Source organism: Balaenoptera physalus (assembly GCF_965194825.1).
Source record: "Balaenoptera physalus genome assembly, chromosome: 13".
Classification (NCBI taxonomy): Eukaryota; Metazoa; Chordata; class Mammalia; order Artiodactyla; family Balaenopteridae; genus Balaenoptera; species Balaenoptera physalus.
Genome location: NC_138892.1, coordinates 108133694 through 108348628, shown reverse-complemented (window position 1 = coordinate 108348628; position 214935 = coordinate 108133694). Strand labels below are relative to the sequence as shown.

The following is a 214935-nucleotide window of genomic DNA, read 5'->3' as shown; positions in this document are numbered from 1 at the left end:
GGTCCAAGCTCTTCACTCCTCAAGGAGGAGCTGGGAGTTGGGGTTCCCTTCCGATTGCATGGCACTGCTCTAGGGGGTGGGATTTGCAGTGAGAGTGTGTTTTAGCCTTTCCTGCTCCTTTCAATATTTTCTTGCCCCCCTGGAGGGTGGGGGTCACGGCTGGTTCTTGAATTACTGTCAGAGGGAATTGCTCCATGTGTTGCTGTTCATTTTGCGCGTCCACGGGAGGAGGGGAGTTCAGGAGCCTCCTATGTCACCATCTTCACAGACCACTCCCAAGCAAGCCTAAATTCATTCTTAATAAGTAATAAAAAGATAAAAGTGTGCGCGTTGAAAACCAGAAAGTCTGCTTTTCATCTCTGTCTCCAGCCACCCAGCTCTCCTACCCAAGACAACGACTGCTTCTTGAATATCCTCACAGAGATAATCTATGCATGTCCAAGCACATGTACTTATATGTCTGGATAAAGTTTTATGAGCACAAGTGGTAGTATATGTGAGTGAAACATATTGCCTGCCATATCAGTAAACAAAGGATGTTGCAGCCACCAAGCCATCACATTATAGCCTCCCCGATGGTGCCCCCTGAGAAGACTCAGGATGAGAAAGCACAGGATACTGGCCCCAGGTAGCTGAAGTGCATGTCAGAGGAATGATTTCAATGAGCCCAGACTCTTGCATCTTCCCATACATAGAAAAGTGCTAAATTCCTTTAACTTGCGATGTCTGGTTTTCTTTAATTAACAGTACTCTTGGGCTTCCTTGGTGGCGCAGTGGTTAAGAATCCGCCTGCCAATGCAGGGGACATGGGTTTGAGCCCTGGTCCGGGAAGATCCCGCATGCTTCGAGCAACTAAGCTCTTGAGCCACAGCTGCTGAGCCTGCGCTCTAGAGCCTGCGAGCTATAGCTACTGAGCCTGCGTGCCACAACTACTGAAGCCCGCGTGCCTAGAGCCTGTGCTCGGCAACAAGAGAAGCCACTACAATGAGAAGCCCCTGCACCATAACATAGAGTGGCCCCCGATCACCGCAACTAGAGAAAGCCACGCACAGCAACAAAGAAACAAAGCAGCCAAAAGTAAATAAATAAAATAAATAAATTTATAAAAACAAAAACAAAAAAACAGTACTCTTTTGATGTCCCAACTACCTGGTCTTTGTTGTAAAAACTCCTATATATCCTGGCTCCCCGCTTGCCTCTTTGGAGCAGCCTGTCAGAGTTATCTGAGATGCTGCATCCTGGGCTTAAGTCCTCAGTTTTGTCTGCCAAATAAAACATAATTCTCAACCTTTAAGGTTGTGCGTTATTTAAGTCGACATATGTTATATGCACTATTGTGCGTCTTACTTTCCTCACTTAACAGTGTATCGTAAAGTTCATTCCCCCATAGCCAGATCTGTCTAAAACTCAAACCTGACCATGTTGTGACACTGCTTACAATCTTAGGGTGGCTCCCCATCCTCCCACAGGATGAGTTTATGCTCCTTAGCTTGGCCTCAAGGTCCTCCAGCCAGGCTCCTCCTGGTTCTTCGGGCTTCCCTCCCACTGGTCACTGATTCCTTGGGTTCTGGCAGTCACACTGCTTGCAGCCAGCCCTCATGCTCACTGTGCTGTTTCACAACTCAGAGCCTCCGGAGCGCCCATCCCAGCTTTCTTCACCTTGATTACATTTACTTACCCTTCAAGGCAGCGCAAGGCTTTCTCATCCAGGAAGTGCTCCTTTACTCCCAGCCTGGACCCAGGACCTATAGCATAGCCGTAATCATATTAGATTGAAGGTATCTGTGTATGTGTGCATTTCCATCGCTCGACTGCCTCAAAGCAAAGACTTCCATTTTTGGTTTATTTTTGTACCCCCAGAGCCCAGCACCATGTCTAGCATACAGTAGAAGCTAAATAAATATTTCCTGACGAGGACTGATTTGAACTATCGAGCTTCCTCTGAGCTAAGGTCACAGTCCTTTTTTTAAGGCTGAGAGAGGAATGAGACAGTACACATTTCTAGAAATAGTGGTTCAGTTTGGGATGGGGCTATAAAGATACTTTCTTGAAAGGTTGACTTGAGCACATTGAAGGTGCGAGCCAAACCCTGTATTGGAAGTGGCTAGTGGGCAGGAAACAAAGAACCCCCAGCACCATGGGCGAAAGGAGAGATGGGCGAAGGGGTGCAGCAGGAGTGGGTGTTGGGCCCGAACTCGACAAGCTGTGGCTGAGACAGCAGACAGGGTTTCCAGTGGCAGCTTCTGGTGCAGGGGCTTCATTCCCAGATGGGAGCTCGTGTACACTGCAATCACCATTGTTCCAAAATGCCTTCTTTTCTCCACCCATCACTCCCTGATGAAGGAGTAATAACTCTTTCAACGGTATGGAGAAAAAAGGATGAATTCTCACAATATGAGCAAAGAATATGGATTTTGAACTAATTAACTACCACTGTGGTCAGTGCCCCTGGCATGCAGATGCTACAAGGCAGCCTTCTCGGAGAGGTCAGGGAAGGCGTCCGGAGGAGGGACAGCTCAGCTGAGATCTGAGGGCTGAGTAGGAGTCCGCCCCACAAAGGGTGGGGTGAGTGGAGGGGAGGAAGTGTATCTCACACAGAGGGAAGACAATGTGCATGGAAGTCCGAGGCAGGGAAGTGTGAGGCTTTTTGAGGAAGTAAATGAAAGCTGGTGTGGGGAGAATGGCAGAGATAAGACTGCTGAGGTCAGCAGAGGTCCCATCAGGTAGGGCCAGAAGGATCTTGTACTTTATCCACAGAGCATTAGGAAGCATCTTAAGGTGCAGAGGAATGATGATTTGTGTTTCTAAAATATCACTCTTGTACATAACAGATAAATGGATAAACAAAATGTGGTATATTCATACAGTGGACTAATATTCAGCTTTAAAAAGGAAGGAATTCTGAAACATGTTACAACATGAGTGAACCTTGAAAACACTATGCTAAGTAAAATAAACTGACACATGATATATGATTCGACTTATGTGAGGTACCTAGAATAGGCAAATTCATAGAGACAGAAAGTAGACTGGTGGTTAGCAGGGGGTGGGGCTGGGGGTGTGTTGGAACAGGGAATTGGGAGTTATTGTTTAACGAGTACAGAGTTTCAGTTTGAAATGATGAAAAAATTCTGAAAATGGATAGTGTTGATGGTTGCATACATGGTAAATATACTTAATGCCACTGAATTGTACACTTAAAAATTGTTTAAATGATCTCAAAAGACTCTGAAAAGCCAAAACAATCTTGAGAAAGGAAAACGAAGGTGGAGGGATCACACATCCTGATTTCAAACTATGATACAAAGCTACAATAATCAAAACAGTATGGTACTGACATAAAGAGAGTCATAGACCAATGGAATAGAATAGAGAGCACAGAAATATACCTGTGCATATGTGGTCAAATGATCATCAGCAAGGATGCCAAGAATACACAATAGGGAAAGCATGGTTTCTCCAACAAATGTGTTGGAAAAACCAAACATCCACACACAAAAGATTGAAATTGGACCCATACCTTACACTATATACAAAAATTAACTCAAAATGGATTTAAAAATCTAACCATAAGACCAGAAACTATAAAACCCTTAGAAGAAAACATAGGGGAAAAGCCTCACAACACTGGACTTGGCAGTGATTTCTTCGATATGACACCAAAAGCACAGGCAGCAAAAGAAAAAATAGACAAATGGGACTATATCAAACTTAAAAACGTCCATGCAATGAAAGAAACAATCAATAGAGTGAAAAGGCAACCTAGGGAGTAGGAGAAAAAATTTGCAAACCACATATCTGATAAGGGGCTAATGTTCAGAATATATAAAGAACTCCTACAACTCAACAACAACAACAAAAATAATCCAATTTAAAATTTGGCAAAGGATTTGAATTAACATTTCCCCAAAGAAAACATACAAATGGCCCACAAGCAAATGAAAGATACTCAACATCACTAGTCATCAGGGAAATACAAATCAAAACCACACATCTATTAATAGATATCACCTCACATCTATTAAGATGGCCACTATCAAAACAACAACAACAAAAAAACAAAATAAGTGTTGGTGAGGATGTGGACAAATAGGAACCCTTGTGCACTGTCAGTGAGAATATTAAATGGTGCGGCCTCTGCAAAAAATAATATAGAGATTCCTCAAAACATTAAAAATAGAATTACCATGTGATCCAGCAATCCCACTTCTGGGTATATATCCAAAGGAATAGAGGGAATTCTCTGGCGGTCCAGTGGTTAGGACTCCACACTTTCACTGCCAAGGGCCCAGGGTTCAACCCCTGGTTGGCGAACTAAGATCCCAAAAACCGTGCAACAAGGGCAAAAACAACAACAACAAACAACAACAACAAAAAACCCAAAACCCCAGAGGAATTGAAAACAGGATCTCAAAGAGATATTTGCACACCCATGTTCATTGCAACATTAGTCACAATAGCTAAGAGGTGGAAGTAACCTAAATGTCCATCAATGGAGGAATGGATGAAGAAAATGTGATATAATGGAATATCATTCAGCCATAAAAAGGAGGAAATCCTGCCATTTACAACAACATAGATGGACCTTGCAGGCATTATGTTAAGTGAAAAAGACAGGGAAAGACGAAAACTGTAGAATCTCACTTATATGTGGAATCTAAAAAAGAAAAGGAAAGGAAAAAACCCCACTAAACTCATACTCATAGAAAAAGAAATCAGATTTGTGGTTACCATGTGCAGGGGGTGGGGATGGGGATTGTATGAAAGTGGTCAAAAGGTACAAACTTCCAGTTATAAGATAAATAGGTCCTAGGGATGCGATGACCATAGTCAACACTGCTGTGTGGTACACAGGAAAGGTGATAAGAGAGTAAAACCCTGAGAGTTCTCATCACAAGGGAAATTTTTCCCTTCCTTCTGGGGGGATGTTTTTAATCTTGTGTCTATATGAGATGATGGATGTTAACTGAACAAACTGTGGTCATCATTTCACAATATATGTCAGTCAAATCATTATGCTGTACACCTTAAACGTATACAGTGCTGTATGTCAATTATATTTCAATAAAACTGGGGGGAAAAAGAAAATGTGGAATGTGCATACAATGCACTATTATTCAGACTTAAAAAAGAAGGAAATTCTGTCATATCTTGCAGCTTGATGAACCCTGAGGATATTATGCTAAGTGAAGTAAGCCTGTCACAAAAAGACAAACCCTGCATGATTCCAGTTAACATGAGGTGTGTAATGCAGTCAGATTCTTAGAAACGGAAAGAATGGCGCTTGCCAGGGGCTGGGGAGGAAGAGGTGGGGAGATGTGGTTCGTGGGTACGGAGATCTGTTATAAACAGTGTGCATATATTTAACACTGCTCTACTATCCACTTAAAAATGGTTAAGATGGAATTCCCTGGAGGTCCAGTGGTTAGGGCTCCATCATGCTTTCACGGCCGAGGTCCCGGGTTCAAGCCCTGGTCAGGGAACTAAGATCCCACAAGCCATGTGGTGTGGCCAAAAAAAAAAAAAAAAAAAAAAGAAGAAAGAAAAAGAAAAAAATGGCTAAGATGGTAAATTTTATGTTATGTATTTTTTACCACAATAAAATTAATGGTTAAAATGGTAAGTTGTATGCTATGCATATTTTACCACAATAAAAAGAAGGAAAACAGACATCACTCTTCCTACAGGATGAACTCAAGAGGGAGTAAGGACTTCGATTAGGTGTCTCCCGGGTCCAAGCAAAGGGATGATGGTGGCTTGTACCAGAAGAGTTGAAAAAAAGTGGGCATATTGGAGATATTTTGGAGGTAAAAGAAACAGGACCTGGTGATTGATTGGATGGCAGTTGACGGAGAATGCTGCCGGAAGTCCCTGGCTTTTACAGTTGGATGAGTGTTGAGCTGTCCCTGTGGGGGAGACTCTGTTCCTGCCACCTGGGAGTCAGGACACTTGGGTTTTAGTTCCCAGGTCTCTGTCCCTGATTCTGGAAGTCAGGTGGGTCACTTCCTCTCTGTAGCCTGTAGTCTCCTCATCTGTAAGACAGAGGTTGAACTAAAGGATTTCTGAAGTCCCCTCCAATAAATGGTTCTACAGTCAAACTATTAGACACTTACATCTCAGTGTGAACCCACTTCTGAGATTCATTTCTCCCATGGCACTAGCTGAGATGTGATGTGGCTGAGGAGGAGGAGGCAGTGGGGAGCCCTACAGGTGGCCCAGCGGAAACAGGAGAGGGGCTACCAGGGGCGCTAAGCCACAGGGAGCCCACGCTTCTGGCTACCGGGCGCCTCTCTCACCCCAAAGACCCTTCTTTCAATCAGAAGACTTTTGATTCAATAGGTTTAGGACTCAGAGACAGGATTCCTGCTCATCTTCATTCAAGAACTGCCGTTTCATTCCAACTCAAATTCTCTGCCTCAGCCTGCTCATTGCTTCCTGAACACACCTGGACATTTACAGCCCCCGAGTCTTGGCTTGCTCCCCCTGCCCCAGAACGTGCCTCTCCACCACCCCCAGTTCCAGGCATGAGTCAGTCGCTTCCCGCCCCCGCCCAACCCGGAGCAGCTCTCCCCTGCAGAACTCTCCTGGTCCTGTCCACATCACTCACCCCCACCGGCCATCTGCTGCTCATGGTTCGGGTTAGTTCTCTCCCGTGCGTGCGCCTCGCCTCCTGGTACTGGACTATAGACCCAGCTCTCATGAAACACCCCGGTGGAGGCCCTGCTCCACTGTCTCTCGGGCCTGTGAAGGGTCCACTAGGACACTGCGCGGGCGTCAGCAAGACAGTGAAACGAGCACACTGCTGACCAACGCGGCTGTGGCCAGTTGTAACCCCCGACTTAAGCCAAAAAATTATCAACTGAGAGTTTATTTTTCTTATTTTGGATCCTCAGGGAGACCAGAATCTTGTTTCTTAAGTTCCTTAGTCACAACACTAAGTCTTCTGGATAATCCTCTCTGGAAAATCATTGACAGGGATCCACTTTGGTTTTGTTTTTGTTTTCTTAGTCCACAAAATCACCTCTAGGAACAGGTGAATATTAATTTGAGACCCAAGACCCTGGGTTCTGTCCTTGCGTTTAGCTCTCTAAGGATAGATAGGGCAGTTTGGGAATGATCTGAACTCTCTGCACTGTTCTCCTTGGAGCTGTCTGCAATTTTTCCCTTAAGTATCTTTCTTAGAGGTTGGCCTTGTCAGTGAATCCGAGCAGGACCCTGTGGGGCTCCCGGGTACAAATCCTTTCTGTGTCCCATGCTTCTTGTTTGTAGGAAATAGGCTTCATTCAGCCTCCTTGACCTTCCCTGAGTTCCAAAGGCAGATTCATTTCAAACAGTTGCTAATCAGGGAAGGGAGGGGATGCAGAGGCTGGGGAGGAGCAGTCGAGGAACAATAGTGCAGCCTTGGGGCAGGGTCCTGGTTCCTCCTCAAGGGATACACCTAACAATGTCTCTGAGCTCTTCTGCAGAACTAAGGCCCCCACCCAGGTGGAGGCTGGTAACTTCAGGCCGAGCCCAAGATTCCTGGAGCCCCACCCTGCTACCTCACCACCAACCAATCAGAAGATAGTCATGTACCCTGCAGCCCTCACCCCAAATTTCGCCTATAAACACTTTTCCCTCTAAACCATTGAGAAGTTCAGGGTTTTTGAGCACAAGCCACCCGGTCTCCTTGCTCGGCCCTGCAATAAACCTCTCTCAGCTCCAAACTCTGATGTTTCGGTTTTTTGGCCTCACTGTGCATTGGGCACATGCACTTTGTTCGGTAACAGCAACAGCAGCATCCATACTGCTGGAACTCTTGTCCCAGACACAGAAGCACCGGGATTCATGAAGGATGAAGTTTCTGATACCAAAAATATAGGCTTCTTTTCTGTGAGCCAGGTTGCCTGCTTAGAAATATGCACGGAAACCCTGGGGGCTGTGGATACGCGAGCACATTCCAAGTCTGCCAAGGGGCTTGCTTTCAAGGTCCTTGCAGTCGAGGTCCAGAGTAGAGGTGACCAGCATTTTCTGAGCAGCCCAGGACAGGAAGCCCCACCTCACAGGGAGACTTGTCAATGGGCCAGCATCCTCTGCGTTTCGTGCTGTCAGATGGTCAGCTCTGCCTGGGGTGGTCTTATCGCTGTGACAGGACTGGCCCACTCCAGCCCACCCTGAATTCCGTTGGGATCTAGCCCCTGACTATGACGAGCACATAGGTACGTGTTTCTTCCACACCTTGTGTACCTGTAGGACTGCACCGCCCCTCCCCATCCCAGCCCCCACCAGGCACCTGCCTGCCTGCCTGGGCCAGGCAGTGGACTAGAAAATGAGAGAAAATCAAAGCTCTCCTCTTTTACTGTTTACATAGTTCTGGTCAAAAATTGAGTAGAGGAACAAACTGCTGAAACTAGTATTGTTAACTGCAATAAATAGCACTTTATCATAACCTTTTACAGTTTCATAGCACATTACTGTTTACAAAATGTTTTCATTGTATTGTTATTTGATCCTCACATGCTCCCGTGTGAAGCAAACTGATGTTTCTGTTCCCATTTGACAGATAATGAAATTTGTGCTTTAGAGAAGCTCATTGATTTGTTCAAGGTCATGCAATCAATAGATGGTTCGGCTGGAACTCAAACCCAGACCTTCTTATGTTAGGTCTAAAGACATTTTTTGAAATATCCTAGGTGCTCATTTGTCTTTGTACTTCCTGCCACCCCATAACAGGGCAGATCAGGAGTGAAAGATCCAGATGCTGTATGCGTGACCCCCTTAAGTCTGGCCTCCATCTGGCCTTTGTCTCGGCAGATTTGACTAAGTCCACGGAGGAGCCTGGCTGTTCCCAGGCACGCGGGTGCATTGTGTCCAGGTGGAGAAGAGTACTGACTTGCTCATTTATTGCTTCAAGCCTGGGAGCCTCCTCCGATAGAGAACGTTCACGGCGGGTGTGGTGGGATCCACACAACTCCGCGTGTGGAGCGGAGGGAAGGGGCTGACTCCTGGCTGTGTGGGAAGCTGTAAAGGAGGGCGAGGTTCCCATGGGCACACCCTCTGTGTCTTCTTGCCCTTGGGCTTAGCTGAGTCGAACAGAAGCAGAAGCAGGAGATGCCCTGCCCTGCCCAACCCAGGCCTGGAAGCCCCAGGCAGGGCTTGGTCCTGGCCCGGCTCCACTGGACCTGAGATGGAGTCAGAAAGTTCCTCTGAAGCATCTGCCTGCAGGTCACAGAGGGAGAGTGGTTCCTGTAGCATCTGCCCCGGAGCAGTGACCCAGGCCCCCAGGCTCTGCAGTACCAGCCTGGGGCCGGGGATGGAGGTGAAGGGGCAGGGGTGTGCTGATAAGCACCCAAAGCGAAGTATATGAAAATTCCCATTGATTTTAAAAATAAAATATAGACCCTCTGGCATTTTCAGGAAAATGGAGAGGGAATTGCTAAGTGGCACAAAAACAGGCTGTAACCCCTCCAGGCAGAGGTGAGTCACTCCAAGGATCTCAGTCTTGTGTCTCATTCCAAAGCCCTGAGCCAAGCAGAGCTGGGCGCGGAGCTGGGGAGCAGCCCTCCCAGGAAGCTGCGTGGAGAAGGAAACACAGGGCCGCCTCGGAGCCTGCCTCCAGGGAACAGAGGAGCGTGGAAAGAGGGGGGCAGAGGACACTTACCACCTGGAGTCTTTCCACCAAGAAGAGCTCACTTTGGACCTCGGTGCCTGGATGACTTAAGTCCGTACAGACACTTGCGGGGGGCGGGGAGCTGGTGGCGAGGAGCACAAACCTGGAGCTGGGGTGCTAGGCTCACAGTGGGGCTTGTGACCTTGAGCGAAGCCCTGAGCCTGTCTGCTTCCATTTCCTCCCCTGGGAAACAGAGCTGCGGGGTAGCTGCTTAATAGAGCGGGTGGTGGACACCCAGCTCAGCGCTCGGGTTGTAAACAAGTGGAATATAAATGTCGGTTATGGTTGCTTCGGCCAGCTACAGAGGGAAGCAAGCCAGTGTCCGGAGCGGCTGTGCTCGGCAGCACAGACACACTGAGGACGGCGCCCCGCCCTGCAAACATGAGGAGGGACCCCTGGGGGCCACCGAGGCAACCTGGGGCCCAGTGTGGGCCGGTTCAGCCCCCGCCCCAACCCCCGGAGCAGGATAACGCAGGTTCACAGCCACGGCTGAGCGCCTAACCCGGACACTGCTTCCACCAGACCCCAGGGAAAAAGTATCCGATTCCATCTTTAAGTCAAAAAACCAAAGACAAACAAACAAACAAAATAGACAAACGAACCTAAAAGGGAGTTCCCTGGTGGCCTAGTGGTTAGGATGCAGGGCTTTCCCTGCATTGACCCGGGTTCAGTCCCTGGTTGGGGAACTGAGATCCTGCAAGCCGTGCAGCGCAGCAAAAGAAAAAGTGAAATCATTCAGAACACACTAAGCACCTTCTCCGTATAAAATGTTCTTATGGGTGTTACTGGAGGTGAAATGAAGGGAAGACTTGCTCCTGTCATTGTGGGTCTTACAGTCCCACTGGGGAGTCGAAGCTGGTGGGGTGTGGGTGTCCCCTTCCCGGAACAGTGAGAATCTATGACATCACACATGCTTCTGTTTGCCCAGACTGTGAGCAAGCTTAGATTTGAATTTAGTGCCCAAATTCTGTAGCAACTCCCTTTTTCCCAGGGATACTTCTGGATTCAACTTTTCTTTAAAGTTTTTGTTTGTTTTTTAAAAAAATATGCATTCTAATAGTACAAACCATTCTGCATTGTTTTGGAAATCAAAAGGTCAAAAGCGCTAAAACATTATCTACCGGAGTGAAATAGCGGTAAGAAAAATAAACCTTGAAGAGTCACAGAATCTTTGAGTTGAAAGGAATTTAGAAGTCATGGAGTCAACTCTTCCCCCAAAGTAGGTCTCCACCCCCAAGACCTCTGACCCGTGGACCCAACATTTCCCTGAGCTCACTTCTAGACCATCCCGTTGTGAGTCAGCAATGTTGGAAAATTCTTAGACTGAGTAGAAATCCGTCTCCCATTGACCTGCATCCCTAATGACCTTACTTCTGCCCTGTGAGTGACACAAAACCAGCCACATACCTCTCCTTTGTTTGATGGCCCGTCAGAGATTTGAAGGCAGTAATCATGTCCTTCAGAAGTCTCCAAGCAACACAGGCACAGCTGCTGGGGCCCTTCCTCCTTTGGGGCAGAGCTCAGGCCCTCACCATCTTCTGGTGGATGGACTCCGGCTGTCAAGAGCCCGCTTGGCACGTTGTACCTCACGTACGGCACAAATTGACCTGGGCGGCACCAAGAACCCGGGGCCAGTCCCTGGCACTCTGCCCCTTCACGAGGCTCCTGAGGCCGCAGTGCTGTTTTAGCAGGTGCTCCCCACTCGGGGCCTTCACTGGACCCATGCTTGACGATGTAACTCCTCTGTTTTCTGATGCACGTGAACGTTAGCCAGGTTGGGCCTGTACTGTGCAGTTGATGTCGTTACCTGAAAAACTAGGCATCGAGCCTAAAGACCCAACCAAGGCAAAAAGCAGGAGAAGAAAGGATTATTACCTGCAGCCAGTAAGGGAACAGCGGGGGTCTTTCCCAGAGCTGTGTCTCCTTGAACAGCAAAATTGGGGAAGTTTTAAGCTAAGGGTACATGTGTGTTCATGAAGGGGCTTGAACAGAGGAGAATTCAGCACAGAACTGGGCAAAGGTCAACAGAGTCCAGGCTTTGGTTGGCGGAAGTCACAAGGGTCAGCATCGTCACTCTGTCCTCCCCCGGGTGGGGGCCTTAGTTCCTGCAGGACGATCCAAAGACTGTATCAGACTGTGGTGTGCATCCCTCAGCGGGGAACTAGGACTGTTGCTCGCTGAACTGTTGTTTCTTGACTGCTTTTCCTTTGTCGCTGTGTTCCCTCTCTTCCCTTAAGAGCATTGATTACTGAGATCTGCTGAAGGGCAAGCATTGCGGCCAGTCTCAGATCGCAGAATGGCTTAGGCCAAAAATGGCTTCCCTTAGGTCTAGAAAGCCGTGCCTGGTTCTCTTTCTCTGGGGAACCCCTACCCTATCTGCTTACAATGGTTCAACCAGAAGTGAGGGCCATTGCGTTTATTTTTTTATTTTTATTTTTTATTTTTTTAAAGTTTGTTTTTAATACTTTTTAAGGCCTTGACTTTTTTTTTAAATTTATTTATTTATTTTTGGCTGTGTTGGGTCTTCATCTCTGTCCGAGGGCTTTCTCCAGCTGCGGCGAATGGGGGCCACTCTTCATCGCGGTGCGCAGGCCTCTCACTATCGCGGCACCTCTTGTTGCGGAGCACAAGCTCCAGATGCGCAGGCTCAGCAGCTGTGGCTCACGGGCCTAGTTGCTCCGCGGCATGTGGGATCTTCCCAGACCAGGGCTTGAACCCGCGTCCCCTGCACTGGCACGCAGATTCTCAACCACTGCGCCACCAAGGAAGCCCCATTGCGTTTATTTTATTTTTTTTTTTTTTAAATTTTTATTTATTTATTTATTTATGGCTGTGCTGGGTCTTCGTTTCTGTGCGAGGGCTTTCTCTAGTTGTGGCAAGTGGGGGCCACTCTTCATCGCGGTGCGCAGGCTTCTCACTATCACGGTCTCTCTTGTTGCGGAGCACAGGCTCCAGACGCGCAGGCTCAGTAATTGTGGCTCACGGGCCTAGCCGCTCCGCGGCATGTGGGATCTTCCCAGACCAGGGCTCGAACCCATGTCCCCTGCATTGGCAGGCAGATTCTCAACCACTGCGCCACCAGGGAAGCCCCCCATTGCGTTTATTAATGCTAATTCTCTACTTACTGGCTTTAGCCTATCATCCCAAGCAGACCGTTTTTAATGTTTATCCGTCATCTCTAGATTAGAAATAGATTTCAGTCCATTTCTATTGGCTTCTCTAGCTTTCAGTCATCTGCAAATTTCATGGGCCTGTCTTCAGACTTGAAGATTACTAATAAAATTCTGTGTGGCCTTGAGCTAGTCATTTAACCTCTTTCAGCCTCTGTTTCCTCACCTGTATAATAAGGGGGGCAGGGAATGACTTCCTAGTTCCCAAGGAATTTCAGTATATCTTATACAAATCCAAATGGCCAGCTGGTGAAAGACTGGGAAGGGAAAAAAAGAGCAGAGTAAATTCCTTCACTTATGGCATAAATTGCTCAAGTCAATTGTGGTGGTTAGTTTTATGTGTCAACTTGACTGGGCTAGAGATGTCCAGACAGCTGGTAAAACGTCATTTCTGGGTGTGTCTGTGCGTGTTTCTGGAAGGGATTAGCCTTTGAATCGGGAGACTGAGTAAAGAAGATCAGCTCCCCAATGCGGTGGGTCATCCAATCCACGGCGGGCAGAGGAAGGCAAATTCTCTTTCTCTTGTTAAGCTGGGACATCCTGCTTCTCCTGCCCTCAGAGAGGGGAGCTCCTGGTTCTCAGGCCTTTGGACTCAGACTGACTTACACCACAAGCTGCCCTGGTTCTCTGGCCTACAGATGTCAGGTCCAAGGGACTCTGTCTCCATAACTGTGTGAGCCAATTCCGAGGACCCTGGCTAATATATGTTCTGCGTTCAAATACATGGATTTCAATGTAATCCCCAGGCACTGTTTATAGAAATTAAACTCGGAAAACAATATGGTAGATGCCTTTATTCATAAATAGACATTCTACATTTGTATAGCTCTAGTCTGTGGAAGAGAAGAGCTGCAAAATTATATTGGTGTTTTGTCAATTTAATTGTAGTAAATTCAGTTCCTAAATTCTGTATGTTATGTATATGTATATACATATAAACTACTTGGTGAAATATATTAGTCTTATACTACCTTTAGTGAAATCAGTGGTAGATATTATGTCTTGGACTTGCCTGGTGGCGCAGTGGTTAAGAATCCACCTGCCAATGCAGGGGACATGGGTTCAAGCCCTGGTCCAGGAGGATCCTACATGCTGCGGAGCAGCTAAGCCTGTGCACCACAACTACTGAGCCTGCACTCTAGAGCCGGCGAGCCACAACTACTGAAGCCCACGTGCCTAGAGCCCATGCTCCGCAACAAGAGAAGCCACCGCAATGAGAAGCCCACGCACCACAACGAAGAGTAGCTGCTGCTCACTGCAACTAGAGAAAGCCCGCGCGCAACAACAAAGGCCCAATGCAGCCAAAATAAATAAATAAATAAATAATAAATAAATAAATATTATGTCTTTATATTTAGATATCCACTGTAACATAGCCCAGTAAGAGAATTTATGAAAGATCCGTTACCATGTTGTGTTCATTCCTATCAATTTTGCAGCACACTTTAACCCTTTATTCAAGAGCAGAAACTTTTTCGCCTGATCTGGATTTGCAAGGTGCATTTAAAAATAGTCAAAGGCGGGATTCCCTGGCAGTCCAGTGGTTAGGATTCCAAGCTTACACTGCCAAGGCCTGGGTTTGATCCCTGGTCAAGGAAGCCATGCAAGCCGTGGCCAAAAAAAAAAAACAAACAGTCAAAGGCAATAGATCCCCTCCTCCACATCGTATGTCATCAGGAAAATGCAAATTAAAAGAATACCACTACACGGGGCTTCCCTGGTGGCACAGTGGTTAAGACTCCGAGCTTCCAATGCAGTGGGCCGGGGTTTGATCCCTGGTTGGGGAACCAGATCCCGCATGCATGCCACAACTAAGAGTTCACATGCCACAACTAAGGAGCCCATGTGCCACAACTAAGGAGCTGGTGAGCCACAACTAAGACCTGCACAAGCAAATAAATAAATGAATATTAAAAAACAAAAAACAAAAAAACAATACCACTACACAATGGCCAAAATCTGGAATGCTGGCAACACCAACTGCTTGTGAGGATGCAGAGCGATAGGAACTTTCAATCGTTGCTGGGGTAGGGGAATGCAAAATGGTGCAGCCACTTTGGAAGATAGTTTGGTGGTTTCTTACAAAACTAAATATACTCTTACCATACGATCCAGCAAACACATTTGGTATTTACCCAAAGGAGCTGAAAACTGATGACCACACAAAAACCTGCACACAAATGTTTATAGCAACTGTATTCATAATTGTCAAAACTTGGGAGCAACCCAGATGTCTTTCAGTAGGTGAATAGATACATGGTGCATCCAGACAACAGAATATTATTCAGTGCTAGAAGGAAATGAGCTATCAAGTCATAAAAAGACATGAGAAAACTTCAGTGCATATTTAAGTTTCCCATCTCCAAATCCCATCAAGTGGAGCTTTTAGAATTTTTAGGACAGTGAAAATATTCTATATGATACCATCATGATGGGTACATGTCACTGTAAATTTGTCCAAATCTATGGAACGGGCAACAAGAGTGAACCATAATATAAACCATGGATTTGGGTGATAATGATGTGTCCGTGTAGGCTCACCAGTTGTAACAATTGTGCCACTCTGGTGGGGATGTCACTAATGTCAGTATGAATTTTATTCTTCTTAATTTTTAAAAAATTATTTATTTACTTATTTATCTATTTGGCTGCGCCAGGTCTTTGTTGTGTCACACAGGATGTTTAGTTGCGGCCCGCGGGATCTAGTTCCCTGACCAGGGGATCGAACCCGAGCCCCCTGCATTGGGAGCGTGGAGTCTTAACCACTGGACCACCAGGGAAGTCCCAATAATGTCAATATGAATTTTATAAGTTCATATCTTTGATCCAATATTCCACTTCTAGAACTCACTTGCAAGGAAATGTCAATATAGGCAAGTTTTATGTAGAGAAAATTTTATTACAGTTATATGCAATCAATAAGAATTGGAAATAACTCAAATAGTCAATAAAGAAATGATGATACATTCATATGATGAAATATTGTGTAGCATTAAAAATAGTGTTTTTAAAGAAACATATTGGAGGGGGGGAAATTTACACAAGGCTAATTTAAATGAAAAGTAGGATACAATTATACATATATTTTTTGTCTTAGTCCATTCAGGCTGCTATAACAGAACATCACAGACCGGGTGAGTTACAAACGACAGAAATTTATTTCTCACAGTTTTGAAGGCTGGGAAGTCCAAGATCAAGACACCAGCAGATCCAGTGTCTGGTGAGGATTCACAGACATCCACCTTCTCACTGTGTCCTCACATGGCAGAAGGGGCAAGGGAGCTCTCGGGGTCTCCTTTACCATTCATGGCACTAATCCCATTCATGAAGACCCAGCCCTTATGATCTAATAACCTGCCAAAGGCCCCCATCTTCAAATCCCATCAGCTGGGGATTAGATTCCAAAATATGGATTTGGGGGGACACAAACATACAACCTATGGCAGTTTTAACTTAGTTTAAAGATAGAAAAAAGATTAGAAGGAAATAGGAATATTAATCATGAATTTGAGTGGTAGGATTACGGATGATTTTTATTCCTTTATGTTTCTATATATTTCAAGGCTTCTAAAATAAATGCTTTATTTCTTAAAAAAATACATTGGAAATAAAATCAGTAAATGAGAGGTGGGAGAAATTATTAGTCATTCTGGACATCCTAGGAAGTTTTCCCTTATATCCACATGGGCCAACCCCAGACAGCCTTGTGTCTTCAGCTATGGTGTCAAATAGAGCTAGGTGGGAGTTCCAGCTTTACCGTTTATCTAGCTGTGTAGCCTTGCACAGGTTAAGTAACTTCTTTGTGTTTTTATGTTCTTAATTTATAAGACAGTGATGTAAAATCTCACAGGTTGACACAAGGATTAAATGAAATAACCCATAAATATGCTAGGCATATTGTCAGAGTTACAAAGAAATGTGTTTCCTTCCCTTATTTTGGAATTGGAGCAAAACACCTGCAGATTTAGGTAGAACAGACATGGATGCAGAGTGGTGAGATGAAGGAGGGACTGCGGGTGACAAGCGGAACCACCTCTGAGCTGCACCGTGATCCTGGAGCTTCGCCCCTCGCATTAATGGCTACGGAAAGGAGAGGGACGCGACTCAAGGGGACGGCGGAATTAAGGGTACACCAGCAGAGACAAGCAGGCGCCGCTTTTCTGAGAGTCGTCAGCCCTCCCCTGAGGGTGCTGGCTGGAGCCGGTGTGCTCTCGACCACACAGCTTGATGGATGTCGTACTGAAGCCAATGATGCTTGAAGACGAAATCATCGCTAAGGCTTCTTTCTACTCCGATTATAATAAGCAAATGCTGATAGGAATTTATTCCGATCTATCCGGCCTTCCGTCTGACCTCCTTAGGGCTTGGCAGGTTGCTTTCCTGGGCAATCCAGGGCTCCTGAGGAGTGAGGGGAGGGGTCCCGACCCCAGCAGAGGCGCAGGCCTCCGGCAGCTCAGCACCCGGAGTGCCCGCCTGGAAGGGGCCCGGGAAGGGCCGGACTTGCGGACCGAGGTGGGCCTGGAGGGGGCGAGGGAAGAGGCCGGGAGGAGGGGGAGGGGAGGAGGGGAGGGTCTGGTTGAGGCCGGAGAGGACATTCTGAAGGTGCCGCCCGGGAAGCCCACATCCCAGACCTCGCGGGGCCGCGCAGATGCCGGGAGGGCCCGGGGCGCGTCGCTGTGTCACCTCTGGGGCCGCGCCTGGTTTCCATAGCGACCGCGGAGCCGAGCGCGGAGAAGGCTGCGGCAGGACCCGGCCTTCTCCGCCCGCCGCCGGACGCGCACCTCCGGCCCGGGAGCCGGGCGGGTGGAAGGGGCCTCGGGGTCGGAGCGGCTGTGCTCAGCTGCACCTGCACGTGCGCCGAGGACCGCCTGCCAGGAGGGCCCGCCCGTGAGTACCACCCAGTCCTCCTCGGGGAGCAGATCTCCGAACCACAAGGTCATGCGGTGTCTGGATTCATGCCTTTTAAAAATCACACCGTTAAATTGCTTGTGGCCGGGAAGGCTTTTCCTTTCTGACATATTTGGGTCCTTGGAATTATTATTTCGTCTCCTTTTAAACGCGCCCCTCTCCTAATAGCAGCTGCGCCGTCTCGGTGCCTCCATTTCAGACAACGCCCCACCGTGCGGGTTCCTGCATCGCAAACACACCCCAAACCTATCCGAGAGGCCGCGGGGCTCAGATTCCCAGCCGCTTCCATCCAGTTCGCTTTATGTTCCTATCCCGCAATCAGAGAAATACCTTCCCCGGGGCAAACGGCGGCTGCCAGCTGTCCTGGGCCAAGCCGCGCGTCCTTGCTGGCGAGCCCAAGGAAGCGCATGCCTCCATCACCTCCGCAGCGAGGCGACGGTTCCCCCGGGGAGTCTCCTTCCCTCCAGCGGAGGCCGCGGCTCAGCCCTGAGCCCAGAGATGGACGTGGCGCTTGTGACCGCACCAGAGGCCGCGGGGGCCGCCGCGCCGGTGCTTCTCTTGGAGAGCTCTGACAAAGGGTGTGAAGTTCAGCCCTTCCTGAAGCAAAGCAAGGGCCGAATGCCTTTCGGGGGAATGGCTTTGTTTAGAATCCGATGATTATGATTCCATGGTAAAATACTCTCTGTATGTAAGTCCTCTCCTTGTCTGCCCATCCCTCCCCATTTCCTCCCCCAGCCCCAAGAAAAAGTCTTTCTTGTTGGTCTGTTACTGTGATCAACTATTTAGAGGTTTCACTGTTATAAAGATTCCTTTCAAGGGAAGGGCAAAATCTTGTTAAATGAAAGATAAATACAACGCTGAACCCCTGGGCCCCTGCAGTACTATTCAGTGGTTCTCAACCCTGCTTACGTGTTGGAACACCTGGGGAGCTTTAAAAAGTACTGGTGCCTGGCTGTGATCATTTTGTCATGTACAGAAATATCAAATCATTATGTGGTGCGCCAGGAGCTAACATAGTATTGTAGGTCAATTATACTTCAATTAATAAATGAATTAAAATAAAATACTGAAGTCTGGGCCCCATCTCCACAGATTCTGGCTTAATAGGTCTGAGATACAGCCTAAACATTGGGATTAAGCTCCTATGTGATTCTAATGAGCTAAATTTGCAATCCACCATTCTAATCAATCAGGATGACATTTTTCCAGGTGAATTTGGTAATCGCTTATTCTCTCCAATGGTAGGGCAGGGTGTATATCTGTCAGGAATGTCTAGAAGCTTTCCCCAGGGAAAGGGGGAGAGGAGATTCATGCTTGTGCAAGTCTGTAGGGTGAAAGCTGTGTCCTCCTGTAGATGACGGACTTCATGTTAGTAGTTAGCAGAGTCATGTGCAAATCTCCCACCCGCTTCGAGGAGAATGGACACTTAGAAAGAAGAAGGGTTAGGAATGCAGTGGTCACCCTGAAGAAGGGAGAAGCAACCTAAGAACACCTAAGAATTAGAAATGTTATCCTTTGCAGGCCTGAAACCCTTCAGCATGCCTTGAACTCCTCCTAAGTTTGAGGGGTTTCCCTGAAGATCCAAGGGCCAGGGTCAGCTCCTCTCTGCAGCTACTACTGACGACAGGGGGCACACCTGTTGGGACAGGTTCTTCCAACACCTGCCTTCTAAGGTCACCTCACGAATATGCAGCGGGAGGCAAGAATCTGTGCTAGAAATGTAAACATACTAGAAAGTGTCAGGTACCAACCTGGGGCCAGAACTTCCCCAGTCAGCGCTTCCTAAGGCGCTTGCTTTAATTCTGGCTGAATTGGAACGTCCCTGGCGGTCCAGTTGTTAAGACTCTGCACTCCCAATGCAGGGGGCCCGGGTTCCATCCCTGGTCAGGGAACTAGATCCCACATGCCACACCGTGAGGCCAAAAAAAGAAAATTAAAAAAAAATCATAATAATAACTTTGGCTGAATAGCGATCGGTTGTGGTCTCCTTGATGGGTAGGCATAAAAGTATTGTCTCTTCTGAGACCCTTGGCAAGGCTTGGTCATTCACCTCATCAATAGGCAAGAGAATTAAGACGCTATTTAAAGGTCATACAACCATCCGACATGGAACACAAAGCTCATGTGCCAGGGCCACGTGGCTGGGTGGTGTCCCCAGGGTGACCGAGGCTCTCCCACGCTGCTGTCTGGAATCACCGTCGGCGGCGTCCCCAGGTGCTGACCTGGAGGAGCCCTTTCCCAGTGCCTGCTTAGTCCACACATTTTGTCTCTTCCTGGAGTGACCTGACCTTTTGAGACAATGCCTTCACTTACCCAGACTGGGCCTCCTTCAGGTTCCCCCGTGTCCTCTTGGCAAAGCCAGGCCGTGGGCACACTTCACCCGCTGCTCTAGCCTCTCAGCTGAACTGGAGCTGCTTTCGGCTGGTTCCCTGGGAAGGACGGCTCCTGGCTTCTGCTACCTCAGGCCCAAGCGCCCTTTCCCAGTGCGGCACCTCAGAGCTGCTACACCTCATGGGCAGGCCAGGCCAGGTCAAGCCTGCGAAGGCGGCCAGCCCCCTGGATGGCAGGCCGGAAACAGTGAAACCATGTGTCAGTTCTCATTGCCGCCCGCCCACCCATGACCACCAATATCTAGTCCCTGAAAAAGGGCAGTTTACGTCACAGGCCACTGGGGGGAAATGTCCAGTTGATCTGGCTCATTCTATGTGTATCAGTTCATTTAGGGGATACTAGAGAAACTGCAGTGTAAAATAAAACCCTATTTTACATGTTTTCAGACAGTGGATTATGACTCACCAGTGGGTCATGAAATCAATTTTGTGGGTCATGACCAGCATTTTAGAAAGAAAAAACAAGAAATTTACTCAGATAAGGAAATAAGAAAAAAATACATAGAAAATGTTCCTCATTGATAGTAATCAAAAGTACACATCATAGCAACACTGTGACACTGTTTTACCTCTTGCTAATGGGAGTAACAATTAAAAAAAATAACACCTAATGCTATTGAGGATGCAGTAAAATTGCATTTTTTATTGTGGGTTGCATTGTAAATTGGTAAAATTTTGGGGAAATGCAACATGATAATAGGAAAAGCCATAAAAGTACTATACCCAGGAATTTTTCCCAATGAAGCTATTTAATAAAGATTTTTTAAATTCTAAATACATGAATGATATCCTCTACTGTGTTACTTGTAATAGAAAAAAATAGAAATATCTGAAATGTCCAACATTATAGGAACAGTTTAAAAATTTTGTGGTACATCAATATAATGGAGTATTTTGCATTTTAACGAAAGCTTATATCCAGAGACATGTAGAGGGAAACAAGGAAAGACTTATGATAAAATGTACAATAGAATACAAAATAGCAAGCACACCATGTTTGTAACTTTAAATAATCTGTGTGCCTGTGGAAGATAAATTCCCATGTTCAAGTTGCTAAAGTGATGGGTTATTGTTTTAAAAATTGATTTGCTGTTATATATAAAACCTGTAAGACTGGAAGAAATGAATGTACAGGAGAAGAAAAGCAATCCCAGAAATTATCCCATTACAATGTAGATTGTCGTTTTCTTGGCCCTACAAACCAGAAAAATCACGAATCAAAATTATGTTGAATAACTTCATGCTGTGTGGATTTTTTCACTCTTGTAAGCTAGTGTCAATTTTGGTAAATTCCTTGCTTAAGGCAGGTAGTTTGTGAATATCTGTTGACCTACTGATCTTTTAGTTACACTATTCACAATCTCAATCCTGGGAAAACTTGAATTTATCTCTGAAGAAGCATCAGAAATCTTAGTGGAAATAACTCTTTCTCTTTAACTGTATATTATAAGGGAACTTTAATTTTTCCAGCATAGGGAGCACGTCTTTGGGAACATTCCCGCCATTCAAAGAATTATAAGAACATTTTAAGTAGGTCACAGCTCTGAAAGGAGAGATAAGGTGTGTAATGGACAGGGGTCTGGGGAAACCTTGTTAGAAATTTGCCTAATGTGGGATGTTTACATGATTTACTTGAATTGGGAAAGAGAGTAGGGAAAGAGGGGAAGTGAGGGGCGGGTTCAAAACCAGCAACTTGGGACACCTGTTCTCTGGAATTTTCAGACCAACTGACCGGGCATATAACTCTTGGGAGCCCCTTACCTTTGGGTTTTCTGTGTAACCTCGAGATAAACATTTAGTGTCTCTGTGTTTTCATCGTCCTCAAGAGGAATGAAAACTCTTGTTCTCTTCCTTCCAAAGGCATATTCGGTGGAAGGTTTAGATTTTATGCATATTTATGCGCCCCTTACGCTCCTTCCCTGAGGGTGTCTGCGTTTTCTGATAGGCCTTCCAGGAACAGTACACCAGGACACAGGAGGGGACAGAGTTACGGGGGAAACCCCCATAAACAAAAGTGTGTGAGAGACAGAGACAGAGAGACAGAGAGGAAACCTCGTCTTTGGGTCAACTCAGAAGCCCAATATCAAACTCTCAATAGCTCTGTGAAGTGAGTGTTATTTTCTCCATTTTTCTGATTTGGAGAGGGTTCCTGCAATTCAGAGACACTAATGTGATCAGGGTTTTTCTGCAGAAACCAGGGAAGTGGGGATTTGGGCTCGTTTTACTCTCATGACAAAACCCATACTCTTGTCATGCCTCCAAGCCAGACGACGTGGGTTCACGTTCTGAGTGTGGCTCTTGTTAGCTCTGTGTCCTCGGGCAAGTTTTTTTTTTTTTAAGAAGAGATTGGAGTTAATTAATTAATTTATTTATTTATTTTTGGCTGTGTTGGGTCTTCGTTTCCGTGCGAGGGCTTTCTCTAGTTGCGGCAGGCGGGGGCCACTCTTCATCGTGGTGCGCGGGCCTCTTACTATCGCGGCCTCTCTTGTTGCAGAGCACAGGCTCCAGACGCGCAGGCTCAGTAGTTGTGGCTCACGGGGCTAGTTTCTCCGCGGCATGTGGGATCTTCCCAGATCAGGGCTCGAACCCGTGTTCCCTGCATTGGCAGGCAGATTCTCAACCACTGCGCCACCAGGGAAGCCCGGGCAAGTTTTTTTTTTAACTTCTCTGAAGCTCAATTACCTTATATTAAAATAAGGATAATAATGACAAAATGAGGTTATTAAGATGGTTAGAACTTATACCTTTTGGGGGGTTTTGGTTGCCAACATTGGAAGTAGACTCTAGGGCTAACTTTGGGGAACGATGGAGGACATTTACTGGAAGAATATGAATTAGCTCACACAACGGAAAGAAAAGTGAACAGCCAGGTCTCGGGAAGGATAAGACCCAGGGCAGCTAAGGGGGTCGAGAGAGCAGAGAGATACCAGCTTCCTTCTTTAGGGTATTCGCGATGGGATGAATCAGCCCCGGTTATTTTCAGTTCTTGTGCCTTTCTGCTTAACACTCAAGTCCCAGGGAGAGAAGTCAGCCTGGCCGGCTCAGGGTGCCTCGTGACATGCCCGCCCACAAAAGAAGTTGTGGGTACTGTTACCCCGCGAGAGCGCCTGCGCGCCGGGCTAGCAAGAGCCCCAGACATCCGCGTCCCCCCGGAGCTAGCGCGTCAAGCGCCCCAGCCCTGGAGCTGGCACAAAGGAACAGCCCGTGAACTCTTGTTGGTGGCAGTGCTCAGGCCAGCAGCTCTGGACCCCAAACCGCGGGGCCTAGCGCTCTCCCCACGTGTCAGGCTGTGGCACACCGGGAGGTGGCATTTGAACAACACCCTGCGGTGAACCCTGAGGTGCCCCTGCAGGAGGTGGGCCCGCACCCCCGGCGCTGAGGCGTCCACCCCCGAGGGCGGCTCTGCCCCGGCCTGGCCCCTGCCAGCTCGAGGTCCGGACAGGAAGGCAGCGGAGGGGAGGGGAGGGGAGTCAGCTGTCGCCTGTCCCCGCTCTCGCCTCAGGGCTTTCATGGTCAGGAGTTCAACATCCCCAGGAAATGAAAGTAACTACTCTTCTAGATCAGGTTAGGGGCATGTGGCCCAAGGGGCCTAGACGATTTATAGGTTTCACCTCCGCGATTTTGCTGTGACGTAGTCTCTGAGGGTGCGCCATGATGACGTGTCTAGGCTGGGTTTCCAAGCAGGAGACCGTGTACAGAGAGGAGGCATGGATGCTCTTCTCATTCCTTCTCTTTTCCTTTTTTTTTTTTTTTTTTTGGCGTGGGGTGGGAGGGTGGGGGGAGGCTGGTGGCGGTGGGTTGGGCTATTGTGTTAAAATCGTACATATTTTTTCATTACAAAAGTAGGTTCCACTGTCCATTCTTTCTCGAAATGAAAGAGCACAATTGAGCAAAACTCAGATAATCTCAAAAGCCCCCCCCACCCAATCCCTCTCTTCACTGAGATGTCAGCATGTTCGCATTTACCCTTTCAAATTCCCTTTCCTTCTAACCCTTCAACCTACCTCCCCCTGGGGCAGTGAGGTGGTCCTTGGGGAGGACCTCTGCTTGTTCTCTGCATGTGGGAACCAGGACAAGTTAAAGAGGCTCAACTCCTGGAACACCTCTCTCTCTCTCTCTCTCTTTTGAGGGCCCACTCAAATAGCCCCTTCTCCACAAAACTTTCCCTGACCTCTTTTTTTTTTTTTTTTATGAATTTATTTATTTATTTATTTTTATTTTTGGCTGCGTTGGGTCTTCGTTGCTGCGTGCGGGCTTTCTCTCTAGTCGCAGCGAGCGGGGGCTGCTCTTCGTTGCAGTGCGCGGGCTTCTTATTGTGGCGGCTTCTCTTGTTGCGGAGCACAGGCTCTAGGCATGCGGGCTTCAGTAGTTGTGGCACACAGGCTCAGTAGTTGTGGCACGCGGGCTCTAGAGCGCAGGCTCAGTAGTTGTGGCACGCAGGCTCAGTGCTCACAGGCTCAGTAGTTGTGGCACGTGGGCTCAGTAGTTGTGGCTCGCAGGCTCTAGAGCACAGGCCCAGTAGTTGTGGCGCACGAGCTTAGTGGCTCCACGGCATGAGGGATCTTCCCGGACCAGGGCTCAAACCTGTGTCCCCTGCACTGGCAGGCGGATTCTCAACCACTGTGCCACCAGGGAAGCCCTCTCTGACCTCTTGAATGGGAGCCTTCTCACTCTCACGAGATAGCAATTTCCACCTGGCAAAGACCCTTTTCTATCCATGTCTCACTTTCCCTGCCCCATTGTCAGCTCCTTGAGGGCAGACCCTATGTCCTGTTGATCTTGGGATGCTCTCAGTGCCCAGACAAGTGCCTTGTCCGTCGCAGACACTCGTGATGATTGAATGAGAAGGAATTAGAGGCTGAAATCAAACAGAAGTTCCATGATCTCAAATAGGAGCAAAGGGGATTTGGGATCCTGCATGTGCCCTTACTAGGCCCTGGGCAAAGGCAGATTTGACATCTTTTCCTTTCCCATAAAAGACGGATCCACTTGGATGTGTTTTCCTCTTAAACCTGAAAACGCTGACTTGTGTGCCAGTGGTCTCGAGTGTGTCAGCTCCATTCCGAGGCTTTATCAGAGCATCGTCTGTTATTATCAGATTCCTACATGTACAGTGTCATGTGCTGTCTCCTCTCTCCCTCCACTCCTTTCTTTTCATTCTTTTCTCTTTCACAGTTGAAAACAGAGCTGTGTGAAACAAGTCATATTCAGATATAACCCAGCTGGGCCGAGATTGACCTTTGCCTCATGCAGTATTGAAGCTCATGTTTTTATTTTTAAGAGCATATGTTTGAGGCCCAGAGGAAGGACAGACTGGAAGGACAGAGAGCTTCTTCCCCTCCTCACTGGGGAAGGGGCCAGTCACTAGGCGAGTTTGTTTTAGTTCTGCAGCTGGGTAGCCTTCAATCCTGTCTGATGGTGGGTGGAACCCCAAGGCCTGTGTTCAGAGAAGTATATATATATTTCTGTACACATTACACCTATACATGAATACGTATATCTATTTATTTATTTATTTTGGTAAATTTTTCTTAGTTGTGGCTGTATATGAAGATATAAGTCTGGAAAAACCCTGTTCACAAAATTTTCTATGTTTCCTAGAGGCTTTCCAGCACTTGGTGTGGCTTCGCTTAGGGAAGCGTCTTCCTGCAAGTTACATCAGGGCTCCAGGAAACTCTCTTTCGGTCATGATTACAATGTGGTGGTTCTAGATTTTATTTTGCAGTGGTTTTGGTGACTAGAGGTATCTTCCATAGACTCCCATCTTGATATTGCTCACTTGTACTTACACAGAATTTCTGGCTACTACAGAATGTACATACCAGTGAGTTAGGGGAGACACCTCTCAATTTTTTGTCATTGTATTATGAAAAATTGATGCAGAAGTAGCTTTGCAATTTTGTCAAGTTGCATTTAAATTTCCTTTTTCCTGGCAGGGTGAAACTTGCAACCCAATCAAGGAATTAGTTAGAAAGATTTAGTTGGAAGATTTCTGATTTTTTTACCTGTTAGCCTAAGGATAAACCCCAGAACCCAGGATGTCTTCCAGCTCTGGGACATCCCAGTACATGATCCGTTAAGCTTCTCTGCAGAAGACTGTGTTGCTTTCAAATCAGCCCTCAGTATAGAGGAGGGGCAGGACATCAGGCTTTTCGGACCTTCTGTCTGCAGTAGGTCCACATGACAATGGATGTAGCCCAGGAATCAAATTGCACCACACCACCCTCTTCCTCCCTCTTGACTCTCTCATGCTACGGGTGGAGGGGGTGGGCTTCTGAGCCCATCCAGGCATCCTGGGGCCTTCAGGCTCCCCGTAGCTTGGTTTTACCTTGGATCTGAACACCCCTGGGGTCATGATGAACTGAACTAGTGGCAGTAATGGGTGTGATGTTTAGAATGCTTGGATTGAATGGACTGAGTTCCTATTGGACCATGGAATCCATCCACAGGCAGTGTTTCATTCAGCATTCTTTGCTTGTGACAGAAAGCTGACCAAAGCTGGTTTAAGTTAAAAAAAAAAAAAGAAAGAAAAAAAAAGAGGGAATGTATCGTTTCACACACTGGCTTCCCGTGAGGCTTGATTCAGGGCTCACATATTTGACCAGACCTAGCTCCTCTCTCTCTGTTTCTCAACTCCACTCCTTCTGATGCAGGCTCTACCTCATGGCCCAAAATGGCTGCCAGCAGCTCCCAGAGATATCTGCATCCCACATCAAGTCCAGAGAGGGGTTGTGCTCAATCCTGACCAAACCGCACTGGGAATGGGGGAGGGGTAAATTCTTCAATGGTAAATTAGGCTACTGACGGCCAGAGAGGAGGAGATCCTGTGGAGGCAACCACAAAACAAAAACAAAGCCAAGGGACAAGAACATTAGGCAGGAGTTGAGAATAATATTGGGTGGATTAGCCACTCAGTATGGAGGATGCCCCATCACAGAACTGGGTGTTGTTGAAGAAATGCGATTTTCGTATTAGGCAGTGCTAAATATAACTCAGAGGACTGATCTCCTTTTATAGCTAAAAAAGTTTCTGTGTAAGGATTTGTTACCCATTTCACAGTTGTAATTTATGGTGTATGTGCTGTTTTGAGCCATCTGTTCCACTACCTTCTCTTACTGGTTCAAGTGACATGGCCCTGAGTTTGTCTAGTCATTTGAGCAGATTTTACTCTGATTTCTATATCAGTTCTCAGGGATTTGGGAGAGGAGTGGTTGAATGGGGGAAAAAGGAAACACTCATTTTGCTATTAAGTTCCAGGGGACTTGGAAGGAAAGATACATATTTATTACCTCAATGGATTAAAAATACACTATGGTAATCAAAACAACAAGATATTGTTTTTCATCTGCCAAATGGCAAGGATTACAAAAGAAATGTCGAAGGTTGGTGAGGGTTCAGAGAAATAGCTACATCACACATTGCTGGTGGGAACGTAACTGGTGTAAACTTCCTGAAAGACCATTTATGTCTTATATATGGCAATATATGTGAGACATTTAAAAAATGTACATGCATTTTGACCAAGCAATTCTATTTCTAGAATTATTAGGAAATAATCATAAAAATATTTAAACATTTACATATATGGATAATCCTTGAAGTTACATATAATAATGAAGAATTGGAAATAATCTTAATGAGTAAAAATAGAATCTTGGTTAAGTAAGTTAAGGTATAACCATAGGACGCAGCCATTTAAAATTATGTTTTAGAATAATCTACGTGGCATGGGAAAATTCCTGGTCTTGTTAAGGAGAAAAGTAGATTGCAAAGCAGTTTGATCAATTTTCTTTTTTTTTTTTTTGGCTGCATTGGGTCTTTGTTGCTGTGTGCAGGCTTTCTCTAGTTGTGGCGAGCGGGGACTACTTTTCTTTGCGGTGCGTGGGCTTCTCATTGCAGTGGCTTCTCTTGTTGCTGACCACGGGCTCTAGGCGTGCGGGCTTCAGTAGTTGTAGCACATGGGCTCAGTAGTTGTGGCTCGCGGGCTCTAGAGCACAGGCTCAGTAGTTGTGGCACATGATCTTAGTTGCTCCGTGCCATGTGGGATCTTCCCGGACCAGGGCTCAAACCCGTGTCCCCTGAACTGGCAGGCGGATTCTTAACCACTGTGCCACCAGGGAAGCCCCTGATCAATTTTTATTTATTTATTTGGCTGTTCTGGGTCTTAAGTGTAGCACACGGGATCTAGTTCCCCAACCAAGGATCAAACCTGTGACCCCTGCAGTCTTAACCACTGGACTGCCAGGGAAGTCCCTGATAAATTTTGTTTTTAAAAAAGATACATACAAGGGGACTTCCCTGGCGGTCCAGTGGTTAAGACTGCAGAGGGCATGGGTTAGATCCCTGGTGGGGTAAATGCACTGCCAAAAAAAAAAAAAAAAGATACATACAAAAAAGAAGATACATACACATGTTCACACAAAAAAGTATAGGAAAAAACATATATCAAAATTATAAGGGACTTCCGTGGTGGCGCAGTGGTTAAGAATCCCCCTGCTAATACAGGGGACACGGGTTCGAGCCCTGGTCTGGGAAGATCCCACACGCACGGAGCAACTAAGCCTGTGTGCCACAACTACTGAGCCTGCGCTCTAGAGCCCCTGAGCCACAACTACTGAGCCCACATGCCACAACTACTGAGCCTGCGCTCTAGAGCCCGCGAGCCACAACTACTGAGCCCTCGCGCTTAGAGGCTGTGCTCTGCAACAAGAGAAGCCACCGCAATGAGAAGCCCGTGCGCCGCAATGAAGAGTAGCCCCCGCTCGCTGCAACTAGAGAAAAGCCTGCGTGCAGCAATGAAGACCCAATGCAGGCAAAAATAAATAAATAAATAAATAAATAAATTTAAATTAAAAAAAATTTTTTAAAAAACAACCCAAAAAACCCCAAAAAATCAAAACAAAATTGTAACAGTGATATGCCAGTAAGAGGAATGGCTAAATTTTATTTTATTTATTTATTTTTGTACTTTTCTCTATTAAAAAATTCTAAATGATGGGCATGTATTACTTTGGAAATCAGAAATTTTTTTTTTCTTAAAAGGAAGACCACACCACAATGCTTCCAATGGCCAAATTATGGACTGGCGTCCTCCTGCCTACTGTTTGGTTCGTGTGCAGTTATCTCTGGGTATCCTCTGTCTCTCCACCTTCCTCCCGAGCATGCACGCCCTCTCCCCACCCCAGCCCTCTCCCAGAACTCAGTCCTGTGCTCCTCCTGCTCTAGGGCAGGGGCGTTCCAACACGAGCGTGTATGTTTAGCTGGGGATGGAATCCCGGCACGCGCCTCTGAGGAGCTGATCCGATCCACTCCTCACCAAGGGCGTCTGATGTTTTCCACACTCATCCAGCCAGTAGGTACAGGCTTCATGGGCGATCCATCAGGATAACCTCACGCAACCTGACAGTTGTTTGCTCACAGTAGGTGCCCAAGAAATGCTTGAGCTCTCTGGGGATGAGGAAAGACAGGAGAGCTATGGGAGTGAAAATTCACTGGACGGACTAGGGCTGGGCCAGGCAGAGAGAGCGACTCGGAAATACTTGGCTTCAGGATGGCCGTGCTCAGTCTTCTCAATCAATATTAAAAGTTCACTGGCTCCCATGCCATTTTGCTGGCATGTCCATCCCTGGGGGGGATTTCAGCAGTTTAAAAAGAATGAAATCATTAGCCCAGCTTGTGTTTTCGGGCCACATCACGACTGTCAGTGGAGCAGGGTATTTCACTAAATGGCGAATTAGAAAGTTCCCCGAGTTGGGGGCAGCAACCCTGCATGTAGAAGCCCCTTCCTCATGGGCGTGGGGCTGATTCTGTCTACAGGCAGAATCAGTTGGGGGCAGTTTTTGTTGCCCTTTGCTATTGAATTTGCCAGATGTGTCAAAGACGTGATCTCATTGATAAAGTATAACCAATAAACCAGTAAAGTGAAATGCACGGTGCTTCTCACTGTCCGTCCTTCTTGGCTGGTTTTGCCCACTGTGAGCACTGGCTGTACCAGGCTCCTGGCCCCACAGTTTGCTATTTTGTATTTGTCCCCTTGTTGCTTATAATGGCTCTCTACTTGTTACATATAAAAAGGCTGTGTTCACTCAGGGAGCAGGTGTTGCAGGGGGAAAATCCTCAACTTGGAAAACCAGATGCCTTATTCACCAGTGTTGTTACAGCAGCCAAATGCATCAGCCTACATGCAGCTTCGGCTGTAACAAACTGCTAACCCTCCTGATGTGATTGTTTTGAGGCTGAAATGATATAGGTATAGAGATCAATGTAAAACACGATATAGGTGTATCACATCATCTTTTGTACGGAATGCAGTTGGTTCTGAAGAAACAGGAGATAGCGTTGCATTGTGGGGACTGTGAAGGTAGGCACTGGAGTTAGACCTCCACTCTGTGCACTTAGGTAAGTCAGCTCTCCAAGCCTGTCTGAGACTGAAATGAAACGGTGCATGCAAAGCACTTCCAAACAGTACCCAGCACATGGTAAGCATTTAATAAATGTAAGCAGCAGCCACTGCTGCTGCTGTCAATGACGGAGAGAGGTATATATGTCAATAAAAATTGCATAGTAGGGCAGAAAATCAGGGTTTGTGTAGCACAAAGTAGAAGTGGGAACTCTATAAGCCAGCAGCTTCTGTTCATCCATCTGGGAAGGCTTCATGGAGGAACTGGACTTTCTAGAACTCTTTGCATAATAGTTGGAAGATGAGTTCTCTGGCTGGGGAGTGGAGCTACTAAGGGTACCCCAAGCACCTGATACAATTTGGAAGAGGGTTGAGTGGGTGCAGGGTGAGCAGCTGACGGGAGGTTGAAAAGTTCTGAAAAAGGAAGGTGGAGTTGGCCTTAGGCTTGGTACCAAAATGTAGGCCTGCTGCCGGTGTAAAGCTCTAAAACAGAGCGGGTGGGACCCTTATAGGACGTGCTGAAGTCTTGAATTTGACAGGCAGTGAGACTGAGCGCCTCACGGGCCTTGCAGAGTTGAATGGCTGCTGCAGACTTGAGATAGTGACCAGCACTTTGGCAACTCTGATGATGCCTGACCAGCAAGACTTGTTGCTGAAGCCAGGGATTCTGGACAGTTCAACAGGCGAATGAATTATTAATTGAAGCTTTGTCTGATTACATGGAGGAAGAGAGAAGAGGAGGAGGTGACTCTTGGAAGAGTATAAATTATTGGGGAGAGTGTGGTTCTCCACATAGAAGAAGAATGCTCTGCTTTAAGAAAGGGACCCAGAAAGGATATTGACTTTGTCTTGACAAAAGGTGAGGTTAATACCGTCTATATCAAGGAACTGGTGTCAACTTTCAACTTTGGTTGAAAGAAAGTCTACTCACTTTCAAGCAAAGTTCTTTAGGAAGATGCCCCAATTTGAAGAACATATGTAAATATTGCTAATCCCATGCAAAGGCTCATAGGCTCGCAAAGTATGAGAAGGACCATCAGAGATCAATTCTAGTCCAATATCCTCATCGGATTAGATAACTGAGGCCAAGATGGAGTAACCTACCGAAAGGCACACACAGATATCTGCTTCAGTTCTCTCCATATTTTCTTTTCGCTCTCTAATCCCGAAACTTGAGGATCCCCGGTCTCTTTGTTTCCCTTCTCGATAGGATCAGAAAGAAAATTCCAGTTGTGTTGTGCGGCGGCTACTGAGCGCAACGAATACGTGCCCTTTAATCGCATCCTCTCTCCTCCCCATCTGGCCGGCTTTGATGTGCCCACCGTCCTTTTCCATTGGCCATTTCGCGCGGTTCCTCGCCCCCTTCTAAGGTTCTCAACCAATCAGCTTCTCCCTGGCCCCTCGGGGCGGGCGTTGAGGAATGTACCACTGGACCCGCGGAGGAGGGGTGGAGAGGAAGAAGGGTGTGGCGGCGGCTCCTTTCCTTACCTTCTGCATAGAACCATGAGCTTCTGGCAGAGTCTGAGCCTACGGGTAGCGACGGCGTCCCTGGGGTTAGGAGGCAGAGCGGGTTCCGGAGGCGCGGTGATGTCAGTGCCCCGAGGCCGGTGTCCGGTGGTCGCGCCCCGGGGGCCGCAGCCCCGCCCTCACATGTGCCCGCCCCGCCCGGCGGCAGCGCTGCTACCTCAGCAGCCGCCGCGGTGCAGCCCGCGCGGGACGCCGAACGCTGAGGAGCGGTCGCGGGTTGAGGCGCTGGCCGGAGCGGGGTCGCCGCGGGGCTGGGGCGCCGGACGCCGCGGCCGAAGGGCCGAGGGGCGAGGTGCGGGACTGCGGGCTGCGGCCGGGACGCCGGCGCACTGCGGCATGAGGCGGAGGTGAGACGGGCTCTGGACCGGGCCGGGACCCGCGCGGGCCGGGCGCCTCCCTCTGGCCGCCGCGGCCCCGGAGCGGAAGGCGGGCCCGGGTCCAGGGCGGCGGGCGGCGGGCGGCGGGCGGGAGGCTCGGCGCGCTTGCCGGGGGCGCTGTCCGAGGCCGGGCACGAGGGGGCCCGCAGGCCGCCGGCGAGTCCGCGGGCGGACGCGCCGCCGAGAAGCCGCGCCGGGGAGCGCGGGCGCGGCGGGGCCTTGACCACTCGTTCTTCTCGTGGCCCTCGTCCCCTCAGGTCCCCACGTGTCCCCCATCCCCCTTCTCCTCGTCCCCCTCGTCTCTCCATACCCCCCATTCCCCCGTGTCCACCATCTCCCGGTGTCCCCATCCTCCCCATGTTCCTCCATCCCCCCTGTGCCCCTGTCCCCCCGTATCCCCCCGTCCCCTATGTGCCCCTGTCCCCCGTGCCTCCCATCCCCCCGTGACCCCCGTCCCCCGTGTCCCCATCCCCTCGTGTTTCCCCATCTCCCGTGTGCCCCTGTCCGCCTGTGTCCCCCCGTGTCCCCCCGTCCCCCGTGTCCACCCCGTCCGCTAAGGCGCACGGACCGCCCTCGTCTCCAGATTCCCCTCCAGACTCAGTTCAGGGAAACCGTCTCCAGCCATACACCCCGCGTGTGAGGTCCAAGGTGGCGGCTCTTTACCGCGGGCAGCAGTTACCGCCGACGTCAGGGCTTAGTGCCGAGACATGGAGGTGTCTTGGAAACAGTGTTTCTTCAAGGCTTACCACCTTCTCATCTTCTGGGTTGTGGATGGAGAGATGGCGTGTAAACTTTGCAAGTCCCATCCGTGTGACAGTTTGCCGGGGAGACAGTCGTTTGGATCGCACCCCAGGGTGCGGATGAGGCGGGTGTTGTAGTGAGCAGGGCCGTGCCCCTCAGTTGCGGGGCCAGCAGGAGGGCTCTGTGCCTCACCACCTGGCCACACCGATGCCAGTTCCTTGTTGCGGTGGTTCTCCTGTGAGCACATCTGTAAGGGTCCCTCAGGAGGCTAGCACAGGGACCTCGCTGGCGGTCCAGTGGGTAAGAGCCCGCGCTCCCAATGCCGGGGGTGCGGGTTCGATCCCTGCTCGGGGAGCTAGATCCTGCATGTCCCTTGGTGCGGCCTAAGGGAAGAAGAAAAGAGAGGCTAGTATAAACTTCTTATTTGATCTTCAGACGGACCTGGTCAGAAACTTGACTCAGGTTGTTGTGGCCCTACAGTGAATGCTTCTTGTGCTCCAGGTTTTAAAAATTTTTTAACTTTTTGGATAGTATATTAAATACCATGAGTTAATTCCAGAATTATAGGAAAAACAGGGTTTAGATGTTCCTCTTGCAAAGAATCTTTAGGAACTTGGACCTGGTTCCTAGCTAAGCCTCCTTTTTGTGTTCACAGCACTAACCTTTGAAATGTCTGGAACTTGACTGCTAGGTTGTGAGGTTTTTTCCCCCCACCTGGGATGGTCCAGGTGACTGCTGTTTCCTGGTGTTCTAGGTGCTGGGGAGAAAATGGGCTTTGGAGTAACGTATACCAAGTATTTAGTGCAATGCCTGGCACACAGTAGATGTTTAATAACCACAAATGATTTTCTTCTTTCCTGTTTGGTTTTGGGAGACCCATGGATGATGAAATCAGATGCAGTTTTGTTTGCATGCTCCCTTCTTAAGTTAGGACTAGTCCCCCAACCTCCCCACTCCTCTTCCCATCCCAACCCCTAGCTCTCACACCAAAATTTTTATGGTACGTTAAAAATGAAACTCAAACCTCCGGACCTAGAAGTAAATACCAAACAAGAAAAAAATGAGCTCTTCCTTCCAGCTCATGTGTGCATTTTTTCAGAAAGGATGGTGTACACCGTGGAAGAGGTCTTACACTGCTCACACAGGTGAATAAATGGTCAGAGTGGACCCTTTCTTGGGTCTGTTGAGAAGTCCTGTGGGTAAGGATTTTGGTTGTCATTGGTTTAACCTGTACGGGCGGAACCATAAACTCTTCCTAATTTCTGGCATCGGGATGTAAGAAATGGCCCAGAGTGGGTGACACCTGACCAGCAGGCAGGGCATGGTCCTAGATTTGTGGGCTCTGCCTCTGAACTGGGGTTTACATGTACCCCCTCCTGCTTGTACCAGGCTCCATGTGACCAGATTAAAAGGCTGTCAAACCCAATGTTCTTGAAACAGTAAGTAGCATCATGGTTTATGTATGTCCCATAATATTGGGAGTCACATTTTAATAATAATCATACTCTGGATTTATTTATTGCTTTTCTTTGAAGAAGTGAAAGCTTTTTCATCGCCTGTTATCATTGATTCATTTTTGTCTCCGAGGTCATCAAGTTTAGTGCAGTGTGTTATTCCTACCTTATAGATGAAGAAATGGAGGTGATGTGATTTGTTCTAAGTAGTGAGTTGATGCCTGAATTGGGCTTCAACTGAGTTTTCCTCCTTATGGTATTTCTTTCTTTCGTTCTTTTTTTTTAACATCTTTATTGGAGTATAATTGCTTTACAATGGTGTGTTAGTTTCTGCTTTATAACAAAATGAATCAGCTATATGTATACATATATCCCCATATCCCCTCCCTCTTGCGTCTCCCTCCCACCCTCCCTATCCCACCCCTCTAGGTGGTCACAAAGCACCGAGCTGATCTCCCTGTGCTCTGCGGCTGCTTCCCACTAGCTAGCTATTTTACATTTGGTAGTGTATATATGTCCATGCCACTCTCTCACTTCGTCCCAGCTTACCCTTCCCCCTCCCCGTGTCCTCAAGTCCATTCTCTACATCTGTGTCTTTGTTCCTGTCCTGCCCCTAGGTTCTTCATAACCTTTTTTTTTTTTTTTTTTTTAGATTCCATATATATGTGTTAGCATATGGTATTTGTTTTTCTCTTTCTGACTTACTTCACCCTGTAGAACAGACTCTAGGTCCACCCACCTCACTACAAATAACTCAGTTTCATTTCTTTTTATGGCTGAGTCGTATTCCATTGTATATATGTGCCACACCTTTATCCATTCGTCTGTGGATGGGACACTTAGGTTGCTTCCATGTGGCATTTCACTGATTCGTTTGTAGGGGGAAAAAAAACCCTCTTTTTTTGGAACCTGGAAAACTTAAAGACACCAGACCATTGTGCTTTTTAGATTACTGGATAGCTAAGAATAGTTAGCATTTGTTGGGTGCTTATGTGTGGGAGCCTATGCCATCACCTCATTTCTTCCCCACGACAGTGTACAAGGTGGGACGTTTATTTTCCCTGGTTTTACATGAACTAGGGTTTGGTGAGACCCAGGTCAAGGCAGTGACAGAAAGCAGGGCTGGCGCCCAGAGCTGGGCTGATTCTGAAGTGTGTGCTCCTGACCTCCATGCTTTAGTGGGGACTGGGGAGTAGACGGCAGAGTCCCTGACACCTGTTGCTGCTGCTTCTCTGGGTCTGACGGGCTGTGGTTTTACGGGGGCTTTAGTTTTCTTTCTTTCTTTTTTTTTTAAAAGTAAAGTTATTTATTTATTTTTGGCTGTGTTGGGTCTTCGTTGCTGCACGGGCTTCCTCTCGTTGTGGCGAGCAGGGACTACTCTTCGTGGCGGTGCACGGGCTTCTCATTGCGGTGGCTTCTCTTGTTGCGGAGCACGGGCTCTAGGCACGAGGACTTCAGTAGTTGCGGCACGCGGGCTCAGCAGTTGTGGCTCACGGGCTCTAGAGTGCAGGCTCAGTAGTTGTGGTGCACGGGCTTAGTTGCTCCGCGGCATGTGGGATCTTCCCGGACCAAGGGCTCGAACCCTTGTCACCTTGTCATTGGCAGGCGGACTCTTAACCACTGTGCTACCAGGGAGGTCCCTGGGGGCTTTAGTTTTCATTGAAGTAGAATAGTAGAAAAGATTCTGGGCTTTTCTTGGACCAGAAGCGTTCTTTAGCCAGATCATTAGCTTAGAAAAAATAGAGCTGAAAAACGATCTTTATTTGGAGAGTGTGAAATATTTAATGAGGCCAGATGGGGAGACTAGGGATAGAGAGAATTGAAATGGTTTGTGGACGGAGGAAATTTGTGATATTCTAACCCAGGGGACACCTTTAGTACACAGGCTTTTTAACTTAAGTGGCAGGTTGAAATTGTAAACCTGGAGGCATGACACTTGGGCTAGAATCTGTGCAGTAAATAAGGCTCTCAGTTTCTGCTTTAGATGGCAGAGTTGAAAATCTGATTCTTCTTTGGTCTTTAACTTCTACAAATAATGCGGTACATTGTGGGAACGGTGGGAATATTGTTGGGAAATTCACCTAAACTCTCTCTGGACTTCCCCTTCCTCCAGCCACCCCTTCTGTCACCTTTGGTTCCACTTTTCAGAATTCAGCTCTGAACCTGTGGAATGGGGTGGGGTGGTGGAGGGCATCGGGCTCTGAGGTGTGTGGTACGCACCAGGGGACAGAACAACATCCCTGCCCCCTGGGGCTCAGCTGCACATGACCTGCTGTTTTCTTGGTGTGGGCTTTAGCTGTCTTGAGGTGTATGGTCATTGTTATCAAGAAATTGGGGAGGGAGGACAGGCAAACTATCTCCCTAAACCCTGCAGTTCATTGACTTTTTGTCAGTGTCAAGTTTCACAGAGAAGAGAAAATTGCCACAAGTTAAAAAAAAAAAAAGAAAGTGGTGACAATTAGATTAAAGAAAGGAGAAGAAGTAGGACTGTTGGTTTGTACCCTGGTGAAAGGTGGAAGACAAAGGGCAGAAGCTTCTGCTAAGAGGTCAGGTCCCTGGCAGGAGCAGCGCCTCCAGTCTCTGTGCCGGAGGACGGACAAGCTCGTGTGCGTGTGTGGATGAACACCGGGAGAGGGGTCTTTCTGCGTTAGGCGGGTCTACAGAGGCCTGTTTAACCGTTGACCTAGTGACCTAGTGAAGGGTCTGGTCTGGTTAACTCTGGAAGGAGAGGAACAGTACTCCGTCAAGTGGTTAACTAGTAGCTTTTATTGATTTTTTCCTTACTGTTAAAACAAATAACTACATGAAAGGCGGAGTGAAACTTTGGTTGGTCCCGGCTTTGCCCTGTCTCCTGCCCTGCCTCTTTTCTGTTGCTGATTAAGCAAAATATGGAGGAGGCTTGAGTCCCTGTGTCTGTGCTGGAGCTTGGGAGAGAGAGGGGCAGAGCAGCCCAGAGGGAAGACCAAGGGTAGGCAATTCTTCCTCCAGCCCCGGTCGCCCCCCGGATTATGCCAACAAACCTCCACGCAGGTTGTCCCCGGCCTACAGAAAGCCGGCTTACAAAGGTCCCGGCTACCTTCTTTGCTGCCTTCCTCACACACCCACCCCGACGACCAGGCTGCCTTGTGATTGCCAACGCTGGGTCTGTGAGTAGCAGAGGGAGAGAAGTGGGGAGAGTAGCATCCCGATGGTGGCGTCTGCAGTCCCGCGTCCAGGCCGTTAGCTGTGTGCCGGTCCTGTTCTGAGTGGGTGCATGGTGACCGCACTCAGTCCTCCTGGCTGCCCGAGCGGGTCGGTGCTGCGATGGCCCCTGTTTCCTGCACACAGAGAGCTCAGTGATTGTCCCGTTAGAAAAGGTGGACTTAGGCTTCATTCAGACTCAGGCATTCGGTTCTGGAGTTGTGCACTCACGGACCAGCCAAGGGCAGCTGACTTACCTCTGTCATGGGGGTCAGCCCTTCCTCTCTTCCAACCTTCCCTGCACTGTTTCACATTGTCCCTCTCTTCACTTTTGAGTTATCTGTTTGAAATGCTACAGGAGAGATGCGTTTAGGTTAACTCGCATATTCCTTTAAAAAGGGGGCAGGGTGAGAGGAGGTAATTCTGAAGCATTCAGAGGGGAACACAGGTGGGCTTCCCAGAAGGGACATTTAGGACAGTGTAGTCTTCGGGGACCTAGTGGCTGGGCCATGGGATCTGGAAAGAGGGTTGATTACAGGTCTGCTGTCTGAAAAGCTGAGGAAACCCTTGCCCTTCCCTCCTCTACTTTTTTGCCCCGCATAGGTTTCTGATTCCCAAAACCTAGAGCTCGCGCAAACCCTATCATTGCCCTAGCTCAACTACTTTATGGATGATTTTTATTTAATTTATTTATTCTGTTTTTCTGAATGAGGTAGTGTGGGATCCTAACCACTGTTTGGAACAGAACCTTTTACCCAGTTTGGTCATGACTGGTCAGAGCCATTTGTTTCCCTGTGAAAAAGGAAAAGGAAGTATTTTAACTAGTGACACGGTCATGTTTCAGTTTGTTTCCAAAGCAGATAGGCTTTTCTCAAAACCAGACTTGCAGATGTAGGGAAAACAAATCAACCTCCTGCCTTTGGCATTTTTAAGCACCCTTAGACAAGTAGGTACCGTGGGCAATTATATAGGAGTAGCCATCACCTACCGAGCGCTACGGTTGGCCAGACACAGCCCAGCGCCTTATGTGCACACGCCACTTCTAGTCTCCTGCTTCACACTAGGGAAACTTGCAGAGAGGCTAAGGTCCGTAACCTCAAATAAGTTGCTGAGGCTGGATGACTCCAAATCCTGTGCGTCTAATTACCTCACTGTAAGGTGACATGTTGAGGGAGCAAAAAGAAGAGGAAGCAAGGAAGAAAAAGACAGTATGGGGCAGGGGAGAGAAATGGGAGAGAAATGGGAGAGATGGCAGTGTGCCTGGGCCCCCAGGACTCACTGGACGCTGTGTGCCTCAGTGGGCTGAGCAGGGCCCAGAGACTCCTCGGACCTCGACCACCCTCAGGGAGCTCGGGGACAGAGGGGCCGGAACCTAAGAGCTTTGACTTCATGCTGGGGCTTCCTCTTAGCACATGTTTATTGAGCAGCTACTATATGTAAGGCACGTGCCAGACAATAAGACGCTGTCCGCCTGCAAGGGGGGAAAGCACAGATGCAGAAAACCATAATGTGTTGTGATTAGTGGCTCCACTGGCCAGGGAGCCCTGAACATGGAGTGGTAAGAAAATTTATGCTAACGGGCAAAATATTTTTTTGTCCATTTGGTTTTGTTAATTTCGTACACATAAGATTGAGAATTTCTAGAATTTACCCCCGTGGCTATTGTTTCAGGAATGTTTGTATATTTGCAAACCGCGGATCTGTTTGCAGCTGCTCTCTGAGGACCAGCCCAGCACCTTGGCTGTAGGAAAGGATGGGGCCACCTCCCCTTCCTGAAGGCTGCCCTTTGGCCCAGCACCACTGCCATCTGTGGCTTGTGCTGCTTGCCTTGGAGGTGCCAGTGCCCTGGGCTGCTGGAGTACCGTTTCCCAGGTGCTCTAACGGGTGGGAGCAGTCGTGAGCAGGGAGGCACTTAACCGATGCTTTGGGAATTAGATTGGACCATGTTACCTCTGAGGCTCCTTTCTAACTCTAGGACCCCGATACTGTGCCTACAGGGACCTGGGAACTCGGTGGTTGCCTTGTGCTGGTGCCTGCCAGCCCTCCCACTCCTCCTTCCTTCAGTATCTCTTTGTCATGTCTGTATTTGGAAGCTGATCTATTGTGGGAAAGGCCTAATGGGACTTCTTGCTGGGTATGCTCAGTGAGATACAGTTTTTGCTTGTGTTTTAATCTTTTATTTTAGAAGACCTTTGGATCACCATGATCAAGTCCATTCAAATAGAAATTACTTACATCTCCTGGCAGTGGTTAAGCATCTTCCCCTCTGCTCCCTGCTATATTGGTTGAGTTGACTCCATTTGGTAATAACATTTAGGACCCTTTCACATGTTGCTAAATGAAACAGTCTCTGTGTCCATGACCAGTGACCTCAGAGAAGGGTTCATCAGCTTAAAGATATCCTTGCTTTAAGCAAAGTTGCTGTATGAAAATGTGGATTGACCTCCAAAATATAATTGTGTGTATCTGTACTTCTTGGCTTTAAATTTAATTCTTCACAGTAAAGGAATTTTGCAACAGAATTCCTTCTCAAGGAATTCAGAATTTTGCTTTTCTGTATACAACTTTCCCAGGCAGTCTGATCTTCCAACTTTGGTGGAAGTAGCTGCCTGTCACTTTTACCTGCGTTGCTCTCTCCGTGCCCTACACAGATGCAGCCTCAGAACCGCAGATGGTACTAGCCCCGGCCTCTACAGGCTTCCAGGCTCTGTCCCGGCTATCAGTCAGGTCTGGCAGTGCCTGGCTGGCCAGCCTCTCCGCATGCAACATTCATTTGCACACCAGCAGCCGTCTGGACCGTGGTGCAGTTGCTCCCCTCTCGTGCTTGTTTCCAAGCTGCTTCTGCAGGCTTTTATGAGGCCCAGGTGCTTGGGCATGTGCACCAGGCAGGAAAAGCCAGGGTGGAGTATAGATTGTTCCCTGGTAGGACAGTGAAGGAGGGCAAGGGATTTGGCTGAAAACCTTACTTATATTAAGGTGTGGGAAAGGTGGAAAGGGAAATAATTTATCTGGAGTATGCTTTATCAGTACACTGTCATGACACGACAATCTCCTTTAATCCTTATAACAATCTTGGGAGGTTACATAAATGATGCCCACTTAACAGGCTGGGAAACACGAGGCTCAGTGACGTTAGGTCGCTTGCCTGAGATCTCTTAGCTGGTGAAGGGTGGAGCGAAATTAGAGTAAAACCCAAAATGTGGGAGTGAGTCTCTGTTTTCCTGGTTCACACCTGGGCTTTGCAATCTTCAAGCCCCGCTTCTCCACACCCAGGTTTCAGGGGTTGCCTGAATAATCTTACCTGAGAAAGAAGTCCAGAGGAAGAGGAAAGAAAGAAGGAATGACATTTTCCCGGGTTCCATGTCACTGTAAAGAAAAAAATCTTGCCTGCCATTCCAGTTCTACAAGGATCAAGCCATTAGCCACTGCAGTTGCCCACTGACAGTGCAGCCTGAGAGGAATTCAGGATGGAGAAAAACAACCATCCTGTACTTTGGATATGCCGGCCCCTGGATAGTTAAGATGCATATCTCAGGAAGAATTTCAATGACCCCAGATTCTTGCATCTTCCCATATGCAGAAAAGCAGTAAAATCGATGACTCATCTTTTTATGCTTGACTACATGTTTCTCAGGACAAAAAAGTTCATATATACCCTGGCTCTTCCCTTTCCTCTTCGGAGCGGCTCCTCGGAGCTGTCAGAGAGGCTGTCTCCCGGGCTGTAGTCCTCAGTAAGGTCCCAAGTGAAACTTAACACCGCCTCTCTCTCTCTCTCTCTCTCACACACACACAAACACACACACAGAGACACACACACTCACTCCCCAAAATGTGTAGTGGTAAGGAGCATGAATTCTGGAACTAGACTTCTGCATCATTTACTAGGGTGTGTGACCTTGTGTATGTTATTTAACCTCCCTGGGTCTCAGTTTCTCCATCTGTGCAATAGCATGACAGTCCTATGTGCTTGGTGTGGCTGTGAGCATTTAGAATCCTGCCGGCACTTGATAAGCAGCAGTGAACACCCTGAGTGTTAGCTGGTACTGTTATTGACTGAAGGGACAGTGTCCGGGGGAGCATGTGTGGCTCCATGCTTACCAAGGTGAAAGCACCCCAAACATACCCCCCAGCTGCTGCTCTCTGTCTCATTATTCTCTGCCTCATCCCTGGCTCTGCATTGTTTTTCTTATTAGCAACTCTTTGGACTTCCTGGAATAATTTGTTCATTAATTTATCATCTGTTGGGCCCCTTCTCCGCATGTTGCCCTGTACTGGGTATTAGGGCAGGGCCCAGGTTCCTAGAGGTATTTGACCTTGTCCCTGGTTCAGAAGATACAATATGAATGCACAAGACGGTTGGGTAAGGGAAGAAGAAAAGCAGTGAAGTGCTAAATGGCACAGACAGGTGACTCCAGTCTTTGGGGAGAACAAGGACAATAAGTTACCTTTTGAGTCTTTATTACATGCACAGCGCTGGTTTACACGCTTTACGTGCATTGTCAGCCCTGCAGTCCAGGTGCTGCTCTGGCACCCCTGCTTTGCAGATGAGGACAGACACCCAAGTGTCTCGTCCAAGGGCACATGAGTGAGAGGAGTCTGGGGTTTGGACCCTAGTCCGCTGACTCGTGGGCCTGCATACGCTGTGTCCCAGCTCATTGGTAGGGTTGTCTAGGCGAGGTGAAGGGGTGCCTGGAAAGAGAGTGAGCACGGCACACCAGGGCCTCGGCGAGTGAGGAGGCCAGCCTGGTGGGATTGGAGTTGAGCTCAGTGTTCATGGACCGCGGAGCCACATTGGGTCTGGGTGTTGAGAAATGAGTGAGATGCGTTCCTTGCCCTCTGGAATCTTACTGTAGCTGGGGAGACAGACACACAAATAGATGATTTCAGTGTAGTGTGGTAGGGGCTGTGATGAGGGTAAGTATAGGGTGCTGTGGAAGCAGAGGAGAGGAAACCAGGAAATGTTCCTTTCCCAGCGTCTCCCAGCGTCTTGAAAGGCAAGTTAGCAGTGAGCTTAGCAGTTGAAGGCAAGAAGAGCTAGCTTTCTATTCTTTCTTTCTTTCTTTTCTTTTTTTTTTTTTAAAATATTTATTTTTGGCTGTGTTGGGTCTTCGTTTCTGTGCGAGGGCTTTCTCTAGTTGCGGCGAGCGGGGGCCACTCTTCATCGCGGTGCACGGGCCTCTTCACTATCGCGGCCTCTCTTGTTGCGGAGCACAGGCTCCAGACGCGCAGGCTCAGTAGTTGTGGCTCACAGGCCCAGTTGCTCCGCGGCATGTGGAATCCTCCCAGACCAGGGCTCGAACCCGTGTCCCCTGCATTAGCAGGCAGACTCTCAACCACTGCGCCACCAGGGAAGCCCTTTCTTTCTTTCTTAATGTCTTTCTTTCTTTTTAAATTTTTATTGGAGTATAGTTGATTTACAATGTTGTGTTAGTTTCAGGTGTACAGCAAAGTGAATCAGTTATACATCTATATATATCCACTCTTTTTTTAGATTCTTTTCCCATGTAGGCCATTACAGAGTATTGAGTAAAGTTCCCTGTGCTATGCAGTAGGTTCTTATTAGTTATCTATTTCATATATAGTAGTGTGTGTATGTCAACCCAATCTCCCAATTTATCCCTCCCCCCCTTATCCCCGGTAACTGTAAGTTTGTTTTCTACATCTGTGACTCTACTTCTGTCTCATAAATAAGTTCATTTGTACCCTTTTTTTAGATTCCACATATAAGCAATATCACAGGATATTTGTCTTTCTGTGTCTGACTTCACTCCGTATGACAAAGGCAGAGGGTAGCATGAACAAAAGCATGGCTTTTTGGGCTTGTCTTGCTAAAAGCAAGGTTGCTCACCTGGTCTGATGGATGCCAGGATACAGTGTGAAGTTTATAAGCAAGGGAGAGTTCATCAGAGGTGTTTGAACACAGAGCAACAGCACAGAAGTAATATTTTTTGTCAGTTAATCTTATGGAATGGGGAGAGATGAAAGTCAGGCAAGACCAGCTATGGGAGGACTTGGCAAACTTTCTCTGTAAAGGGCCAGAAAGTAAGTATTTTAAGTTTCAACGGGCCATATGGTCTCTGATGCAACCACCCGACTGCTATTGTAGTAAGAAAGCAGGTAATTAATTGGTCAATGAATGGACGTGGCTGTGCGCCAGTAAAGCTTTTATCCCCCACCCCCCAAATCTGAGTTTCATCTAATTCTTCCATGTCACAAAATAGTCATCTGTCGATTTTTTTCCCCAACCATTAAAAAAAATATAAAAACCCTTCTTCACTTGACGGTTGAATTTGGCCCACAGGTCATGGTAATAATTCAGGTGTGAATGACAAGAAACTAGAACAGGATGTCTGCGATGGAGATAGAGAGGCAGGGAGTTGATGCCAGGGGCACTTTGGAAAGAAGACACTGATTAGATAGAGGAGATAAGGAGAGGGAAGAGACCAGGGGACACCCAAGTTTCAGGTTTGGTGCCTTCCCAGGTTTGGTAAAACTGGTCTTGTTTTCCATGTGCCAAGAATGTGACTTGATTATGGAGAAAAACCCCAGAGATACTGATTCCTTAGGGGCTCCCAGACTGTCAGCACTGTCAATTCTCCCGACTGTCTCACACACGTCTTTGCTGCCTTGGCCTCCAGGTGCTTTAGGCAGGAGGTGGCTGCTGTAGCTGGGTCAGTGGGCCCACCTGTTTGTCGGGGCACAAGAAAAGTTTATCTTTTGGATAACATTTTTTAAAAAATTAATTAAATTCATTAATTTATTTTTGGCTGCATCGGGTCTTTGTTGCGGTGCGTGGGCTTCTCAGTGCGGTGGCTTCTCTTGTTGCAGAGCACGGGCTCTAGGCGCGCGGGCTTCAGTAGTTGTGGTGCGAGGGCTCTGTAGTTGTGGCTCACGGGCTCTAGAGCGCAGGCTCAGTAGTTGTGGCACACAGGCTTAGTTGCTCCGCGGCATGTGGGATCTTCCCGAACCAAGGCTCGAACCCATGTCCCCTGCACTGGCAGGCGGATTCTTAACCTCTGTGCTAGCAGGGAAGCCCTCTTTTGGGTAACTTTTGATGTAGTTTCAGACTTACAGATAAGTGGTAAGAGCAGTACTGGGAGCTCCCTTGTACCATTCCCTAAATTTGTTAATTAGATTTTATTATTTACACTTTGCCCCATTTGCTTTATCATTCTTCCCCTGCCGACCTGGGTTCCCATTCCAGCTCTGCCTTTAGTGGCTGTGGAATCCTGGACCAGTGTCTTAATCTCTCCAGACCTCGGCTGTCACCTCCCTCGTAGAGTCCTCAGTAGAATTTGATGAAATGATATACACGAAATGCCAAGTGTGATATCGCCTGGCTGGTAGCATATGGTCAGTAAATGTTAGTTCTTTTCCTTCCTCAGCACCCCTGGAAGAAGTGAGTCAGTGAAGGAAGCGGGCTGGCAGGGAGGAGCAGGGGAAATCCTGAGTCTAGGTGTAGAGAGAGGGACAAAAACAGTATGTCAGAGATGTGACCATGAGAAGGAGCTGTTTATTATCAAACTTTGACACTAAGATGAGGGTTTAGTTTTTTTGTTTTTTTGTAACTTTATTTTGATATAATTTCAGAAGAGGCAAGAATAGTACAGGGAGCTCTTGTTCCATAAACACACATTGTTCTCGTTTTGCCCCATTTGCTTTTTCATATTTTTTCCTTCTCTTTGAATAAACTAGGGACATTCACCCCTAAATAATTGAGTGTTTATTTCCTAGGAACAGGGATATTCTCTTAGATTTTGACAGGGAGCCTTAGGTTCTAAAATTGGGAAGTGGCATGGTGTGAAAGTACTTGGGGAAGATGGGCTGAAGGCCAGGGGTCCTGTGGGCGGGCAGTTTGGAATAATTTCCACTGGAGGGTGATGAGGGCAAACTGTGACCAGAAGTGGGAGGGATACAGACCCAGGAGATGTTTAGTGGAGTCTTGGGATCGGGGACAGGGAGGGGCAGGGAGTAACTGCGCTGCTTTCTGGCTAGGAGAGCAGCACGCATAACTGAAAAAACAAATTCAGCTTTAGTTTGTACTTGGGAAAATGAAACGTCTCTCCCCTCTTTTGTTCATATTACAGTCTAAGGAAGATAAAGGCCCACCAACTCCTGGCCGATGGGAATAGAGTATCTGCTGCATTCTTTTTTTTTTTTTTTCTTTCTTTTTAAGATTTTTTTTGATGTGGACCATTTTTAAAGTCTTTATTGAATTTGTTACAATATTGCTTCTGTTTTATGTTTTGGTTTTTTGGCCGCCACGTATGTGGGGTCTTAGCTCCCCAACCAGGGATTGAACCCGCGCCCCCTGCATTGGAAGGCGAAGTCTTAACCACTGGACCACCAGGGAAGTCCCTCTGCTGCCTTCTTAGAGGAGCAGTACTTGAGGCTTTGTCATGAAGCTAGTCAGTAAAGAGGAGCATTCAGGTTAGGGTTAGGGTTAGGTCTCACGTAGACCTAGGAGTCATTAGTGACAAAGGCAGGTGGTAGTAAAGGATGGTGGGAAGCCAAGGACCAAAACCACTCTTGGGAAGGCGGCTGGGCAGGATCCACAGGGAACCAAGGAGAGGAGTACAGACCAGAGACAGAACTGGGAGGGAGGGAGAGCGCCCAAACTGAGCTCCAGCAGCCGGGAGTGGGAGCGGTGGGTGCTTGTGGGGCTCTGTATTTTCCAGTGCAGGAGCCAGAACTTTAGGAGAGCTTTAAGGAACGCCCTGTGAATAATGCCACCCAGGGTGCTAAACCAGATCAGACTGTCGAGGGTTTAAAATTAGCTTCCCAGTGCCTGAGTGTTTTGTGGAAGAAATACCTCAGGGAGAATATATCAAAGAAGGTGTCTTAGATTTGAGCTTATACTAAGTATTAAAAGACCCGCCCCCTGCCCTTTGTAAAAGAAATGTGTTACCGGGAAGATTGTGCTAGTCTGTCTGGCTTTCAAAATTCCCAGTTCTAGGAATATCTTGTTATAGGAAAGTCCTGAATCCCTCTGGAGTGTTAGGGGTGAAGTAACTATAGGGTTATATTTTGTTTCCACAAACGTGCATGAGCACCTTTTGTGTACTAAACACTGGGAGTGTAGGAGTGAACCATGGCCTGCCAGAGCCTGTTCATACCTTGTGGTTAAATTTTAAGGAATTTTGCAAGTTGGTTGTTAAATACAGCTATTATTAAAAATTAATTCTAGGGACTTCCCTGGTGGTCCAGTGGTTAAGATTCAGTGCTCCCAGTGCAGGGGGCCTGGGTTCGATCCCTAGTCAAGGAACTAGATCCCTCATGCTACAACTAAAGATCCCTCATGCCGCAACTAAAGATCCTGCATGCTGCAACTAAGATCCAGCACAGCCAAATAAATAAATAAATAAATATTTTAAAAATTATAAACTTATAGTTAAATAAATTGTATTTAAAACAAAGGTAACAAATACTCAAAATTCATTACTTCCTCATTATTTTAGCATGAACTATGCTCTCAGGTCTCTTGCCCCATATGGTGGAAATACTGTATAATTGTGAACTATGGTACATTTCCTCCCAGCTCTGTGTTCAGAGATGTACGTAGCTTGAACTTGGCCATGGTGGGAGTATTAACACCACAGAAACCAACAAACACTACACATCAGGGCTTGATTTGTTGTTTTGTTCATTGTCTAAGAAAGTGATGAAAAAATGTTAACATTTGCAGTTTAAACTTAAAGTGTTTTGTGTCCATATCTAGTGCATTGTGAATAGCACAAAAAAATTGAGGAAATACTTCTTCTAGTATTTGAAAAACTAGGGTCCAATTCAGCAAAGAAGCTGCTTATATCATGTTTGATATACATGTTCCTTTTTTTTTTTGCCCGTGCTGCGCAGCATGTGGGATCCTAGTTCCCCGACCAGGGATTGAACCCGAGGCCCCTGCAGAGGATGTGTGGAGCCCTAACCACTGGACTGCCAGGGAAGTCCCAAAATACATCTTCTTTTGTCCAATTTTGTTTTACTCCTTAAGGTAAATGAAAACTAACGTTCACTTATTTATCAGTTGAGTCCATGGATTGGCCATAGATATGAGTTAGACAAAAAAAATCTATGACAAGTTTGTCTGAGAGTCAATTGGCTACATGGAATTTACAGTAAAGAGCATTATGTATTTTATACTCTATTACTTATTACTATATATTACTATTACATATTTTATTATTATTATATGCTATACATCTTTAATATTTATTTATTTATTTATTTATTTTTGGCTGAGTTGGGTCTTAGTTGCAGCACGTGGTATCTTTTTTGTTGCAGCGCGGGCTTCTCTCTAGTTGTGGTGCACGGGCTCCAGAGCGCAAGGGGTCAGTAGTTGTGGTGTGCAGGCTTAGTTGCCCCTCGGCGTGTGGGATCTTAGTTCCCCGACCAGGGCTCGAACCCGTGTCCCCTGCATTGGCGGGTGGATTCTTAACCACTGTGCCATCAGGGAAGACCCTTGTTGTTTTTTTATATCCACCAGCAAAGCATCCTAGAATTCAGGTTTAGAAGAGACTGCAGACAGAGACTATCAGCCTGATGTTTAGGGGGCGTGCTGGGCTGGGAGAAGGAGCTGGAGAGGGCTCCCTGTCTCCTCTGGGCTGGGACCGGCTCACAGAAGTCCCTGAGTGCAGTGGGGGAATTCCTCTAATGAAATCTTTGGTGAAAAGACTCAGCTTTTCTGTTCTCTTTATTTTATCAACATTTGTTGAGTACCTACTGTGTGCCAGGCCCTGTGTTACTTATGAGAATACAGTGACACAAAAGACATGGTTACTGCTCTAAACAGTTTTATTATATAATTCACATACCATACAGTTCATTAAGTGTAAAATTAACTGGTTTTAAGTATACCCACAGCGTTGTACAACCGTCACCACAATTAATTTTAGAACATTTTTATCATCCCCCAAAGAAACTCTGTACCCATAGCAGTAACTCTCCACTTCTGTCCAGTCCCTCTCCCACTAGCCATAGGCAACCACCAGTCTACTTTCTGTATCTATAGATTTGTTATTCTGGACATTTCATATAAATGGAATCATACAATCTGTGGTTTTCTGTGACTAGATTTTTTTCACTCAGCATAATGTTTCAGAGTTCATCCATGTTGTAGCCTGTATCAGAATTTCATTCCCATTTATGGCCAAATAATATTCCATTTTATGGATCTACTACATTTTCCTTATCCATTCAACAGTTGATAGACATTCGGCTTTTTGCTATCTTGAATAATGTCGCGATGAACATTCGTGTACAAGTTTCTGTGTGGACGTGTGTTTTCATTTCTCTTGTATATATGCCTGCGTAGGAGTGGAATTGCTGGGTCTTGTGATAACTCTGTTTAACATTCTGAGGAGCTGCAGAACTGTTTTCCAAAGTGGCTGCACTATCTTACGTTTCCACCTGCACGGTATGAGGCTTCCGGCTTCTCCACATCCTCGCTACGACTTGCTATTATCCTTTTGGTTCTAGCTGTCTTGGTGGGTGTGAAGGGGTATCTCATTGTGGTTTTGATTAGCATTTTCCTAGTGGTTAATGATGTTGAGCATCTTTCTGTGTACTTATTGACCATTTGTATACCTTCTTCGGAGAAATATCTATTAAAATCCTTTTCCCATTTAAAAATTTGGGTTACTTTTTTAATTATCAAGCTGTAAGAGTTCTTTATATATTCTGGAAATGAGTTCCTTATCCGATATATGATTTGCAAATATTTTATCCCACTCTGTGGGCTGTCCTTTCACTTTCTTGACAGTGTTCTGTATGTTTCAAAGTATAAAAGTTGTTAGTTTTGACAGGTCAAATTTGCCCTCAGTTCTTGAGTAAATCCAGATTTACATGACAAATTTCTATGCTTTCAGGTGTTTCTGTTGTATTTAACAAGTCTCTACAGTTGAATAGTCTGTAGCCAGTTTCATAACCTTCAATACTTAGACCTTATGTTAGTGACTTTGTTTCAGCTTTTAGAAACTTAAAATCTTATAAAAGCAGAGACTAAGGCATATAGGCTCTTTATAGCATTTTACTCACTATGTTGCTGGTAAAAACAGCCATAAGCTGATGACTCTTAAACACACTGATTGGGGGCAAGGCTTCTGGGAATAGCTGGAGGTTGGACACAGTATATTGAGGTTGTATTTAAGCATTAAGTCAGGAAAATGGAGCAGTGTCACTTCCCATTGTAGTCTTAACTCTCTTGTGTTATCTAGTGAGATTTTCGGCTCTATTTACTCTAGTATAAAGCATGGAATTTAATAACTAGAAGTGTATCTGGGTTATGGAGATAAGTTACCGCAATGAAAAACGTGAACTACCTCCTGCCCTGATCCCTGCAAGATACTTTAGTAGTCTACCTTCTCCCTATGCTGTTCAGACAAGTCTAAAAAGCAGTAAGACATCTGACTTACGTAATAGTGTTCTGTTGGCTGTCTCATTTGCTCCCTTCCTACCGCCTGCATAGCAGTAAGTAGGGTAGTATGTCCCCTCGAGAAGGGAGCCAGCTCAGGAGGTGGGCTGTCTCTGTCCAAGGTCGCATTCCCACTAGTCGTGGGGATGCTGGGGTCTCCTTGGGGGGACATACTTGGGATTACTTGCAAATGTGGTTTTTCAGTGCCTCATTTGTTCTGTATCCCTTTCTTTATCAGGTATTTCCATTTCTAAGTTGGGGTAAATGAATGTGTTGACTTTTTTCTTTGTATGTAATCTGAACAAGTGGGTATAAACCATGTAGCTGGGGCCTAGAGGGTGTGTGGAGCATAGGAACAGACATGTGAGGGAGAGGAGACCTGGGTAAGGACAGTGGAGAAGGTGAGAAGTCCTGTCTGTGCAAATGCGGGACAGTTGTGGGGTTTATGAAATAGAGCGGGAGTCAAGTAGTGTGTAAGACAGTTTGAAAATTCCCAGGCTTGTTCACTGTTACCCGTGAGGTATCAGAATGCTTTTTTAGCAAGTGTACTTGTGAAATGAAGCATAGTCCCACGTCCCCACTTTGAACAGAGCTACCTGTGATCAGTGGGTGACAGTGGGTGATGGTGGCATCTTGGATTGCTTCTGGCCTTTCTCTTCTGCAGAACTCAGAACCCTCCACATGGTTTTGTGGTCACTAGGTCAACCCAAGGCTGGAAGTTCTGTCATGGAAGTCACTCTTGGGATGTTTTTGGAACGTCTTTGCCTGCTTTGCTCTTGGTGGGACAGACACCTGAGGACGGCTGTGATGTGGTTAAATGTGAGGGCTCCAGAGCCAGATTGTCTGGGTTTACGTCCATCTTCTAGCACTTAGAACTGTGTGACCTTGAGTACGTGACTGTCTTGTTTCTTGACCCAAGGATGTGGATAATAACATCTATATCACAGGGTTGTCGTGAGGATTAAGTGAAATCTCGTGTGGACTTCATCACAGAGTGAGCCCATATTAAATGTCAGCTACAATAATTGCTGCTGTTCTTGTTGCTATCGTTAATTTGGACCCAACTCTTATAAGTGAAGTGGGCCATCAGGTTGGGTGTGAGAAGAAATAGCAGCAATCTAGTGACTCCGCTTGTTGAGCTCCTGTGTGTTAGGCCTGCAGTGTGGCTCTTACATGCCTTAGTCCATTTACTTCTCGTGACGTCATGCAGGGCAGTTTCATCACATCACGGAGGGCCGTGCTCAGGTCAGACGGCTGCTCAGTGTGGAGCAGGGCCTCCACTTGACGGCCTCATGCTTTCCTTGTCTATGGCCAGTTTGGCAGCCAAAGTAACAGGAAAGTCATCCTTTGCCCAGAGCCCGTAATATCAGCTACTCACATAAGACGTCGCCTGAAGGGAGGTAAGATTTCCAGAACATAAACTTTTTTGGGTGTGAGTCTTTTCTGTTGTGATGATTGAACAGTGAGGAGGAGGAGAACCTCAGGGGCCTTGTCTTTTAAAAAGGCCCATGATCTCCAGGTGCCTATTGGTTTTCCTTCCACCCACAGGCAGATACCCACAGCCTTAACTGCGACCCTAGACTGCGGGGTGAGGGTAGAAGGGGTCTCAGGCCCCATCCTCCACTATCATAATACAGGCTGCTTCAGGATGGGTGCAGGGCCTTGGGTGACCTGCCCGTGTCCCCACCACTCTGGGGAAGGAACATATGCTCAGTTACATATTCTCTAGAGACAAGGCCCTTATCAGGTGAATAATTTGCAAAAATCTCCCATTCTGTGGGTTATCTCTTTTTTTTTTTTGGCTGCGTCGGGTCTTAGTGGCGGCATGTGGGACCTTTGTTGAGGCACCCGGGGATCCTTTGTTGGGGCACCCTTTGTTGGGACACGGGCTTCTCTCTAGTTGTGGCATGCGGGTTTTCTCTCTCTAGTCAAGGTGCGCGGGCTCCAGGGTGTGTGGGCTCTGTAGTTTGCGGCACGCGGGATCCTAGCTCCCCGGCCAGGGATCAAACCCCTGTCCCCTGCATCGGAAGGTGGATTCTCTACCACTGGACCACCAGGGAGGTCCCTGTGGGTTGTCTTTTCCCTTTTTTCTGGTGGTGTCCTTTGAAGCCCAACATTCCCTTGCTGCCCGGCCCCGCTCTTTTTCCCAGTCGGTGAGGCTTTGCATGTGTGGGATGCCACAGATGTAAAGAGGGGGTAGCAGCCCCTCCCCTGTGCACCTTCCCCTCCCTCTCAAGGTCAAGCAACCTGAAGAAGAGTTAAGATTAAAGACTCGAGTTGGTGGGCACGGGGTCAGGGTGGAGCTCTGCCTAAAAGAATCCGAATCCGGGACTGCAGCCTGGTGTGGCCACGCAGGTGAGCTCAGAGCAGCACGGCCCAGGACTGCCTGGCGCTCTAGGGGCCGGGCCTGGGACCCTGAGCGGCAGGTACTGGCTGGCGGTGCGGTCTGGAGGCCAAGCACCGGGCACTGACTGAGCCCTGAGCACGGTAGGGTGCTTCCCCTTGGGCCCAGCGGAGCCAAAGACTGCACAGCCGGCGGCTCAGGTTACAGTTGCTGTGGGAACTGTGACCTTTGAATTTCCTGGCTTATGCATGGAATTTCAGTTGCGTAATTCTACAACAACTTGGATTTTTCCTCTTCTCACCCTCCTTCTTGGCATTTAATTTTTTATCCCAGTGAATGAGATCTGTAGCCCTCTGCCTGTCTGTCTCCTCCTGGGGCAGACAGTCTCACTCACACTCCTTTCCAGGCCGCTCACCCAGAGTGTGCCAGGCAGGAGACCAGCCGGGGCCTGACCGGTGGGTACCTTCCTGTTGTCCCCTGCAAGGCCCTGAGGCTGGGCCAGTCGGCCTGGAGAGGCTTCTGGGCTGGACTGCTGTGCGGGTGTCCAGGATGGGCCCAGATGTCCCTTTGTGTGTATTTTTCTCAAACAGGCCTTGCTCGTTTCTGCTTGTGCACTTGAGTTTACCCTGTTCTGTGCTCCTGGAGCATCCTCCCAGGTGGCTTAGCTAAATTCTCCCCGAACTTCAGTTTCCACTTGCAGTCCTACCCTCTCTGGGAAACCTGTCATCACTACTATGGCCTAAAATTACCCCCCTTCCAGGGAACGACATACGACTTGAACATTTCATTTGGCATTTAATTAGATACTGTCTCAGGATATTTTTCTTGTTGTCTCAAGAACATTTGTCATTTGGGGTGGAGGGGTGGTCTGTTTTTTTTTTGTTTTTTTTTGTGTAAGATTCTTGAGGGCGAAGGTTTTAAGTCATTGCAGTGCTTGTTAAATGGTCAGTGGTTTATATTTGAATGAAGCGTGTGTTCTCTTGGTGTCTGCCATGAGGAAGGCATTGGGCCGAGAGCTATGAGGGACACAGGAAGAAGCAAGGTCCTTAAATCCACTTTCCTTAAGATGCCAAGCCTGGCTTTCCATGATGTGGCCTCGCCTGCCCTGCTGTCCTCTTCTTCCTCTCCCAGTGACCTTTAAACCCAGAGTTCCTGGAAGGCCCACGTCTGTTCTCACCTGATGGTGAGAACCCAGAGTTCCTGGAAGGCCCACGTCTGTTCTCACCTGATGGCCGTGCACCTGTGCCTCCTCCTGCCCCTGCAGGAAGCTCCCGCCTTCCCTCAGCTCCACCCTCCGCCTCAGGCGAGACAGCACTTCGCTCCTGCGGCCTTCCTGACCACCCCAGCCAAGGGTCCCTTGTGTAATTTCCTCTTACCTTCTGCTCTTCTCTCCCCCTCAGACCTCTTCACGGTATGTAAGTATGAACTTGTTTTTCTGTTTGTGTTGACATTTTTGTCCTGATGGCTGTGTCCACCACTGCATTTCCATCCAGCATAGGAGACGTTTTGTTCACTTCTGTACTCAGACCCAGCATGATGCCTGGTATTTGGTAGACTCACAATAAATGCTAAATGACTGAGTATTCTTATAGAAACAGATGTATTTTTTTTGAGAGACAAGAAAGAATTGTAAAATGACTAGCGATTTATCCTGTAGATTATAGTGCTCTGGTTGGCTTGCAGTAGACAGGCCTATGGAACCAACCAGTGCCCCTCTCTTGAGATACAAATGGAAACTACTTTGATCTCGGCACAACACATGAGCTTTTTTCCTTTCCTCTTTCTTCCTTCCATTTCCCTCTCTCCTTTATTCCTTTTTTGGCTTGTCTTAGAAATGATTTAAGGCAGCTTGGGCCCTTGATCTGTGTTGTGGGTAAGGCAGGACTATTATTCTGTTCTGTGTAATTCTAGACGCTTATTTTGGGACCTGTGGGATACTCAGTTTTTCCTAAACTCTCAGAATCATTTTTGAGAAGCAACCTTATGCTACTGGCCAGAACAGCGAGGAGAACGGGAGCTTGGAGTCTCCTGGCTCTGCCGATTCCCCTCGGGCAGATTGGTGTGGGTATGTGTGCTCTTCCTAATCTTTTAAAGTGGACTTAAATTCAGCTTTCCCGTGTGCTGGGGACTGTCTTAAATAAAGAACCTGAAGGCCCTGGTGAAGCAGTGTCTCCAAAACACTTCAAGCTCATCAGGGAAGAAAGAAGTGCTGTGTAAACTCAGAGTGTAATTATTAATCAGACTTTCCTTTGGTCCTCTTCTCTGCCCTGGGTTTGCCTTCTGCGGCTGCTCGGGCTGCCAGGATTCGCAGACGGAAAGTCCCTGGGCCGCCTCTCCCGCCCTCCTGGCACAGTGGCCCGGACTGCACAGAAACGCCGCTCTGAGGGACTGGCCTTGGTGTGCAGAGCGGCTGTGTGACCGGGCCCCAGTTACATGGCATCTCCAGCTGCCTTCCAGGAGAGGGCGGCTCTCCTGCTCATTGTCGGATGGAGTTGGGCCTGGTTCTGAGTCCTTGAGGAGCAGTTCGCTGGCGTGGAGCCCACACGGGGGTCTCCATTCTCTACCCCAGGCCACACTGGTCGGAGCTCCCTTTGGGGGACAGATAAAGGCCCTCTGCAATCAGAATTGTGTCCGTTCACTACAGTGGCACGTTGTCTTCCTTGTTTTTAAGCTTTAGTTTTCACTTCTGAAAAAGCATCTGATTTCTATAGTAATAATATACATACATTAAAAAAAATCCAAATTAAAAAAAAGGCCAGGGGCTTCCCTGGTGGCGCAGTGGTTGAGAATCTGCCTGCCAATGCAGGGGACACGGGTTCGAGCCCTGGTCTGGGAAGATCCCACATGCCGTGGAGCAACTAGGCCCGTGAGCCGCAACTGCTGAGCCTGCGCGTCTGGAGCCTGTGCTCTGCAACAAGAGAGGCCGCAATAGTGAGAGGCCCACGCACCGCGATGAAGAGTGGCCCCCACTTGCCGCAACTGGAGAAAGCCCTCACACAGAAACGAAGACCCAACACAGGCAAAAATAAATATAAATAAATAAATAAATAAAAAATTTTTTAAAAAGGCCAAATTCAGAAGCGGAATTTGATAATTTTCCCTTCACTGCCTTTTCCTCCCCTCCTCTATCCTGCTAAGTCCTATCCCCTAATGCCTGTAGCATTCCTGGCATACAACAGGTGTTTTCATGGTCCTTAAATTGGGGGTGGTGAGAAGAGGTACCAAGTCCAGCTGTCTAAGCCATACAATTTATCAGTGTTCATAGAAGTGTAGAATAATATTTTATTTGTTGTGTCTTCCTCGTTCCTATTTATCTTGTCCTCTGTTTCAGCACCGCACCCCACTCTGAGGTAGTGCTTCCTGAACTGTGTTCCACGGACTGTTAAAAGGGGTCTGGAGAAAAGCAAAACATATTCTTAATAAGATGATTGAATTTTACTCAATTTTTTGGTAGGGGGGAGGATTTTATTTATAAACCTTTTAAAAACTAGTCATTTTTGCAACAGTTCATTTACCCATGAGACCTTTTGATTCAATTTGTGATTAATAAAATACATAATAAATTAATAAAATAATTGAAAGAATTATCTAAAATGTTGAATTCATAGTTTGGATCCTTAGGTGTTTTCTTATTTGTCGTCCCATGCTAATCTAAGCGTACCTCATACCTCTTGCGCTCCTTTACTGATTCCTTCTGTAAATTTTAACTTAAAACTGCTTTGTGGTCAAATCTGTTTGAGGAATGATGCACTCAGTCTCACCTTGGCACTCCCTGTGGTATGGTCGTGGGCACCGCGGCACTATCTGCTCCCTGGGACACCGCGGGCTCACTTCACCATGGTTACTTATTTTAGCCTCACCTCAAAATCCTTATCTCCCTATGAGGCAGATAGTGTTGGTCTCTGTTTTACAGCAGGGAGATGGGGCTTCAGAAGCCTTCCTTCACCGACCGAGGCCCAGTGTGGGTGGGTCCCAGATTCAAGTCCAGATCCGTGGACTCTGAAGCCCGTGCTCTTCACACAGGAGCTCCTGGCATCTGCAGTACTCGTCTTTTGAGCAGCTGTGTCCCTTCCGGACGGTGGGTTGAGTTTGTGCCCAGGTCACGGTCCCGTCCTCCCCCCAGCGTGCCTGCAGAGGAGGCTCCAGGCTGGGGTTTGCACACGCCGGTCACGTTCCCCCTTCCCTCCGCCCAGCTTCATCCCACCCATCCTCCAGGATCTCTTTCATTATAATAGTTAACTGTTTGTTGTAGTTAAGTTAGCTAAGTGTTTATTGAGTTGAATCTGTTAGAACTTTGTCATCTAGTCTCTACTCGCTTCTGAACTACTGTTGTCAGTAGGATTCTCTGCCAGTGATTCACCATGCTTTGGGCAGAGACTGTGTGTGTGTGTGTACTGCCCATCGGCCAGTCTTGTGGATCTATTGAGTAGATTCATCAAACGTCATAGCTTGAGTTAATGACATCGCAAATATATATGTTCTGCCTTTTCTGCAGTGCACGTAGATGCTGTTGTGATTGACAAAATACAAATTCATTGGAAAATGTTGAATTCATAGTAGATTTCTTTTATTGTTAGGCATTTTTTTCAAATCAACAAGGTATTATAAGGAATGCCATATATCACATAATGATCAAAAAAGAAATAGTTGATGGTAAAAAGGAGTTATAACTGAAAAAAGCTGGAAACCCCTGGCTGTACCATTCATTTCGCAGTTATGTACTTTTTTGTGTTTTTAGTTACTTTGTGGGTTGTCTTAAGTGCTTAGCTGGATCCTAAGCCCCATGAGTGTGGGACCTTTGTCTTACACACCCTCTGTGCCCCGTGGTGTGCTTGCTCATAGTCAGTGCCCAGGAAGTGTTTTCAGATTTGGTTGAGTTCTTAGATCCTGTTTTCCCTGTTCCACTCTATTATTTTACTTCCTTGCGCTCCTTCTTGCTTTTCTTCTTCTGTCGAGTTGTTACATGTAGTGCTCAGCCTTCAGTAGTCTTCCGTCACTTAACGCAGCTGCCTGTCGTGCTCCAGCTGCACACTCAGCAAACATTAGGCAGGGCTGTGGCCCGGTGTGTTACCATTGAATTAATTAGTTATTGAGAATTTTTACCAGGCATTGTGGAAAACACTGTAGAGATGCATTCTCTCATTTACTTCTTAGAAATACCCTGTGAAGTAGGTACTATTTTCACCTCCATTTTACAGGTGTGCCAACTAGGAATTGGATGGCTGAGCGCGTGGCAGTCAGGATCCAATCTCTGTCTGACTCCCAAGCCTGTGCTCGGAAGCCTTCTGGTGTCTGTGCCTCCTGAGATCCTGCATGGTTGTTCCCCTAAGGAATTTTCCTTTGGGAAACAGAAACAATGGCAAACAATACTGCTTGGATATGAGTAAGTATGAAATTGTTTGGAACTGCGAAGGCGCCCAGAGGCGGAGGCGCTCAGGAAGGGCTGGGGGTGGTGAGGGGCTCTGAAACATGGCAGGGAGATGAGCACCAGCGGATTCAGGTGCTGGGAACCACGTGAGCCACGTCTGAGTGAGAGGGATGTGCCCTGGGGTGGGGTGGAGTGGGGTCGCCAAACTGGAGGGAGGGCTGGGTTTCTTGGGGAAAGTGGGAGATGAGATCGGGTAACTCAAGCCAGAGGGACTTGAAATTACACAGAAGACATGATGAGGGATAATAAGTCTGTAGGTTTTTGAGCAGGACATGACAGGGTAAATCCTGTTTAAGAGCCACGAAGTGGGCAGCAGATGGCAGATTCCTCATGGCATGATGGTTCTTAATTCTTCCCTGCCTGTATGCCCTTGGGACCTAGTGTCACCTCTTCTGGTCCTGGGAACAACCATCTGTACAGAGGTCCCGTGTTGGCTGATCAAGCCGCCCTGGAGTGTGGAGAAGTGAAGAGTGTAGAACGTGGAGGTCAGAGACCTGGATCCGATTCCTGACCCTGTCTGTCCCTGTAGCTTACTAGCTGGACGAATTATCTGACCTTTCTTCATTCTTTTTTTCCCCCATCTGTAATTTGCAGATAACCCTATGATGACTCACAGGGTTGTTTCAGGATGAAGATCTAGCAGATGTAAGTACAGAGGCTGTTTAGTCTAGTGGTTCCAGACTTCCTGGGGTTAAGTGCCAGCTATATCATTCACTGTGTGACTTTGGGCAAGTTACTTAACTTTTCTGTGTCTCCTTTTTCTTATCTATAAAATCAGCCTAAAAATTGTACCTACCTCACAAGGAGAATTAAATGAGGAAAGATAGGTAGCTGGCTCTTAAACATGCCTGGTATGTGGTAATGTGATTAATAAATTGCAGCTGATATTTTTGATAGTATCATTATTACCACCATCACAGTACTTGGTTTGGAGTAGGGACTTTCTTTGAGGCAGGAGACCCAAAAAATAAAGCCTCCCAACTATATGGTAAGAAACTACCTCTGATCGCTGTGTGGAAATGATGTGACTTCAGAGCTTCTCTTAAGCACTGAAATTATAACCATCTTGTGCCAATTTCAGGATCTTTTAGAGATCCCAGGTATTACTGAAATCCTTTAAAAAGTCAGCCATTGTTTTCTTTTCTTTTCTTTTCTTTTTTTTTTTGGGAGAAGGAAGGATTTATTACTTTCAGCAAGTAAGGAGAATACTGGAGATCTTTCCCAAAGCAGTGTCTCAGTCATTGTTTTTTTTTTTTTTTTTTAAATAAATTTATTTATTTATATTTTTAATTTTTGGCTGCGTTGAGTCTTCGTTGTGGGGCGTGGGCTTCTCATTGCAGTGGCCTCTCTTGCTGAGGAGCATGGGCTCTAGGCGCGTGGGCTTCAGTATTTGTGGCTCATGAGCTCAGTAGTTCTGGCTCACGGGCTCTAGAGCGCAGGCTCAGTAGTTGTGGCACACAGGCTTAGTTGCTCCGTGGCATGTGGGATCTTCCCGGGCCAGGGCTCGAACCTGTGTCCCCTGCATTGGCAGGGCAGATTCTGAGAACACCAGGGAAGTCCTCAGTCATTGTTTTTTGATATAGGACTCTTGCAGTCGCAACACTTCTTAGGCACAGAAGTATTCCCTTCTCTTTTTTTTTTAAAAAAGTATTTATTTATTTATTTATTTTGGCTCCTCCGGGTCTTATTTGCGGCACACGGGATCTTCATTGCAGCATGTGGGATTCTTAGCTGCAGCATGCAGACTCTTGGTTGCGGCATTTGGGATCCAGTTGCCGGTCCAGGGATGGAACCCGGGCCCCCTGCATAGGGATCGCGGAGTCTTACCCACTGGACGACCAGGGAAGGGAAGTCCCTCCCCTTCTCTTTTAAACAAAGATGGGGAGAGAGGGAGAGGAGAGAGAAGTCTGGATTTCCTCTGGCCACACAGTTGCCTCTGTCGGAGGACTTGCTACTGCAGGGCAGGGCAGGAGATACCTGCCTGTATGGGCAAGATCAGCTCTGCTGGATCTGCCCTGGGCATGGGCAGTGCAGAGGCCCCACAGTGAGCTCTGCGCCTGCTTTGTGCCCCTGCAGGCGGGACCTTTCTGTTCAGGACTGTTTCCCTTCCCCTCGACCCAGACCTCAACCAGCCACGTTTAGCTTTAGCAGGACAGTCACACTCAGCAGCCTTCTGGCTGCTTTGAAAAGCCCTCAATCCCTGTTCTTGAACCAGCAGTTGTGTCTGAGTCTTGAATTTATCTGTGTGGAGCAATTCTTTCCTTTTATTTTATTTTTTTTAAACAAAAGTCAAATTGTTGGACCTTGTCCTTTGTAGATGAAGTGAGAGTTGCTTTCTGAGGACTGGTTCATACCAGAAACCAGCTGCTTTTAAGTTGCTGCGGATCCTTAAAGGGACAGTTTATTTGTGGATCCAATTCCCTGCCCACACAACCTGGGTGTCTGTAGGATTCTGGTGTAGGCTGGGACGGTGTTGAGGTGGGTGACGGCTGGCAGAGGCGTGAGTCTGGTTTTAAGACTTTCATCTCAGGTGGGGTCAAAGTCTTGTGGAGCTAATCCCTTTGACTCCCCTGCCCCCCATTACGGTTGGTAATAAGTATGGACGTGTGCCATGTGCAGAGATGGTGGACAAAACCCAGATGCACGCATTAGCCCCGTGGGCAGATGATCAAACAGAAGAAGCCTCGTTTGAGGGCAGTGGTGTCTTACCTGGAGCAGTATCCTCCGTTAGCAGTTACTTTGTGAATCGCCAGAAGACTGGGCTTGTGTATATTTGGCCTCAACCGTGCAAGATCAAAGTGCATCAGAAGGATGTACAGGAGGACAGCCTGTCGGAGCAGGGCTGGCTGCTGCAGACCAGAGTGGCAGAGTGATACAGCAGACTGGCCTTGCTCCAGCTTTGCCCTCCTTGGTTCTCGCACTGGGGCTGAGGAGGAGAGGCGGGTTTTGGGTAACGACTGGCTCCTTCTTCATCCTTGTGAGGACACGGGATTCCAGCTCAGTAGTGTACTGCTTTGAATATACTCCACTTACAATGTCCTGTGGCTTGGGCTTAGGAAACCAACCTGCCTTTGCCTTGGGGATGCATAGAAGGGCGTCTCTGTGAGCACCTTGGTCATCATTGCCATTGCACTGAAGAGTCTGTGAGGGGCTCAGAATTGCCCTGTGTTATAAATGCAGCGGAGAGGGGCCACATCCTTAAATACACCCCTAGGTACCTGACCCTCAGCTGGCTGCTCAGTTGTCTGGAGCCTGAGCATCTTCCCTGGGAGGCTGATGCTCGGTCTGTGGCATTTTGGAGTGTGGGTTAGGGTGGGAGGTGGCAGAAGAAGCTTTCACGGCTCCCAGTGCATGTAGCCGTGTCTTCAGCAGAGCCTGTGTGCCAGGTTTGTCGTGACCCCTGGGGCTTGTGGGGCACTTAGGGGGTGAGAGAGGGCTCAGATGAGTGAAAAGCCTTCCTCAGTGCCCGGGGGGTCAGAGGTACTTCGAGCCCCCGCCCGCTGTCGTCACCTCCTCAGGCTCCCGCAGAAGGAAGGTGTGCTTGGCCGTGGCAGGGTAAGGAATGGTGATGTAGGCCCGTTACGTGTTAACAGCGGTCTTGCTTTACTGCTTGGGAGATAGTTAGGAATTTTCAGATCTTTTCATCCATATTTATGTAAAACACAGGGAAGCAAAATAATTCCATGAAGAACTAAAGGTGGCTGGCTGTCATTTCATCTTACGTGTGTGTGTCCCTAACAGAGTCTTCCTTTAAGCATTCTGTGTCTAAGAAAGTTGTAGATAAAATTAAGCCACTGATTGGGATATAAAGTATTTATTAGCCTTTCCACCCTTGAACAGAATGCAGGTAGTAAATAAAGTCAGCAGTTGGTTTGTATACCCTCTATAGCTAATCCGCTTTGTTATTTCTTTCTTCAAAACGTCTTTGGAAATCGCTTATCTCCAATGTCTGACTACACCTGCCATAATTGGTGCTCAGTATTGTAAGGACTTTCCCTTTTTAGATTCCGGTTCCCATTGCTATAGTTCTAGTTTCTTCCCCCTTCATTTTATGCCCAAGTGACTGTCCAGGCCTCCTGGACATTGCCCGGCTGCAGTTCCATCCTCCTTGGTACCACCCTCCTGGCTGTGGCCAAGCCATCCTGCTTCGAAGGCTGGGCTGCTCGCTGCAAGGCCCCCATCAGCTGTTGTACCTGGCTTTGGAAGCCCACAGGGCAGTTGTCACCACGCTCCCAGTCCCCTGCGTGCGCTCTGCTGAGTGCTGCCTCTAGCCTTGTCTGTGCCTCCTCTGTCTCTTCTCTGCTCACCCAGATCCTAACCATCCTTACTCCGATAGCCTGGCCACGCAGTATAGGAAGCATTTGCTTGTTTGCTCTCGTGCCTGCAGTAGTTTCTTCCTTAATTGGATTGTACGCTTCTTGAGGGTGGGAATGCTGTCTTGTCTTCGTGTCTCTTCCAGGGGTCATCATATGTTGGCCACTTTGTGAGCAGTCAGCAAACACTTGATTGACACGCTTACCATGATCTTACAGTCATTGGCCTAGAAAATAATCAGTAAGAAGCACTTCCCTACCTTTGCCCCATTTTGAATTCTTTTTTCTGTATGTCTTATTGTCTGTCTCAGGCTGAATGTTCAGGACAAGATTGTATGGATTTGGCTAGGAAAAGAAACCCCAAACAGTATATTTTTAAAGGTGAATCTCATGGAAATGCCAAGTACCCTTTTGCTCTTTGGAAAGTGGGGTGGAAGAGGAGAGGAGTAGGTCTAGATGGGTGATTTGGTGATGGTGGTGATGGCACGTGTGGGTGGGGATGGAGGCCTTCCCTTGAGCAGGAGATGCTCTTGAATAGCTGAGGACAGGCACAGCCTGAGGGGGGATTTGGGGTGCAGACCCTCCAGCGGCTGCTCTCTTGTTTTCCCGTTCTTGTCTCCGTTCTCCCACCTCCACCCCCAAGTCTGGGCCGCCTCCTCTGTGTTGGAGGTGATACTGCCTCCTTAAGTGGCACAAAGTGTGGGGAAGAGACTCTAGCAGTTGGGGAACGTGCTAAGGATGTAGACCTTCTCTTTATCAGGAGCTCCACTGAGCTGTTCTGGACCTGTTCATGGTTGATAAAGGAGCAGATTCTGTGGGTGTGAGACCATGTGCCCATCTACTTAGCGAAGGGTCACGGGGCCAAGAGTGTAGGAAGCAAAGTGGGGGTGGGGTGAGAGGCTGGATCCAGGGTCAGCTCTCGAGCGTGGGGGAGGGCCTCTGCCAGGGGACCAGCTTCGCCAGGTGTGACGCTCCTGCACAGCGAGATGGCCAAGGGGTTACTTCGTCTGTGCGTGGGCTGCCAGTGGGACCCAGCAGGAAGGAGGTTTATGTATGTTTATGTATTTGTTCTTTTTTTTTTTAATTATTATTTATTTATTTATTATTTTTGGGGGGGCTGTGTTGGGTCTTCGTTTCTGTACGAGGGCTTCCTCTAGCTGCGGCAAGCGGGGGCCACTCTTCATCGCGGTGCGCGGGCCTCTCACTGTCGCGGCCTCTCTTGTTGTGGAGCACAGGCTCCAGACGCGCAGGCTCAGTAATTGTGGCTCACAGGCCTAGTTGCTCCGCGTCATGTGGGATCTTCCCAGGCCAGGGCTCGAACCCGTGTCCCCTGCATTGGCAGGCAGATTCTCAACCACTGCGCCACCAGGGAAGCCCTGTACTTGTTCTTTATTTATCTTTTCAGCTCCTCAGGCTCTCTTATTCTCATACTTCATATTTTATCCATTAGCAAATTCTGTGAACTCCACTTTTGTATTTTGATCTGGAATCTGACCACAACCTACAGTGATACCGCTTTAGCCAAGTCACAGTCATCCATCCCCTGGATTTTTGCAGTAACCACCAAACCGGTTTCCCTGCTTCCCCCCTTGCACCCCTAGATGTATTGTCAGCAGCCAGTGGTCCTCACAGTGGCCTGCAAGGTCCCACACAGTCTTTTGCCCCCTGGCGGCACCATCCCACCTCCAGTCTTGCGTGCTGTTCCCTTGCAGGTAATCCCAGACCAGTCTGGGTGACGGCAGCCACCCTCCCCAGCCAGCACCTCCTGTTCTTCTCCCACACTGCGTTTTTCCTCCGCAGCGCGTGTTTCCCTCTAATATGTGGGCGTTTGCTTGCCTGCTGTCTCCCCCACTAGAATGAAAGCTCCTTGAGCACAGGAGTGTTTGTCTTATTCACTCTGGTCCCCAGTGCTAGGCACGTGGGGAGTGAACAGCAAATACTTGTTGGCTTCATTCTCATCCATTTGTTCTGCATCCATTATGTTCTAGGAGCCAGGCTCTGGGGCCCACAGTGTGCAGACACACACACACTGAATAAGACATGCATCCCCCGGCCCCGCACAGTGGGCTCACTGCCTAGTGAGAAGCAAATGATGAAGTAACGACAGACAGCGTAGTGGGAAGGCAGGGAAGGAGGGCCGATAAGCCTCTGTAGGAGTAAGGATGGAACTGGCCATGCTGCACAGGGTAGGGCGGGGGGGCCGCGAGCTGCCCGGACCATCTCTACCCTGGACATGAGGACCACTTACCTGGAGCCGGTCTGCTGCTCTTTGTGCACATCTTCTTTTCATCTTTTCCTGTGAGGCTCAGAGAGGATTGCCAGCTGCCTTTTGCTAATCAGTCAACAAATAGTAAATGCTCTTTTGCAAACAAAGTACACTTCTAGACACTGGAATACTAGTGGGTCTTGAAGGCAGGGAAGGTGTCCTGAGTTTTTTCATTTTCATGTCAAATGAGTCCATTTCCTGTAAACTGTCCTTATGAGGTCTGTCTTACATGAAGTTAATTTTCTTTTTTTCTATACTCTTTGCAGGGTTTTTCTCCCTTTATTGATCTATGTTTGTTTTTCTGTCCTAGAAGGATTCCGTCCCTACCAGGGGGGAATTTATTTCCTTAACCTACCTAATACTTGAGTTGCAAAAACCATCCTGCCCTCTCCTCCCTTCTCCAAAGGGTAGGCTGTCATTGTAAATCACGCATGGTGCAAAATGGGCCGTAGGGCCAGGGCCACCACTACCTAAGCCCCCTTCTCATGGTCTGTTCTGGCCCTGCTGGTCGCAACGTGTTGGTGGTATGGTCCTCTCCACGGATGGACAGTTCAACTTGACCTTGGCTTTGGGGCAGAGGAGTGCGTCTGCTCCATCTTTAACGGGAGAAGAGGGTGAGGTTGGGCCAGCAGGGGAGGCACCTTTGCGGGGAGGACACTTTCCTTCTTCTATAACTGCCTCTAGCCCTTGTTGTCTCTGACTGTTAAGCGTTTGCATTTTGGGGAACATAACACCACGTGGACTGAGCACCTAACCCGAGTAAGGGTGTGTGCTAGTTGGTGAGTTAATGGACAGAAGGGTTAGAGGTCTGCTGGCTCTGCGTTGGCTGGGCTTTTCTGCAGGAGGTGGTAGTAGATGAGCTGGCCTAAAAGTGTTAGAAGTTGAGGGTCATGGGGTTTGCATAATTTTAATTGGTGATGAAAATCTGTAGGTGAATATCACCCAAGAGGTCAAAGCATGCCACCTCCCTGGGTCGGTTTATCCTGAGAGTTCAGTTATGGGTAATGTGGAATATTTAGTTGCTTGGGGATGAACCTTCCTTCCTCTTAACTCCGAGAAAAGCTCTGCTCTTTTTTAGTAGCAGGGCTTACCACTTAGGAAAGTCCAGCCAAAGCCGTTCTGTGTAAGCGGCCCCGTTGGAGTCTGTCCTGTTCTCCATGCAAGACTGTGCACAGTTCTGTCTCCTTCAGAGCTTCCCTTAGTAAATAAAGGTTAGTGTATCCGTTAGGGTTAGTTTCAAAACTGCTGGGAATTGCAAAATATGGCTTAAACATGAAAGAAGGTTTTCTCCATTATGTAAAGAGGCCTAGAGGTGGGAGGCTCAGCCAGTAGCCATTTCCATGGTCATCAGGACGTTGCCTCCTTCTGTCTAAAAAGATAGAAGTTCTGGCCCTATTAGCTGCAGCATGTGGTCCACTCCATGGGTTGACAGGTGAGAGTTTAACTGACCTAACTCCACTGCCCTGGCACATGATTTCCATCCTTTAGGTTACCTGATGGTCAGACATGGCTGCTGGAGCTCCAGCCATCATATTTCTGTTTCCACGAAAAACACAAAACAGAGGAAATGAAGAGAAAGACAAAAAGTTGCTCTCCCATGTAAGACAACTCCCTTAAAGGAGTCTTTCTGGAAGGCTCACACACCTCTGCTTATATCTCATTAGCCAGCACTTAGAAAACATGGTCACAGCTAGCTTCAAGGGAGGCTGGGAAGTGTGGTTTTGTACCATTGCTGGCCCTGATCAAGTTGGGGTTCTGTTGCTAAGAAAGAAGGCTTGCTACAGTGAGTGAGTGTGTCTGAGCTCTTTGCTGTAGCTGGCATGTCTTACATGAGTGTGCCCTGCTTCCTGCAGGCGTCCGGAGGGACAGTGATTCTTTCTCTGGATACTGACTGGCTGTCCTTGCGTCTCTCCTTCCAGCTGAATGATAATCCAGTTGCAGGAGTCAGTTGGCAGCCTGGTGGGTAAGAGGGGCATGTATTTCTGGAGGTGACGTCTTAGTTGGCAGCAGTGGCAGCTCAGGCCTGGGCACACCTGGGAGGTTGCTGTTCTTACATCTCGGGACTCTTCCTCCCCTCCCCTCCCCGAACCCTGTTTTGTTTAGAAGCTGTGATCGTGATGTGCGACCCCTCTTGGCTTCGCTGTGTCACTCACCGTTGCAGGTCCTCGGAGGAGTGGGTGCGACGTCAGTACAGTGAGAAGCTGATGTGTGTGTCCCTCTGCGGCTGTGTCTCCTAGGATGTCAGGGTCACAGAGGACACACTCAGGAGTCCGTCTTCCTGCTTATTTCTTCCGCCTTGCACGTACATATCTACAAATACCACCTAATGGTCCAAGGTTTGGGCTTATGACTAAAAACCTGAAATTCCTAAATTCTCTGGACCCAAGTCCTCAGGAAACCTGGATCCTATGCTCAGCTCAGTGAGTTAATTGGAGTTCTCTCAGATCTTTTCCACTTGAAATCCTCAGCAGCCCTGTGACGTCAGCTGGGGACTTTTCGGGCAGATGTATTTCCACCTCCCACCCCTGGCTGAAGTTGTCTAGGAAATTGTCCCTGACACATTGAGATGCGTAGCAGATTTGCGTTGAGCTGTCAAGAGAATTGTGGGGTTCATCTTAGAAAACGGTGCTCTCAGCAGCTTGAGAAAGTGTTAATTTGTAAAAATCAAACTAGCATATTATGGGATGCTGATAGGTGGGAATCACTGTGTGAGTGAGCGTAGGAGGCTGTCTTGGCTCTTAGATTTTGGTTGGTTCTCAGCTGGGCGCCTTTTTAGATGCCGTCTGTTTCTGCTGTACTAGCTTCTCCCAGTGCTGGTCTGCCTGCTAATCCCTGGCTGTACAGGACAGAAGGAAGGCTCCCTGTAGAGAGGGGTGGGTGGGCATGTCTTCCACAGGAACGCAGGGATAGAGAGGGGGCGGGGGTGGAGCAGACACGCTGTGGCGTGGGTTAGGGTGGAATGGGGTTAGGGTTAGGGTTAGGGTTAGGGGTTAGGATTAGGGTTAGGGTTAGGGGTTAGGGTTGGGGTTAGGGTTAGGGTTGGGTTAGGGTTAGGGTGGAATGGGGTTAGGGTTAGGGGTTAGGGTTGGGGTAGGGGTTAGGGTTAGGGGTTGGGGTTAGGGGTTAGGGTTAGGGTTGGGGTTAGGGTTAGGGTGGAATGGGGTTAGGGTTAGGGTTAGGGGTTAGGGTTGGGATAGGGGTTAGGGTTAGGGGTTGGGGTTAGGGGTTAGGGTTAGGGGTTAGGGTTAAGGGTTAGGGTTGGGGTTAGGGTTAGGGTGGAATGGGGTTAGGGTTAGGGTTAGGGTTAAGGTTAGGGGTTAGAGGTTAGGGGTTAGGGTTAGGGGTTAGGGGTTAGGGTTAGGGTTAGGGTGGAATATGTGGCTGCAGCTGCCAGTCCCTGTCCAGTGCTCTGATTGTCTCTCTGAGAGGTTGAGACTTAAGTAACAAAACCAGGATTTAAATCTGATTCTGTTTGACTCACTGCCTGTGCCCTTAACCATGTCACATAGCTGCTGCTTCCTCTTTATTTCGTTCATTCAGCGAGTGTCTGAGTGCCTCTGTGTTCCAAGCATGGTTCTAGGTGCTGGAGACGATAGCAGCAAGCCAAACAAAGAAAAGTCCGTACCGTCGTGGAGCTTATTTTATAGCAGTGGGTAAGTTCCCACCACCTTTCACAGTTTCCTAACATGATATTTTGTATGAACACCACACCTCTTCCCCAGAGTGTTCCTTAAATGATTTTTCTTTTTCTCAAGCACTAGAACTAGGGGTTTCTTGTTTGTTGGCTATTGGAATATTGATCCCTCCCGCCCCCTGCTCCCAGCATCATAACTGGTTATTGGGACAGCTAAGACACAGTGCCTTATTGGAGTCCTGGGGCTCAGGAGGTCACCCATATCTGGGGTCTGGCTGTGCCTGTCATTTCCCTTCTTTCCCAGGGAAGGGTGTTCCTGGCTTACATGGAGTTGCTTTGTGTCCCCCACCCCCATCCCCTAGTTGTTGTTGTTGTTTTAAATTTATTTGGCTGCGTCAGGTGTTAGTTGAGGCACGCCGGCACGCGGGGTCTTTCATTGCAGCGTGCGGGCTGTTCGTTGCAGCACGCAGGCTTCTCTCTAATTGTGGTGCTCGGGCTCCGGAGAGCACGGGCCCAGTAGTTGCAGTTCATGGGCTTAGTTGCCCTGCGGCATGTGGGATCTTATTTCCCCAACCAGGGATTGAACCCGCATCCCCTGAGATGGAAGGCAGATTCTTTTTTTTTTTTTAATTTATTTATTTATTTATTTATGGCTGTGCTGGGTCTTCGCCTCTGTGCGAGGGCTCTCTCTAGTTGTGGCAAGCGGGGGCCACTCTTCATCGCGGTGCTCGGGCCTCTCACTATCGCGGCCTCTCTTGTTGCGGAGCACAGGCTCCAGACGCGCAGGCTCAGTAGTTGTGGCTCACGGGCCCAGTTGCTCTGCGGCATGTGGGATCTTCCCAGACCAGGGCTCGAACCCGTGTCCCCTGCATTGGCAGGCAGATTCTCAACCACTGCGCCACCAGGGAAGCCCGGAAGGCAGATTCTTAACCACTGGACCACCAGGGAAGTCCCCCCTCAGTTGCTTTTGAGGGCTGGTTTCAGAGGTTCTTGTGTTCAGTTTATTTTAGGTGGTCACATTCTTATTTTTTTCCACTGGAGTCTGGTTCAGGCCTTATGGATACAAGAGAAGGTTAGCTGAATGTTTTTGTCTGTCTTCAGATCAGGTTGAGGTGCCTGGAGACAGATGACTTCCCTTCTGTAGGAAAGAGGAGGGAAAATGTCACAAGACTACTTTCCACTAAGAATAGCACATTCGTGAGATCTCTTGGATGCAGGTTTTCGAATTTAGTTTCCTGACGTGAGGCTGGAAGGCAGAGTCCCCACCAGCATCGTCCTCATCTCCAGGCTTTATTGAGTATTTTCTATGTGTCTGGCACTGTGAGAGGTATTTTACATACGTTCCAGCCTCCTCTGAGGCCAGAAAAGGAAACAGAGGTTAAGAAACTCCCGCGGAGCCACGTGGATGGGGAAGGGACAGAGTTGGGGTTGAACTGAGGCTTCCCGGCTCTTACACACGTCACACACGGATGGTTGTCTTCCGCTCGTCAGCTGCTCTGCTGGGGCCGTGCTCCTCAGCTCTGAGTGGGGACCTGCCAAGCGGGACGTGCCAGCTTGTGTGGGCTCCTCTCCTCAAACGACAAATCACAAAAGCTCAGGGTTTTTGCAGCGTGACTGATTGGTTGTTTGATGTTTTCCTCTTTCTGTTTCCACTCCTCCCTCCCTTCCCCCAAATGTACCCAGGTTGGCTTAGGTCTGCCTTCTCAATTCTAGAATTGTGGCAAACTTTAAAAGGCTGGGAGAGTGGAATGTGGTGGGAGATTTGAGGAGGCTGCCTTTGCATGTCGGAGCTGGTCACTCACTCCAGAGGTTTCTAGTCTGGATGCTGGGACTTAGCGGTGCCTTAAGGAAATTAGAACACACGATTGTCTAAAGGGTCTGTAGGGAGGTGCATGGGTCTTGGAGGTGCTGGGCCAAGCACCTATTTCAGAGAAGCTTCTACCTGTTCTGGGTGTTGGGGACTGGCTGCCTACAGGAGGTCTAATCACTTAGGTAGTCCTGGCCTGTCTTTACAGAAAAGGAAGCTGAAGCCTTGCCCGCACGGCTGGTGTGGTCCAGGGAGCTGTCGGGTCAGTGCTGCAGTCCTGTCCACCCTCGGTCAGCTCCGCCTAGGCTCTTGGGTTGGTTCACACAAGTGTGGGTCCAGTGGTTTGACTCTGCAGGGCACCTTTAGGAAGGGTTAAAACATTGAACCTCTAGAGGCAAATTAGGAGGTTGCTCTCTTATTTTCCCATAACAGAAAAATGTTTAACTTCGTGGCAACCTTGAGCCATGGCTTTCACTCCTCCAAACACACGTATTTGGTGTTTGACCTTGAACGGGTCTGTGGTTTCTTCTTTGTGCTTTGGGTTTTTCCTTTGGTGAAAGGGATATTAAATACCAGATATAGACAGTGGGGTGCTGACAAGAAAGGGAGAGTGTCATAAAGGGCCTCTCTATCTCTCAGACCCTTTAAGAGTAAGGAATTGTCTTTTTATAGTGCTTCACAGCTTAAGAAGCATTTCACAGACATTGCTGAAATTGATTTGCAATAGTAGGGTAGGTAGGGCTTGGATTGTGATTTCCAGTTTGTAAATGTACAAATGTATTGAGAGCAGTTGTGTGGCCTGTGAGATGAGCCCTGGTTCAGACCCCGTCCCTGTGGTGCGCACTGCGCTCCTGCCGCGCTGCCCTGCCTTCCCAGCGCGTGCATACTGTCGGGGCATCCTGGTGACCCCTCCCGCGTCTGGGTCTTCATTTCTGTTTGCTGAGGAGCTTACTGGGCACCGGCAGAGCCACTTGGTCTGAGACAGCAGAGGAAGTGACCCAGCCCGGAAGTTGGGCCACGTCACCAGATGGCACAGTTGGAGACCACTGTTCTGGCCCTTCTCCTGGGAGACCCGTGTTAGGAGGTCGACATAGGGTGGAGCTGACAGTGGGATTTCCTTTCCTGGTCATTACGGGATGGCAAGTATTTAAAAATATCTCGTGAACATTCTTTGGCTAGTGGCTGGGTGTGCGCCCAAGTTCATGGCCTTAAACCTCGGAGGGGCACCAAGTAGCCGAGTAGCTGGGGCTGCCTTCTGCAAGATGTTTATCACGGGTGTTGCCCTTTATTAGACCAACACACTGAAGTTATTCCCTACCTCGAACTTACTCTCAGTCCACTCAGGGCTCTTCAAGATAATTAAGTCTCGTAATTCTTGGTACCTAAGTAGTGATACAGTTTGGGAATATTTTTATCTTTTTTTTACGCAGACAGCTATCCCCTGAATGACCTGTGTTTCATGCTTCTCCTTTGCCTGAATTTTTTCACTCCATCTAAAATACTATTTTCTCTCTTCCCAACACTGTATCCCAAACTTCTCCAATTCTACTCAGTCCTCTAAATGTAAAGGCTGTTTCTGATTCACTTCTTTACCTTCTCCAGAGCACCCCAGCCCAGGTAGACCTTTGAAATCCTTTGGCTCCTTGCTGCTCAGGAGCTTGTTCCCAGGTCGCCACCTGGACCTGTGGCATCTGAATCTGCATTAAAAGGGCTCTCGGGTGATGGGTGTACGCAGAGGAGCACCTGCTCTCGGGCCTCCTGTTGTGTTTGTTTATCACCTTGTGTTAGAAGTTAACAGTCTCAGTATTTTGTCCTCCCCTTTGCAAATTTATCTTTTCTTTTTGATCTCTTGGCAGTACCTGATGCAGTCTTGGCACTGAACAGGCACTAATCAATATCTGTGGGTTGACTGGCAGTCACCCTTCATTTAAAAAATTTGTCAGCATGTAGGGAATTGTATGAGAGATGTGACATGCATGCACATAAAAATATACTGCTAAAAGAGCAAGAAAATTAAGAGGAGACACAATAAATTTGAATGCACTGAGTGCGGCAACATTTGTGGAAGGGGCATAGGCATTGGAACCAGCCAACCCTCGGTAGATAAGTTCTCCCAGCTCCCTCACCTGCTGTGGGTATGCGGCCTTGATTATTCTCTCAAACCCTAATTTAATGGTCTGATCTCTAAAGTGAGGGTGACAACATACTTACAATGTTGTCCTAAAGATAAAATGAGATAATGTAGGTAAAGCATACACCAGTGTTTGGCACATAATGCTCAGCAAGTGGTAGCCAGATGGTACAAAATGAAGGCATTCATGGACTCAACAATCGCTAGAAGTTTTAAAGCGCTTTACTTGGATTCTTGCTAGCCTTTGAGACACCCACTGCTTTATAAAATGGCTGAAACAGGGACAGCTTTCTAAGGGTCATGTTCCATCTGCCCCCCTTGTGGTCTCATGGTTTCCAGGATGTGCCCTCAGCTCTGGGGGACAAGTCCCTATCTTCTGTATTCAGTGTCCCCAAGAACACCAGTCTCAGGGAGGTGCCTGGCACCAAATGCTGCCTGGCTGAGGCGTGAGGCTGTGAGGGGAGCAGCTGCCTTGGAACACCGTGCCCCCCCTGCCCCCTCCGCCCCAGGGTTTATGCTGCTGCAAACAGATGCACAGAACTACTAAACGGTGGAAGCTGACCTAAAGAACTGTCCTGGGAGCTCTCAGAAATGCAGTTAGAAAGTCAGCAAGGTTGTCGCAACACAGTGGATGCGTCCTCCCCCAAGCTCTTGCCCTTCCTTTGGGCCGGGAGGGGAAGGGGGGACTTGCCAGGTTACGAAATGATTTCTTCTTCTAGGGCAGGCGGTGGGATGGGAGTGGGGTGGTACAGGCATCCGGAGGTCGGCTTTGGGAGCTGCTGTGATACAGTGCGTGTACTTAGTGTTGGAGCGGAGGCCCGGGTTGTGTTCTGCTGTCTGCTGGTGTGCCCCCCGCAAGGCGGGGTGTACATATGTGGGTGAATTCACAGATGTCAAGCTCTTTGAAGATGAAAATTGTTAAGTTTTTATCAGCTGGACTGTCACTTCCTTTACTCTTTTTTTTTTTTTTTTAAGTTTTATTTATTTATTTATTTTTGGCTGCATCGGGTCTTCATTGCTGCACGCGAGCTTTCTCTAGTTGCACCGAGCAGGGGCTACTCTTCATTGTGGTGCGCGGGCTTCATGGGCTTCTCACTGTGGTGGCTTCTGTTGTTGCGGGGCATGGGCTCTAGGCGCACGGGCTTCAGTAGTTGTGGCATGCGGGCTTCAGTAGTTGTGGCTCATGGGCTCTAGAGTTCAAGCTCAGTAGTTATGGCACACAGGCTTCGTTGCTCCGTGGCATGTGGGATCTTCCCAGCCCAGGGTTCGAACCTGTGTCCCCTGCATTCAGGGCAGGCGGATTCTTAACCACTGCACCACCAGAGAAGCCCCCTTTACTCTTTTTTTTAAGTCATCTTGTTTGGGGTTTTTTTTCCCCATTTTTTAAATTGAAGTACAGTTAATTAACAATGTTGTGTTAGTTTCAAGTGTACAGCAAAGTGATTCAGTTATACACACACACATATTCTTTTTCAAATTCTTTTCCTCATTTTCTTTGCTCTTGGTTTAAAATAGAGCGTTTACCTTGTCTTATGCATTGGATCTATTCATATTTCACCTACTATGTTTGAACCTTGTTACAAGTCAAGTTAAAAAATGTTTAACTCTTGAGGGGATTGAGACTTCTTCCTATATTTATGATTTTACAATGACAAGTCAGTGGAAAACCGGAATTAGCAGAATTCACTCTTCAGTTCAGGTTGGCGATTCTGTAACAGCTACATGTATAAAATACTGTGAAGTCTCGTGAAAAGAGGACATATCTTGGAGTTCAGAGTGAGGCAGGTGTCCGAGTGTTTTCCTCTTTCCTCTCTACTCCCTGCTTGGTGAAGGGAGAAGGCTGGCCGTGTCAGGGGAGTCGCGGTCATGCCGGTGGGCGGCCTCGCTCTCTGCGGGGTGAGTGGCTGTCTTGGCTGGTTCAGACTTGCCAACAGTGCTGTGGGCTGCGAGGTTACCGTGCCTGACGGACGCAGGACAGATGTCCAGTCCAGCTGCGTGGCACAGAGCTGTGCTCCCATCCTAGATGGACGACAACCGACTTCTGTACAGTATTTCTCTTCTGAGTCCCGCTCCCGCTTTCTTTGTGATTTAAAAAATGTCCTCCCTCCCACTTCTCCTCCAGGCTCCTCCGTTCACCTCTTTGCAGTCTGGCGTGTGGAGGGGCAGCGTCAGGGCTCTCCAGCCCCCCACTTCCCACTTGGTGTGAGTGTCCTGTGCTCTGGCAGAGCTGTTGGCCGGAGAGCAGAGGGAGGGGCCTTCCCTTGGGAAGAGGTCAGGAAGGACCAGAGACTAAAAATAGGCAGCTTCTAAGAACCAGCTTACTGCTCCCTCAGCTCAGATGTGGTCCTCCTGTGATAACCGGGCTCAAAGTAGAGTGTTGCTTTTGGAACAAAGAGAAAGTAAATCAACCCTCATTAAAAGGAAGAAAGAGACAGATATCACCACAAAATACGGGTTTTTACTGTATGTTCCAGATAAGAGGGATGCTCCCAAATTGCCTGGTGGATTTAGATGTGTGTTCCCTGGTAATTCCGGGTGTGTGTGTGTGTCCACATGTGTGACACTAGGATGGTTCCGTGTGTCAGGTGCTGAGATGCTCTGGGACTGTGGGTAGGTGTTCTCACAGAGGCTCTTCCCAAGAGGTCTTTGCCACGCACGTGGAGAAGGATGTGTCCCATTTACAAGGCAACTCTCCTGACACTAAATGGAAGAAACTCCCCTGGGTCCTGTTTGTCCAGTAAATACACAGCCTGGACCCTTGTTCACACAGGAGGCGTACCAGCTGCAGAGCTGAGGGTCAAAAAGCCAGCGGTGCCAGCTCTTCTAATATGATAGACAAGCTGCCTTGTTCCCCTTTTTTCTGTTCTTTTAAAAAGTAGGGGTTCCCCCCACCAACCACAGAAAATGACGCCTTCCCTGGCCTTCGGGACTCTAGTGCAGATGTAGAAGGCGCTCCTGTGATTAGAGCCGGTGAGGGTCCCGGGGTGGCCAGAGGACCTCCAAGGAAAAAACCTGGAGCCTGAGACACCACTTGCCCTGGGTCCTTTACACCTGTTGTCACTTCTTCCTTCTCACGTTTAGTATCAACACCTTGTTTTTACCAGGGAGGATTTTCTGTCCTGACTTTCAGACTAGATTTTGAACAACTTCATAAGGGTATTGCAGTGTATCCCTCTGGACCTGTTTCTGCCTTTTCCCGTGACCTGAGAAAGTAGCTGTGTTCTCTCGAAAGCTGCCCCCGGCCCTGATCCTGCCCTGGCGTGGCTCGTGGCCAGACCTTCCACCGTCCTGAGCGACAGTGAAGTGCTCATATGGTGCTTGGCCTTTATCACTCACTTCATCCCTTTATCTTGGTCAGCCAGCTAAGTGTAGCCTCTTCTCTCTCTCACCCCTGCCTTCTCTGGTCTCTGTGGTCTTTGATGAGGTGGGCCGGACTGGAACGGCATTCTTGGTTGGCTGGGGGTGCACATGGTGGGATGGGGGCACGCTGGTGCTGCTGGCAGGCCTTTGTGGAGGGGCCGTTGCTCTCTCGGAGCCCCTCTGTCCCCTGAGCCTCAGGCTCCTCTTTACGCCTTGATGTCCGAGCCTCACGGAGTAGCTTGTCTGGTGGAAGGGAGCAGATTCCCCTGCTAATCTTGCTGTTGTTTTGTTCAGGGAACCGTGGAGTGCAAATGAGGGAGGCCCCTCTTCCTGTAGCAGGTGACTGTCGCGCTCAGGGGCTCGCAGCAAGGTGTGCCTTGGGGGGGACCGGAGCCAGGGTGTCCTGAATATCGGTTTCGTCTCCCTCAGTGGCTGAGGGACAGGGAGCACAGGCCCCCGGATGGTTTTCAGACTTAGTCCCAGCTGAGCCAGGCAGGCAGCGTGGAGGCCTGCACCAGGGCGCCGCTCCGGAGAGGAGAGGGTGGAGATGGGGTCGCACCCTGGGAGGGAGAGCCGGGGAAGTCTGGCCTGAAGTTAACATCAGAGCGTGCATTGATTGTTTAAAAAAAAGTCCGACTGCTTGTGAGACATTTCCGTTTAATGGCTTCTGATAGTATGTTTGTTGTTTATATTAACGTTTAGGAGCTCAGAGGGTGCAGTGACACTGTCAGAAGTAAATCGTACGGTGATCTCAGTGACTGCTCCACCCCTAGCAGCGTGGCCGCCCCATCCTCCGATGGCTGTGTGAGGACCCAGCAGCCTGTGCCTCTCCCAGCAAGTGCGGTTGCACCCTATTTTCATTGAAAAATGCATCTTGCAGTGCTTCCCTCATGCCTTCTCACATGGCTGTACGTGAGCTGGTGTAGTGCCCGCCTCTGGAAGCCTAGTCGCTTCGGCCTTTAATCTGAGTTGAGAGCTTGTCCTCCTTGCTGCCTGGCTGTGTCCAGCACTCTCGCCTGGTGGGTTCCCAGAAGAACTGGCACAGACTGTGGCCCGGGCGAACCTTGCGTGGAATGTTGCCCTCGTGCCATCCGCAGAGCGGAGGCTGGGTCGGCCCCCTCCCTGCCTCGACTTGATTGTTTGGGACTTACTGTAATAATCTGCTTGAACAGGCGGAGAGACCACATTAGCTTGGCTGGCAGTCGTAAACAATGTTTGCTCTGTGAGTTTGCTCCCTCACCCCCACTCTCGGAGCCCTGTGTCCTCTGCCACCCCTCTCTCCTTGCATATTCTAACCTTGGCTAAACGGCTTCATTCATAATAAGATGGGCAACATTTTCTGGGATGAAAATGGACTGAAAATAAGCAATTCCCAAGAACCTCCAGCTGTGATGCACAAGTAAAAAGTGTGTAGTTTCTGGGTAGAGATTTTAACTAATGTCTGGATAACCAAAGTATTTTCTTTTTATTCCATACTCCCTTCACTACTTTGGAACCCTATTTGAAAACACACACATGCGTGTGCGCTCAGGTTAAAAAAAAAAAAAACTTTCCTAAAACTGACTGTTTTCTTGGCAGGGGGTGCCCTGCGAAGATTCCATTCATTGCCTCACAGAACAAGGGCTTCTACTGTCAGTCTTTGCACAGGTGTAGGGTCCTGGATGGTCTGTTGCTAATACCTAGGGAATTTTGGGGGTTTCTTTATTTTTTCCATAGACTAGTTTTTTCCCTCTTCTTCTCACTTTTCTTTTATAGTTTAACAGAAACAGGGTAAGAGAAAACCCTACCTCACACCTGCACTGCCTTGTGCAGTTTGACAATTGCAGTGGTTGGTTCCACAGACAAAACCTGCTCCACCTTCTCTGCGTTGATTGGTGGCTGATGATGTCATGGCATAAAGCTCAAACTGACTGTTTTCTCTGTGGGACAAGCCCCCAAAAAGCAGACAGCAGAGCTCTTGCTCTTTTGTTCCTTCTAGTCCATGCTATCACAGGGGATAGAGAAAGGTGGGAGCAGAGCTGTGGCTGCAGATAGCTTTGATTTATTTCTAAAGCTCAGTCGCAGGTACCTAGAACAGGAGGCCTTCTTATACCTGGAAAGAGCCTTTGTTTTTCATGAGAGCACATAGTACTTTTTGCACTGAAGGGATTTTGTTGTTTCTGCCTTAATCTTCTCTGTTAAGAGAAAGATAGAGGTATTTTCTTTTTGTTTGTTTGTTTTTTGTTTTTTGTTTTGGCTGTGTTGAATCGTTGCTGTGTGCGGGCTTTCTCTAAGTTGTGGTGCGTGGGCTTCTCATTGCGGTGGCCCCTCCTGTTGCGGAGCACGGGCTCTAGGCGTGTTGGCTTCATCAGTTGCAGCATGTGGGCTCAGTAGTTGCGGTACGTGGGCTTCAGTAGTTGCGGCGCACAGGCTTCAGTAGTTGTGGCTCGTGGCCTCAGTAATTGTGGCTCGCGGGCTCCAGAGCTCAGGCTCAGTAGTTATGGCACACGGGCTTAGTTGCTCTGTGGCATGTGGGATCTTCCCAGACCAGGGCTCGAACCCGTGTCCCCTGCATTGGCGGGCGGATTCCCAACCACTGTGCCACCAGGGAAGTCCCTAGAGGCATTTTCAAGGAAACTATTCTAGTGGCCCAAGAAAGGGTAGGAAGAGGAGTTAATTTCAGGAAAATAAATAATAATTGGAAAAATTTCACTTGATTCCTCACAGAGCTTGGGAATTCTTGCTGTCAGCATGCTTTCATCGTAGAGGTAAACTTAGCTATAGGGTGACAACTCTAAGGTAGATTAAGGGAATGAATGGTACAGCCTCAGAGTTTTGCCTCTGATTTAAAGAGCCCAAGGAGCAAAAGTTCCGTGTGAATTTACTCTTAGTGGGCCTGATGAGATTTACCTTCACCTTGGACCTTCCTGGGCCTGCTGTGGTGCAGTTGGGCCATTAGGGTTCCAGCAGAGCAGGCCTGGCCCGGCAGGGCTGCCTTGGTTGTCGCTGGGCTGGGCTCACCTCGTACTGCCTGGGAGAATTGCTGGAACTATGGGACACTTGCCATCTCCAGCTGCTCCGAGCGTCTGGGGGCCTCGTGGAGAGGCCAGGCTCCTTTAGGGGTCTCTGCAGCTGCCGGCACCAGTGTCCATCCCGTCAGGGGTCCGTTGCTGTCTCTGAGTGTCTGAAAGCCTGTCTCAGGTTCTCATATGATCATGGCCAAAGGACCCAAAAAGTTACTTCAGGACACATTTTTTTCAACCCACCTTTCTTTTCTCAGACTCATGGTCAGACATGAATTAGCACTGACCTTAATGACCATTTCCAAAAAGCTTGCCCGGAAAGGGCTCACCACTCTGGTAAGAGGGACAGGACTGGACAGGCGTCCCTGCCTACCCACAGAGTGGCCCTTGGTGGGGCCAGGCTATATTTACCCTCTGCGGGTCCCCAGGGCTTTGACTTGTCAGGTGAAAGGGAAGTCCAGCTGGCCTGGCGGCCACATCACTCATTAATCTGCCTTCACCCACGTGGACTGTGCTCCCTGCAAACGTACAATCACTGGGCCGTCTTCAGACAGCTGTGGTGTAACTTCCCCTAGGAGGGACAGAACATCGCAGCTGGTTTACATCTTCTAAACAAAACACCCTCAGAGGCTAAGCAAGGCACTCCCGCAAGCCCGGTGGAGCACGACTCACTTCTTTTGTCGGGCAGCTCTTCTCCTTCCGTTACCGTGTTTTGAGGTTTCGTAGGGCTTTGCCGATGAGGTGGTGACGTGTATATAGGGGAGAAAGCCCGTCTGAAGTGGGCGAACCTCTGATTTTTCAGCCACATGTGTGCCGTGTTCCCAGGTTGGCCTTCTGTCTCCCTTCTTCTCTGCCTTGTTAGCACGTGAGGATCACTGTGGGGGGACCTCCCGCCGCTGCAGAGATTCTGATTTGATGGCTCTGGGGTAGGGCCTGAATATTACATTGGTAATATTTTTTTCAGGTTCCTTGGTGATTCTCATGAACAGATAGCTAATATCAGAGTATAGGAAAATGTCCCTGTCTTAGTTCACACACCCCAAAAGTGGCACACTTGAAGCACATGGTAGTTCTTTCCCATCATGAATGTTTATGTCCCATAAATAGGGAATTGCCTAAATTTTATGAACAATGACAGCTGTCACCCTGGTGTGGCATTTGAAGCTCTGCTCGTCTCTGCTTTCTCTCTAACTTCCATCTTTGCAGGGGAGCCCTTGAGTGCTGGGAAGAGCGCAGTTGTAGGGTCTTCTGGGGGCCTGTCCAAGCCCCAGGCGCTTTCCTCCAGAAAAACAGAATGCGGATGTGCTTGAGGCGCTCGAGACCTCGGCCTGCTGCTGCCGTCACCGCTGGTGGGAAAGCTTCGTCTCCACCCGTGAGGACGCCTGCTTTTCCGCTTGGTGACAGTGGCATTAGTGTTCCCGTTCACGTCTCTAACGGTGAACCCCTGGGTCTCCTCGGGCAGTGGCAGGCCAGAGAAGGATGCTGTGGGACAGCTCTGAGCCTCGTTTTCCCCACAGTCTCCAAGAGGAAGGCTCGTCACTGGTCTCCGAGAACAGGAGCCGCCGTGGGTGTGGTCGTGCTGTGCCAGCCCCTGCTGTGCCAGAGGCGGATGGGGGGAGATGCGCCACCGCCGCCCCCCGGTCCTCTGTCCTGGGGCCTCTGCGCACAGCTGGGCATCTTGGGCGTTTTCAGTGGGCAGGTGGGGGAGCAGATTGACTGTTGTTCTGCCAGGATCTGACATCGTGAGAGTTTGCTTGTTTGGGCTTGTTTTATGTTATTTACCCTGATAGGTAGCTCTCTGTGCACATTTGACACTGCCTGTCAGAGGCAGGGTTTACAGCTTTCCTTTGAGAAATTAGTCCATAGATCTAGAAAATGTTCTTCAGCTGCTTGAGTATTCTCTGCCTAATTTCTCCCCCTTCTCAGCCTAGTTTCCCTTTTTTATCCCTGCCGAGGCTGCCCTTGCTTCTGTATTTACACAGCCTTGGGTTTATGCTACCTTTACCTCTTTCCTCGTGATGAAGTTTTTTAAAAATTCTTTTTCTCCTAAGAATGTTGTGTTCTTTCATATATGTATATATATATTTTTTTACATTTATTTTTGGCTGCATTGGGTCTTTGTTGCTGCATGCTGGCTTTTCTCTAGTTGCGGTGAACGGGGGCTACTCTTCATTGCAGTAGGCGGGCTTCTCATTGCGGTGGCTTCTCTTGTTGTGGAGCACAGGCTCTAGGCGCACAGGCTTCAGTAGTTGTGACTCACAGGCTCTAGAATGCAGGCCCAGTAGTTGTGGCGCATGGGGTTAGTTGCTCCACGGCATGTGGGATCTTCCTGGCCCAGGGCTTGAACCCGTGTCCCCAGCATTGGCAGGCAGATTCTTAACCGCTACACCGCCAGGGAAGCCCTTTTTCGTATATTCTATCACTGGACTTGATTATCTCATGGGACTAGTCCTTCCATGTTCCCTCTGATCTTTGAGTTTGGCTTTTCTTCAGTTGTGTTTTATGGATTTAATGGCCTTCATCAGGATCAGTTCTCTTCTTTATAGGTTGACTCACAAATGCTTGTCAACTATAAGAAGTCTTGTTTTTTTGAAGTTGTGTTCAACTGGCCCAGAAAGGTTATTAACATGGCAGCTGATTGATACTTTGAAAAAAGTCAGACCTTGGTCCTCAGAAGTGCTGTTTTGTATAAGAGGATGGAGTGGTAGTGTCTGGAGGAGACAGTGGGGGTCAATGGGCACCAATCACATCAGCTCCTAATACACAGCCCCTGCTTGGGAACACCGAAGAGGATGTGCCTTAGGGGAGGGTGATCTGAAGTAAGGATGGAGACGAAACTCTGGAGATGAGGTTGAGTGTGTAGGGGAGTTGGCTGCGTATGTAGCCATAGTTAGAGAAGGCACAGTGGTTGGATTTGAGGATTGAAGGGAGGAGAGAAGGAACAGGAAGTTCAGAGCATTATGGGGATAATAGTGTGATGACACAAGAAGCTCAGGGGTCTTACACATTTGGTGTTGACTATTGAAAATAACAATAAGGGGTTTGGTAAATTTGGGGTCAGCTCTCTTTGAGAAGAGTGGGCACTAGTCCCAGTGGTAATCTTGATCACTTATTACTACTCAGTACAATTGCTAAATCTTTTTCACTTCTATTCAAACCCAACCATAGCAAGCTGAATGATATTCAGTATTAACAATCCCTTATTGATTAGATACATATAGGACTTGAGATTTTTTTATATTACAAAAAATAAGGTAATTAATTTTAGATTATCTTTGGTTAATCATTAATTATGACATTTTATTCTCATTAAATAAATTATGCAGATCAGCTTAACTAGAACAAGTCAGTCACCACAGTCCCAACATTATTGTTTTTATGTTTTTTATAACCTGTGATGAAATTATTATTACTCATTTCCTTTGTCTTGAAAATATAGTACATGTGTATACCTTTACTTAAAAGATAAAAGTGAAAATCTTTAAAGGATTTAGCAAATAAATTATTCACAGTTTGATTATTTCATTTTGCTAATAAAGGAAGAAAAAGTGCTCTATGTTTGAAAAACAAAACTAAACCAAACCCAGACTGTGGCACTTTCTTGACCAGGCTTTTGTCCTTGGCCTCAGAGTTGGAAAGTCCAGGGACCTTCTCCAGTGATCTGGAGGCGTGTTCCTCCCCAGAAGTAGTACAGGACTGCTGGTTGTGATGACATGACTTGTAGGGCTACTTGGAGGAGTGTTAGTCCTTCAGTAAATACAGCACATACTCCTGTGTCTGCCTAACGGGGCTCAGATCTTTAGTGTGTGCAGCGGGGTCGATGGTTCCAGATGTTTCTCGAATGGGTGTCTAATGTTTCTGTGTTGTCTTGAGGGAGGTGCCTGTCGACAGGCAGTAGTGGATGGGACCGTTTGCTTTAGAGGAGGGCAGTTGTTCTAATTTAATATAAAAATAGGAGCCTAGTTTCCTGAGTCACTCTCTAGCCAGGAAGGCCTTTCATTTCTAAGTGTGGAAAGAAGTATTTGTCTGATTCCTTTGGAAATGATTGTCTGGTGCCACCTTTCAGAGTTGCAGAGACAGGCGGCCGGGTTTGTTTAGTTTTTGCTTGTTCTTCACAAGGTACACAGAGTTGAGTCAGAGCCCTTCCCCGGCTGACTTCACTGTCTGTGGTCCAGACAGTTCTCATGGGCTCGGATGGCAGGGATGCACGGCCATCCTTCTCTCCTGTGGCACCTCTGTGTGCACCCCTTCTTATATGTGGGTTCTGCTCCTCGCCAGGTGTATGGTTTGCTGGGTGGGGTCACAGGCTGGATTTCAGCCCCTGCACCCCTTCCCCTTAACCGGGAGCTAGCACTCCTCCACATGGTGGCCAGGGGCAGAGCGTAGTATTCATTCAGAGTCATGGGCTCCAGTGCCTGTGTAGATGTGTCTTTATGCTGTGTTACTTGTTACCCAAATGGGTCTTGCTGCAAGTGCTGAATGTCCTTGAGTTTTCCTTCTAGAGCCAGGGGCACCAGTGGGGAGAGCAGTACACTTACCTTACAAGTGAGAAGTGGTCTCACCCTCTGCCCAACTGCCCTTTAGTCCTTTCAGACTCCGGTTATCAAAGCATCGTCTTAGACTGAGGAACTCAAACCTTTTGACACCCAAATCTTTTGCTCAAAATTGTATTTGGCCCCAGAGTTCAGCACAGTTATCCGCCAAGTTTAATGTTGGCAAGGGCAGCATTGTAAAGGGGCCCCACTCCGCCCCCAGGTCTGTCCCTCAGAAGTGTGTGGAGCTGCTAGTGTTCACAGCTGAGCCCCGCTGATCTTGGTGGTGTAACAAGTCAAGATACGGAGCGTCCAAGGCCCAGAACAACGTCCTTTCCCATTGGGTGCTCTGGTCTTCCTAGAATTTGTGTTCCTTTTTTTTTTTTTTTTTTTTAAAGGCTGTGCCGTGAGGCATGCGGGATCTTAGTTCCCTGACCAGGGATCGAACCTGCGCCCCATGCATTGGAAGTGCAGACTATTAACCACTGGACCACCAGGGAAGTCCTTGTGTTCTGTTTTTGACACACTAGGGACCTTTGGGAAGAGGTGGGGACAATTTGGGCTTTAGAGTGAGGCATTCCTATGTTTAAATGTTGTCATTTTCAGCTTACTAGCTGGGCAAGTTAATTACCCTCTGATCTCAGTTTTCTCATCTACACAATGAAAATCATAAGAGTTCTTGATAGGATTGTGTGAGGACCAAATGAAAAGATTGTGAAGTGCCAGCACAGTGGCTCGGCACATAGGAGAGTTCAATAAATGGTTATAGGTACTATAATCAATAAGGGATGGCCAGGGTAGAGAGTGTCATGGACATATATACACTACCAAATGTAAAATAGATAACTAGTGGGAAGCAGCCGCATAGCACAGGGAGATCAGCTCGGTGCTTTGTGACCATCTAGAGGGGTGGGATGGGGAGGATGGGAGGGAGGGAGATGCAAGAGGGAAGAGAAATGGGAACATATTGTATATGTATAACTGATTCACTTTGTTATAAAGCAGAAGCTAACACACCATTGTAAGGCAATTATACTTCAATAAAGATGTTAAAAAAAAAAAAAAAGAGATGGCCAAAAAGTCTCTTAAACCTCCTCCTTCCAAAGCAGGGAGTAATGGTAAAGTCTTACATTTAGCTTGAAATCTAGTGGCTATAATCATTTACAAGAGGGAGAAGAGAATAGTGGCTTTTTTAAAATGGTTCGTTTTGTTCCTTCATATCTTGACTGCTTTAATGCTGGGAATAAGATATGGCATGGTCCTTGTCCCTGGGAACTCACAGATCTGGAGACGGTCATATAAACTGGTTCCTGGAGTATAATTGAACCTTACAGGCACTGTGATAGACGTCACTGTGGGACATGGTACAGTAAGCAGTCTACCTCTGATAGCAGTCATCCTTTTTTTCCTTTCCTGCTTTGGACTGGGCTTGTCTTTTTACAATAAGTATGGGACTGAAGTAGATGTGGGAAAGCTAGACTTTGGCATTTTCCAGCTTACAAAAAATATCCTTAGAGGATTGATGGGTCCTTGGAAGGACCTGTAGTAGAAGAGTTCCTCACTTAAAAGAAATGATGAAAGGAAGCAAAGGGAGGTAATGGAGAGAATATAACCAGTTAACCATGGTGCCATTGGCAGCTCGTTGTGTGACTCAGGACAGGTGGTGACACGAGCGCCCGCCTTCCATGCTCATAGGCTTGTGTGAGAAGGAAGTAGATAACCTGGGTGGAAATACCTTGTGAAGCATGCAGTGCTGCTGCAGTGTGGGGAGAGTCGGGGATGGGCTTCGTCCGCGCTGGAGGGAGGCCCGAGCCCCCTCGTGTCCTTCAGACCTGCTGTAAGTTACCTGCTCAGAGAAGCTTCCGTGACCAACTTATCTTGGGTCCCCTCCTATTAGTCTAGGTCACCGTAACCTGTGCATTTCCTTCCTGGCACTCATATTTTGTAATTACAGTTGACCCTTGAACAACGCGGGGGTTGATCTGTGTATAATTTACAGTCGGCTCTCCGATCCTTGGTTCCTGTGTATCTGCGGGTTCTTACAGTTTTTTGGCCATGCCACGCGGCATGTGGGATCTTAGTTCCCCGACCAGGGATCCAACCCGCGCCCTCTACAGTGGAAGTGCAGTGTCTTAACACTGGACCTCCAGGGAAGCCCCAGTATCTGCAGGTTCGACCAGCCACAGACCGTGTAGCTCTGTCGTATTTACTATTCACAAACATTGTGTGTAAGTGGACCCACGCAGTTCAGACCTGCACTGTGCAAGGGTCAGCTGTATATGCTTGTTTGCTTACTTGTTTATTGTCTGTATCCTCCAGCAGACAAGGGCAAGCACCGTGTTTTTATTCACCAATGTAAATTCAGTGCCAACCGTAGGACCTGACATATACCATATATTCAATAAACAATTTGCTGAATGGAGTAAAAGTCGGCAAAACACATTGGTCTTTGGAAAACAGTGACTTTGGGGATGCCCATGTATGCACTGATCCTCGTGTGGGTACTGGGGTGCAGAGGAGCGTCTGTACCCAAGACCGCTGTAGCAGCAGCACCAGAGTGTGGGTTCTGGATTCACAGCGAGGACTTCTGCCTCGCCTCTGCACCCGCCCCGCGGGTGCCTTTCCGCCCATTTGAGACTCCTAACTCACTTGCATTCAGGTGCACATTGACTGTGGTGAGTCTATCCCTTCAAAAGGGAAAACCCCCTCTGGACGATGGAACTTGGTTCCAGGGAGTCGGCAGCTTGCCAGACAGGGAGCATGTGTCCTGTTGGTGTCTAGAGACACACATCCAGGCTCTGGCCACACCCACCGGGCTCCCAGCTGTCTGCTGGATCTTAGCCAAGAAGTGCTTCTTCCGGTCCTTCCTTGGTGTGAGGGGTGTAGTGTAGATTCCATTGGTGTGCACTGCTGGGTGGCCCTCAGATTACTGTTCTCTCAGGGCATGGAAAAAATACCCTTTTTTTGTTTGTGTTTTGACTTTTTTTTTCTTTATTTAATGGTGGTATAATGTATGTTCTTAAAGTGCACAAATCCTAAGTATGCAACATACACACACACAGATGTATATATGTATAAACCTCTGTATGTATCCAGCAGGGTGTTCAGCTGGGAGTCGAGCCATATGAACTTTGGGGGCTAAGGGATTTATTACAGACCTTACCCACTGTGGGAGGTGTTGGGACAGTGAAAGTCCAGATGGGGGGTTGGAGGTCACAGGGGAGTCACTCCCCAGTCTGCCTGAAGCATTGGTGTGGGTGGACAGGGCAGAGCTCCTGGCGAGCTGCTGTCCAGGTGGGGTCCATCGGGTGTCTGTTGGTCTGGGTAAGGGGCGAGAAGGGAGAGCTGGGTGGAGCGTGGGGGAGAGCGAGGACGGGCTGGAACCCCGCGCACTTCTCTGTCTCTGTCCATCGCCACGTCTGACTGCCGAGACCTTCGTAGAGGAGTGGCTGCTGCGTCCAGTCCGTCTTCCAAACCTCAGGCGAGTTCCGTTTTTGGCCAGTTCTAACTCAGAACTCTGGGGGTTCTGGGAAACGTAGTTCCCAGCTGAACCAAGCCAAGCCGGCACTGTCTGCCACACTGTGTGACCACCATCCAGAACAGGATCCCAAAGGTGCCCGCCCTCTTGCCCCTTCTGAGACAGTAACAACACCCCCCCACCCCCAGCCATTATTCTGGACGGACTTCTTCTACTCCATAGATTTGTTTTTGTTTGTTTGTTTTTGTTTTTTTGGCCGCAGCTTGTGGGATTTAGTTCTTGACCAGGGATTGAACCCGGGCCCTCGGCTTGGGAGAGTGCGGAGTGAGAGTGCAGAGTCCTAACCACTGGACCTCCAGGGAATTCCTTATTCCATAGATTTGAATTGTGTTTGTCCTTGGTCTTTACAGAGATGGAGCCCGGCACTGTGTTCTCTTTTGTGTCAGTATGCCTTCTTTTGCTCACCATTGATCTATGCATTTCATCCACGTTGCTGCATGTTGCAGTAGTTCATTCCTTTTCACTGCTGCGTAGTATTCCATGGCTGCTGCTTATTTCTCATTTTGTATTTTGGTTATTTGGGTTGTTTGCATCTTGGAGTATTATGAACTATAATGCTCTATATAATACGTGTGTGTGTGTGTATGTGTGTGTGTGTGTGTGTGTATAAAATGCTATAAACATTCTTGTACTTGTCTTTTGGTCAACATAGACATTGATTTCTTTCGGAAGTATCCTCAAGAGTAGCATTTCTGAGTTTTATGGTAGAGTTTGTTCAATTTTAGGAACTACTACTGAACAGTTTTCCAAAGTGGTTGTATAGCTTACACTCTGGTTGTTCAGCTTACGTTCTGAGTGTCTGGTTGTTCGTCATTCTAATGGGCAGGCGGTAGTTTCTCATTGCAGTTCTGATTGACATTTCATTGATGACTAATAATATTGGGTACCCGTTCAGGTGCTTTCTGGCAATTTGGATGTCTTTTTTTTGTGAAATACCTGGTCAGATCTTTTGCTTAATTTTCGTCGGGTGTCTCTTTCTCACTGTTTACTATGAAAGAGTACATATTCTGGATTTGAGACTTTTTCGGTTACAGGTAGCCCTTTGGCTTTAAGGAGGTGTGTTCCTTCTGAAACTGGGAACAGATGGGGTTCAGGCATGTTTGAGGAGGGAAGCCTTTGGACAAAACGTGGTTATTTATTGCTCCTTTCTCGGGAATTAATGCGTTGTAGGTTTGGAAGTTAGCAACTCAACTTACTTATGGTTTTAAAAATAAAATATTGGACTCACAAGTATTTCTGCTGCTTTTTAAAAATACAGTTTATCTTGAACACTAGAAGTATATACTCATAAACCAAAAATTCATTCTGTAGAGATCTGAACGTTTGTCGTGGCTCTGACACTCTGCTAAATGCTGAGGATAGAGACCTGAGAGAAACTTGCTTCCTCCAGGAGCACAGAGTCTAGTGGGAACAGAGGAAGAATCTGTGCCCAGAGAAGGGAGGAGTGAAGTTGTTGGGAGAAGGGCTCAGCGGGAACGTGGAACCGAAGCCCTGATGGGCGGTGAGTAGGTTCACAGCCATCATCGGTCTCGGTGCAGAGAAGATCGGAGGAGGTTGAATGTGTGTGCAGGGTGGGGAAGCGTGTCGTTGGCAGTGAAACAGGACGCACGGGGAAGAGTGAGGTGTGTCAGGGGCAGCGAGTGAGGGGGATGAAGGGGAAGCGGGTGCTCTGGCCGCCAAGGAATTTAGTCCATCAGCGAAGCGTGTCTCAAAATGTGTAAACAGAGGTGTGGCATGATGAGATTTGATTAGAAAGATCACTTTGGAAGAAATACAGCATATTAATTAGAATTTCAAACTTGAGACGGGGTCTACAAACTCGTACACCCGTGTCCATAGCAGCGTTACTGACAATAACCAAAAGGTGGGCATGAGCCAGGTGTCCGTTGGCGGATGAACACGAACATACAACGGAACATTCTCAGCCGTGAGAAGGGATGAAGTTCTGCTGCCTGTGACAACACCAGTAAACGCTGTGCTAAGCCAGACAAGCAGACTCGAAAGGACACATATCACCCGCTTCCACTTATACGAGGCGCCTAGAAGAGGCACATTCACAGAGACGGAAAGTAGGATAGAGATTACCAGCGGGTACAGGGAAGGGGGACATGAGTGGTCATTATTTAACAGGTACCAAGTTTCTGTTGGGGTCATGAAAAGTTCTGGCGATTATTATACTACATTGTGAATGTACTGAATTGCACGCTTAAAAATGGTTAAAATGGTAAATTTTGTATATATATTACCACAAAAAGTAAAAAACCCCACCTTGAGACAGGATCTGCATTTAGGAGATCTAGGTAGAGTCCAGGTAGAGATAATAAAGTTCAAGGCAACGAGGTTGGGAAGGAGGGGATATGTGGAGAGAAATTTAGGAAGAACACATGGCAGTTCATCCGGTCCTGTTCTGCATTCTCTACAGTACCACACACAGCACAGCCCCTGACATTCTGGGGGTGACGAGAAGAACATGCGGAGTAGGGCAGACGTGAAGGCTGGTGCCTGGAGCTCTGGCTCGGGTGGATGGCAATTTTACAGGGGTTGCAAGTCAGGGGGATGGACCAGTTTGGAAGAGCAGATGAAGAGTTTTTCCTGAAACCACACGTGAAGGTGCCCTGGCATATTCTGCTGGAGATGCCCAGGAGAGAGTTACAGAGAAGGTGCAGAAGGAAACAGAAAGGAGGAGGTCTAGGGACGGAGGACTGGGGGCCCTCAGTGGTCTTCAGTGCGGCAGAAGTCGGAGGAGCGTCCGGAAGAAACCGGCGAGGAGAGTTGCGCTGTGCAGCCCTTCACTCTTTGTCAGATTGGCTTTCTCGTTGCTCTTTGTAGAGTCGCCCTCCTCTCTTGGTGTCCCCTCTCCACGCCAGGCTGTCGGTAGGAGGGCCCAGACATCCTGAAGGTGCTAAAGGCACGGTCGCCAGATGGGCTCAGGGAAGGGTGTGCGCTTCTGTGTGGTTCTGTTGTGTGTTGGGAAGTTGTAGACCTTCAATCTGCTAACGTTTTCTAACGTTCTGATTCCACTATCCCTTCATGCTGCTTTTGCTTACATTCTGCATATGAAGAAAAATTGATAGCTTTGGCCAACATCAATCTTGGGATGTTATAGGATGTAAAACCCTATAATCCCATGAGTTAACATCAGTTTAAGATGCCTATGCATTTATGTTTTAAAGGTCAGAGCATTTTTTCATAAATTTCATTTCTTTTGTTTGATCAGTGATTTGGAAAATTATTAGATTTGAGATTCATGACCCGTTCCTTTACACTGTGCTCTTGAAAGTGTAACAGCTGTCAGGACGAAGAGACAATGCCTGTTTAAAACGTTTCTGAGTTCTCGGCTCTAGTATTCACAGTCTGTCGTGGTGAGCAGAGATTTGTGCACTGGCACCACTGAGCCATTGTGGGCAGGGTGCCAGGGAAGGCAAACAGATTAAGGGGTTCTTCCTTGTGGTTTGGGAAGCACTGTTCTCAGCATTAGTGACTTTTTAAGAAAATTGTATACGTTTCCAGGTCCCCAAGCCAAACCCATCTTTTCATGCGGACACAAGACGGCTGTGGCTTCCTTTATGTGGCTGCACTGAGTTCCCTTCATGCTGCTGAATTGGCAGCAAGAGCAGTGGATACTACCTTCGTATTCATCAGCCCCTTAAACCTGACTATAACATAATCATCTTCAGATTTGGGAGTTATTAAAAATCCCCTGAGATTGATAGAAATGTTCTAAAACTCTTGTGGTGATGGTCGCATAGCTTGGTAAATTTACTAAAAAATCATTGAACTGTACACTTAGAACAGTTGAATCTTATGGTATGTAAGTTATACCTCAAAGTTGTTTAGAAAAACACTCCGTGCCACTTCTGCTGCCTGGGCGCTGCGCTGTTGGGGCAACAGAAGGCCTGCTTAAAGTTCTTCTGCTTCTCAGCCAGGTCCTGCAGGTTCTCATGTCAGGAATGTGGCACAGCTTGGGCTCTCACCTGGCTCCTCTGCACTTGCTGTGCCCAGGGCGTCCAGCACCTGACCGGGCTGGAATATCTACAGGGAATAAGCCAAGCCCATCTGTTTCTGGTGTGAGGCTCTAAGGTGAGGAGCTCAGGTTCTCTAGGGCTTAGAGGCCAGTTACCCAGCTTGTTATTTATTTGGAGCCTGTGACTTTTCCCCCACTAGCTGTTTGGCCATTTTATTGCTCTGTTAACACATGATTACAGGGTGAGCAGGAATTTCGGTGAAACTAAAATCTTCCAGTATGGCCATTTCTCAATGGTTCCTTTTGAAGGTTTGGTGGGAGAGGTGGTTAAGTAATGATTCCCGTTGTCTGTATATTCTCTTACCTCTTTATCCTCTTCTGCTTTCTCCCCCAAATTATCCAGATGATTGAAAAGGAGGTAAACAGATTTTCCTGCCTTCACACCAAATGCCACTCTATGCAGTTGGATTGTAGTATATGAAGCAGGTTTGGTTCACTGTCTAATTATCATTAACTTCCTCTTCAGGAGCCGTGTGCTTCATGACGGCAAAGATCTTGTCCACTTTCACTGTTGTATGTCAGTGCCTGTCACACACTAGGTTGTTAAAAAGCAAACTTGCTGTTAGCAGGGATTGAGGCTTTAACATGAACAAGTGGGCTAAATTGCCCCATAGGAGGTAGGCAGTCAGCACAAAGCGAGGCCATCCTTTTGAGGTCATCTTAGTGTGACATTTATTGAATTCCTACTGTGCTCACACTGTGATTTGAGATACTCTGGGGCTTCTGATCAGACGTCTTTTGAGATATAAGGCTGCTTAGTTTAAGGTCCTTTAACAAGGTCTTTATGTCTGATGTCCAGTGTCTGTATCAGATAAGTATTTAAGTTGAACAGATACATTCACTTTTCCCTGTCCCGAAGTGAGTGATATTTCTGAAGGTGATATACTCAGTCTGTACCCAAAAGCAGGAACCTGAGAGGGTGAAATGTACCCAGATCACTTGGTCGTGCTCTGCACTGAGTGGTCGTGATCATGGCTGAGGCACGGAGCTCGTCCAGTTCACGAGAGGGCAGAGGGTATTCCTCATGAGGGTGGCTTCCCAGAGGCAGACCTGCCTCACCCACAGTGGGGAGAGGGTCAGGCAGTAGATAGTGCCTAATGATATCCCCTAGGGAGCACTTGAGTTCTCTCAGATGTTAGATTTCAGGCTGTGGAGCAAACCAAAGCGTTCGCCTTCTGTGCACCAGAGCCAGCAGGTCAAGTAGCAGTGACTTATGCCTGTGAAAACTTGGGCAAGGGCTTCAGAAAATCCAGTGGTGGGCAGGGAACAACGTGTCACCTGAAGCTCGCCGCTGCTGGACCAGAGAAGGATGCTGAAGGTGGCCATAGGGTGCTGAAGTCTTGGCTATACGTCAGCAGCCCCTGGACAGGGTGGGGGTCCTCCCCAGGGCAGGGTTGGCGTAAGCAAGGAGAGGTTGTGGGCTGGGCCCTTTCAAGAGCCTGCCAGAGTGTAGCTCAGGAATTTGCAGTATTCCTTAAGCATAAGGAAATGAAACTTGTTGTATTCCCTTTCTCTGAGTGTTTTATTTCTAACCAGATGGACTCTTTCCCTCGTGAAGGAGTTAGGGCTGTAGCTGCGGGAATGATGGTCGATGGTGTCAGAGCTCAATAGGAATCAGCAGAATGAGAGGGCTGGCCTTGAGGAGTGTTTGATCCAGAAAAAACTGTGTTTTGCTGGGGAAATTATACCTAAGTCCCATACCGCCTTAAGGTAATTGGGAAGGGAAAGTATGTTCTATAGAGCTGGTTTAAGATTAGCCTTCTCAGTTTATTTCTGCTTTGGAGAAAACAGCTGAGATTTTCTCCATGAAAATAGTTGGAAAAAAAATCATGGTCTTGGAGCCATCTAGCCCCACTCTCTTCTGTGGCCTGGAGCCAAGGCAGATCTGGTCAGTTTGCTTGGTGTGTGGGGTGGAGGTGGAGGGGGTCGTCATCAACCCTGTTGGAGATGTGAGATCTTTTTCCTTCGTTAGCTGCCAGCCTCCTGAAACAGCTGTATCTTACCGCTCCTGTTTTACAGCCAGTCTTCCCAGAGGAAGCATACTTATACTTGCTTTATCTCCTCCTTCCTTCCCTGTTTCCATCTCCAAGAACCCTGTGGACATCTGGTGAATCTTTTCCTTTGGACTGTCTAACCCTTGAGAGCTTAGATATCACTATACCAGTGACCCGTGATCCTCTGGTATCTGGCAAAGGTAAATATTGTCCTGAAATGTGAATTGAAAACAAAACTCCTTTTCTTAATCAAGAACTGTCCAGAGATACCTTAGGGAGCTCAGCTTTGGCCACTTCCTTGCCCTTCTCTCACCCCTTAAATCAATAACAAGTTAGTAACAAATGAATCTTCACACATAGTTTTTCTCCTTTCTGTGTTCTGTGACATTAGACTCTGTGGCCCACATGAGCCCTTTTTTGTTTGTTTTTTTGTTTTGGCTGAGTTGGGTCTTCATTGCTGCGCACGGGCTTTCTCTAGTTGCAGCGAGCTGGGGCTACTCTTCATTTCGGTGGCTTCTCTTGTTGCGGAGCACAGGCTGTGGGTGCATGGGCTCGGTAGTTGTGGCTCGCGGGCTCTACAGCACAGGCTCAGTAGTTGTGGCACGTGGGTTCAGTAGTTGTGGCTCGCGGGTTCTAGAGTGCAGGCTCAGTTGTGGCACGCGGACTCAGTAGTTGTGGCTCATGGGCTTAGTTGCTCCACGGCATGTGAGATCTTCCTGACCAGGGTTCGAACCTGTGTCCCCTGCAGTGGCAGGCGGATTCCCAACCGCTCTGCCACCAGGGAAGCCCCCCACGTGAGCCTTTCATTTCTCTTTCTCCTTCCCACTGTCACGTGTACTGAGTGCAAGAACAGAAGTGAATGACTCTTCCTGCTAACTAGCGCCCCCTGAGCTGATGGGCAGGCAGACGTGGGCTTCATTCCAGAGCAGTGGCAAGTGTGGAAAGGGAGGAGGGATGTGCCCAGGTGAGAAGGTGCACAGAGGGGCCGGGGTGGTGGGCAGGGAGGAAGGCCGTGTCGGGCGAGGGGAGCACCGTGACCACACTTGAGGCGCGTCCTGGAGGCTGCGAGGATGACTGAGGACAGTGGACTGTGTGGGGAGGGATGGGAGCAAGGCTGCTGCTAGACCTCTGGGGCCTTTTGAACCTTGCTGAGGCTTTGGGTTATTCCCTAAAAACACTGGAAGGCCGTAGTGGATCACATTTGAGGCAAGGGATCACATTTGCTCTTTAAAAAAACACTCAGGCACTCATGTGGGGGATGGATTGGAGGGGCCTTAAGATGAAAAGGCTGTTGTAATGGTCCAACTAGAGGTCACAAGTGCTCCCACCAAGATACTGGTAGGGAGATGCTTTATAAAGCAGAGGTCCCAGAGAGTTAGAATCAAGAGGTCTTTGCTATTGGTTGATCGGATTGCGAGATTAACACCGAGAAGGGTCTGAAATGACCCCCGGTTTCCATTGGTGGGTGGATAGTGGCAGCATTTGAGTACATGAGGGGGTGAGAGCTGGGGAAGAGAATATAAGTGTCCTGTGGTGCACTCCTCAGTTTGAGGTACACGTGGGATGTCTGGATGAAGATGTTCAATAATGTTTGGATCTCAGAAGCAAGGTCAGCAAAGTTAGAAGTGTAGGGGTCGTCCAGTTTATGAAGAGAGGGGCAGCTGAAACAATTGTAGCCATTTGAGGGAGCTGAGAAGCCTGAGGATAGTAGTGGTTGAGAAGCAGAAGACAGAGCCAAGGAGAGGAGGGTTTCCAGGAAGAGCAAATGAGCGGGAACAAGTGAGATAGGGGTTGAAGTGTCTGAGCCTTTCACAGCGCCCTCAGTGGAGTGATGAGGACAGAAGCCAGATTCAGAGGGAGGGGAAAGGTGACGGGGCGTAGTTAGGAGTTCATGCGGTGGGGACAGCAAGGGTAGACGGCGCCCTCAGGAAGCGGGAGGGAGGGGCCGGCAGCTGGAAAGGCACGGGTGTGTGGGAAGATGGGAGAGGCCCCAGCATGCAGGCTGGGAGGGAGGAAGAAGTTTAAAATGCATGACAGGTGGGTGGTGGTGGTAGTTGCACAGGACGCGAAAGTACTTAATGCCACTGAACTGTGCACTTAAAAATGGCCGAAAAGGGGGAAAATGTTCTACAGTAGATGGCGCCAGTTTCAGAGGAGAACAAAGGGCCTCTGACTGGCGGGACCCTCCTCCAGGGAGGGGAGGGGTGAGGACAGTGAGTGGGGGCTGGAGAGGGGAAGGTGCGGCCCCCTGCTCCTGCGAGGCGGGGGCATTAAGAGTGGACGGGGTGGGGATGGCTTGCGGGGCCTGAATCCCTGGGTGGTGCTGACCCCCCTCCCAACCCCCTAGGTTGATGTGGCCACATCAGTCTGCGCTGACTTTTATTCCTCCTACCATTCAGAAAAGTTCCATCCCTATCCCACCTCTGAAGCTGGTGTTTCAAGGGTCCAGCTGTCTGTCTCTGTTTGCCCACCTTCTCCACTTAATCTCTGGGCAGCCTTGTCAGAAGCTGCTGGGCGGTGCGGCTCCCCTTGTCTTCAGCCCTGAGTGAGGAAACGCTGCCTTTGCAGACACCCCAGCTTATGACAGCAGCATGGATTTCTGAGACAGATTTTAAACACACACACACACACACACACACACACACACACACACCCCAGATATAGAAAGATTATGGGTCCTTCCCTTAGCTTCTGGGGGAGGTGGGCTGGGAGCTGCCCTGTAACACTTCATGACACTGATAAACTCTTCTTCTCTGCAGCCAGATTCTTTTCTTGGGAGCTGTTACTCTGAAACCATTTGGCTGTGAAAACAAAGCTGCCTCCAGGGCTTGGCTCCTGTCCGGCTCTCCTCTCCTGCTGCGTGGGTGCAGGGGTCTGCCGGAGGGGTCTATAGAGGGAGGGTCCAGAGCAGGTGTGGCTGTGGAAAAGGCGCGGGTCCCCTTGTAGGATTCCCGGATCTGCATGTTCCTGCTCCCAACCTGGTGGCTCTCAGCCCATTTTCATTTGGTGACTTCCATCTCACGTCCCAACAGAATTCTGCTTGAACCCTCCGATGTCACGCATCTGTTCATGGATTCAAGAGGTAGTTGTTGGGCTTCCCTGGTGGCGCAGTGGTTGAGAATCCGCCTGCCAATGCAGGGGACACGGGTTCAAGCCCTGGTCTGGGAAGATCCCACATGCCGCGGAGCAGCTAAGCCCGTGTGCACAACTACTGAGCCTGAGCTCTAGAGCCCACGAGCCACAACTACTGAGCCCACGTGCCGTAACTACTGAAGCCCGCGTGCCTAGAGCCCGTGCTCCACAACAAGAGAAGCCACCACAATGAGAAGCCCGCACACCACAATGAAGAGTATCCCCCGCTCGCCACAATTAGAGAAAGCCCACATACAGCAATGAAGACCCAACACAGCCAAAAATAAATAAATAAAATAAAACAACAACAACAAAAAAGAGGCAGTTGTTGTGCACTGCTCTGAGTCAGGACGTATTCTGGGTGCGACGATACAGCAGGGAGCAAAGTGGCAAAAATCCTTGTCCTCGTAGAGCTCACATTCTAGAGAGGAAGACAGTAAATGGCATTTATAGTACATCAGACTGTGGTGAGTGCTTCGGGGAAAACAGGGCAAGAGGCTAAGCTGGGTGGGGGGGTCAGTTTTAAATGGTGTGGTCAGGGAAGGCCACACTGAGGAGGTGACACTCGAATAACAGCCAAGGGTGGTGAGGGTGCATCACACACCTGTCAGCCCCTTCAGAGGACGGGCACCCGGGGAGGCAGGGACAGGTTTTCCCTCTGTTCACTGTGTTATTTCTAGAGCCTAGAAAAGTGCTCGGCACACAACTACTGAGCCTGCGCGCTAGATCCCACGGGCCACAACTACTGCCTGCGCGCTAGAGCCCATGAGCTGCAACTACTGAGCCCACGTGCCACAACTACTGAGCCTGCACTCTAGAGTCCACGAGCCACAACTACTGAGCCTGTGCACCACAACTGCTGAGGCTGCATTCTAGAGCCCGCGAGCCACAACTACTGAGCCTGTGCTCTAGGGCCCATGAGCCACAACTACTGAGCCTGCGCTCTAGAGCCCGCAAACCACAACTACTGAGCCCGTGTGCCTAGAGCCTGTGCTCCACAACAAGAGAAGCCACCACAACGAGAAGCCCACACACTGCAACAAAGAGTAGCCCCTGTTCGCCACAACTAGAGAAAGCCCACACGCAGCAACGAAGACCCAATGCGGCCAAAAATAAATAAAATAAAATAAATATATTAAAAAAAGAATTATGGAAAAAGAAAAAGAAAAGTGCTTGGCACACAACAGATGCTCAGTAGTATTTTTTGAATGTGTGACTGGATCTGGGGGAGAGTATTTCAGACATAGGAGCAGCGAGTGGCCGGGCTGAGGGGAGAGTGTGTTCGCGGGGCAGGAAGGAAGCCGGAGGGGATGAGCAAGGGGGCCGCAGTAGCAGGAGGTGAGAGAGGTAAGGGCATGGGGTGCGGATCTCGTAGGGGCTCTCCGACACCTCTTCAGGGGGGGTCCGTGAGCTTAACACTATTTTCACAATGATACTAAGCTGGAAATACTTGCCTTTTCCCCTCTTTTCTGCTCACGAGTGTACGGTGGAGTTTTCTAGAGGCTGCATGATATGTGATACTGCAGCAGATGGAGTGCAGGAAGCAGACGTGGGAATCCAGCTGTCTTCAGACATTGAGGAGATTTGCAACAATGTAAAAACATTATCACTCTAATCACTAAATTTTTGTTCTGGAAAATATTTTATGAAAAAAATGTTAATTATGTTACTGTGTAATGGATTGTTTCAAACTGAATTAATATTGAAATTTTTCTCAGTTTTAACTTCACATGCAGTAAGTATTGATAGATCTTTGGGTTCTCAATATTTTTAAGAGTATAAAGGAGTCCTAAGACCAAAATTTTGTGAAACACTGTTCTAGAGCCTTGTAGGCCATGGTAAAAATGTTTGTTTTAACGCTGAGATGGGAGCTGCATCCGTGACTCTGGCTGAATCAAACAAGATGAGTTTTAGTAAAGATAGTTGAAAGGTCCCGGTGTGTCTTGAAAGCAAAGCACATAAATATGGGGTAGATTTTAGAAGCAGCACATTAGTGATAAAGATTTGGGGGTTCTGTGCGGTGGTGTCGGCAGTGAGGGGCACATTCCAGTCGAGCTCTTTATAGCTGGGGCTTACGTTCTGCTGCAGAAGATGGACAATACACAAACAAGGCACATACACCGTGTCAGGTCGTAACAAATGCCACAGGAAAAATGAAGCAAGGTGAGGGGTTAAAGAGAAACGGGAGGTGGGTGCTCTTTCGTCTGGGGGGTCAGGAAAGGGTTCTCTAACGAGGTGGTGTTTGAGCAAAGCCCTGGAGAAGGTGAAGAGGAAGCTGTGGGGAGCTGCCCTGGTGGCGCAGTGGTTAAGAATCCACCTGCCAACGCAGGGGACACGGGTTCTAGCCCTGGTCCGGGAAGATCCCACATGCCGCGGAGCAGCTAAGCCCGTGCGCCACAGCTACTGAGCCTGCGCTCTAGAGCCCTCGAGCCACAACTGCTGAGCCCGTGCACCACAACTAGTGAGCCTGCACTCTAGAGCCCGTGAGCCACAACAACTGAGCCCACGCGCCTAGAGCCCGTGCTCCTCAACAAGAGAAGCCACTGCAATGAGAAGGTCACACACCGCAACGAAGAGTAGTCTCCGCTCACCGCAACTAGATAAAGCCAGTGCGCAGCAACGAAGACCCAACACAGCCAAAAATAAATAAATAAAAAACAAACAAACAAAAGCCGTGTGGCCATCTGGTGGAGAGCATCAGCAGGGAGACCGGGCATGCAGAGACCTGGGTGGCCACTGCTGGGGGTACTTGGTGAACAAGAAGGAGGCCAGTCTGGCTAGAGCCTAAGGAGTTTAGGAGACGGGAGTGCGGTAGGTCACTCCGGGCCTCAGAGGCCATTGTGAGGACTTCAGATTTAACTCTGAGCTGGGAAGCCATGGAGCCTTAGAGCAGAGGTGTAACCTGATTGGACCAACACTGAGTGAATGCTCAGGCTGCTATTGGAAAACATTCGGGGGAGCTGGGACTGGGACGGTGGCAGCAGGGAGGGGCTCTGGAGGAACCCAAGGGAGGGATGAAATGACTTTGATGAGGGTGGGGGACGAGATGGTGGAGAGTGGTTGGATTGGGCTGTACTTTGAATATTGAACAGACAGAAGATACTGAAGAACTGACTATGGGATGTGACAGAAATTAGCATAATTCTAAGGGTTTTAGATTGAGCAGCTGGCTGGATGTTGGTGCCATTTGCTGAGATGCAGAAAATAACTAAGGAAGAAGCAGGCTCGGGATAGGAATGGGAATCAAGGTTGTGTGCATGTTAAGTTTGAGATGCCTGTCAAATTTCCAAGTAGAAATGTCAAATAAGCAGTCGGTTTTACAGGTTCAGAGGAGAGAAAATAAATTTGTGCACCAGTAATTATCTCTACGTAAAATGGATACTTAAAGCCATGGTACTGGGGGACATGGAGGGCAGAGATTTTCAAAGTGGGTTGTGTCTCATTAATGGGTCATGAAAACAATACAGTGGGGACCAGCAACTTTAAAGAATGAGAGAACAGAAAACGTCAGAATATTTCCGTAGTAAAGGTAACTTGTGACATTTTTCAAAAATTACATTTACGGGGGTGGGTGGTGGTGGTGGGATGAATTGGGAGATTGGGATTGACATATTTACACTAATACGTATAAAACATAACTAATAAAAAATATCAAATAGAAGTGGAGAGCAAGAAAACAAAGTACACAGTCTGCTTCCTCTAAGCGCTACCAGTATAATTTGCATTTAAGTTGCTTACGTGCAGTCTTGAGCAATAGATTCTAAAAGCTACAAAATTTTGATTGATTGAAATTAAAAATAGCTTTATTGTTAAGAAAAATTACATTTACATAAACTATATAGAGAGAGAACTGTGTGTACGATTTAAAAAGTTAGGAAGCCACTGATGTTCAGGGAGTGGATGTAGATTGAGAAGAGGCCCAAAGACTAAGTGACCCTATGGCCATTTCAACATGCGAAAGGTGGGTATATGTGAGGGACCAGTAAAGGACACAGGAAAGTATCTGTAGAGGCCAGAGGAGAACCAGGAGGGTGGTGTCCCAGGGCCGAGAAGAGGCGTGGTGGGCTGACTCGAGCTCTGGGCTGGTGGAGGAAACTAGGATTGAGAACTGGCCGTTGGATTTGACAGTGTGGAAATCACTGTGTCCTTGATGAGATGTTTATGTGGAGCAGTGGGAATGAAGCCTAATTGTTGTAGGTTTCAAGGACAGTGGGAGAGGAAGTCACGACCACAAGCACAGACCGTTCTTCTGGGGAGTGGAGTACACTAGTCAGAGGAGATGGGGACAGGGCAGGGTTTTTAAAGATGAGAGCCTACGTCAGTGGGAATAGTTCAGTTTGGGGGAGGGACTGATGCAGGAGGAGAGGATCAGTGCAGGAGGCAGTGTGTGTGGTGGAGAAAGGGGGGTGGGATCGGTGCACACGGGTTGCTTCACGTGGGCGTGTTCATCGTCACGGGGGGAGGGCAGATGAGATGGGTATTGACATGATCGTAGGAGCTTATGGAAGAATGCTGAGGTGAAGAAACTGAAAGCCACGTCAAAAGAGAAATGGTTGAAGGAACTGAGGAGGATGTGAAGATAGCAGATGTTTGGACGGCTGGCCTGTAAAAGAGGAACTAATTTTGTTCTGGATGCTTCCAAGGGGAAATTTTGGACCATGGAATAAAAAACTATGGGGTCTTCTACCTAGAAATTGTGTCCTTGGGAAATTAACATTTCAAGCTGCTCAAAGATGGTGAAGACTGCTTCACAAGGTAGAAAGCCACTTGTCGGTTCAGCTGTTTGTGTGTTGTGGTCGGTACACAGAAGATGCAGGTGTGGGGTGGCTGGTCACACTGGGTGGTCCTTCGGATCTTGACCATCGTATATTTTGTGATTCATGGCAGTTGGTAGTAGGCAGACCAGACAACTGAGAAACCCCAGATTCGGTGCCACGTTAACCTCTTGCCAGCAGTTCATGTGTTTACAAAGCTTTTGCTGCAGGGTCTGCCCCCAGGAGCAGGAGATACCAGAGGTGTTTCCCTACAGCTCCACAGCCGTCCTTGCGGGAGTATCGGTACCCCGTTGGTCTGCCGCAGCTTTGGTGTTCTCTGAGCCCCTGTCCAGCAGTGGCCCTCGAGGTCACCCTGCACGGCTGCCAGGCAGACCACTTCCCGAGCCTGCACAAGTGCAGGTGGCTGGGTAGTCCTCTAGTCAGCAGAACCTCATTGAGCACCTACTATGTGCCGGGAACTGGGTACACAGTGCCGAGCTACGTGGACCGGGGCCTGCCCTTGTGCAGAACAGCTTTTGGTTGCGCTTTCCCACAACCTCAGTGAGCCTCTCTCCCCAACCAGAGGCCCTTTCCTCACCCTGACAGCCTGGATCATAACAAGGCTCTCAGACTTGTGGGCAGGAAGGGGTTGGTCTTTTGGTCTCTGTCCCTCAGCTCTGGACCCTTGGTAGTGGGTAGGTTGAGATTCACCTCCTGTCCTGCCCTGAGTTCCTGCAGCGAGTGGAGTAGCATTGGGTGATTCAGAAATGCTTTGTGATCACCTCCTGAGAGGTGCTGATGCTGGCTCAGGTGCGAGAGCTGCTGAGGGATGCAGGCTGGGGAGTGCTCAGCCTTTCAGCCGCCACTCGGAGGGTCACTGTGACCCCAGAGTGCCCTGACCTCCATTTAAGAAAGGGCTCCATTTCAAAGGAGCCCATACAGCGATGAATTGTGAGAAGAAAAAGAATCTTGTATTGTGTGTCCTTGCTAAGTTCACCCGGAGCACTCCTCCCGGAGGTTCTGGACCGGGGATGTCGTTCTAATGAGCTCTTGTTTCTCAAGCTGTGTTCTCAGGTGGTTCTTCCTTCAAATGGCTCTGGCCTTGGGCTCTGGATGCAAAACGTGGCAGCACCGTTTTCCTGCTGTGTGACGTTTAAACGTCTTTAAGCAGCAGTTTTCCACCTGCAAAATGCAGGTGGTAGATTGTGGTGACGGTGGAGATGCAGTGTGGATCTGACCGCCAATAAGTATTCAGTGTTGGCTGTTTTCACTGTCACTGACAGTCCTTGTATCTTTCTTGTTTGAACATCTGAGTTTGGCAGGAACTTGCCCACTCGGGTGTTATCCTTTAGCCCCTCCTGCCCAATGCCATTGTCACACCTTCTGGGACAAGTGGAGTGGGGAGGGTGAAGAGTGAGGGAGGGACAAAGGAAGTTTTACAACATTTTTCTTTCTTTCAAAGGACAGAGCTGTCTGAGTTCTCTCATTCTGTTATAGTAGCCACTTATTTAGCTGAGTATAACCTTTTGTTGATGGGATTATAAACTACTAGATAATAACAACACTCCTGCCATTTACTGGGTCTTGCTGTCTGTCTGGCACTGCTACACATTTTGCACTCATTACCTCAGTTCCTGCAAAACCCTGTGATTCATTGGACATTACCTTCACTTTGCAGGTGAAGATACTCTTCCTGAGACACTGGGGCTGGGGCATTGTTCTTTTTGACTCTTTGTTTTCCAGGGTTATTTGGGACAGACATTGGCATTTGCATCGGCATCAGCCATTATGTTTACTGGTGTTTGGTTCTGACTTGGACTTGTTAGTGTTTGCTTGGGGTGACAGAGACAGAGGTCATTTCTTTTCTTTTTCTTTTTTTAAGTTATGTTTTATTTTTTTTTGACCCTTCAATATTTTATTTTTTTAATGATCCCATTTATATATATTAAAAAAATTTTTTTATTGAAGTATAGTTGATTTACGATGTTGTGTCAATCTCTGCTGTACAGCAAAGTGACTCAGTTATATACATATATACATTCTTTTTTTTATGTTCTTTTGCATTATGGTTTATCACAGGATACTGAGTATAGTTCCCTGTGCTATACATTAGGACCTTGTTGTATATCCATTCTAAATGTAATAGTTTGCATCTACCAACCCCAAACTCCCAGTCCATGCCTTTCCCTCTCCCCCTCCCCCTTGGCAACCACAAGTCTGTTCTCTATGGGCAGAGGTCATTTCTGACTCCTTGGTCAATTGTGTAGGTGTTTTTCCTGAAGAAATAGGTTGCTGTCAAAGAAAGTAAAATAAAAAGTTTTGAGAAGATACAGCATTAGGGGTTAGCGTCTTTCAGAATTGGAGACTTGGAAGAGAACCCAGAGGTCATGATCCAGGCTCTTCTCAGACCCCTCTAGAGAGGGCCGTTCCACCTCCTAGAATAAGGCAGTGTGAGAATCCATAACAAAAGCGCTGCATTTTTGCTAGTTGCTCTCCCCTGCCCAGGCTGACTGTGTTCTTAGACACCCCATTTTGGTGGCACATTAGATAGAACTCTCCTCTGTAACATCCCCCCGCTTCTCCTCCACCTCCCCCAGCCACGCAGGGACCTCCAGACAGACTCCCACTAGGGATTCTTTTCCCTTGTCAACTCCACAGAAACTAGAGTGTTCCCACTGCAGGTCAGGCTGAAGCTGCAGAGACCCGGTCGCTGCCCTGATGAAGCCCTGAGGTGGTGGAGGAGAGCGCCATTCCAGTCACGCGCTTGCGCAATCGCGGGCGCGGGTGAGGACCGGCGCGTGGGACTAAAGAGCAGACCCGTGGAATGGGGGGGGCACGGGGGCTGGTTTCCGGAGTCCTCAGCATCCCGCCGAGTGTCCGTCTGATGCTAAATAGGATGGAAAGTCAGAGAAGAACTGAGGATGGAACAAAGGCAGCAACAAGATTTGTGAGAAGGACGGCTTTCCTTCTTGTATTTTGAGCTTGCTTCCTTGGGACCTAGAGAACCTTATCTTGGGGCCATGAGAGATGAGAGGCCTTTGAGACAGGAGCTGGGAAGCAGTTGGGGCGACGAGGAGTTTCATTACCAGACAGTCTGATTCAATCAGATGCCCCAGGCGAGGGACTCAGTGTCCCCATCCACAGATGGTGGTGGCCTGAGCGGCTCTTTTGCAGAAAGACTGACCAAGAACTCAAGGCATTTGGCTACTTTGGTCCTTGTTTCTGTAAAACATGAAGGAATCTCTGTAATCTGAAGTGCATTTGTCATCTAATTTTCCTCCTAATGACATTGTAAAACATGTCTTCCTATCTGCCTTCCTTCTAAGGTCTGTTTAGACAAGTCACGCCTCTGACTGCATGGGCTAGGAAAGGAGCATTTCGTAGATCCTTTGTAAGAGTCAGATTTGCACATGTGCCAGTATATTAGTGGTGCAGTGGCTAGGGAGAAAATTAACCAAACTTGGCTCTGATTTCTTACTCTTGAAGTATAATTCTTATTTTGTTGTTTTGATTCTCTTTCCTTTTTCTATTTTTAAAGGTAAGTCTCCCCCACCCCTCAAATAACCACCCATCTATTCTAAGAGCTAGAGAGTGAGTGTTCTCAAACCAGCCATGAGTCAGTGACAACCTTTTACTCTTATAAATAGAAACATAAACTCTGTTCCTGCATGCACTTCATAGGCTGTCTCTCTAGCACTTTCCTCCACAGCCAAGGAGTGTGCTTCTGAGTCAGCAGTCAGCTGCTGTGGGACGGAACTCGCAGGCCATTGCCGGTGGCAGAGATCGCACTGACATGCGGAGAGCTGGCCTCACCTCTTCTCGTCTCTCCTCAGGCTCCTCACTTCCCTTGTCTCTTCCTTCCACACCTTGACCTTTCAGTCCTCAGGATTTCTGGCACCTTCCGGCCAGGTTTCCTGGTATGTAGGCTCCTGCGCTTATGACTGTTGATTTTCCCTGGCTAGTGGGACGTACAGCACATGGGGGTGGTCCAGGAGAGGCCCGGAGGAGCACGACCTGGGTTTGACGTTCAGGAATGAGGGCATGAGGGCGATGGCGGGAGTGGTCCTTCTGCCGTCTGCCCAGCTGCTTCTAGCGTGAACCCAGTGCCGGGTAGTCCCCAGGCTGCACGAGGCTGTCCCGCCAGCAGAGCTGCAGAACAGACACTGGAGTGTCTTCTGCTACGGCCACTTGGCTTGCAGAGGGGGAAAGCTGAGGCAGCCCGAGGGAATTGGTCTTGTGTAGTCTTACCTCGGGTGCCTGTCACATTGTTCCAGGAACCAGCTTCCCTCTACTTATCTGTTGTCATTAGTGACCTGCAGGTGGAACTCTCTTACACTGGGCACTTACTCCCTGTCTGCCTCTTGCAAGCAGGCTCTCTGCAGCTGTCCGGGAGCGGCTGGAACCTGTTCATTTGAAAGTGTTTTGCATCAGCAGAAGGATTGGGGGCCAGTTATTAATGAAGGTGTTCATCTGTGGTGAGGTTTGGTTTGAGCAAGTGCTCAGCTCTTTGGAAGCAAATGTTTGTTTCAAACAGGGTGGGCTACAGCCAACCAAGGGGGTGTTAGCCCACACATCAGAATTCTTCTTTGAAAATAAATGCCGAGACTCTTTTAGGGTGGGGTGAGACAGGGGAAAGGCCTTTAGAAATGCATGTCGCAGGATCTTGAGCGTGTTGGTGTCAGCTAGAACACGGTGGTGCCTCGGGCTCCAGATCCTGGCAGGGAGTGGAAGGTGGCTGCTGCTGTTTAGGAACAAAGAAAAATCATTTTCTTTCTTGACGAGAGGCAGAGAGATCAGAGCCGGTGTGTTCAAAGCTTTCTAAACACTGTGACTCTGGTGGAGTTCGAGAGAGCTGTGCATACAGGTGGGGCACGCAGGGGCAGGAGCGCTGTCTGCTGGCCTCACGAGCAAAGCAAATAAAGCCGCAGAGGCCCCGACGGGCAACACCCGGGACCCTTGTTTCTAGTCGTGGGTTATTACCCTTTCTTCTGCTTCTGGATGAGCATGTTTGGTTTTCTCTACCACTTACAAGCCATCTTTTGACTACCTGCAGTTTCTAGGATAAGCATTGACTTGTAAGAAGAAGAATGGGCTCTTTTTAGAAACTTTAAAATATTTATCTTGCTGCTTAGCGCTACCTAGAATAAACTTTTATTTAGGGGAAACTGAAGGTTAGTTCCAGTTAATTCCATTTCTTGTTGGACTCTTGGCCACGTGGCTGTTGGGACAAGCTGTTGTTCAGCAGTGTGCATAGGAGGGGTTGTTGAGTTAGTGATGTATTTGAGATGAGAAGCCAAGTCAGTGTGTTTCAGGTAAAGAATTACCATCTTCACCTCGGCCTCCACAGAACAAGTGCTGTGTCTGTTGACACAGAAAACACAAGAGGAAAGTGGCAGTTCCTGGTATTTAGGTATTGCCTTCTCTCAGGAAACCACCCACACCTCCAGTTGGTTCAGTTCAACCTTATAATACGTGGTAAAGTGTGGAAAGAAGCAGAATCTTATTCCCGCTTCCCAAGGGGGCTTCTCCCGCCTGTAAGAGCTTCAGGACGGGACGTGGGGCTCTTCCAGGCCTGGGGAGGCAAGCAGAGGGTCTCATCAGCACATAGGTTGGTGGTTCCCTTTGCCCTGGGCTGGTTCACTAAACAGTGGGTCACTTCTCACTTCCACCCCTCCTCCCCCAACACAGTAGATCAGCAGCTCCCTTCCTCCATCCCCTGCCATCTCCACGAGCAGGTCCTCTTTAAAGCAGAGCTCTGGCGCAGCCCTGTTTGTCACCCGACGGGAAATCGCCTGGAGCCCTGGGCGTGAGTCCTGTGGCTGGGAGGGTTTTCCCACACTGAACGCCGGGCGTCCACTCTCACCTCATCTAACGCGAGGGAGAACTGAGGCCGAGTGGGGCAGGCCGGGCCCGGCGCGCGTGGACCCAGGGCCGAGGTGCTGCTCGTCTTGTTGCCCTGCCCTGCTTCTCTGCTCGCCCTGTTCCAGCCTCTGGCCCTTTGCCTCCCGCCCCCAGCAACAGTTCTCCGTAGTGATGACAAGTAAGCGTGGTACAGACCCAAGGCAGGGAGTGGGTGAAGGAGCGCATGCGGGGCCCCTCCCTTCTTGAAGCTTCTCCCAGCAAACGTAGGCTGGTAGGTGCTGGAGGTTTTTGATAAGTGGGAGGTATAGACAGCATCATTACTGCTGTCAGGTTTCTCTGTGGGCAAAATGGAATGGCTGTAAAATCCTCCTACCTGCCACGTGCCGTCCGCATGGCAGGACTTCAGTCCCTAAGCGCCGACCTTGGCTCTGCTCTCAGACCTCTCCGCTGTGCCTCAGAAGCTCTTCAGAGCGCTCGTCCTTGGCTGCCAGCCCCTCCCTCGCTGAGTCCAGATCTCCCCCGGAGCCCAGGGCTCCCCCGTGTCATCTGACCAGCCTTCACAGGTCAGCTACCACCTGTGTGCTGTGCCCCCTGAGCCGACTCAGCCAACTGCCTGGTGAGCCCCTCCACTGAGGCAGCTCAGCTGTAACAGGGTACCCGCCACAGATGAGGGCTTCTGTTTGTAATCCCTCGGCCTGGGCTCACCACTCACTCCACGGGAGACATCCCGGACCCTTTCGTCTGTAAGAGTCCCTTGCAAGCCTTCCAGTTTACTTCCTTTTCCACGTCCTGTGCTTCCTGCCTGCCTGGCTGACACCAGTTCATCCTGAAACCCTCAGCTGTCGTCCCTCAGGGGCTCATCCTGGGTGAGGATCCCTCCTGCGTGATGAAGGCGCTCTTCCCCTGTGTTCCCACATCCCTTGAGCCTCTCTCTCTCTGACACTTAGCAGGGCACATCTAAGCTTCTGTTCACCCGCCAAACTGTAAGAGCCTTGAAAGCAGCCGCAGTCTTCCTCATTTCTCCATCCGCGGTGTCTCAGACGGTGCCTGGAGTCTAGAGGACCGGCAGCTTATTACGCTTGTGTGACGAACGCCTGCAACACTTAGGAAGTGCACTCTGGAAAGAGTTATGTCTCCTAGAAAACGTTTCTAGATGCAGCTTTGGATTTGCTAACCGTTCCTCTTTCTTTCTTTATTAGATTAACGTGACGGCGTCAGGTGGATCGACAGCCCCCCCACCGCCCCATTTGTCAGGGGCCTGAGAGTGGGGAGACATGGAGGAACGTAAGAACGAGGCGACGAATCGGGCTCACATCCTCTTTGACCGGTTCGTGCAGGCCACCACTTGCAAGGGGACCCTCAAGGCCTTCCAAGAGCTCTGCGACCACCTGGAACTGAAGCCTAAGGACCACCGCTCCTTTTACCACAAGCTCAAGTCCAAGCTCAACTACTGGAGAGCCAAGGCCCTCTGGGCAAAGCTGGACAAGCGGGGCAGCCACAAAGACTACAAGAAGGGAAAGGCGTGCACTAACACTAAGGTAGGGGCGGCCGCCCAGGCCCTGGGCACTGACCCAAGGACTCAGCTGGAGAAGGAGAGAGCATTGGGTGGAGGTAGCCTGGTGAGGACACGGCTGCTTAGGCCACAGCCTAGGGAGGCCGTCAAGCTCACACTGCGGCAGAACTTTGTGGATCCACTACCTGTGTTCGTTCATTCGACTGTTCTGTGTGCCCCATTCTTATCCCGTGGATTCACATAGGACCATTCGGGGTTTCAGCTACTGAGAACAACCCTGAAGTCAAACACCGTAGGAGTTGTTTGATTTTGCTGAGGTTCTAGTTGAATCTCAGACTGTTAGGAGGATGCAGGCCTCTGAGCAAAGAGGTAGCCAGGCCCTGTCAGTGTCCTGTCTGACCGTGGCAGCCTGGTGCTGGGCAAAGTCATTGTTCCAGACTCAGCCTCTGGTAAGGTGTAGAGTATTTGCCAACTTGGGGATTTTCTTCCCACAGGCTTCAGACCTCTTTTCATCCATTTTCCAGAGGTCTATCTTGATAAGCAAGGGCTTTGTAAACTAAAGTATTTCTTTTGCTTTCTTCACAATCGAGAGAAATAGAGTTTCCATGAAACGGGTAGGCCTGGGGAAAGACCCGAGATGTGCAGTCACCTGTGCAGGGGGAGGCGTGGGGAGAGGAGAAAGGTAATACATTCCTGCTCTTCTCCTTAGTAAGAGCACTTTCTGTGAGAAGTTCGGAAAAGCTAGCAGGGAAATGAAGTTGCAGATGACTTTATGACTGTTGTTACTGTCCTTTCAGGAGCCTTAACTTGCCCTGTGTTGGTTTGCATTTGGGTAGATATTCATCCACAAAATGCAAGTAATTCAAGTGCGCTCTAGAGTTTTTATATATATATAAAAATTTATTTATTTATTTTTGGCTGCATTGGAGGGGCTTCCCTGGTGGTACGGGGGTTAAGAATCTGCCTGCCAGTGCAAGGGACATGGGTTTGAGCACTGGTCCGGGAAGATCCCAAATGCCGCGGAGCAACTAAGCCTGTGTGCCACAACTACTGAGCCTGCGCTCTAGAGCCTGCGAGCCACAACTACTGAAGCCCGCGCACCTAGAGCCTGTGCTCTGCAACAAGAGAAGCCACCACAGTGAGAAGCCCGCGCACCACAACGAAGAGTAGCCTCCGCTCGCTGCAACTAGAGAAAGCGTGTGCACAGCAACACAGACCCAACACAGCCAAAATAAAAAATACAAAATATAAAAATATAAATAAATTAAAAATATAAAAATATAAATAAAAATTAAAAATATAAAATTAAATTAAAATTTAAATTAAAAATAAAAATTAAAAATATAAATAAATAAATTTATATGGAAAAAAATTTATATGGAATAAATAAATAAATAAATTTATATGGAAAAAGAATAAAAGGATAAAAGGAATTGGAAGCCAGAAACAGTGCATCTCTTTCTTCTGAACGTGCATGCCAACTAGTTAAGATAAGTGTGCGGTCTCACCCTGAGTACTTCTCTAGAATATGGATCTTCAAGATTATTTCCCTGGATTTTCAGTCTAAAGTTGGTGATTTTAGAACTCTTTTCTGCACATAAATCTTTGGCTCTTGAAAATTACCACCTGGGAGTCTCTCAAGTGGTAGGTCCATTCCAGGACCCTAAGACTGCTTGGCTGTGTATTTAATGATCTGTGCCTCCGTGGACAGAGATCTGCTTGACTTAGAAACCTTCCAGAAGGTTTTCTCCTGTTGTTGAGAGATGAGATGTGATCTTCATATTGTGTGTTGATGTGAGGACCCAGGTAATGTGATCTGCAGGTGCCGCGTCTGAGTTTCTGTCCAGCACTTACAGTTAAGTCTCCTCCATCCAGAGCGCCCACAGCTTTTCTGTGAAGCCATTGCAGGCACTCCGCTCTGACCCGGATGGGTTTGAAAGTTTCTTGGTCATGGGGAGCATAGCCCTACTGGGGGGCTTTAGGGAATGGTGGTTATGCGCTCAGGAGGTACTCCCTTCGCACTGAAAGCAGCTGTGTTTTTCAGTGTCTCATCATTGGAGCTGGCCCCTGCGGTCTCCGCACAGCCATCGATTTATCCTTATTGGGAGCTAAGGTGGTCGTGATTGAGAAACGAGATGCCTTCTCCCGCAACAATGTCTTGCATCTCTGGCCATTCACCATACACGATCTGCGAGGCCTGGGTGCCAAGAAGTTCTACGGCAAGTTCTGTGCTGGAGCCATCGACCACATCAGTAAGTAAAATCAGTTCTCCTGTAGGATCCCACCCCTACCCTCTACTCATTTTTCAGGAGAAAGAGGCAGGCAGATTACCGGAGGAATTCGTACTCAGCAGCCCAGTGTGTGCTGACATCCTTAGTATCTACTGTGTAGAAAACACACTCAGCTTGGAGTCAAAATACCTGCCCTCCAGTGGTTCTGTAACCTGAGATTCTTAACTACCAGTGTGTTTCCTATGAAATGAGTTTAGCTTAAGGAATTCTAACGTCCTGAGCGCTTACTGAGCCCTGGCAGTGGGTGGGATAGGATTGGGGCCGGGATAGGATTGGGGCCAGGCTAGGAAACAGACTGCCAGTTTGGGCTTTGACCCTCTGGTGGCTCTTAGTCCGATGGGAGAAGCACGAGGTATGTGGCTTGCTGTGATGTGCTAGGTGGGTACTCTCCTAATGTGAGAAAAAACACTCTGGGGATGGTCCTGGGGAGCCACAGTGATGGAAGAAGCAGACTCCTAGTCTGGCTGTGAATGGCAAGTAGATAGCGGGATCCCTTTGCCCGAGTGATTCTCATGAGGTCTGCAGCGTGGAGGGCCCCTGCTCTCCTCCTATCCCCTCCAAGCTCAGCCTGGGCCTGTGCTCGAGGCAGTAGAAGTTAATGCAGACGGTGCTTTTGTTTTCATGCCGCTCTGAAAAGCGGTTCAGAACAGACTGTTGTCTACATTATGAAGTTGAAGTCTTGTCTGTTGATCACCATTAACGATTGCAGGACAGCCGTATCAAGGAACTGTTGTTCTGAGCTCCTCAGATGTGTCCTGTAAACATTCAGCTACTCAACCCTTTGCTCTTTGAAGCAGTTGTGCCAGTTTATCAGACGCTGGCCAGCAGATGCCACATTCCACCGGCAGCAGAAGCACTCTGTGCATCTGTCGGGCTGTAATGGGTAGCAGCCATCTGCAGGAATGAGATGTGCGCTAGCAGGGGATTTAACAAGTCTTTGGGAGTGTGACGTGGAAGGGTGGAAAGTGGGGGAGATAGCCGAGACGGCTGCGTGGAGGACTAGCACGTATTCCTAGCACATTGGTCACAGCCTGTAGGCAGTCGGTGTTAACAGAGGACCGAGGTCAGTGTGTCAGCGGACTTGTCTGCCTTGTGTGTGGCAGGATTTGTCTTGGAGCTGAGAGGGTCCCACATCAGGGCCCAGACTTTCTCTCAGTGTACCTGGGGCCGATCGTGTCTGGCACCTGGGAACTACTCATTGGACACTGAACAAATAAATAAGTCTCACTATGATAATGAGCAAGGTTTTCAATCATTTTGAGCCTTAGTTTCTGCAGCCATAGACCAGTGGTGAGAGGGGGAATGGTAAGAGACTAAGGCTGGTTTCAGGGATTCCCTCTCAGCGGTAAGAGTGTGTGAAGATCAGCGAGGGAACAGGCTGAGAGAGAGATGCCGTGGGCAATTCAGGAAGCAGGGCGGCCCTTTGTATCCAGTTGGAAGCACCCCTGGGGGTGCCTCTCTTCTGCCTCCCGTGGTGAGTCCTGTCAGCATCGTAGGTGCTGCTCGGTCGCTGTGGCTCTGTGTCAGGGAGGATGGAAGGGAGAGTCTCCTTCTGTCTCAGAGCTTTTGAGAGGTAGGCCTGCGTGTCTCTCTAGAACATCTCTTGCACTGAGTTGTATTTGCCCTTGAGAAAGAAAGGAAGACGCTATGGAGCATGGCTCGGAAAAGCCGCCTGCTGTAGGTGGCTTTGAGCATCTGGATAAACTCTGCGTTGGTGGACGGGGGGACCGGGGCAGTGATGCTGACTGGTCCTCTCCCCCCGGTGGGCCCTCACTCCTGTAATCTTCCTGTTCACCCAGGTATCCGTCAGCTTCAACTAATACTTTTGAAAGTAGCATTGATCCTAGGCATTGAAATCCATGTCAACGTGGAATTCCAAGGACTTGTGGAGCCTCCTGAGGACCAAGAAAATGAACGTGAGTGAACAAATGAAGGAGGGATAAAGGGGCCTTGAAGAGGCGAGGAAAGATGAGATCCAGGGAGAAGAGAGGAATCTGAGGGTTGTTTTCAGAGCTAGTTAAAGGGGTGTCTCCATTTGCACAACCTGTGTCTTTGGAGGGACTTTTGACTTATGAGGAGGCCTCTGACATAGTATTAGACATTACAGGTGCTTGGATTCGTTATAGGAAGTCGTGTGGTGGGGACGTTCCTTTGTGAGCCTTCCTCGAGGCTTCTTTCTTTGGTTTGTACCCCATGCTTTTACGCCTGGTGTGTTTTTGGCGTGGGGTTTTGTGCAGTCTGCCCACCTGGGTACCTAGAGATGTCTTAGATGTATGAATGGGTCTGGGTGATAACCTTCATTTTGACTTTTCGTCCACAGGGATAGGTTGGCGGGCCCTGGTGCACCCCAAAACCCACCCTGTATCAGAATATGAGTTTGAAGTGATCATTGGAGGGGATGGCCGCAGGAACACCTTGGAAGGTACGGGCAGTGCTCCTCTCTCCTTCACCTGCTTCATGTGGAGGAACCCTGCCAAGAGCTTGTGTCTTCAGAGGCCCCGCTGCCTAGGCTGGGTGAACGGCAGGCCCCACCTTTGCCCCGCCAGCTGGTACTGGGCCACTTCCCCAGGGCACAGGGAGACAAGCTACCCGTGAGCAGGGAACATTGCAGGATTAAACCTAAGTTATTAAAGCAGACGGCATCCCTTTTTATGAAACGGAACCCCTCGTACTGAGTACTCTTCTGGTCCGTCAGATTTCCAGCGGTGTGTTAGTTGTGGGTGACTTTGACGTCTTTCCTGGATTGTTACAGTCTTTGGGAGGTAAACACCTTATTTCCAGGTAGAGGAGAGCTGCCCTAAAATCTTCCCATTGATTCCCATCCCCCATATTCCCTAATGTCTTCCTCAGCACCCCTCCTGTGTGACATGATCTTCCTTCTTTAGCCAGCTTTTGCCACCTCTGAAAATTTCTTTCCTTCCAGGATTTCGTCGGAAAGAATTTCGTGGCAAACTGGCCATTGCCATTACAGCAAATTTTATTAACCGAAATACAACAGCAGAAGCCAAAGTGGAAGAGATCAGTGGTGTGGCTTTTATATTCAACCAGAAATTTTTCCAGGAACTGAGGGAAGCCACAGGTTGGTGTCAATGCCTCCACAGCAAAAAGGATAGAAATTTAAATACCGCTTGTGATCTTTCTCTTGGAGGGTTTGGTGGGGGGGTCATCGGTGTTACTGCTGTGTTGTTTGCCCCTCTGCTCCTTCTTCACTCCCGTGCTTCGTTCTGAGCGTATGCTTTCTGTGTCTCTGTCTCCTACTCTGGTGTCCTTTGTCCTCATTGCAGGGATGGGCTGCTCCTCCAGCCCTTCCCCCTGCCCGGCTCTGCATGGTGGTGCCTGACGCCGTCGGCTGTTGGAGGGGAGCTCTGGTTTGTTGAGAACCTGACTCTAGGTGTTGAGTGTGTCTTCTTTTTCCTGAGTTTGTTTGGCTTTGAAGTAAACCACGTGCTAGATAGAAATGAGGTTGTTGTATGATAGCTTGTGAATAGATGGATTCACTTAGACATTTTGCTGCAACAAAAATGTGTGGCAAATTCCACTTACCTGTTTTCTGAAAGAACATGGTTTCTTCCCATTGCATCTGTTTTTCAGGTTAATCGAATTAAAGAGCCAGTAGTGCACTCTGTACTTCCAGGCATCCAGTTGTCTGTCCTGCCCGTGAGAGTCTAGGAGATTCCCCCGTTGCCTTGATGAGCATCAAAGAGGTTTAACCTGAGAACTGACTCAAACCCTCTTACTAGAGGTTAACCTCTCCTTTCTTCCCATCCTCGTGTTTCTGCTTCCGATTGATTGCTGTTGCTAGGATAACAGGGTGTCAGGTGAATGCAGAGTAGTGTGAGGATAACCAGGGCTCCCCCCTTTTCGTGAACAAATGTGCAGGAAGTGAGGATCAGGCTCAGGTGCCTTTTTTATTTTCTCTTTCCCTGTCTGGAGTTCCACAACCCTGGTCTCTGTGGGCCAGTACAGTCTCTCTGGCTGCCCTAACCCACCTTCATCTCAGCAGAGCCTTACGTGCACGTTTGTTCTCTGTTGCAGGGATCGATTTGGAGAACATCGTCTACTACAAAGATGACACACACTATTTTGTTATGACAGCCAAAAAGCAGAGTTTACTGGACAAAGGGGTGATACTGCATGTGAGTCACGGATTTCTTTTAAACCTCTTTTTATGTTGTACTGGGTCATGTGATTACCAAGAGAAAGAATTTTATTGTCTGATGAGTTTTTTCCTGCAAGGGGATGAAAATGAGTGCCTCACTCGTCTCCTGGGACCACATACTTTGTACTCCTCTGATTTTTTTAGTTTAACTTTTAAAAAAATCTTTTATTATGGAAAATTTCAAGCGTGAACAAAAGTGGAGAGACTTGTGTGATGAACCCTGATGTGCCTGTTATCCAGCATTAGCAGTTGTCAGCACGTGGCCAGCACTGTCCCAGGAGTAGCCCAGCCCACTCCCCACTCCCACTTTGGGCTGTGCAAAGCAAATCTCAGATAGCATTTCATGCATAAATATTCATTTTAATTTCAGATGATTCTGTTTGTGGTTATGGTGAGTTCCATATATGACCGATTATTGGTTGGTTAATAGGTCATCTTTTGGGAGGGGCTTATAGAGGGAAGGGAGTTAGACCAAGAAGCAAAAACTGGTGTTTGTGGGAGCCTGAGAACGGTTCTGGTTTTACTGCAGGTATGGTTACAGTGCCTGGATCGGGCTATATTTGGACCTCTTTATGGGCTGACAGTGAGGGCTCTTGTTCACCCAGAGCCAGGGCCAGCTAAGCCTTTTTTCCAGATGACTAATTGTATGACATTCCCTGAGATGATGATCAGAATATGGACTCAGAGAACCACAGGTGGATGGCTCCTTAAGGAGAGTTTCTTAAGTCTTACTTGGTCTTGTTGGTCTGGATTTGAGAATTACTGTCCCTGTGTGATGAGTGGAGAGAAGAGGCACCAGATGTGGTGATTCAGGCCTGTGCAGTTCCCAGCGCAGACTGGCGGCTGAATTCAGGGTGTCCTTTGTCTTTGCAGGATGATGATGAGTCGGGTGACTTCAGTCTGAGTTATGGTGCTGCCTTGTCTGCAGGCGGTGCTGGGGAGCTGGGAGCTGGGAGCTCGTGGGCCTCGTGTCCGTGTCTCAGCCCCGTGGCCCTTTATGCGTGTGAGGAGAACAGGACAGAGCAGTGGGCACAGCCCATTCTGCCAAAAGCATGAGCAAGATATATTTGGCTGGATGCTTTATCAGTGAGAAAGAGCCGGTGAACCCACTGGTACGCCTTGGGACTAAGCTAAGACTTGGAGCCCACGGTGGCCACTTACTAAGTGTTGAACAAACAGTTTCTGGGACCAACCTGAGTATTTGTGTTTGGCTTTTACATCTTGTAGTGCCAGCGGAAAGTACCATCAGGGGCACTTGGAAAGCTTAGGTCCCACTTGAGAAGAAAGACTTGGCTCAGTGTGCCAGGAGCCTCCAAAACAGAAAAGGAGTTTCCCGATCCTTTCTGTGGAAAGCCCTTTTTCTCTCATCATTGTTTTTCTTTGTTGGTGGATTACTGTGGGGCCTTTCAGAATCTTGTGTATTGTTTTGAAAACTTCTGTTCCATTTTCAGTGTATTTCTTCCCGGCCCCCAGGACTCCTATTGCCCCCACCTCCTCATCCCTCTGGCACTGAAGCTTTAAGGTTCTTCCTTTGGGTTCGATGAGCTATGCAAGGTTGAGTGTCCCGTGTAGGTCCAGCTGTTGCCCAGAAGACGGTGATTGCTGATAGCAGCCTGAACTATGAATGCTTTTCAGTTTACAGAGCACCATCACATTAAATCATTGTATTTGGTATTCAGAGCAACTCCGTGAGGTGGAGTGGACTAGACTGAAGAAGCAGTGACTTGTTCCAAGTAAATGGAAAAGCGGGGGCTCTGTTTCTAGGCAGCAAAACCTGTGTTCCTTTAGAAACAGCCTCCCCCCTTTTCTTTTGAGTTTGCATAGAAGACTGCTTTTGGAACAGGGAGGGGAAGGCTGCGGAACTAGGTTCCGTCTGGCACGCGCAACATGGCTGTGGCCGGCGGGCTCTTGCGCCCCTGCCTGGGCGTTTCCATCGAGCCTCTTTTCCCTCTGGAGACAGGACTACGCCGACACGGAGCTCCTGCTCTCCCGGGAGAATGTGGACCAGGAGGCCCTGCTGAGCTATGCCCGGGAGGCGGCCGACTTCTCCACCCAGCAGCAGCTGCCCTCCCTGGACTTCGCCATCAACCACTACGGGCAGCCCGATGTGGCCATGTTCGACTTCACGTGCATGTACGCCTCCGAGAACGCGGCCCTGGTGCGGGAGCACAGTGGCCACCAGCTGCTGGTGGCCCTGGTAGGGGACAGCCTTCTGGAGGTGAGTGCTGAGCAGCAGGAGGTGGCAGTTCAGGTTGGAGGCCTGGCGAGGGGGCATCGCACTGAGGGGCAGCTCTGGGGTCCCAGCTGGGGAGCAAGTGTCTACGCCGCCACGCGGTCTAGTGTACAGGGGAGGGCCCCAGGCCACGGGGAGCCCAGGCTTGCCACTGTGGGTGGCAGTTCCGCAGGCTTTGTGACTTGCCCGTCTGCAGGTTGTGAAGTAGGGAAGGGAAGGGCAGGGTACAGCTGCTCTTCAACAGCAAACTCTTTCTCTCCTCCTTAGTTTAGTTTCCCTCTTTTAAAAGGTAATTTAGGTTAATTCTTTGTTTTCTGTTTCTGTAGCCTTTTTGGCCAATGGGAACAGGAATAGCCCGGGGCTTTCTAGCTGCTATGGACTCGGCCTGGATGGTGCGCAGTTGGTCTCTGGGAAGGAGCCCCTTGGAAGTCCTGGCAGAGAGGTAACCGGAGGGGCGTCCTTCCACGGTGACACAGGAGGGTCAGTGGTTTTCTCCTCAGGCAGAGTTCAGGTTTCTCTTTCCTTCTTCATTAATGATGATTTTATGTTTAGGAGAGGGAAGGCAAGATAGGTATTCATAAAATCATAGAAACCTAAAGATTATATAATCTAAGTGATGTTCTCTTATCCCTTTCAAATCAAATTTGTTACTGATGAGTGGTATCTGAATCTTTGTGTAACATTGAAGGATGCTCTCTGATTCCTTTGTGTCAGCTACATGAACAAATAAATTTCTATTGGCCAAAAGATTCATTCGGTTTTTTCCCTAAGATGGCTCTAGTAGCACTTAGTTGTCTTTAACTTCATTCGAAACAATTTTGTTAGATTGTATGTGACAGCTGTCATATCAGCCTGCATTTTAAAAAAGACTTATTGGGACTTCCCTGGTAGCGCAGTGGTTAAGAATCCGCCTGCCAATGCAGGGGACATGGGTTCTAGCCCTGGTCCGGGAAGATCCCACATGCCACAGAGCAACTAAGCCCGTGCACCACAGCTACTGAGCCTGCACTGTAGAGCCCTCGAGCCACAACTACTGAGCCCGCGTGCCATAACTACTGAAGCCCGTGCACCTAGAGCCCGTGCTCCACAACAAGAGAAGCCACCACAATGAGAAGCTCACACACTGCAATGAAGAGTAGACCCTGCTCGCCAGAACTAGAGAAAGCCTGCGTGCAGCAACGAAGACCCAGCGCAGCCAAAAATAAATAAGTAAATAAAATAAAATTTAAAAATTTTAAAAAAAGACATCAAAATTGGTGAATTTTTGTGTAGCCATTTTAATATTGAAGATGGAAGAAAAAAAGCAACATTTTCAGCATATTATGCTTTATCATTTCTAGAAAGGTAAAAACACAACTGAAACACAAAAAAAGATTTGTGCAGTGTATGGAGAAGGTGCTGTGACTGATCGAACGTGTCAAAAGTGGTCTGCGAAGTTTTGTGCTGGAGATTTCTCGCTGGACGATGCTCCACGGTTGGGTAGACCAGTTGAAGTTGATAGTGATCAAATCGAGACCTTAATTGAGAACAATCAACGTTACACCACGAGGGAGATAGCCGACATACTCAAAATATCCAAATCAAGTGCTGAAAATCATTTGCACCAGCCTGGTTATGTTGATCGCTTTGATGTTTGGGTTCCACATAAGTTAAGCGAAAAAAACCTTCTTGACCATATTTCCTCATGTGATTCTCTACTTAAACGTAGCAAAAAATTCCGTTTTTAAAACAAGTTGTGACAGGCGATGAGAAGTGGATATTGTCCCATAATGTGGAACGGAAGAGATTGTGGGGCAAACGAAATGAACCACCACCAACCACACCAAAGGCCAGTCTTCATCCAAAGAAAGTGATGTTGTGTAAATGGTGGGATTGGAAGGGAGTCCTCTATTATGAGCTCCTTCTGGAAAACCCAACGATTAATTCCAACAAGTACTGCTCCCAGTTAGACCAACTGAAAGTGGCACTCGACAAAAAGCGTCTGGAATTAGTCAACAGAAAACGCATACGCTTCCATCAGGATAACGCAAGACCACATGTTTCTTTGATGGCCAGGCAAAAACTGTTACAGCTTGGCTGGGAAGTTCTGATTCATCTGCTGTATTCACTAGACATTGCACCTTTGGATTTCCATTTATTTTGGTCTTTACAAAATTCTCTTAATGGAAAAAATTTCAGTTCCCTGGAAGACTGTAAAAGCCACCTGGAACAGTTGTTTGCTCAAAAAGATAAAAAGTTTTGGGAAGATGGAATTATGAAGTTGTCTGAAAAATGGCAGAAGGTAGTGGAACAAAAGGGTAAATACGTTGTTCAATAAAGTTCTTGGTGAAAATGAAAAATGTGTCTTTAGTTTTTACTTAAAAACCAAAGGCACTTTTTGGCCAACCCAATACATGAAAATAGTGCATTTAATCTTCCTGTCCTTAAACTAGAGAGACTTGTACTAATGAAATCAGTGTGGTAGCAGGGGATGTACTAACATAAGAGAAGAAATTAAAAGTGACTTCGAATCCAAAGGGAAACAACAAAGTGCTTGTGAACATTGACTCTCAACGGTCAGATATTGTGAAGCAGATAATTGCAGATGAGGTGAGGTCTCGGATTTGCTTGCTAATAAAGAACAAGTGCCTTGACCAGAACTAGAGAAAGAGGATTTGCTGGATGAAATTAGTGGTCGATACCATTTTTTAAGTCTGTTACCTAAGGTACTCTGGGTAAATTTGGTGGCAAGTTTGTTTCATCAGTGATTTTCTTAAAAATTAAACATTGGCCTACTTGCTAAAACAGCGCAGCAGTAAAGTAGAGTGAGGCTTGGCTCCCTGCCCACAGCAGTGGACTTGCCCTTCTCCTTGGCCCCTAACAGTCTGGTGCTGGTGGGATCATTGAGATGGTGGGGATGGGAAGCCAGGGCTGATGGGGGGTTGGAGGCAACCCGTCAAGGAGGAGGACTTGTCCCACCCTGGACTGTCAGAAAATAGAAATATTATCAAAGGAGAGGGAGGAGCTTCTGGTGCCGTCACCGCTCTGAGCGCACTGCTGTTCGTCGTTGCAGGGAAAGCATTTATAGGTTGCTGCCTCAGACCACCCCCGAGAATGTGAGCAAGAACTTCAGCCAGTACAGCATAGACCCCGTCACCAGATACCCCAACATGAACGTCAGCTTCCTCCGGCCAAGCCAGGTAAGCGCCCCTGGCCCGTCATCCGTGTCCCGGCCACGGTCAGGACCAGTCAGACGCCGTGAATATCGGCGCACCCGGCGTTCCTTCACAATCCAAGCAGACGTCTTCCTCAGTTGGCTGGGGGAGGCATCTGCCGTCAGCAGACTGACCAGCTGGGGCAGCGGGTTGTCTGGTGACCGGAGGGCTCTGTCCCATCTCCTGGTTCCCGTGGACGGTGCAGGAGCTCAGCCCTCTTTCTCTAGTCAGGACGTGCAGCAAGCACCTGCGTCACTGCCACCGGTCACCGTGACCCGGGGGCCGCCGCTCACCTTCCCTGAACTTGTTTCCCCATCTGTACCATGGAGGTCACCATCCCTGCTGCTCCCAGGATCGTTGTGCAGGCAGACAGCACGGGTCACTTGAGAGAACTTGGAAAGATAAGGCCCTCTGCAAGTAAAAGATACTGCCGGCCAACTCAGAATGTCTAAAGCCTTGTTACTGCACTGAGAGTGACATTTTACAAAGCATAATAACCCCAGGGAGCCCAACAATGCTGAGAAAGCAGCCCATTCAACGCATTTGCCTGTGTTCTAGAGTAATTTTTTATTCACTTTACATCTAGGCCTCTGTGTTTGTGGGGGAAACCCGCTGTCACTGGGCGGCAGTAATGGCCCAGCAGAGACTGTGCGAGGGCCCTCCGTGGCTCTCTCTGGGCACAGGTTCTTACAGTTCACATGCATTTGTGTGTACGTGACCCACCGTATCCCAGAAGGGATTAAGGTTGGCGTTATACCTTCTGACTACACTTTCCCCAGCCTTCCACTTCAGTCAGTGTGATCTCAGTAGGGAATTTGTTACTTGGTATGTGATTTTCCTTCTTTACGACTTGTAAACTTCCTGCCAGGTGCGCCATCTGTATGATACTGGAGAAACAAAAGATATTCATCTGGAGATGGAGAACCTCGTGAATTCCCGAACTACCCCAAAACTGGCCCGCAATGGTGAGTCCTGGTGATGGCCTTTCCGCCGTCGAGAGCGTTCTGTGTAATCGGCTGAGCTCTTGGTGTGCACAGTACCGGCTGTCACGTACATGGTTCTCACCGGAGGTGGTTTGCCCCCAGGGGACGTTTGGTCGTGTCTGGAGACATTTTTGGGTGTCAGGACTGGGGATGTTGCTACTGCCCTGCCCCCGGTGGTACACAAGTCAGCCCCACGGCGAAGGATCAACTGCCTAAAGCAGCAGTGCTGTCGAGGCTGGGAAACCTGGTCTAAGGCGTCACGAGGGTGTAAAGAGAAATCGGATTCGGCGCTGTTGAGAGGGCGGGGGCGGGGGCGGACTTGGGAGCACACACGCAGACCAAAGTTTTGAGGGAAGGCTTTACAGAAGAAGCAGTGGCCTCTTAGCTGAGGACCACGACGGCTGCAGGACACAGTGATGGAGGCGGAGCCTGTGCTGTGCAGGCCCCTGAAAAGTTCTTTAAAAGGAGAGTGACCGGCCAGCTGCAGGTGAGCTGGGACAGAGAAGGGCAACAGGGCAGAGCAGGTAGTTTAGAAGTGCGCCAGTGGTCAGGCTGGCCGGTCCGGTGTTGATGCCGCGGATGAGAAGGGAGACCACATCCGGTCCAGCTGTGCCCGTCCGTGAAGCATATGTGGCTTGACAGCATACGTAGCGTCTCTGAACTTGGGTTTCTGTGTGTGCAAAGTGGGGGTAACCACGCCCACCTCACGCTGGCTGCGAGGACTCGGGGGCGTGTTGGGGTGTTCGCTGCAGCACCTGGCGTGCAGCGGGGCGTCAGAAGTGGCTGGCGAGAGCATTAAGGAGTCAGAAGCACTGGCAGAGTCTGAACAAGGACTTGGGGCTGAGAAGATTTGAGCTCTGTCACGGGCATTTTGAATTTGACGTGCTGTTGGGATGTCAAGGCAGATGTGACCACCAGCAGGCAGCTGGAAACATTTTCATCTTCCTCCACTGGGGTGTCATCTCCTTGAAAGCAGAGAGTGTGTCTTTTATTTATTTATTTATTTATTTATGGCCGCACCGCACGGCTCGCGGGATCTTAGTTCCCTGACCACAGATTGAACCTGGGCCCTCGGCAGTGAGAGCGCGGAGTCCTAACCACTGGACCGCCAGGGAAGTGCCCAGAGAGTGTGTCTTTGTTCACTGTTATTCTAGAGCCTGGAATATTGAAGTCGTCCAGTACGTATTGGATCAGTGGATACACAGACTTGGGAGACATCTGAATAAAGTGAATTTCTGAAGCCAGGAGACTTATGAGGATGACACCAGCAGTAGTTCTCTGTGTCATTTCAGGATACATTTTCCCTGAAAGACTGAAGTGAAACGGGATTTTTAGATATGCAGTTTTAATTTTGTTATGTTCACAAATTTGTTATGTACAAATGGCTTAGTATAAGGTTAAGTGTTTTCAGCTGCTTAAGGTAAGGAACAGACTTTCTTGGACACAAATCGGAGTTCACAGATTCTTCTAAATGTTCTATATCAGAGCTCTTCTGATGTGATCATGAAAAATGGTTTTTTATAAAGGCTCTTCGTGTTTTAGAAGACACATCAGTGACTGGAAAACGTCCCAGTATGTGTGTCTATGTGTTGAGTTTTTCAAGACGTGACCACTTGTCATACTGAGTGCCAAGCCTGGCCTGATCTGGCATCCTTGGCCTTGCCTGTGTGGTCCTGCAAAGTTTCTTCACTTGGCAGATTGCTCGGTACCTTGGAAAGTGTGAGAGCGAGTGTTTAACGTGCTGCTAGGTGGAATGGAACGTTTCTTCTCGGGTGCTCCCAGTGTTACTTTGAAGGGAAGGCGTTTCCTCCGCCACCTGCCAGACAACTCTCCAGGGAAATCTTCGAGCCATCACGTGTGAGGGTGACAGCTCAGCAGGTGGCACCCTTCCCTCTACGTCCCTGTCCTGGAGAGTGGCTGGGACCCTGGGCTTCAGCATGAGAGGATTCACAGCACCCACTTGTGATCTCTCATTCTCTTGGGGCATGGATGTTGACCTCAGAGTCTGGATAAATTGGTAGTTTCTTGTCTACCATAAATTCCATGGGAATTCCCTGGCAGTCCAGTGGTTAGGACTCTGCAATTTCATTGCTGTGGGCCCGGGTTTGATCCCTGGTTGGGGAACTAAGATTCCACAAGCCGCGCCGCACAGCCAAAAAAAAAAAAAAAAAAAATTAAATTAAATTCCACTCTTATGATACCAGTTAAATAACTTCTTACTTTTGAAAACCAGTGACGACTATTTTGTCCTTGCCTTCAGTATTTTTTCAACCTGGTTATGTGGATTCTCTATCAAAGCTACCAAGTGACCACACTTCCAATAATAACGTTGTTGTTTTAGAGTCTGTGGCTCGTTCCAGCAAACTGCTGGGTTGGTGCCAGCGGCAGACAGATGGCTACGCTGGGGTGAACGTGACGGACCTCACCATGTCGTGGAAGAGCGGCCTGGCGCTGTGTGCCATCATCCACAGATACCGCCCTGATCTGATGTGAGTCCAGACTCTGCTTCATCTGTATTCCCGCAGGACTTGCGAGTGCCCTGCTTCCAAGCGGCCAAACTCTGTACCTTTTCCTAGAACGAGATATAGATATAAGATACTTCTTCTGGAAGTCAGTCACTAATTTTGATTTATAGTTATATTTAAAACTGTGTCTGTTAGGCATTATGTAGCTCAACCCAGGAATGATTAGCTGTTTGTAAAGTCTCAGCACTCAAAAGGTGGAAAACTGGTTATAACACCCCCTGGACCTGTTAACATCACACGAAGGAAAACTCTGTTTCTTGGCCCCAGGCTGAGCTCTGCGTTCGGCCAGCTCTCTGTCCAGTGCTGCTGGTCACGAGGAAAGCCTGGCCGTAGTGTGGGCTGAAGGCACGTGTGTCACTACCAGCAGAGCATTTCCTCCATTCACCGGGGCTTGTCGGCATTGTCTGTGGTCTCTTGCACTTTTTGCAAGCGTGCTCTGTTAGGCCTGTAACACTCAGGTGGCCTTTCACACCTGTGCGGTGACATCTCCTCTTTTGGTCATTCTGTACTCACCTAAATGCAGACTAGTATGACAGAATGACCCAGGTCAGCTGTGGTGACCGGTGCACCCAGATCTCCCCGTAGGCATTCGTTACCGTGGAAGCCAAACAAGAAGATTCAGAAACGAGCAGAGCACATGGCATTATTTTGGCTGCCTGTCCTTTCATCATTAGGTCCACTTAACGGGCCCATTCTTGTGTATTTGTTTTGTTCTAACGATTACTTAAGGAATCCTGAAAGACCTGGCTCTTTTTTATGTTAATAAAAGAAAGGAGCCTCACCTAGTGCTTAGGAGTGGGGGTGCTGACGTGCTTGATAAGCGGAAGTGACCTCTGTGCCCCTGTCCCTTAGCTCATGCCGAGACTGGTGAAAATTAAGTTGAAGTAGGGCTTATTGACCCCACCGGGGGGCAGGGGGCAGCCTGAGAACGACGACAGTGGATGACACAGAAGTGCTCAGGAGAAGGGCCAGGCAAGTCAGCCCTAGTCCAGAGGGAGGGCAGGACAGAAGGGGGAGGGCAGGACAGAGTCCCTGAAGGGAGCCTGGCGCGGAGGGGACACACTCCTGTAGGAATGGACCGAAGGCTGCCGGGGGCCCGGGCGTTTCCTCCTGACGGTGCACAGAGCCGTGAGTAGCTAATTTGGCACCGTTCAGGCTGCCGTGACGTCACTCAGGATGAGGCGCCCATAGTTTAGTAGGCTTAATATACAGAGTAAAGGAGTTTAAAAAATGAAAAACGGTTGCAGAGTCAGCAGGTTAACACAAAATAAGGCCTGCCCAGTTAATCTGAAATCACCTAAAGAAGGATGCTGTCAGTCTTTACTTGATTGAATAGCAAGAAGCCTGAAACCCAGTGGGAAATGTTTGTTAATCTAAATACTTAGGAAAACTCAGGAAATTTAGCAGTGGAGAAATCTTTTGAGGAAAGTTTTGGAATTTCCCTTTGAATTAGAGGGGAAGGCTGAGTAAGATTCACCAGAGCTGATTTAGTACATCAACAGCTTGTCAGCTCCAAAGGACACAGGGGGTGATGGTTCCAAGCCTTTAGACACAGCCTGATCCAAATAGGACCTTTATTGTTATTGAGCATAAGTTTAATACATGCAGACCATACGCGGGGCACAGGAGAAACATAACAAAAACAATTCCTTTTCTTGAGCTTACATTTTAGTAAGAACTTTATGTTACTGATAAAATGTTATGTTTTCCGGGCTTCCCTGGTGGCGCAGTGGTTGAGAATCTGCCTGCTAATGCAGGGGACACGGGTTCGAGCCCTGGTCTGGGAAGATCCCACATGCCACGGAGCAACTAGGCCCGTGAGCCACAACTACTGAGCCTGCGCGTCTGGAGCCTGTGTTCCGCAACAAGAGAGACTGCGATAGTGAGAGGCCCACGCACCGCGATGAAGAGTGGCCCCCGCTTGCCGCAACTGGAGAAAGCCCTCGCACAGAAACGAAGACCCAACACAGCCATAAATAAATAAATAAAATTAAAAAGTGTTTAAAAAAAAAATGTTATGTTTTCCAACTTTTCCCCTCTTTTCTCTTATGGGTAGATTGTTAATCCTTTCTTCTCCCTGAGGATGATTTGCATTTCGTTAGTAAAAGGAGGGAGACAGAAGTGAGACAGGTTTGCTCTCCGATTTCAGTGAGGCCTGTGCCCTGGATTTTAGCTGAAAGACCAAGAAATAATGATGACTCTGTGATACCGTGTTTTCTGGTCTGGGGACAAGCAGCCCATCTTGACACGTTTTCCTTGTCCTGTTTCTCAGAGATTTTGATTCTTTGGATGAGCAAAATGTGGAGAAGAATAACCAGCTGGCCTTTGATATTGCTGAGAAGGAGCTGGGCATTTCTCCCATCATGACAGGCAGAGAGATGGCCTCGGTGGGGGAGCCGGACAAGCTGTCCATGGTGATGTACCTGACCCAGTTCTACGAGATGTTCAGGGACTCGCTCCCCTCCCGAGGTAAGGGCCCCCCAGGGGTGCTGCCGTGCGGCTCCCCTGCCTCTCCTTCCCCCGTGCCCCTTCTTCCAGCAGACCCGCTTCTCTGCGCTGTTGTCAGCCCCTTGTTCTGACCCAGGTCTTGCTCAGCAGACCTGCAGTTGTGGAGGCCATGAGCATTCCCGTCTAGAGCCTTGTCCTTGACTCCACCACCCTCGTTCCCTTTCTCTCAGAACCAGACTTTTTGAAAAGGTGCTTTTGCTGTGGCCTGGACTTCGTCACTGCCTAATCTTGTGACACTTTGCAACCCGGCCAAAACTGTTGTCCGTGGTCGTGAAGAATCACCAGATGCATATTCTTCCCTCCTCTCTCACCTCTCAGACACCCGTCTGTTCTGCGTTGTTCAGCACTTGGAATGACGTCCTTTCTCTTGAAATTCTCTCTTTCTCTTGGCTTCTGTGATCCCGGACTATACTTGCTTCGTTCTCTTTCTTCTGTAACTGTTCCTTCTCTGGCTTCTCTTTCTTCTCCTACCTTTTAGTGTTTCCAGACATCTTCCCTTGACCCTCAGGCTATCAGAAAACAGACTGAGTCAGCGTCATGATGCTTACAAGTGTTGACCATGGTACCTGACCTGGTTTACATCCCATTTCCTCCACCTAAAGTCACTAAACTTCCCTGTGCCTCAGTTTCCCCATCTGTAAAGTGGGGATAACATGTACATGGCTAGATTGTAATACACTAAGAAGAGTGTTTGGCGAATGGAAGCACTTAAACAAATGTTAGCAATGTATTATTAGTTTCAATTATTATTTCAACACTACTATTGTTACGAATAAAACATTGGAACCCACAGAGTTTAGGTACCATTCTCCAGTGCTTCTAGCCCATGTACTTGTAGATATCTGTAGACATCTGTGGCTTTCTCTCATTAGAGATGCAGTTCTTACAACAGACATGCACAACTCTGACATCAACAAGCACACCCTGAACCCGTGACCTGAGTCCTGTCTCCTCCCCCCGACACCCCTCCCTTTCTCTCCCGACCTGAACTTTTCATCTTGAAGTGAGGCTTCGGCACTCTGTTGTAACCAGCAAGCACAGGCAGATTGCAGCGTCTGAAAAGCGAAAGTGGAGGTTTTTGTGACTGAAGTGGATTGGGGCAAGCGTTGGTTTTGTTTGTATGGATGGAGAAGAGAAGGCCCAGCGTCCAGGGCTCCGTGTGCATTTTCTCTGTGGAGTTCCTGCCGGGTTCAGAGCGCACGAACCCTCAGAGCTTCCTGAGGTTCTGAGAGCCTCCTGCGAGGAGGCGCCCTCAGGGCTGTCCTTGGACACTGCTTGTTTCTGCCCACAGACGCCTTGGAACTGAATGCTGAGGAGAGGGCCGTCCTGGTAGCCAGCACTAAATCCCCCATCTCCTTCCTGAGCAAGCTGGGGCAGACCATTTCTCGGAAGCGCTCTCCCAAGGTCAGTGGAAGGGTTTTTCCTCCAGCTGCAGAACTAATGGCACAGTGCAGTGGCTAGAGGAATGCGGTTTCCCTCTGCTCTTGGTGCAGGACAAAAAGGAAAAGGACTTGGACGGTGCTGGGAAGAGGAGAAAGACCAGCCAGTCGGAAGAGGTGAGAAATATCTGGAATTTGCCAGAATGAATGTACTGAATTGCCCTCCTTGGCTGAAACGCTTAATTCCCAAATCGGTATTGCTAGATCTTTTCAGTTCACTCTTTGTGAGAATTGTTGTGCACAGATGCTTTCTGTGGCCTTTTGCCTTTGTTTAGTTTTTTGGAGAGCATCCAGGGAACACACACATGTGCTCTGGGCCTTCCTGTCTCTTTGGAATCCCATATGTGGCGAAGGGCAGCAGCTTTCCTGGGATGTGACCACACCAGCAAGAGCCCGAGTACCTCTTCATACTGCCCCTGCGCCCGAGGCCGTCTTGAGATTAGAACCTTGAGGAGAGCCACTGAGCTCGACCTAAAGCAGGGACCAGCCGCTGTGCCAGGCCCTGAGGTGTGGGCAGGGGCTCCTCTGACCGAGGCCGGCTCTCGATACCCCTGTTCACCAGGAGGACGCGCCCCGGGGCTACAGAGGAGGAAGGCCTACGCTGGTGAGCACACTGAGCGACCGGAGGGTGGACGTGGCCCTTGGCAACCAGAACAAGGTGAAGTACATGGCGACCCAGCTGCTGGCCAAGTTTGAGGAGAACGCACCCGCGCAGGCCACGGGCGTGAGGAGGCAGGTAAGCCCGGCTCACACCTCGCCCGCCCGGACCTGGGCTGGCCACAGAGGAAGGGGGGTTAGTGAGTGAGACGGGGAACTTCCCGGTCCTGAGGGCTCAGGGCTCGAGACTGGCGTCTGCGTGGGACAGGGACGAGGGTTCCTGTCCTCACCAGCCAGGCCCACCCGAGGATCTTTAAAACGGGGTGTCCAGATGTGTGTACGTAGGTGTGTGTTCACGTACATGCATACGTAAGTAACGTAAGAGGTACCTGCTTACTGAGGAAAATGCTGGAAAGTGTAATTAAGGCCCCTATAATTCTGTTAATATTTTGCCATGTTTCTTTCTGGTCTTTTTTTAGTGCATTCTTGTTTTCATGGTTGAGGTCATTCTTAACGTACACTTTCCTGTTCTGCTTTCTTCATGTAACTTTGGGCATATTTCCATGTTCCAAACTCTTTATAAGCCTGTTCCAAAGTGTGTGCTCCATGCTTTTCTTAACTCTTCCTCTGGTGCTGGATGTTTAGTTGGTTCTCATCTTTGATGAAGGGCACAGAGGTAGACACTCTTATGTGTTGCACGTGGTTTTCCGACACTGTCCTTGAACTAGGTCACGAGTGTGAGCGCTGTAAAGGTTCTCCGTGGACTGTCCTCACTCCCGAGCCCTGCTGAGGGCTGGACTGCCATGTCTGTTAGGTCTCGTCTCTCCTCTTGCTTGTCTAAAAGTCACTAAGGCTTCTCAAGAGGAGGTACAGGCATTGTGAGATCCACACTGAGCGTTTCTTCCAAAACTCCTGGTGCGGGGAGCGCCTCTTCGTCTTGGCCGCGTGCGCCAGCCCTTGTTCCTGTGGACCGGGGCCAGGCCGACCACCATCACTAACTTCTCACATCTAGTGCTTGGTTAGATCCTCACGCTCCAGGCGTTCGTGCCGAGGCCCCCAGAGAACGTGCAGGCTTGACTGTGAACGTGCGAGGCGGCTGGGCGGCTGTAGCAGCCCAGGTTCCGTCCTCCTCCGCAAGGCTGGGGCGCTCTCCACTGGAGGGGGTGTTCCCGCGCTCCTTTTGAGTGGAAAGATTCATTTTCCAAGCCAGAATTAGGAGGTTAGGCTCAGAGCATTGAGTGTGGGAAAAGGATAATCAGAATTGCAGCTTCTGTTTGCCTTTTCTTTTGCATTTGGCTTCGCCCGAGTTGGGGGGAATAGAGGATTTTCCTTTGTAAGTGTAACTTCCTAGAACTAATTCCGTGCACCCACCTTCGGTTCATAGATGCATGTTTATCCTCCGTGAGAACCATTTTTGTGTCTGCTACCTTAATGTTTTTTTGTTTTTTTTTTTGTCTCTGTGTCCTGTCCCCTACCCAATACTTGGCCTGTGTGTCACAGCCGACACAAGAGCGTGGGCTCAGCCAGCCGTCCTGCTGCCTGCCTGAGCAGGGTCGCCCTGCTCCCGCCCCCCAGTGGAAACAGGTAAAGGAACTGCCCAGGGACCAGAATGGGTGCTGGGCCTTCCCACCTGCTCCTCCTCCGAGCCAGCCGGGTGGGGCCTGCACCGTAGAAGCCTAGGTCACGGGGGTAGGGATCTCTTTGCGCATTTGAGTGGCGACTCTGGGGGAAAGTTCAACAGACAGTACTGATAGTATTGCATGACTTGTTTAACTCCTTGGGATTTGGGAAACCAGTGAAAAGGGTGGGCTGTTAAATTAGTGTTGAAACTAGCTGAAGCTATGTGGTACCTGTGTTCAGGTACTTAGCCTTTGGGGTTTTGCTGTTATAACCTTTGTCCCAAGTTGACCTTTGGCTGGAATGCGTCCGCGTGACCCCTGGAGGACAATCCCGAGTTTCTAGAGCTTGGGGCTCGGGGCAGTGGTCTTGTGTTAAACAGGAAAATGTTATCCAAGAAATAGTCTCAAACTGGTTTTTTCCTTGTTTCAGATCATGGACAGAGATGATCATGGGCGTTTTCTCAGTGTTTTGTCCACATTTAAAATACTCTTTTTGGAAATTTTCACTAAAGTTTCTGCAGGATCTCCTGTAAAGCTGCTTCTCCTACATAGTATAGAGTGGGGCGGAAAGAAAGAGGGACTGGCGCCTGGCGGGTAACAGGAAACCCGCCAGAGCGATGGGCCTCTGCTCTGTTCCCCCCACGTCACAGCCGTGAGTGCGGCCTGGGTTTGCTGTCTCGTGGTTTGGAATCGCTGAGGACTGGGGTTCTGAGCAGTCAGAGGGGCTGACCCTGATTCCCTCCTGTGCTGGGAGGTGCTGGGGAGTGGTGAGTTAGATTTCAGTTGAATTACACTCAGGGCAGAATGTTTCTTTCTAACTTTTCTTCTGATAATATGCATGTTAAGGCAGGGCCTGTGAGGCTGAGGTGGAAGCTTGGGAGCCGCGTCCAGTCACCATGAAGCCAAGCTGCCTCTCTCCCCATGCTTGGGGAGGGGAGGTCTTCTGAGAAAAGCTCATTAGAAATTCCCTTCTGTTTTCCTTACTTACCCTTTGCCTAGGGTAGGCCTTTGAAGTCTAGGTGGAAGGTATGATTTGAAGGTTAGTCTTGAATTGAGTATTACTAAAGGGGAAGGTGAACTCTGCACTACATTCCCAGGTTCTTAAACTAGTCACGGAGGTGGCCTGAGACAGGGAAGCACAGTCGGTGCGTGAAGAGGTGACTTTGAGTGGCACGTCCTGGAGTGGCTCTGGGCGGGCATCCCAGGAAGCCCGGGTCAGGGACCCGAGGGGCTGGCTCGGCCACCGCTGCTGCCTCCGTCCTGCGGAAGACGGGCTCGGCTCCTGCTGGGTGCTGGGCTGCAGGGGTGCCGAGAGCCCTGCTTCTCCTGTTGCTGCAGCGGCTGGGAGCCTCCAGCCTGTGCGGGTGCTGCCTGAACGCACCCAGGTGATTTGTGATCACGGTCGGTGGAGTTGAGTATGTACCGCCAGGCTCTCCAGGCCAAACAGACCCTTAAAGTGAAGGCTGGCCTGGGGAAGGGGCACCGGAGATGCCGGTCAGAAGGAGCAGCCGGGTAGCTGGACCCCATCAGATCCTATGTGTAGAGCGGGATTGTAATGTGCTGGGCTGTGAGAGGACCCGTGACGCACAGCTCTCACGTCCTCGTGAGATGTGTTCACAAACAGCTTATCCCCAGTGCTAAGTCAGGGATGGCGTCATGAACCTTGCTTTGCCCACTTATCCCCTGAAAGATAGAGCACTGGAGGGCCATGCCAGTTGGCGCACCAGCCCAGGGACACAGGAAGTCCAGGGGTGCGCCCTGGGGGCTGACGGCGCGCCTTCCTGTGACTCACTTGCTGTTCCCCTGGAAGCGGCTCCGCCTGAGGCAGGCGGGCGTGGCGAGCACAGTGGTGAGGCCGAGCTGGTCGTGGTGAGGAAGAGTGTGGGGATGCCCGCTCCTCGTCACCTTCCTATGACGTCACCCGGCTCTTCCCTCCCCACCTCGTCCCCTTCTGATCGCAGAAATGCGTCCTGCAGGCAGAGTCTGCGGGTAAGCAGCCTTGGTTTGGCTGTAGATGGTCAGTGGTGTGGGAACAGACGGAGGAGTGGTTTTTTGGCCTCTTCCCCTCCGGGCGTTGCTGGGAGCCGCCCCACACGGTAGCTCTGGGCGTGAGGAAACTGAGGCTTCCTCTGACTCGGGAATCTGGTGGTTTCTTTAGTACTGCAGGGTTCTGTCAATCAGAGACAGGTTCACAGGAAGCGGACACCGTGGGGAAGTGATCCACGGACATTGTGTGGTGTGTTAGTGAAAGTTGTTAATTTTATACCCTGTTTCCTGTTCTTTCCTGTATTTCTGTGGTCGTCTCCCAGAACCTTCCGCGTGTGAGTGAGGGGACTGAGCAGGAGGAAGCAGTGGCAGGACGTGGGCGTGGGTGGCCCAGGAGGTGCTGGTCTGCTGCTGCAGGTGCCCGGGCGCCCCCGCTGTGGGCAGCAGTCACCATGCTCCCCCTGTAACGGGAGTCTGTGTGCCCTTCTATCTACTTGTAACTGAGCCCCTTCTACCCCCCAGCTTCCCTGATAAGCCAACAGAGAGGAATATGCCCTGGTCCCTGGCATTTAGAAAGTGCTGCCGTGCAGGTCCTGACCCTGCAGTGGCTGCAGAGATGACTCTGGGATCTGCAAACAGAGTGCCCCGAGGCCACGACAGACGGGGACAGGCCTCTGCCTGAACACGCCAATTTGTGCTGAGGATGGATGGGTGGGGAAGGGCCTCTGGGATGCTTTTGGCAAATGCCTTCGGTCCTTCCAGACCCAGCCTCAACGTGGCCACCATTTCACCTGTGTTCTCTCTGTTTGTGTCTATCGGCATAAAAGCGACAGGAAAAGGAGCATTCTCGGACCTGCCCCAAAAAAGTGATCACACTCTCTCCTCCCCCTACTCCGCCTCCCTGTCGGGCACGTGGCGACCAGCAGGTGACCCCCTCTGCATGCTCCGCTGTCCTGTGTGCCTGCCTGCCTGTGTGGGTGGCCAGGGGAGAGACCAAGTCAGGATCCCCTCATTTCAGTGATGACTTACTGGTGAAGCGACCTTTGCTGGTGGGCCTCAGGATGGCACATCGTCCGTTCAAACCCTGGGTAGTTTAATCTAGTCCCGCATCACAGGGCTACAACTGTGCAGCCACAAACTAAAATTTAAGCTGTACGTGACACAGATGCGAGGTCCAAAAGCCCTGGAGAGCATTTTTGTATGACCCCATTGAAATCAGCCACTTTTGTCTTGCTGCCCAAGGAGAGGCAGTTGAGGTGAACTTCGGGAGGCTTGTTATAGAGCTCCACTCCGTGAGTTCGGCTCCTTCTGATTTTGAGAGCCCTGCCTCTTGCTTATCCAGCTTTTGCCAACAAACACCTGCCCTTTCCGTCCACCCCACTCACCGTCCAGGCGGATCACTGGAGAACTTCTTCACGGCGAGTTAACCACACGTGCTTTGCGACCAGCACGCTCATATGAAGTGCGTTTATAGAACGGCTTTTTTGACTTGTGTCGTATGTCCCTATAAAGTAAAACACTGATGTTGGAGGTAGGATCTACGGAAAGACATTTTCTCAGCTGTGGTAGCCTATTTAGAAGGTGATCCCATAATGTGTCTGATGTGCAGGGGCCCAGCCTATGTCCCTGGGTCTGGACGCTGAGCCCTTGTAGGGTAGTGACCACCCTGGGCCCTGTCTCTGCCCGAGAACCAACATGGGGCATTTCCTCTGAGTCAGGCAGTGTTCTGAGTGCTTTTCCTGTGTCGTCTTGGTCTGTTCTCACAATAACCCTACGAGGCAGGTCCTGTTATCCTCACCTTTTACAGATGAGGAGACCGAGGTGTAGGCTAGGGAGGCCAAGCAGTTTGTGTGAAGTCACACAGTGAGCAGCGAGCTAGGAGCTGAACCCAAGTGGTGTGACTCTGGAGCCTGAGCCCCGGCCTCGTCCTGCCCGCAGAGACCACACGCTCACGGGCTCTGGACAACAGAGTGGCCACATCGGGAGCTCTGGGTCAGTTCTTGCAGCGGGGCAGGGCCATACGGTGAATGCTGGGCTATCCAGAGAGTGACTAGGGCCTAGACGCCCCAACCCCACATGGCTGTGTTAGTGGTTTCCTCAGGGCAGCGGAGGCGGCGTGGGCCTGTGTCACGGTCCCCGGCCTCTTGGGTACAGCTTCTGTGCTCACCTCGCCCCTTAGTGCCGTGTGCTCTTGGAGTCTCCTGTGGACTCTTGTCGTCTCTAATGCCTTGGTGTGGAAGCTTCACCCTCCTAACCTGCCTCTCCTGTTAACCTTCCACTGAATGCCTCTGATCACGTGCCGCTGTGTGAAAGAAATACGTTTGTTCCACCTTTGTACTAACCGTAGTTCGTTATTTATCCACGTAGCTGACCTCATTGGAGGCCAGGTGGGAGGACAGCTGTGTACAGCTGTCCTTGGGTCACAGGATTTGATGTAGATGGGACTGTGGTTACTTGGGGTTGGGGACCAGTAGGCAACAGGTTATGTGTTGAAATGAACTCTCACTTTCTGGTACTGTCACTTAGTAGGTCCAGATAGAGCATTTGGATGGAGCTTAAGTTTCTACTTTGTTGCCAACAGACGTACAGCGATCTTGATGCTGACAGCCGTGGCAAGCAGAGTCCCCACCACGAGAGGGTAAAAGCACGACTGTGGCATGGGGTGCTGGCAGCCACACAGATGCGGCACGCTGGGGCGGGGGGGCAGGCGTGGCCCCTCTCCCTTGCTTTTTCCACACTCTGGTCACCCAGCCAAGAGCCGGGACTCTTTCCGCTAACAGTGATGACCCTTGCAAATAGCATTCGCGGTGGAACATCCACCCACTCAGCGTCAGACCAGATAGGAACCCTGAGAGTTTGTGCCCTGTGAACGGCCTCTTCCCCTCCCTGCCCCGCCTTCCCACTACCAGATAGGCACCTTCGACTTCTGGGGAAGGGTCGAGGTCAGTAAGCAGGAGGCACTTGCTTGGCTACTTCCGGGATCCTGACGTAGAAATACCGAGAAAGCCAAAGCTCTTAGAGCATGGGGATTCTTCAGGTGTGAAGAGGACGGGGGCGGGAAGGAAGGTGATGACAAGACAGGGTCCATAATGAAAAGTGGTGGCTTATCTATTCGAGACACTAGTAGGGAGACGCCTGAGCACACCTGGCCATCGTATGATCTGATGAGTTGCAGAGATGCTCATCTCAAAACCTGCTAACTATGAAACTTTTTTGGTTGTTATTGTTACCCTTAAATGGAGGCCTGAGTGGGTGTAGCTCTGCAGCCAGAATGAAGAATCATCTCTAACTGTTCATTTCACATGGGCCTTCTCTTATTTTTGCCTCCCCCTTTGCCTTTGCTCTGAGAAATGCCCTCATGGCTGAGCAGTAAGTCTGGTTCCCTCCTGGACCCATTAGGAAAATAGTGGTAGCACTGTCTTCCTACCAGTTGCCAGGCAGGAAGCAGGCCCGGGGTTGGGGGGGGTGGCCTTTCCATGTCACCCGTGTCACCCACAGCTTCACTGCCTGTGCCCAACCTCTTTCTTCCTTCTTCCCAGGCTGGTTCCTGTCAAGAAGAAAGCTAGGCACTTTCACTGCACAGGGCAGTGCCCTCCGTTTTGGGGGATGCCTATTTGAGGAGGTGCTGATGGTCTTGAATGAAACAGGCTCTCCGTGGGGAGCGGAGGAAAGTCGGTGGAGGAAAGAGAGATTGGATGGGGAAGCTGGTAGAAGTTGGGGCTGCAGGGCACCGAGGACAGGTGGGATTTGGAGCTCAGGAAGCAGCAGGGTTGGCGGGAGTTTTCTTTCATTTCCCCGGTGGGCTGCTCTCCAGGGTCTTCGGGGCAGGGTTCCCGTCCAGGCACTCCTGGGGGTCACTGTTCTGTTCCTTCCCGGCCTCTCCCTCCACCGCCCGCCAGTCTGTGCGCTTGCCTGCTCTCTGCCACCCAGGGAGTTTCTCTCTGAGCCTCTGGAGCAGAGGCTGGTGACACCCCCCATCACCCCTGTCACGCCTGAAGCTTTGAAGTTAGTGTGAGCTGGAGGCCGAGGGGTGCTTCTTCCCTGCGGCCCGCAGGTATCTCAGCCTGAACCTGCAGGCAGCGAAGCAGTTACTGCTTGCCAAGCTCGCAGCCCCTCCTGGCTTGGGGACCGGAGAGTGCCTGGCTGCTGGGCCCACTTTTGCTCCACGTGCTGCATGCGGTCTGCAGAGAGTTGGGGCCGGCTCCGGGGCAAGCTCGGTGTCTGAGCCCCACCGGGAGGAGGAGGAGGGGCACTTTCCTGGCTTTCATGGAGAAAGCGAGCTTTGCTCCAGAGCTGCCGTCTCTTGTCTGCTCCTCGTAAGACCGGCAGAGTGACGAGCCGGTGGAATCTCCTTGTGCTCAAGAGAAATTCCAGCCCAGGCCGTGAGGGGCTCGGCAGGGCACGCAGGACGTGTGAGCAGGGCGCTGCCTGCTGGCTGGCAGCACTGCGCACTTGAGAGCAGGGGTGCAGACAAGGCTTTCTCGGGGGCCGTGTTCCAGCGCGGGTGTGGCTGCGAGCGTGAGGCACAGTGGGAGCCTGGAATGAGCCGTCGGTGCTTCTGGAACTAAGAGCGTTTCTTTACTGCATTTGTCATCCAGATAAAGGGTCTGAAACTGCCAAGTTCCGTGTGTTCAGGTCAGCGTGTAACTTTTAACTTAACGTTTCCTTTGATTTTTTCTCCATCTTGTATTTTATAGCCAGAGCCTGAGCCTTCTCGTCGATTTTTTGTCGACCAGTGGGAGCTTTCTCTAAGCCTCCGCTCTGCCAGCCGCCCCGCCTCTCCTTCCTCTGACTGCCTACGACAGGTAGCGGGGCCCGGGGCTTGGCCAGGCTCGTCCTCTTCAGCCTGCACTTTCTTCACCCACACGAACGGCAGCCTGTCTCCTTAGGAATCCAGTTGTGTGTGTCTGTCATGCATGTGAGGTCGGTAGGCGTCCACCTGAGTTAAGGAGGCTGCTAGCTTCACTGCAGCAAATTCTGTCCCAGTCAACCCACTTTCATTATAGTCCAACTGTATCAAATAATGAGAAAGCATTTTGTAGCCATTAGCTTTTTTTGTCTCCAGACCTCTTCCTATTAATGTGTTATAAAATATGAACCATAGTGTAATTAAATCTCTTAAAGAGAGTGGTGGATACGCAGCATTCTGGGTGCCTCTTGAATTGTAATCTCTTAAGGAATGAACTCTGCTGTTTCCTATGATGGAACTGACCCAGCTGTGGACGAGTTTACAGAGAGATTGCAGGGTCTTTTGTCCTTTCTCTTTGTTTCCTGTTCTTGAGCTGGTAGCAGACTGTGCAGAATGATACGCATGTGTGGTGGCCACAGTATAAGTCCAGAGAGTGCTACATTTCGACTGTTTCTTAAGAGTGGGGAGAGGAAGACCATCTGCTTTTCATGCCAGAAACAAATAGAACTTGAGTCTCCACCTCTCCCAGGGGTGTGCTCGTCAGTGCTGTCACATCGCTGAGAACTGAAGGTGACAGATGCCTTTGCACCAGGCAGCCCTGGGCTATACTTGCTGAGAGTGCTGGTTCTGATGGGAGAGCAGGTCCTGGCTGAACAGGGAGGACCCTGGGCTTGCCCAGTGTCCCAGCCTCAGACTTGGCATCTGGTTCACGCTCCCACTCACCTGCTGCAGTTTCCTACTCCCTGGCGTCAGCTGTTCGATGCTCAGCTTGGCTGTGCCTGGGTTCCTGTCTGTTCCAGGCTTAAGCTTCCCTAATGTTTCTAATCTAAAGAAGGCTTAGGTCTAAGAGCCACTTATGTTTCTCGACCACAGATGGGTATAAGCTGTGGAGTTAATGAGCAAATGGCACTATCCTTTGGAAATCTCCTTATTTTAAATTGAAAATATAATTGACTCCTCAGTTCCAGCTGAACCTTGGAGAATTGTTTGCTCATTTGTGCTGCTGTCGTCCTTGTATTTGCATAGGGTCAGTTTCCCCCTAGAACATTCCTCTGGTTTGTCCCTGCCCCGCCCAGGACGTGCCATTGCTCGGGCTGGTGGTTCTCACACACGGTTTCGTGTGTTCAAGCCGTTTCCTGATGGGATTGTTGGCATCCCCAGCACAACTGCTCCCGGAATGTTTTGGATTTGGAATTAGAGTGAGGGCTCCTCAGACCCGGCAGGCACACAGCTGCTGAGAGGCGTGTCATACACACTGGGTGTCTGGGCCGTCTGCACAGGACGGGCTCAAAGCTGGGCTCCCGCAGGAAGGTTAGCCATTGAAATTTATAGTTTTCTCCTGCTGCTTTTTCAACACTGCTAGAGAGAGGATTGAGGTGGTTGGATTTTTTTTCTTTTATCTTGTTTCAACGTATAAAGAAATAACCCCTCCTGGACTAGAAACACATTCTGGCTTCCACAGCCGCCGTGTCAGCAGTGCCCCAGCTGGTCCGGAAGGCTTGGTCTCAGGGCCCAGGGGAACACGGAAGTCTCCACGGGGAGAACGGGCAGAGAAGGGTTCTTCCTGGTAAAGCCCGGGGGCCGCTGGTGCACAGGACAGGGGCTCTGTGCAAAGGAGGTAATAGTGAGGACGGATGTCCTCCCCGGTGACACTGGGCTGTTGGCATCCGTTACCCAGATGGAGAGTCGGCCTTGCTTTCTTTCTGAACGAGGAAATAACTCCCCAGGCCCTGGGATGTGCCTTCAGTCTGGGGCCCACCGCCTTAAGGGAGGTGTCCTCTTAGGTCCTCTGTGTGTAATCTGAGCCGCTGGGTGGTAGGCCCTTCGCACTCTGTTTGCATCCATCCTGTCGTCCCGCCTCCGCATCCCCCGCACTTCGTCCAGAGAGACATGAGAGACCGGGTTTCTCCTTCCTGAATTTCCCTGTCTCTGCGGCCGTCGCTCCCGCCTGTGCTGACACCAGTGTGTGGACACTGACACCTCGTCCCCTGCTCGTGGGCACTGTGTTGGCATGTTTGTTGCTGCACCTTGTATTCATTTTATACCTTTCGAAGATTTTTTTTCCCCTGTCTTCTTAATTTATTTTTTTCCTTCTCATTTCCCTTCTTTCTGGTCGTTTAACAATCTCCAACCAATAGAAGTATATAAAGATGTACACGGGCGGAGTGAGCTCATTGGCTGAGCAGATAGCCAATCAGCTTCAAAGGAAAGAACATCCTAAAACCCTTCTAGACAAGAAGGAACTGGTAAGATACACTAAGGGCGCTGTCTGTCTAGATAAGACAGCTCTGGTGAACAAGCCTGCTTTGTTCTAAGTAGCTCAGTGCCATATGTGGCCGCTTCGTGCCATGTGGTAATTATTTTTTGAGGTTGTCTGAATTTTGTAACTGAACTTCTAGGACTGAAACCGTTGTTTAGAATGTTGTGTGAACAGCATACTCAGTATCTCTAAAGTGATTACTCTAGAGTCCAGGGCGTGTGTCCATGGAGAACCACGGGAACACCTTCAGATCAGAATCTGTTAAGAGGATTTGGTTTGCTTGTTATGAAATCGTGTAGAACAGACGCAGTGCCAAGTGCTGCGTGGGCACCAGAGGCACCGGCCTGCGCTGGTGCGCGGCTCCCGTCCCCAGGCAGAACCGTGTAGGGAGGGTCGTGCGCCCTGGGGAGGGGCCGGGAGGCCTCGCCTGATGCGTGCCCCCCACCACCCCCAGGGCTCCATGAAGAAGGAGTTCCCACAGAACTTGGGAGGCAGCGACACCTGCTACTTCTGCCGGAAGCGGGTCTACGTGATGGAGCGGCTGAGCGCCGAGGGCAAGTTCTTCCACCGGAGCTGCTTCAAGTGCGAGTACTGCGCCACCACCCTGCGCCTGTCGGCCTACGCGTACGCCCTTGAGGACGGTGAGTCCCCGCGCTGGAGGCCGCACGCAGACTCAGGGCCCCCGCTGCATTCTTACACAGACGTTCTCTTTTGTGCCTCTCCTGAGCCTTCCCATCCACTCCCCTCTAGTCTGTGTTTTCTCCCAGACTCTTTCTTATAAATATTTCTGCAGAGTCACCAAGCTGTATCATAGATGACTCAGTGACCATGGTGATGAGAAGGGCATGCGTTTACCTAAATCGTTTCCCTGGCTTCACAGACACCTGTTGTCGTACCTCACGGTGGGATCTTAAGATAAAAGGGACCTGAGGAGAGTAAGTCTTTTTTGTGTTCGCTTTAGAGAAGAAGAATCACAGGCTTATAGAAGCCACATTTCTTGCCTAAGGTCAGTGACAGCACATTGAAACTGTATCCCCTGCCACTGTTCTCAGACCTTGGCTTTCTGAAGGTGCCTGAGTTATGCCCAGTGTCACCCGTGCTCTCTCGTATCAGCATCTCTGGTGAATTGAGAGCACGTTGCCCAGGCCTCAGTCTGGTTACTGTGCTGTTCAGGCCTGGCCTTTTGTGATATTTGTTGGTTTTATAGTGGAATGACCTTGATAAGGCAGAGGTGGAGAATTATGCAGACAGGTAACAAAGCCTGAGGGAGAGGCATGTGTGCCGCCTGAAAACCCTCTGGGGTTAATTGGAAAAGGTCACCAAAGATGTCAGTGATTCCTACGCCCCTTCCTACAGGAAGCAGAAGGGATCTTATGAGAGGCCGTCTTACTGATTCAACAGTAATGAAAAGACCCAGATGAATAGAAGGGGGAAGTAAATCCTCAGGTCCATTGCGTTGCCTGAGGAGACTGTCAGGTGATGTCACACGGGGGAGGGGCGCCCTGCGGTGAGGAAATAGTCCTCCAGGCTCTTCGACTAGTGAGCGAGGAGCAGCCAGAAGGAGCCGAGTGGTGACCTGAGAAAAGCTGACTCTTACTGTTGTGGCACCTGGTCCTCTTGTTACATTAGTGAAAAGCACCACCCAGCGAGGGAAGAGGTAAGACAATTGTCTATACTGTTAGGTATCAGTATTCCCACACACCTGGTCTTTGGATAATGCCTTTGATCTCCCCGGATGGGGTTGGCAGATGGAGCCCACCCAGTGTTTCTAACTGTCTGCGAGGTCTGCCTGGAAAGATCCCTTCAGGTCCAGCGAATCGATCCACGAGTATTTTTGCCCATAGATTGTGCGCCACACCTTTGCCACATTCTCCTGAGGGCGTAGATGGTGTAAGAGGGGCCGGTGTCCTGATGGAGTGATCCGGCAGCAGACGGCGTAAGGGAGTGACCGAGGGTGGGCACGGTGCGAAGTGCAGACTGTAACTTTGTAAAGCACAGAGGAGGAGGAGTCCGGGAAGCTCAGGAGGGTCAGGAACAACTTACCCGTCCTGCCGTGGACTCTGGAGCGTGGTGGGCGAGGGCTCAGCAGAGGGACGGAGGAGGCGGCGTGCCCAGCGAGAGGGCAGCGGAGCCCGGGGGAGTGACCACAGTGTGGGGGCCGGACGAGCAGGCCCACGTGCTTAAGCACGGCCTTCTTGACAGCGGGCCTGACCAGCTCCCCAGACTTCAGCCCAGGTGAACCTTTCCCTCAGCTCCGCCCTCCTCAGTGACAGCTGGACTTGGGGAAAGGAGAGAATCTTAGGGGTCCTGAGGGTTTAGCCTCATGAGGTTCAGAACTCTAATGGAAGAGCCTCAAGTAAGAGAGAAAAGGGCAGGGATTGTGGCTCCGGAGAGAGGGAGTTAACCCAGCCCGTGCTGGGCCCTTAACACATATTGTGACATTTCATCCTCATGACCACCGGAAGGTAGCTAGCTTTATTGTTGTAATTTTACACATCAGGAAACTGAATTCAGAGAAGCTGTAAGTTGCTTGTCCAGGTCCACACAGCAGTAAGTGGCCTCTGAGGTCCCCCAGGTCAGACGTCCTGGGGTTAGCGCTTCTGGCCCACGGCAACTCGGCCTGGTCAGTGGGGACTTACTCACTTGAGAGAGGCGTCCAGGTTTTACCCTTGTCCCTTCAGCCCCTTTAAAAGGATGCCGTCTTTCTGTTGCCACAGACTAGCTTATTTGCCTGCTGCCAGCTCTTAAGACAAGGACTCTAAATCAAACAGTGTGTCACATCTTTCGTCTCCTCTCGAGAGGAGAAAACACACACCATCCGCTGAGGAGGTCTGTGAAGGGCCACCCTCGGGAGTGACGAGCCCACTGCCCCCTGCCGCTGCCCTTCTCGCCCCACCCCCCCCCACCCCACCCCGTGTCTGCTCCCACAGGGCAGCCCAGGGGATCTTAAAGAGACGGGCAGATCTTCCCGGTCTCCCACTGTTCACCCTGACCACCCCCTGCGGCACAGGTGGACCCGCGGTCCCCGGGGCTGAGAGCTCCGCGCGTCCTCCCAGCCTGCCCCCCGGCCCCCTGCTTCGGCCTGTCCCCTGCGAGCTGCTCGCTTCTCCGTTGCACTGACACGCGTGCGCTCGCTGTGTCCTCTGCTGGAGTGCGCCCCTCCCACCCTTGCGGGGCAGCCTCCTGTGGCCACACGTTCTTTCCCCAGAGAGGCGGCAGGGCTCCTCTGCCTCCTGACCAGAGCATCTCTGGCTCTGATCTGGAGTTGCTGGGGGCAGGAATCTGTGGCCCGTCTGCCTCAGGCTCGCCTCTTAGCTGTCTGTTTTCTCCAGTTCCATCTTCAGTCATTCCTACATTTATTGTCAAGGTTCCTGAATTTACTTAGACCATCTAAAATCAGTGACTTGACGGGATCAACCATGCTTTGTGGTTGCTTTGTGACGTTAGCATGGCCGTACCTGCTGATTGAGATGGGCACCATCGTGAAGAGCCAGGCGTCCGATGTTCGAATCCTGTCTGAGACTCGCTAGCGTGGCTTAGCCTTTCTGTGCCTCACAGGGTTTTGAGGATTAAATGAGTCGATAGTTATAAAGCACTTACAGCGTTTGGCACATGGTAAACGTTAGATGAAAATCAGCCCTTTTTGTTGTTAACATAAGAAGCAAAAAGTATCACCAAGTTGGGTTTGGGAAGGGGTTTGAGGTGCATTAATCGAGCAGCTACAGTGCAGGACGTGTGATGATGTCTCGTTGATGGATCTCACCCCACGAGACGGTGTGGTCTTCATGCTCTACATGAGGAGACGTGTGCTGAGAGGGTCATGTACCACTGAGTGGCTGGGATGGTGCCTGCACTGAGCTCTGGTTTCAGTGTGTGTGTTCCTCCCCTCAGGTTGTGCTGCATTCATAGAGGAAACAAGGTTTTGGAATTTTCTTTTTACCTTTTGATCAGGCTCGTGGGACTCGTTTTTGAAACCTAAACCTCTTTACTTTATTTATTTAGGATACTGTAGCAGAATTCAATGAGGATTCCCTGGTAGGTCAGTCTACTGAGTTGTATTTTTAAATCTAGAATTCTGCTTTTACTAGAAAAAAAGCAAATTAATGGAGGAAAAATAGAAGAAAGGAATGAACATAACTGTAAATGATTGTAGTTTTCTGATACTACAATAAATAAGACTCTTGGTTGAAAGTAATGGAAACCCAGATCAGATTAAAGTTTATGCATAAGATTGACATCTTTCTTGCAGATAGCAGAGCTGCCCCTTCTCTCTCCCCATCCCTAAGAATCTGTTAGCCTAACTTAGCCACCTGCCAGATCCTAGAGCACCGTGTCCTGGGATGGGCTGGAGGGAAAGGGGATATTCTGATTGACCTGTCTGGGTCATTTATCCACTTCTGTGCTGGGTAATGTCAGGCCACGTGGTTGGCAGCCCCATCAGAGTCATGTGGAGGAGGGAGGAGTGTTCCTTAAAGAATGAGACACAAGACAGGCAAAAAGCAGTGTGTGATCCAAGCACCAATACGTTTTGTCTTGTCCTAATTACATTTTATCTTGGCCAAAATTCGCAAAAGTGAAATGGTTTATTACAGATTGTAGAAGGAGATTGTGTCCAAGCTGCTAAAAATAACCCACGACTCAACTCCCCTTATAGAAAGATAAGCAGTGGGGTGGATGGTCCTTTGCTCTCAAGTGCCCCTGACAGGAGGTGTGGTTCTCTGAGTTCTGATTACGTTCCAGGAGCTAGTGGGAAACTCTATTTCAGAAAATATACTATCTATATGAATATTATTTGAAATTATGAAAGTCCACAAGCTCAATTTTTCTAAAAGATTTATGCAGTGTTGGGAGGGGGAGAAGTACCAGTAAAAGAAGAACAGAAGTCAGTTACTTTGAGGGGAAAAAAGAGAGAGAGATGTAATTGGATCACCAGGAGAAGGGAAGAAGAATGCCATCTCATTTATCTCCTTGACTTTTTTTTGAGATATAATCGACACATCAGTTTATATGTACTGCCCGTTGATTTGACACATTTATTTGTAAAGTTATTACCACCACCGTGTAACCTAGGCAGTTACCTAGTTACAGTGTTACCACCTCCGTGCCATCACATAGTTACTAACTCTTTTCTGTGGTGAGAACATTTAAGACCCACTCTTTAAGCAACATTCAGGTATATGACGCAGTATTATTTGCTTTGATCACCATGCTGTGCGTTAGATCCCCAAACTTGTTAATCTTATAACTGGAAGTCCCTACTCCTTGGCCAGTATCTCCTCATTTCCCCTCCCCCGACCTCTACTGGCCACCATTCTACTCTCTGTTTCTCGGAGTTTGTCTTTTTTAGATTCCACATGTAGGTGATAATACAGTATTTGTCTTTCTCTGTCTGACTTATTTCACTTAACACAATGCCCTGAAGGTCCATCCAGGTTATCATATAACAGGATTTCCTCCTTGCTCATGGCTGAATAATATTCCATTGTGTATACTTGTGTGTATGTGTATATATATATATATATTATAAATATATATATCCATCCGTGGATGGAAACTTTGGTTGTTCTCGTATCTTGGCCATTGTAAATAATGCTGCTATGAACATGGGGGTGCATATATCTTGTATTATAATTAGTGTTTTTGTTTTCTTCAGATAAATACCCAGAAATGGAATTCCTGGATCATATGGTAGTTGTATTTTTAATTTTTTGAGGAACCTCCATAGTGGCTGCACCAATTTACATTCCCACCAACAATGCATGAGGGTTCCCTTTTCTCCACACCCTCTCCAACACTTGTTACCGCTTGTCTTTTTGACGATAGGCATTCTGTCTGGTATGTGGTGATATCTTGTGGTTTTGATTTGCATTTCCCTTATGACTAGTGATGTTGAGCTCCTTTTCATCTATATGTTGGCCATTTGTATGTCTGTTTTGGGAAACTGTCTCTTCAGTTCCCCTGCTCATTTTTTAATCAGGTTGTTAGGTTCTTTGCTATTGGGTTATATGAGTTCTATATATATTTTGAATATTAACCCATAGTCAGATATATGATTTGGAGATATTTTCTCCCATCTCATAGGTTGCTTTTTCATTTTGTTGCTTGTGCTTTTGCAGTCATGTATAGGAAATCATTGCTGAGACCAATGTCAAGGTGATTTTCCCTTGTTTTCTTCTAGGATTTTTATAGTTTCATGTCTTCATTTAAGTCCTTAATCCATTCAAATTCATTTTTGTGAGTAGTGTAAGATAGGGGTCCAGTGTCATTCTTCTGCATGTGATTACCCTGTTTTCCCAGGACCATTTATTGAAGACACCATCCTCTCCCCATTAAATATGTTTGGCTCTCTTGTTAAATATTAGTTGACTGTATATGCAGAGGTTTATATCTGGAATCTTTATTCTGTTCCATTGGTCTGTTTTTATGTCAGTACCATATTTTTTTTTAATACTTATTTATTTATTTGGCTGCACCAGGTCTTAGTTGTGGCACGTGTGATCTTCATTGCTGCATGTGGGACCTTTTTTGTGGTGTGCAAGATCTTTTTTTTATTTTAATAACAATTTTTTCCAAAGATTTATTATTTATTTATTTAATTTATTTTTGGCTGCGTTGGGTCTTAGTTGCGAGATGCAGGATCTTCATTGAAGCACGCAGGATCTTTCATTGCGGCGCATGGGCTCTTCGTTGTGGTGTGTGGGCTTCTCTCTAGTTGTGGCCTGCAGGCTCCAAGGCACATGGGCTCAGTAGTTGTGGCATGCGGGCTTAGTTGCCCTGCAGCTGTGGGATCTTAGTTCCCCGACAAGGGATCGAACCTGTGTCCCCTGAATTGGAAGGCAGATTCTTTACCACTGGATCACCAGGGAAGTCCCTATAATAACTTTATTTTATTTTATTTTGAATTTTTGAATTTTATTTCATTTATTTTTTTATACAGCAGGTTCTTATTAGTTATCCATTTTATACATATTAGTGTATATATGTCAATCCCAATCTCCCAATTCATTACATTTTTTTTTTTTAAGTTGTGGCATGCAGGACCTAGTTCCCTGACCAGGGATCGAACCCAGGGCCCCTGCATTGGGAACACAGAATCTTAACCACTGCACCACCAGGGAAGTCCCCATACTGTTTTGATTACTATAGCTTAGTAATATAGTTTAAAATCAGGAAGTGTGATGCCTCTAGCTTTGCTCTTCTTTCTCAGGATTGCTTTGGTTATTTGGGATCCTTTGTGGTTCCATACAAGTTTTACAATTGTTTTTTGCGTTTCTGTGAAAAATGCCATTGAAATTTTAATAGAGATTACAGTGAATCTATAGATGGCTTTCGGTAATGTGAACATTATAACAATACTCTGATCCGTGAACACTGGATATCTTTCCATTTATTTGTGTTTTCTTCAGTTTCTTTCATCAAAGTCTTGTAGTTTTCAGTGTATAGCTCTTTCATCTCCTCGGTTAGGTTTATTCCTAAGAATTTTATTTTATTTTTTGATGCTATTGTGAATGGGATTTTTTTCTTCATTTTTCTTTCTGATGTTTTGTTGTTAGTGTATAGAAACACAACTGTTTTCTATATGTTGATTTTGTATCCTGCAACTTTCCTAAATTTCTAACAGTTTTTTTGGTGGAATCTTTAGCATTTTCTGTATATAAGATCATATCATCTACAAATGAAGACAGTTTTACTTCTTCCTTATCTATTTGGAAGCCTTTTTTTTTCTTTTTCTTGCCTGATTCCTCTGGCTAGGATTTCCAGTATTGAATAGGAATGGTGAGAGTGGGTATCCTCGTCTTGTTCCTGATCTTAGAAGAAAAGCTTTCAACCTTTTGCTGTTGAATATGATGTTAGCTGTGAGCTTGTCATATATGGCCTTTATTTTGTTGGTACGGTCCTTCTATACCAAGTTTTTTGAGCATTTTTATCATGAGAGGATGTTGTACTTTGTCAAATGCTTTTCTGCATCTGTTGAGATGATCATATTTTTATCTCTCTTTCTGTTAATGTGGTGAATCCCATTTATTGACTTATGGCTATTGAACCATCCTTGCATTCCTGGAACAAATCCCACTTGATAATGATGTATGATCCTTTTAATGTGCTGTTGAATTTGGTTTGCTAATATTTTGTTGAGAATTTTTACATCTGTATTCATTAGGGATATTGGTCTGTATTTTTCTTTTCTTGTACTGTCCTTATCTGGCTTTGGTATCAGGGTAATGGTGTCTCATAAAATGAGTTTGGGAGTGTTCCCTCCCGTTCAGTTATTTGGAAGCATTTGAGAAGTATTGTTAATTCTTCTTTAAATGTTTGGTAGAATTCACCAGTGAAACCATCTGGTCCTGGGCTTTTCTGCTTTGCGAGGGTTTTATTTACTGATTCAGTCTCCTTACTCAATATTGGTCTGTTCAGATTTTCTGTTTCTTCATGAGACTCAGATTTAATAGGTTGTATGTTTCTAGGAATTTATTCATTTCTACTAGATTATCCAGCTTGTTGGCATATAATTGTTTTTAGCAGTTTCTTACGATTCTCTGTGTTTCTGTGGTATCAGTTGTAATGTCTTCTTTCATTTCTGATTTTATTTATTTGAGTCTTCTCTCTGTTTTTCTAAATTAGTCTAATAAAGGTTTGTCAATTTTGTTTATCTTTTCAAAAAAAAATCAGGTTCATTGATCTATTCTATTGTATTTCTGGTTAGGTCCTCTTACTTTAACTTTGGGAATAGGAAAGTTCATTTGTCAAAGGAGCCACTCTCTCCAGATGAGAAGGATGAGTGGAATTACTCCTGTTTCAACAGTTTCTGTAATAGGGTCTATCCTTTAATTTTCGAAAGCCTTGGCTGTAAGTGGAGGGAAAGAAAGAGTCAGGAAAAAACAACCCTCAGTGACTGAATCCCACTACCAGCATCGTGGGAAAAGCCAAGGTTGGTGTTTTTCAAACTTTTGATCATGTCCACAGTAGGACATACATGTTACACTAGGACCCAGAAAACCCAGGTGGGCACAACTGAGCTGTGAGAAATAATCCTTGACTCTGAGGATGCCACAGTGCATGCTGATGCTTTTTATTAGGCTTTATTCTGTTTTGTTTTAGTCATAGTGCATTGTAGGATTTTTGGTTTGTTTTGCGTTGTTTTTAATGCTGATCCTGACCCACTGTGGGTCAGAGCTGCAGTTCGACCCACGCTGGCTCGCGGGTACTTGCAGAAGGGCAGCAGGAGGGCCCCAGCGGGTTCATGTTCAGTCCCGCCCCACCCCTGGCAGCCTTCAGGCCACCACCGCTTGTGTTCATTCTTGGTTTCCCCAGAAATGCTCCTCTGGCTCTTCATGTGACCACATCTTTGTTCTGCACACACTGCCACTTTGTTTGCTGGCCCTGCCGTGCAGGCTTCGGTCTTTGCTCTGGGCCCTGATTGGGTGATGGCTCCGTGGCCTCCACACATCCGGGCACAGGGGAGAGGAGGGCCTGGCCTCCCTGGACAAGAAGCCTGGGCCTGGGGAAGGCCGGTGCCGGGGCGAGCGGACGACCGTGCCAAGACCAGGGGTCAAGCTGGGAATTTCAGAGACTTGCTCACCCTCTTCCCCTGCCCCTTGCTGCCTGCAGGTAAATTCTACTGCAAACCACACTACTGTTACCGGCTGTCCGGGCCTGTACAGAGGAAGAGACCAGCAGTGGCCCCTCTGTCTGGAAAGGTAATGCTGATCGGCCACAGGGGGCGGGGGGGCAGCAGGTGCTGTTTCAGTGCGGTGACAGGTCAGGGTGTGGCCAGCAGGCCCTGAACGGCCACTGCATTGCCTTTCCTGTGAGTGGGAGGGCCTGAGAGATGGTCACAGTCCGGTATGGGGAGGGAGCATCTTTTCAAGCCTAATCTAATGTTGGGTTTCAGTAAGGTAATGTTCCAGGACCACCTGAGTTGGATTTGGAAGACCATGTCAGACCTTCTCTTCTGCTTACTATGTAAAAAAAGTCTTTTGCCTTTGAAAATCTCACCTTTCCTGAGAGGAGGACACCGGAAAAGGACTTGACTAGAAATAAATGCTCTGCAGCCAATTCCTTGAACTTTCTATATTCTGGGAATTACTTATCTAAGAACCTTCTTTTTTAAAAAAAAAAAAAAGTGAGTGTAATCAGCTCCCGCATCTGTCTTTCCAAGTGAGCTGTGTATTCTCTCCGCTCTGTGGTGTTGCCCCGTGGGCGTGCAGTTGACTGATGCTTCCAGGAGGGCCTCTGCGGACTGCAGAGAGCCTGTGGGGGAAGGGACGTGAGGTGCCTGCGACTCCCGCGTGAAGTGTGCCCTGGCGCAGCTCTGGGTTTCCTGGTGAGGGCAGCAGACTGGCAGCCAGACGTCATTGTCTTCTGAGATGTGGGTGCTTCACTCAGTCACTCTTCCTCTTCTTGTGGATTTTCCTAGGAGGCCAGGGGACCCCTGCAGGACGGCCCCACTGCAGACACCAACGGACAGCCCAGCACCAGTGCCAGCCCTGCCGAGAGAACTCCAGGTAGCCTCACTTCCTTGTTTGGCTGGGTGGCGCGTCACTCTCTCGGCCTCTGTGACAAGGCCAAGGGGATGAGCCAGCACCTCCAAAGCAACATTTCTTCAGTTGGGCATCAGGTGGCCCAAAACCCTCTGGACTCCTTTTTCATGTGCCAGCTGCTTGCGTTCGGAGTCCCCTTTCTCTATGGCCTGTCGGAGGTGCTGGTACAAATCAGAGGGGAGTTTCGCTGGCCGACCATGAGCCAGTAGGGGCGCCGTCTGGTGAGCGGCGTCACCCAGGCTTCGGTACCGTCTATTCAGAATCTCAAATTTTTATTGCTGGAGTCCTGGGACCTGCCCACATCCATCAGATACCTCGGAGGGTTGGCCCAGGCGCTGTCTAGGGAACAGGAGTTCAAAACAGGCTGCTTTTAGCACTGACCCAAGTGATGACCCAGGGCAGCAGGGCCTTCTTGTAGTCCCTCGCTGTGGACTCCTTGGACAGAGCGTGGAATTGTGAAAAGGCCCCAAGGTCTGAATGTGTGTCCCCCTGAACTGGACAGCCTCCTTCCTCTTCCCTGCTCAGCTGTCTAGGTGAGCTGCCTCTGCTCTCCCACCTCACCTGTAACCACTGCAGGACATGCCCTGTCCTGGTCATTTTAGGGCATTTGAACTCCTAACGAGGACCAGGCCCTAATTGGTCCCTCTTTCACTAACCGCTTCCTGTGTCAGGAGGTGAGTGCCACCACCCCACATCTAAAAACACATTTATTCTGGTCTCGAAGGTCAGGAGAAGGAAGGGCTCATGGGCACCAGACTTCTTGTGAAGAATTGTGTTTTTTCCCTTAAAATCGCCTCTCCCTACTCCCTGCCAAACCAGCCTGTGACGTGTGTCCACAGTTCCATAGACGTGGGTGGTCCTGATGCCCTGCGCAGCCCCGACAGGTCACAGCCCACGGTCACTGTAGCCAGTCGGAGAGGAAGTCGTCAGGGCCCTGTTTTCACCTGTCACAAGTTTCTTCCCTTCAGAGCAAATAGGTCTCAAGCAGCCGTTTACAAACTCACAGAAATCACCATATTGAAAACTAAAGATTATCAGCTAAGGCCAGAAACTATGGAGAGGGAGTTGGTAGTGGAATTTCCAAAATGGGAGAAGAGAAAAATTATCCACTCAGCCTTCAAATGGGAGGTTAGCAGAGTTGCTCCTTCGCCCGTGCTCCGGAACTGACGCAGGCCCCGTGGTGTTGCTCTGGGGCAGGAGGGTGTCCCAGACGCTGGGCAGTGCCCCCGGGTGCAGTGACTGGAGCTTAGGTGAACTCAGCTTCTGCTAGTACGTGTGCCCTGATAAAATCTAGGCAAGTTTTTAAGTGCCCTGCAGATTGGACCAATATTTTATAGCCATGTTTAAGCTACGAATGACTTGGTACCCCTTGAGCCCCTTTATAATCTGTCTTTTTCAAGAAGTGCTGATGGCCCTTGCAACAGGGGAGCTGGTAGAGACAGGGCGTGTGCCTTTGAGCAGGTGAGAACCACCTGGGTGCTCAGCAGACATCTAAGACGTTCGGCTCTCTTTGTGGGCATCTGAAGAAGAGCGAAGCCAGTGGAGGTCAGGCCATTCCTGAGCCAAGGTCGTGCACTCTGTCCGGTTCAGTTTGCCATCTGACTGCCTGCTTTGAAAGCATAGTGGGCTTCAGGTTTTTAGGAGCTGTGGAGAATTAAGGGTTCCATAGAGAAGAGGAACATTCTGTGAAGCAGGGAGAGAAGATGAGAGCTGGGGTTGTGGTGACAGAATCAAAGTCCTGAGGACCTTCTTGATTCTGAAGGTGATGCGCCTGTCACAGCATGAGGGGTTCAAGATGTGAAGCCCAGTTGGAGGTGCCCTGTGGGCAGTGGCAAGGCCAGCACCCGGGGCCGCTGGGGTCCAGTGAGTACCTGCCTCTGGAGGCCCGAGCTTTCCGAGAGCGCGGCTCCGAGTGTGGACGTGCCCCAGAGCACCAGCACTTTCTCTTCATAGACGAGGAGCAGGATCACGGGTGTATGTTACAGTTGGCAGGAAATTTGATTTCTTTTTCTCCTTTAATAAGGATTTCCTTCTTTAAATCCCAAACTAGAGCTTTGATTGGTTAACTAGAACTTCCTTTTGAAAAGCTTCAGAAAAACTCAGGTGTTTCGGGGCTTCAGGAAGTGTGTTGCGGACGGCAGCGGTCAGGCAGGTTCCGGGCACGTCCGCTGGGCTGCACTCTGAGCAGAGCGAGTCATACGCGGAGCGCGGTTCACGCCCCAGATCCGCGTCCCCCAGGTCGCTGGTCTGGAGGAGCCGTGACTGTGGTTGGCACTGCTCTGTGCCCCCCTTTCGTCTGTGGCATTTCCCTCTTTTCCCTTATGTTCTTCTCCTCTTACACCAAAATGACTGCTGTTGCCAAAAAAACAGACACAACCCGCGAGTTAGAACCTGGTCCGGCGTCATCTGTCTCTGGGCCCCTGGCCTGCGGCTGCTGCCTGATTTAGCATCTTTGTTTGTAATGTGCTTTTAATGTAGAAACCCTCTTTGCTGTTCTCAAAATCAGTAAGTGCTTTGTTTCCAAGCTTCTTATATTTAGTGCTGCAGGTCAGTGGACCTGGCACAGATTTTCTTACCCTGGCCTCATAAGTACCTGCCCTGACTTGAGGAAACATTTGGATAACAACAGGCAGAGAAAGAAAACCCCCAGTGGGATGTTTTGCCCTTGAATACAAGACCCTCAGTTGAAGGTTTTTAGATCCTTTTTTCATCCAGAGGAATCCCCTTTACACCTCACATAGCGGGTAACCAGAACTGAAGCGTACAGGCATGGGGTATCATAGGGAACAGAAGAGCTTTGCTTCCAGTACAGGTGACAGACATGGGATGGGAGAAAGGCTTCATTGTCGTCTTACGGAAAGATGATCTTAACATAAAAGGCTGCCTCGCTGTGGCTGGTGCATGCCGCGTCCCCAGACACACTTGCACGGTCACCCTTGGGTTCCATAGTTTGGATGCTGAATGAGCCATTAGGAAATGCAGGCATTTCCCACACCAGCTAGAATAGCCATGCGCGGTACAATCCTGGGTTCCTGCCGTCAGGAGGAAGTTACGAGATTTTCCCACTGCTTCCCAAGCCGTCTTCCCTTATAGGCATTTCTGGAAAAACTATTAGAAAAACAAAGAGAATTCCGAATCCAGCTTCAACGTCCAACCCCACCCCAAGAGTCCAAGTAGACGGTGATGTGTGAACACTTATATATATACACACATGTGTTTGCGCTGGCTTAGTTTCATATCTACAAGTACACGTTTATATGTTGTGTCCTAAGTGGTAATAACAATACTAGTGAAGCCTCCCCAAGCTTCTTGTCCCTTGGCTCTGGCTTACACTGGGGACCGTGCCACTGACCTGGCTTAGTGTTCCCATCGGGCTCTGGGGAGAGCAGAACAGCCAGGCGCCCGGGGGAGGTGGGCACCGGGGGCAAGTGTCCCCAGACATGAGCAGTGCACACTCTCCACCCCCGAAAGGGGACTTAGACAAAGCAGGGAGCAGGGCTCTTGCTCAGGAACCCCAGGGGACCGCGTCGCTTCCAGGCGCGGGTCTGTTAGCACAGCTCCCTGCTGTCTCTTGGTGTTTAGTGTGTCTGTAGGACAGTGGAATCCTTAGTCTCTCCTGAAAGGGGCCTCAGCATGGCCTTGAAGGCCTGGCCAGTGAGTTAAGGGGTTCTGCACCCACTTTTCCTGATCCGTTAAGCTTGGGGTGGAGGGCGGAGGCAGGCAGCAGGCGGGTCCCCAGGCGTGGTACGGAGGCCAGAGCTGTGCCAGGGACGGTGCGCCTGTCCATCTCCGGCCTTCCTGCCGTGAAGCCTCGCCTTTGCCTTCGTCTCTAACCTGTGCTGTTGTGCGTTTTGGTGTGTTTCTTTGTGAGTTGTTTTTATTTAATTGTGTAACTTTGTTTTTCCGTTATTGTGAAACTAAGGTGTTGTGCTTTTAATTTTTTTTAACAAGTGTTACCGTTCTTATTTAAGAGAATAAATTCCAAACAATCTTCAGGTTTCTGAGTATTTCTTTTCCCCCCCTTTTTCCTGATTGGAGGGTGGGGAGGGGTCGCTCAGGCAGGTCTCAGGAGTGGGCGTGAAACCACGGTGCCTCAGGATTCTCGCTCCTGGGCTGGGCTCGGGAGAGAACGTAGGTGTATTAAAATGGGGAAACAGGGTGTTTATACCTAAAATACAGGTTCCCATTAGCGGAAGGGCCCCTGTTTGGGGGGGGCGTGGTGGAAGACATTTTGCTTCCTTGCGTGGAGGAAGATGCCACCTGTGTCCCCCATTCCATCATCCCGCACACGGGCCCTGAGGCGAGAGCAGGTGAAGGAAAAAGCTCTCCGTGGAGCCTGCCTCTGCCTGAGCCTGGGCCGTGCCCTCCTCTTTCCAACTAGCTGGTGCCGTGGGGACCGGAGCGCTTGGGCGCCTCTTCGCTGCCTTGAGGCTTTCGCCTGGCGTCAGGGACGGTCCTTGCTCTGTCCTCCCAGCTCTGTCTGTTTCTGTGACCTGGACGCAGAGGCAGGGGCTCCAGTTCTGCTTGGCTGCTCGAGCCTGGAGGGCTGAGCCCCCTTCTCACACACACTGTGACCTTGGCAGCGGGGCCTCTGGTGCCGGCCGGCCCTCTGACCACAGGGGCACAGCCGTTTGGGTGCTGAATGGGGCCAGGAGAGGGCACGTCGGAGGGGGGCGCTCAGCGCCAGTCTGCGCCCGCCGTGCTCTAGGCGATGGCGGCCTGGTGTGAAGTGGCCTCCCGGCCTGCTCGCCACCTTCCCCCTTCTCTGAAATAAGTCAGTCGGGTCTGTCCTGGGCCCTGCAGAAGGCTGGGAGAAAAAAGAGTCGGGCTGAAGACCCTGGAGAGCTCCCTTTGGGTCGAGTTTCTTTCTGAAACTTGAAGCCCATTCTCTTTTTTTCTCATCTGTTCCCTGGCCCTTTCCTCACTGGGACACTGCCCAGGAGGGCTCCTGCGTGCAACGGGGGCGCAGGAAGCAGTGAGGATGGGCTGCCCTCTGTTCCCGTCCTGTCCCCTGAGGGACCCACTGAAGACAAGCCCCAGCTCGGGCCTTGCTGGGGTGTAATAGCCAGCAGACAGCTTTGGGAAGACTCCTCCCTGAACGCCAGGCCCTTTCACAGAGCTCTGCAACCTCACCAAGACTCCAAAACAAGGCCTTACCTGGCACCTCAGATCCAGCCAAGCATCCAGCAAGTGCCAGCAAGTAGATCCATCCTAAGGGCCTGCGGAGAGAAGCCGTGTGTGCTGGGGTAGCGCCTCTTGCTCCACAGTTGCTCTGGGGGCAGGGGATGGGGGAGGCGAGGCTTTGCTCCAAGAAGGACAGTGGGTGAGAGGTTGAGTCGCCCCTGCACCCAAGCCAAGCAAACCTGACCTCGCCCTTGATGGTGTCCACAGGTGAGGTCAGACTGCCCCCATCACTCACAGAGGGGCGTTGGCATAAAGGGCAGTTTGGGGATACCTTCCGGCAGAAGGGGGTCCGGGGCCCCACCTCTGCCTACTAAGAACAGGCTCCTGGGGCCATGCTAGTGATTGCTAGAAAAATCCTTAAAATTGAGTCAGAATTTCTATTGCCTCTTACGTGTTCTTTACCTCTATTTCTGTACTCACCAGCTCGCCGTGACTGTGCATTAATCGTATGAAACTGTCCCTAGTATGAGTTCCTATTCTGTACTTCTGTAAAATGTCAGAGTTATTTCCACTGTGTCACTGTTGTTTCATAGTGTCCTTGCCTGGAACTGTAGGTCTTTGGTGGTTATTTTGTGTTAAGGGTCTCCGGTCACTGGCAGAGCTCGGGCCCTGCAATTCAGGCACCTGCTTGCTTCTCTGCGGTTCCTGCGCCCCGGGTCCTGGTGTGACTGGGCCTCCATCACAGCTGACTCCCCAAGAAAGCTTGGCCCTACTGGGGGCCCCTGCAGACCTGTGCTGCCAGACGGGGGTCGGGGCTCCGGAAGGACCTGGGCCTCAAACACACGACAAAATCGGGGCTGTTTCAGTGCAGAGGCCTAAATAAACATGTTTTCATTCAGTTCTCGTGTTCTTCCAAGGTAATAAAGCCGGGCATCAGTGGAAGTGAGTTCCTGAGAGTGTGATCCTCCTGGTACTTTGTGGCTGCTCAGAGATCAGCCCTAAAAAGTGTGATTAGGGACCTGAGGGCAGAGAGTCTGTAAGACGCCTGAGCTCAACCTGGTGCCGAAGGAGAACAGCTGATGTTGTCACAATACGGTTATAATAGCCTGTTTATTCTTGTTCCCCTGTTTTCTAGAACTGAGTCAGGATCTAGAAAGACCAGGCTGGAGAGACCAGCTGTAAAATTCCCCTCCCACCATTTGCCACCAGCAGACTTACCTGGGTTAGTACGTTCTTCCTCTAGAAGAGAAGGCTCTGCCCTAGGTTCTGTCTCCTGTGAATTACTCTGAACCAGCTCCCTGCCTGCCTTCAGTGGGGCGTCAGCGTTGCTGGAGGCCCAGGAACACAGGGATCCGGGTGCGGGGAAGGCAGCCCCAGTGGAGGCTCTGGGCCCCGGGGCGACGGGGCTTGGCCAGCTGCCTGCGGGAAGGGCCAGAGTCTTGCTGCCCTCGGGGGCTGCTGAGAGCCGACAGCCGTGCTCCGGGCGGCTGCAAATACCACGCCAAGGGGCCGTCGTGTTTACAACCGGGAGAGCCCCCGCCTCTGCTGGAGTCGCCCTCAGATAGAAATAGGGAGTGAAACTCGAAGTGTGCTCACTGCCGTCAGTCTCCCCCAAGCGTTTATACTGGTGACTCTGCCCTTGGGGCTGATGTCACACGAGCTCATAGAGAACGACTCAGGAAGACGCGTTATGGGGTACAGCTAGCGTGTAGCACTTACTGTGTGCCAGGCACCGTCCAGACGCCTTCTGTGTGCGCATCCCTCATCTAATCACACCGTAGGCTGTGAGGAAGGTAGCATTTTGCAGACTGGATCGAGGCCCCGTGACTGACCCGGGCAGGGGCGGGTGGAGTCTGTACAGGACGCGCGCAGTGCCACCCCCTCCACTCCCTTGTCCTCCAGCCTCAGCTTGTCCACACGGGGCAGCGGGAAGAGAGCTGCACGTCGGCTCCACCAAGATGACTTTCTAAAAACACGCACGAACGCCCATGTCATCCGTGAATGTGCATTTGGTTATTTCCAGGAAATACGTGTCCCCAGATTTTTAGCGGTGACCCCCAGGGCTGGGAATGTCCCTTTGCAAAGAGGGTAGATTCGAGAGCAAAGGGTTTCATCACTGGTATGTGAAGGGGGAGATGAGAAGAGACGGAGGAGGAGAATAATGATGTTGAATCGACTGCTTTTCATTTTCTCCGTATCAGCACTCTTTGATCAGTTCAAACGATACCAAGCCTAAAGTCGTGCTATTAAGATGTCCCTCCACATGGAAGCTCCCTGTCAGTCTGGAGGAGCCGGGCTTGTGCGCCGGGACGATGTTCAGTGCTGCTCTTGGGCGACAGTCTCGCTACTTCTGACTTGTACTCCTGTTGCTTATTTCTCCTCTACGCTCGCATTTTATCACACTTCTCTAAGAGGCCCGGGGGATGGTGGAGCTGACAGTTTCCTTCTCTTACTACTGATGCTTTACAGCTGCCATTCGCAGTTGTTGCCTGGCTTGGCCCTGGGTGGGGTTGGCAGAGGAGAGGGAGAGATGAGGGCCTGCCTCTTTCTGTCCTGACACTTTGAGCAGAATCACCCGTGACAGGAGTTAAACACGGACATTCTTACCTGTCGGAGTTTGGGCCGCTCCGGACTCCACTCACGTAAAATGACGCTTAAATCCAGGCTAAGCGTGCATGTCACTGCGGTGAGCATTTTGGGTTCTGCCGTGTTGGATCAACTTGGGTTGGGCACAGAAGCAGCTCGGGAGGCCTGAGCACGTCCAGGCCCAGCCTCGGGCAGGCGTGTCATGACGGGCCCTGCGAGCTCACAGAGGATCTTTTTTGGAAAATGGAAAAAGAAGAGTTGGGGACACGGAGAAAGAAGCAGTGTTTTTCCCCGTCGTGTTTCCACGTCTGCTTTTCTCCCTGGATTTAGTGAGCGGGCCTTCTGACGTACCTGTCAGCCTCCAGCACCTGGCCTCTGTCCCCAGGCCCCACGCCGGAGGGCCGGGCGGGTGGACGGGGGACGGCGGGCCGGGCAGCATCTCCGTGAGAGAGAGACTGCTCCGTACCGAAGGACAGTGAAGGGGGCGGGGCACGTCCGCCTGGCACGCGGACTGTGTGCCCCACACGGCCCTTCCCGACGGGCCCTCCACGCGCTGCCCTCCGAGGTTCAGGACGTCTCACTCTGGTGGCAGCATCACTGCTGTGTCCTAATGACCTTGCCCATTGGGCCGCGGTCCAGCATCTGGTGTGCTGGTTGGCCTGATCAGTGAGAGGTGGGAGATAGTCTGCTGTGATTTCCAGGCAGGGCTCTCGGGCTCAGCACTGTTGACGTTTGGACGGATAGTTCTTTGTTGTGCGTTGTTGGCTGTTTGCGGTATCCCTGGCCTCTTCCCACTGGATCTCAGGACACCCCCCTTCCCAGGTTGTGACATTGCCAGGTGACCCCAGAGCAAAAGATCTCCTGGTTGACCACCACCATTCTAGACTAAAGTCAGGAGAAGTAGGGACAGGCCCTAAATGTAAAATTAGCCTCCATTTGATTGTTCCCTGTAGGAGACCAGGGAAGAGAGTGCATGAGGACAAAGCAAGTGATAACAGACCACACTGGACAGCAGTGGCCTGCCCGCCCCTGTTAGGTTGTGGGCACACGCCTCCCAGCATGTGACGCTGTGTACACGTCGGCAGCCGTGCCGGTACTGTGTGGTCTGTCAGACGCCGAGGAAGTGTTTTAGAACAGGAGTCCATTTTCCTGAACCACAGTGAATCGCCCTGCGCCGCAGAATGTGCTCAGCTTCTGAGGTGACCACAGCCTCGGAGAGCAGAGCTGGGTCTAAAGGGAACAGGCACAGATATTGAAGAGAAGATGCAGCCTGTTATCCTTGCTGTCTTCGGTCATTCATCTCTCTGAGCCTCAGTTTCCCCATCTATTAAGACCATAAAATGGAAAAAAGGCTCCCTGCTGCTCTACTTCATAAGGTTGTTGTCAAGAGCAAATAAGCTGAAACGTGTGGAAACTCGTTTATTTAAAAGGATTACAGGAATATCAACTACGATCATTGGTGGAGATTCCAGAAAATGCTGGCATAATCAGAGTGAGAGTGAGTTAGGGTTATTTCTGCTGACTGGGCGATGCATCCTGGGGGGTTAGGACTGGACGGCCTGCTGGGATGTGTTCCCAGCCAGCAGAGATTTGGGGAAACAGAACAGTGAGGAGGGCTGGCCGTGTCTGGTCCTGACAGTGGGCGTTGAATCTCTGCAGGGCTTGGCTAAATTTGGCCTTGCTTGTTCCTCAGCCTTCGTGGATGGGCTGTGAGGTCACCTGCTAACTCCACGACACCCTGGGGGCTCTTCACTGTAGCAACGGAAGAAAAGCAGTCCTGGATAGGTTGACATTAAGCTGAACTTCAGCACCCACGTGAGAGTCAGAGGACTGGGCAGGATTATAGCTTCTCTTAGGCAGAGCTAGGGTTACACGTGGGCCTAGGGACGGTGTGGCTCCCCACAAGCCCCCAGGGGCTCCGAGCCACCTCCCGGCCTGGAGTCAGCACAGGGACAGTGCTTCGTGGGTGCCCGGCTGGCCGCTGGAGAGGGCTCTGAACTCCCAGCACCAGCCGTGCAGGCCCCCACGCCCGGACGTCTCAGGGACCGGCTGACAGATAAGAGCGCAGGTGTGACGGGGCCGAGGTGCGCCTCAGGTGGCGCTTGTGGGCATTGCCGGAGGAGCTTGGCTCCCTTCCCACAACAGATCTACGGTGCCTGAGGGGAGGCTGTTGCGGAGATGCTGTCTTTGGAAGGAGCCTGTCGCAGAGCAGAGGGCCTTTTGTCGTGAGGTGGGTTTGTCCCTGTTGATCGTTGGATTATGGGCAGGGCCTCGCTTCCCACCTTCCACAGCTCAGAAGCCAAGCCAGCTCTGGGGCTGTGCAGCTGGCCCCCCGAGAGCCCCTCGCAGCCAGCTTGGGACGCACTCTGGACTGAAGTGCCCCGGAGGGGAGGGGTGCAGTCTAAATGCGCATCTTGGGAAAAGCTTATCATCTTGCAGTGCCTGGCGGGCAGACTCGTGGTCCTTCTCTGCCTTCCCACCTCTCCCCTCCGCGTGCTCCTACGGGTCTGGTCTTCCAGTGAGCGAGATGCTCCCTGGAGCTCAGCTGCTCTCCACGGTGAAGCGAGGACATGCTTTTAGGATATCAGGTCGTTTGAGATGGTGTCTTTTCAGAGTCTTCCTCCGTGGAGTCTTGTAGGACGTTGGCATCTCTATAGGAATTTCTCTGTCCCGGGTGCTAAGGGAACGGCTACTGTCTTCACAGAGGTGGTGTTCCTGCCTCTTCTTGGGGCCTGGAACAGCATCGAGCTCCTTGAGACACGCAGAGGCCCTCAGTGTTGTGTGTCAAGATGAGGAAACCGAGACCAGATTATGTCCAACCGATTCCTTAAAAGTATAGTGAAGTGTTGCTGTAGTTCAGATACAGGCTGAGACCTTCCATCTTGATTGTTTATTCAAGACACTTTACCGAACACCTGCTCTGCCACACTGACGGCACCAGAACCACAGAAGGCCGGGAGAGCCCTCTGCAGCAGACCCTCCAGTTTGGGGTGCGCTTAGGAGGTGGATGGTGTGATGAAGGCGTGCTAGAGCCCTGGGGGTGCAGAGGGGCCAGCAGCAGCAGGCAGCGGCAGGAGCAGAGGACCAGGCTGGGCTGACCTGTGGGCCATCCTTATCTTTACCCGCCTCTTATTAAGATTTCAGAGGCTAGCCCCACGAGTGGGCTGGTGGACAGGTCCCTTACCTTGAGCTGCAGGGCCCCTCCTGATCTGCCGGCCGCACCCATGGCTCCCGTGTGTGCACAGGTGTGTGGACGTGGGCGGCCAGGTGGGAACAGCAGAATGGCAGCTAGAGCTCAGCTCTGTGGGATTTAAGAGAAAACACAGCAGACCCCGGCGCTTTCGAGAGCAGAGAGGTGGCCGTTCTGCAGGGTGACCCAGCTGACTGTTAAGGGGCAAGTCGAGTTTCATCTGTGAGATATTTCAACACATGAAAGATCTGTTATTAAAAGAGCTACAAGAAGCCCTGGTAAGGTGTTTTTTTTAAGGAGACTCGGGTACGTGCCTTAAAAGAGACCTCTTTGCCTTGGCCAGATAGAGTGACATGTGCCAGGATTTCCACCTGCCAAAAAGACACCTTTGGGAGATGTTGTACTAATGGCAGCAAAAGTCACGTAATGTTAGAAAACTAACGTAACGGCAAAAGTTCCCTGGGATCCTGCAGACGGGGAGCCAAGGGCTGTGGTGATGGACTAGCCCCTCAGCTTCCTGAGGGGACTCTGTGGGCTGCAGGCTCCCCCCCTCCTGCCTGGTGGGTTTCCTGGGACAGTTCTGACTTGTCCCTGTTGCGTTTCCCCTCCTCGGCCTCTCGGTCACTGCCCGACTCTTGCTAATTCAGTATCTCCCCCTCGTGTCCGCATGACCTGCTTTTCTCTGTGCCCCACGTGAGCACGCGGTCCCCCTGGACGACGAGGAGACGGTGGGTGTGGAGGGGCAGTTAGCGATCCCGTCCCTCGCTGCACAGCCACATAGCCCCGGGTGCCGTCCGGGACCGGTCTCCTAGGGCCTGTGGACATCAGAACCCTGGGTGGTAATAGCACTGGCAACGCCCAGCGGCTGGGGGTGCAGCCCACGTCACAGTCCTGACTCAGCGGGTCGTCCCTGTTCCTCCATCACCTGCTTCCCGAGCAAAGGAGCATCTGACACCCTCCTGTCCTGTGACCTCGGGACATGCTGTGAACCCCACCCCCTGCCAGCAGGAAACCACAGAAGAGTCTGTCGGAGGGTCCACGCGCAGGGGCCGGAGTCACCTCACCGAGGCAGTGCTTGGAAACTCCTTCCTTTGGGCTCCAGAACCAAAGCGCTGGCGAAGTGTGCGGTGTCCTCCAGAGGGAGAAATCGCCGTGCGAGGCCTCAGGCGTGCGGCCGGCCCAGCAGAGTCTGCTGAGGCCCAAACCAGCTGTCCCAGGGCCCTTCTGAGAAGGCCTTGGAAGCAGCCCCAGGAAGCCTTTCCCCCACGGTGGGCCTCCTCCTCCTCCTCCCTCAGACACCAGACCCCACCGTCCCGCTGGACGGGAGCGGTGACGGGGTCCCGGGCAGAGCGGCCACCCGCTCCTCGGACAGCTGAGTGGAAGTGAGGTGAGAGGAGTGGGCTGGTCCCCAGGCTGGTTCTTGGCTGCGGGGCCTCCGGGCAGCTCACATCACGGGGCCCCTCTCGAAGGCAGTGCCCCACAGAGGCAGCTGTCTCTGGTCCAGACAGCGGTCCTGTCCTGGGGTGGCCATGCATTGCTGCAGAACTGCAGCAGGGACCCCCTCGCAGCCCCGTGAGGACGGGGGCTCCTCGTGAGGAAGGCGCCCTCTCCCCCAGGGTGATTTCACGCGTGTTGCCAAGGGCTTTGGCAGCGCTCGTCCGTCAGCTGAGAGCAGGTTCTCCCATGAGGAAAATATTTCCTTGAGGATGACGTATGGAGCTCACGCAGGCAGTGACTGTCCCAGAGCAGGGCCCGTCATTCAGGCTCAGAGCCTTTCTCTTATTTAGGGTGCCACCCAGATCCTGGAGCTGTTTCCCTTTGGTCTGTGGAGCTGGAATTGGCCTCCAGTGACCTGAGATCTGCTTGCCTGGACTTAGGGAACAGTCAGCCTAGGAATGATCCCAAATCCCTCGCCCCACTTTCAGCTGGGAAGCCCCTGTGTGTTGCCGCATCAAAAGCATGTGACGTGGAGAGGCCGGGGGTCTTGGCCTGACCCTGCTGGTTCACTCTGATTTTCCAGACTGCCCTTCCGCAGCCTCTGCTCTCCTGGGCTCCTCCGTAGCTGACGAGACAGCGAGGACCCGGGGGCGGCCGGTGGGGGTCCTCTGTCTGTCACGGTGTCAGAACCACTGCCAAGGCCTCCTCCACCATTACTTCCTTCAGTGTCTTAATTTATCATCACCGTCCAGTTAATCTGGCAAATGGCCCTTTGCTCAGGACAGAGAATCCAGGATGCTGATTTTGTTGATTTGTTTGTGTGTTTGTTTTAATTTCCCATGACATTTTAAGGTTATGGCCCAGGAAAGCTAAGCATATCTTGGCAGTTGGTGAGTTTTGGGTACTTGCCGAGCATCCTCTGAGTGCCACCTTCCCTTTGGGAAAACGGCCTCCATGGGGACCCGGCCCTGAGGGAACGTCCTGCTTTCCCTGGTCGCTGGAAGTGGGTGGAGACCAGAGGGGCCTGGGGCCTGACCAGTGAGTGACTCCACTCCTCCCGCCTTTTACAAAGTCTCCAGTGGGAATGTCTTAGGCTTCACGGCCCGCAGCCTCCTCTCTGTGGGGACTGACGTGTGAATGATCTGAGTGTTTCTGGCTTCGTTTTGGTTGGTTGTGGCCAAGCCCAGTATTAAATTAACATTTCCCCTCCCCAAAGCCCCAGACTCTGGGCTTGGAGTTGGATGATCCCCTGCTCTACGCAGCCTGTGGAAACTCCAGAGAATTGACGCTGGGAGGAGGGCAGGATGTCATTCCAGACGCCAGATGCTCTGCTCCAGGTCATTTCCGTGGAGTCGCTGCCCTTCGTCATGAAGGTCACGGTGGGGAGGAGATCGTGGTGAAGACGCCCCTGCGGGGGAAGGCAGAGCAGGACTCCAAGGAAACGCGCCTTGGCGGCAGCACGCCATGCCTCTGAGCAGACGCTGTGCTCCTGGGACTCGGGTCTTGGCCGCACCGTTCACCAGCTGTGTGACCTTGGGCAGCTGACTTACTGCCTCTGAACCTCGGCGATCTCATTTGCAAACTGTTACCTACCTTACAGCTGGCGCCTACCTCCGTGTTCCTCCAGAGCGCCCTCCTTGGATCCCTGGGTGGGCCACGCGCCCCTTTTCCATGCTCCCGTGGTCCCGCGTGTGTGCTCGAGCCCTGAGGCCTCTACACGCCTGGAGCCATCCCTGTGAGGACTTTCTCTGCCATGCCCGGCCTGCGACGCTCGGCGTAGAGAGTGTTTTCGCCTGCGTTGTTCCCCAGGTTCTCGTGGAATTCCTGGCAGACACTGTGCGTTTCCCCCAGGGGTCTTCCCATGAGTGTTGCTTCTCTGCCTTGAAATTGCTCAGTCTGAACTGATGATGTGACTTGTTTTCCCTGAAGTGACAGTTCTTACTCTGTTTTTCTTCTGCCATCTAAAAGAAATACTGGTCTTTATTCCAGATTCATGGAGTTCCCCAAAACTCTGTGCTCAGGTAGTTGCCACCCATTTATTTCCCTTTCTGTTTAAGGGCAGTTGTCAAAAATACACGATGGGAAGGACAGAATCAAGTGGTACTGTGGTCGGGGACCCTTGGCCTTGTCTTTATCGATCTGGGTTTTGATGAGGAGAAAGAAGGAGGCCGGGAAGGCTGGTGTTGGGAAAGGCTGGCCCCACGGTTAGAGCCTGTGCCCTCAGAGGGCCTGGGGGCAGGTGTGGAGACTGTCGAGACCATGTCCACCTGCTGTACTCCCTGCCTCTTTCGTGCTGTCACCTGGAGACCACGTGTTTCCTAATTTTCCACACGCCCTCGTCCAGCATCAGAGCTCACACTTCGGGGACCCTGAGCTCAGTGTTGAAGGACAGTCTGGGGGTGTCCAAAATGAGGCTCCCGGGGCACCAAGACCGGGATGGGCAGATGTGTGCACACGGCACAGGATTTGTGCCCAGACCCCACGGTAATACGTTTACCTGCATTTGTAAGTGAACACGCCCCAGGTCTTGCTTTTCAGAAAGAATCTCTAGTGATTTGAAGGGTGCCATTTGGTGGGAGATCCTGGTCACTGCAGCAGATGCGCTGAGACTTTATTCCATGACTGCCTGCCTTCACAGGGTTATTTCTAATGATTTTACGAGGAGGTTCGGAACATGCGCACGACAGAAGGGCCAGCCTTCCTGATGTTTTCTGCACAACCTCTCACGTCACAAAAGTTACTAAATCAGTGTTCCCACCCCGTCCTTCAGCCCTTCATCAGGGGGCTTCTGGGCTTCGCCTTAAGACCACCTGACACTGGCTGGTGTGACTTCACCTGCTAAACCTAGTGTCGGTCCCCAGAGCCGAGAGCGTCAGTGAAGGCAGGCGCCTGCCCGGGCGGGACGCGAGGCCCTGTGCGCCGCCCCGCCCCGGTGCCTGCGTCCCTCCGCCTGGGCGCCTTCCCTGTGTGCTCCCTGTGCTCAGAGCCTCTTCCCGGCTTTCTGCATCCAGTAACTGTCGTTCGCAATCCAGGGCAGATGGATGCAACACACTTGTACAGATTGGTGGTGAAGATGTTCCTGGACCTCAGCTGTATCACCTAACTCGCAGAAGAGGGAGGCAGTGTGTACGGGGCACAGAGGTGGCACCTGCACAAACGCGCGTACATGCGTGTGTAATTCACTTCGTACCCGTAGTAATCCTGCGACGTGGGATTGTCCTTGTTCACGGATCAGGAAGCGAGCGCTCAGTGGTCTTGTGATTTTCCTAAGGTCCTTCAGCTGGTCACTGGGGGAGTCCGTTGTCTCAGCGGGTCTGTCTGACTGCACCACATGTGACGTCCTGTCACAGTGGACACAGGAAAGTGGTCGGTGGGCCTCTTCTGCCCAAACGTGGGGTCACAAGGTGTGTTAGGAAGGGTAACGATGGAGATGGGGGAGGTGGGGGGCGCGTGACGGCGACATCGGACACCTGAGTCCTCAGAGTCCACGAGCCCATCGCAGGCCTCAGATTTTTTTTCTTCCTTCCTTCCTTCCTTCCTTCCTTCCTTTCATTTATTTATTTATTGCTGTGTTGGGTCCTTGTTGCTGCGCGTGGGCTTTCTCTAGTTGCGGCGAGCGGAGGCTACTCTTCATTGCCGTGCCCAGGGTTCTCATTGCGGTGGCTTCTCTTGTTGCGGAGCATGGGTTCTAGGCGCACAGGCTTCAGTAGTTGTGGCACGAGGGCTCAGTAGTTGTGGCTCGCGGGCTCTAGAGCGCAGGCTCAGTAGTTGTGGTGCATGGGCTTAGTTGCTCCATGGCACGTGGGATCCTCCCGGACCAGGGCTTGAACCCATGTCCCCTGCATTGGCAGGCGGATTCTTAACCACTGCGCCACCAGGGAAGCCCAGTCCTCAGACTTTTTCACAAAGGAATGATAGAATCTAGAAGCCGCCATCGTGGGCCTCCCAGAGCAATAATTGACCAGGCAGGGTCATCAGTGGGTCTTTAGCCCCCTGACGTGGGTATTCTGGGAACAGGTAGTCCAGGGTCTCTCCGCATCACTCCACAGATTACTTATTAATTACAAAGGGGAAAAGGTCTCTTTACCACAGAGACGTGGGTGGGCACCAGCTCAACCAAGCCAGCTGGTGTCACCAGGAACGAGGGGGCCTGACTGTCCTGCGTGGGTGCAGTGGGAGGGGCCCAGAGTCGCCCACGAGGTGTTCCCGTGGAACAAAAAGTCTTGCTGTGAATCTAAACATGAGACAGACAAACCCACAGTGTAAGAACCTCTGCAGAACAGCTTACCTGGACACCTCAGTAGACCAGCCAGATGCAGTGCCCGAACCTCGACTGGGTCCTGGACCATGAGGTGGGGCAGCAGGTCCTGGACCGAGGGGGTGGGGACGTTGGGTCCTGGACCATGTGGAGTTGGGAGCAGCGGGTCCTGGACCTTGTCAGGGGGCAGCAGGTCCTGGACCGAGGGGGTGGGGCAGCGGGGAGGACTCCCTTCTCAACAGGCTGCTTTCCCTTGAGGGCCAGTCCTGCCCCTGCCCCCCGGCCAGTGTGCACTGCTCCCCAGGCTGTCGCGTCCCTGTAGGGCAGATGTGGGGTCTTTTGTCTTCTGCCCCCCTCACACCAGAGACCTCTGGGCTCTCCGGGGCCCGACCTTGTTGACTGCTGCCGTGTCCGGCTCCCTGGCCTCGTGGGACGGCTGCCCCTCCTTCCAGGGAGCAGTTCCTTCCCTCGTCCCTGTCGCTGATCCCAGAACTTTGCTTCTTGCTTGTCGTGCAGGCCCGAGCGTGAACGGCCTGGAGGAGCCCAGCATCGCCAAGAGGCTGCGGGGCACCCCGGAGAGGATTGAGCTGGAGAACTACCGCCTGTCGGTGCGGCCGGCGGAGGGGCTGGAGGAGGTGCCCGAGGAGACGCAGGCCGAGCACAACCTGAGCAGTGTGCTGGACACGGGGACAGAGGAGGACGCGGCCAGCAGGTCAGCCTGTGGGGCTGCGTCTGCGGCGGGCAGGGGAGCGGGGCCCCGAGCCCGACGGCCTGGGTTTGCGTCGTGACCCGTGACTGGGCGGGTCGTGTGACCTCTCTGCCTGCCCGCTCGTCCATGTGAAGGGCGACAGCACCAGGGCCTCCTGCAGAGTCGTGCGAGGGTCCCGGGGTAGAAGGTGCTTGGGACAGAACTGGGCACGTGTAGGCGCTTGTAGGTGACGGCTGCGGACTCCAGCGTCCGACTCCTCACCTGGTCGTCCTCTGGGGCCTGTGAAATGTACAGGATGTGCATCTCGCCCCCTCGTGGTAAGGAAACCGATGTTGACCAGGACTAGGATGGAGGGTTGACTGAGGTTCAAGCCCAGGGTCTCTGGTCCACGTCCAGGGCTCTCCGTGTTCCCTGCTGCCTGGTGCTCCAGCTCCCCGTCTCGTTAGTCAGAAAGGACCAGTTTGTTTGACTTAATTCAGATTCAGGACTTACTGAGCGCCTACCAAGATGTTAACACTGCTTTTCATTGAAAAGGAACAGAAAAAATGTGCCCTGGGCTGGTGTTCACAGGTGTGTTGGGGAGGGGGCTTCTGCGGGGGGCGACTGTGCCCCTGGGGGTGGGTTCCATGGAGGCTCTGGGGTGACTCAGCCACCAGGTCGCTGTGCAGTCTCGGGGAAGCCGTCTCACCTCTCTGGGCTTCTTTCTCCCGTGTGTGGAAAGGAGCAGAAACCTGCATCCCAGGGCCCCTCGCAGTGCGTGGTGCCGGCCGGCTGAGCCGCACGCACCTTTGGGGAAAGCGCCCCACACACCCCCCCGTCTCTGTCCTTGTCCGCGCATTCCCGCCACCCGCAGGCCTCCCTGAGTCAGTGGGGTCAGTGCCCAAGTCAGGGCTGGAAGAGAACAGGACAGGCAGGTGGAGTGGAGTCAGGACGGGCAGACCCCCTGCAGCCCCCCTTGCGGAGCCTCCCCGACCAGCGCCCTCAGGACGCAGCACTCCCGAGGTGGGGCGGAGTGGAGGGCTGGGCTCGGTGACGTGGGCAGACCCTGTCCTGCAGGAATAACGTTTTCTGCACTGTGATCCGTAAACCGAGGGATTATGGGGCAGGAGTGGAGGTGATGTAGCCTGGGCTTTGCAGGAAGGCTGAGTCACGGCCTTCGCAGCAGGTGGGGTAGAAGGATAGGTCAGTCAGCACCCAGTGGTGTAGTAAATGCCCCATCGTACTCACATTCCCATTTGAAAAAGCACTAAGCGTGGATGCTATGTGAAGTGTAACGATGGTCTCGTAAGAGTGTGGCACCAGAGCTGTCTTATTTCCCCAAGGAAGCCGTAAGATGCCTCCGTCCTTCCTTGGGGAGTCATCGGACTTGAAGATGAGAGATGACAGAGTTTCCAGGAACTGACCGGTACAGGCGGGGATTCACTCTTCTCTTACCTCGGGTGCCTGCGGTGCGGGCAGAGCAGGGGACGCCATTGGGACGTGACTTTGCAGGCAGACAACCCAGACTTGAGGCCTAGCTCCACTTTCTGCTAGTTTGGGGCAAGTTTCTTACGCTCTCTTGCCCTCCTTTCCTCATCTGCAAAGGACACTGCGCCTCAGAGGTTTGCTTTGAGGATTAAACCAAATAAAGTAGTGGGCACAGTGTCTGCGCCCGGTGGGCAGTTGCTGTAATCACTGTCTTACCTGTGGATCCAAGCACAGCCCAGGCAACCCTCACTAGGAGGGGCAGGGTGGTGATTCCTGTTTGGATTTCCTTGAACAGGTGGTTTAAGTGCCAGAAATCGGGCTTGCCTCGAATTTGCCCTGGGGCAGTGGTGACCAAGGTTCGCCTGCATCAAAATCACCCGCCGGCTCGTGTGAGCACAGACAGCTGGGGGGTTTCTGTCCCAGTCCGTCTGGGGTAGAGCCCAAGATCTGCACGTCTCAGAAGTTCCCGGCTGGTGCTGTGGTCTGGAGACCACGCTGTGAGAACCACTGCTCTAAATTTCTCAAACGTCCCTGATGATAAACACGTGCGACACTGGGTTGAAGGATAATTCCTGGCCCTGCTCCTGCCAGGGTCTCACTCAGTGGGCGTGGGGTGGAGACCAGGAACACCTGTTTTGACAGACACCCAGGCTATTCCCATCATCTTCGCGGTTTCCTTCACACAAGCAGAGAATCTTGGCCGAGGCCTCATCAGCTCTATGACCCTTCCTTGGAGGGGCGGAAAGGAGCATCTTCCAGAGGGGACCCTGGAAACAGTACTTCCATTTTCTCTGGGAGAGCCTGGGTGCCGGGGCAGGAGAAGGCTGGTCTGGTTTCCGTGTGTTTTCTCCTTCCTGCGTCGGGGAGGGCCGGAGCCCTGGTATGCTTCCCAGACGGGCAGCCAGGGCTGCAGAGGACTCCCTGAAGGTCACAGAAGACAGGCCAGCCCAAAGGGTGACAGCGTGAGCAACAGCCCCTCCTGCGAGGCACCCCTGACTGCTCCCCTCCTCGCCCTCCACCCGCAGAGGTGGTGAGTGAGCCGCTGCTGAGCAGGGTGCCGGCCTGAGCGTGGAGTGGTCTCCACCGCGTGCAGATCGCAGGACCCGGCAGGTCTCCTCCACGGTCGGCTCAGTGCTTACAGGGTTGGCAGCGTGGGCGGGACCCCGGGGCGGCCGCGCAGGACGGGGCATTGCTCGGAGACGCTCTGATTACCAACGGGTTAATTTAAAAGTGAAGCCACCAGCAGCTTCAGGTGGTGTCCATCCGCGGCGGCTGCCCGAATTCCCAGGTCGACGGCGGCAGCCAGGAGCCGGGTCGTGACCTTCCTCCTGGGTTTGACGGGGTGAGCTGATGTGGGCGGACGCTGGGGGTTCCTGACGTCTCACCCAGACCATCCCACCTCTGGAAGCCCGGCTCCCTCATTTGTGGGAGCGGGGATGGTAACAGTGGCCGTGCCCTTGAGCTGCTGTGTGATCAGCTGAGCCGATCCACGTGAAGTGCCTCGTGCTCCGGGCACGTCCTCTTCCCTGGGTCTGCTCCTCTGCTGGCTCTTTTAAGTCTGGAGCAGACCTTGTCCCTTGAGAAGCTGGTCCGTGGACTGCGTCCTCCTGCCAGCCCACCGTGGGCTCGGTGAGAGGAAGGCGCTGTGAGAGCAGTGATTCGGACACGCCCAGCGGGGAGGTTCCAGCGGGACGCATCACCTCCGCCGGTGGGCTTTGCTGAGGGCCTTCACAGGCACCACCTCCCACCCTGTGAGCTCGGGTGCAGCCTGCCTGGCCTGCCTGGCCGCGTCCCTTGTCTGCTTTTGCCCGTCTCGGCAGTGCCAGGCAAGCGATAAGAGAGGGTGTGGTCTGGGAGGCTGCCTGGATCAAATAGCCACACGGGGCAGGATGTCGTTACAAAGGTGGAAACAGATCCCTGCTGTCGTGGAAAGCTAGTCTTGACGACTACATTTTCTGGCTCTCGTGTCTCCTGGGAGGCCGTGTCCTGAGGTCCCCCTCTCCTCCCTAAAGGACAGGGAAGTCGGTTGTCTTGTGTTTTGTTCTGCTGTGGGGATTCGGCCCCCTGGAAGTGTTCCAGGCTGTGGTCCAGGCGGGGAATGTGCCTCACACAGATCCTTCCTCCTGCCCCTCAAAGGCCAGACCCAGAGATTCAGGCACTGGGAGCAGCCAGAGAATATATTATAAGATGAGCCTTGAGTAGTGACTTTACAGTACGACTCTTACATGACGTGAGGAGCCTAGCCAGACCCAGAGGGCTACTCTGAGGGCCGTGCACAGTGACGCCCGGGGAGGAACAGCTGGCAATACCTGTCCGTCTGTCTCTGTCCTTCACAACGGCAGGCAGGGCGGCTTGCCTGTGTCCCATCTCCAGAAGCGCGTGGCGCTCCAGAAGCATGGTTGACTTCCGCCCTGTTTTTATGCTCTGTGCCTCTCTTGCTATTCTCTGTGGTCCTTGAGCTGTCACAGCTTCAAGTGGGACCTCATCACGCTAGCTGCCCTCATGACACGGCACGGGGAGGGGCTGCCCTGAGCCCACCCCCCAGAGAGCTGCCCGCCGACAGCTGGGGCCCCAGTGTGCCTGGCATGAAGGAGGGCAGGCTGGCCTCCCTGTCCACCTGCAGTGTTGCAAATCGACCTGAGGTTAGAGCTGAGCACAGGAGGCATTCTTACCCTGATTTCACGTTTGAAAGATGTTAAATGACACACACGGGCTCACACGTTGTCGTTAGTTAATGAGAGTAAAGAAATGAAATCACAACGATAAGGCAAAAATCATGGCGAAGTAAACACTGAGGGCTAATCAGACTCCAGAGGACAAGCTTTCTGTGGTCCACATTCTTATGTCTTCCCACTTGAAACTGCCTCGTACAGACCCCCACCGCCCTGCATTTACCGCCCACCTTGTCTAGTCCTGGTGTTTGCATCTTATCTCCCCTGACACTGAAGGTCTTTTCTGTGGCAGCTTTGTGACGTCTAGGAAGGGCGCTGTGAGCAGAGACACTCAGTAAGTTTTAGTTGAATGAATGAACGAAGTAGGAGTCGCCAGACTGAGCTGCGGACAGCGAGGAGCTGCTCGCTCTTTCTGAGTTCAGCGGCTGAGCTTCAGTAGGTGCTCAGAACCGTCTGCTGAACGCATGAATGCACGAGTGTGTGAGTGCGTGAACAAGCGAGTGGATGGCTGGAGGACCCGAGTGTGGCACAAGCGTGATGCGGTCAATAAAATCTCGCTCCACTAGGGGCGCCCGCGGCAAGCAGGTTTTCACACCCCCTTCCCGGCGTGGACACAGGCTTGGAGAACATGACCAGCCAGCTCATGGTCACACAGCTGTCGTGGCAGAGCCCTGCAGCCCAGTGAGAGGTCGAGGGACGCAGCCCGGGAGGCCACCCTCACTTCTGACTTGATGAAAGCGATGGAGTCCCCAGCGCCACCCTCGGGTGCAGTAATTTTCTAGAAAGGCTACAGGACAGAACCCACTGGCGGGGCTGTGCTCATGGCCCTTCTCTGTTACGGGGAGGGGCGCGGAGGCCAGTCTGAGAAGGGCGGCTCCCGTCCCCGCGGGCTCAGGCAGAGCCACTCTCCTGGTGTTAATGTGTGACGACACCCACAGAACCTTGGGGTCCACGTTCCCCGTGGAATGTGGTTGACCCCGGTCTCCGGGTCAGCTGATGCTGGTGACTCAAGGCCTTCACCCCAAACCATATTCTTAGACTCTCCGTCCTGACCGGAGGCCCCAGGGAGTCAGGCCTCCCCATCAGGCAGGGCACCCCGGGGCTTAGGGTCTCCCTCCCAGACACGGGCAGCCGGGCTGGGCTCTCTGAGCAAGGCGGACGCTCTTAGCCCGGGGAGCAGGCGCCGGGGCCCTCGCGCAGCGAGCGCCTCTCCGCAGGGTGGGGGCTTGTCCAGGCGCCCTCACCCGCAGCGCTGCACACTGCGCTGTGGTGTTTGGGAGCGGGACCCGGGGCTCCCTTTCCTGCGAGCAGCACCTCCGCCAGCCCGCTTCCTGCCGGCGGCCCATCTTCCCACCTGAGATCCTCCAACAAGACAGTGCGTCCACGGGAACGGAGGTGCTCTTCACCCTCGGTCCCCAGGGTCACGAGCTTCGAGCCTGTGCTCGGCGGGGCTGCCCCGGCCCGTGTGGCCCATCTTGCCCTCCATTCACCCTCCGTGCGCTGGTCCCAAGGTGTCCTCCCTCCCTTCCCGCCCGGTGGGTGCCTTGCCGGGGGCCTTTGCCTGTGCCCCTGGCTTTGAGCCGCCCCCTTCTCCGTTCTGGGGTCCCCTCACTGGGTTCTGTGGTCATTTCTGCAGCAGTTCTGAGTCCGAGATGGAGGAGGAGGAGCCCCCGCTGCCCCCCTCGGACCTGGGTGGCGTTCCCTGGAAGGAGGCCGTGAGGATCCACGCTCTTCTGAAAGGAAAGAGCGAAGAGGAGCTCGAGGCCTCCAGGAGCTTCGTGGCTGGGGAGGAGGACGCAGAGGACGCGGAGGACACGGAGGAGGAGGAGGACGAGGAGGACGAGGAGGACGAGTCTAGTGAAGGTCAGAGTAAAGCCTCTCCTCCCGCCCCGGCCTGGGTGTGGGAGGCTTCTGTGGCCGGGGTCACGCGACATGCCTCCGCTGGCCCCAGGGGACCCACGAAGGGCTGTCCGGGTACAGCTGGACGCAGAGGCGGACAAGGGCCTCCTCCAGGTCAGGCCACTCGTCCTGTCCTGTTCCAGCTAAAGGAACGAAGGGAACTTAGCTTTCTGGGGGTTCCCTGGTTCCTGGTCCTGGACGTCAGAGGCTGCCGAGCATTGAGGAGGGAGGGCCCCCCAGGAGGGGTCACCTGTGGTGTGTGGTGACGTGCTGGGACCTGTTTCCTGGAAGGTCGGTCGGGCTGGCTCTGAGATGCCTCTTGTCTCGCACTCGAGGTGTTGGGTCCTGTCCCGTCCGCCTGTGTGATCCCGAGTGGTGAGGAAGAGCTTCCTGGGCTCCTTCTCTGGCCTTTGTCGGAGGGTCGTTCTCCCTGTTCCGGCTGCACCGGGCCTGGAGTGGTGAGCAGGGCCAGGCAGGCAGAGACCTGAGTCCGCGGGAACTCGTGTCTGCTCAGGCCGTGCTCTCCCTGTGGGGTGTGGACAGGACGAGGAGGACGTGAGCCGTTAGCCAAGGAGCCTGGCCCGTGGGGCTGGCCCTGGAGGGCTCTGCGCCTCGCAAGCTTGTCTCTCTGTTCCTCCTGGAGTTCCCTGTGCTCGGCGGCCAGTCCCAACCCGGGCTCGCTCGCTCCAGCTCAGCGAGGGCCGGGCGCTGACCGGGCAGGGTGCGCGTGACCCATGGTCCTCAGCTGGCAGTGGAGCCCCGAGCTGGCGGCCCTGACGAGCTCGGGTGGCAGAGGTGGGGCCTTCCTTCCTCGGGCTCCTGGAGCCCCCATGGCCCCGGTCCTGCTGTAGGCCTCCTTCCCACCCGGAGGTTGGGGTGGGACCCCAAGGCAGCACGTGGGGCCTGCACACCGCCCTCGTGTGAGGAGCGGGGGGATGGCGTCCGGGGCTGCTTCCTCCACCGGCTGTGTCTGCAGAGCCGAGTGCCCCGGCGTGAGTCAGTGGGGATCGCGTGCACAGCCTGCCCCAGGGAAGGCCACTTGGCTTGTAGCTCCAGACACAGCCAGGGGTCGGGGCGTGCCCCCTTTCCGGGAGGGCTTGGCCCTGCTTCCCTCCCGAGACCTGACCTCCTGGACGTGGAAGGAGCGCCCGGCTCCAGCCTGCGGGAACGGGCTTGGAGTGGAGGAGCCTAGATATGACTCTCCTCTCTGCCCCTCCTCCCCACCTGCCCCACGCGGTGCTTCGCTGTGGGTGTGGCAGGAGAGCACTGGCCCCGGGGCAGAGAACTCCTGCAAGGCCAGCCGCTGAGGCACCTGCCAGAGGAAGAGGACATGGGTACACGTGAAGGTGCCTCTGCCCACCTCCGCCCCGGCCCCTGGCAGCCGTCCAGCCGCCCCCAAGAGCAGGTCCCCCGTGGAGAGACGGGGTTTCCTAGAGCTGCAGGGCGGGCGAGGCATCCACCCCTGGGCGCCCTGCGCCCCTTGACCGTTTGCTGCCAGTCCCTCATCTGGTTACGACTCAGCTCCTCCTCTGATGTGAGCCGAGCACCTCACGTCACAGTCAGCTCTCAGAAGTGGCGGGGCCAGCACAGGCGCCCGGAACCCCTCCCCTGTGCCTGGGCGATGAGTCCCCAAGGCTGCATGCACTGGCGGCACGCAGGCACGCCCCGGGGAGAAGGCTCGCTGTCTTCCCCTGCTTGCCTGGAAGGTGGAGAAGGGGCCTGCGTTTCCTCCTTGACTTAATGTCTTGGTCCGAAGACAGTTGGGCTCTCTGGTGGCTGCTGTGACTCAGCCCCGTCCAGCACCGCCAAGAGGAAGCCCTTAGAGGCCAGCGGCTCCCAAGAGAGCGCAAGGGCTGCGACCCCACGCCCAGCACAGCCCCCATCCACGTTCGGTGGCCTTAGCAGTGAGTTCTGCCCACGTCACGTTCCCTGTTGCTTGGAGATTAGGAGGTTGTCGTTTTCGTGATGAAGCCAAAGCCAAGGCCAAAGCCAGGTTGCCCAGTAGAGAGTCCTTCTGATCAGGTGGTACCTGCTCTTGCTGCCCGAAAAGCCAACCTCCCTCCTGTAGGGTCCCCTCCCCCAAGTTGCTGGCTGTCCCTTATTTTAACCCAACTGTATGGCATGGTCCAAGCACTGATTATGGGAGCCCTCGGGGCAGGGGTGCATGCAGATTCCTTGGGCCCCGAGAGCAAGAACAGCCTGAAGGCGGGGCCCCTGGTGAGTTCTCACCTGGCTAAGAAGCGGAGTCTTATGTCCAGGGGGGATCAGCGGGGCACCAGTAGAGTGTTCGGGAAGAGGGCTTTGACCTCAGAAAGGGCAAAGGGGGATTGACTTCTTGTTCCCGTGAATTCCCAGCGCTCTGGGGTCTGCAGGACAGACTCCGCTTCCCCCCCACCGTAGCCTTCTCTGACCCCACCCCCGCCTCAGCCCAGCATGCTGCATGAGGCCCATTGTAGAAGGGGATGTTTTTCTCTTTAGCTGCATAAGATAAAAACTAGAATCCCGACAGCGTCATTGTCTGCCCCGCGTGAGCCGGCTGGTTTGTGGCAGAACTGCCCTGTCCCACCCCACCTCTGTGTCCACGTGGCAGGTGGCCATAGGCACGGGCTCTGTGGCCAACAGAGCCACGTACTTGGGACCTTGGGAGGCTGGCCCTGCAGAGGCCAGTTGTGATCTGCTCTTTTCTCCTAACTGGACACTTGGGTCCCTCAGACGCAGTTAAGATGAAAAGAGCTTCAGAAAGGAAGGTACTTTCTGCATCGGAGGAAAGTGTAGGACTCTTCATCCACATCGACAGCTGCATGAGGCTTGAAGGGACTGAATCAAGTTGAACGAGTAGAAGTCGGGCGTGTGTGCGTGTGCACGTGTGTGTGCGTGTGCTTATTCTCAATTCTTGCCTCTTTCTGATTCAAACTGATCCTGGCAAATATGGTAACTTTTCCTTCTGTTTCCTCTCCTGTGGTGTTTGATCCTTCCTTCCCTGGACTGTTTACTTTCTCCTTCCTTCCTTCCCGTCATCTCTCCCTTCCTCATCTCCTCTGCCCCTCGAACCTGGTACACTAGCTGGGAGCCCAAGGCTGCAGCAGCTCGTAAATCCAGCCGATCCCTTGGAGATCCAGGCTGACGTGCACTGGACGCACATTTGTGAGAACCAGGAGGAGCGAGTGTCACCGGCCTCTGAGTCCCCTCCTTCCAGAGGTAACTCTTCCGGGCGCAGGGTGCCTGGCACCTCTGTCCCGCTTCCCCTCGGGCTGCTGGGGACTCTTCTGTAGGGTGGGGCCCCCGGGCTCCTCACACGTAAGAGCCAGCAGAGCATGTCTGCTCCCTGGGCTCTCGTCAGAGGATATGTGAAGTCTCGGTGGGTAAGAGGTGGGCTGTTGTCCGCTGACGCGAAACAGTGAACTTGACGTTGGGAAAACCAAGAATTTGCTGACTTTGCCCATGTCACTAGGCAGGCTTCTTCCTTCTCCACTTGGAGGAATGTCCTGTGCTTTTCCTCATGCGCTGTGTCTCGGTCTGAGTGTGCGCGGACAGGATGGGGTCAAGGGACCATACCTTGGACTGAAATTAAGTTTTAAGAAGAAATTTATATCAAGGAGGTTACCAGCTCTAGGTTTTAGGGGAGGTGCTCTGCATCCCACGGCAGGATGATGATGAACCTTGTTCTGGCTTCTTTTAAGGAAGGAAAGGAAAACCTGGAGACCATTGGGGGCGTCCTTCCCGTGCCCGACCTCGGCGTGCCCGCCTTGGTGCTTCGCCCTCTGTCTCTTGCTCACCTGTCTCCACGTTTGCACTCAGTGCCTGTTGGGGACACAGCCTGCAGGGTGCCGAGGGCACAGAGCGGGTGGCCCGGACTTCATGGGAGGTAGCCACCTTCGCCGCAGGCAAGGCCCACCTCTTTAACCACGTTTGCAGCCGCGTAAACACCCAGCAGCTCTGCAGGAGCCGAGAGAGAGCCTGCTGACTGGGGACGCTGCCTTGACCCCCTGTGCTCTCTCTCCTCTCCCTGTCCTGACGCCCCGCTTGTCCCTGGTCGGTGCCGGATGGGCCTCGGGCTGTAACGTCGTCCGTCTCTCTTCCGTGTGGACTCCAGGAGGACCTCCGCTCTCCTCGCCGGGAAAGCTTACTCCTGTGTAACTTTGTATTTATCGTCTGTTTCAAATTCAGGGCCCGACCTTCCCTCCGTTCGCCGTGCAGCAGTGCAGGCCTGGCTGGAGTCGGTCTCCGGAGGTTGTCGGGTGATGTTCGTTCTCTGCCCGCTCACCATAACCACTCTCTTGGCAGCTCTGCTGGTCCCTTAACCCTGGACTTCCGGTGCTGCCGCTAGTGCATGCGCGGCGGAGGGCGGGGGCACGTGCATGCCTCGCTCAGGCCGCCGCCCTTGCATGGACAGACACGCGCCACGCAGAGCAGTAGTGCAGTCGGGCGGGGGTGGGCGTGTTTTGTTAGTAGAGATCGGGGGAAGCCGAAGCTGAAGGACTGTGTGCGGCACTGGGGCTCAGAGTCCGCAGAAATGAGGCTGGACCGTGGTGGGATGTGGGCTGGAGGATTCTCGTAACGGTCAGCAGACCTCCCGGGGTGCCACGGCTGAGGCAGTCAGTACTGGGGTGGGGGCCAGGCTGGGTCTGCAGGCCGAGGTGCAGGGCTCTCTGCAAGCTCTCAGGCCACGAGGGAGCCGAGAGACCTTGCTTGTCCTCAGTGCACTTTTCGGCGGGGGTGGGCGTTTCTCAGCGAGGGGCCCTGGCGTCCGGGCAGGACGTGGGACAGCCTTGGCCCCCACCGGTTGTGAAATGCAGAAGGGCCGGGTGCCCCTTCCGGGCGGGCAGGATGGTTGCCCCACCAGCCGCCTGCCAGCCGCCCGTTGTCCTCCTCGGCTCACAGGTCAGGAGGCACCTTCACGCTGAGCTCTAGAGAGGGCTGCGGTCACCCTCTCCTAGTTAGTTTTGTCCCCAGGACGGTTGGACGAGGCTGAGGTATCGGGACGTCCCAGCGGCCGCCGAATAGATCAGAGCTGAGCGTGTCGGCGCCGCCTGCTTCCTTGTGTGTGGCTGCTTCTAGCACCCGCTCCGTCCTAACTTGGATTAACCCCCAGTTCCCTCCCTCAAGCTGTGTCTCTTTCAGCGTTGCTGCTGCTGCATTGATGCTTGTCGTGTATTTTGATACGTGTGACAGTCGTTCCTTTCAGGGCGCCGCTGAGGACCGTAGACTCCTAACCCTGAGTCTGCACAGATGTTTCTCTGAGTAGGAGAACCGCTGGGGGCCGCAGGGCCAGGTCTGGGCTTGGGCGGCTCTAGTGTCCTGTGTCCGGAACCACGCCAGGCTGGCGAGCCCATGCCACGCTTGCTTCCAACAGACTTGCCAACACAAACGTGTAAAATTGCCTCTCGATGTCCGGCCGCTCGCAGACTGAGTCTAGCACGCGTGTGGGCCTGGCGGGCACCCGCCGTGGGGTGGGCCCGGGTTCTGCCCCATCGGCGGCCAGCTCGCTGTCCCCCACGAAGCACGGGGCGGAGAGGCTTGTTTGCCTCAGAAGCCCCCTCCCCTGGCGTGTGATGAGGGAGCAGCAATGCTGGCGCACAGAGGTCTCAGTCTGTGGAAGTAACTGAGTGCTCGCCGCAGGGCTTCTCCCGGCAAATGCCGTCATCAGAGGAGGGCGTCCCGGCCCTGCCTCGTCCGTCCCAGACCGATTTCATAGCACTCTCCAGGGCGGCTGTGCACCATCACCTCGTCTTAATAAGCCGAGTGCACCGAAGGGGTGGTGAGGATAAGTAACAGCTTAAGGAATTACTTAAAAACACCAAGGCTCACCCACCTGCCACCTGGGTCAAGAAATACAGTCCTAGCACCTAGAGGTGCCCACCTCCAGGCCATCACGGCTGTCTTGTCCCCAGTTTCCTTGTGCTCTGACCCTGTGGCCGCTCACGGTCACTGCTGGTTACTGCACGGCCCCGGGCGCCGGGGACACAGCTTCATGAGGCCGGGCTGCTGGCCGTCGAGGGTCTCGTGGTCCTTTGGCCTGGCCTTGCGTTTCAGCGGGCTCCTCTGCTGCCCAGCCTGCTGGGCTTGACCCTCAGGCCAAGTATGTGCGGGTCAAAGGCCAGCCCCTTTCCTAAAAGGAGACCCGAGAAGAGCCCCCAGGGCGCCCCGGGAGGAGGGACTCCTGGTCCAGGCAGCGCGATGCCTCTGTGGCTGCTTCCTGCTGCCTTCTTGTAACCTGAACTGTAGTCTGAGTTCTTCTTGTGCAGGGTTGGGAACAGGTGTGAGTGTGTGTGTTTGTGTGTGTGTGTGTGTGAATGTGTATGTTAGGCTCCTTGCTCAGGAGAAATGAAGCTTTGCCACATTTTGCAGCGCTGAAGGGCTGGTCTTGAGTCCAAAAAACGAACTTTCCACATCCCCTTGTCCCTCTCTCTTATGCTTAAAAAAAGTACGTGTCTAAATTCTTCCAAGCGGGGCTGCAGCCCTGCCGGTTGGTCACCCCCCTGCACACGGCCCTGCTGCCAGGCTGAGCGGTGTGGCTGCGAACAGACCCCCCAGCTGCCTGGGCTCCGAGTCCTCCCTGAGCGGCAGGGTTAGCAGCCCCCTCGAGGCTCAAGCGACTCCTGCACACAAAGCGGTCGGTGCCGGGCCCGGCTGCCACGTTTGCAGCTGGGTGCCTGCCTGATCTGTGCTCAGGAGGCCCCACCCTGCTCTCGGAGACCTCCCGGCCCACCGACCCCCGCCCAGGCAGGCTTCTCCCCTCTTCACCTTGTGGTCATCACGTGACAGCCCTGGGAATCCCCTGCCGATGCGTCTGTCGTCTGTCTGTCTGTCCGTCTCTCTCCTCTTCCTTCCTTTGAACGTCTCTGCCTTGCAGTCCCGTTTGACGAGGACGACCTGGAGGAAGATGTGGACTCAGAGCCAGCAGAGGTAGAAGGCGAGGCAGCGGAGAATGGGGACACAGGGGACACTGGCGCAGAGCTGGATGATGGTACGGGGACCCCAGAGCCTCCCCCAACCCTGGTGCCCACCCTCTTCCTCCTGGGGAGGGGGCCGCAGTGGTCTGAGCTCAGGGAAGACGGAACGCACATTAAAACGGAAGTGAGGTGCTCAGAGGAGCGGCCGTTAGGGCTCCTGGTTCCTTCCTTGTTCTGCCACTAATCTGAAAGCGCGTCGTTTCACCCACCCTTTGGATGTGGGCTGCACTCGTTGAGTCATGGGGAGAAACCGAGCAGATTCAGGGCTTCCTACGAGGCCTTTAATCCAGCTGCTGCCTCTGGAAGCTGGTACGAGGAGGAGGTGGCGTTGAGGGGGAGGGGCAGGGACTGGGCTGGGAGGTGAGAACGGGCGGGCTGGGCGCTAGGAGCCTGGAACTGGCGGCAGGGGCAGCAGGGCCGGGAGGGCTCCGAGTCCCCAAGGCTGGTCCTTCCTGTGGAGCCGTCCGTGTGCTCAGGAAGACCCGCACCCTCAAAAGAGAGGGGGTGCCACGGGCGTCCTGGGGCTCCGCGTCGCAGAGGATGCTGTGTTGATGGACGAGTGTCAGGAGGGGGACCAGTGGGCAGCGCCTGGCCGGGATGCAGAGCTGGCTGGACCTCACGCTGCAGCTGATGGCCTGGCGGCTGTCCTCTGAGGAGCCGGGAGCCTGGCAAGGAGCACAGCCTCACTGGAGGTCTGTGCTCGCTTCCCTCGGCAGGTCAGCACTGGTCGGACGACGTGCCGTCAGAGACCGACACGGAGCTGCAACAGGTGGCGGCGGGAGTGGGACTGGAGCTGCGGGTGTCTGAAGGCGAGGAGGAGCCACCACCGGCCTCGGCAAGGCGCCCAGAGAGAGGTCTGTGTGCGAGCCCCTCCCCTCCCTGCACGGCCCCTTCCCCTGTGGCACCTGTGCAGCTCACCTTTGGACCTTTGGACGCAGATCCTACACTGGTGACACGGCCGAGGCCAGGACGCCCTGGGAGCAGCCCCGCTGCAGTGCGAGCGGGTGTTTCCTCTCGCAAATCCTGCGTCTGTTTTCTCAGGTCGCTCTCCGGTCTCCAGCCCCAGCCGGTCCCCTGAGGAGCACTCGGTCCTGTCCTCCCCAGCCCACAGCCCCAGGGCACAGGTAAGGGTTTGGGGCCCACTCTGGAGGCAGAGCTGATGGGACTCCTTAGGGGCCTTGGTGTGAACCCAGTTTTTTGTTCCCTGCGCTGATGGGATGTTGAAAACAGGAGTGGCCCTGGGGCTCCGGCCCGGTGTGGCCTGCTGTGCGCCAGTCCCACCGCCGAGCTTCCCACCACTGTTCTCTGTGTGTCCACACAGCACGCCGTTTTAAACATAAACTCATTTTTAAGGTAAAACGGTAATATTTGTGGGATTACTGGTTTGATACAACAGATGTGTTTTTTCTTAATATTATGCTAAAATGAACGTATGATTTTCTAAATTAAAGATACTTGTCCAGGTGACCAGTGGTCTTTGAACTACACACTGCAGGATGCTCCGTAAATAGATAGCAACACTGTGTCCTGTGGAGCACGTTTTAGGGGAGGCCATCTAGAGGGCGGCCGGAGCTCGAGGCCTGGGGCTACTTGGCTTGGTCTTTGGGGTCCTGAGGAGCAAGGTGATTTGGGGGGTTTCATCTGCAGTGAGGCCGGGGCGTGGCAGGAAGGACAGTCCGGGAGGCAGAATGCGATTGATGCTGTTTTAAGTCTCACGTCAGAGACCTTGGAGCTCTGGGGCTTGTCGTTAGCATCCTTTGGCTGTTGTCAGTTCAGGGCCCAAAGAACCGGATGCGTTTGGGATGAACCAAACCTGAAAACTTCACGTGTTCTCTGGGTGAGGGGCTCTGAAGCTTGACAGACAGATCAAAAAGGGCGGTGTCCTCCTGGCCCTTGATCGTGGCCCCCCGTATGGAGAGGGTGTTTCAGGAAGCTCAGGCCCTTGGTGGGAGAGCACGCCCGTCAGAACCCTGCCTTCTAAGCAGCTCCTGTCACCTTGCTTTCCCACAGGACGCCCGAGCCCCGCTCGCCTCTGCAGCTGCCACGAAGGGATTGCCTGCAGAGAGCCCTGTGCCAGAGCCAGAGCCAGAGCTCTCCCATGGGGAGCCCACAGCCGGCACACCCGTCCGATCACAGCCCGAAGCCAGGACGCCGCCCTCGCCTGCAAGCCCACAGCGCCGGTCCCCGCTGGCCCCCCTCCCCATCTGCTCCCAGCCTCAGCCGTCCGCCGAGGCCACCGTGCCATCCCCCACCGTGTCCCCCATCCGCTTCCAGCCTGTGCCGGCCAGAACCTCCACGCCCCTGGCCCCCCTCCCCGTGAAGAGCCAAGGGGTCACCAAGGACACACTGGGCAGCCCCCTCCCTGGGGATGAGGGCCTGAAACGCAGCGACCTGGTGGCAGAGTTCTGGATGAAGAGCGCAGAGATACGCCGCAGCCTGGGGCTCACGCCCGTGCGACGGGGCCCTGGACCCGAGCCCGGGTTCCAGCCCGCGCCCCTGCAGGCCTTTCCAGCTGAGAAGCTCCCCCAGGGCGAGGGACCCTGGCTTCTGAAACCCACACCCGTCCCCGGGAGGCTGGGGCCGCCCGCTGCCGGGGGGGCCCAGCCCTCCCTGCCCACCCCGGGGTCCCCACCTGGCAGGGAGCCAAAGAGCGCCCGGGCGGAGCACAGAGACCTGTCCAGCAGCTCGGGGCTGGGCCTGCAGGGCAGCTCCTCCCGCACCAGGACACCCGGCAGCCAGAGCTTCAGCACCTCTGACTCCACCATGCTCACGCCCCCCTCCAGCCCGCCGCCCCCGCCTCCCGACGAGGAGCCCGCCACCCTTCACGGGAAGCCGGCCCTGGCGGGGCAGCCCGCAGCCTCGGAGCCCCGAGCACCGGCCACGTGCGCGCGGACCCCGCGGGAGCCCGCCCGGCCGCCCCCGGAGGAGGCACCGAAGCCATTTGTGGAGAGCGTGGACGAGATCCCGTTCGCGGACGATGTGGAGGACACGTATGACGACCGCACGGAGGACTCGAGTCTGCAGGAGCCCTTCTTCACGCCCCCCTCCCGCTGGCCCTGCCCCGAGCAGCCCCTGGCCCAGGAGAGCGCCCGGGGGCCCGAGAGTGGGGTCCCGCCGCAGAAGCGGGGGCTGCCGCTGGTCTCCGCCGAGGCCAAGGAGCTGGCGGCCGAGCGCATGCGGGCCCGGGAGAAGTCGGTGCGGAGCCCGGCGCTGAGGGACGCCATGGCCCGGCAGCTGAGCAGGATGAAGGAGATGGACACCGTGGCCACCGCCCCCAGGGCCCCCAGGACCCCGGCGCCCCGCAGAGCCGCCGCCGTGCCCCCCAAGGGTCCCGAGGAGCCCACCCCAATGCATAAGGCCACGAGTGAGGAGGTGCCGTCCCCTCCCTCGGACTCAGGGGGCCTGGACGGCTCGGTCACCTCGTCCGAGGGCTCCAGCGGGAAGAGCAAGAAGAGATCGTCCCTCTTCTCCCCCCGAAGAAACAAGAAAGAGAAGAAGCCCAAGGGTGAGGGCCGGCCCCCGGAGAGGCCCAGCCCCAGCGCCCTGGAGGAAGCAGCAGCCAAGCCCAGGTCCCTGTGGAAGTCCGTCTTCTCCGGGTACAGGAAGGACAAGAAGAAGAAGGGCGATGGCAGGTCCCGCCCCAGCACCCCTTCCAGCGGGGCCACCGTGGATGCCGGCAAGCCGGGGGCGTCTCCTGTCACGGGAGCAGGTACGGCAGCACGGGGGCCCCTCCCGGGCAGAGCGCACGGTGCGGGCTTTCCAGCCCCTGCAGCTCCCTCGAAAGACCCACTTCCCATGCTGCCCCCTCCCCTGGGGCTTCCTAGGGAGAAGGAAACTAAACCCAGCAGGACGTTCTGAAACCAGCGTGCAGCTGGGCGGGGGCCGTCGGGGTGGCTGTGACTTCCCAGGGAGGGCCTGATGGTGAGTGGCCGGGCGCTGGCGCCAGACGGCGCCCCTGCGGTGCGTGTGGGCCCAGTCCCACCCGGATGTGCGTCAGCATCCAGGCTCGTGGCTCCGGGTGCGGGACAGACCCAAGCCGGGGAGAACCACACCTCCGCTCGCCTGCCTTGGGCTGCCGTGGGTGTGGAAGTGGGGAGAGTACCCCGTGTGGCCACTGGTCACTGTCCCTGCTCTGCCTCTGCCCCCCCAGAGCTGCGGCCCCGGCGCCAGCTGAGCTGCTCGGAGGACTCGGACATCTCCAGCGACGATGTCCTGGAGCGGACCTCGCAGAAGTCCAGGAGAGAGGTGGGTGGGCCGCGGCTGCGACTCCGTCCCCTGTTCAGCGCCCCACCCCAGCCGACGCGCAGCTGAGCCCCGCGCCTGGCCCGTGTCCAGGCCGAGACACGGCGGGAGCTCTCCTCTGGGCCCAAGCCGCCTGTGTCAGGGCCAGTCTGAGGGGGAGCGCGTCCCTCTGACCACAGCTGTCCCCGGGCCCCAGGCGCCCTACTCATCCACGCCGACAGCGAGTCTGGGACCCCAGCCCTAGGATCCCACGAGCGCCCCCTCGCCGGGGGCCGCGTAGGGAACACTGAAGTCAGGGCTGCGCCCAGGACGTGCTGACCTGGCACGACGTTGTGTCCGGGTACGTGATAACGTCACCCCGGTTCCGCCCCGAGTAGGCTACTGGGGTGCGGGAGCTGCGTGGGAGGCACCTTGTGCTGAGGACACACGAGCTGCATCTGTGGGGGGAAGGGCCGTGGCGTCTGCAGGCGACTCGGGAGAAGAGGCACAGGTGGGCAAGGGTGTCGTCCGCCTCTCCTTCTCCTGCGGGTCTGAGCATCTTCAGAGTAAGAACTGAGGGGCGTGGGGCACCCCCAGAGCATGGGGCTGCGTCAGTCGGCGGGTGGGGAGCCTCCTGCAGACCCCCACGGGAGCCTCGGGTCTGCGCACTGGGGCACGTGGTTCCTCGACCCTGCTGCAGGCGGCTGTGAAACAAACCTCTGAGTTTCGTTTCATTTAAAAAAGAAAAAAACTAACTAAAAATGACTTATTTTTATTTAAAATGTTTATATAGAAAAATTAATACAGATTTTTAAAAAATCATCTGTAGCCCTGTCAACAAGAGATAACTCACGTTTCCCACTTTGCCTAAGTTTGACTCAAATACAATCAAAACACGCGGCCTGGCCCAGGGTGTGAGCACTGGCCCTGGAGCTGGCAGCCACGTTCCGGGGGCTGAACCCCCAGAAGCCGGTGAAGCACCAGCGCGTTTTTTTTTTTTTTAATTGAAGTGTAGTTGATTTACAGTGTTGTGTTAATCTTAGGTGTGCAGCAAAGGGATCTAGTTATACATATATGTGTGTGTATATATATACATATATTCTTTTTGAGATTCTTTTCCGTTAATAGGTTATTACAGAGTGTTGAGTAGAGTTCCCTGTGCTCTACAGTAGGCCCTTGTTTATTATCTACTTTATATATAGTAGTGTGTGTCTGTCAATCCAAGTCTCCTAATTTATCGCTCCCCCACTTCCAATTTGGTAACAATAAGTTTTTTTTCTATGTGAGTCTATTTCTGTTTTGTATATAAGCTCATTTGTATCACTTTTTTAAGATTCCACATATAAGTGATATCATATGGTATTTGTCTTTCTCTGGCTTACTTCACTTAATGTGATAATCTCCAGGTCCATCCACGTTGTCACAAATGGCATTATTTCATTCCTTCTTATGGCTGAGTAATATTCCGCTGTATATATGTGCCATGTCTTCTTTATCCATTCCTCTGTCGAAGGACATTTAGGTTGCTTCTGTGTCTTGGCTATTGTACATAGTGCTGCAATGAACATTGGGGTGCATGTATCTTTTCAAATTATGGTTTTCTCCAGACATATGCCCAGGAGTGGGATTGCTGGATGATATGGTAGTTCTATTTTTAGTTTTTAAGGAACCGCCATACTGTTCTCCATAGTGGCTGCACCATTTACATTCCCACCAACAGTGTAGGAGCGTTCCCTTTTCTCCACATCACCTCCAGCATTTATTATTTGTAGGCTTTTTGATGATGGCCATTCTGACCGGTGTGAGGTGATACCTCGTTCTGGTTTGGATTTGCATTTCTCTAATAATTAACGATGATGAAAATCTTTTCATGTGCCTGTTGGCCATCTGTATGTCTTTGGAGAAATGTCTGTTGAGGTCTTTTGCCCATTTTTTGATTGGGCTGTTTGTTTTTTTGATATCAAGCTGTATGAGCTAGTTTTATATTTTGGAGATTAATCCCTTGTTGGTCTCATGGTTTGCAAATACTTTCTCCCAGTCCGTAGGTTGTCTTTTTGTTTTGTTTATGGTTTCCTTTGCTGTGCAGAAGCTTTTGAGTTTAATTAGATCCCATTTGTTTATTTTTGCTTTTATTTCCATTACACTAGGAGATGAATCCAAAAAACAAAAATTGCTGTGATTTATGTCAAAGAATGTTTTGCCTATTTTTCCTCTGGAAGTTTTATAGTATCCGGTCTTACATTTAGGTCTTTAATCCATTTTGAGTTTTTTTTGTTTTGTTTTTTAGTTTTTAATTTATTTTTTTATACAACAGGTTCTTATTAGTTATCTATTTTATACACGTTAGTGTGCACATGTCAATCCCAATCTCCCAGTTCATCCCACCACCACCACCACCCCCCCACCCCACCCCCGACCCCGCCCCACCGCTTTCCTACCTTGGTGTCCATACATTTGTTCTCTATATCTGAGTCTCAATTTCTGCCCTGCAAACCAGTTCATCTATACCATTTTTCTAGGTTCCACATGTATGCGTTGATATACGATATTTGTTTTTCTCTTTCTGACTTACTTCACTCTGTATGACAGTCTCTAGATGCATCCACATCTCTACAAGTGACCTAATTTCATTCCTTTTTATGACTGAGTAATATTCCATTGTATACATGTACCACATCTTCTTTATCCATTCATCTGTCGATGGGCATTTAGGTTGCTTCCATGACCTGGCTATTGTAAGTAGTGCTGCAGTGAACATTGGGGTGCATGTGTCTTTTTGAATTATGGTTCTCTCTGGGTATATGTCCAGTAGTGGGATTGCTGGGTCATATGGTAATTCTATTTTTAGTTTTTTAAGGAACCTCCATACTGTTCTCCATAGTAGCTGTATCAATTTACATTCCCACCGACAGTGCAGGAGGGTTCCCTTTTCTCCACACCCTCTCCAGCATTTGTTTGTAGATTTTCTGATGATGCCCATTCTAACTGGTGTGAGGTGATACCTCATTGTAGTTTTGATTTGCATTTCTCTGATAATTAGTGATGTTGAGCAGCTTTTCATGTGCTTCTTGGCCATCTGTATGTCTTCTTTGGAGAAATATCTATTTAGGTCTTCTGCCCATTTTTGGATTGGGTGGTTTGTTTTTTTAATATTGAGCTGCATGAGCTGTTGATATATTTTGGAGATTAATCCTTTGTCTGTTGATTCATTTGCAAATATTTCCTCCCATCCTGAGGGTTGTTTTTTCGTCTTGTTTGTAGTTTCCTTTGCTTTGCAAAAGCTTTTAAGTTTCATTAGGTCCCATTTGTTTATTTTTGTTTTTATTTCCATTACTGTAGGAGGTGGATCAAAAAAGATCTTGCTGTGGTTTATGTCAAAGAGTGTTCTGCGTGTGTTTTCCTCTAAGAGTTTTATAGTGTCCGGTCTTGCATTTAGGTCTCTAATCCATTTTGAGTTTATTTTTGTGCATGGTGTTAGGAAGTGTTCTAATTTCATTCTTTTACATGTAGCTGTCCAGTTTTCCCAGCACCACTTATTGAAGAGGCTATCTTTTCTCCATTGTGTAATATATCCTTGCCTCCTTTGTCATAGATAAGTTGGCCAAAGGTGTGTGGGTTTATCTCTCTGGGCTTTCTATCCTGTTCCATCAATCTATATTTCTGTTTTTGTGCCAGTACCATACTGTCTTGATTACTGTAGCTTTGTTGTATAGTCTGAAGTCAGGGAGCCTGATTCCCCCAGTTCCATTCTTCTTTCTCAAGGTTGTTTTGGCTATTCAGTCTCCCTGTTTAATTTAATAGATAAGTGCTGGTCCTCAGGCTATAGTTACTAGTTCCTTTGGATTTTTTCACATGCCACATGGGGAAATTACCTGTCTCCTTTTTAACTGCCTTGTTCTGATAATGAAAACCTTCCTCACTCTGGCTTGAGGCAGGATGTGCACACATGGCCAGGTGTGGCCTCCGGGAGGCCCTGACCTGGGAGAAGCGGCCGCCCCTCTCGCTCCCTTCCTGCTTTTGAGCTATTTAATGGGGCTGCCAAGCAGCTCTCTTCTAGACTCAGTGGATGAGAAGAGGCCACGCTGACTGCCTGCAGTATCCCTGGTGGAAGTCTGTTATTCGTGCCATTTAGGTCCCTTTCTTGGCGTATAATCGGGAGATGGCCACCCCCTCCCAGGGCTGCTGGGGCCTGTTCAGGGACACCAGCAGGACAGAGAGCTTGGGTGACACACAGTCTACCCGGGGCTCCCACCACCTGCCCCCAGCCATCACCCTGCAGCGTTCGGCCAGAGGAGGAGTCTGAACTTGCACAGAGAAAGAGCTCCTGTGACCTTGTGGTTACTTTACACACAAGGGGACTGAGGACAGAGCACAGGAAATTTGGGGCAAGTGAAGGAGGCGCTGTCTTCTCGGCAGAAGAGTGACCCCAGGCCTCACTCAGGCGGGTTCACTGAGGTGATGCTGCTGGCGTCTCACTCCCAGCCTGCATGCAGCCGTCCTGGCTGACACGGGAAGAGCCATCATGTGTTGTAGTCGTGCATGTTTGTTTTAAACTTGTAGCTGATTTTGCTCCATTTCTGGGTTCTATTTTTAATTTTTGATCGTTGTTATTATTGCCGTTCTGCTTTGTTCTCCATCACGTCCCCTTAAAAGTCGGTTTATGTTCAGGACATGATGTACATCGAAGGCTGTGTCCTGTCCCTGTGGGAAGGCCTTGCTGCAGCCCGGCCCAGCCCGGCAGCCAAACCCTCGCTAACCGTGTCTGGGCACGCGTGGACGGCAGCAACGGGCAAGGACGGGGAGGTGCCTTGCTTGTCGCAGGCTGGGGGGCCATGTGGTGCTTTTGCTCCGGGTGCCAGTGGGGACAGGGAGGCCCCTCTGGGCCTGGGCGCCACAGGAACGGGGAGTTCTTGAGCCCTTGGCTCCGTGACCTGCAGGGTACCTGCTCGGGGAGTCCCGGGATGGTCCTTAAGTGGTGGCTCTCCACTAGCACTGGAACTCTTAGAATAAAGATCACCAGGATAAACTCCTGAGTTAAATGCGGAAGCTCCTTTAAAGTCTGCAAAGGCTTCTTTTTCGTTTTCTTGGAGGCAGTAAAGAAGGTGTCCCTCAGTGTCGCCCGCATTCACCCACTGTGCCCGACACTTGCTGTGCCCTCCACGCCACGTTCGCAGGTGCAGCTGTGCTGTCTGGCTGGGCGCCCCTCCGTTGTTGACAGCCCCACAGCCCTGCCAGAGCACGTCCTCCCTCCTCTTGGTGTGCAGACCCCTGATCTGTCCAGGTTCACCGGCACCCTTCTTCCAGCTGCATTAGTTGGTTTGGGTTCGCTCAGACTTAAAATAGAAGCATCCCTATTTCCTTCAGGCCTGACTTCTTCAAAGAACCTTGCAAGTAGTGCTCATCTGAAAAAAGTGGGCTTTGATACCAAACAAAAAAGTAGAAGGATCCTGGGTTCTCTTTTTCCTTTCCCTGTGTGCCCCCTACAAGCAAGAGGCTTGGGGAAAACATTTCATCAACATGTTTACCCCCACTGTCTTAAAGAAGAGCAGACGTCCTTACATGGGAAACAGGTGATCTCAGCAGTAAAGGCGCCCCGCCCTCCTGTCCTAACTGCCCAGCAGTCATTGTGCAGCCAGCCTCCTGTCCCTGCCCCATGGGAGCGTCTCCCGTGGATCTCCGGGTGCCCCCTGGCCTGTGGAGCTCCTGCCAGGCCGAGGGTCTGGGCGTCTGCGCACACCCCGCCCCCCCCGCCCTGCGGCCTCTGTGACCCTGACTGAGTAAACCCCTGTCGTCCCCTCCAGCCGAGGACTTACACGGAGGAGGAGCTGAACACCAAGCTGACCCGGCGCGTGCAGAAGGCGGCTCGGAGGCAGGCCAAGCAGGAGGAGCTGAAGCGGCTGCACCGCGCCCAGGTGAGCAGCGGGGAGTCCGCACCCGCAGGAGGGCGGGAGAAGAGGCAAGCAGAGCCGCCTCGCAGGGTGGGGGGGGGGGGGGCGGGCGGTGGTGGTTGGGTGAAAGGGAGGGGCCAGGCTTTGAGTCTCCTAGATCCCTAGCTCTGGAAGAACCACTGTAAAGCCAGCTCGTGTGTTTGTCAGAGCTGTCAGCAAGAGGCAGCTGTGACTAGCTGGCCTCCGACACGCCTGGGATTTAGAGGTTGGAGCTGTCCTCAGGGTCCCAGGCCTTCCAGCGTTTTTTTTTTTAAACAAAAAATAATTTTTTAATGCGAAATATTAAAAGATACCTAAATGCAATGTGGTTTTTTAATGAAATCGTATGTATATAGTTGTGTTCATAAAGATTAGGACAATAATCAAAAGCTCTACAACGGCAAGAAACATTAACAGCAAGTCCAAATCCCAGCAAAGATATTCCTCTGGTTTTCCAAAACCAGTCTTCTCGTCCTTTCCCTGGACATTACTCTGAATCTGTGTTCCCTGCATGACCGGATCCCTGGATTTTATTTCATTTTCTGTGTGAAGATATGTCCCTGCCGCTGCTTCAGGGTGGGAGGTCCTCCCGGGTGTCAGTCATCCCTAAGAAGCCTCTCTCCGTGCAGAGTGGAGCTGTGTTTTTTCATTGAAGTAGAGTTGGTTTACAATGTTGTGCTAATCTCTGCTGTACAGCGAAGTGATTCAGTTATCTACATGTATACATTCCTTTTATACTCTTTTCCATGATGCTTTATCCCAGGAGATTGGCTATGATTCTCTGTGCTGTACATCAGGACCTTGTTGTTCATCCATCCTACATCTAATAGTTTATAGCCACTAACCCCAAACTCCCAGTCCCTTACCCCAACCCCTGACCCCGGCAAGCGCAAGTCTGCTCTGGGCAGTTTTAATCTTGTTGAAGCAGGATCTGTTTGAGACTCTCAGGAGCCCCACTGGGGTGTTTGCGCCCTCGTGCCGCGCTCTGGGCACCCGGCCACTTCGCCCTTCTCCCTCCTTCACACTGTCATGTCGCCCGCAGATCATCCAGCGGCAGCTGGAGCAGGTGGAGGAGAAGCAGCGCCAGCTGGAGGAGAGAGGGGTTGCCGTGGAGAAGGCGCTGCGTGGGGAAGCAGGTACCGGCTGGGTTCCTGGCGGACAGGTGATCCCCGAGGAAAGCCCACCCAGCCCCGCGGGAGGCTAGTTCCCGTCACGCCCTTAGGAGTCAGCTAGTCTCCAGCAGGATTCTCTCTCTGGTCCCCTCGTCACTGAGAGCTGGGGCTTCTGTTAAGCAAAGGAGGAGAAAGGCCCGTGCATCTGGCGCTGCCCCGCCCAGTCTCAGGGCCGGCCGTCCCCTCGGCTCATCATCTGCTGCTGACGCCCTGGGCCTCCTCTCTCCTCCCTCCTCCCCATCTTTTCCTCGAGAAGACAGTGACTGGAACGGGGCAGGCTGTGCACAAGGAACCATCACAGAACTGCTCGTGCAGGCCACCCCACCCCCTCCACCCCAACGGGTGGAGCTAGTGCTCCGGGTGGACCAGGCTCTGTCCTGGAGGCTGGGCACTCAGGGCAGAGCCCAAGCAGAGCAGACCCTGGGAAGTGGCTGTGAGGGCCATGTGATGGTGGCTGCCCTTCCTGGGGCAGAGCCATGGGGGCAGTGCAGTCACACCACTGTCCCCAGAGCCTGTGGGTGGGCCCAGCACAGTGGGGCTCAGGGAGAGCAAAGAGGTGCCGAGGGCCCAGGAGGCCCTCTTGGTTCAGGACCTTGAAACCGCTGGACCAGCCCCAGCTGTAGCCCCAACCCAGGCACTAGTGATTCCTCCCTGCCTTCCCAAGCCCCCAAATCTGGAGCCTCCATCCCTTTGTAGAGAGCACGGGCCTCCAGGGTCAGCACTAGAGTCGTGGGACCAGGGATGAGGACAGGTGGTGACGTGGTTTTCCTCGGGAGCGGGGGCGGGTCCTCTGGGCTTTGGGCTGAGGGTAAACTGAAGGCGAATCAGGAAGAGGCAGCCACGAATGCGGCCTGTCGCTGCCTCTGATCTTGCTGGAAGACTGACCAGTGGTTGGCCTCCGAGTGAGCGGCTGGTGTCAGGATGCGTTCGTGGGGTTCTGGAGGACTGGGGTCAGGCACAAAGGAGATCTTCCGTCCTGACTCTTCACGGCCACGGAGTGCAGCTAACAGTCGACTCAGGGTGACCTTCAGGTGAAGACAGGACACGAGGCAGGAAGATGAGGCTGTGATGTCTTGTGACTGATGCTGGACTCCCTGTGCCACCAGATGACATGTGAGAACTTGACTCGTGAGGCGAGCCGGCCCCTGTGCCCAGGAGCAGGGACTCAGGTTCACCCGGCAGGGCCCCCGCCCTGCGTGCCCTGACCCGGCCTCCTCGGTCAAGCCTGACCACCTGGATGGAGCAGCCCTGCAACAGTGGGAACGGGGACCCACGGGCCCTGCCATCTCTGCTCTCTCTTCTTGCAGAAGATGCCAGGAGGACCCTGGACCCTCAGATTTCTCCTGCCAAGGTGGAGAGGGGTCACAGTTCGCGTAAGTGCCCCTGTGCTCCACAGGGCTCTGAGGTCCAGATGCGCACCCAGCGCTAATGGTTCCGCACGGCATTCAGATATCTTTCAGCTGCCCTGCGGTTTGTCCGTGGCGGCCCCTCAGCATTTCCACAGCAGGCTGCGTTCCTCAGTCTGCTGCCTGCCAAGGGGCCAGAGAAAAGGCACCACTGAAGATTGACCTGGGATTTTGCTGAAATTCCGCTTACTAGTTGTTTAGATAATTACCTTTTCATAAACACATACAACCAGAATTTCATCTACGTGGTTTTGAAACTTTTTTTTTAATCAGCAGCAGAAAGCTTTTTTACAAGACAAATTATGAGTTCAAGTTTAAAGAAAAAAAAAATTACTCTTAAATGTTAATAAACACAAATTTGAAAATGCAGTTTGTGGAGAGCTGCAGGGTTAATACCCTCCATGTCCAGTCCAACCCTGGACGCAGGGTGGGCACCTGATGCGCAGAGGTGGGGGTAGGTCATATACAGCCATGGGAATCTCAGGACGTGCACAGTGAGAACGGTCTGGGTGTCTGCAGCTTGAAGTCGGAGTTGCTCTCTCAGTGGAATCACTACAGATCCAACTGCAGTTCAGATTCCTTATGAAGAAGAGATCTCAGATAAATGCTCCCAAACATACAGTGAACCCAGAACCAGCTGTGCTATGTGTTGTGGCACCTGGAGGACCACTCTGGCACCTGGAGGACCACCATGGCACCTGGAGGACCACCTTGGCCCCTGGAGGACCACCCTGGCAGGACACTCCGAGAGTGAGACTCTGCTAGCAGGCCAGGATTGAAGTTAATGAATGAAGTGTCATTTTCCCCCGCGTCACAGGCAGGACAGACACTCGCACACAGAGGGCAGAAGAAGCCTGGTCCTGGGGCCTCACAGAAGCATGTTTACCTGCAGCACAGATTAACATGTTGATGGGCTTCAGTGGGTTACACATTGGCGGATCAAAGATTCGAAGGTGGTGTGTCCTGTTTAAGTTTTTTTTTTTTTAATTAATTTATTTATTTGTTTTTTATTTTTGGCTGTGTTGGGTCTTCGTTGCTGTGCGCGGGCTTTCTCTAGTTGCGGCGAGCGGGGGCTACTCTTCGTTGCGGTGCGCGGGCTTCTCATTGCTGTGGCCTCTCTTGCGGAGCACGGGCTCTAGGCGCGCGGGCTTCATTAGTTGCGGCACTTGGGCTCAGTAGTTGTGGCTCATGGGCTCTAGAGCGCAGGCTCAGTAGCTGTGGCGCACGGGCTTAGTTGCTCCACGGCATGTGGGATCTTCCTGGGCCAGTGATGGAACCTGTGTCCCCTGCATTGGCAGGAGGATTCTTAACTCACTGCACCACCAGGGAAGCCGTGTTTAAGTTTTTTGATGAGTTAAAAGTAGTTGTGAATTGGGTATTTGGGAGACCCGGAACAGCACTTGAAGAGCCCGAAGCTTCCAGAGAGCAGGTTGAAACCACAATTCTGGTCCAGAGTCTGCTAAGCTTCCCAGAACTTGTGTCCAAATACACGTCTCCTGTTTCAAAGACGGGCTGTGGTACCTCCGTTGGGAGATTCCCACAATGCATTTGGGAAACACTCGACACAGGAACCCAGTACTTTGCTTTTTTTCTTTTAAGCACATCACTTCCTAGGCTCCCTCTTGTCAGAAGCCCCTGGGGCTCTGTTCCCACCTGACAGAGGTCGTCTTTGAGGCTCAACTGTGCCTTCTCTTGGGATTCTGTGTCCCATCCCTCCTGCTAGTCTGCTTGCTCGCAGCCGAGCCTTTGAGAAGGCCATTCGGGCTGAGGAGTGCTGGTCAGCTCCTTCCCTGAACTGGCCATTCGATCTCACCTGATGGGCTGTCTGTGGGGTCAGACTGGTGGCCTAGCTGCCTTCCAGAGAAGGCTCGCATAGTTCTGAGTCTTACGTATATCCGCACGGCAAGTTTAGCTTCAGAGCCTTGGATAAGACTGAGACTCGTGAGGTTTCTGGTCTGGGGCAGCTGGGAAGCCCTCTTTGTCTCTGGAACCCACTGGATCAGCCTCAGTCTGCTTTCCAGTGTGTGTGTTTTGGAAGGAGGAGCCCTCGTGTGGAACCAGAGGCTGCCAGGACCAGCTGTCAGATTGTGAGTTGTGGAGGAAAGGGTAGCGAACCGCAGCCGACTCCGCTCTGCGTGCGTCACGGTCCTGGGGGGCCGCCCTCGCTCACAGCGCCTGTGTCGGGGTCCTGGAGTGTGATGAACGCGAATACGTTGCCGCCCGTTGCCCGCTCTCAGGGGGCCTGAACACAGAAGAAACAGGGCCTCCTGCATCTCAGGCCGTCCAGCAGAAGTGCTTCTCCTGGTGGGGTCGGTGTGGACAGGGCAAGCTGAGGGCTGGTTCCTGACACAGCTTTTTTAGGGTGTTCACGTTTCGCCTTCAGCCCCTCAGCCTGGGGCTTCTAATATTCGGAAATTAGGGAGGTTCGTAACCTTTGATCTGCCCTTGAGTTTCTTTAAATCTTAGTTAGATGAGGTTGAGTCCCAGCAGGATTCCCAACCAAGCCAAGGCTTCTGTCCTGGCTGATCGCTTTCTGTCAGTGCAGTCACCTGTGGTTTTCTGTGACCACCCCTCGCACCCAGAGGTCTGTGGCTACAGTGTGCACGTGGGGGGGCGGGGGGGCACCTGGGGGGACACATGCTTTCCAGCTGCCACCTGTCCCCCTCCTGCTGCGTCTCGGTGTTTCTTATGCTTCACGCCATTCATTGCTCGAGGCTCGCGGGGACCGGAGGGTTATCTGATGCAGTAACTCTCTTCACCGATTCCTTGTTGTAGACTATTGGGGAGAGTCTTATTACACTGACCTCATCGACTTGCGTCTGGGTGGTATGTATGTAGCCCTGTTGCTGAACTAACCCTGCTGATGCCCCCCTACCCCGCACCTGCTCACAAACAGCAAGAAGTCATCCCGATAACCAGCAGATGGCAAAAGCACAGGCCCTTTTCCAGCTCAAAGGGAGCAATGCCCGACCCTCGCCCTGCCCGTACGTGCTCCAGGGGGAGACCTGAGATAGCTTTTGCTGCCTGGGGTTATTTTAATGTTTTATAAATAAAAGTTCACCTACCCAAGCCTGTCAACCTCAGATCTTCACTCTGGTCCCACTAATATCGTTTGGTTGTTTGACGGTAGGAACACACACGGACACACTCAACACGCATGCATACACACACACTCTACCATGACCTCCCCTCGAATCACATCCCTCCCACTCCCCCCAGGAAGCTCACTGCCAACCACACTTGGGAACCAAACACACAGAGAGCTCGGCCTCCACTGTCTCCATCAGGGCGTGCTCGGGCCCCCGCTGAGAGGTCCAGGTGCCTGGGAGTGGTGTCATGGTGATTTCTGCCCGGATCACCAGACTTGAGGCTGTGTTGACGGATGCCTCTGAGAATGTTCCTCCCTCCTTGCTCTGTCCAGGGACCTACTTTGCAGCTCTTTTCAACAAAGACAGGAAAAGTCCCAGGCAGTGGTCCTCCGTGTATGGTCCCTGGAGTGCCAGCCTTGGCAGCACCCCTTGGGGGCCTGTTAGAAGTGCAGGTTCTCAGGCCCTGCCCCAGACCTTCTGAGTCAGGAGCCCTGGAGGTGAGGCCTGGTTACCTGCTTTAACAAACCTTCCAGGCCACGCTCATGCCTTCTAAAGTGGAACCGCCCTCTCAAAGGAACTCAGTATGTTTGTTTTCTTGCATACAAAGCTCACCATTTGTGTCGGATCAGAGAAACAGCCAAGGCCTGAGTCTCACCTCTAGACCTCGGGCACCTTTTCTCCTGGAAGGCTGCCCTCGTATCAGGAGCCAAGCCAGGTGGCTGCTCAGGGCCCGGCGCCTTCTTGGGGTCCTGCCTCCTGGGTCAGGCGGTCTGACCTCTTCATCTCCCCATGCAGGCTCCGTGCCTGAAAGTGGTCTTAAAACAGACGAGGGAACAAAGATAACTCTCTCATATTTTACCGTAATCCCATCCTTTTAAGAGAGTCACTTCTTGGCCCATTCATTTAAAAACCAAAGCATGATTCTGATGGCGACTCAAGACAGAGCCCTGGTCTTAGAGAGGCTCCACCAGTAAGGAGGCTCCCAGCCTCCCGGCCTCCTTGGGGGTGAACTGTCGCTGGCCTCTGCTCTGCTCTCTCACCCCATGTCCACGGGTTCGCCCCTCTGCACTGCCTTCCAGGGCCCTGAGCTTCTGGTGTCCAGGTGCTGCCACCTCGTGGCCATTGCTGCTGTAAAAGGGCTGATGCTTACACCCCGACTAACAGACCCCACCCCTGACTAACGTCCTGGGCTCCCTTCCCGCCGCTTCCCGACACCCCTGGGGAACGTTTATGTCGATTCCAAACGAATGTGAAAAGTATTTTTTTGTTTAATTCAGAATCTACTGGGAAGAACTATCAAACCCATTTCTTTAAAATTACGTTCGCCCTTCCCTCCTAGCTCGAATACTGTTGCCACATTGGTTACCTCATGTGGCTAGTTTTGCTTTCTTTGCTCCTGTTGGCTTGAGTGATAAGATGTTGACTGTTTCCATTTCTATGTCCCTGGACTTCAGCTTCTAGCCTTCTGGGTTTAGAATTCCCACAAATTCCAGGGGAAAACGAAATAAATAGAAAAAGGAACTCAGTGTATCTCTGAATTATGAACGCCCACATTAAACACCTTATGACCCCCGCTGCCCGATTCACTTCCTGCTCTGTCAGTTCTCTGTGATTTCTGTGTAAAGTCTAACCTCGGTGGGCTCTGCTCAGCACGCAGAGGCTGCTGCCCTCCCACAGACTCCGGGAGGAGAAGAGATGCCAGAATCAGCCCCCTTTTCAGTTCCTGCTGATGTTTCCTTCTTGGAGCGCTTGGTAATCTCATTATTTGGGGAAATTTTACCCTTTTGAAATTTGGAGCCTGAAGTGTAGAATCTGATTGCTTCTCTACTGTTGCATCCCCAAAGAGCCACAGGGAAACCCAGCACCAATCTTACTTCCTGCGTGGGTAAGAGGAGGCTCAGGCACCCTGCCAGAGGAGACCAGCCTCCAAATCCCTACCCGACCTCTGCCCGCCACACAGACTTGCTTCCGTGGGGTCTTACAGTGGCTCTCAGCTAACTTTTAAAGGCACCAAATCTGTTAAAAGTCTTTTTCTGAGCCACAGAGTATAAAGATCCCCTTTCCACAAAGCTGAATCTTGTGATTTCAAAGGACCCATTAAAGGACAGAGGCAGCGTCCCGCCTGCCCAGCCACCCATCTTGTTGCACTAGACCAAGTAGGTGACTGGACACCTTCAGATAAAAACATCTCTTCTGGAGAACTTTAACTTAGAACTATATACACCTGGGGACTTCCCTGGCGGTCCATTGGTTAAGAAGACTCTGTGCTTCCAATGCAGGGGGCGTGGGTTTGATCCCCGGTCAGGGAGCTAAGATCCCACATGCGGCATGGTGTGACCAAAAAAAAAATTAATTGAAATACATACACCTGATTTCTAGTTTTCAAAGACCTCACCTCTTGATTTGTATGTCTCAAGGGGAAATTGAAAGAACATGAGTGGTTTAGAAACGTAGTGTAAAGGACTGGGGAGGGGCTTTCATTGTTGCTGTGAGTTGTGGTGGGAAGGCAGGGAAGGCAGGGAAGCACGTCCCGCCCGCCCACTCCCCCTTCCAAGCCTCCCTGTGCTGTTCGCCCCCCTTAGTTGATGCTGGCAGATTTTTGGCTGGTCTGTTCGGTTTGAGCATTAGCCTGGCTCTGGTTTTGCTTTAGGAACTTTAAATCCTTGAGATTCCCCAGCATTCCTGTGTGTGTGGGTGTCCCAGCCTGTGTGTGTACACACGTGTGTGTGTGTGTGTGTGTGTGTGTGTGTGTTGGATCTCAATTTTCACATGCTTTTTTTTTTCCGTTCGTTTTCCCCCCAGTCTAGAGGTTTGTTCCATACTGAGTTTTCCTAACAAGGTATCTCCCCAGCTGTCTGTTGGCCGGGCCTGCCGGGCAGAGCCCTCCACCCTGTCGGATGCTGCAGGCCGCCCTACGGCTTGCAGACCAGCCACTCTGTCTCCAGCTACCCTGACGTTCCCTGTAGTGGGGTGACTGGGTGGGAGGGAGGATGCAGTGCTTCAGGCAAAGCCTTTATGAGGAAGCAGGGGAGATGGACATATAGAAAGAACAAGTGGAGGGGGTTGCCGCAGGACTGGTCGTGGCTGCCCACTGTTCCACAGCCTGCAGGGTCCTGGACCGGCCCCGGGCCACCAGAGGGGCAAGGCAGTCGCTGGAGAGCGCCCGACTTAGGGGACGAAACCTGGCTTCAGGCCCGCTTCACCGTGTCCCCAGCCCGGCCACTCGCCTTCTCTGGGCCTCTCCGTTAGGCGGGGCGGAGGCGGCTTGGTGGCCCTTCCAGGTCTGGCGCCCGAGTGGGCTCTGTGTGTGACCCCTGTCCTCCAAGCTGCGTCCTTTTGTTGCTTTTGCCTGGAGCCTCTGTCGGTCCTCTAGGAAGGGCCCTCTGTGCTGGGAACGGAGAGCGAGGGCGGGTCCTAGTCGGGCTGCGCACGTCAGACCCTCTGAGCCTCCGGTCCCTCTTTTGACGGCAGAGCTGCCGATGCCTGTCTGGCTGGGCAGCCCCCGGGGCCAGTGCCGGGGCCAGAGGAGGCCACACAGGTGCCCGTGGCTTGAATTCTGACGCACTGCCACGCTCACGTCACACGTCCCCCTGGAATCCGTGAGATGTGCCTGGCTGCACGATGATAATCTGCAGCTTTTCAAATTCAGTGACACATGTCGCCTGACCCGAAGTTGGGGAGGGTGGGTGCTGACGGCCGCCCTGCGAGGCCGCACCTGGCACGCGGGCTCTGGGTGCTCTGGGTGGCAGCTGGGGTCAGAGTGAGTGACGCACACGGACAGGAACCCATCTCCCCGATGTTACACAGAAACTAATGTCGACGACTTCTGTTTGCCACGAGTGTGACGACCTCTCTGCCCTTACCGCTGGTGAACCCAATCTGTGTCTCTCATGTCTCCAAAGGAGGCAAGAGGCTAGCTCCAAACCAGCGCCTCTGTGTCTCCCTTGCATGCTCGTTTCAGGTTCAGGTCTGGGGTGGAACTCCCCTTGTTTGGCTGGTTTTTCCCTTCAGTTTCTTCTTTTTAAAACAGTATTTACTGGGTGTTTTTTCTGATTATAAAGTATACATTATGGAACTGTCAGAGCACGCAGGAAGGCTAAGGAAGAGAGTCACAGCCCGCCTTTCATGGCCTCTGGCCGTTTCACGTCTGCTCTGCCTGTTGCCACGAGGGTGCGCTTTCCTAATTTCTGTCCTGGGTCCTGTTCTGTGATCTCGTGCCGTATTCTGTGCTGGAAGGGCGTCTGAGGACGTGGTCTACATAAAAGGGGCTGAATGCTGCGTTTTGTGATGTCCAGAAGGGGAAGCACATTCTTACCTGTGCTGCCGGCACGTGCTTCCTTGTTTCGGATGCGTGTGGCTGTGTGTCATGTCCCTATCCCTTGCTAACAAGCAGGGATGCTGTTCCACTTTCACCCACAGCCTGTTTGCATTTAACATCTGTCCCAGGAAGCGTCAGAGGTGGGGACCCTGTAGTTTGTGGGCATATCCAGGTGTCCTGAGCACCAGCCTTGAGACAGAGAAGGTTGCATGTAGATGAGTTATAAGTTGGGGGTGTTTGTAAGAAAGGAGGCTCGCGCCTGCCCCAGTGACCACCTGGTCACGCCACTCGGAACTCTGGACGTGATCACTGCACACGTACCACCCACACACACACACACACACAGCCTCTGCACACCTACCACACACACAACTTCTGCACACCCACCACACCCACAGCCTCTGCACACCCCCCCACACACACAGCCTCTGCACACCCACCACACCCACAACTTCTGCACACCCCACACACACACAGCCTCTGCACACCCCACACACACACATAGCCTCTGCACACCCCACACACACACACAGCCTCTGCACACCCCCCACACACACAACTTCTGCACACCACACACACACACAGCCTCTGCACACCCATCACACACACAACTTCTGCACACCCACCACACACACACAGCCTCTGCACACCCACCACACCCACAACTTCTGCACACCCCCCACACACACAGCCTCTGCACACCCCACACACACACAGCCTCTGCACACCCACCACACACACACAGCCTCTGCACACCCACCACACCCACACAGCCTCTGCACACCCCCCACACACACAGCCTCTGCACACCTACCACACACACACAGCCTCTGCACACCCACCACACACACAACTTCTGCACACCCACCACACCCACAGCCTCTGCACACCCACCACACACACAGCCTCTGCACACCCACCACACACACTTCTGCACACCCACCATACCCACAGCCTCTGCCACCCCCATACACACACAGCCTCTGCACACCCCACACACACAGCCTCTGCACACCCCACACACACACTTCTGCACACCCCACACACACACAGCCTCTGCACACCCCACACACACACAGCCTCTGCACACCCACCACACACACAGCCTCTGCACACCTACCACACACACACAGCCTCTGCACACCCACCACACACACACAGCCTCTGCACACCTACCACACACACAACTTCTGCACACCCACCACACCCACAGCCTCTGCACACCCCACACACACACACAGCCTCTGCACACCACCCCCACACACACAGCCTCTGCACACCCCACACACACACAACTTCTGCACACCCCACACACACAGCCTCTGCACACCCATCACACACACAACTTCTGCACACCCACCACACACACACAGCCTCTGCACACCCACCACACCCACTTCTGCACACCCCCCCACACACAGCCTCTGCACACCCATCACACACACAACTTCTGCACACCCACCACACACACACAGCCTCTGCACACCCACCACACCCACTTCTGCACACCCCACACACACAGCCTCTGCACACCCATCACACACACAACTTCTGCACACCCACCACACACACACAGCCTCTGCACACCCACCACACACACACAGCCTCTGCACACCCACCACACCCACACAGCCTCTGCACACCCCCCACACACACAGCCTCTGCACACCCACCACACACACAACTTCTGCACACCCACCACACCCACAGCCTCTGCACACCCACCACACACACAGCCTCTGCACACCCACCACACACACAACTTCTGCACACCCACCATACCCACAGCCTCTGCACACCCCCCATACACACACACAGCCTCTGCACACTCCACACACACAGCCTCTGCACACCCCACACACACACTTCTGCACACCCCACACACACACAGCCTCTGCACACCCCCCACACACACAGCCTCTGCACACCCACCACACACACACAGCCTCTGCACACCCCACACACACACAGCCTCTGCACACCTACCACACACACACAGCCTCTGCACACCCACCACACACACTTCTGCACACCCCCCACACCCACAGCCTCTGCACACCCACCACACACACACAGCCTCTGCACACCCACCACACACACACAGCCTCTGCACACCTACCACACACACACAAGCCTCTGCACACACACCCCCACACACAGCCTCTGCACACCTACCACACACACAACTTCTGCACACCCACCACACCCACAGCCTCTGCACACCCCATACACACTTCTGCACACCCACCACACCCATAGCCTCTGCACACCCCATACACACTTCTGCACACCCACCACACCCACAGCCTCTGCACACCCCATACACACAACTTCTGCACACCTCACACACACACAGCCTCTGCACACCCATCACACACACACAGCCTCTGCACACCCCACACACACACACACACAGCCTCTGCACACACACCCCCACACACACACAGCCTCTGCACACCCACACACAAACAGCCTCTGGCCTTAGTCGTGAATTTTCACCCAATATCAGATTCATGCACAAAGCCCTGTGGAGAACACAGAGAAGAGCTTAAAAGAAAGAGAAAACGTGGCACTTGCACTCACCCCGTTGCAAAGTAAAGGGCCTCTCAACCAACACGTGGCTGCTTGGCCCTTGTTCACCGAAACAGGCTTGTTTCTAATGGTCCAGGCCCTGCCTACCACGCGGGGCCGTGGTTCCTGCGTGTGCCCTGTGGTTCTGTGATGGTCCCTTGCTGACGGTCCCCCCTCCTGAGAGCCCCAGGCCCCGAGTCTAGAGATGTCCTCTGCACGACTTCCCAGCTTTGTTTCTGTGAGTTTCTGGCGTGTCCTGTCGTGCAGTCCGCAGTGTGACAGCGTCCCCAGCTGTGGCGTCGACCCTCTACGGAGAGGGAAGGGGCAGAGGAAGAGGGGCGATCAGCTCTGCCTGGCTACGGGGGGACAGAGATTCTGGCGGTGGGGACCGCCTCCGTGGGGACGCGCTGGGCCAACGAGCCCTGGCTCAGAATCAGAGCGTCACAGGCGTTGGCCCTGGAGGCCCATCAAAGACCGGGCGCTGCCTCCGTGGCGGGGAGCTCCTCTATGGGTTCAGCGCCCAGAGGCGCCCCCAGCCCTTAGATTCACCCACAGGGTGACATCTGAGAACTCTCACTCGGGCCTGGCCGCTCCACGGCAGCGGGCAGGCCTGCTGACACTTTGGATGTTTTCACGGAGGGATCCCCAAACCCAAAAGGCCCCCAGATGGTCATTCCCGGCTCTCCCGCCCTCCCAGCAAGGACCAGAGGAGGAGGGAGCCCGCCCTCCCCAGGCCCGGGGCTGCTCCTGCTCAGTTTCCGTGCTGGATAAAGGACTGAATTCATTTGTAGACCGTGTTTCCCTTGCTTCTGCTTTTCCATTTCTTGTATTTTTTCTTTTCCTCCTGTTGTTCCTTTCTCACTTTTTTTGCTTTTTGTCCTCTGCTTGTTTTTCACTTCACCTCTCCCTGTCCCTCTCCACTTCCGCACTCCTCCTCCTCCTCCTCTCTGTCCATCTCGTCTCCTCCTCCTCCTTGTTTGGCCCTTTTTGAAGTTGAGCCCAGTGGCGGGACTCCACGACGTAGACCTCTCTCCTTCTGCCCTTGCTGTGTCCAGGAAGGTAAAGTAAACCCCAACCTTCTCCCCACCGCCTCTCGGGGGGGCGTAGCAACACTAGTCAAACAGGGACCCGAAACCCAGCTCTTTCTCGTTCATCTTCTGATACCTGGTAGCCCTGTTACAAACCCCCTGAGTATGTGGCAGTCCCTTACAAGGTACAGTATCCCTTCGACTGTCTCGGGGGGCTGGGGGGCGGGGTGCAGGCAGGGAGCAGGTCCAGGTCTGGGGGCCTCTCAGGCTGCAGGCATCCACGGTTCCAGGCCACCACTCGTGGTCGGGCCTTTCAGCCTCCAGTCCCACAGATAGAGGGACCGGGACGCGGGTGAGGAGCCCTGCCCCATGTGGCAGCGATTTGTGCTGGTGAAGTCGAGGAATACTGTCCTTACAAAGACTGTGCTACACAGATGCCCCAGTTCTTTCCAAACCACTAAAAGCAAACTTCTCTGCCCTGTGTCTTGCTGAGTGTGTGTGTTTTAAGTTTGTCTGGTTTGCAGTCCCTTGTGGTGGTGATTGTCGTTGACAAGGCATGCGGGCGGGGCCAGGGAGTGTGACCACGGCTAACCCGCTAACCTTCCTCTGCTCTCCCCGGCGCTTGCTCACCGCTGACCACCACCAGCTGCGTCCACCTCGGCCGTCCCTCCGGAGCTGGCTCGAGCGCTTCAGGAGGCATCCTGGTGCCCAGAGAGCTTACCTGCCCCGGGCCCCGTACTCCCTGTACGCCCCGCGGGTGCCCTGTGCAGAGCCGCTCAGGAAGGAACGCGCGGAGCTGGATGGGGGCTGCCGGGCGGTTGGGAGTGCTCTGGCCCCGGCGCCCAGCACGCACTCCGCAGCGGCCAGGACCCAGGACAGCGCAGTGCAGACGCGGCCCCTGCCCTTGCGTGCGGTGGGAGGCCGGGGTCCCTGAGGGAGAGTCACCCCGTGTGTTCCTGGGCTTGGTTTTACTGGGAGAGGACTTCTGACCAGTGACCCATAAAGTAGAGGCACTTGGAGAGACCTCCCCGTCCCGGCCTCTTAGCCCAGCCGTGGGTGGACTTCTGGGGCCCATGAACACCTGGAGTCCTTGGCAGAGTTATTGGATGTGTTCACGTGCAGTTTTCCAGGAAGAGAGTCCCCAAGTTTCCTGAGACTGTCGAGTGGCTTGTAATCTGAAAACAGCGAAGAGCCACCGCAGTCTGGCTTCTGCGTCTGGACAGGACCCACTACGGCCGTGGGCTTCCTTGTGTCCCCTCCGTGGGGTGTGGCTCCTTGGAAAGGTCTTCCTTCCCCCTGCTGCGGCTGAGCCCGAGGGGGTCAGGCCGCTCCTGGTGGAGACGGGTGTCAGCTGAGTAGGGTGCAGGCAGCCGAGTGTGGGTGGCACCTGCCCCAGAAGCTGCCGCTGGGCTTGGATCAGAGCGGGGAGCCTGCGGTCTCCCTGCCCTGCTGAGAGTCCCCACGCCTCCCAGGGACGTACTGCGTCTGCCATGCAGGGGTCGCGGGAGCATCTGTCAGGAAGGCTGAGGAGCCGCAAGTTGAGAGAGGCACCTCCCTGGTCAGGATATCAGAAACGAGGAGGCCTCGGGGCAGTGACCCTGTGGAGGTGCTGTAGTGAGTGTCCCCGGAAAGGAAGGCCGAGTACCCTTTTAATCTCCATTTGCCTCTTCATTAGACTGGCCTCAAAGCAGACCTAGTACCTAGCAAGTACCAAATACATGCTAGATGAATGAAAAAGAGAAAAAAGGAGGGCAGAGCCCCGAAAACATGCCAAGAGAAAGCAAGCGGTCGAGCAGGAGAGGTCCAGGCAAGCTGCCTCCAGCGGCTGGGGCGTGAGGCCGGCCGGAGGGACAGAGGAAGGCGCAGGCTGGGGACCCTTGGGGGTGGGGCGTCCTCGTGGCCGAAGGCAAACTGGGCCTGGCCTGGGAGCATCAGGCAGCGCCCTGCTGGGCTCTCTGCACATTTGCCCCGTTGCCAAGTCTGGGCTGGGGACAGCGGCACTGCCTGCCCGACACGCCCTCTCTCGGCAGGCATGGGCAAGAAGGACGACCCCAAGCTGATGCAGGAGTGGTTCAAGCTGGTGCAGGAGAAGAACGCCATGGTGCGCTATGAGTCGGAGCTGATGATCTTGTGAGTGGCCTCGGGTCTCGGGGAGCTGAGGTGGGACGTGGGCTCAGGGCCCGTCACGGCAGGAGCGCAGCCCCCTCCCAGTTTAGGGGCGCGGAACTGTGCCACCCCCCCACCAGTCACTTGCTTGTTTTCCCCCCAAATCCCCGGAAACCCCAGCGCCCGGGAGCTGGAGCTGGAGGACCGGCAGAGCCGGCTGCAGCAGGAGCTCCGTGAGCGGATGGCCATGGAAGGTAGGAGGGGTGGGGAGGCAGGTGTGGGCCGCTGCCTCTGGCCCTGCGGACTCACGTGTTTGGTTCTGCCCAGATCACCTGAAGACGGAGGAGGAGCTGTCGGAGGAGAAGAGGATCCTGAATGAGATGCTGGAGGTGGTGGAGCAGAGAGACGCCCTGGTGGCCCTGCTGGAGGAGCAGCGGCTCCGGGAGAAGGAGGAGGACAAGGACCTGGAGGCCGCCATGCTGTCCAAGGGCTTCAGCCTGAACTGGTCCTGAGTGCCGCCCCGGCCCTGGCTGGTCTGTGCATCCGTCTGACCGGGCTGGCTTCTCCCAGACCACCCAGATCCGAGGTCTGAGCGGGCCTGGCGCCTCCTGGGAGTTTGCACTCAGACCTCCTCGGGGCTCTGAGAAGCAGTCAAGCGCCGAGCTGTGGGAGCCCCAGGTGAAGATGGTGGTCCAGTAGCTCAGCCTCCTCCAAGAGGCCTCCCTGTCCTCCTGCTTCGGAGACGGAGGAACGTGGGTCCTGGGGGGGACGCCTGGTAGGAGGGACACGGCTCCCCCCGCGACCCCCAGGCCCAGGGCTGAGGAGGCCCACCCCGCGGGCCCAGTGTCACACTCCAGGCCTCTCCTGGCTGTGGCCTGAGGTCTGAGGCTGCTGCATTTGCTTTTAATTCACGACACTGGAAGATACTGACTTCAGGGTCGGGCGGAGACCCTCTTCCGGCCCCGCCACAGGCTGGCCTTGTCCTCGCCTCGTTCCTGTGTTTGCCCCGAGCGAAGCTGACAGCCTGGGAGACATGGCCGCTTCGCACCCTCTTTGTCAATTAACTTATTTTTTTAATACTTGAAAAGAAGCAACTTCACTTTTATGTCTTTACCAGGATACTGATTGCCTGGCACCTGGGTAGGGGTGTGGAGGTGGGTCCCAGCTGACCGCGCTGTCACTCAGTTCGTTACTCTTTCGTCGTGGGGCTGACCTGAGCCCTCAGGTCAGCAAGACCCCCGTGTGGGCCCCGGCGTGCAGCGCCCGTCCTCCTGTGCCCGGCCCCGGGCGTCCGTGTCTACACCGCTCGCTTGTCAAGGATGCGTTTGAGCTGCTGGAGGCCACGCCGTGAGGCACAGATGCCTCTTGGCCTCCCTGTTGGAATCCTGGCTCTGCAGAACCCATTTTTCCTCCGTTTTGGTGCCGAGGTCTCACCTCCCACAGCATGTTTATTAAAGGAAGTTTTAGGCCGGCTGCACCAGCGTGTGGGACCCTGCGCAGCGAGGCCCAGACCCAGCCAGCTGCAGCTGCAGTGATGCACACTGGGGGACTCCAGTTGGGGTCACACACACACACGCGCTCCGGCCCAGCTCCAGCCCAGCGCCTCTTCGTGGGGAGGCACTGGACGGGAAGCACCATGGAGCCAGCTGGTGCCGTGGCTCAGCCAGAGGCCAGCAGTGTCCAGCCTGCAGAGCCACTGTTAGACTCTGCAGGGGCCGTGCTCGTACACAGAGGAGCGAGGGCAGCGCCAGGCCAGTCCCGAGGCCCTCCAGCCGACTCCTGGTGGAGCGGGACCGCGTGCAGGGAGGAGAGGCCTCGGCAGGACAAGGGGCGTCCACGCCGACCTTGGGATGTCCTTGGGGAACCACATCGTGCCTCAACTTGAACAGAGTCATTCTCACTGCAAAGGAGCAAAGAACTGTCTTCTTCTTCAATCTGTCCCAAAGCTGCCGTCTGCCCCCCTGGAATCCAGGGCACGCACTGCTCCAGCCCTCATGGCTCTGACCTTCACCTCTTGCTTGATGAGGTAGAGCCTCCATTTCTATTCTCCTTTCTTAAAAGGGGGAGCGGAGGGTGTTCTAGATCCCATCCTTAAATCCCAGCCTTCCAATAAAATTGGGCTTGGGACAGGATTCATTGCCTGTGTGGCCTTTGCCTACCCTTCCCATACCCTTCCCACCCACCGCCCCAGTGCACTGCAACTGCCAGGCCCGTCCCTCGAGCTTCTGCCCACCCAGGACGAGGACAAGTTTACAGAGTGGCCAGGAGGGACACGACACCCGTCCCTGCGGAAGCACACTGTGCCTGCAGGAGCGAGGACGGCCTGGAGGCTGCAGAGAAGCTCGGAAATGCTCCCCCACTCCCTCCCGCAGGGCTACGACTTCAGATTCTAGTAGAGCACTTTTTCTGAAAGCTCCCGTTTTATAACCACTAGTTTGCAGGTTGTTGTAGTGCCCTGCTGACGGCTGCATGCAGTGTTTCCCAGCTCTGGAAATGCACTCAGCTCCTGTCAAGTCCCCGTGAAGGCAGGGCAGCAGGAAATCTCTCTCTGTCTCTGAAATGCCACGGCGTGAGCAAGCCCAAGCCCGAGGCCCATGCAGGGACAACCGGGTTCAGCTCCAGCAGAGGCAGGGCGGCAGTGCACCTCGCCTCAGTCTGAGGTCACCAGCGGCTCCACCTGGGGGTCCAGTCCTGCTCAGATGGCGTCTTCTGGCCTTTGCCCCGGGAGCTGTCCCCCAGCTGCTCTGACCAGCAGTGATAGACTATCCTCTATCTTTTCAAAGAGCAGAATTTTTTCAGTGGGGCAGAAAGTGGGGAGAGTTTAAAGAAAACAGTTTTAAAGGTGGTAACAACTGATCTACAAAGGGGAATGGGCCATTTTATGCGCAATAAAAGTTTTTAAAACAGGTACAGAGTGTATTCTTGGCACGAGCCAGGGCACGCTCTTCGGTGGGTTGGTGTCCACACGTGGCGGCACCTGTCCGTGTGTATGGGTTTGAAGAACACAACCTTTGTGCTTTCTCAGCGGACTTTATTTTTGTCCATGTTGTCCTGGTTTGGCCACCTGCTGACACCCCTTGAGAAAGTGTGTGGAGCGCCCAGGGTGTACGGGGCCGCCCTCCAAAGCAGCGCCAGGACCCTCCCGGAGAGACACGCGTTCTGTGAAGTGGTCTCCTCGTCAGGGTGACCCCCGAGGCCCTGGCAGCCCGGTGCTGTGGGCTCTGCAGCCTGCAGGCCTAAGTCGATGAGATGTATCCACCTCCCCAGGTACATTCAGAGCACAGGGTCTTGGGAGCCCTGATGTTGCGGCCCGGATGCCCTCCTCGTGCGCTGGCCGCGGGGCATGTGGCTGGCCTCTGTCACTGTGGAGCTAATCCCAAAGGCACAGGGCTTCCCTCTGGGGCGGCAGCGGGCGGGGTCAGTGCCGGGCCAGCTGATTCCCAGAGCCTCTGGCACCACGTGCGCATCGGGTAGAAAAACAGACGCAGCGTGGCCCTCGATTCCTCAAAGGAAGTCTGGGTCAGGGACTGTGCCTGGTGGGGGGAGTGGGGCTGGTGCCACCTGTGCTGACCCCCTTTTGTTCCACAGAGGGGCCCCTTGATCAGAGACGGAGACAGGCAGGGTTTGGCTGTGGTTCACAGGCACCCACGTGGTAGGAGGTGATGGTGGCTTCAGGCAGACAACCGAGGGAAGGCTGCCCTGCAGCTGCCACCATGCCGTCCAAGAACCCGTGTCCGTGGCTCTGAAATCCCTCCTGAACCCTGACCCCCACGGTCCCGTCTTAGGAACCGGAGTGAGAAATGGGAAGGACAGAGCGGGCTGTCGTATTGCCCGGAAGACTCCCCCGAGTGCGGCTCGGCGGGGAGGGAAGAAGCGTCCTCGGGTGGGCCAGCGCCCCGCACAGAGACCTCCAGTGCGGTGCCCAGGGGCTGGGGCTGCCAGGCTTGGCAGGGAGCGTTTTGTGGCAGCCCCACGCCCGTGTCCCCTCCCTGAGGTGGCCTTGCAGCTGGGACTTGAGCGGGGTAGTGGAGTCCCGGCTGCTGTGGGCCTGAGAAGGCCCCTGATTCCAGTACAGACGTGGAGAGAGTGCCCGGGGTGCACACGTGCACACACACTGCGCCTGCTGGCTGAGGGTCTCACACCTCTCGGGGTTTCCGGTCACTACGTCACTCAACAACCCACTTCCGCCGCCCGCAGCGTGTCCAGGGCAGTGCGAGCCGGGGAGGCGCCTCGGCCCGCACCCGCGTCTGCCTCACGCGGAGAGAGCAGCGGGACGGAGCGTGCGGGGGCAGGGAGGGGGCCTCCCAGGGGCGGAGGGCGCGGGGACTGGGGACCCGGGTGGTACTCACCTCTCTGCCTGTCCTTCGAGGTCCAGAGCCTCGGCTCTGTCTTGGTGGGAAAGCGCCTTGAAGGTTGGGAGCTGGTCCACCCCGCCCAGGGCCAGACCTTTCTCCAGGGCTGGGGTGGCCCCTACACGTAAGCCAACCTCCCCCGGCCTCCAAGCAAGTTACTGGGCCTCCCTGGCCTCCCAGACTGACCCCGCCGAACGCACCTCGACCCACTGGGTTCCGTGGGGCAGGCGGGGCGCACAGAGGAGGAGCTTGGAGGGGCCTGGGTGCTGGAAAGAGCTCTCCCGGCCTCTGCTGGTCTGGCTCTTGGTCTAGAGCGGGGAGGGCCCGTGGCCCCGCGGCCCGATTCCTGCTGCACACCTGGGACCCACGGCCCTCGGGATGTGAGATGTCAGCCCTCGCGAACTGGCTGTCAGTCTGCATCCTATGGTGACGGTCTGGGGTGGCTGGGATGGAGGAAGGCCTGACCCCACAAATCAGGAGTCAGCTGGGCGCCAGGAGGGAAGAAGTGGCGTCTGCGGCCGTGGAACCCTGACCCCGAGAGAAGGCTGGGACGGGGGTGCTGTGGGAGGTGGGGTGTGAGCCTTGCTGCCACCCAGAGCCCCCATCCCGAAGGGGTTTGTCTTGGGGAAGTCGGAGGCCTCACCTCCTTGGCTTGAGGGAACAGGTGCCCATCGAAGCAGCAGCGACCATAGGAGTCCCCTCGGAGCCCTGGCCTCAGCCCTGCAGGCTCCAGGGCCCCTGGCTGGTCCAGCCCCACGCAGGCCCTGCGGTGCAGGCAGCTCAGGAGGAGGGCGGCGGCGCGTCCCTGTGCCCCCTTCTTCCCCTTCCTGCCCCTTTAGAGCCCAGCTCCCTCTGCCCCGACCGCCTCCCGCACGCAGACCTCTGGCTCCCGGCTGCCCACATCACGGCTTGATGTTTGTACACATTGCAGATCAATCGCCAGTAGGTCTAGTTAACAGCCATCACCTCACATAGTTAAACATTTTTTCTTGCAGTGAGAACTTTTAAGATCTACTCTCTCAACAACTTCCACATACACGACACAGCAATGTTAACTACAGTCACCATGCTGAACATTTCATTCCCAGGACACATTTATTTTATAACTGGAAGTTTGTACCTTTCGACCCCCTTCACCCATTTCACCCACTGCCTGTCCCTGTCTCTGGGAGCCACAAATCTGCTCTCTGTGTCCGTTTTTCTTCCTTTCTTTCTCTCTCTCCCTTTCTATTTTTGGCTGTGTTGGGTCTTCGTTGCTGTGCGCAGGCTTTCTCTAGTTGCAGCGAGCGGGGGTTACACTTTGTTGTGGTGCGTGGGCTTCTCATTGCGGTGGCCTCTCTTGTGGAGCACGGGTTCTAGGCAGGTGGGCTCAGTAGTTGCAGCATGCGGGCCCAGTAGTTGTGGCTCGTGGGCTCTAGAGCACAGGCTCAGTAGTTGTGGCTCACGGGCTCAGCAGCTGTGGCTCGAGGGCTCCAGAGCGCAGGCTCAGTAGTTGTGACATACAGGCTTAGTTGTTCTGCAGCATGTGGGATCTTCCCGGACCAGGGCTCGAACCCGTGTCCCCTGCATTGGCAGGCGGATTCTTAAGCACTGCTCCACCAGGGAAGTCCCCAGGTGTTTTTTTTTTTTTTAGATTCCACATGTGAGATCATACAGTATTTGTTTTTCTCTGACTTATTTCACTAAGCCATAATGCCCTCAAAGTCCATCCACATTCTTGCAAAGAGCAGGAACTCCTATTTGTGGCTGAACAGTATTCCATTTGTAGGTACACACACACATACACACACACACGTGGCTCACATCTTCTTTATCCATTCGTCGGCCAATGGACACTTAGGTTGTTTCCATGTCTTGGCTATGGTGAATAATACTGCAGTGAACAGGAGGGTGCAGATATCTCTTCAAGATAGTGATTTCATTTTTTTGATAAATACCCAGAAGCAGAATTGCTAGATCATATAGTAGTTCTATTTTTAATTTTTTGAGGAACCTCCATACTGTTCTCCATAGTGGCTGCACCAATTTACATTCCCACCAGCAGTGCACAAGGGTTCCCTTTTGTCCACACCCTTACCACCAACACTTGTTATTTCTTACTTTTTGATCATAGCCATTCTAGCAGGTGTGGGTGATCTCACTGTGGTTTTGATCTGTATTTCCCTGATGATTAGTGATATTGAGCTTCTTTTCATGTTCCTGTTGGCCATCTGTATGTCTTCTTTGGAGAAATGTCCAAGTTCCTCTGCCCATTTTTTTAATCAATTTTTTTGTTTGTTTTTGCTATTGAGTGGTATGAGTTTATATATATATATATATATATATATATATATATATATATATATATATATATTTTTTTTTTTTTTTTTTTTGGCTGCTCCACATAACGTGTGGGATCTTAGTTCCCCAACCAGGGATGGAACCCAGGCTCCCTCCATTGGAAGTGTGGAGTCTTAACCACTGGACCACCAGGGAAGTCCCTTTTATATATTTTGGATATTAATCCCTTATCAGATGTATGATTTGAAAATATCTTCTCCCATTCCATAGACGGCCTTTTTATTTTGTTAATGGTTTCCTTTTAAATTTGATGTAGTCCCACTTGTTTATTTTTGCTTTTGTTGCCTTTGCTTTTGTGTGAAACCAAAAAAAATCATTGCAAATATTGATGTCAAAGACCTTACTGCCTATGTTTTCTTCTAGGAGTTTTTTGGTTTCAGATCTTACATTCAAGTCTTTAATCCATTTTGAGTTGATATTTGTGTGCGGGGTAAGACAGTGGTCCAGTTTCATTCTTTTGCATGTAGTTGTCCAGTGTCCCCATCACCATGATAGGGGTCACTGTAGGAGAGGCCAGCAGCCAGAAGCAGCAGTGAGAAACCTCAGGAAAAAGTAAAACCGAGGTCAGGTTCTGGCTCTGCTTAGCCGGCTACACCTCTCAGTCAAAACCGCACTGGGGGACTTCCCTGGTGGTCCAGTGGTTGACTCAGTGCTTCCAATGTAGGGGGCGTGGGTTCGATCCCTGGTCGGGGAACTAACATACCGCGCAGTGCGGCCAAAACAAAAAAAACAAACAAAACGCACTGGGTTTTGTGTTCTGTTTTCATTGCTGAGACCATCATTCTGTTTGTTTATCTATATATTTATTTTCTCATTTTTAACACATGGATGGATTATAAAGCCCACAGCATAGCAGAAGCTGCAAATTAGAACTGGGGGCTGGATCAGGGAGAAGGGACCTTGGGGGGCCTACTGGTGTGGGTCCCGCCTGGCCTAATGGGCAGTGGCCAGCACAGTGTTCAGGATGAGACCCCACTGCTCACCCAGCCCCCCGCCCTCCCGTGTCACCCACTCCTCACAGCGACGTCCTCTGGGTGCAGAATGCCCTTCCCCTCTCGCCACATCTGGTCCCTTTCTGGCTTTCAGCTGCCAGTTTAGATGTCACCTTCTTAGATGACCAAGTCCCGCTGGCCACCCCGCTGGCCACTCGCCCTCACAGCACCCTGCTCAGCCTTCCATGCGGCACCCACCTCCTGTTCACACGTTCATTCCACGCTGAGTGCCCCTGGGTACCGTGGCGAGAGAGTGACATTCCAGGGAGGGGACACCTTCCAACACATATACACAATTATGTCATATTTCAGGTGAAACGTGCTGGGCAGAATGGAGCCGGGCCCAGGGAAGCGCAGGGACAGCGGCGGGATTCTAGCAGAGAGGGTGCAGAGCACGGAGGACTTCGTGGGCTATTGAAAAGGCCCCAGGAAACCCAAGAGGGTTTTCAAGAGTGGGGTGTCAACACCTGACATTTTACAGCAGGAGGGAGGATACTGGAGCCAAGGTGGCAGGGAGAGAGAGCTGTTTGGAGTCTGCTGCCCTGACGGGAGGAGGGGCAGCTTGGACCCTACGCAGGTGGGAGCTGCCGGGATGCTCGGACACGGCTGGCAGGAGTGGGGAATGGCACAGCCACTCTGGAAAACTGACAGTTTCTGATAAAGTTAAACATTCCCCAGCACTATGCCCCAGCAGCCCCACTCCTAGGTATGAGACTGGAGAGGAGTGAGGACACGCATCTACAAAATGGTTGGCAGGACAGTGTTCACAGCAGGACTACTGTGACCGCCATCTGGGGAACGTGGTGCTGCTGCCGGAGCCACAGCAGCCCTTCATGGCCGAGGAGGCTGTGATGTGGAAAGTGAAATCACAGTCAGAGGCCTGTGTAAAAAGGCAGAGACGCATGTCATCCATCACCCAAGTTTAGCGGTCAGAAGCAGTGAGAGTAAGAGGAGAGTTGGGTGGTGCTGAGGCTGGAAGGATTACTGGCTCTATGCATTGGTTTGAAGTTAAACTCCTCCTGACAAGACCACAGTGAGAGCCTGGGAGCAGCTTTTAGGCAGCATGATTCGGCCTGGCTGGTCCACATAGGGTACTGGCGACGCATTTGTGGTCCTAGAGATGAACTTACGGCTCTAGAGTGTGGGTGCAGGGGGGGCAGGGACTGATGGCTTATGCAGGCGACCTCAGCGGCCAGGTGAGGAGTTCTGTCCCCAGCCATCGCAGGGAGAGAGTGCTGAGCTGGGACCCCTGATGGGTGGCTGGTCTTGTCCCTTCACACCAGTCATGTGTCTGTTGGGATGAACCTGCTCTATTTCAGATTTTCTAAATTGTCCCTTCAGAGCTGCACATAAAAGCCAAAAATTTCATTTGAAGTTAGGTGTGAGACAAAGTTGGACTCTCTTGCAGTGGAAATTGGCAGCTCCATCCTTTCCTTGCAGGGCTGTGAAATCAGTCCCTCACTCTGTCTCTCTTGTTTTGACTGCCAGGAGCCCCATTTAAAGAAGTACTTGCTGTTTAATACTTTTATCACTTGGATATGCAGCTCTGATAAAGAAATCAAGTTGGGACATAGATAACACTGCCTAGATTTAAAAACTGTTCCCTCAGTGGCCTCTGCCAGGGGCACGTGGTTCCCAGTTCCATTATGTGATCTTTATTACATAGTTTTTTAAAAAAATTAATTTATTTAATTATTTTTGGCTGTGTTGGGTCTTTGTTGCTACGTGAGGGCTTTTCTCTAGTTGCGGCGAGCGGAGGCTACTCCTTGTTGCGGTGCACAGGCTTCTCATTGCAGTGGCTTCTCTTGTTGCAGAGCACAGGCTCTAGGTCGCGGGCTTCAGTAGTTGTGGCACGCGGGCTCAGTAGTTGTGGCTTGCGGGCTCTAGAGCCCAGGCTCAGTAGTTGTGGCGCATGGGCTTAGTTGCTCCGCGGCATGTGGGATCTTCGCGGACCAGGGCTCGAACCCGTGTCCCCTGCATTGGCAGGCGAATTCTTAACCACTGCGCCACCAGGGAAGTCCCTATTCCATAGTTTT

At 51.4% G+C, this 214935-nt stretch overlaps 1 protein-coding gene and 1 long non-coding RNA gene across 28 annotated transcripts; one reads left to right on the top strand and one right to left on the bottom strand.

Moving 5' to 3' along the window:
* The first annotated feature begins 32208 nt into the window (after positions 1-32208).
* Positions 32209-208123, top strand: MICAL3 (microtubule associated monooxygenase, calponin and LIM domain containing 3). 27 transcript variants are annotated; one of them, XM_082420516.1, is made up of 44 exons: positions 32209-32390; positions 57747-57931; positions 58571-58621; positions 76190-76325; positions 107525-107863; positions 109883-110090; positions 111929-112045; positions 112450-112551; positions 113053-113208; positions 114165-114265; positions 116249-116506; positions 116848-116963; positions 119574-119700; positions 120584-120680; positions 123040-123187; positions 125496-125692; positions 127023-127135; positions 127225-127287; positions 127733-127906; positions 129268-129351; positions 132200-132298; positions 133954-134010; positions 136070-136177; positions 138420-138527; positions 138996-139182; positions 148151-148239; positions 148959-149046; positions 166194-166389; positions 172162-172388; positions 173684-173770; positions 175488-175622; positions 176592-176654; positions 179278-179391; positions 180094-180231; positions 180419-180501; positions 181388-183086; positions 183528-183622; positions 189400-189510; positions 190568-190661; positions 194879-194929; positions 203075-203140; positions 205140-205239; positions 205396-205469; positions 205543-208123. In XM_082420516.1, the coding sequence occupies exons 5-44, from the start codon at positions 107600-107602 to the stop codon at positions 205725-205727; spliced, it is 6579 nt and encodes a 2192-aa protein (XP_082276642.1). In that variant the 5' UTR covers positions 32209-32390; positions 57747-57931; positions 58571-58621; positions 76190-76325; positions 107525-107599; the 3' UTR covers positions 205728-208123. The 27 variants fall into 27 exon arrangements, with proteins under 27 accessions (XP_082276642.1, XP_082276654.1, XP_082276631.1 ...); XM_082420528.1 differs by lacking the exon at positions 76190-76325 and having other exon boundaries at positions 172165-172388; XM_082420505.1 differs by lacking the exon at positions 76190-76325.
* Positions 149053-166187, bottom strand: LOC309640993. Its single transcript, XR_014252479.1, has 3 exons — positions 157144-166187; positions 156814-157023; positions 149053-151434 (listed from the first exon to the last, which is right to left on the bottom strand). It is a non-coding gene; the product is annotated as an uncharacterized lncRNA (long non-coding RNA).
* Positions 208124-214935: the final 6812 nt, after the last annotated feature.

What these genes read in the sequence shown, in the direction of transcription:
- MICAL3 (XM_082420527.1), top strand. Translation starts at nt 107,600, where the DNA reads ATGGAGGAACGTAAGAACGAGGCGACGAATCGGGCTCACATCCTCTTT. An exon ending in TTGGAAGTCCTGGCAGAGAG is followed by an intron (nt 116,964 to 119,573) that starts GTAACCGGAGGG and finishes TCGTCGTTGCAG; the next exon opens with GGAAAGCATTTATAGGTTGC. An exon ending in GGAGGACGAGTCTAGTGAAG is followed by an intron (nt 172,389 to 173,683) that starts GTCAGAGTAAAG and finishes TGGGTGTGGCAG; the next exon opens with GAGAGCACTGGCCCCGGGGC.